The 227,500-nt window shown below is 40.4% G+C and overlaps 1 protein-coding gene across 7 annotated transcripts; it reads right to left on the bottom strand.

Moving 5' to 3' along the window:
* Positions 1-41,996: 41,996 nt before the first annotated feature.
* pcdh7b (protocadherin 7b) lies at positions 41,997-186,429 on the bottom strand. Of its 7 annotated transcripts, none has more exons than XM_072459337.1 (4): positions 183,120-186,426; positions 116,632-116,851; positions 46,782-46,800; positions 45,445-45,723 (listed from the first exon to the last, which is right to left on the bottom strand). In XM_072459337.1, exons 1-3 carry the CDS (start codon positions 186,192-186,194, stop codon positions 46,784-46,786), a joined length of 3,312 nt encoding a protein of 1,103 aa, XP_072315438.1. In that variant the 5' UTR covers positions 186,195-186,426; the 3' UTR covers positions 45,445-45,723; positions 46,782-46,783. The 7 variants fall into 7 exon arrangements, with proteins under 7 accessions (XP_072315437.1, XP_072315436.1, XP_072315435.1 ...); XM_072459338.1 differs by having other exon boundaries at positions 116,656-116,851; XM_072459336.1 differs by lacking the exon at positions 116,632-116,851 and having other exon boundaries at positions 41,997-45,723; positions 183,120-186,429.
* Between the last annotated feature and the right edge of the window lie 41,071 nt (positions 186,430-227,500).

Here is a 227,500-nt window from a genome sequence, read left to right as displayed (position 1 = left end):
TATAATAAAACAAAATTACCTTGGCGTTTTATGCACTGAATTGGCCATGACTTGTTCTATTCTAGTTCTATTGTTTCTAAGTGCAGACCAAACGTCTGTGCAGCCTGAATAGTGAAATAAAACCTCCAAAAAAACAATGTAAGGGTTAGGTTTAACTAACTAACTAACACTTAATTTCAAGATTGAATTACATTTCAAGATTCAATTAAAATTAATTTTCTCACTGGAGAATACCTGTCGCTGACCAATTTAAATCAATGATTTATTGATTATTGATTAAATCAACAATTTAATATGAGCTGATTTGATTTACTGTGAATTGTATCTTTTTTTTCTCTCTTTTGCTGCAAAGTGAATTACCCCAATGGGGAGTCAACTAAAGTAAAGTGAAAATGGGAGCATAAAGTTCTCATGTCCCCAAATCAAATTTCAGTTTTATATATATTTGAAACTTAAAACTAAACCCGACAAAATAAATATGATAAAAGCTGATATTGTCATGCTGATGTTGCTGCAAAGGCAGTTTTTACACACATTATTTTAGTTTTAGATGAAATACTGACCATTTTTATGAAGGAAAACCTATATATAATTTGAATACAACTCAAAAATGCCTTTAGTTATAAACGCGTTCTGGTTTCTAACATTTCACTTTCATTTCAAGCTGGTTTGTGTTCTTTTGATAGCATATTGCAGACATAAAACCTCTGTCTCTTCTTTTAAAACCAGTAATTGTATCATGTAAAAAAACGTCTGCGCATATTTCACAGATGTCCTTCACTTCTAAGAACGTACAAGTTTGAAACATCTTTCAAACTTTAAACTTTTTCAACCAGAAGCTGTCTTTGCTTTATCGCCTTGTTCTAGTTAGTGAGCGAAGAGAAAGTGGAGAGAGTCACAATCACATCAGCGTGAAGTTTAATCTTCTACTGGGACAAGGGGCTGTAAAAAGGCACATTTTGTAAACAGCTGAGCCCCGCGGTTTACCCTTCTGGGACCGTTAGCTAGGTGGCTAATGAAACGGGTTCGTAAAAGCCGTAGGAGGCAGTGCAGCGTGGTGGGTGGGAGAAAGGGAGGGCCCGAGGGTCTCCATGGAGGGGGAAACAAAAGGAGGGAAGATTCTTGTCAGCGGGTGGCTCTTTAAAGACTCAATGTAGTATGGATTGTAGATAATTATCCTCATGATAGCCCTTGAAATGAAAAGGGCCCAAATCAAACCCACTCGATGTGGGTTTGTGTGCGCCATGTTCCGTTTGGAGTGTGTTCTGCATCTACATAGGTTTACATCAATAAAAATGATATAAATAAAGGTGCACTCTATCTTCTATCAATCGAATGTGCTTAAATCAGCTCTTTTTGCAACCTTGATGTAATCCCTCATTAGTAGTCCTCTGCAATGTTTCAAAAGTGGTCACGTGGACAATGTTATTTGTAATATCTTTATTATAGACTGCATTGGGATATACCGTACACTTTTTCGTGCATCTCCCCCTTCTAGTCCAGTTTTATCGTAGTCATTGTCTTGTACACTGTGTAACCTTTCTAGTGAGAGAAGTCCACCATCTGCTTGTCTCCTTGGCGATGTCATTGGTTTGCCTTGAATTTCTCAAAAAATTGCATTAAACTTCTCTATCTTGCAAAAAACACTCAAAACACTACAATAAAAGCTGACTGGAGATGAGCAGGTGACAAACCACTTGAGAAGTTTCATAGTGTGCATTTAAATGAAGTCAAAATAATTACTACACCACAACTATCTTAATCAAGCTCCCAGGTGAAAAGCTATACCATATACAGAGCTCTTTTTCATTTATTTTCTACGACCTTGTTCGTGTCAGGGGTCGCGGGTGACTGGACTGGAGCCTGTCCCAGTGACTTTGTGCCTTAGGTGGGGTACACCCTGGTCAGGGTCGCAGGGTTAAATATACAGTGCCCTCTCAAACAGTAATACCTGCATTGGATTATAGCAATGGTCGCTGACTCACTGTATGTTTCTTTTCAATAGAAACATTGCATAATGGTTGTTAGATCATAAACTGGAGGATCATTGCTGCCTCCTCTGAATCAGAAAAGGTTTATTGCCATTGTCATTGAACAGAATTCACAAACATAGGAACTTGCTTTGGTGATTCGGTGCAGTGGAACCACTGTATAGAATATATTGTGTTCACTCCGGCTAATGAGTTACTTTTACTGGGCCTGGCTCTCAACAACAGCTCATGGTCATCCGTCTTGAACTTTGATTTTTCTTTGCTAAGCACAAAGTTTGCAGAGCGTTCATGTCTGGGAGGGAACCAAGCACCTCAAACGATCCTCCTTTTTTCCCTGCCTCTTTTCATCATGGCGGCTCTCTTGGGCACTACCCTTCTTTTTATTTGTGGACATTTTACCCTAAGTTCTATCTCGTCTCGCTCTCACATTATTTTCTTGCTGTCTCCTTCTCCTCTCCCCGGTCGCTGCTTCTGCCAATTTCATGCCAGGCCAGTCCTTGGAGAATCACCAATGGCATTAGAAACAATCACACAACTCTTTGTCTGTCAAAACAGACCTGCGTAGAGTTTGCGATCGACCGTTTATTCTCCTCGCTCTCACAATTAAAAAGATGGAAATTATTTTTAGATATGGCTCTCGTTTTCTATTACACATTTCACACAATTATTTATCCAAACACAGCACTGCGCAAGCGTGCATTCTGTGGCCAGGGGCTATTTTCCACATGGACAACCGTGAAGTCATATTGACACTAAACATATGGTGGGCCTGGTTTGCAGATAGGCACAGATTCCCTGCATTGCACTTGTCTTAATGAATAATACCATGGTGAATTCAACGTCTAGAATCAGAAGATTTTTTCAACCGCACCAATGCCTGTTAATTCATTCATGCATGAATTAACACTCTGAATTTCCATTTTTACATGGTGCTTGGGACCACAACGTTTTGTAATTTCATTTGCAATATTACCACGAAGGAACTCAAAAGAAAGCCATTTTGCTTGTAATACGAGCACTTTCATGCCCGTCAGCCCACTGTGGGTCATTGTTATTGGCCCTCATGTTACTGAGGACCAATGCCCTCAATACAATAATGATATTACATTTTTGCATTCCAAATATATGCACACAACGTGCATTAGTAGACACAGTGAGTGCATGAGTTGACTTTGCGTTAGTGGGTGTTTGGCCCATACAGAACTTACAGATCCGAAGGACAACAATCATCCCGGCAAGGGACTTAAAATTGTATCCGGGGGCTGGAAAGGTGTGAAAATTGAGTAGTAAACAAGGACGAATATGCCTGTGAGTGGTACTGAAAATTAGAACTCTGTGAGCTCTAAGACCCTGTGAAAAAATATTGAAAGACGGCTCAGGACCGCCACCTGAAAAATGTATTAACTTGGGGGCAATGGGAGCCCGACGCCCCAAAAAATTTGAAGTAAAAATTATGTGTAAAAATTGAATTATGACCCCGCCCTATATCTTATAGGAAGTCATGTTGGATCAAACACTGTGTTGACAAAAGTGCACCTCGTTGTCCTCCTACAGTTTTCTTTTTTGTGTGTGTGTGTGTGCTTAAAACATTGTCTCAAACATTAGAGTTAATTATTTAGATTTTTTTGGCACGCTCGTTAACACAATGAATAAAGTGTGCCTATCTCCGGCATACAATGTCCTATTTCCATGGATATGTTCTGTGCAAAATGAAAAGCTTAACGCAATGATATACAAGATACATAGCTATTTTTACAAAGGCTCTACAGTGCCACTTGACATCCTTCTTGCCAATCTGAACAAAAAAGCCAATGACAGCACCCAGATAGCAAAAGATGTTGATTCAACATCATTTTGCTATCTGGGCATACTTCTATCTGCAAGCATGTTACGTCGCAACATGCCAAATGTTGTCATTGACTTGCACGGGTTTTGGTTTACAAGTATTTTGAATGGGATGGGGGGAAAATAACATACTTGTTTAATTTTTGGCACTACTTGTTTAATTTTTGGCACTTTCTCCACACCACACTGAACATAAGAGCCAAAGAGGAAATTACTATCTTGCAGTCACAGTTTTATTTATTTCTTCTGCAGACCACCCACATTTTGACCCCCTGAAGGTTCTTTATTTATTTATCAATGTTTTGTAGACTCATTCAAATGGACATATTAAACCTTTTGGACAACTTAATGGGGTACATCATTTTTTTCTTCACACCGTAGATCAAGATCAGCTTTTCTATTGAATAACTGTAAAGGAAGAATTATTACTACTAGCAACAATGGCCATGGACATTTTCATCATAGGTGCATTTCCACTGTGAGAGACAGAATCTAAAAAATATATTAAAAAATCCGGAACTCACATTGTATGATTTTAAAATAATAAACAGGTTATTGCTGCAAATAAGTATTTGAATATCAGAGAAAATGTGTGTTAATATTTGGTACAGAAGCCTTTGTTTACAATTACAGGTCAAACATTTCCTGTAGTTCTTGACCAGGTTTACACACACTGTAACAGGGATTTTGACCCACTCCTCCACGCAGATCTTCTCTAAATCTGTCAGGTTCTGTGGCTGTCGCAGAGCAACATGGCGTTTCAGCTCCCTCGAAAGATGTTCTATTGGATTTAGGTCTAGTGACAAGCTAGACCACTTTAGAACCTAATCCTGGCTGTGTGACTTTCTCCCATGACTCAAGTGGATCGTCCAGAGGGGTCATTGGCAAACTTCAAATGGGCCTGGACATGTGCTGACAGGGGAACCTTTCATGCAATGTGTGATTTTAACATACCGGCGTAGTGTATTACCGCTAGTAACCTTTGAAACTGTGGTCCCAGCTCCCTTCAGGTCATTGACCAGTTCCTCCCGAGTAGTTTTGAGCTGATTCCTCACCTTCATCTCATCTATTTTCAAACAATTGCTCCAACAGTTTCACCAAGCTGCTCGTCAATTGCCCATAAGCCTTTCCAGCCTCGTGGAGGTCTACAGTTGTGTCTCTGGTGTCTGTTGACAGCTCTTTGGCCTTGTCCATGGTAGTAGTTGGAGTATGACTGATTGTGGGGTGGACAAGTGTCTTTATGCAGCTAACCAGCTCAAAACAGGTGCTACTAACTTAGATTAATAAGTGGAGAAGAGGTGGACTTTTTAAAGGAAGACTAACAGTTCTTGAGAGCCAGAATTCTTGGTGATTGGCATGTGTTCAAATATGTACTTAGCAATTACATAGAAATACATTATTTAAAAATCATACAATGTGTTTATGTATTTCTTTTTAAACATTCTGTCCCTCCCAGTGGAAATGCACATATGATGAAAATGTCAGACCCCTCCATACTTTCTAAGTGGGGGAACTTGCAAAATCGCTGTGTGTTTAAATATTTATTTTCCTCACTGTATCTGCAGATGTGAACTTAATAACTGAACTTACGTCTCTGTGATAACTGTGGCTATACTGAAAGTGTAAGCCTAAATTTAAAATGCAGAGACTTATTATCAATGCAAGTTCAATCAAATTCCATCTATTTTTGCAGTTGCTTTGGTGGGTTTGCCCGAGTTGTAGATTTAACTGACAGAAAGTTAGAGAATCAAACAATGAAACAGCCATTGGTAAAATATGGTGAGAGAGAAGAGAAACTGATTTAACAAGGCATTGCAACAATGCACTGATTTAACCTTGAAAACACCCCTAACATGGCCTAGTAGCGTCACCTGTTTTTTAAAATTCCATATTGTGGAAAATTCCACTTAAAACAATGACATTAGTTGAAAAGAAATGCAAAACATCAGTTTTATCTTGTTGGAAATGGCTCTTCTTTGAACACTGAAAATGTAACCATACTTCTAAACCTACATTTGCAGATCTCACACCCAAAGACACAAAATCTCACCACTCCCATGCATGACATTCTCAGTTTAATTTCAGCCGAAAAAGTCATTTTGATCTTGTGTAAATTTGTTCTTCAGACAGGTTTGAAATGAAACTTGTCTTGTCACAAGAAAAAAGATAAAGCTCAACACAACATACGTCAGGGGGCTAAAAACAAAGTTGGCAGGGTTAATGAAGGTTTAATCGAGCCATAAAAGAACACATTATTTCTAATGCACAGTAATTTGAAATGATCTATCTTACCTGACGGCAAATAAGGACACTCAAGGCTTTGGACTCCTCTTGCCCTTTACAAATAAACTATGTATATCTCAAATGGCCTTGTCAAAAGTTTGAGTCTGCCTATGGTGTTTATAGTAGAGAAGGGTTGACAGAATCATACTGTATGGACTGGAGGGATGAGGGGACAAAGGTGCAGGTTAAGTGACAGGCCAGATGGCGTGAATGCTCAACCAATGTGACTTTAGCTGGGCGCACTCTTTCACCTTCCATGTCTTATTGTAGAGGCAGCTGCTGACTTGGCAAAGTGGATGTATGTAGGGTGTTCTTGGGGGGAACTTGCGCATGGTGTAGCATTGATTTGAAGTTATAATTTCGTTTTTGTATTTGTCTTTTGTGTAGTCTGCCCGGAGACAACAGATGGGAATTAGCATTTTTGCTATACAGTAATACTGAATATTTACATTTGTAATTGTAATTTACATATATTTATCAATCTCTTTCAAATAAATACATGTGTATGTTTAGGGCTGTAGTCCTTTAGTTGTTTAGTCAATGAATTGCTCTACCGCTTGTTCCCGTTAGGGGCCGAAGGTGACTGGAGCCTATCCCAGTGACTTTAGGGCCTTAGGCCGGGTTCAAACTGGACAGGGGCCGGCTCACCATAGGGTGGCAAATTTGTATTAGTCAACTAATCATATTATTTTGTTTATAAGGATTAATATGAAACAACAGCTGACATCATCACAGACTTAACCTTTTTAAATCTAGGCTTAAAATGTATTTATTCAGACTGGCTGTAACACTGTTATAAAACATAGTCTTTATGTTTTGTATTGCCTTTTTATTGTGAAGCACTTGGTCACTTTGAGTGTTGTAAAGGGCTCTATAAATGTTGCTTTTAAGGGTCAGCTTAAAACCTTTTTATTTAGTCAAGCCTTTTAATTGCATTTGCTTTAGGGACTGATTTGACTGTATATTGTTGTTATGTATTGCTCACTGTAAGTTTTTTGTGTTTGTATTGTTTTATTCTGTGTTTTGTGAAGCACTTTGTGACTTCTGCCTGTGAAAGATGCTATACAAATAAAATTTACTTACTTCCTTACTAAATAAAGATTGATTGATTGATTGATTGATTGACTGATTGATTGATTGAAAGATTGAAAAAGAAAATACATTGAATGAGTTAGCTAAAGTTTTGGAGGAGAATCTAGAGAATCATGGCTTGAACAATTATGTTAAATATGACTTGGACACAACTTGGAGTTGTTCAACAGATACTCCTTACTGTAAACGGCTGATTTTATAATGACCGCAGAATTTCACAACCATTGATTTAAAACGGGGTCTGATTTACGTGATGCTTTGTCCTACTTACTGTCTCATTTGTTAAAGTCCATAGGCAGTGTTAGTATTGACTTACATTTATCGATTGGTAAATGTCAATGTAATCTGTGCCTTGTGCCACCTTCTATAACCCAAAGGTAAGCCTACAGAGGCACATAGAATGAGGTTCAGGTTAGAAATATTGTTTTCTAATGTTTCAAATATATCTAATGTATTGTATTTGTCTGTTATCGACATCAAGTCTAGAATAAAGGTTGGAAAAAATGTTTAAATAAACAGTTTACACTCAAACCAAGCAAAAATATTCCCATTGCATCGATGATCATAACAGCAGCTTTAAAAGGGATCCTAAAATAATTGTGGTCGGTTTATTCGATTTCCGGATGATTTCAAAACAATTATTGCAGTAAGAAAAGAAGGCAGCCCAGAGCCCACCTGCAGCTGGAGCCAGCAGTGTGGCCCCTGATTAGGACTCATTACAACACAACCACCACGCAGGGTTTCCTTTCAGCTAGATCACTGCGTGCGCCTCCTCTGATGTCTTTGACTGAAGAACTTAGAAACCTTCAGAAGAAATAAATAATCACTGTTTATGCTTAGAGCAGGGAAATGTTTAACTTTGCCGCGGAAGTTTGAACAAGTTTGGACATCTAAGAAAATGCATGACTTCATAACTGTATTCTTCTGGAAATACAAAAAAAACAAGGAAAAAAACACAAAAAGAAATAACAGTAGACACATGTGTCAATATAAGGCTATATAACAACATAAAACAAACTTGAATCCAATGTTGCACACTTGTTATATATTAGACCAGGCCCGGGTCTACAGGGGTGCAAAAGAGTGCATTGCACCCTCATTTCAGGTGTGTTAAATATTGACACTATAATGAGGGCGCAGCTTTGTCAAAGCTAGCTCAGTATTGTCGATGCCTGCGCAAAATCTTGTTTCAATATTCTTGAAGTATGCAGTATCTGGATATTGATATACTAATGTCAGCACTGATGATTTGCATGTTTTTTTTAATTTGTTTTTTTTACCTAGGTGACAGGACAGAGCTCATTCCTCTTGCTACATGAAACTCATGGAATAATCCTTGCAGGTATAGGTAAAATAAACAACGCAACTTTAAGCACTGGTCATTTTAAACAAACAAAAACAAATAAAGAAAAAAGAAAAAAAATAACCCAAAACATTAGTGTACTTTAAATCATTTTATCAATTTTAAAGCACAATTATTGTATTATTTCAACTGTTATTGTGCTTTGAACATGTTCTTGAGTACCTCTGCTTTTACATCCCATGTTTTAGAACAAGATATAGTGATTTATGAAAGCATATATATGCCAATCTTTAAGTCAGTTCCAGCATAAGGAATTGATTTAAAGATCCATCTACTGGCTGCAGAGTGAATTACAAAGATAGACAAACCTAGCTTTCCCCCGACACACTAATACAGGCACTCAGTTGTCATAAATGCAATTTGACGGCAGGAATGCTTAGATTCTGGTGGTGATTTAAGGACTTAAAAACAATGGAAAATGGGAACATTTAAGATTTAGGATTTAAAGAAATAAAAAAAAAACATGCATGAAGCTAAATACAACTTTAGGTATGTTTTTAATGGAGAAACCTAAAATGATCTAAAAGTTACTTTTGCACAATATTTGTTCTTATTTATTTTTCAATAAATAAGTCACATGGACAATTGTAAAAGCAAGCGCGCATGCAAATCCAATTTTTCCTCCACATAGTTTTGTGTACAGTGGCAGTCAAAAGAAACAAGACGGGATGAGTGCAGACAGCGCCTGAACCTATAATCACAGTACTTATCCTAGACACACAATAGAAACGTTCAAACAAGCCGGCGTATTGTCAAAGTTAGCTTAAAGATTAAACAATTTGACTCTACTCTCGAACAAACAACATTTCTTCGCTGGTCAGACTAATGCGTCCACACCCGTTCACACTGAGGCTACGCACAGATATTGATGACAGTGCAATACCGATTGGTGTAATTAATGCCTTGGTTATATTGGAAGGACACGGGCCGCGATGGAGGCCATTTATCACCTGTGGGCTTTCGCTTATTCTCGCCCCATTGAGCCATCGGAGTAGCCTGGCTGAGCAGAATCTTAATTGCAGCCTCAACCTGGCAACCCCCCTTGGCTTTGCGACATGTGAGACAAGACAGGAAAGTCAAACAGCCAGCCCTCCTCTCATTGGCCCATTTGAGTCATTATGTCTTGTTCTGTGGACCCGAGAATAAAAGCACCGCGAGTGAGCAGAAGGAGTCCACTACACTTCACGACAGGGCTTAGAGTAGATTAGACCAGCCCTAAGGCAATACTTTTTCCTCCTTTTGACAGACTGTGCGACGTGCAAGAGGATTGACCACTGCGGAGAGCCAAAGCAAACATTTACAAGATCCACCACGGCACACATATAGTGAAAGGCTCGGGAACATACTGCGACAAACAAGTGGCCAAATGGGAATATCAGCAGGAAGATCAGAGGACAGGGACTTTGTAAATGGGGTTTTTAGTGGGATACTTCTAGATCTCTAGTCAAATGGTGGAATACTGCAGGTGGATAGGAAAAATTACTAGCAATTTGAAACTTCTTGTGTAGGTAGGTTTTCCATAATTATGCTTTCATATATAAATGAGACCAAATTGCACATATTGGTACCAATTCTAAAAAAATTAAGAACCAGTTTTAAATTCCTCATTTTGATAACATTTCACTAGCAAGGTCCACGCCACAACAATTGAATACGAAATAATGTTTTATTGAAAAAAGTGAGCAAGGATCGATGATGGATCGATGATGGAGCGATGATAGTTGGCTGGGTAGAGACTCAGGATGGGGGCTCTGTCTCGGGTGATCAGCCCAGTCGACTCACAACCCCCCCTCCATAGATGGTGATGTGTTAAGGTGACGATGATAGAGACATGGGGTGGGAGGGTGGGGTCGAGAGAGCAGAGACAACAAGAGATGCCGGGATTGGCCTGTGTATATATAGGTCTTGTGGGTAATTAGAGGCGTGGTTAAAGATTGGCGGTGTGGTTGCTGGAGAAGTAAGAGGTTGAGGCGTGGTCCTGCTCCCGAACCCAAGTTAATGAATAAAATTGCCAACTACACATATTATTTAGTATTTTAGTAAACTTGATCTGACAAAAAAATTGGAGTTGAAGTGTTTGATTTAGATCAACAATGTCAAAATCTTGTTAAGTTACAAATAAAGTTTGGTGTGTGTAAGTGCTACTTTAAGGGCTACTATAAGGGCCTCTGAAGTTATATACATACATGGAAACGGATGGAATTTGATGAAATGGAACTATAGAACATTGTTTAGGTGCGGATTGGACAATGCTGTGTCCAGGTGAAGCTTAAATGTCGAGAGACCCGGGACCTTTCCCCCCCTTCATGCCTTATTATATTTTGATTGTGTGAGGTGGTGGGGGTGACTGAGCTTGTCAAGGTAGGGCCTAATTGTGCACATAAATGTCAGAACCCAAAGGTGAGGAGATTGCATTGCAGAGGGCACGTACCTTGGGTGTTGCAACAAGTGCTTATTACCATCAGACTACGGAAACCCCATTGGGACAAAAATAGATGGAAAAATACACACACACACACACACACACACACACACACATGCACAGGAAATTGGCCAAAGATGACAATGTAGGATAACGTGTGAAAGACAGACATCAGGGAGTAGCCAAATTGTAAATACCAACTAGATATAACTGTGAACTGGGATGAAGCAAAACAAACTTGACAGGCAAACTCCAAGGAATCCATACGAAAGGTGTGAACTCATTTTTAAACGGAACCTCATTTCCTCATTGTTTCAGCGCACCGTCGGCTCCTCTGGGTCTTTCATTCATTAGTTTTATCTCTACTGACTAACCGTCCGCAAAGTGAAAAAAAAAGCGAAAATCCTCTAAATTCCTCTCCATTATCAGATGCATTCATTACAAACACGGCCGTCAAGCTCGCGTAGCCCCTTAAGTTAATACGGGCCAAAAAGGGGAGACATAATGTAAAATGATAGACTGCTGACCTTTCAGTGTGATCAGCGGCGTCGATAAGATGACAAATAAAAGAAATAAGACTGCAAAGATGAAGGAGGGTATTCAGAATATGCATGGCAGAAAAAGCCATGTTTCAAAGCATGTAGACTTCATAAATAAGGTGCAATAAAGCAGGAAAGGAAATAAAAAGAAGAAAATCAATACTTACTTCACTTTAAAGTCCTTGTTTTTTAAGATGTACAAGAGGTGGTATACAAACTCTGCCAAATGGGGTCAATTTCATTCAAACTAAAATGTCAAATGCTCTCAATTGACCAACCCTCTTCTATTTTAGTGCAATAAAAATAGCATCAAAAACAACAATTATCTCTATACTACTGTTATTGATATGTGTAGATAGAAGTTGGTTAAAAGTTGTGTTTTAGACATTAGAAATCAGAATTAGAAAAAAGGTTAATTGCAATTGTCAGACAGAATTCACAAATAAGGAACTTGCTTCGGCGTTAAGGTACAACATACAGCAATTAATAATAACAATAGCATCCAAATACAGTCCAAATTAGTTTGAAATAAACTTAAGGCCTATTTGGATGGTATTAGCTTTACCTCAATATCAATGTGTTTATAGAAGATGGTATCAAACATCTTGTCGGTTGGTAACATTGTGTTATTCTGTGTTCTTAGCAAAATCTTTTTTGCAGAATGGCACCCAAAAGCATGTCAATCAAAAAGCGGAAAGGTGTGAATGAATAAAGGATTCAAATTGTTTGCTATGTGCCGTCTGTTTTCTTTTTACCATTTTGTGCTCTATTGTGGCAATAATGTAGTGTCTTTTGGCTCTGGTCCTTGGAAGGCCAAATATTTAGGTGCATAATGTAATTTGTAAAACATCCAGGAGATAAATACATTCAGAAATGTTCAGACAATTTCTGTTGGATAGGCTCAGTTTTAAGTCATTGGATGTTTCTCATTTCCCAGCATTCTTCCTCCAAAGGGCATTTTGCAGCACTCCAGAGTCAGCTCCGAGAGCCAAGTGTCCTGCTGACGCCGCCCGGGAGCACATTTGGAACAGACTCGAGAGCGACGAAATATGATATAGCATCAAGATGAGGCTGCGTAAGATACACTAATGTATCTTTGGTAAATTAACCAACTAAAGGAAGGATTAACGAAACAAAGGACACATGCCTCTGGAGGACATGCACATTTGGAACACGCCCGGATCAGACCAAGGCAAGAAGATAAGATAAGATAATCCTTTATTGTCCACACATGGGGAAATTTCATTGTTGCAACGCAGGTAGATACAGAGGAAAGGACAGATAACTTGCAGGAAGTTTAAAAAACACTCTTAATAGAATAATAAAGAAGCCTTGCATTTGAGAAACAGGCCCTGACTCCATTCAGATGTGTCCATGGGAAGCTAGACATCCTTCTCACAGTCACGAGGCCAAACACCCATTCAAATACATGATGAAGTTCATAAACTTTCAAACTGTTGGCTTAAAATTGAGTCAGTCCAACACATATTGTCTGAACATTTCTGAATTTATTTTCTCGGGCGGTACTTGGTAAGAAAAGTTTGAGAAACACTGCACTAAATTATATTGCTCACTACTTCCACATTTGAGTTCTATGTCAAACCAACAGAAAAAACCCTGTCTTCCCCTGGCGCAGATGGATAGCAGAGCCAAGTGCAGTGTCTACAATAGCTCTGTGTGACTCTCCTCTCCCTGCCGCGTCTGTCCCCACAACCCTCGGGCTAAACACCCTCGACTTTATTCCTCTTGTTGACTGGCGAGAGGAACTGTCACCAGCCGTGTCGTCTTGTGCAATCATATGCCTCCTCGCGGGGTTCTGGTGCTGCTGTGGTTTTTGCATGTGCGTTGTTTGCATTCAAGTGTCCGTGGGTGGTCGGCTGCCAGCCCCTCTGACTCCAGGCTGAAGTGATTGTCATGGCAGCGAGCAAAGCAGACGCTAATCCCATGTAACAGTTCTGATGTACTGCCACTGCTGCCTCCCCATAAACAAGTAGCAGCTTCAGGAAGTTAAATAATGTGCAACACGTTCTATTTTTTGAGGGCAGGTAGGATGAGCATTCAAGAAAAGGTTCAGATGAAGGTCAAGGCGAGGCAAGTTCTTATAGTTTTATGGTTTTGGAAAGCATCAGGTAGTTGTATTGGCATAATTCATGAAAGTATTGTTGAAGTTTTTATGGGACATCAATTCAAAAAGCTTTAAGTGTCTACATTGTTTTGATTCTGGCAATGGAATGTGTGTGTGTGTGTGTGTGTGTGTGTGTGTGTGTAATTTAAGTTTTAGGCATTTCGATGTATACTCTGATTTACCGTAATTACAGGTGTATTTACATTGCAAATAGTGATTATAAGAACATCTTCCAAACGTTTCCTCATGGTTGCTGGAAATCTGTACTTAGCTAATGCACACAAAACATAATTGATATATGGTTGGCAGTCGTGACGACAGCAATAGCCAAAAAAAGTAAAAGTAAAAATGATACTTAAAACAATAAAAAATCCTCCTGCATCTGTGCACACTGTGGTTATAGTGTGTGCACAAGGGACCATGTCTGTGTCCCCCGCTCTGCTGTATAAACCATGTGCGTGTGTCCCCGCTCAGCCCTGTATGTGTCCCCCGCTCTGCTGTATAAACCATGTGCGTGTGTCCCCACTCAGCCCTGTATGTGTCCCCCCGCTCTGCTGTATAAACCATGTGCGTGTGTCCCCGCTCAGCCCTGTATGTGTCCCCCGCTCTGCTGTATAAACCATGTGCGTGTGTCCCCACTCAGCCCTGTATGTGTCCCCCCGCTCTGCTGTATAAACCATGTGCGTGCGTCCCCGCTCAGCCCTGTATGTCCCCCCCCGCTCTGCTGTATAAACCATGTGCGTGTGTCCCCGCTCAGCCCTGTATGTCCCCCCCCGCTCTGCTGTATAAACCATGTGCGTGTGTCCCCGCTCAGCCCTGTATGTCCCCCCCGCTCTGCCGTACAGACCCTCCTCCTTCCATGTGTTCATGCACAGACACACAGCTACTCCAAGCACCTACAACATAACTAAATTAATCAATTGTATAAAATATGTTACATTAGAGCCTAACTTTATTTATTCATAGGTCTGTCAAGCTATTATGAACAGCTTTGTAATTTAAACATGTTAAAGGAAAATATGTTTCCTTTAAACATGCTTTTGAGTACCTTTTACTTTGACATCTCATGTTTTAAAACAAACAAACTTCCAAGTCTCTGGCTTATCCTACACGAGGAACTGACTGGCTCCATCTACTGGCATCAGAGAAAAAAATAAGTTCTTCCCATCGAACATGCAAAGCAGTTGTAATGATTGTGAATTGATGGCAGAAATTGAATGCTCCGATCAAATCGGACGATGGTTTATGGACTTAAAAACAGTAGATAAGATTCTTAGAGCCAGATTGAGAATATGTCAGTTGTTGAGGAGCTTCAGAAACTGTGTTTTTGACGCTCTGAAAGGAAAGGATTTTCCAACAATTTAGCATATGTGACTCGCCGCCACAAGTCGGCCCGGACCAAACGGAGAAAAACAGGGTTTTAGCTTTTTTTTCCCAAATTTGTGATTTTCGTTTTTTTGCATCATGTGAAAGTTGAAGTTATGAAGGAACTCCTCCGAGCTTCAGATAACTGTATTCGTTACCTTAAAAGTACACATTAAGCTGTTAAAAATGGGTAGTTTTCGTGCTCTGCTCGGGGGGTGTTACCTTTTTTCAGCAGCACAATTTAGTTTTTTTTTTTAGACCAATCAGCTGCGAAGCAGATGGTTACTTATTCAGCAGCAGCTACGTGTTCTCCTCGGGAGACACTTTTGTTTCATTCTTTCTCCAGACTTTCTCCAGAGCTTATGATTCTACCACTACTACATCCACCAAATGCCTGACGAAAGTGCCCCCGGTCCTCATGGCGTTTGTTCCTGCGCTAGCCGCTGAGTTCGGCTTGTTGTTGTCGACCGGACCCGGGCGGAGCTAAGCTATGCTAAGCTAAGCTAAGCGCTGTGATATCTGCAGGTCCTGGTCTGCATTGCAACGGAACTGTCCTTTAAAGTTGCCACTACCATTCTGTCAGTCTTGTATTTGAAAGTCCCACAGGATCTTGGCTTGGTCATTCTCCACCTTTGGGGATGTTTTCCACTTGGACCTCAATGGTTCCATTCCATTCTCCACAGATATTCCTGTACACGATGCCATCCACCTGGCACTCCATGTCTTCCATGTGCTAGGTTGTCTCAGGGGCCTCTTTACGCAGCCTATAACTTGGGACTTGTCTGGTGTGATAGATCTTGGCCTCTATTGCTCAGGGCCTGTTACTGAGCAGCCATGATCAGGGCCTCTGTGCTGTCCTTCAGTCTGGCCATTGGTATCAACCACTTCAGTTGTGTTCCAGTGGTAAACCCATGTAGGGGCTTGTCCTCCTATTGTGCCTCCCTTCAGCACCTCTTCCTCTGTTCCCCATAACCTGAGGCATTCACTGAGAAATATTTACATAAAGGACAAGGCCCCAACGGTCATTTGTTGGGGCCTTGTCCTTTATGTTCTTGAGGATCTTGACGCTACATCCTGGATAGTGGCTCTCACTCTCATTAGTCCACAGCTTTCTGCCTTACAGCTAGTGTGCAGTCACAGGGTGCTGGATTTGGGGTGGAACCCTCCATGCATGTTTTTTAGTTTTTTGTTCTTAACATCTGTTGTGTGTATGTCTTTCTTTGTCCACCTTATTATCCCTGGGGGGTATCTGATTCCTGGTAGATTGGAACTTGTTTTTGCCATTGCGCTGGTTTTTTAGGACTTGCCTTACCTGTTGTTGGTATTTGGCTGTAGCCGCTATCCTTGTCACCACTTTCAGGTTGCCATTTGCCTGTGATATTCCAAGGTACCATCCTCGATATCTGCTATTGTTCCTTCTGGGACTGAGACCCCTTCAGTGTGGAATACCTTCCCTTTCTTTGTCACCATCCATCTACACTTCTCAAGCCCATAGTACATACCAATGTCGATGCTGTAGATCCTGGTTGTGTGATCAGTGAGCCAATGTCTCTCAGCATGCAGCTTGATGAGGGGATTCAGATCCATGCGACCAGCAGAGGGACAGAGCTTCTCCTTGATATATGCCACATTTGATAGACACTTGGCAAGTGGCTTACCAGAGTTTTCCATAGCTGCATCAAGTTTGCTATGAAGGCTCTTAGAGTTTTGTTGACGTTGTACATCTCCAGGCATTCAGTGATCCATGTGTGTGGCATTAAGTCATATGCTTGTAATCAATCCAGGCAGTGCACAGGTTGGTGTGTCTGGTTCTACAGTCTTGGTTAACTGTTCTATCAACCATGAGTTGGAATTTGGCTTCTCTGTTGTCTTTGCAGATACCGTTCTATGCTTTACTCAAATATTGATGCATGTGCCCACCTATATTTGCTGAAATGATTCCTGACATGAGCTTCCATGTTGTAGAAGGACAGGTTACGGACAATAGTTGGGTTGGACTGCATCCTTGGACGGATCCTTCAGGATCAAGATCAGGATCATATGCAATTCGTCATCAGGATTGTACGCCCTTCGGTTTGCCATTCTAAGTGAGTCCTATCAATAGGCAACTGGTTCATTTGTGCTGCCAGGCACTCATGCTGTGAGAATTCTTGGATGTCTGCCACTATTTTCCTAAATACTTTTCATTTACATTTCTGCTTTACATTTCAGTTTCCAGCTTTGGTGGTGCTCTGATGTCATTACCCTACCACCCTGTGAGTAAACTTTTGCAAGTTGAGTTGCGACCAGCCGGCTAGCCAAGGCTTGGAGCCTTCGTTTGGCTGTTTCCAGTGCTGTTTCCAGTGCTCAGATATGGGCAACTGGTTGTACCTCTCGCTTACTTTTTTATCATTGCACCTTTCACTGCTAATATACTGTATATTTTTACCATTATTCCTATCACTAAGTTCTATGCATTGAGGGTTAGGGTTAAGGTTAGGTGGTCATGTGTTAGTGTAAAAGGGGTTAGGTGTTAGGGATAGGGGGGCTAGGTGTTGGATGTTAGGGTTAGAGGGTTAGGTGTTAGTACACATGCTGCTGTAATTAAGTGGATTTTTGGGGGGTAATTTTCATTATTTCAGGATAGATTTTTAAACATTTATTGGTAATATAATATATGTATTGTTATAGACCTGTAAATGTACTTTTTTCACCACTGTTAAATTATATATTTCATACTCAAAGTAACCATTCTATTGGAGTTTACGTTTACTTCTATAATATATATCCAGTGTTAAAAGGAAATATAAAACTGACAAACTAGCTTAACAATTGGTCTTCAGTTCTTTTGATAACCTTCACAACCTAAATACACAAGGCACATAAACAATTGTAATTTGTTTTTGTGAAGTCAGAAGGAAGTAGTGAAAGGTGCAATTGAAAGTCTGGTTAACAATCGCACATCATCAAGTCTGATGTGTCTATCTGAGAGGTAAATGATCCCAGCAGTGGGACAAAATTAGGAAGAGGAGATTAAATGTATAAATCAAGGTGGTGGGGGGGCAGAAATTACTCGGCGGCACAAAACAAAATCATCAATATCTCATTTGAGCCACATCATTTCTATTCCAGCACATTTCCATCATGGCGGCGCGGCCCTCTCCTCCTTCCACGCCAGTTCACATCAGTGCCCCCATCTCTGCATTTACAGTGGATGACACTAACATGTGTACATACATAAACAGAATCCGCTCTAAAGCATTATACTATTGATCTCACACTGAACACTTTTAGCGACCGGTGGTACAACAGTAGGCAGTTTGCATAACACATTAACATACCAAAGTAAGACCAGCCATGCCACCGGATCATGCATTATTCATATGCAGGTATTTACATAAGGTGCGGTGCCGGCGCCATTGCTGCTGTACACAGGAGTGACTGCTTTGGACACGCTGGCTTCACTGTATTCTTGCAATTTCACTGTGTATTTTTGGCAATAATTATATTTGAGGAGATGTGGAACCCAGATATTGACAAGATAATTTTATGTAATCTACAACTATTTTATTAATATATTATCAATATTGGAAAGACCATGTAGTATACAGCTTTGCCCTTATATTTATGGACTTTTCATTAATTTATTTATACTAGGTAATGACACCCAATTGTTGTTCCTTGAGAATCTATTCACCTTTATACAATCTTCCCCTTATTGATACATGATCGTATAGGTTAGCTTTTCCATTTTAAATAATAAAAAAACAATGTCAATCCAGCCATCCAGTGAGCAAGAGTTAGCCAATGTTTTACTTAAGGTAATATTGCCCAAATCTAGATTTAAAAATATAAAAGTGGTATGTATATTCCAAAGGTACTTAGAGTACCGTATGTGATGATGATTAGCATCTGCAGAGCTGCGCTGTATGTTATCCATCGATCTTTTTATACATAAAATAAAGTGTAAATAAAATAAAACCCAAATAGTTTTAAACAAATACATCCATAACAAACTAAATTAAATTACGTTAGATAATAAGCCCAGAAATATTGAGACTTCTGTGCCCCTCATTTGGGAAATTACCCTATTTGAGGCTCTGCCAAGATCAATGCAATGGCAATTGATGCGGCTAACACAATTCACCAAATGAGTCTTGCTTGGGATCCACATGCTCAGGCAAAGCCCTCTGGGAAATTGTCCCCTGATTTACCATTCTACCATCCCCACAACTGCATACAAAAGCGCTATGTGATGTATATAAATATGTGTTTATGCATTCATTATTCTGACAAGGACAGCACTTTGTCTTTGATGTTTTATGGTACACTGGTGTGAACACTTTGCATACATGTTGGAGCATAATTATCCCTCATATCTGATTGTGCTAAGGCAAAGTTGTCAAGAGCAATGCAATCAGTCAAGCAAGCCAGCGCGCCTACGTATGTGTTATCGTACACATTTGCATGGAGGAGATAGCTTGGTGGCTTCTCTGTTGAAGTATTTAGGTTATGAACAAACATGAGACACATATTGGCATTAGCATGTCCAACATCAAAGCGGCCATGTTTGTGACTGTCAGGCGGCCACTGGCTGAATGATATGTTGGGGATGATGTGAATTGGAAATATAAAGTTGTGTGATCAAATAAAACCATGCTGACATTCTGGAGCTTGGACATTTTGACATATTTTCATCCAAATGTAATTTCCATCATGACCAATTTGCCGAAGGGATCATGTCTGTCGCCATAGAAATGTGTCCAAATGTTTTCTCAATAAGACAAGTGATACATATATGTGGCCAGGCGAGTAGAGATGTTTAGCAAAATGTATAGAATTAACTAAAGAACAACCACAGTAATAACTATAATGACAATTAATTTTCTATCACTTTTTCCCATTAGGGGGCACGGGTAACTGGAGCCTATCCCAATGACTTTAGGCATGTTCGCACTGGACAGGGGCCAGCTCAAGACACACAGAAAAACCCGGAGAGACATGCACCGCCATGCACCCCCATAATTCCAGCTCATAATTAGTTAGACAGGCAAAGAATTGTGGGTTTCAATTATTACTAAATTGACTAAATATAATTCCAGTTCATTATTAGTGTATTTTGTAACAGTTAAAATCCACCGTTCTTTGCCTGTCAACACTTTAGCTCCTGAGAGTCATCACACCCAGAAACGAAAAGGAAGTTACAGTTAATTCTATAATTAAACTGGCAAACATCATGTCTGTAGCCCCAATGTACCACTTCAGCTACACATAACACGCATTGCAGGGCTTTGATTGCGAGACCACAATAGATTCTGGACCAGAGCAAGAACATATGGTGCTAGGTAACAGGCATGGCACTGAACAGAGCAACCGTGTTTAGACCATAACTACATCACTAAACTTGACTGAAGAGCACAAAAGATAAAGTACTAGGAGCAGCAAGGAGACCCAACAAGTGCATAGGTCGGAATTTTTAATTATGTGTTAAGCCGGAGACACAGGAACCGGTGTGATCATAGAAAGACTGTGGGTTCATACTTAAAATCTTACAATCACGAGGGAGCGATCACCACACGCCTCAAGACATTTTTACCCTATGCAGTACAATCCACAATCCACAAAACCGATGCTATAGACTTTGATAATTATAGAGCACAATTGGATTAAGGCTGAATGATTTTGCAGCCAGAGAGAAATATAAGCCTGGATCACAAGTAAAAACCTTTTAACACATATTTATTCATTATTTTTTTCTAGTAATGGATATTAAAAACGTTAACGGAGGTGAAGATGTTGTATGAATTTTATCAGAGTTAGGCATGTGTTAACAATGCAGTGTGTGCAACGGTTTCTTTATGTTTGATAGCGTTTCAGTTCTGATAACAGGTTACAAGTGCAAAGGTAGTGTGTATCCCCTTTCTGTGTCATTTTCTGATGTTCAGACAGGCATAACTGGCATAAATACAGCTGTGTCCATTGTTTGTGCAGTGTTCTTTCTGAAAAGTTGAAAATTGAACGCTTTTGCCTCGTTGCCATGTCCAGTGTCTCCTCTGTTTCTTTTCATGGGCTGCTGGCTGAGTGAGCGTCCGAAATTGGCTTTAAATTCAAACGTGTGTAAATGACTGCGACTGGGGTCTAATTGCAGTCCACACTGGTTTGAACAGGAGTCCACTCTTAACTGCCACGAGACTGAAGCATCTGCGACTAACTTCAACTAGTGAAGAGTGGGACTGAATTGGCACGACTAAAAATCAAAGGACAATTAAGCTAGAAGTCATGTAGTGTGCCCTCAGCTTAAGCTAATAACGAGGAGATGCCATTAACACATCATTGAAAAAGCTCATAAAAGTTAACTTTAGGGGTTCTTTCACCTTGTGCGTACAGTCAAATGAGAGGGAGTACAGTGAAGCCCTTTGCCTGCATAACATTGTTATATTAAAGGACAAATATAATGCATTATTTGTATTATTTTTAGCTTTTAAACATGCTCTTGAATACCTTAGTTTGGCATTTCATCTTTTAGAGCCATCAACTGACTGCAGAGGGAATTGCAGTTTAAGATATAATAAGTTAAAACTGCAGCATTTACGGCTCCGTTTCTTTCAGCTCTGAAAAGCAATATCATGTTAAAAGGGGTTATTTCTTAGAGAACTGCACTCAGTTTGATCCAAAGTAAAAAAAAGAGGAAAGGTTAGGTCATAAAAAATATGTAGACAAAATTACCTCTGTTAAAAAAGATTCTGATGTCTGTGTTGTTGTCTGTCTTTTGATGTTTTTGCTCTTGTTGTCGTCACTATTGTTACTATTTTGTATTATAAATCTTATAAGGAAATAGAAAGGTCAAGTAAAGTCACATTTGTGTGAATAGTTGCACGAGATTGCATCAGTATTTGAATGTCAACATCAACTTTAATTGAGTGTTGAATATATAATTATCTCTACATAATGTATTTTCCATAAGTCGCACCTTTTTTCATAGTTTGGCCGGGATAAGACTTATACTTGATTTATGTGACATTTTCAACTCATTATTTTCACACTGGAAACTGCAAGAGGGCGCTCTAGGCTCTAAGCGACGCAGAAGAAGAATCTGCACTTCCTCTACCTCTGGAGTTTGTAGAGTTGTTTAGAAGTGACACAGAGGAAGAAGAATTGAATGGATTTAGTGATTTGGGGTAAAACTGATGCTTTGGCAAACTTGTTAGCATGTTCATTATGCTATAGTTTTCTGAATAACTGTTAATATGTTACGTTAACATACCAGACACTTACCACAGTTTGTTGTCTGTGCCTCATGTAGCTGAGGGTGTTAGCGTTAGCATACGTACACCTATTCACCATGTTCTCTCATCTGTTATTATTTTAAATTGCATTTCAAGATGAAATGTCTGTTCTTGGTCTTGGATTTTATCAAATAAATTCCAGTGCGACTTATATATGTTTTATTTCTTCTCTAATATGCATGTTTTGGCTGGTGCAACTTATACTCCAGAGCGACTTATAGGCCGGAAAATACGGCACGTGAAATAGTATTAAAGATGATCCTATTTCAGCGTATCTAGATACTGTCCCACATCCTAGCAATGCCCTTCGCCCGGCCAAATTGTTTACTTCCTGTATCACTCTCTCTTGTGGTGCCAAATTGGACTAAGGCATCAGAGGGCAGGAGGCCACTACATTGCACGTCTCTTGAGATGCTCATGTGTTGTTTTTTACATGTGTGGACCTCCGGCTTAAACCTCTGCTAACCCTGAAGGACTGCCTGTTTGTTTGCTGCGTACAGTTAATTAGTCCATTGCCCATAAGCACCCACATAAGCGTCCCCGCACACAGATGCATGCTAATCCCCATCTGCCCGTGCGCGCTCATTGACACAGTTTTTGTGTATGAACGTGCACGGCTCTTGAATCCACATGGGGTTTGATGACGCCGAGCAGCATGACACCCCAGGGAGCAGACTGTCTGACAAAACAAAACAGATGTTGGTGTGTGCAATGTCACCCTAATGTCAGGAGCTATGCAGTAAGTCTCTGTATTCATTATAGTAAGTTTCAGTTCCTGTTGATGGGCTATGGTGATACGGGAGAGTGGAGTGCCCGATTGGGAGGATTTGGATTCAGAGTTGAAGCCGTCATCCTTAATCATCGCCTCCAAGTGGCTTTATTAAATAGTAGAAATGATGGCAGTGATATCTTCATTTGGAGACGCGATGCTTTTGGGCGAGCTGATAATATCCTAGTGAGGAATGTTGACAATATGAGATAGCAAACAGTACGTTTTCAATAGGAGGATGCAGGTATATAGATAGATGCTTTATTAAAATGCCACAGACCCATATACAAACTATAAAATCTACATGGACATAAAGAATAAACAGATAGTTGTCACAATATTATGGACCCTGCTGCCGAGTGCACAGTTTCAGACGAAGTGCTTGATATAAAAATGCACAGCTGTTGGTTTAAAAGTTTCGGAAGGCTTCAGAAGAACATCACCATTCTCCTGCTAAAGGAGCTTTTAAGACCATTTAAAATGCTCCAGAGAGGGAGGTCTGGAAGAGGGAGAACAGTGTGAAGTTTTGCCCTCAACCTTTTTGTCCTTAACAATGTCCCATGAGTCTAGACCCAGACCTACCACTGAACCATGCTTTTTATCCAAGGTTTATTGCTATTGTCAAACAGAATTCGCAAACAGAGGAATTTGCTTTGGTGATGCGGTGCAACATAAAGCAATGAACAATGATAAAACAACCTGTATAAAAACAACATACAATCAATAATTTACATTTGCATAGTATTAAAATAAAAGAGAAATACCGTAGGTTTACTATGTACACAACATTTACAGTTGAATTTACAGATGTATTGCAGAAAGTGAACAGTGCAGTGAGTGATTGATTAAATTCTAGTTACATTATAGTTAAAGTGACAGTGTTTAAGAAGTGTTCATGAGTCCATCGTCAGAGGGAAAGAAACTGTTCTTGTGATGAGAGGTTCTGGTTTGGACGGTCCGTAGCCTCCTGCCTCCTTAAATCATCACGTTCATTTGGTTTCTGTCCTTATCTAGTGATACTCCCGCCCAACAGTGGAGGTTGGTATTGGTACTTTGTCTAAGGTCTAGAATTAGTTCCCTGACCATATTATGCAAAAACAGATTTTTGCAAGGCTTTTGACATTTAAGCCTTTTAATCCATGTTTAGACCTCATCCTGCCCTCTGCTGTGTGCACTTGGTTCAACTATCTGTCCAGTGGAAGATCAGGATTGCTCTTCACTTTCCTTATTTCTTTAACTGCGTTAGATTGTGCCCAAATATCAGTGTTTTAATTTCAGCGAGTGAAACATAAACAGTTTAGCTTCGAGCTGTTAGCCGCCTAATACAGCATCCTTCCGCCCTTACCGAGCTCCTCCTGTGTGCAAATACAAAATACATGAGTACAATGGATTTTATTGATATGTAATACACATAGCGGGAATACACCAGGGCCAGCAGAAACAACATGCGTACGCTGTGTGTGAAGGACCTTAGTTTAGACTAAAAAATACTCGAAGCGGTCAAGCCAGTGCAGTCAAACTCTACAGTCATTGTCATGTAATCTAAATTATTTTCATGTCATCTCATTTATTTATTTATTTTTTCTAAAAAATTTGACAACACAACACTATACACTGACACAATAAAAAGCTGCATTATTACATTTTTGGTGATTTTTTTCCGTGTTGCTTGTCCCAATACTTTATATTCAATATTTATTAAAACATACATTAGTCTATAGGCAGAGTGGAGAGGATAATATAATAAGAATATACCTGACAGTGATTTTAAAATTCCACTGAATATTTTGTCTATCTGTTCATTAAGTTGTCCTGTTCCATGTGCTTTTTGCTTTTCATATTCTTGAATTGCGGTTCAGCACCATGTTTTCCTCACACGGGCCGGTCTATTGGCATCAGTTCACCGTCAATCATGTCAACAAACACAAGTTCAGTAAAAACTCCAATAACACTTGCTGACCTTTATCACGGCTCAGAGCCAGGAATATCCGGCTGTCTGATGATGCGTCTGTATCCGCACCAGGCAACCAGCAGCACATGCTCAGTCTGCAAATGGATGACCTATGAAATATGCTGTAATATATATTTTTGGCTTTATATTGAATTAATATGGACTTGGGTGACGTGTTTTGAAAAACCATACTACAGCAATAACGTTTGTCAAGACACGTTTTTAGCACATTTCTACAGAAAACGGAATACTTCATTGTACAGCATGAAAAGTGGCTACAGTCGCAGCCAGAACCACCTGAGCGCCTTTAACCGCCTCCGTCCACAGCCGCTCAGACTCCTGAATGAGCAGTTTCCACCTCATTTACGCCTGGTTACTGCGTCCGAGATCTACCTCACAAAGAATACAGTTAGATTGCAGTTACTAGCCCTTATAAGACATTGAGCTAACATTGAGCCTAACAAAATGTATGCTATTCATCTGTCAGAAAATTATAAAAAAAAATATGAATAAATAAAAAATACCAAAAAAAGAATTGGTGACTTGCGCAGCTATTGCGCAATGTCATCTTTCATAGAGATCAAATGTGAAGCATAGTAAATGGATCTTTGTCTTCTGGGGTCTGTGCATATACTCTCTGTGGCTTTATTTTGAATGAAGTTAAAAAGCCAAAGGTGTTGTAAGTATTGAGATTTACTTTCTGAAATGTATGTTTTCTTTTTTCCAACTTAATTTATGGCAATCAATCAATACTGAAAAGCGCTATATAAATAAAAGTTATTATTATTATTATTAATAGTAGTGGTAATTAGACAACTTTTATAAGGAGTAATAAGTAGTCACTAATCTGATTATTGATGGATTGATTGATTGATTGATTGATTATCTAATGCAGTGGTCACATTCACAAACCAAAGACAAGACGTGTGCAACAAAACATCACCAGCACAGAAGAAACTTATTTTCTCCATCATTAAAACAACACAGCCATTACAGTGTGTTATTCCAGTGCGGCTTTGTACATCAAGAACAGTGAATTTGCTTAAAAAATTAAGATTTTCTTTGCCCTTTTATCTGTTTACGTGTCTAACCTCGTGGCTCGTCCCTCACCTGCAACTTAATCCAGACTTTCATTTGGTGTTTAATCATCTGCGTTCGTCCTTCAAATTGCTCTGTGCCTATTCGCCTGAATTTTGTCTTCTTATTATTAGAAACCGACACATTTTCTCATATTTGATGCTGATATTTGGCTGGCCCGCAATGGTAAGTTGAAGCGCTAAATGAACGACAGTGTGTGCAACATTGGCCACCGCAGACGAAAACAGAAATTGGGACTCAAATATGTGTTTGTATGTGTGATTTGCACCATAAGCCAAATGATGATGTTAATTTATGCATCATAGAATAAGAATTGATCATGTGAGCCACCAATTATGCCTTGGAGAGCAGCATGTGGCTCATGAGTCGCACAACGAGGAACCCTGCTCTGATGTAATGTTTGACAATAATTCTTGTATCTGTAGATATATTTGGGTGTTAATTGTTCACAAGACGGCTTAATTAACATTAAATTAAATAACAGATGTGTCTGCATCTTGTCATAATAAGCTATATAATTAACTTAATTACACATTTACCTTCCAATGCTATTTCAATTATATTCAAATTTAATGTGCTGTAAATTAAACTGCTTTCCAACTTTACCTGTTTCCCATTTGTCCAAAAAAGATGATTTTGACTATGCAGCAAAAAGCATGACTTTTAAGCCATATGTCCATCCTGATTCAACTCCATAACCAGGCTTGTTGTTCAATAATACATTCACTTACCTCTAGTTTTACGATCTTGCACATTTTGAGCACTTCTCTCCTCCTGGTCGGGTATCCACCATATCTCCTTCGCAAAGTCCCAATCCTACCCTAAGCTCCTGAAACATTTTACTTCATACATAGGCATATCTCATACCAGATCTTGCTGGCTGTGCGGCTGTATAGATCTATGGAAAGAGCTTATTTCGTAGTTCGCAGGAACGCTTAAGCCTCCTCGTGCGATTTCCTTTGCTCTGGCCGTAATGAGAAGTGCAGCGGAGTGGCAGAGCTTGCAGGGGCACAGTGGGATTGAAATGGCTTGCTGTCTATCAAAGTGTCCGAAATGGAATATAGCCGTGGTGCTCTCGAGCCCAAAGCCACAGGTTGGAGTCAGGGATCTGGCACACACTCATACTACATCTGTGTGAACTGAAAGGTCACAACAATCACTGCTGAGTCACCACAGATAGCTGTCACTTGGGGGAATCTATCTTCTGAATTGAAAAGACTGGGCTGACTGGGCTTTTTTCCCTTTTTAAAAAAAAGGGAAAAAAGAAGTGTTTGTATGCATGGGTAATGTATTTTGACGCAAAATTGTTTAAAGCCTGGTGTCCACTGCACATTTTATTTCTTATAATATTTATTGGTGTAATGGTAATGGCTACGATCAAAGTTTGTCTGCATCTGACTTTAGATGCTTAACCTTAGCGTGTAAGTAAGATACTTGTTTTATAGGTATTTTACTAACCCCAGCTAAGGCTTACTGTCACTTTTATATTGACAACATTTCTTATGGCCGTCACCAGGAGTAGCTCTCTGCCCTTTTGATTTTGTAAAAGTGACATTCCAAGAGAAAAACTGTTGGAGACCCCTGCTCTAAGCTCTGTGTAAAATCATCACAGCTGTACCTGTTACGCTGGTGGCATTTTTTGAGCTTGTAAAAGGTGGTAAATGAAAGAGAAATGGGTTCCTGGTTCACAGCAGTGTAGAAATAAAACAAATATTCAGCAAATCCTCGTATTGTTTGATCTTGTATCTCAATTAAAGTTAACTTTTTTATTTCCCAAAAACAATTTAAAGTGGCTTTCAATGCTGATTTAATGAACATAAACCAGACTTTTAATCAATGCCATTGAACCAAAATATTGCCCAAAGTCGGAACCACACTTGGGATTGGCTGTGGACATCTCATTTGAAAAGGCCAAGCAAATCTTTGACAGTTTGAAATGATGGATCTTGATGCTATTACAATTTAATTTAATTTCCCAGCCCTATAATATGGTTACCAATCTAACCACTGACTATTTGGTGCTACAATTAGAAGATCGGATCAGGTTTTACCTCCCTTATCAAAGTCATGAATCATATACAATCATCTTTACATTATTTTCAAAATCAAGATGTTTAGAAAGTCATTTTCAATCTCTATAGCTGAGAGTCTCCAGCTTTGCCTTCAGGGACGAGTTTCCCCCAAATCTCTTTATTTACCCTGAAACTACCTGTCTTTGTTTACCCTGAAACTACATGCCTTTGTTTATCCTGAAACTATCTGTCTTTGTTTACCCTGAAACTACCTGTTGTTGTTTACCCTGAAACTACCTGTCTTTGTTTACCCTGAAACTTCCTGTCTTTGTTTACCCTGAAACTACCTGTTGTTGTTTACCCTGAAACTACCTGTCGTTGTTTACCCTGAAACTACCTGTCTTTGTTTACCCTGAAACTACCTGTTGTTGTTTACCCTGAAACTACCTGTTGTTGTTTACCCTGAAACTACCTGTCGTTGTTTACCCTGAAACTACCTGTTGTTGTTTACCCTGAAACTACCTGTTGTTGTTTACCCTGAAACTACCTGTCGTTGTTTACCCTGAAACTACCTGTCTTTGTTTACCCTGAAACTTCCTGTCTTTGTTTACCCTGAAACTACCTGTTGTTGTTTACCCTGAAACTACCTGTCGTTGTTTACCCTGAAACTACCTGTCGTTGTTTACCCTGAAACTTCCTGTCTTTGTTTACCCTGAAACTACCTGTTGTTGTTTACCCTGAAACTACCTGTCGTTGTTTACCCTGAAACTACCTGTTGTTGTTTACCCTGAAACTACCAGTTGTTGTTTACCCTGAAACTACCTGTCGTTGTTTACCCTGAAACTACCTGTTGTTGTTTACCCTGAAACTACCTGTTGTTGTTTACCCTGAAACTACCTGTCGTTGTTTACCCTGAAACTACCTGTCTTTGTTTACCCTGAAACGTCCTGTCTTTGTTTACCCTGAAACTACCTGTTGTTGTTTACCCTGAAACTACCTGTCGTTGTTTACCCTGAAACTACCTGTCGTTGTTTACCCTGAAACTACCTGTCGTTGTTTACCCTGAAACTACCTGTCGTTGTTTACCCTGAAACTACCTGTCGTTGTTTACCCTGAAACTACCTGTCGTTGTTTACCCTGAAACTACCTGTCTTTGTTTACCCTGAAACTTCCTGTCTTTGTTTACCCTGAAACTACCTGTTGTTGTTTACCCTGAAACTACCTGTCGTTGTTTACCCTGAAACTACCTGTCTTTGTTTACCCTGAAACTACCTGTCGTTGTTTACCCTGAAACTACCTGTCGTTGTTTACCCTGAAACTACCTGTCTTTGTTTACCCTGAAACTTCCTGTCTTTGTTTACCCTGAAACTACCTGTCGTTGTTTACCCTGAAACTACCTGTCGTTGTTTACCCTGAAACTTCCTGTCTTTGTTTACCCTGAAACTACCTGTCGTTGTTTACCCTGAAACTACCTGTTGTTGTTTACCCTGAAACTACCTGTCGTTGTTTACCCTGAAACTACCTGTCGTTGTTTACCCTGAAACTTCCTGTCTTTGTTTACCCTGAAACTACCTGTCGTTGTTTACCCTGAAACTACCTGTCGTTGTTTACCCTGAAACTACCTGTCGTTGTTTACCCTGAAACTACCTGTCGTTGTTTACCCTGAAACTACCTGTCTTTGTTTACCCTGAAACTTCCTGTCTTTGTTTACCCTGAAACTACCTGTTGTTGTTTACCCTGAAACTACCTGTCGTTGTTTACCCTGAAACTACCTGTCTTTGTTTACCCTGAAACTACCTGTCGTTGTTTACCCTGAAACTACCTGTCGTTGTTTACCCTGAAACTACCTGTCTTTGTTTACCCTGAAACTTCCTGTCTTTGTTTACCCTGAAACTACCTGTCGTTGTTTACCCTGAAACTACCTGTCGTTGTTTACCCTGAAACTTCCTGTCTTTGTTTACCCTGAAACTACCTGTCGTTGTTTACCCTGAAACTACCTGTTGTTGTTTACCCTGAAACTACCTGTCGTTGTTTACCCTGAAACTACCTGTCGTTGTTTACCCTGAAACTTCCTGTCTTTGTTTACCCTGAAACTACCTGTCGTTGTTTACCCTGAAACTACCTGTCGTTGTTTACCCTGAAACTACCTGTCGTTGTTTACCCTGAAACTTCCTGTCTTTGTTTACCCTGAAACTACCTGTCGTTGTTTACCCTGAAACTACCTGTCGTTGTTTACCCTGAAACTACCTGTCGTTGTTTACCCTGAAACTACCTGTCGTTGTTTACCCTGAAACTACCTGTCGTTGTTTACCCTGAAACTTCCTGTCTTTGTTTACCCTGAAACTACCTGTTGTTGTTTACCCTGAAACTACCTGTCGTTGTTTACCCTGAAACTACCTGTCTTTTTTTACCCTGAAACTACCTGTCTTTGTTTACCCTGAAACTACCTGTTGTTGTTTACCCTGAAACTTCCTGTCTTTGTTTACCCTGAAACTACCTGTCGTTGTTTACCCTGAAACTACCTGTCTTTTTTTACCTGTTATGGGTCATTACAGTCCATTGAAGCCGATTGAAAGTCAAAGTCATGAATGTTTTGTATGCAACACCTAGTTTACATGGAATGATCAGAATGTGTGTAGGTATAAGTCCATGATGGTTAAGTCCATGATGGTTGAATTCAGGAGCATAATACAAGTCGAGCAGCATTTTTCCACATCCCACTTCCAAGAAACCACATGGGAGCCTGTGATATCACATGATCCCTCGCAGAAGGAGGGGTCCACCACATGTTCATGTACAGATGCCTCAGTGCATGTTAACAGTGAGAAGAGCTAAAGCAGCATGCCTGACCTAAACTCAACACTATCCCTCTGGGTTTTTCTGTAAGCACCAATCACAGCGGCAAAGAGTAACGAAAACCACGTACAGTGCGGGGGGGGTACAAAATGTGTGGTGGGTTCAGATTAGAGATGTATCAAAAAATAATAATATTATACTATTAGATATTCAAAATTAGAATATCCAGTGCATTGTCTATTAACAGTACAAAAAAGAATAGATCAAAATATATATATATATATATGCTCAAATCAAAAAGAGAAAAAATATGTCAAGCGTAATCTTCCAAAAAGTGGTATTTCTGCCATTGTGCGGGTCATTTTATGGTTCATTCACGTTTGATGCGAGACTTGAGCCTCCAAACCAAAAATCTATATTCATTTTTGTCATTATCGCTGATAATAGATGACCATAAACACTACATTGACCCTATCTCCACCTTGCCTATACAGAAGTGAAGTGTGCAAGTCAGTGATTGGACAGTTAAAGGGTGTCCACGCATCCCGTTTCCTCACCCACACCCGCTCCAGAGAACCAATCACCCCTGTCCTCGAACAACTCCACAAGTCCACAAACGTTGTCTCACAGACCCCGTTTCATCACCACTGTCCCGCCCGCCGCCTCACATCCAACACCTCACATTCCCATCACCAGGACCTTGGGGGACCGAGCCTTCGCTGAGTTCCAGAGAGTGGAGAAGTTCACTCGCACGACTCATCAGGAACTTGGACTCATTACGGCTCCCTCACCTGCCTGGATGACCCTCTCCCTTTCCTAGCTGAGCCGCACTCTTATCAATCGGAGTGTTTCTGACTCTACAGTCTCTATCTACAAATGGATGGACCTTCTGTAGCCAGTCTGTTCTTGGAAATAGAATCTCGAAGCTTCTCTTTTTTCTGATGGATTTCTAGTCGTTTTTCTTTGCCAAGAAGGAGGGTCTAAGGATGGAAGATCCTTTGGGACAGTTATTCATTTGCTTAGGGATCATCTCAAAATAGGTTGAAGCTTAAAAGGCAATTTTTTTCCGTCTCTCTCTGGACCCCCTCCCCCCTTAAAAGACTAAAAATAAAATGTCTGGCATCACATACAATTTTACGCGTTGATAAAACGATAGCAGCTTGATAGACCTTGCTCACCTCAACCCATTTCCAGATTATCCCTTACTTTCTGTGAATGTTGGTTAAACAGCTTCCCTTTTATTGACCAATTCCTGTATAACCGGCCAAAAATGTTCCTGTCTTTCAATTTCTTAGCTTTACTTAAGGAACACAGTTAAGGCTGTGGATAAGCGATGGTCAAACTGAAGCAGAGATACAGTTTAAGGGGGTTTATTACAGAATTGAGAGTACAAAATGATGTATTACTCTAATTTATATAAAAAAATTGCAATTCAAAGCACATTCATGTTGACATTGTGATCAACCATTACCAATCACCAATTACCTTTACTTAATATTACTTCTCTCAATACTTGGCAGAAGTAGCCATTTTTGGTCAAAAAAGTGTAATTTTACGTTTGCAGAAAGCGCGCAGATATGGGAACAAATCAATCTAAAAGTGATGTGTCCATCCCGGAGACGCCTGTCATGCTGCAATGTCAAATAAATACGGGAAGGAGTGTCTGGAATGCCTGCCAATGTGGTCAGATACATTTGGATTTGGCTAGGTGTTTTTTATTTGTATTTTTTATTTAGTTAATTTTATTGTATTTCTGTTTCTGTAATTTCTTCATGATTTTAATGCATTTTTCCTGCTGTGTGAATCACTTTGAATTGCCTTGTGTATGAAATGTGCTCTACAAATAAACTTGCCTTGCCTTGCCTTACTCGAGTACTTTCTTATGCACCCTTCACTGTAATTTCATAACAGAACTGAGTACTTCTTCCACCACTGAATAGTCCTTGATGCTACCTCTACCAAGTATTAAGAGAAGTACTATCCATGTCCTTATGTTATTTGATATTCACAATCAAGTCTAACGACCCTGTATATCAATTCCCCACGAAAAGCTGAATGAAACAGAGAGACAAGTAATATATTTTCTCTTTTATATTACTTAATGGAATCACTATTGAGAACCCTGCCGTAGAAGGCGTTATGAAAGTGTCTGATTCAGCGTTTCAACATTTTACTTCACCAGACAGAAAGAGTACATACAATGGAGAGAGTTATGAATGTAATTTATGAATGGGTTGGTTTGGGAAAGGTCAAAGATGAAATGTTACTCTGGGTGGCAGTGTTAGCAGTGGCACACGGGATAGTTCAGCGTGATTCATTCATGATTCAGATGTCATGGGAATTCTAAGTTCTCCGCTTTAAGTGAAGAGGCCTAAGCATTGGCCTTTTTTGCCTAATGAGAGCTGTGAAGGCTCCTAAAGATAGAATGCTAGCTGTTAGCCAGCAAACCTTTAAGAATTTATAGCCAGGAATAAAACATGTTCTCAATCTTTTCATTTTGAATACTTGCAGAAGGCAAACTGACGAACTTTGACACTTGATCAGCCTTTTCTCTGTTCCTTCTACTTTCGTTTATGTGTTTGTTAAATTGTTTGATTCCAGGTAGAGCGTTTTCAAATAGTTCAACAGACAATTCAGACGAAGAGTCAGGGTTTTTAAATTATGCTAACATTATAATGGTCGACCAGTTAGTTCTTTTTATACTATTTTGCGCCTAATGATGTTCCTATTAAGCTACTAAAAAGAAAATCAAATCAATTTATTTTTGTAAGGCCCAAAATCACAACAACAGTCGCCTCTGAGGGCCGAATCTGTGGTGGCGATGGAGTCAGACAATGTCTGTGGTGGCGAGGGACGATGTCCCAGGGTCCTCTGTCCTTAGACTCTCCTTCTCGGCCAGGAAAAACTACAAAAAAAACCTCTTTGGGAAAAAAGCGTAGAAACCTGGAGGAGTTCCAGTGAAGGAGAGATCCGACTCTCACAGACGGACAGACGGACACGAGGGAGACTGGAGCTGGACCCACTCTTCAGGCAGAAGAGGGACCGTCTGAGTCGAACTGGACCCACTCTTCAGGCAGATGAGGGACCGACTGAGGCGAGCTGGACCCACTCTTCAGGCAGATGAGGGACCGACTGAGGCGAGCTGGACCCACTCTTCAGGCAGATGAGGGACCGACTGAGGCGAACTGGACCCACTCTTCAGGCAGATGAGGGACCGACTGAGGCGAGCTGGACCCACTCTTCAGGCAGATGAGGGACCGACTGAGGCGAACTGGACCCACTCTTCAGGCAGATGAGGGACCGTCGGGGGCGAGCTGGACCCACTCTTCAGGCAGATGAGGGACCGTCGGAGGCGAGCTGGAGCCACTCTTCAGGCAGATGAGGGACCGACTGAGGCGAACTGGACCCACTCTTCAGGCAGATGAGGGACCGACTGAGGCGAACTGGACCCACTCTTCAGGCAGATGAGGGACCGACTGAGGCGAGCTGGACCCACTCTTCAGGCAGATGAGGGACCGACTGAGGCGAACTGGACCCACTCTTCAGGCAGATGAGGGACCGTCGGGGGCGAGCTGGACCCACTCTTCAGGCAGATGAGGGACCGACTGAGGCGAACTGGACCCACTCTTCAGGCAGATGAGGGACCGACTGAGGCGAACTGGACCCACTCTTCAGGCAGATGAGGGACCGTCGGGGGCGAGCTGGACCCACTCTTCAGGCAGATGAGGAACCGTCCACACAGGGCAGGGACCACTTCACCAGGAGAGGGGCATCTGGGTCCACAGGTCCTCAGGAGTGAGAGAAAGAAAAAGAAGGCGGTGAACAGTTTGCAGACTAATAATGATACATAACTGTACTATTTTCGATTATTTAAAAGAATAAAACATGTTTGATGAAAATAACATATACTTTTCAAACCTTCTCAATGACTTATCTCCCCATATATTTTGTCCTTATAGCATAATTCCCCATTTGAAAACGTTTGTGTTTTCTGCTCATAATTCGGCAGTTATTTTTGCACAGTGCTTAGAATTGGCACCTTATTATCACCAATTTACTCACTGGAGAAATAACTAAACTTGTGAAATGTATTCTGTGATAATGGGGTTTCAAAAGTTGGTCTCAAGATTATCCCATTGTATCATACTTTTGTAATGGGATTCATATTTAACAATTCTAAATAATGTGAATAGTTCAAACAAGAAACACACGATAGTGCTCATATATATATATATATATATATATATATATATTTTTTTTTTTTTTTTTTTTTTTTTTTTAATAAGCCAAAGTTGGGATTTGTTTTGACACAATCATGTACATTTATTGAACCCCTTCAAGTTTGAGTCCATACATTCTATAAAATATCCCTCTCATAATGAATACAATGAATACAATAAATACAATAAATACAATAAATAAATACAATACAATAAATACATACAATAAATAAATAAATACATATAAACAAATACAATAAATTACAATAAATACAATAAATTACAATCCATTCAATAAATACAATAAAATACAATAAAAATGACAATACATAACTGAATGATTAATGAATGAATACTGTTGATCAATTCATTCTTTATTCCAAAAATAAAGATATTGACTTTACCTCCAAAACTGCATTGCCAAAAGCTTTACCGTTGCCGAGAAACCCTGCATGCTTTCTTTTAATTGTGTGACAGTCTGTGGGAAGGTTTTCAGGAAAATGATAAAACCAGAACAAAACACAACAAAACAAAAAGTTTGGCAAAGAAATGTCATGTGTCTGGGCTGACTTTTGAGAACCCAAATTGTGAGTGCGAGGCGTGGGGTGTCACACAGTCAATCACTTCTTTACCTTTTTCTCACCGCCTTTCCCCCACAGAGCTCTGCCAGCGATTCGTCATCCCAATGCCTTCTCCCGCTCACCCACTCACTTTCTCTTATGTAAGTCGCTCTCATTAATCAAGCCCCGGCCCGGCTCCTAATACTTGTATGGATTTTTGTCAAATTGCCTCTGCCACGTAAGTCTAGCACATATAAATTGGTGCACATTCAGACTCGCAACCCATGTGTGATTAATCGCTTTTAGGGCATTTGCTTTTTTTTATTTATTTTTTATTTTATGCCAGATTTCAGTTTTAATGCCGGCACATATTTTACATCTACGACATTATGATAATATGATAATTGGCAGATGTGGCCTGGGTTGAAGTTGAACTCTGTTATGATGTGAAGATGATGTTGACAGGAGAAGAGTGTGCCAGCTCTGCACACCTCAAAAGAAAATCGAACTTACATTTCTTGCAAATTTTTTAACATGCATTGAATACGGGCCAATATTACCCAACATGCTCAACACTTATACACATTCCCTCAATCCGATATCCTTGATTAGAAGAAACTTGCCTCTATGTTTGAATCAAGTTTTGTCCAAGTGTTGCGTTTCTGGCTAGAACCTGTTATATCATCATACCAGAATAACATAAACTTAAAGGGGAAAAAAAGGTGCTTAAAACAGTAAAAATGCCATTTGAATTGAGTTTTACTGTCACTTGAAGCTGTTTCTGACTCTTCCTCTCAGAAGTCAAATCTGGGCTGTCCAATGGATTCATTAAGAATCATGTTTAATCACTGAAATGTTTCAATTATATTTATATGGACGTCTTACTACTACGTTTGGTTTGGTTTTAGTACTGGTCTGTGTTGGATCCCGGTTTGAGCCAAGTTAAGGCCTGATTTAGAATTGGTTTGGTCCTATTATAGTCCAGGTTATGAATTTAGTCTCAGTTTAGTTCCAGTTTGTATGTGGTTTATGTGCATGTGAGAACTTTAGTCTAGTCAGGTTTTGGGGTTTTGGTTGGCTTTTGGTTCATCGATATCAGTACCTTAAAGGTTGAATGGACGATTTTTTTGGCCCAAATCTGAGTATTATTTCCTCGTGGCGTGGACTGCCGATTAGTCCTGCCACGTATCAATCATAAAACGCACCTACTGCTCACCTCGTTCCACATTTCCGCGTGTCCAAGCGCATTGATCTATCATAATATAGTTCCCTCAGCTCGAACAGTCTTTCTCCGTCTTCATTTTGCCCCGTACACTGACTCAGAAGTAGAAGGAAATCTACGTGAGACGAGAGATGCGATGCGCTCCGTTGCACTAATAAACAAACGCACGTGTGTGTTGTATCAGTCCGCACGGGGGAGTGCGCATGCGCACTTCCGCCTGCGTTCTCAAATCGCCGAAAAATCGTCCATTGCGCCTTTAAGTCAACAAAACATTATTCATTCTCTACCTCTCTGCTTTTTCCTGTTAGGGGTCGCGGGTGACTGGAGCCTATCCCAGTGACTTTGGGCCTTAAGCGTTAACCGCTCTGCCATCGTGCACCCCGCGTTGCATATCAAGTTTTAGTCATTGTTTTAGTTATCATGATTACTTCATATTTCATTTTTGAGTTTGAACCAGCAAAAATATGCCATTGGCAATATTTTTTATTTCATTTTTGGGGGAAATAAAGTTAATCTTGTCTTATAGCCATGGCGGTATATTGTATTTGACAGAATTAACACCTGCTTTGGTCTTTATCTGTGAGTATTTTCTACAACAAACTGATCATTTAATAATCATTTACTTGGGTTAAGGTTAGGGTTAATGATTAGTTTATGTATTTAAAATAATTGATTAGTGAATGATGACTAAACATTTCTCAATGCTTTGCTAATATGCCTTATAGTTTTCATCAGTTAATTTATGTTCAGGATTAGAATAAGATGTTAAATATTTTAAATGATTATGTCAATATCAAGTTTTTTTTATAAAGCACACTTAAATCTTTAAAACCCCAAAGTGCTGTACAGAAAAATGCAATATGTTATAGATACAATCAATTAAAAATACAGTTAGTTAAAGTTAATAAAAAGAATGACTTAGCTCAGTTCGTGTTAAAAGTCCAGAGAGAAAAGGTAGGTTTTTAATAAAGATTTAAACTGCTCTAGTGTCTCAGCAGCTCTAACATTCAGGATGAAAGCTAATGATTAACAAACATTTATAAATGCTTTTGTATTTATACCTTGCTCTAAAGTGTTACCTGGAAGTACACCCAGAAGAATCCGATTATAACTCATCATACCTGCTTCCTGTGCCCTTTTTGCAGTTGAAAACGCTTCCTCATGTGCAAAACGTAGCCTAAAAAACAATGGGAGAGGCTATTTGGAAACTGCTGAGCTTTGCTTCTCGTTCCAATCCCTCGTTGCGTCCCCTGCGAATATATTCTGTTTCTGTCCCGTGGCTTTGCACTTTTTTTGAAATGAAAAACTATCAGGTAAGTTTAAGAGAAGCAAGACCGGGTTTTCTACACGTCAGCAAAACAGCGCAAAACCACGGAAGAAGACGGATCCTATTAAAGAAACACGGAACAGTATTCGGTCCGGCTCTGCGGTGTGCGAGCGCTGAAATTAACCGTAATGACATCATACCCCCGGGTGTCATCGGCGGCAAAATAAACGCTGATACAATTTATGCCGTCGCAATTAAATCAAAGTTATTGCCGGAGTTTCCTCATGAACTTGTTTATCCGTTCCATCTACAACGCATAAAAAAGTTAGGCCTACAATCCCTCGGTGCGCCGCTAAAATAAATATGAAATCAATTTAACGGCGTCCCTAACTGCAATTCCTCCGATACCGTTCCTGTGCGGAGATAAAATGTAAAGACAATAAAAAGAAGTCGTAAATCGTAGGCATCAAAGTGGCTTTTTCAAAGGTTTACGGTTGAACTCCTTTCGGTAATGTGATTTGGGGTCGTTACTTCGCACCGCTGAGCATAAACGCCAATAGAATTACGATTAAAACGGCGCACCTTATGGTTGATATTAAAGGACTGATCTATGGTTTCATTAATTGGATTTACATGGAGTGCAGGAATCACATGTTTGCTGTCTTTCCTCACCTAAAACATATTCTTGTTGTTGTTTAGTAGTTTATCAGCCGGGTACACGCTGACTTTTTGCTACAGTGCGCATAATGCATTTTAGATTTGGTTATGGGTCAATGTCAAGACCTTTCTATACTAAATATTCACAGCAAGATGCCAGTACATGTGCATTATATTGAGGGAGTATTTTGTCCATTATTTTGCCTGCTTAAAACTGCTGTGTTAATGTTGTAGTTCTTTTAGACCTGGTGCTGCTCGGAAAGCCACATATTTTATTAGGTGTTACACAGGTTTACATGAGCTTTTAAATGTATGTTTTGTTATTTTGGACTCCTATAACCGTGGTATTTCTTGTTCTATAACTTTCAAAAAGTCGGTTTAGCGTTTTATGGGCTGTTTTAATTTGTACTCAACATTTTACCCTGTTAAATTCAATGAAAGTGGTTTTGTAATTGTAGTAATGTGATAAAAAGTGCAAACCAATCCCAGTAGCAAGTAAAACTGATTAATTTCCTATGTTTTTTATTATTTTATGTATCTGGTTTGTAGCTGTACGTGATTAGTTCCCTTGATTAAAGTATAGTTGATTAATGATACTGAGCGGGCAAAATATTCCACTATTAAATCGATTAATTCACTTTTTTGTTATTAATTAAGAAATCCCACCGTTCATTAGTATGTTTTGTCAAAACATTAATTACTTTAAATAGTTTCTAATTCGTCTCAATTTTCTTTTCTTTTTTGTTCTAGAAAAAGCTGCTGCTGCCTCGTTGTTATTCCACACCGAGCATTTCACACGCTCTGGACAAGAAAATGAGCGAGGCTTTTTGCATGTCAACATGACTTAAAGCAGCTAACCCATTTATTTCCATCAAAACAGGCTCCCCCTGCCACTGTATTAGTAATTATTCAGCTTTTTATTAGAGGCTTTTAGTGTTAGGACCATGCCTCAAAGCTCGTGGGGTTTTTGTCTATTCCAAGCCTGGATAAATAAAGGGCTTATTGTCCACCCATGACAGTGAATGCCCTTTTAGTAACACAAAAAAGCTGATACATTGTCATTTAAATTATGTCCTTATAGTTTAACATTTAAGTGTTTGTTTTCTTTCTTATACAACATGTCTGAAGTAAAAAAAAACTACAAAAAACACCAATAATAATTCTGTTTATTTGAATGTCTGTTGTAAAAATGGAAACTTAAGAAGGCGGTGGTCAATGCTATAGTTCAAAAAGTTACTGTTCTTATACATGATGTTATTTGTGCTTTAACCTCTTTTATGTGAAGCAATGTTGTTTTAAATGTGCCGTATGCATAAACTTGCTGTAACTGAATAAAAAATCTGTAAATGTGGTGTAATCTTGTCACTCACCTCTGCTGTTCCCCGCTCTGTTCCTTCATGTCCTTGGGTCACATGTTTGGCATTTTTCTTCATATGCTTGACCTTTTGACTGGTAATTTCATAGAGCAGGGCAGTTGCTGTTAGAATGGCATTAGTGGTTTGGGGCTTTAGAGGAGGATACGGCCCACTGTTAATCAGGCCATGGTCAGAGAGTGGAATAGATCTCTAATTACCTCTGCACTAATCGGCTCATACATCACTGCGACATGGGCAACACTTAAATACGGATAGTGGATATGCCCAAAGCTAACAGCTGCTCCCTTGCCCTATATGGTGTCACAGTATGCAGCCTGTAGATGTGAGAGGAGGAGCGGCGCCGTCACTTTTAGGGAACGGTTCCTGAAAGTGTGCCCAGGCCGGCTTAATTCCCACAGGTAAAATCCCACGAATGTCACTGTAAATCTCTCAGAATTCGCGCGGAAAGTTCCCCAGGGAGAACGACCACGGTATTACATTTAAAAAGGGATGAGTTATGTGTCAAACAGTATATCACTGTCATATTTTGTGTTAATATGGTCTACGCTCTTAAAGCAAATGGTGGCTGTGCCGTTATTCACAAAAACATGGACAGTATTGATAAACCTGTTCAATTGTGTTACGATGGCTATCGTAGACCTGATACTAAAGTTCTTGTCTCTAAAATACACTGCTTATCTTTATAATTGTAAACAAATATTATTTGCATCTTAAAGGTGACGAACTAAGTAAAAATGAGCTTTTATTGTTCCCTTATCATTCCCTGTTTGTCCTGCATTTCCTCATACATACAGTATATAAAGGTTTTTAAAATGTCATAAAGCAGTTTTAGTCCAGAAAGAAAAACATGGAAATGGAAATCTGCTGCGTGCTACAGTGCAGGGGCCTCTCATTCTGCAGTTTTGAAACGCTGCTACACAAAATACTCAGGAATAAGCATTTACCTTATGTAGATTATCCAGTGTGGATTCTAAAGGTCTAGAATGTGTTTACTAGATTCCTTCTGAAAGCGAGATGATGTATGAGGCCTTTCTGACTAAATGAAGAGCGTATCAATGAAAGAGAAGAACTAGAAATCAATTCCTCTCATTATGCATGAGTGGCCTTCTGTACTCTTCAGTGTGCTTTCACTTTAGCGAGGCCGTCTGACATATCTGCATGTGTCTGCTGCAAACAATGTCTAAGTGTACATGTCGGTGTAATCCCTCATTCGTCCAGGCGTGTTCCATAGTAGAAAAAGCTTCAGTTGTTTCATCTGGACTCGGTTAGAAAAAATTAGACGTTTCGACTCTCATCCAAGAGTCATTGTCAATAAGAGAATTTAGGTCGAGAACTCCGATATTTATACTATTCTGTGGTAAGTTCAGCCTAAGATTCAACCTGCCTGTAGTCTACAATGGGATCTTGAACCCCTGGAGAGGTAGAGGACCAGGGAATTTAAATGCTAATCAGGTACTCAGGGTGGGTGAGCCAGGGTCTCACAAAGACAAAGAGGATTCTAATAGCCCATTAAAGGACTGAATAGGCTTGGTAGATACAATAGGGTAAGTTTCGGTTGAAACAAACAACAAACTCGTTCCACTTCAGGAAGGCTCCGCCCAATAGGCTGGACTTACCACAGAATAGTATAAATAGCTGAGTTCTCAACCTAAATTCTCTTATTGACAATGACTCTTGGATGAGGGTCGAAAAGTCTAATTTTTTCTAACTGAGTCCAGATGACTACAACTGAAGCTTTGTGTACAGTATACACATGAAAAGATATGAGAGGCAAGCACATTTTTACCATGTTATGTTTTAATTTCTGCAGAGACAAAAATGACAAGCAATTTATTTACACAAACCTGTACAAAAGCAAATTAAATTATGTAAAATATCTCATAAATAGAAGTGGACTTGCGTTCAATACACTTTGCCATGTTCAGCTAAGCTGCGTGCATAGTGACTCATATTAAACAATGATACATTTGTTCCTCAATTTCTATAGCAACATCCAAGTCGCAGGACAAATAGTAATGGTTAATAGTACAATTCTCATTACACACTGTGAATACTAGACAGGGAGACAAGAGTGTGGACAGAACGCACACCTTCAGATGTTGGGATGGCAACGCTTTTATGCTTTTAGTCAGCATACGACGCCTGCTGAAATCCATCTGTCTTCACCTAAATGCAGTTACTCTTTGTGTTGAAGACGTACGATTCTTCTTTATGATATATTTGTTCTTTTTTGATCTGATGTAAGGATTTCAAAACGTCACCTTGCCTTGTGACTCCTCATTTCTTCCCTAATTTCCTGATACGATACGGATAAGGCGGAGTGGAGGTCACAGGTGTGCGTTCTGTCCGCCGCTCTTGCCTTGCAGCTTTTTATTTTTTTCCCCTCCAATTCCACTCGTCCTGTAAAAACTGTCACGTCGGCATGTTTATCTGCAGGCTCCCGCAACTCTGCATCCAACGTCTCCGAGCACGAGCTGCCGGTCTGTGCGTCGAAAGTCAGACCTGGAGCTGGTTTTCCTGGTGTTGCACATGAAGGGAACACAACAAAATCTTGTTGTATCATTGACTGCGGTTACATGTACTGGGAACGCCAATATTCATCTGGAAATTAGAATTTAAATAAAGGGTAGATATTCAAAAAGTTCACACAATATCTATTTTAAATTGCATATCACAACATATTGATAGTATTGACTTCTTTGAATCTAATATGCCTTTAATTATATGTTGCCATGTAAACGCAGTCATTGTTGTTACAATCTACAAACAACCCATACAGTTACATAATACAGGACATAATTAAACCCATATCTCAATATAAAAGTATAATTTAGACATTTGACTGGTCGCACTCCGGAAAGCCTTTGACATCGTGGGATTCCAAAATGCAAATGTCAGTCTGTTCTTAATACCACTCCATACTTATGTGAGCAACTTAACTGGATAAGTACCATTCCAAACCAACAAGAAACCATACCGATCGGTATAAAAAGGCACAATTGCATATTTGCATTCACTCTAGTATTTGTATGATTTTTTTTGTTTTTTTCCTTTTTTCAGAAGCACTCTAAATATACAAAGTGGCACCAGAAAAGAAAGCAAAACACAGAGTACATTGTCATGATCGTTGCTATGGTTTTCATATGTTACTGTAGAACAAACCAGAGTGTGTGGGATTATAAAGTTAAATTAAAGTTGTAAATATGAAACATTTGGACATGGGTTGTTACACTCAAACTAATAATAATCCTTTAAAAAAAAAAAAAAAAGAAATCCTTACAAAAAAGTGTTACAGTCTTAACCAACGTACTAAGTTGTACTATTTGGCTAATGTCTCTTCAGGTATAACAAAAGCAAGCAACAAGGTGGATTCCCATGTTCACAAGGTTAACATTTTTTTTTTTACATTTCGTTTTACAGGTTTTTTTTTTGTCTTTCCTTCTCAGTAAGTGAAGTAGGTTCCCATTTAAACGTGCAGTAAAAAGTAAATATTCATGTATACAGTTGATAAGTATAGGAGCACTTTTTCTTCCAAACAACGAGTAGTACTTACAGACTAGTATAGACTTGCCGGAAATGCAGGAGGAAAAAAATAGCAACTCCAGTTTCCAAACCAAAGGGGTTTTTGCTAACATACAAAAAGAGTTCCATTGCATCGGTTATTCTTTTGCTTGTTTTACAGTTAGGAAATTCGGCACCTCTCGAAATGTAAGACAGAAAAAAAACGAAACAAAAAATAATCGACGGGGGGAGGGGGGGGGGAGGCACGGCATCTCCAACGTTGTGTGTGGATGGTCTGGAAATGAAACAACCCTTGAAATTACGATAACAAATGCCAAGCTGGGGAATGCTCCATTGTGTTTTACGAAGCTTTGGTTAACCACTTGCGTTTTGTCGAACATCCAACTTCATCTACTTTGATTGTTCCCCGTTTTTGTCAATTTTTACAATCATGCAACGTCGCTTCTATATGGAACGCAACATACTAGCGCTAAAAATAATTCCTAGACGTCCTTGCTTTGACCTCGAAGGCAAACGGATTGATTTGATTTAACTTGGTTGGTCATATGTATGTTTATGGTATTTATTGCTCATTCTATAACACAAGAGAATGTCGTAAACAAATTTCACTTGGGGCTAATCATCTGTACTGCGTCCACTTTAGCCGCTCTATACAATCTAGCCTGTAAAGTTGCATGTCGCCCTATGTGCTTTCTAAGGATTCAGTCAGTGCCATAGCCTGCATGATGTGCATTGAAAAAGATCAAGGTAACCACTATCACAACTAGTACATCCCTTTGAGGAAACCACATGCTTTTCTAGCCAACGTCAGAGAAAATCATGGCTCTAAGATCTTGTATTTGTAGGATTGGATTGAAAAAGACAGTGAATGAGAGACTGCAGAAAGTAGCAAGACAAAAGGGAATGGTAGCATTATTGGTTTTGAGGCCAACGTGTGTGTACAGTTTGTCACCATTCACATTGGCAATGTAAACTCCCATAATGTATGTGGGATGTAGGAACTGTCATCGTGGTGCAGGAAAATCCATTGGGTTTCACTTCAGTTCTGGGCAGATTTGTTAAAGCTTAGTCTGTTTGATCCTAATGAGATTTGAACATGGTCAAGTTCTGGTTCAGCCCAGCAAAGCACATAGAAAAGGCAAACGGAGAGTATTTCCTATACAGTGTCCTCTTCAGTGTGGGCTGTAGTGCGCAGTGGGTAATGCATGCATTTCCATTAATGTAAAATGATTCTGTACAGATTGACTGTCAGGCAGCAGGTAAGTCAAGAGCCCGACTGACCACATTACAAGTTCCATCCATGACCCTCCTCTTCATTCCTTAAGTTCACGGCCAAAATGAGCGCTTAAAAAGTAAGAGTACATCTCTACCTAGTAGTCAGTATTTGGGCACTCTATAGTTCTACTAGCCCTAAACAAGGCTCTCTACAGCTGTTATGGTGGAGGCTGGCAGCTATGCTTCTAGTTCTTTGAAAACAGTGGCACAGCAGGTGTGTCCAGCGGCCTCACAGGTACACCTCCCGTCGTGTGAGAGTACCACACGTAGTGGGCTTGTACTCCCCTGTGGGAGCCAGAGGGATCTCCTCAGTGGGGTGCCCCAGCACTTCTTCCCCAGTTCCAGAAGAGCCGTAGGAAGGCGAGCCAAAGGCTTCATAGGATGAAGAGGAGGCCATTTTCCTGTTGAGCAGGTTGCGGTTACGGTCGCCCATCATGTGCGCGGCGGTGGGGTCTCCGTTGGCCATGGCAGCCATAGCGAGGGTCTCTTGGCTTCCGGGCTGCTCTGCACTGCTGCTGCTGCTGCTGCTGCTGCCGGTGCCACTCATGAACGTGGAAAGCTTTGGTTGTTGGGGGTTGTTGGAGGACTTGGATGGTCGGCGCTCGGGCGAAGTGTGCACAGGCATCCAGCAGGAGTCCGAGTGGCCGTACTCATCACATTCCCGGGTGCACTTGCCGGTCATGGCTACGTCAGGCAGGGGCCGAGAGTCTGCAAGAGCACATCGAGAAGAAACATTAGGAATGCCTCATTTTTCTACAAACTAAGAATATAAGAATATTCCTTTTTTGAGAAAAGCTGCACTAAGTGATGCGTGTAACACATAATAAAGATTGCTCTGTTAGATGCGTGAATCTGTAATTTTCTTTCAAATGAGGTTTCAGCGCATCTAAATGTTAATGGAAAAATTAAAGACAAGAGGCTTATCGTTTACCAAGCTCCATTCACAAAGCTGTTCATTCTATCTGTAAACTTTATCACAGTTTTGTGGATACAATTGCATTTGATTCATGCAGAACCCATACCACATAACAGAAAGAGTAACAAAACAAGAATGAAAAAGTTGACTGCACTGACTACAACAACAGCCTGGAACTGAAAAAAAAACGTAAAAACAAAAGAAATTTTAAAACAGTGGCGTGAATCCGAGTGGAAATAATGCCATGCTTTATGTGTGTGTTGTGAGGGGAGGGGAGATGATGCAGCAGGGAGGCCACAGGGTCTTTTTGAGCACATTTTAATTTTCAGATTATGGAACAGATTAGTACCTCTGTTTGACTGAATAGAAGTGTAATACATTTAATCAAAAATCATTAAGAAACAAAAGCCTATTTTTCTTATCTGGTGATTGACAGACGACAATCACACTCTGATCTAAGGAGCTTAATAGCTTTGTGTGGCTCAAGCGCTCTCATATCCTTTTAAATCCATTAATGGGGATCTGAACCAATTACCTAGCAAAGCTGTGGCTGCAGATTAGCTACTGTACTATACTTAAAGCATAAATTAGCTTCATAAACTGGCACAACGAAACGGAATGTCAGATATTTTCACATTTTTCACCAGTGAAACATCATAAAAAGCTTTTTTTTCCTGCTTTCTTGGTGTATACAACATGTTAAATGTTATGTTGCACATGATCTGATGCAAATAAATAAATAAATAATAATAATAATGGCAAAACCGTAAAAGCAAAGGTGAGTGCAATACAAGCCGAGCATGCCTTTGCCCATATTAAAAAACAGATAAGAGTTTGGACCATGGCTTACTTTTAATGTTCTTTTTCTCCTGTAAAAGAAAAAAAAAATCACTTGAATATTTGTGTACTGTACTGGAAATCCTTGAAGAGCACAGACGCTAAACTAAAAGACATGTTGACAAAAGGAGCGTGGAGAGTGACTTATGCGATGCAGACACATGAGGACACAGTGCAGCCGGGACAAGGACAGCAAAGAAAACCGAGAGCGAGTGTGCAGCCTTTGTAGTGCTGCGTATTTGAATATCTTTGTACGCCGTAGTTTCACTTTGAATGCCTGCGAGCGCTAGGCTACGTCTACTATTGGTTTCGGAGTGCCACTCCTCAGCAGCCGTGAAATGACTAGAGATGCTCAACGGATCAGAATTTCCAGTTACACATAGCATGTACTATTATACACAAGGTTAAAATCTAGCCAGTGCAACATGTCTGGTCAGAAATGGTTCAATAAATAAAGATAAATGAAGAGGTAATGTGATGATAATGGCAATGAAAAATGTACATGCTAAAATAACCAAATTCAGGGGGGAAAAAATGCATGTCCTCCAAATATTCAAATAATTTTAAAGGATGTAACTAATACTATATAACAACATATACTACTAACAACCACTAACTGCTACTAGCACTAACTACAACCAACTACAACTATGACCATTGCGAACAAACTACAACTACTAGTCAATAAAGGTTGCAGCTATGTACAGTTTATTTGATTAGCTTACCATTTTTAATAGCTCCTACATTTTTCAATTGCAATGATATATACATTTTACTCAATGTAGTAAGTAGGAAAAGACAATAACGAATTGAAAGAATAAAGCTGCTTGCAAACTGTTATTTATGTACATCGTCTCGACAGACAAACTGTTGCCAAGTGCTGCATTTTTAACATCTAACCTCACGAAAACTGGCCACCCACAAGCCACAACTCTTGAACGCTTCTCCACTTTCCCCGACCTCAACCTTCTAAACTACTCAAAACCAACAGGGCCTGTGTCTGTCTTCTTCCCCCTCCATGACCCTCCCACTTCTGCTTGTGGCACAACAAGGATAAAGGACGAAAAGGATCAGTGATTATATCCAACTATGGTCCATTGACTCTGCAGGCTCGCACAGAATGAACACATTTCCAGCCAGGCTAATAAATTGGGCCGCTATATCAAAGCATCCGCACACTGTATTTTTTTGTGTCTGTCTTGTAAAGTGTATCCTCGCCATGAGATTATATTTAAAAGCTTTCTCGCACCGACTGCTTTAGTATGATGGCTGAGTGGCGAGCACTGTCGGCTCACAGCGAGAAGGTTTTGGGTTTGACTCCTAGGTCGCCCACGCCTTTCAGTATAGAGTTGACATGTTTTCTGAGTGAATGAAAAGTAACTATACAGTACACTTTTATCTATTTAACAACTAGCACCACTATCACTACTTTGATAGTCTTTTTTCACTTTTTATGTCAAAGGTATCTGAACAATGTTTTAAAAATCAAGATGTTTCGACTTCCATCTGAAAGTCATTTTCAATCTAAATAGCTTGTCTGAAGATAAAGGTTTATGGGTGCTTTGGAATAACAATGAATGTTATAAATATAGAGCAGTGTTTCCTTCCATTTCCCCTAAGTATGTTATAGTAGCACAGTTGTTTTGTCACATATTCACCAGCCCACACAAAACACCACAATACAAGTGGGTCATACCGCTATATTAAAAGGCTACACTGTGAGCTGAACAAAAAGGCAAGTCAGGATACATCCCTCGGGCCATGGCCATAGTATTTAGGCTACAGAAGCTAGTGCTATATCTCAGCCACTGGTAGAGAAGGACATTATAAATAGTCACAATCGATACAAATCTGTTATTCTTGCTGCATCAAGTTGATAAGAAATTAATTGGCACACACATTAGGAAAATAACTGCTCAACTTTCCATGAAGTTGGACAAAAGTTATTGCATTGGTTATTACCCAAGAGACATTGAGGCATTGGTGGATAACAACTACAAGCTGTGCAAAATGGTACATTTCAAATTTACCAGCATTAGGGAATCGAAAACGTTCATTATTTGAACATTCAGTGCAAAACGCTGGCTGAAAGTGGGCCAGCGGCTGCACTGGCTAAGCTCTAGCTCCTCTTAACTGGCTTTAGTCAGCCTCCCTATCAGCTGACTAGCTTACTCTGTGGGATATTTCAAAGAGACTCGGCGGCTGGTACAGTAGCAATTCGACGTGGCGAATTTTCAGTGCCAGAATAAAAGAAAATGTCATCTGCCGCCTGGTTATTTCAAAGCTGTTACAATCTAATGTGTGCTTTTGCATCACAGGATTGGACTGGATTAAATGCACTTTCTGCTCCTGTTGGCTGTTAAGAGTAGTTGTGCATCATCTATGACCTTTTGGAACCAGTGCACCGTTTTAAAATAGTTACATTCACCTAAAATATGCTTCACCGAGGAGTTGATGAAATGTATTATCTGTTTCTATTCAATCCAAGTATCTCTCTCTAAAAAAAAAAACATATGAACACAACACAACTCAATCTATTTTGATTCACCTTTAATATTTGAGCTTCAAAGCAAATAAGACGACATTTCTCAACCTCGGCTGTTTGCTCGGCCGCGGCCCTTTGCTTCCTTTACACAATGAGCAATTTGCTTTATGGATTTCAAACACTGTGACTTCTCTTCTTCAAGTCGGGCGAATCGGTCCAGACAACCAAGAAAACACGATGGAACTGTAGATGGACAGAGCAAAGAAGTGGAAGACGAAAACTAAACAGAAGCGATATGTCCTGATGCATTAACGTGAGTCTGCACTGCTTTGACAGACATTGCATTTGGCTGGACAGCGATAGGGGTCACGGGGAGGCGGAGGAGAAGAGAGGAGTGTATAAAGACAGGGATGGTGTGGAAGGAGGGAGGGAGGGAGTGAACAAGTGTGCCGCTGAGTATAGCGGGGTCAGGGCCTCGGAGGGAGGGAAGGAGCAGATTGAGTCGGGAAGACAGCAGGGCCGCTTCTGGGCCGTCACAGGCCAAGCAGACTGCCAAAGAGGGGCGCAGAGGAGACGCGAATGAGGACAGACGCAAAGACAAGAGGGGAAAAGTACAAGGACAAGAAGTTAGCGCGGGTATAGATCAGTTTATGCTAATATGTTCTAACTCTTTGAACATGGACGAGCAGTTTAGAGGTGGCACTCAAAAGTTAAGCTAGCCTATCGATTGTCCTGACTCCCATTCCCAATTCCACTATGTAACACAAGAGATCAGAGGTCATTTTATGCTGTAACTGTAAAAAAAAACAAAAAATGCTAAGGGATACTAATTTGAATAGTCCAATAGTTGTCGGAAAATGACCCCAAGTGTCTCAACAACCAGAGACGGTGCTGAGCGAGAGCCAACATAACAACGTTTTGCTTAAACATCTCGACCTCAGTTTGGGCCACTTTCAAATTTGAATTAGCGCTCGCATAAAGCCGCCTTCTGTCTGCAGCTAAGTACGGCGCCACTCAGCTGCACATTAAATTGACTCTAATCTAATTTTGCACATTAAGAGAGCTAAAGAAAACGCTTTAACCTCCCTGATGCTATTTACACCCGCTCCCATGCTTTCAATTTTGGGGCTAAGACAGGACATCGTCTTCCTAATCAGCATTTACAAGCAACGGCGACGTGAAAAAGGCGAGTTTGGAAATGGGCTTTTGATTGCCCTGTACCCATTGTCGAAAAGGGCAAAGTGTTTGGACAGAATCTGTTTTGCACAGCGGGACGATCGGTGGCTGAGATGACAGAGAACATTGCTGAGTGTCATGCAGATTACCCCCGTGTAACTGAAGGAGAGTAAATTAAATATTTATCAAGGAATAAGCAGCTGCTGGGGACTCTTGAGTACCAGCTAGATGTCAAAGCCAGATGAGGCAAAATGCTATTCGAGGCAATTTTTGGGGCTTTTTGGTAAGAAAACTGAGAATTGTTGGTGACAAAACTGAGAATATTGCGATATTGAATACATATTTTTGGATTATATAGTAGTAGTAGAAGTATTGTGTAATCCCTCATTCGTCCAAGAGTGATCTGAACAAAATCAAGACATTTCGACTTTGATTCAAAAGTCATTTTCAATCTCAATAGCTGGTCTGAGAAACTTGACTATCAACCTTTGTATCAATTGAAAATGTATGTTTTTGTTTATTTTAACATATTCTTTACCATTGAGAGAGACTAATTTAGTTAGTTATATGTATGATATTGACAACCAATTGTGCCAAGAATTAAATTTGGATTTGGTAGAAGAACAAAACAAAAATGTTACTTCAATCAACACGGCCACATACATTTACTGCACATTTCTCGGGTTGCGTATCACGATCCAGAAAGTAACTGTGATGCCTTAGCAAACAAGTGCTCTCTCCAATTGCTTCTAGCCTCCGCCACATCTACAGTTCTAATAGGGTTCCGTTTAATTAGGTAAAACTTGGAAACTAATTACGTTACAAGAGTCTCGCCGTTTGGCCTTCGCACGTTGGTAGCGCTCCCCATGACATCGCTTCACACAGCCTGGAGGTTCTGCGGCGTCTAGTACAGGCTGACTGGCAGGCCCACATTAAACATGACAGAAAGTAGCTCTTGGAAATGGAAGTCACAAAAATAAGACCATGCACGGAGGGGAAGAGAAGAGAAGATGGGTGCTAAAATATTAACACACTGCTGGCCACTTTGGACGGAACAATATCCACGGGAAGGAGCCATATTTGTCTTGCTCTTGCTGAGGTGTTTGCCGGCTATTATTGAGGGATGGGGAAGGATACTCGTGGAGCAGGGGGTGAAATGAGAACCGAGAGAGCTGTCGTGGGGAGGAGTGACCTTTTAAACTGCAAATCACAGCGTGCTAGGATTGCATCGCTGCTAATTGATGCTATTAATGTCACAGATTTCATGCATGGTAATAATAAATCTGACTTTTTTTACAATGCACTTATAATGCATATATTTATAACCACTGTAAAGCGGAAAAAATGAAAAAAATGCAATCCTTGGATTGGGAAATTGTTCTCACACACAAACACATTTTTTTCCCCTGCTACTCGTTCGATTGGTTAGCTTCTGTCATGTTCTCAGTGAGTGACAGCTTCCTTCAGAAAAACTGCTGAAGTGCTGTCACAAAAAGGACAGATATAAGGTAACAGGAATTGCTGTGAGGGGAAAAAAAATACAAAATCATGAACCATATTGTCCACTCCTACAATAAATCATCGTCCAATAACTATTTTCCAACATTATTTAATCTTGATGTGATGAACTCAACAGTGATTGCAATAAAGACTTAAAGGGAAAAAATAAGTTTCAATGTTTGTCAGATGCTGGTTCGACATGAGGTAACTAATGAGTAGAATATGCATAAATCATTTCTGAAACTTTATAAACAACAAAGTAAGGAAGACATTTGACCATTTTTTTAAATTTTTTTTTTTTTTTGAAACGTTACCACATAGCTGATTTAGTCTTGAATCTCAAAATTTTCTAATCTCAAAACAATTCTATGGGAAATTTAGCAAATTGATGGAAAATTTACTTTTTGAACCTTGGAAAGAGGTGATGACTATTGAGCTCTAAAGTCAAAAGTTTGAGCAATCACATTTTGATGGCTAAATATATATACAACTGGTTCACAGCAACTACAACAAGCTAGTGCGGGATGTCTGCAGCAGTCAATATTAATCAATCAAAAAATGGCTCGAGGAAGGCGCTAAAGGCTGTCCAAAGATTAGCTAATATTTCACCAAGCAAGATATAATGTTTTGCCTCAGCTGTGTACTAGAAGCCATGTGAGTAACGGCATCAATGTGGCTACTGGCCTTTTCAGCCACACACAGAAGTAGCAACTGTCGCAGATAACCCAGTTGGAAGGAGAGTTGTTGAAAGCAGGCAGCAGGTGATCTATTCTTCGCCTTCTGAGCTCCTTGAAGTATTTACTGCCTGGCAAGGGCAACTAAGGGAATAATCTTGGGAGCCCCTGCCATGCCTTGAGATGGGCCTAGAGCGAAACAGCAAAAGGACAGGCAGCGTGACTGAGCAGAAAAAGGAGGAATATGCACAGCCCTATGAGTTTTGTAATGAGCTGTCACCTGCGTTGGCTCCGCTCTTCACGATGCACCACCTCTGTGTGGAACAAGAGCACAGCGGAAAAATACACAGGAGGTTCTCGATGTCCACTGGTTGGGGATGTCTTGTTCATGCTTGTTGTAATGTTCATTTTTCTTTTTTTCCTTAATTCTGGCAACTTTTTAGCATAGGTTACCAGCCCCAATGTTGTTCTGATTGATCTTTCATGCTCCCCTTTTACATCATTGACTTTTTTTCATTGCTATACCAATCTCAATCGTACATTTCCTGCTCACCTCACAGTTTTCTATTTTTTGTGTATGTCGTTCGCCTTTTTCCAATACATCGCTTTGTTGCCTTCCACTATATAGATGACATAACCACCATATTTCATATATAAGTCACTGGCACGAAGGCAACCCCGGTGTATGACAGAATTGCGTAATAACCTGCATTACAACCCCGCCTTGCCCTCCGTCCCGAGCATCTCATTAACATCTCTGGTAGGCATACTGGTTTACGATGCGGCCGCTACGCTCCTCCAGCCGGGTCGCCTCTCTTTCTGGAATAATAAATGTACTGCAGACTGCTCCTGAGCTAATTAATTGCAGACAGATTAACTAGCATAATTTCATTCCGGTGGCGATCTCTCAGCCAATTATGAAATGCGCCGCACACTCTATCCCCTCGTCCCTGCTCCCTCCATCAGCACTGACCTGTTTGAGCAGTCAGCGGCACTCAAGACCCCATAAATAAAGTGTCCCTGTGTGTCGCGCTAGCTCATTCGTCTTGCATGCTATCGCTCGAGCGTGCCACATCGCCGGGCTCTCCTACAGCAGGTGGTTGCCGTCGATGTTTACTGGAAGCGTATTGTGTCTCTCGATATGAATGCCGGCGCCGCGCATCTGTGTCCTTAAAATACTCCTGACCTACGACCCCAGCTATACGTTGTTAACAAGAGAGAGGGGGGGAGAGCAGAGGGTTGCGGAGGGGAGAGATAGTAGCATGAGTCATCCGCTCGGCTAATAAGAATAATGATACTGGATTTTGCCACTCTAAGTGTACGAGACAGTTTAACACTGCTCATGTCTGGAATATGGACTTGGCAATTCCTCAAATTAATACTTTTTACACTACTTTTACTTTTTAAACTATTTACATAGTTGCCTGAAGGCTTTATTTGACAGGACTGCTGTGGCGTGGATAGGGATGTCAAGATTATGCTGTCAATAGGTAATTGTGACGGTTCAGATCACAGTATAGTCATAAAAACAAATCAATTATAATCATAAGAATTGTTTGGCTAGCAATTATTAGTAATCAATACATCTTTATGCCAAAATTATTTTATAAAATAAGCATAAAGTACTGTTTTGGTTGGCTGTTTTTGTGAGAATATAATACATTTTAATTCAGAAAGCTCGATATCATAAAGCTTGCCAAGAATGGTGAGCAATTAGACAAAAAAAAAATATTTTACTGTTGTTTGGTCTTCGTGCCAACAATCACAAATCATCTTAAAATTGTAATATTTCTTCTCACAATTGACATAATATAAATATGTTCTAGGCGTGGCATGAGAGAGTGTTCAATTCCCAGCTGATTATTTGTTGAATGTCTCCAACAACCACTACACCACAGACGAGCACGCCGTCATATTCTAAATTAACCCAAAGACGCTTAAAGACGAATGCCAGTGCTTTGGGGTTAATCTGAAGGTCAAGGGTCAAGTGCAAGCTGCTGTTGAGCCCTTGGGCTAGACACTTCATCGACCTGGAACGTAAGCGACAGTCTCAATGGAACGTGTATTGTCTAGGGCACACATTTAAATACAAATAAGTATAAGATGCTGCTGTTGCAAGACGCACACTTCACTGCATTCTAGTCATGTCTGCATTATTAGCCTTAATGCACACAAACTATAATCACTTCTAAGCCGCAGCGTGGTGTTTGTAAGTGTAATTCTCTTATGCCTGAAGACACAGACCCAATTACAGTCAGAAAAGAATGCAGTGTGTCATTAAAGCCTACTGTTTGTGTGCTGTTTTCCCTGACATTCCACTCTGTCTGTTTCCACCCCAAAAGCCCTGCGCGGATTAGCATTAGTCGCTCTGCTATGGCGCGCACACATGCAACGCTGCCTGGAACTGATAAAACAATATGGCGGTCTCGGAGCGGCACGTACACGTACCATGCGCCGCTTGTGTGTGAGTGGCATTTCCCAGACAGATGACAAAAAAATCTAAATTCAATCAAAATTATATGATAAGACAAACACATAGCAGGGTGACTGTAGAAAATGGTAGGGCTTGCTGAGCTACTGTGGTGTTGTAAGGGTGATATTTCTTTTTATTGTTTGTGATTTCTCTAAATTCACACACCATCTCTCTTTCTCCCTCGCTCGCTCGTTCTACAGTCAGAAAAAAGGAAGTGTCACTGCCTCTCCGCCGCTATTTGGCGCTTATCGCACACGACCAGGCGCGCACACACAATAGCCTGTTTTACACCATTAAATAGTTATTTGTCAAAAATACAATTTCAATTAAATCAATCCTGGAATAAAATATGCTTTTCAGCCATCATGCTTATTATTAAATATTTGAATTGTGACATACATGACATGCTTGATTTGTATTGAGGGTGGGAGAAAAGTAGGGCTGGGCACGTTGCTCAAGGATTATGGTTTTGTAATTCAGAAGTCAACAACACCGAGCTGGCCCCTGATCAGGTTGTACCCCGCCTAAGGACCAAAGTCACTGGGATAGGCTCACCCGCCTTAACAGGAACAAGCGGTAGAAAATGAATGAACAAATCAAGTACATAACATCTGAATTTAATTGCCGAGTCCATAGTAGTAAATATTTCAATTATCTAAGCATTACAGCATTACCCATTTATTTTGTTATGATCCATGATGATTTATTTCTTTTTTTTTGTACTGTGTATATTGAAACTCCTAGAAAATGTGGAAAATAATCCAGTATATGTCCAGATAAATTGCGTTCACATACTACAATTTGATTATCTCAATTGGTGGGCCTGTGTAACTGTTTTTGAAAGAAATATATCTAAAAAATAAATACATATTTGAACCATATCATCATTTTTTGGGGATCGGCTCCACAAACTTTAAAGTCCTTTCAATTGACAACAATCACATCTTTGGAGTTGAATAATGGCACTTCTCTCTGAGGCTATGGTGAAAAAAAATGCTTCTGCGTATTTATAATGAGACATATTAATCATATACCAACAAAACTGCAACCTGACAATCAAGCAACACATTTCATCATAGATTCCGACCTGTTAACAGCCGTAATGATGTCATGTCATGTGAACGCAACCTCTTTAATAACCCGACAATGTCACGGCAAAGCTCCTCTTTGTACTTCTGTTAAAACAAAGGCACCACTTGTGATGTTGTTATTAGTTAGAAGTGGTGGCCTGGCTCGCTCCCGTCTGAGTCAGCCAAATAACACCCGCCGTCCACCACCCCACCACCACCAAGCATCCATGCAGATCATGTGTGCAACTATCCAATGTGGTAATTAGCTGGGAGCAGATAGCACGTTCAGTCCGGAGCTTGCTGGCCCCTGTGAGTCACGACCTTAATGGAAAGCTAGTGGTGGAAACGCGCGGGGGTAATTATGTTGACCTCCAGGGATGGTTTTTCAGTTTTTCACTGTGTAGGCTTATAAATAGGCGCGCAGAGCCTTAATGTAGTGCTGAGAGACGTATTATCGCTTTTGTGTTAAGGAAAAAATCTCAAAGCATGTGGAGTTTAAAAGAAGACACTGTGAAGTCATTGGGCCTTTTAAGTCGTGAATATTTTTGATGTACTTATGGTCTAAATTGCGCCAGACTGTATTCACCAACCCAATGAACACAAAAAATCTGATTACTAGTGATATAGTGTGGCTAAAATGTGTATCTCTGGCTTCATATTGCAATTACACTAAATCCTGGAGTGAAAATATATTCCTTTTCCACTGAATTATTAAATAAAGAACTGACAAAATACAACTTTTCTCTTTCTTCAGAGCCATTACTAAAAAATACACAGATGATTCGCAGCACAAACACCAAATAAGACTTTTCATCCAAACATTGTCCTACTCGACACATGCTTTGACTATGTACTGAGCAAAGACTACTTGTTCAAAATGATGTGCCAGTTAGCGAAGCGTGTGCATTAGGTAAGCGTCTGTGTGGCTACATATGGCTGCACCAGGTTGTGCAATACGAGACAGCTGGTAACATTTACATTCAACTCTCTAAGTTCTATCACGAGCCCATGATCAAGTAGCAATCGGATGTACCACATATGCAAGCACCTGGCATGTCCACTTATCCAACTGCCCAAAAATGCACGATCTTTGATTTCTGGAGTGCTTCAAAAGGCACCCAGGCTTGCTCGCTGAAGCCCACAGCAGAGATACGTCCCGATAAGGCCCAAGGTGTCCCGGATTATAAATATATTATCTCGCTCACAGGTCTAGAGTTTGTTCCCTTCAGCGGTGGTATATTGAATTTACAGCAGGAGCAGCAATGTGCCACCACCCTTGCCGACTCCTCGACTGTGTCTTTGAATGGAAGCTCAACAGTGGGTCGGGTCACACCTCCTCCACATTTTCTCAGACGCGTTAGTGCGAGTGAATGAGCGAGTGGGGGGGAGAAAGGGCTGCATGTGCGTATGGTGGTGGGAAGGTTGTCATGCGGCGCCATGCGAAGCCATCTGCGGCTAATCATTTGGAAGATGGAGAGGCTTACAAGGAGGATGGTTGATGAACGAGACCCCAGCGACACCTGTCATGCTCAAGCGTTCTCTCATCCGTATCGCAAATGTCTGTATTGTCTTTCTGCTCGCAAACACTCTGGGTAAATTAAAGGCAGATGCACTTTTGTTGGTGTAGTTTTCTTACTTTCACCCAATTGTGAAGCATGGAAAAGTAGTTGGCACTATCAGTATCGAGTACAGAATGTAGTCAATAAAATAAAGTATTTGTTCCTTCCCAATGCAGTCTTCACCGGAAATTCTAGAGTTATCTTGTCCGCCCATGGAATCAACCAACCAAAAACTGTTTTTTTTTTTTTTTTTAGCATTTTAAAGATTTGACGGTGCCCAATTCAGTTTCCAGCCACAACACCACGAGCACGGCAACACAGCCCTCCGCAGACGTCCCTCAAAAGTTACTTCCTGAAACTCCACTGTATATTTTTACGCAGGTGGATGTTACAAAACAAGTTCTCACGTCGAGTGTTATGAAGTTTAAAGGTCCCATAACATGCAAAATCAACTTTTCAGAGCTTTTAACCTTCTTACATTGCTATTTGTGCTTCATATATGTACCCAACGTGTTTTTTTGATTGATTCCCGCAGTCTTTAGCTATATTACAGACTATCTCCTTTCCTCGAATCTCCAAACTGACGGGCGGTGGGGCAAGACCGCGTCATAAGGGCAAGCACGCGTCATCATCAACGTGAAAAAAAGCATGTTATGGCACCTTTAAATTCTCTTTGATATGTATATCCTTCCACCCTGAAATACACTTCTGTTTTTTTACTGGCTAGAGTGGTGTTATTGAACAATCCCCAGTATGCTTCCAGACATACACAGTTTATTATTCAAAGCACCGAGGGCCCAATTTGTCACTCGTGTGGTCTCATCACAGTCCTCTATGCAATTCACTTTTCATGCTGCGTGTCAGAGGGATCCACGTAGCAACCGTACCAGCAGCAGCGTTTCTCCATCTTTACTTTCTCCTGTTCCAAATCCCGCCGACAAAATGAGTCAATTTAAATCAACTTGATCTCCATCCATCCATCCATCCATTTTCTACCGCTTGTTCCCTTTCGGGGTCGCGGGTGACTGGAGCCTATCCCAGTGACTTCGGGCCTTAGGCGGGGTACACCCTGGACAGTGGCCAACTTGGCGCAGGGCCGACACAGAGACATAGACATTACAGACAACTTGATCTCCCCTATCAAAATAATGAGACCGGGAGATGGAGACGGTGACTCTTATGGTGGGTGGTTGGGGCTTAGACAGGTGGTGCAGTATGGACACTTAGCCTGTCTAGTGTTGACTGCATCATCGGAGGTTGGGCGCAAATGGATGCGATGGAGCAGGGTTGGTCACTTTCGGAGAAATGCTGGATTTTGTGTTGGAACCGTGCCACTACTGAAACATTCAAGAGGGTTGCACAACAAATGGGGAGCCTGTTGTCTTTCCGGAACTTGTGGAATTTGACGGTAACAGTGTACTTGACAAGAGAAAAAGTCACAGGTGCAAACAAAGAGAGGTGGACCACTTTGGATGGCCTTCAGCTCAAATGTGGGTAAAACTTCTCTGCTACAACATGGTAGAATGATTTGTGATCATGTTGTAAATGTCGGGAATGTAGGTACTGGTCACTGGGTAGATATGATTGCATTGAGCGTTTCCTGCATTTATGTATAAGGCAAGATTTGTAGACCTTCTGAGGATGCAATTTTTTTTTTTTTTTCAATTTTAATTTCCTAGGTGAACTAAAGGAACCACCTTTGCATGAAAACTAGCTGAACTATTATCCAAGCTTTGATTGAATGCATAAAGGTATAGGGAACAGCGTGTAGCTTAGCCAGCGTTTTTCAAAGACCACTTTCTAAGCAGTCAAAGCTAACGGGATTACATTGATCATCAATACGTCGGAAGCTCGGCTGAATACTTTGTGCAAATACTGATTGCATGTTAAAGACATCTTTGAAGACGGTAAATGAACACTTGGGGAGTTCAAAAGACCTCTCGTTCTGTACCTTCTTTCCTTCCATACGGAACTCAAATTAACTTGACAGTGGATGACACCCCATGTAACGTAACTTCACCATGCCTTTCCTGCATTCCCTTTGAAGCAGAGAAAACATGCTTCATTATTCAACCATCTTTGACAGGCCTATTTTTCCCCCCTACGTTATACCCTTCTACCCCCAACCCCCGCCTTATCAGCAAAGCTCTGGACCAATTGATTTTTCCTCTTCACTCTGTCTGCCTATTTTCCCGTCCTTGATTCTAATGCTTCTGGGTTGTGGGAAATATTTATTCACATTGATCGACGATGGGGCTGATGGGTCTTTCATGAGCGTCAGAACTCAAACTGTTTTTTGTCCCACCGATGTCTCCAAATATCAATCACTGCTGCGGAGAAAAGTGCGAGCCGGCCTGCAGATTAGGGTAACAAAGCCCCAACAGGCTAGACTCATTTTCCGGCGTAAGAGAGTAGACAGAAAAAATAATGCAGTCTGACCCTTGATAGAGTGTTTGTGTATTTAATAGGGCACGTTATAAGCTGTCCGTTCAGAGAAATGAGCCACAGACGGAGAGAAATTTTCAGATTAAAAAAAAAAAACAGCACAGAACACAGTGAAAAAGAAAAGTAGTTTGACCCTTGACAACTTGATGCTACATATTAGTAAAGACTTATTTTCACAATCATTGGTGGACTACTAGAGACAAGTGGCAATTAGGAGTACGTTTTGTGGACATTGCCAAGTAAAGTTTCGAAACTATATATATATAATCGTTTTGACTTGAAACATACAATTAAAGAAACTAAGAACTATTTTTACTATGCTTTCAAGGTGAACTTTTGTACGTGATATAGTACGGTGGCATCACTCGCTTGTCTGTGAGATGGTACGTTTAATGCCATACTGTGGGACATTACATGCGCAAAGCAGTAAAATCTCCATGGAGACAAGCAGGGGGCAGACTCTCCACCACAAAAGTTACATGCACACCTTTAATTATTACATTTATTTCGCTACGCTGCCTGTAAATCCCATGGCAACGATGGATGTAAGTATAATCACTATAGCCTATTACAAGCTATACAATCTCCCAGTAGAATAGAGGCCACATAAGGACCATTGTGTTATTGACAGTAGCATTCCTATGGGCTCCTATTCCCCTGACACACACCTTATGCTCTGCCACATGCATGAATGCCCCCACAGTCCACTGTACCATAATCTACTCTTCCTCTCACTGCACATAAAGGGATGTACCTCTCTGCAGATGAAGCGGAGCAACACAACAGCCCTGCCGCATGTGTTGTATGTGAATCAAGTGACACATTATACTCCAGTACATGTAAACAGCCCACATACGCGGTACAGTCCAATGACATAACAAATGCACCTAAGCACATTATGTTCTAATCCTCATGAATAACTCGACCCACTCTAGCGTTGTAGCTCTTGACTTATTTTCATATTCATACGCCGCCGCCACGTCCGAGCTAAAAGCATATCATTTCGTCGAAAAAAATGTAACGCTAACCAATCCCCATTCCACCAATTGCCGCACGCCAGGTCATATGGAAATCAGATTTGCCTCGCAGCGGAGTAAAGATCTAACAAAATAAGAATAAATATAGCCGCAAGCGGCAATGATCGGCCCTCGCCACGCCGCCGCCACGCCGCCGCCACGCCGAAAGAGGAGGGGGCGCTAACGCGCCCCAATTGTCCTTTTATTACGCCTACTGCTGAATCTGTGACGCTGTCACATCTTCTCCCCTTTGTTTTACCATCAAAAAGCAATTTTATTTTGAATTCTTGGCAAAATGTGCGGCTTTGCCGCACAGACACCGTGACTCTTTGAATGAAAATGTGGATAACTTTTGATGGTCTTGAAGATGAGTCTCACCAAATTTCAGGTTAATAGGGCTGACGCCCTGGGAGGAGTTTGTGAAAGTCTAAAGTGTAAACATGTTCTGGCGATTTCCCCATTGGAATAACATGAAAGGTTTCGGTCATCGTTACGGCAACGCCATAACAATTATGACATGGGTCTCATTGACTTTTTTGATGGGGATGCTAAAATTGAGTTGTGTGTCAAATTTCATATAATTTCGCAAAACTAAACATTTAACCTCCATATAAAATCTGTAGGGGGCGCTGTGGCGCCAAATGAATTTATTTCACTTCAAGTAGGTTTAGGGCAAAGAGTTTAACAACTGATTCTAATTTGACGCAATTCGGACTTTATCTGCGCAAACGGCAGAAATTTTAAATATGGGAGATTTCTGAAATTCTAGCTACAGTTTGCGGCTTCGCCGCACAGAGACCGTGAGAGGTATCAATGTAATTTGGATAACTTTTGATGTCCCACTCCTCAGTAGCATTTTCACCAAATTTCAGCTTTTTAGGGCCAACGCCCTGGGAGGAGTTCGTAAAAGTACGACGTTTGGAAAAACTCCAAAGTCATGTTTAGCCATTTTTGAAGCAATATGGCCGACATTTGGTTGGGCGGACGGCGTTGCCGTAATAATATTTTTTACTTCTCTTGTCACCATCTACCTCTGCGCCAAATTTCATGATTCTACGATCAGATTTTTTTTGGGTCATTTCCCATCTCTCAATGCATTTTTGGTACATTTGGGGGCGCTGACGCGCCAATTTTTTTAATTTTAGAAAAGGGAAATAGCCAGAATGTAGAGAGGCACGATTTTTAGAGGCGTGCAAATTTTTGTGACTTTTCGTCAATGTTCACTGGGTGAAAAATAGGGGGGTTGGTCCCGAGAAGAAGAAGAAGAAGAAGAAAGAAAGAATAATATTCCGATGCGAAAACAATGTTTCCCATTTTTCAAATATCATAAACTATACATTTTCGGAAAGCGCTCGCGCTTTCCTACCTCATGGTGTGGGTCCCTGGTCACTGACGGGTACTTTCGATAATTTTGAGTGGGCTCCGCCCACTTTGTGTTTTTGGCCCTCTATACAGTAATAATGTTCAATTTTTGCCTTACATGCTTATATGCACGGAACATGCAAGAGATGGGGAACGTATTCGTGAGCTACTTAGCGCAAATGAGTGCTTTATATGGGGATGACGACCGCTTCGGTCGTCATCCCAATGTAAAGTGCTCGTTTAGTGCGAACTTTTGCACGGGCTTCGCCCGTTTACAACGGTAATGTTCCATTTTCCTACAACTAATTAGTATGCACGGGGCGTGCATGAGTGGAGGAGTGCGTTAGTGAGTGTTTGGAAGTGGGCGAGCGCTTCGCGCTCGATTTTGTGCGCACTACGTGCGCACTTTCGCAGCCGTGCTTCGCACGGCCTTACGAGATTAATAGGCCTCTCGCCAGCTTGTGGCGCTCGGGCCTAAATAGTGAGGTACGCTTGAATACCTGGCGCAGCTAAATAAGTTAAATTGGTAAGTAAGTGCGAAAAGGGTCAATTTGAAGTATGTCTTTTTCTTGAACCTTGGATGACCATTGCTCACATGCATCCCACCTCATGCCCAAAGAAGCCAGGTCCCAGCTATCTACCATGCCTTTGTATCTTCAAGGTGTATGGCGAAATAATAACGTTCTATGCTGCGGCTGCCTAAAAAAAATCACTCTCACAAAGGGACGTTTGAAGAATAACAAGGTGGTTGTAATCTTTGAAAAACGATATTAAACTTAAATTTATCATTTCCTTTCCAGCATTCTATGAGCGCAAATACTGACATAAATAAATAATGCACAGAATGTCTTTTGATAATGCCCAACTTAATCCTGGCAAAGCTGATGGAGAATTTCTGCTTTTTATATCCCCTCGGCGGGGTTCTATAGATGAGTATTGTCTTGTTGCTTTGTAGGCGAAGTCTTTCTGGAGAGCACTACAAAGCTGCTGTTCTCATAGGCTTATCGGAATATACAGTATGCCCGTACCCGCTTGTGAGTCCTACAAAGGTGTTGTGTACTAATACCCGACGAAGATCATCTGGGAGAAGAAGCAATATTACGTATTTACTTCCTGTGTAGCCCCAGAGATACAATGAAGTGTGAGTGACTAAATTAAGAGGCAGAGAGAGGGAAGAGTATATGAGTGAGAGACTGGTAACATGCTTGGGAATTTAATAAGGCTTGGTGCTCCGCAATAATATCATCTGCTACTCGTGGCCCTCTGGGAACCGTAAAAAGAAAAAAAGAAACGTGCCGATAAAGAACGATGCCTCGCTGTGACAAACGGGCTGAACTCAAAGGCGGGGGCGAAAAAAAAGAAGAAGAAAAAAACATGTATCAGCTCTGCCTTAGCTACCGTGCACATGCTAATATGCTAATGCACCTCCGGCAACGCTGCTACTTTAAAGAATTATTAACTTTCTTCTTCCGCGTTTTTAAGGTCATGCAGACGGCACGTTTAAAGAGCTGAATAATGCCATCTTTATTCACTGAAGTGTTTGAGGACTTTGGGGTATTTTAAGACTTTCTGTTTATTTTTTGTGCATAGGGACCTTGCACCTGGACAGCAGAACTAAAAATAACTCTGCTAAGCTTTGCAGGGCTGAGTATTTGATGGCCATACAGTAAAGAATACGGAGATAAAAGTATTGGCTTTAAACCGTATAGAGGCTGCTTGGAATACTCAACAAACATTTACAAAAAAAAATACAACTATGATGGTGATTATACACAGTTTAACCATTCCAAAACCAATGGATGTAGGATGAAATTGTCCATAGTATAGTGCAGTTACAATGTTGCAAGTGTGACGCGCTAATGATTTATAAATGTGTAATATATGCATGATATTTGTGCTCATTAAAAGTAAAGTTAGTTAAGTTGTTTTCCTGCCTATTTGAATGTCATGACTGAGAAAATGTGAGGCTTTTCATATCTTCAGTTCAGCCTCTATAGCGCGAGCTGTCGGAATGTATTAATTATGCATATTTGCCCGTTTCTGACGTATTACTTAGTTGGAGTTTTTCTGAAGTGAAAACCCAATGTTGACACCAACACGAGCGCGAGATGCACCTCACCGACCTGCCATGTCCTGTCAAATGAGCAGAGAATAGACAGCCTCTCTGCTCTGTTAAATCCTGTGACATTTACATACCACACTGTCGACTGGAGTAGGAATCACCCCAAGGCGCTACCGGGCTTTGAATTTAGGACAACCACTTTTTCGCTTACCCCACAAACCCCCATTTCCTCTCTTGTCACCACCTCAGCAGGACCTGTTCACGCTTGGCCAAAATTCCGCGGCCCCTTCCAAATATATACCTTGCTGTACTGCTGCTACCACCGCTGCTGTCTTTTGGATGGGGTGCTTCAAGCGTGAAAGGCAAAAAAGCATAACCCATTTCTCTAACCTTCTTTTCTTATCAACTTGCTGGCACAGTCATAGTTGATGTTGTTTTCACAGCAACCCATTTAGATCGCTCTTATATATTTTATTTGTTGTTCATTTTGATCATCATCCCTTTATGCATTTTAAAACATTCTTTTTCCCATGCACAATTACACTTGAGAATTCTACTCTTGTGCTTAACAACAGACAAAAATGAAAACAATCCTTTATCAAGCGCGGATAATAGTCTAAAGGCGTCTTGTAAGTTTGATGTAACTGAAAGAAATGAAAGATATAATGTCAACTTAAATGTCAACTTTACACCTTTTCGTGTTGCCGAAAGCCATGCTATAAGAAGCTATTGCTTCTTCCCTTGTCGAATTCCTATCATAGATTAAATCAATGTTCTTTTCATGTCGACTCCATCAAGGCTCACCCACTCTTTTGTCTTCACAAGAACTTGCAATCCTGCTTTTTTCAATACCTTTGGTTGCCCACCCCTCCTTTCTTTTACCAATAACCACTGCTCAGTCCTCATTATATGCTCCTGTCTACAGATCAGCTGATGACTCCCTATTGGCTGATTCACGAGATTGATCATCTTTTTTTTACACGGGTGGGTGGATTTGCTAAAAGGGGCCGCTCGGATTCTACAGTCCATGGCACCCACTATACAGCCCCCATTTTGCCGCTAAGGCTCCCTTGCTCTTGTCACTTAACATGCACTGAGCTCAACTCCCAGGAGAGACCAGCACAAGAAAGTAGAGAGTCTGCGGAGCATACTAATAATGCATGAGAAAAACGGCACCAAAAAGAAAAGACAGTGCCAGCGAAATTATCACTTAATGCGTTGCAATTCTGTGGCATCATCATTTCCTTTTCTTCATGTTTGTATGCCAAATAATGTGAATCCGCGTCGGACTGTTAGCAAAGAGCACCCACAGGCATGGAAAGATGGCGAGTTATAGAATTCTGCACTTAAGATATTCATTTGCCTTGAGGGACTTGGGGCAATCCGTTACTCTGTTCTTCCCTTTAATGTGCAAAGTGTGCAAGTGTACAACGTGCTGTGTCTATGCACTGGGAAACAGAGATAGAGAGCGAGTCAGGAAGGACTAGCATTTGCATGATTAAAGCGACAGTAACAAATGACTGCTGTCTCGGAGAAAGCCATCTGACTATCCAAACAGGATATAGGCCAACTATGTCAAGACGGCGTTCCCTTATGCTTCGACATGTTGGCTTTGAAAGTGCCAGAAAACGTCCATCGGGGGATGTTCAGAAGGCACACATCGCCGGGTCACGTTTTCCCAGATTTCTTAGAGATTTCTGTGCATATTGTGTTGCGTATATTACAAGCTTTAGCATGGGCTGCAACTGTGTGGGCATATGTGCATCAAATATTAATGGTTGCTAGTGAAGCCTCATTATCACAATGTCTTTTGGGGGAAGAATAGTTTCTTTCTTTGCTACAACTGCTGAGTCGGAGAGAAAAGTCAATGTCTAAAAATAGCCCCAAGGTTCCATGTGCCGTAAACTCATATCATATCACTTCTGAAAGTAGAGGCGGAAAATAATATTTTTCTTGTGAATTTTTACTCATTATTATACTGGCTATGCATGGACAAATTTCTCATCATTTCCGAATTTAATCATTCTGGCTGCTGGGAAGTTCATTGGCTTGGCTTTCAATAATCTCCACTGGATAACGTCATTAGTTTCCGACTATAAATTGGCTAAAGCTAAATTGTGGATTATGCTACTTGCACCGTGCGTTATTTTTCTCCAATTTTCTCTCCGGATAAGAAAACGAAAGCCTTGTTCGTGTTAGCATAGAGGAAAGAACATGCTTCTATCTTTGCCTGTGGCTGCATTCCGAGGTTGGATTCATTAATATTAGAAACGAAGGAAAGAGGAAGTGTGTCTGGCAAAGATTCTGTGGTACATTAGTGGTGGGATTTATTGACGTCTTTGCACGGTGGATGTGGCAGGTGCTCTTAGGGCTACTTGTGAGCGGCAAAATTGCACCTCAACAACTGCCTCCAGAGATAAGTTTGTGCAGAGTAAACACACGTACATACTGGAGACACATACATTAAGAGCAGAGGCTGTCAAGGTTGCCCAGATTGCCGGGACGATGCAGAACGTTTATGAATGTTCTGTGTCGTGTCGAGGCACAATCTGCAGTCTCAAACAGGACACGACAGGAGCGCCGGCGATGGAGGGGCCAACGACTGAAAATCACCGGGTGGACGCTTGGACGGAACAGACGTGGAACTGTTTTGGAAAGTCACAGGTTTAAATGTCTATGTAACTTTTCCGGTGAGGGTACCCCATTTGTCTCCATGGAGATGTGGTGTTTGTGCTTTAACTGATGAATGTGAGTGTGTTTAGAAAGCCACATCTGTTGTTTGAAGGGCCCCGCAGGGACAAATGAAGTTTCCTACAGCATTAAACGTATCCATCTCAGGCAGACCTCACAGTAAGAAGGAAGGATAATCAAGGTATGATTTTGGAACAATAAAAACTCATGTAATTGAACAAATGCAACATATATACAGTTGATACCGTGCTGTGGAATATTCCAGGCAAAGCGTTAACATCTCCATGGAGACAAGGAGGTGGCGGACACTCCAACAGAAACGTTACATGCAGTGTATTTTATATACTTTGTGTCTATTCCACAGTATTAGATGGCCATAGACAGAAATATATGAATTTATATATTATGAATATGAAGTTATATTGAATGTATATATCAAGTTATGTTGAAGTTATATTTTTAAGTAACTCATCTTTCTTTCTTTAACTTTATTTAACCAAGTAACAACCCATTGAGATCAAGACCTCTTTTTCAAGGGTGTCCTGGGACAAAGAGAAAACTGACAGCACACAAATCAAGAAAACATTTACACAATTAAGATACATTTAAGAACAAATAAAAATGTGAAAGCACAATCATTTTTGTAGGACTCTTTCCTTTCCTTTTTTTTTTTTTTTTTTTTTTAATCAATGGGAAAAGTGTACACACATTGTAATATATTCTAATAAGTATGATTACAGTATATTATCCAACTTTATGTTAATGGGCTACAGAAATATAGGGCACATCCAACCACCAATGAAGTTGTTTGAAATTTGAATATAGTTCCTGATTTTCATCCACTTGATGTCTCAAACAAATTAATCTAATTGTTTTTTTCTTCAACATTGACAGCAGTTCTTCAAACCCAATCAAAAAAAATCTACTCGCTGGCATCCTTTAAACACCACCACACAAGGCACGCCGCCGCTGGAGTCCTCTCATTACACCACAGCGTGCAGCTCATTTACTTTTCACTTTACGAGACAATCTTGGGTTTTATATGCCTTCTGCCTCTCGCCCCGCCACGTCAGTCATGTTTCAAATTGCGCGATCAGACACGGAAATACACGCCGATGTCACTTGCGACTGACAAACGCAGCGCCGTACGTACGTCGCTGGCGTGATTCATTCGCCGGCTTCGTCACGTGCCACAACGCTCACCTTTTCACCCTGCCTCGTAAGTCTTTCCCACGTGTCTACAGGGTGAAATTAAAGACTCCATCACTCACAGCGTAGGAACCAATGTATTGAACGACACAACGGCTCACTACCATTTAGTTGTAAACGTGGATCTATTATGAACTAGACCTTCAAATCTGTCCAAACATGGAATGCTATATACAAAATGGGATGCTGTATACAAAATGGGATGCTGGATATTGTTACTACCGTTACTGCAGGTTGATTTTCATGCCTTGCACCCTCTCTTTGGGCTGACCATTCTCTCTATGTCTGGCTATGATGCTCGTGAAATAAATTAGAACTGGGAAGGCGAAAATAAATCACTTTTTATATTGGATTTAGCATGCCGCAGAAGAGAGAAAAGAAAGAAGCTTGTCTATTCTTGGACTGGTTTGTCCTATATTTTAGGGTCTTGCTGTGTGGCTGCGTACATAAAATAAATTAATACTGCGCGCTATAGAAAAAAGTACTGTGCCATGTGGAAGGCCTTTAAGTACAAAACAGGACAGAGAATGAATGACTATAATGCAGTGCTGGTTTTGAGTATAGATAGTACTCTAGTCTAGTACTGCTACTATCAGGCACCACTAAAAAGTAGTTGCTAGTACCACTACTATTACTTGCTCCAACTGTATTCACTATTATTGCTAATTATGCATTGGGCTAAATACTTACTGTTGAAATTGTTACGATTACTATCTCCAATACAACCAGCAAAACATATTTTACTTTAGCTACTATTACAAAATACTAATATTACTATTCAGTGTTCATTTAGACAATTATGTTCTCTTTGGTTTTAGTCTTAATCATTAATTTCCCAGTATATTTTGGCAATCATATCTCTAAAACCCAAGCAGGCTGTGTTTTAAATGCCAATTTCACATAGACAATATTGTATTCAATATATCTATATATCTATCCATCCATATATCGTTCTATCCATTGCCAGAAACAAAGCTTCTTCGTGCGTGGGAGTTAAGTGATATACAAATACTATTGAACACATGCCAAGGCTATGCATATTGCTCACCCGCACATATGCAGAAGTACAAAACCTCCTGTGATTGACAGAAACGGCACATTTCATAAAGTAGTCAGGGAAGCCCACCAAATATTTAATATCTAACAAACAAGGCAGCCTCTAACAGCTGAGTAAGGATTAGGCCATCGTCCTGAAAGAGAGTGCTTATTTACCGACACAAACAAACATGAAGGCATATTACCAGATACACAGTGCGCCATGCCAGAGTATGAATGGTAAATTAGCTTTAGATGGATGCTGGGAATGGCCATGGCAGAGGCAAACAGAACGAATAAATACAGTTGCAAATGCGGCAAGTGAGATTAAGATCTACACATTGCAAGCCCCGGCAGTAATGGCCCAGAAAGGAATGACAGTATTTAGTGGATTTGGTTTCACTGTGAAATGAGAAAATCTTTAAAGAACTGTGATATATCCAGACTGGAAAGGAGATGCAATACTAAGTCCGGCCACAAGGGGTCAGAAAAGTAACAAATATTGACCATTTCCCATAATTTTTTGCCACAATACCACCGTTTTTACTATAATTTATTCCTTTTTTACTTATAAATAGCTTTGTGGCATTGAGTTTTACGCAGAAACTTTATGACACCTCTTTACGACACAAAGTTGCTTTATATTCACAAAAAAAAAACTCTGAACTGAAATTTCGATCTACACTTTTTGGATGATTCACACAATGACAAATTCTTCTAATGGTAGATAAACAGGACGCAGATTTATTCCTTCACAATAATATGCCGTTAATGCATTTTCAAGTAGCTGACAGACTATAAAGCTTTGCCATCTGTGTCGCAGTCTCTTCCTCTCGGCAGATGCTTCTTGCAATGTTGTTTTCTCTTTCTGTTCTTTATTTCTGTGAGGCTTCTTGATAGAGTAGCAGCCACCACTGGTAAAACCGGAAAAAAACAATGGGCTTCTCGGTTCATGGATGTAGATGGCTATTGTTTTTTATCGATTTCCATTGGCTGAAGGGCTGGTGACAGGGAGTCGCCACTCATCAGCTTGGCTTATTGATCAGCCTGAAAGAGGGAAGCGCTAGGGGTCAGGCAAAAAGAAAGAAAAAAGAGTTGGAATGAAGCCCATTGGAAGAACGGAAGGGAAGAAGCTGACCTGGACACTGTAATTATTGTTTAAAATGCAATCGATAACTCTTGGGATGTAAACGCACTTTTATCACGGGTAAAAGAGTTGGTGAAGTAACAGTATCTTGTGCGTGGTGCAAACGTTTACTACAGTACATGTATTGAGTCTGGAACAGGCAGGTCAATAATGCATTTTCAACCTTGTACTGGAGATTCTTGATCAAATACCACAAGTCTCGAATATATTCACAATTACAACTGTTGTATCTTGTCACGCTGAACTCAGATCTCCACCATTAAACATTAAGGTTTTACTGATAATGCTGGAAAAATGCTGTCAAACAAGATAAGATAAGATAAGATATTCCTTTATAGTCCACACATGGGGAAATTTCATTGTTGCAACGCGGGTAGATACAGAGGAAAAGAACAGATAACTAACTAACAAAACAAAGAAACAAACAAAAACTCCTATATGATATCCTATCCTAAGATGGAAGAAGTACTCCTGTTTTTTCCTTAAGTAAAAGTGCAACTGATCCAGGAGAAAAAAAATACTCAAGTAAAAGTAGAAATAGTATGTTTAAAAGAGTAAAAGTGTTAAATGTGGTCGGTCAACAGTAGCAGTACCTTCCATTTTCTTGTGAATTGCAAGTATTTTCTACATTTCAGTGTATTTAAAACATGCAGTGGGATAGAAAGTACAGATATCCACTCTCAAATGTAGTGAAGTAAAATTGAACGTAACAATATTAACTTAAGAACAGTCTTTTGTGCTCTGTTTCTTTCCACCACTGCAATCTGGTAATCCTCTTGAGGCCAGTTACATGTCAGTATAAAAAATAAAATAGCATGTTAATTAAATGTCAATCATAAAATATTAGAAAGTAGCTGATGAATAAATTATAGCACAATATTTTCTTACAGTAAGACACCAGGAAATGTGGATGCCTGGGGCAAGGGGCCTCACATTCTAATATAAATGAATAGGAAGAGGGTCCGAATCTGGGCACTTAAGAACTTAGGGCCCTTGACATCAAATCTCGTTTGCGCTCCACTGTCTCCCACTGCATTCCACTTGCCAGTTTATAACCCATTCTGCTATTTAGACATCTTTAATTTAGTCATAAAAACAAACAAACAAATTAGTGGTAAAATCAGCCTTAAATCAGCCTTAAAAGGGTACCTGGGTAATGAATATAAAAGAGTCAAATCAAGACTTACTGTGTTACGGTGATTTATGCATTTAGTGTCTTCAACTAAATGACTATACTAAGGATGATTCTCGATATTGAATGGAATCGTACGGTGGTTGGATCTGACTGTGTTGGGTTCAGTTCTCACGTATCGCTCCATTCACACTGTGTGGTTGTTGTTTTGTTGCGCTAGGAGACGGTTATATTCTAATTGAGGTGGATTTTAGCTTTCTGTCTGTTTATTTGACACATAAATCAACCCGGGAATGACTCATGACCGCTTTTGGTTTTACGTGTCAGTAATTAGAAACCCTGAGAAACAGCAAGTAAAATGCACAAAATAGATGATTAAAAATGATTGATGATGATTAGTAATTTAATTAATCAACAAACTCCTGACTCAATTAGTTATTCATTCATTATTGGTGGGTTTTAGATGACATTGTGACATTCTAGAGGTTTATAATATTGAATACAAAAATGCAGATTTTTGCTGTAATACAAGAAGAAAACCTATTCACTAATAGAAGTTATCTGATTAAAGATTTTTTTATTTACCTTGTATGTACAGTATTTCAAAAAAATAAATAATAATGTAATCAACAGGTAAATCTGGCTCTTGCTCCCCATCATATTCTAGAAACTGAAAACGTTCCAATAGACTACATTGACACATTTAGTAATTTACTGAAAAATGTGGCAAATTAACTGAAAAAAAGAGAGTTTTGCCCAACAATATTTTAATTATATCAAAATGTATCGAGACCAGATTAGTTACAAACCAGTACCGTCCCATCCCTATACAATACACATACTGCTATTGTAAAAGATAATTCTAAAGTCGTTGATGTTTTGGAACTGTAACGTAACTGTAATTAATGATTTTAAATAGTTATCCTAGAAGAACAGCGAGACAACCGGGCTTTCCAATTATAATCAAACAAACAAACAAAAAATCCTAACCCTACGATTGCATGTTAACTTTAATCACCACACGACTCACGGAGGACGGCGGACATTTTGAACCCCCCCGCCCCGAGGACTGAATGATTACTCCCGCCCCTCGTCCTGCCCTCTGGAAGTGAGGTGGGATCAGCCATATTTCACACTGACAGAAGGACCTGACTGGAGGCATGCTCACATCCACCATCACACCTCCACCACCTCCACCACCACCACCACCTCCTCTTCTTCCCCACGCTTATTTATTTATCTATCTCCCAGACTCTTTCTCTTACCCCCCGTGCAGTCTGAGGCTACGCCAGATTGGATCAAAAGCAGATTGAATTCAAAGGCACAGTGAAAAGTTCTTCTGCACTTGAAGAGGTAGCGCGCCCATAAAGCTGCGCGTATGATTAGATATTTCAAACTCCGCAGTTTTCTCTCCCCCTCTCGAACATTCCCTCTGTATGTTTCTAATCAGGAGCTGAATGTAAATTTGTCTTTGGATCCAGACGGAGTGATAGAACCACTTTTACGCAGAATGTGTCTGCGTAAAAGCCTTATTCGTTAAAAAATGCCTGCTGCGTGTCGCTCTATCTGTCTTTCTCGCTCCCAGCTTATCTGCCGCTACAGAACGATATGGTGAGTTGGCATTAGGATAGATGATTGAACAAGTTGTGCAATGCAAGTAGTCAAAAGGAAAAAGTACTTTGTATCAGTACTAACGTGAAGTACTCAAGTATGACATGAAAAAGACAAATCCCTGCTCAATCAGTTACAAACGGATGTAATCTGTTTTAGCGACCTCTTTTTCTTATGTTTTATTCCTGCTGACTTGGGCGACCCCCTATTAACCATCACTTTCCACCCCCCCACACTCCCCCACACTCCCCCACCCGCTCTCGCCCCTTTTTGCCTTCAGTAACCGCGCAAATTAAATGACTCGGAAATAACAGGCGAGTTTTGGCTGCCAATCCGAGCGTCATAATTCTCCCCAACAGTTGAGGCGGATTACCTTGCCACCGACATGGATTATTTATTTATTTTCGCCGACAGAGACCACATTAAATCACTTTGAAGAGTCCTCCCTATTGTCTTGCGGCTCGCCAAGGGGAGGACATCTCTGTGTGGGTGGCCTAGGCCGTTGCTCCTCGGGGGGATCGTGGCTTGCGTCCTTACAATTGTTCGCTCGTTGTCGCCGTCGATTAGGTGCCCGCTAAAGTTGTTAAAAGGTGAAGTACAAGCAACAACTCAACGATTTGCTTTAGGATTGCTCATCGAGCTGATCGTGGCATCGGAACGAGGAGACGACGGACCGCCACTTGGGACACGAGTTGCCTAAGAAACAAGCAACCACCATTAGAGTAGAATGTATTTCTGAAGCAAGTGGCGTTGTATTGTCTGTGTACTGCCACATGCTCTCCTAATACTGTTTCTCCAACTGTTACTTCTCCTATTTACAACACTACTACTACAATTACAAAAAATAACCAAAAACAATAAAATATAATCCAGAAAATGACTTTAACTTCACATATTCAAAAATCTTAGAAATTCCATTAATCCAACGTAAATCCAGCGTACTTGTATTTATTCTACGCCTTCTCAGAATTGTATTTATTCAGGGTATGCATTGTTTTTGTGTTTTTTTAAGTTCATAATACCTGCATGTTTCTTTTGTTTTTCATTCTAAGTTCTTGCTAAAACTTTCACGTTGCCTAAAGCCTCAGATGCACTGCTTTTACTTAAAATTCTGCCAAACTCTCCCACCATTGGAAACCTAATACCGTTTGCCGGGATCAATTAGGCTGATTGGTTGGGGCTTTGTCTTTGCCAGCCCAGGGGGTTGGCAGTTGCAGACAAGTTGTCCAATTAAGTGTGCACAAGCAAGTTGCCAATAATGGCTGAATAATGGGCCTTAAGGGGGCGCATGATTCATCTCCAATGTTAGGCACCGGGGAAGCAGCCACTGAGAGCGTAAAAACCATAGATTTCTCTTTTCAAATTAAAATCAATATGGCCCCCATGGCTTTGACAATGCCTCCGATGAAGGATTAGAGTGTAAAGACGCCAGTGTCCTGGGCCCGTGCCAATAGTTATTTTCAGCCCGACGCTCAAGGCGGCATCAGCAGTTCGAGAAATGTCAACAGCTGCTGTTTGGGAATGGTAATTAGAATTGGAGTCTGGAATCTTAAAATGCTGCTATATTGAGTGTCATGGCAAAGCACATTATAAAACATTTGCATCGACCCCAAAGTTGAGTGTAACGTATTTTGACCTCGCATTGTGAATTGACCGAATTGCATTGATTACAGCCTTAATCATCAAATTCGACTGGGGCATTATGGATTCGCCTCCCTGCTGAATCTTCTAGTGCATTTCATTTTTTTCGATACCAATCCCATTTACTAAACAAAACTATTTCTTTAGCATAATAGTCTTTCTCTGATTTTGTCATTTAAAAGGTCAGCGCACTTTTGAAATAACTCGTATTGCATTTATCCTGCGAGTAATCGAATAAACTGTGTACATTCCAACTGTAGAATATACAGTAGAAAGAAACTCGATAGAAATAAACTCACCAAGCACAGAAGCACCTTTAAATCAGGCATTTTACATCACTTATTTATAGACTTTATGCTGTGCTAAAGAAAATTATTGTGGGATAATCAAATCCTGGCACAATTACTACCATTAAAATTCAAATTACATTGTTCATTTATAGTCGTACGTCCTTTAATTCTTCTATATCCGCCTGTCACCTCTTAAATAATAGCCCATAAGTATCTGAAAGGCTGCAATTTTCCCTGCCATTACATACAGTGCCATTTTCTTCCTCACTCATTCAATCGGAGCATGTCTTTTGTTGACGCATCGCCAAGTGGCAGGTTCCTTAATGCCACATGTAAGTAGCTGTAATTTAACACGTCGGGTGGGGCGCGTGACAGAAGCGTGTTTAATCTCGTCCCTGTCTTGGCGCTTGTTAGTGCCATCACCTGATCATAGGCTCCAAAGTGGGAAATGTCACAGAGCGCACAAAAGGGCCATCCAAAACGCCACTATGACAGGAGACAGATGTGGCGGGGACAGGCAGCTAACTCTGACAGCACTCTTTTATCTGCCTGCTTCCCTTGGCGCGCGCACGATGTAGATATTCATGATGAAATTGTGCGATTATTAGTCAAAGGGAAAGTGGAAGTAGGGGGAATGAGGATATATTAAAATGCTAATTGGACACGTTCACTGAAGTAGTGTTAGTAGAAAGAATCTATTTAAGAGATTCCTTGACAATTAATTTACTTTTGGTGCCAGTTCCAAGCCTGCGTAAATGGAAAGGTATCAAATGGATGGTCAGTGGTTCTCAACTGGTATATGCAGTTCAAAGATTTTTCTGAATTCGTAAATCCATCACATTCCTTCTTTTGGTTTGTCTTTGTTTCTATCTAGCAATTGCCTTCTAACCTTTCCTTCTAATCATTCATTTTACTTCCTGGTTTGGACCTGTATCGATCTTCCGATACCGGATCGCCATATATTTTGAGAAACATTGGGCAGTGCCAAAGGGCCAAGTCTTCCATTGTTGCCAGTGGGCTTAAAAATGCATTTTGACAAGCCACAACAAGCTAGGGTGGCTTAAACTCTACACCTGAAATTGTCTTGAAGTAGGTCCAAAAGGCAAATATAAGAACCGTAATAACAGTAATGTACATTGGACCGAGTATGGATTTTGGACATCTTCCCTTCCAACCGTACAACCCGCTCTTCTTGATAAATCCCCGGTCTGTTTTGCACTCGCTCCACGTCGGCTCACTCTGAATCCCTCTGAGTGCCCTGGCTGAAAGGTGGAACACGCAACCATCCGGGATCTTACTTTTCGACCACTTTTTCTCTTCCTCTCGCTCCTTCTCCATCCCAGGTGATTGTCTGTGCCCAGCCATGCACAGAGCACATCGGGGTCAGCAACAAAACGGATGACACTAACACGCCCGTTCCCCCGGTGCACTCGTTCCCATGGCGATACTGGAGCTGTCAATCATGATGGCCTGGGAAATGTGTGCGTCAGAGCACCAACAAGCTGGAAATAATACAAATGTTCTGTTCTTTTCTGCAGACATCTCCTTCCTCTGTCCGTACCTGCTACAGACTACTTGTACATTCCCTTTCTGGGAGGCACGCCAATCCCTTCTGGCAAAAAAGTAGACATTTCTTTATCTGTAATTTGAGGCTTAGAATACTGAATGCCAGTCTCAGAATAAATGCTGAATTATTTGTAATTCTTCTTGAGTAATATTATCTGATGCTTTCAAAAGTTCATGACCCTAGGTTGGATTTTTTGGAGTACAGTTTTTATGTCCTCCTTGTGTTTCTTTACCTCCCAAAACATGCTGGTCAGGTTGGAGCACTATGGCAGCTCAAAAAGGACTATACACCCATGTAAATTAAGAACTTATAGCTATGGTACCCTTGTATTTTATGTCTCTGATTGCCTGAAAATGAACACTTGTGAATATTAACTATGTGCTATAGGATTTGTGAGAGCTAAGGGCGATTTACGCAGATGTATGAACCTATTTCTGGTTTTACTGAATGAAAATCAGGTTCCCCAGCTTTAACTTCACTGAGCATGAACAACTATCCATCACCATTAAACAATAATTAATTAAATACAGTAATTGTATCTAAATTCCACTCAATCTGTTGCACAAGAGAGAGTATACCGACTTTATAGTTTCCAGGACATCATTGTTTTGCCAATTTATTACCATTTAGCTTGTACTCAGAGACAAGGGGAAGGAAATCGACTGCAAGTGTTGAATCTCATTTTATGTATTTGAACATCAGGCTTGCATGAGATTCCGCTGACTATAATGCCATGCAGTTACCAGCAAGGCATTATGGGAGGAAAAAGCAATTTGCTGCAGCAGGGCTCAATGGCCTCATGAATCAAGCCAATACGGACAAAGCAGGAGCAGTTAAGAAACCAGCGCCCGCCGCCTGGAGATTTCACTTAATTCTGTTCTGTAAGAAAAAAAAAAGTGTCTCCACAGTATTTTCACTGCATCCCAGCAACTATATTTGAATCCTGTTTTATTTAACAGGTTCTTATGGCCAGGACCCCAAAAAATTGAGGTTACGTGAAGTAATTTTAGCCTAGGTAATTGGCAGATTTTGCCGCAATAGACAACATTAAGGTTTGTATTAAATATGAAGGGTGCATAGTGGCAGAGTGGTTAGCAGGTCTCTTTATGAAATACCAATAGTCTAATCAAAAGTTAGATGATCAAATGTGTCATGGGAAAACATAATGCTGTATGTCAAAGGCCCAAAGTAGCAAAGATATGGAATTTAATTACACTTACCTCTGAAAAAAAAGAGATGGAAGAAAAATGTACATGCCTCCATATATGGCATGGCACTTGCTGTTGCTATGGAAACTTATGGAACAGGTTTAGTAAAAGATGTCTGGCCTATAGATACAGCATCGCATCATACATGGGGGCCTAGTCTGGCTCGGTAAAAAATAATAATAATAATTTAATGATTTTCCCCTCTTCTAAGACGTTTCCTGGTGGATTCTGATACAGCTAATAATAACATCTACATAAGCATAACTCATGAGTCATAACTGAGCCTTGACAGACGTTGACATAGTATTACCCCAGAGAAGTACCTGGATTGTTCCATTGATGTTAATATACAGCAGGTGGTGTTAGAAGTATATTCTCTTCATACTTGTATTTGGTGCAACATAAATCCTAAAGTCTGCATTTGTTCTTTGTTTTGGGAAATTACTTAATTAAGCTTTGTGGTTTGTGAGAAACTGCTAAAAAGACCTTGAGATACTGTTGCTAGCATAATAAGATTCCATGTAGTGTCTGGTACAAACTGGTTTCATCTATCCCTCCTCCTTGCCCAACCCTTTCTGTGTAATGTGAAGACCTTTGTATAAAAATTGTAATCAGCACAGCCCCTTTTGGGGAAGATTGTAAATGTGCACCTGACTTACATCTTCCCTCTTTTTGCTGCAGAAACATTTTTTTTCTTTTTCATCAAATAAACACACATACATATATTCGGTTTTCCTTGGATTTTTGTCATTAAATGTTTGATTTCCATAACATCTTGCAATAAATGTTTGATTTCCATAACATCTTGAACAGTGGATCATCCAAGAAGAGCTCTTCTAAATTAAAATGAATGGCTTCTTTTCCCCTATGCAGTTGATCCAACCTTCCATTAGTGGGTGTTCCCTTATGAGCCGACTGTATCTATCATCCTATCACCAACAGTAGACTGAATTTATTATTTATTTACTATTATTGTTTGCTATTTTTTGCTATTTATCTATTTTCTATCTATTTATTGCTTATGTTTTCCTCTCTTTCCCTCCAACTGTCATCTAAGCCTATCACAACTCTTACTATATCACAGGCAGTTTTCTAGTGTTTGCCATGCCGCTCAAACTGCAAATTGTAATGACAGCAATCAAAACATAGACTCTAATGCTGCCATTAGCGCTGATCACGCTAATGAGGACACTACCTGGGAGGTTGTTTGCCGAAGCTGTTTTCCTGTACTTTGCCCTTTGAGACCAGCGGAAGAGGGCCCCACATCCTGCCACAGAGCTCCCTTGGTAGTCCCTGAATTGTCCTGACAGGCTTACACATGTGCCGGCTAACTGCTAATAAACCCGGTAATTACATGCAAGGGGAATGAGGTAACAGCTAGCGATCCTCTTGCGGTTTGACAATGCACCCTTACTCCAATGGGAAGTCCCCTTAGTCCCAGGAGGACCATGGCTTGCCAGCGTCGCCACTTTCTAAACTGTTATTTCTCATTCTTATTACCGAGCTAAAGGCACACCAGGGTGAGCGAGGAGGAAGGAAATTGTGAATTGTTATTTTTGCTTGCTCCCTGCAGTCTCTCTGGGTGACAATTAAAAACTGAATTATTCGTCTACAAATTGGACACCTTAATGATCAATGCAATGCCAAAAAATACTCAAAATAAGACAAAATGTTACACAAAGCGGTTGATAAAATCCATTTGTATTCAGAGTAGTTTGGTGCAAAAATGTACAGCTGTGTGGAAAGATGAGACAGTTGTGGGACCACCTTTGTCTGCTGGTATTGATTTGGTGTTGGGAGCATGCATTTACAAAACAATAGGATAGTAGAAAGTATTGGAATGAAGACGGTTCTCCCAAATGGCTACAACACCATGATTCCATGATTCACAGTTAAACAGAAGAATAACGCTGAGAAGGAACACAACAACATGAGTCGGTGCTGAATGGCTAAAAAAAAAACAAGAGCCCTCCTGTCACCATTTTGGCCCAGACTAGCTTGGCAGTTGCCCTTTAAGAGTGAGAGTCCAATTGGAGAAAAGGGAAAAGCCCAATCCCCAGTTTGGTCATTAAAAGTGCTTTTTCGAGAATGGCATCCATCTGCTGTTTCCCCTCATTACTGCTGTGAGCAATGGCGGTAATGCTGCTAAGTACGAGACTGGCGGGTTGTCACGGTGACCCTTTGACCCAGGAAGTGGACACAAGACTCGTAATGATGCTAGTGTGTGGACCAAAGTGTGCCCTGGGTGTTGCAGGTTGGACAAGCTAGGTAGGCATTGTTAAGGCTTAACTAATGTGTCAAGTTGAAGTAAAGGGTTTTCAAAATTCTGCCATGTGTAAAAAGTTTCCACTACTATTGGGTAATTGCTGATACGATGCCAAATCACTGCTATTATTACGAATGCAAAAAGGATAAACAACAGAGATAATAATAGTTTGTGTAGTAGCAGTGGTAATAGTAGCGTTACCATTAATGACGCCAATGCCATTTAAGAAAGCATTGTTCATCAACATTGTCTGGATTGTTTCCTTGCTCCACCCCGGATTTTTCTTTGTCACTGTTACAATAGATGGGGGAAAAAAACAGAATTGTGTGTGAGTCTGAAAATAAGTATTAAAGCATTGCCAAAGAGCGAAGCTGTGACTCTGCGAACAACACATTCACTCGGATTAAAAACATTCTCCTTGGCAGCCATTTTGATTTCAGCGCTCTAACATCAACTGGATTTATTTTTTATTTAACGGTGTCAAATTTCAATGAATAATGCTGTAAATTAGCCCATCCCTTGTTTATTAGTCTAGGGTTAGCTAGCTGCCATGCTAATTCTGATGAATTACCTGAAAACATGAATCACAGAGCCCTTAAAAAAAATTTCTTCCAATCCGAACAACTAACAATGCACTTTTCATCATAATAACTAACTACTTTGTATCGGCTCGGGCATAAATCTACATATGCAACAATACTGGGAAGTCTATTGCGACAAACTTGTTAGCACAGCGTAATCTATTAATCATATAAGGTGGTGGTACCTGTGAGAGAAAAAAGTAAACAGTCCACGGAACGAATGGACTAATGAACAAATTCCCTTTGCTATCTCATCCATCTGTTTTATTGCATATAATAACAGCAGATCATGTACAATGTGGAAAGTGGTAGCAGTACAAGTAGAAACAACAATACTAGCAAAAGCACCTGTAATAATTAGTGCACATGCTCTATTTGCACATTGTTTGTTCACACCTCAGTGACAATCGGCAGTTTTCAATTTGCTCTCACACAATCACACTAATATATATCCTTCACATAGTCTTACACCTGCATCGCAAATACGGAGACTAGAGAATATGTGCTCAAGGACATGCTGCTTTATGCAATGTAGCTGTTTTGGGAGGATTTTATTGGAACTACCGGTACACTGCTTGTCTCAAAAAAAAAGGTCACCACTTCAAAAAAAGCAAATACAGTAGTTACGAGCCTTTTACGGGACAATCGCTGCGTGGGTGATGATCTTTCAGCTGCAACACGGTATTTAAACCCGACTGGTGCAGTGAGTGGCTTCTCATTTCTGAAACAACCATGTGGAAAGACAAATCCCGTGGTCATGGACTAGATGTCAGTGTGTTTGAGAGGGGTAATGTCGTTGGTATCAAGCAGAGAAAACATCTAAGGAGAAGCAGAAGCTAATGTACTGCAGATCTGAACCCCAGTGAGAGTGTTTGGGACGAGCTGGAGAAGGCTTTGTGTGCTGTAATCAAAGCTAAAGGCGTTTAGCGTTAGAGCGTGTGCCCCTTTTTTCTTTCTCTGATGTCTATTTTTTATTTTGTATTGGACAGGCAGTGTATAAAATGGAGTGAATAAAAAAGCAGGAATTATTATGAGGATTCTATCAACCTACATGGCCTCGTGTACACACCTTTCAATACCAATCATACTGCGGCAGTGTTTACATGCAAATCACAAATAAAATGACTGTATCGTATGAACTAATGAGCACATTCCTGACCTGGCTGTCCCATCCACCTGCACCGCTGCACAACAAACCATGTCATTTTCACAATTTCCACATGCACATCTCACTTCACCTCTTACATACAGTAGTTGTTTTCCTCCCTATTTCCTTGTCTCCCTGTGTCTATCCCCGAGGCATATCCCAGGGAATCCGACTGATCTGGTGGCTTTTTATTATGAGTGAAGTTGATAGGCAACTTGAGCTTCCTCGTGGCAAACAGAAGGCATATCAGGTGAGCGGTACCGAGCAGGGGATCCGCGGTGAATACAAGAAAACAATGTAAGGGTGTGTGTTAGCGAGGCTAGCTGGTGACGTTTTGGCCATTGTTTGGGGTGCAGCCGGAGCACCGTGGCATATTTTACCCCGAAGCGATACAAATAAGGTTCCGGCCCACAGACCCCGCGTCGGAGCAGATCTTTTGTGTAGCCCTCTAGACAGAATGGAAATATGATTTATAGAGTTCTATTGTGTCGTATACTGGGCAGTAAGAAAATGGCAGGAAGTAGCACGATACTCTAACAGTATTTGCAGTTTTGTGTGTATACGACTAGAAAATATTACGCAAGGAGTGGAGTTTACGCCTTTTACAGTTACGACAATAGGCTAGTACTTGTAGTAACTGTACTTTTCAGAGTCGTTTTTATGATGTTAAACCTTTTACCTCTTTAATATTTAGTTTGAAATAACAGTACACTTACTTGAGTAAAGGTTTTTGTTTAGTGACAAAAGCAATGATCTGTGTTTTTTATTATTATTTGTATTATTATTTATTTTATTATTATCTGTGTCTATTATTAAGAAATAGAAGAATCCAGGCATAATGTATTATTTTATTGTTGTGTATGTCTGATTACATTAACTCATAAATCACAAATAGATTTTAAATACAGTTACGTTCAATCGGATACTCAATAGTAGCCTCTCCAAACCTTTTTATTTACCTTTTTTACTCTTACTTGATCATTCTGTGGACACTACTGTGCACTTAAATAAAAGTGTTTTAAAGTAACATTAATTTTACTTGAGTGCAGATTTTGGCTACACACCTCACTTATGGCTATTATATATTCAATAACTGTTTTAAAGTTACTGTGATCACTACTTATAATGTGGTGCACGTAGGGACTTTGTTGTAGATAAGTTACATTTCCATATCAACAGAAAATCACATAATCAATAATTTCATCATTAAAAGAGCAACAAATTGGAAATATCATGACGTTTTATGTGTATTATAAACAAAAGCCTTCCCGGGAGTATAAGTAACTCACTGAATCATCAAATGGTACAATTCTATTCTCAAAATGGCAGTGAAAAAAGTAACAATGATTGACAAACAATTTTCTGCTGGACGCTGTGAGTGGTCACGTTCCTAGGGAAACCCATCTACACTAGTGCCCGCTAGTTCCACTTGACAGGGGCACAATAAAAAGGGCACTTTAATCCCCTAAAAGACTTCTTTGTGGTATATGATGATACAGCGCTCTGCTCCGCTCCGGCTGGTAATTATCACTGTCTGCCAATGTAATACCTCATTACAAAGTACAGCAAGGACACAAAAGTAGTAGAAAAGACCAAGGAGGAAAGTAAGCGATGAAGAGGTATCATTATGGAGCCATTTGTCTAAAACACTGGGCCGGAGAGGTACTGCCAGAATGTGCAAAAGGCTTTAAAAGAACTATGAAATTCAGAGGGAATGTTAAGCTTTGGCGACGGCATGCAAAATTAAACCAAAAACCAGTCCGGAAGAAAAATGTAGAAGACTACTTCAATTCAATTTTATTATTCTACCTTTAATTACAGGCCCAATTTAGGATATTGCTTGGCTTGATTAAAATGGTCACTATTTAATAACTCTGGCACCCTGGCAAAAAAAAAAAGAGAAAAAGGGAACGCACCTTGAAGATGGAATAATTAAAGCAGGGGGAAGATAAGATTCATATCGCTCCCCCTCTAACCGGCTCTGCGCAAATTGGATATGGGCTAAAGAGAGAGAGAGGGAGTGGCGGTGATGGGGAAGAGCAGCAAAGGGGTAAAACTGCACATTAGAAAAGTGCTAGGGGGATTTGATTGGCAGGTGGCGATGTAAAAATAAAATGTACACTTTAATGTACATAGAAAATGTTGAATACTTCAATGGGGGATCATATTCAGACTTAATTTGAAAATGAGCAAATTGGCCAGACTTTTGACCAAATGGATGTCTTTTGCTGCTTTTCAAACTGAAGAATGGAAGAGTAATAAGTCAAATTTCTGATCATCTATTTAATATAATTGTTCCCTTATTTGTTTATATATTATTTTGTCATGATTTAAAACTGTAACACACAATCTCTTTATTATTTTGTTGTCTTTTATTGTCCTGTCTTAGTTTTAAACTCAAAAATACACTGAAATCAAACTAAACTAAATAAATATATAGAAAATATCTGTTTCCTTACTGTCAGTGGGCTTGCCTCTCCATAAACATGATTCATACTGGCCCTGAAGGAGCCTTCACCTGCTTGTTTCCATGGAAATGTTGTTACTAGCTATAATATTCCACAGTAAAGTGTAAAACTTTTCTATCTCCATGGGCAATTTTCAGAAATATGATTTTAAGTTTCTATTTCCATGTAATCATGCAGGTGACGGATGTACAGTACCATCTCTAAAAAGTTACATACTCTTACTTTAAGATGCACTGCTGCAAAAGTACCCCCCCCCCCCAAAAAAAAAGATTGCATATCCCCATTTCTGTATCTGCTTTGTATTTTATTGTATCTATTATTACACCTGTGATGTGATCTGTGAACAGTCTAACGTCATTGCACCCACTTGTTTGAATGGCATTGTACAGGAATTGGAAGTCGAGCTGCAAATGTTGCCAGAAATATGGATGATTGGAGAGAGGAGCAGGTGCTGATGTCTTATTAATACGACCTGCGGTAAGCCGTGGCAACTCCTCATGTTTAACACGGCTGAATGTTGAAAAGTGTCCCTAATGTGGTGAAGGGCGGCCGAATTTGCAGAGGGTTAGTCGGGTTGTCCAGTGCAGAGTCCCCTGGGGAGAGGCTATTTAAAGAAGGGGACTGCACTAGTCTAGCAAGAAATGAGGAGATAGAAGTGGGCCAGGGCATTCTCAGTGTCCTCCACATCTGCATGTTCTAATGTGCAAATAGCATGAGGCGCTTACATTTAGTTCTAAGGGATTTTCGCAGTTTAAACTTTTACATTGGTTTAATGGTTCCCCAGAGGTTGGTTTTGGAGTAACAGATTCAACAGTTTGCCTCACGGCTTTTATGTGTAAGTGTGTGCAAGTTACAAATGCAATCATGTAAAGCTAGCTAAAAGAGTATAAGCTGCAAGTTTGGTAATGTCTGGTAATACTTTCACTGGGGTATTTAACAATAAAAAATAAAAAAAATCTGATTTATATTGCGACAAATATAATAAGGAGAGGCTAGTTAGATCAGGTTATTTTGCATTTCGTTGTAGTGTTATTGGCCTTTAAGCAGCTCTTGAGTACCTTTGCTTAGCATCTCATGTTTAAGAAGATAACAAATGTTATCTTCTTAAACATGTTGCAAGGCTGGTTTTCCGCTTAGAGACAGCAGGGGACAACGACGGACACTTCAAATGCCTCGAAAATACATATGTAACCATCACAGAGACTTAAAAAGACGTTTAACTTAGTTCTGCTTTAAGACCCACATAACATCTAGTGTTTCTCTGGCATTTCTGTATCCAGAGCTTGAAATGGCAGGCTTACTTAGAAGTGTGTGTGTGTGCATGTTTTTGTGTGTGCGTGCGTGAGTCTGTGTGTGTGTGTGTGTCTGTATGCATTGGTGTCACAGGAACAGCCCCTAACCTGTGCCCCCTCCCCTATAGTGAGACTGCACGGCTCGTTAGGCTGGCAGAGATCATCGCTCCGGACGTGTATTTACTGCAGCCGCACAAACACACGCCGGCGTGCACAAACGCTCCGGCCGACAGCCTCTCCTGCGGCCATTTTACAGCTCGGGCCCTCTTACTCGTTCACTGCCATCACCAAGCACCACCCACCGCCACCTTGACCTCTTTTTCGCCCCTTCCTGCTCCCTTGTGAGTCACCGGTAATTAATGTCAGTGGAAAGTATACGGGGTCAAAAAAACCATGGATGATTTCAGTGGTTTTGATGTACATTTGCCAGGATGACTTAAAAATGCTGTTATTTATTAACCTGCTGGTCTCGGAGTGGATGTTGTCGCTTTGCTTGGAATGGTCCACTGTATAGTCCGTGGAACGTCTCTATATCCTTGGAATTTATATATCCAAAGACTAGAGACAAGACACTACTCTGCCAAATTTGCTATAATAACATACACATACAATAAAAATAATTCCATTACAGATACATTTAAAGCCATACTGTGGTACATTCTAGGCAAACCAGCAACATCTCCATGGGGACTAGCAATGGGCAGTCCACTGGAAAAGTTAGCGCACCTTTACGTAGAGGTGACCCACACAGAAAAGTTACTGGAGTTAAAATAAGAAATATTCAAAATTACTGCTGTGTAGAAAAGAATAGAAATGTACTTTATCATTTTCTCTGTCAGTAACACATTCTTGAGTTCAGAAAGTTAGCGTGCAACACTGTGCGTCGCATCAGTAGTCCATCTGCAGAGCTGCGAGTGCGTCAGGGCCTTTCTCTCAGACTCGGCTTTCACACCGGGACGCTGCACTGATATGGAGGCTGTGAGTTGGCCAATTCCACACTAGAACTTCACAATCTGATAAAATATATCCTGACAACATTGGCTGGGGAACTTTCTATAGCATTATGTTTTTGTTTCCAGTTTTCCCATTTGTGAAAAATCTTTAAATGTGCATATTACGTGACTTGTCTGGTTTGTCTCATTAATATGTTATTTTGCTGCTAGAAATGTTCCGCAGTATTACATTACTTTGATACATCTTTTCTTTCTTAGACGCACTTGCCTCTCCGCAGAGCTGACCTTCACCTGTTTGTTTCCACTGAGATGAGTTGGAACATCTCAGGCGAAGCAAAAGCATCTCCATGGAGACGAGCAGGCATTTTGGATACATTTAAAGTACTTTTCTAATTTTCAGAACGTGCAAGTACAAGCAACAAAGTGTAGTAGTACGGCACACTTAATTTAACATAATTTTTGCCAAGAAGTTTCTATTTTTGGGCAACAAAAGCAAGGGCTGAGGGAACGCGACGCGCAGGTGAGTGTAACAGTAGATTTAGCGTGTTTTGCATCGGTAGAACAGACGCTTCTAAGTGTGCACTCTTAGTCACGGCAAAATGCGCAGGAGAAAATGTGGTAAAAGGGTTTAAAATGTGTATTTGCGATATAAAGGAGTTAGCGCTGCGCCTAGCAGACAAGGATGCTCATGCTCTCCCGGGGCCGTGCGCAGACTCCCGCAGGATTTTGATGAAAAATTGCTTCACGCGCTCTTATCTTTTGACTTAATACCGCTTTTTATATTTCATTTAATGCTATTTTGCCTTGTTGGCGGTACTTTATTAAAAAAAAAAGTATAATCATTTATTTTATTTATATTGTAGAAATCAATAATCTAAGTGCGGCGGATCCGCAAACCAAGTAATAAAATAACTGTGGCCTAAGCTATGATTCTAAACTTTTTACTGGACATCCATCTTACTGCAATATTCATCTAGTGTGCCAGCAGTCGACGAAAAAAATATTTAAATTTCATGTGTGGTAGTTAGCAGCCTGATCTTCGAAAAGAGCCTGCTCGCAAAAGCAATCAAAACAAGTGATGCCTGCAGAGACTAATGCCGAAAGATGGAGCAGGGGAAATCACAGCATGCTGCCCCTCGTCTGGGTCAGCACATTTGAAGTGAAAGTCCGCACTTAAACGGGTCTTCAGACAGTCTCAAATGAAGCCGACACACAGCGATTGACCTTTACAACTTTACTGTCTGCGGTGAGGAGGCTGTTGAAAAAAAGCCGCCGCCACTCCCCGCGCCGGCATCTGCGGTAATTGAAACTTTTCGCAGTTAAGATGTTGAAATGAAGATGTTTTGACTTTCTCCTTCACGCAGTAAAAAAAAAATAAAAAAACTGTCAACCTGCCAACATGTTTCCAGCTTTGCAAAATGTGTTAGGTTTGGTTAAGAGTGAGAATGAGGCACGGTGTCATTGTGAGATGCCTTGAATAGTTCAATTAAATCAAGTGCTTCTAAAAAAGGTTTAAATTGTCATCGGTGATTAGTAACAACTGTGGTTAGTTTGTGGAATGGTTAATTAGTCCCTTGTGAATGATTATTAACAAAAAAAGCAAAAAAGGCAAAATTTTTGGGGATGAACAAATATGTATTCCTTGTCCGTGCTTGTTGTAGAAGATAATTGGGCTGCAGAATAAATCAAAACTGGATACAAATTCTTATAAAATTGCAAATAGTCAAGCTAATCCTGTAGTTTATACCTTTCCAAGCATGTTCTGAACCAGGGTTATTGTTGTCACGAGTTTAGCAGTTCATATTTTGGTCTTCATGTTTAAAATGTGAACTAAATCCTGATTTGAGGACAGAAATTGCAGTTAAAAACACGTTTTCGCCACGATTGTTCAGCCCTGGAACACAATACCTCCTCTCATTTGGCTTACAGATGCATATTCCTTTGTTTTAACCTTTTCGCAGAACTTTCAAAGCTCTTGCGGGACTTTGTGAGACAGATTTCCGCTCTCTTCGTCCCGGTAAATCCCCCCCAGGGTTAGCCAGCGCATGACTTATTTGTTTATGCGTGATGTGCTTTGGCTCCGATGCGACACAGGTGGAGCGGCGCTCATTGAAGACAATTAAGCACCTCAGAGGCACTCGGCCAGATCGTCCCTGTCTGCCATCGTCCCTCGTGGTGGTCACTGTAGCGTCCCCTGCCCGTCCCCTGCCCGTCCCTCCCTCCGCTCTGTCCACCGCCATGACAGATGATAATTCGGGGGGAGCTGCGGGGTTGTGGCCTGACAGATAAGGGCACCGTCGGCTGTGATAACCATCGCTGGACACGGACGGTCGACAATAAGATGGCAGCGGAAAACAACAACAAACATAAGGTGAAACTTCTCAAAGGCGCAGCATGGCTCAGATTCAGCTCCGCGCTTCTTGTGGTGGAGAATAAATATTGTCCCCGGAGAATGTGTCCACTAAATGTGAGCCTCTTGAACCATGAACCTACTTACAAGTAACTTCTTTGAAAAAAACAAAGCCTATTGTGTGTATTTTTATTTTGGTGAATGTGGGAAACCAGGGTGGCCAAAGAAATTGTACCATTTAACCAAACTCCACAGAGAATGTTGCCCACAAGACTGTCTTGTTGCAAGGGAAATGTGCTAACAACATTACCACTGTTAAATACACTTTACAAAGAGCTTTAAAAAGTAGTTTTTATGTAATTACAGCAGAAAATCTGGACCTGGATTGAACCAAAGACCCTCTTATATCAAGACACACCGTTCCACCTCAATTCTACTTTTAGAAGAAGCTTAAATGCATAGTTGTTTAGTGATCTCCTGCTTTCGGGTCCAGCTCTGTTCATTATAAAGGCAGTTTAGTGATTTTAACCTGCTCCAGGGTGAATAATAATAATAATCAGTGAAGTCCGGTCTCTCTGGAGGTCATTTTTTTTAAACATAAATGTGTTAAAAATGATTTGTTTCCATTAAAAACTGGGCCTTAAAATAAAACTACATGTTAAAAATAGTTGCACCCACTGATATAATTTAGTGCGATGCAGTTTCAGTTCCATAATATGTCTTAAACTCATCGGGAGACTCAGACCAACTGTTTCTGCTGTCTGTGTCCATGGAACTTGGTGTGTGATGTCACATTTTTAACATTTCCTTGGTCATTGATCGTGCTTAGTCGGTAGGGGGTGGACATGCTCTGTATACTCAGCCAAACTGTTGTCCCTTGGGTCATCCCTTATGTTCCCACTGCATCCCCCCCATGCCTCCCAGACTCAAACACGCAGCACGACACAAACTGTACCCCTGCTCAGCCGCCGCCGAGGTCAGAAGGCCTCTCTGGTTCCCTACCACGTCTCAAATGCTCACTAATTACAAGGAGTTGACTGCTGTTATCACTTGCTCTCTAATTGCTGGAATATTTTGGCAGGACAGAAAGAAACTAATACTTTCCCTGTCACATGAGCATCCTCAAAGGGAAGATTACGGTCCCAAACTGGCGAAAGAAAAATCGTCAAAACAGGGATCGACTGTCAGACGGGCTAATTACCCCTCATCGAAAAGGGAACGCTTCATTTCCAAAAGTCGTGTTGTGGTGTGTGTGTGGGGGGGGGGATCATTTGCGTGAACCTCGATGTCGATTTGATGAAAAGAAACATGCGATCGCCACCCTCCGAACTCTTTAGCGCGGCTCTCGTTTTGACGTCTAATTCCCGCTGTTTTCATTTCACTGGCACAAGCTTAATTCTAGTGCATATTAGAGTATTACAAGCGGCAGCCCACACATCTCCCCGACTCGCAGGATGAAATATGTTTAAGCTCGTCCTCCAACCGTGCAGATACAGCCACAGTCTCCAGCGCCAACCGTCTGCTGAGTGATAGCCTCCACATATTAGCTCTTCCCTTAATGCACTGACACTGTTAGCCCCCTTGTGTTTAACTGCACGATAAAAGCTGCGGCTTGGCCAACGCAGCAAACGCCACACCTTTCATTTAAGTTCAGTGTAAGTGCAATGGGCCCAGGTCAGAGCCGGGGCACCCGCATGGTCGATGCTAACCTGATTAGCGACGGTATAGTGCTAAACCAGTGGCTAGGCTTGGCACCCTTTGGTTCAAATTATGATCGCTTTTTCCCATCACGCGCCGCATCATGAAGCCGGTAAAAAGACGTGAGAAGGTTGGTGCTGGGCTGCCCATAGACGCTAATCCATTTAAGAGCGCCGACACGATGAAGGGGGGAGATATTTACTGTCAGCAGCTGTATCATCTAACTGTCACACACTAGCCTCTGTGAAATCCAAATGGCCAACACTAGCTTTCTGTTCGTTCGCTGACCTGAACCTTGCAATTAGATTTGATTTCTTAAATGCCATCCCTTGTGGACAACCTTGCCATCAAAGCTGTTTTTGAACATGCCTTGTAATAGAATTTAAGACATGCACTTTTTGCCGTGCAGGTTTTTTGTCACGCAGATTGCCCATGCCAACGCGATGATTGGAATGTGATTTGTTTTGAAGCTGGAGATACTGTGCAGTTGCTGCTATCGCTCCGACGTTTGCCGTTCTGATTGCAAAGTGCAGGTGGGTCAGTTGTAGCACCGCAACTTTTTACATAACTTGCACTTCTCTAAGTCGTTTTCTGACGCCATGCTTTTACTTGAATAATATATAGTTTGAAGTAAGAGTATTCTGGAGTAAAAGTGCTGGTTCCTCTTCACACTGTGAGTAAATTTACAAAAGTTTCCCTAAAAACCCTAAAATGTTGTCTCATTTTTGTGTCTATCCTTTTGTGTTGATGATTATTTCACTGTTTTCCTTCTTGCATTTCAAATCATAAATCAGAATATGTCCAAACAAATACGCTTACAGTTACTTTCACTTGGGTAATAGTTACTTACATACATTTTGAACTACAATTACTCTTACTTGAGTATATTTATTGGCCCCAAAACCATTATTCTTCCATAAAAGTCAGCTTACATGCCTTTTAAAAGTACTAATATGTTCTCTTTATTGGACCCATTAGCCAGGATCTTGTACAGCATCCTTCAGGATCAAACTTGGAAACTACATTCTACGAGGTGAAAGAAGAGCGCTAACAACTGCGCGCCACATATTAAAAGCAAATCCACGCAAATAAAAAGCTCGTGTCTGAGTGCTATAGCTTTAATATGATAATCCTCGATCTTTATCCGAGAGGACAGCGTATGGCATCTAAGGTTAGCGACCTGTTTGGCATTTAAGCGCCATGCCCCTGCGCCAAGCTCACAGCGGTATCCCAGAATCCCCCGCTGCTCATGTTCGACTACCTTTTACCCTATCTGACAGTACGATGGAAAAAGTCAGGGCTCTGTGCATAAAGTTGAGTGGAAGAGTGTGTTTGCTGCTGGTTTATTCACACCTGACACAATATGAACACCTCTTTTAACGCTCTTGATGACGCTGCTATTGTTAGACTCCGGTTGTTGGCATGGCAGTTAATGTTGTCGCTTAGTGTTGTAATGAATTGTAAATAGAACATCAATTGTATTAATGTGCCGCTTTCAGACAAAATAAACTATTGAGGATTAAATAGGAAAAGGAGAAGGCAATGAAAGTGTGTGTGAGTCAAATAAGTCGATCGAAATATATGTTTGAAAAGTGTCACTATTAGAACTGTCACAGGGATGTAACAATAACAGAAATATCACAAGTTGGGATGTTACAGTGTCAAATTTGAGTGTTACAATTATTGTGAAGAAATCATCATCATTTAACGATTATTCTCAATTATTAAGGAGACTGTGTGAAATTTTTGCGAAACAAACTTTATGAAATTTAACTGAATGACAATAATACATCTGACCAAACAGCCAGATTAAAAAGAAAAGTACTGCATTTTTAGTTGCTTTTAAAATAGTCACGGTTATATTTTAGTTTTTTTTACAAGTATATTATGACACATAAACATCCTACGAGCTGAGAAAATCTGTTTTATGAGCTGTAATAGCATAAAAAAGTACATGAAATGTGTTAATTTTGTGTAATTGATGTTTTTGTCCATAAACGTGCTAAATTCGGATCCTCAAATGACTTCACTTCAGCTTCATCCGGGTCAAATGTAGTAAAAAAATATGTTTTCGTTCTAAACAAAGAATCGATTAATCAAAAGAATAATCACTCGACTAATCGATGATCATTAGTTGCGGTCCGACTCAATAAAGCTCGAACCGTGAAACGTTGAGCTAATATGGTACAGGAGATTTGTCCCTAACTACTCCAACACATTTGTTGTCATGGGGAAATGGGGAAAAAAACACAATAATGGTCGAAAATCAAAAAGGAAGATGTGATTTTTATCTGATGTGACCTTCCGTTTGACAACAACTGGCCTCTTTCTGCACAAAAGAGGCTGCATCATCAAAGGTTGGCGACCATTATTGGCTTCTGTGTGGCGCTCTCTCTGTGAAATTGAAAACTGTGGAAAATCTATACTGTTTTTCAATTAATCAACTCTACAAATTAATTCCGTGCCGCAAAGACAGGCGGAATGGAATTTCATCTGCAGTAATGGCTTAATAAACATAAAACTAATCAGCGCTGGCTCGAAGTTAAAACAGAAGGACTCAGAATCCAACTCATTTGTTACTGGCATATTTCAGTATTCTTTTGATCGCTCTGGCATTCTTTCGAGCCGATCCAACTCCGCCGCTATCACACGAACACATGCAAATCCTCCGCGCTAATAAACCTGGAACTTTTTTTTCTTTTTTCATCGTTGGGAAACATCTGACGACAGCATCATAACATGCAGCTTGCAGACATCGGCGGTGTTATGAGCCTATTATTAGATCGCCCCCTCCCCACAGAGATGGCAGTGTCAACATAGATGACTGGCTTCTAATTGGATACGGATTGGGCGCGTCCGTGTTGCACATGCTGCGAACGGACGTCCAGCGGCGAGACGCAAATTCGCAATATAACAACCCCGCAAAATTAGCCTGGAATAACACTGCGCCGAGAGTTGATTACAATATGGAGATTTGGCTTGAATAAGATTAGTAAGAAATGATGAAAAAGTAGAGGAAGGAGGGAGAGAGAGGAGAATTACTCTTTACGATCAGGAAGTATGAAGTTTCCAACAAAATAGTCCCAGTAGAAACACAAAACAAGACATTTGCATCTTCTGATTGATATACTGTAGTTCAAGAGTTATAAACATATATATATAATATATATAAACATGGCATTGTATCTGAAGCATAGTTACTCAACTAGTGCTGCTACTATAGGTAGGTAATAGGTTGTAAAAAGTATCAAATATCAGTTACTAATCTATACTAAACCCTGCATCTAAACTAGATACTCATTTGAGTATCAATACTAAAAAAATCTAATTAACAGGACTAAATTTGACCTTTCCTTGACAGTTATAGAATGATCTTTATCAGATCTAGTATAAGACCTCAGGGTAAAAAAAGTGCATTGTTTAAATGATCATTGCAGCAACACTAGATTACACTACTAATTACTCAAACCGCTGCTAATAGGACCTTTTTTTAATAACTACATATGTAATATTTAATGATTTTTACTGTTACAAGACATATAGTATCTCTAGCAGAAGAAAAACAATACACATTTGATTCCTTTTTGCAATATAGCCTGTAAAAAAACATACAGAAAAGCAGTTTGCTTTCCACCAAAGAAAATAAGTGGACCAAAGCACATTTCCCTATCAATCTGCCGCTCAAACAGTTGGCACTACATTTTCATATCAGTCCTGGCAGCGTAAAAGAAGGGGGAGAAAAAATAGCTTGCAAACATTTCTGAGAAACTTGAATATAGAGCCTGGCAGTGGCCGTATATCCCCATGCATATTTACACTGTACATATCTATACAGTCACAGAGCGCGACAGCTGTGAAGACACGGCTCCTCCGCTGCCTCAGAACACACCGGATCACAGCAAATATGGAGGGTTTTGGGTTTTTTATGCCTTTCAGGGTTGAGCAGAGACACCAGTGGACCTTTGCTGTCTGCACACATGTAAACACAAAGTCATAAGGCAGATCCTAAACCCAAACTTTGGCATTGTTGACTGCTTGGTTTGTGGTGGTTTGCCTCATTTGAATCAACTGGAAACGTCATTTATATGGCTGTATTTATTGTTCTGCCTTTCTTTCTGTTTTTGGAAGAACCGTCTGGTATTTAGTCATTCCAAAAGAGTTTTCAGTGGTGCTAGGGATAGATTGACAGTTAATATATTATTTAAAACATTGCACTTTTTTTTAGCAAATTGGCTATCGGTGTTAATTCTTCAACACACGCCAATATTTAGTTTTGCTCAAATAGCATACATAAGCGTAGAGACAGCATTGCACAAAACAAGGCTAAACTGATATTTTATACTGTATGTTTGTTGCAAAAAAACAAAAAAAACAATGATGAAAACAATGAAAATTATCCTGACATTTCGGACCAAAAAACATTTGTAGAGCTTACAATACCAACTCTACACAATCAGTATGAGCATTGGCTATGAAAAAACTGTATTGGTTGATCTCCTATTACTACTACAAGAATTGCAACTGCATTTTGTTTTGTTAATTTGTATTTTTTTTTCTTCCCCTAATTTTTTTATTATTTTTTTTTTCAAAATGTTCCAATTTTTATTTTTTTAAATAAACAGAAAAGACCAGAGAGAAACTAGAAAAAAGGAAAATCCCAACAAGACATACAAATAAAACTAAGGCACTCCAAATTAAACATCCCAATTGTTTCAGAGTCGATCAAATTCGTCCAATTTTATATAATGAATAACATATAACTTTTTGTATGGCCTTCTTTCCTGCAGCCAGGCATATGCTCATAAGGTATCCATTTACTATGTCCATGGCAGGGGTTTTAAGGCCCATATGCATAGTTCTGAATGGCAATGTCAAAAATAGTCTTAAGCTATTTGTTGAGTTCCGTCCAATACTTCTAAGCAACTTAACTGTTAATTTCATAGCTATGTAGACGGCCAAACCTGATTCAAAACCAACACCTTGAATCTTAAACTACTTTTAAAACAGACACTTTCTTTTAATCGTAAAACATAAAAGATGTGCATGGAGAAGTGTTGACCACGACGGAAAAATATCGGAAACAAAACAACTACACAATACCCTCGTAGTCTTTAATCTCTATAAGTCTTTTTTGGGGGGGATGCAAGGCCAGAAGTGTGTCAAACGTAGATTTTCATTATTGAAAGTGCCTCCTGAATCTTCCCTCTGCTCTTTTTGTTTCTCATTATTATGCTTCGACCTCTCCGCAGATTACAGCCAACACAATCGCCTGCCTTGCCTTATGCACAGGCCACGGATGTAATCACTCTAAAGGATCGAGTGTGCCCGGCGTGAACAATGGCGTCTCCTCACTCCCACATCGGGGCCCCGTGTCTCTCTGGTATCATCACCTTTGCCAGAGGATAAACTCTAAAGCTCGTAGGCACAAAAAGCAGCTCAGCCTCCATTCTTCTGTTAAAAAAGAGATGTTTATGCACTGCTTTTAACACCATTCCTATCCTTAGTTCAGCCCACTCTCGCTTTTCAAACATCTTGTCCTTGTGAAGAGACAGCGTTGAAAAGTACATCAACAGTTTTGCAATTTGTACCATTTAAAACTGTTTGGAGACCTTTTTGCGTGGGATCAACAGAATTTTTGCGTCTGGCCTTGTTCTTCAGGCGGTTTTAAAGTCTAGGACCATGGACCGTTCCAAAACAAAGGATAGATCGATTGAGAGCATACGAGATGTGGAGGAAAGGGAAGACCATGATGAAGGGAGGATACTAGAAAAGGGAAGACCATGATGAAGGGAGGATACTAGAAAAGGGAAGACCATGATGAAGGGAGGTTACTAGAAAAGGGAAGACCATGATGAAGGGAGGATACTAGAAAAGGGACGACCATGATGAAGGGAGGATACTAGAAAAGGGAAGACCATGATGAAGGGAGGATACTAGAAAAGGGAAGACCATGATGAAGGGAGGATACTAGAAAAGGGAAGACCATGATGAAGGGAGGTTACTAGAAAAGGGAAGACCATGATGAAGGGAGGATACTAGAAAAGGGACGACCATGATGAAGGGAGGTTACTAGAAAAGGGAAGACCATGATGAAGGGAGGATACTAGAAAAGGGACGACCATGGTGAAGGGAGGATACTAGAAAAGGGAAGACCATGATGAAGGGAGGATACTAGAAAAGGGAAGACCATGATGAAGGGAGGATACTAGAAAAGGGACGACCATGATGAAGGGAGGATACTAGAAAAGGGAAGACCATGATGAAGGGAGGATACTAGAAAAGGGAAGACCATGATGAAGGGAGGATACTAGAAAAGGGAAGACCATGATGAAGGGAGGATACTAGAAAAGGGAAGACCATGATGAAGGGAGGATACTAGAAAAGGGAAGCCCATGATAACCGAACACATCCGTATCTTTGGGTCATTGAAAAGCGCTATATAAATAAAAGGTATTATTATCCGACAGTGGACAGGAACGTCGTGGATTTTGTGTAGTAGTTGTAGTAGTAGTAGTCCTAATAGTACTTCCTTTGATAGACATATTGACCAATTAATGACTAAGGCTGCTGGGTTTGTCGAGCGGTAGTAGTCGTAGTTGCTAGAGAAAGAATTTGTGGCATATTAGTACCAGGGATATCGAATTCCAGTGTTACGACTATTGTCAGAAGAAACATCACGATATAACAATTATTCACGATTACTGACCCATGAGTGATATCCCTTTTTTAAAATATATATATACATTATTGTTTCTCTAGTCTGGGATCAGCTTTGTGAAATTTCGGAAAGCAAAGTCATTATGATATAAACAGCAACATTTAAAGAACTATAGTATATGAAAATGTACTTTTTGTTGTACTGATAGTATTGAAAAGTCACAATTATTAGTTTGTCGTTCTTATGATTACATTGCAACCTAAATAATATTGATTATTGATTGAATAATCTTGAAATCCCTTTTTAGTACCAGAAAGCACAATTGTTACAACAACATTGTTAACATTAAGTGCTACTATTACTTATATATCTTCATAAAGTGGCAATAATATGTCAATCCAATAGAAATGTGCAATGAAAACTGTCTTCAAACGTATTACATGAGGTTTAATTATTGAGCAAATTCGAAATGTCTGTAAAATGAATCACAAAAGTGCAGAAATATCACCTTATATGCCTTATTTGAACCTAACAACATAACGTAGCATTTTTCCTATGAACAATATTAAATCTGGATACAAATATTACATATCACTTCACAATATTGTCACAATTTTAATAAATCACCCATCTTTAATGACACACACAGCATGAACTAAACCAGTGGACCTTTACCATGTTTTACCTACAAACTTCCACAAACATTTTCACTTTTCCTTTGGTCCATATCCGGCGTCCTTGTTCCATCAGCGCTAAGACTTCCATCATCGTGCGTCCATCGTTTTAAGAGCAGGATTAACCCATGCATGTTTTGACGTGGATTATGTGTTAATGAGAGGCCATGACACCGACGTACTTTTTGGAATTGCTCTCCCAGACTAAGTCCAAGATAATGCTCTAAAGTCGCATATGAAATCAGCCAAAAGCAGCGGTAGTAATAATAATGATAATAATAATACGCCAAGGAGCGAGCCGGAAAAGCATAAACAATCAAGAAATGCCCTCGGATATGCACTTTCCCCCTCAAAACCATCTGCTGTGCTCGCGGCTAATCCCTAGCTCCTTTTGATTAAGATTAAACCTCGCCGAGGTATTAAGGGCCTCATTTTGGGAGAATCAAAAAAAGATTTGAGCAGTGATTTAGTAGATTGGGGAACAAGGTGAGGCGGGTGTATTTATGTGCCTGTTGATGCGTATAGTGAGTGCGCCGGGGTGTCCTTGCGCTGTCGGCCAAAGCAGGCGGATTACGATGATTTACGCCGACCCACCGTGACACCAGACCCGCCGTCGTGTGGGGTGATGGAACTATCAGTCATCCATCCCGCTCCAACCACAGCCCCAAGTCCGTTGTCCAAGTTATAAGTCATAACCAGGGCTAATGTGTGTATTTTAACGTCCAACATTTGGGATTCTGTGTTGGATTTTAGAGCTAATTTTGCGCCAGATGCGACTTCTCGAAAATTCTCGACAACTAGCAGTGCAAGCAGGAAACAATACTGCAAATATTTGGAAACTAGTACTACTAATTTACTACACTACTAGTACAATGTTGCACACCAAAACTGTTACTGTAACTTCAAAGGTTTTTTTAATCACTAATATATGTACCACTACTACAACAACAACTGCTACTCTTACTACTTCTACTACTGTTTTTTATAACTATAAGAGTGCTTTTTATATTCTTACTATAACTGTCTTTTGGATGCCTCATTAATTCTTCTCTTCCTACACCATTTCACCAGCGTTGGAAAAATAGCTTTCTACTACTGCACTACATTTTTGCGCCGGACTTTTTTGTAATTATTGTTTTAAAACGTTCATTTTTTAATTCTCTTTGAGCAAACAAAAATAGGCCATAAAGAAATAAACTACTTGAAAAATTGCTTCTGATGACAAAAAATCTGCGACATTCTTTTTATAGATCCAAATTTTTTTTTTTATTTCCTGAAATCTATCTTAATTACTTTAACTTTTTACCTTAACATTTTAAGGGATAGTATTATTTTTCATTTGATTGGTTTTTTTTGCTCATGTTTCTGTACTTTTAACAAACTGGAGCACGTCTTCCACCACTGCATTTCGCTTTCGGTCAAATGTAAATCCAAAAACAAATTTGTCTTGACATGTAACTGTATTTTTCTCCACTAAATATCCCATCATGGCGGATACGCAACTGTTTCATATGGCAGATGATTTTGGACATCTGTGTGGACGCGACAACCCAAAGAGTGGTGGAGATTTCGAGCTGGATAATGACTGGGACTTGTTATGTGTGAACCCAATGTGTCACTTCCAACAGAATTTCAAATTCAAGTGTACATAGTGAGTGGGAGGCAGGCAAACAGTGCTACTCTCTATGGCATGTAACATCACAGCATAGAAACACAAATGGACTCTGAGAGGAATTCATTTGGTCCTTGATGTTTTTAGTGGCTTGATAATAGACACTATATATCACTTTGCTTGCTTTTGCTATTTCACATTTTTTGTCAGCAAAGGTAGGGTTCAGAATTGAAAAATGTCTGTTCTAGTCCATCTAAAGCAAACGTCCAATGCATCCAAATTACGCTTGCTTTTCTTTTGGAAGTAATATTTGCAGTATTCCTTGAAGTATCAGTAGTGGTGGTAGTAGTAGCAATGACCATCAAATAATTAGTTAGTAATTGTACTTTTCACTTCAATGGTGGTTGAAGTAATATCACGTTTGCAATGGTGGAAAGAGATTAGTATATTTATGCTGAAATAAAAGTACAATTAAATATACACAATTACAAGTACAGCGGCGGAATTTGTACTTCATTTTACACTCGACTCAAACTACTACTACTAGTTACTACTAGTAACTAGTTACTGTTACTAGTTACTTTTTAACATGGTTATTATTTTAGATCAGTCTTTTATATAGAACTTGATTAATTTAACAGTTTAAAGCTGAATACGTTAATCAAACGACAATCTATATATTCTCTGAGCTTTGTCCAATCAGAAAAGGCGATTAGGTGATGTTTTGGGTGTTTGTAGGTTTAGAGTTTTTACTTGTGCTGAAACTTGAGTGATTTCAAATGTAACTAATTACAATTATATGGATGAAATTATACTCAATTACAAGAGCAAGTACTATTCAAAAATGTATATATATTTAAAAATCTGTCCTACATTATATAATCCACTTAATTACTCAATTACAGTAGTGTGAGTATTTGTAATTAATCACTTTCTATCTTTATAACGTATTCAGTTACATGGTCAAATCAGAGTACTGTATTCTGATTACTTGGAATACTTTTTACATTGAATTGAGTAGTATTATAGAAAAAAAAAAAATCCCTTTTGTCACCAATTCAGTGCAGTTCTAAGCCCTAAATTACTGTACACAATCAAATACTGCAATGTTGATTTTAGAAAAGTTACTGTACTCTGAATACCATTAAATGAAAGCATAACCGTACCAGAATATAGTAATCTGAATATGTCTTTTTGGTTCATGTATTTAGTTACTTCCCAGCACTGGTACCTTTTCTGGAGGAGGTTCTACCATTTGCTTGTCTTCCTTTGCCTTGAATGTTCCACAATATTGCATTAAACATATCTATAAATCTCCATAGAAACAAGCAGTTAACACCACCAAGCTAGAGTACAGGTCACATCTGTGGAGAGGCAACCCTGCTGATGGTAACAATCCATATTTTTGAGCACTTATTGAATAGATGCAACATAAATGCCCAAGTATAATGCCATATTGCGGTACATTCCAAGCAAAGCAATAAAATCTGCACGGAGACGAACTCCCCAGCAGGAAAATGACATAATGCACCTTTAAATTCATTGTTTTAGAGTGTTGTTTTGATTAATTTGTTGCTAGAAGTAGTCGTAGTAGTAGTAGCCTTGGCGTATTTGATTAAAACTGGCACAACATCACATTTATCCACTTCATTACAAACAAGCGCACATTCCACTTAAAATTTCAAGGTGAACACACGGCTCCGCTCTTACTCAGGCATTCCTAGCTCTTTCTCCTCTCGTCTTTCGCAGCCTGCAGCTAGCACCTAGCATCTGTCTTTACTATAATACTTGAAAGAAGTACATCCGCTTTGGCTGCAGCTCCCACTTAGTCTCAACAGCTCTTTGCATTGTATATTTTTCACATGCTGCTGGGTAAGCACACCTGCAGCACTGAGCCATCCCTCTTGCTTATGCATAATACGGGCCCCGTTGTTTGCCAGGAGTCGCCTGGTAGCATCCCTTAACAAATGCACGCGCTTGCAGGGAGTTAGCGGTAATGCTGTGTTTAAGACTGCCAACAGCTCATTGCGACGCTTTCACTCGGAGAGATGAAAAGATTTGCTTAAACGTAGTCCGGTACATGCGCGGTTATTTCTGGGGCATTTAGGAGGATTCCGGCTACGTCTTTGGGATTAGGATTGTTTTGATGATGGGGCTGCACGGTCTGTTTTCACGTCAGGTACATTTCAAAAAGTTGATAGCTCAAACCAGTTGTGTTTGTTATTTATTGTGAGTGAAATAGTTATTTTAATCCATTGTGCATTTTTAGTTGTTTTGTATAGCATTTTTTGTATGAAATGTGCTATGCAAATACATTTTTATTGATTTTGTTGTTGTTTTTCAATCCAAAACATGTTGTTCATTTATCCTCAGTTGCCACCGCTTTGCCAATGGCATGCCGACAAATTCTTTGCAAACACTTCAAAAGAAAAAAGAAGGGCTGCACTGTTTTCACTCCATCTTCATGTCGGCAGTGGTGACATGTGAAGGCTGCCTAAATCCACATTTGTTAGAGAAGTTACTTGGCAAAACATTGGCCCGTGTCAGCTCCTCAATCCTGCCCTGACTGTCGCTCATTAGTTGGCCCAAATCCAATCCGTTTTGCCCCACGGAGACACCTCTGTGACTAGTTCCACAAAAGTCCACAGAAGTGATGGCCCCGGGGCCTGCTTTCTGCTGCGGACAAGATAAATGCTATTGTTTTAGCCTTGGAGCCTGCCATTAGTCTAAGGGTGGGATTGCAAAGGAAAGGCTACCAAAAGCCACATGGATTAGAGACGACTTTAAGCTCGAACAGGTGCAGCCCGATTTTAAAACGTCAAAAACGACCTGAGGCTTGTAATAGACGCCTTGCTGTATTCAAACACCAACATTATTTTAGTTGAATAAAACATATTAAGCCGTCCTACAACGTTACTCAACTTTAAAGGTGCTGTACCTGCATTTTACAGTCTTAAAAACCTGAAAAATAGAACTACCTTTTGCACGCCACATGTATTGCTCACTTGTGATTCCTGGCATCCTATTATTGACCATGATGAGTTTATAAGCACTTTTCACAACTTCCATTGGTCAGAGCAAGCTTGGCCATCACGGTAAAGCTAACAACAACTAGTATGCTAACAGCGCACTTCCTACTTTGCGGGGAATGAAATGCTCTTTGGTTTGATGCAGGCAGCACACAATGGACTTATTTTGAACCTAAGACCTGCTTTTATAACATAATTAATATTGGAACAGAAACCGATTTGGATTAACTACGTGAAATTCTATCTAAAATAAATGAGAAAGAGCGCGTAATTTGTTTTGACAGACGTAGAGTGGGAAAGTGTATGTACATCTCAATGGAAATGGCTGGAGAAAATGTGGTGTCCAGAAGGCCCACCATTACCATGTTTTTTGGGCCTGTCTTGTTGCTCAAGAACATTGGACTTAGATGAATAAAGTACAACAGACGAATGTATTTGGGCCTGAAACCCCAGCCATGGAGACTTGGGAATAAATGGATACTTTTGGAGCCTACTCTTGGCAGCATCAGGAAAGACGGCCATTACAATAGAAAATACTACTCAAACAGCACCGACAATCAAAGACTGGACCCAAATTAGAACTGAAATTTGAAAATTTAAAGAATTACATTTGGACTTAATTTGAGAAATGAACTCTTTGAAATACTCTGATTAGACTCATTTATTGTGCCGTAATTTCTGAGTTACTTAGTGGGTGTCTTGATTTCGTTCTCAGAATACATAGACTTTTGTTAATATGTACACAAACGTTTCAGTCTCGACAGTATTGAAATTTGCGACGCCAAACTTTGATAAAAAATAAATGTACCCTAATATTGAAACCATATCTAAGACTACAGTTTAATTCAGGTGTGACATACTGTAACGTGATTCCTATTGTAGCTGATGCTATGTCCGGACCCGGACTAACCATCTATTGTGTTTTCAATGGAGGCCCTTAGCTGCTACTTCTTACAGGAAGCAGGGTGTAGGGGCCCGGAGCCATCAGACATTGTGTTCCAACAGCAGCTGCCTTTTCATGCCTTCATAATGCACTAATCACCCAACAAAGGAGAGTGGAATGTGTTGTGTGGAGTGTGTCGTGGCCGCGAGTTAGTCGGCACACCTGGGAGACAAGCAAAGGTACAGGTACTATGTTTACACACAGAAACCTTCAATTTCATATGTTTTACATTGTGGGAAAAAACACAGTACATTTTGGAAAGTAAAGTAAAAGTAAAAAAAACTCCCACACAAAGTCATAATGTTTGTCCTTTAAGTATTTTAACAACACAAGTGAAATTTTATGATCGTGTGGAACAAGTGTAGCCCTGGTAGCGATTGTAGTAGCAGAAATGGTACTAGTACAAACCCACTAATGATTATCCCAAGGGAGACAAATAAATAACTTTGAACTTTATTCTGTTCCTGCCCCACTGGTTACTACACTTCTACCATGTTTGTTCATTCATCTTAGCCTTAATAACAGTAATGCGGCATTTTTTCTTCTGATGTAAACCTGTGAAATAGATGTTAGAAGTCTCAACTTGCACGTAAACTAGTAAAAAGTGCAACTCGAGCTTAAATGAATCAATTTTGCTGCTATAATGCCGCGCTTCAGTTACATGCATATTCATCCATATTACGAAGAGGACGAGGAGGAAAGAGCATCTTGTGTTGCCCTGAAATAATCCCAACTTGTCAGCGAGTTGTTTTATTTTCTTTGCCGACACGTAGCCTATATTCTGCCACATATTGTGCTGACACATTTCATTTTAGCACAGAGGGAGAACTTTGAGCTAGCTCTAGGTTGTGGGAGGAAGGTGAATGAGGTAATGCATTTTTAAAGTCTGGTGAAAAATTGTCCCTGTCGCTGTCCTTTTTTCTTTCCGCAGTTAAAAATAAACTACAGCTAAAAGAGATAGCACAATGGGGGGGAAAGCTAAAACCCCTTTAAGTGGGACAACAATGCATAAGCAAGCAGCCTCGCACTCGCAAAGAGGGAGAAACTGCAAATAGAACAATTTCACGGCTGCTGTAAGAAGGGAGCTGAGATGGTTTGGTTTTTAGTCGGCTGAGCTCCCGGCCTCATAAAAGATGTAAGGCTCTAATGCTGACCACTATATGAAATTCTTGCCTGGTTGTCGCTTGGGGATACGATGTTTGATGGACTGGATGGACAACCTTTTGTAGAAGGAAAAAGAAGTCAGCGAATGCACTCTCGGCTTTGACAAAACCTCTGCTTTGTTCTCCGACCGACTTCCAAGGAGACACAGCCAAATTTGCTTGGGCTAAGAAAATAATGAGCTTCCTTCTCGTACCCTGAAGTAACAAAATACATAACAGACTTTGGTTTAGTTGAAGGCCTTACGCATATGGCATGACTCGTAATGATTGTGTCCATGAGCGAAGCTTTTGAAATCTGACCCTTAAAGTTGAGCTAAATGAAATGCTTCCAGCCAAGCGCTCAAGAGGCTATCGTCCCCGAAGGTTGAGCGAAGCATGTATGAGATGGTTTATGAAAGCTTATAGCGGCTCAGAGGTCAAAGTTCACGCAGAGCACCATTAGGAAACGTCGACATAGCTTTACCGGTGGACAACTTCTTTCTATAAATCATTCTGCTTCCATCTCCCTTGGCGCCTCCTCCCTCTTTTTCTGGTTCACTTCTCTCCGCACGACTGTAGACGCCACATTAGCAGCATCCTCAAACACAGAAGACTTGCGTTGGATGGGAGAAGGTGCCAATACTCTCCCTTCCCCCTCCTCCTTTGTAACCAGCTTTCATCTATTTTTATAAGGCGAAACAAGGGGAAGTAAAAATAAGTTGGTTAGGGCCGTAGAAACCCCCACTGAGAACATGATTCATTCACATGTGCTGGCATGTGCAAAACATACAAGAGTGATGACGGGAAACTTCACAAGAGGCTTCACGGATTCACGTTGGGATTTGTTCGACGCAGCCACACATTTTGAATATTGTAAAGTTGTGTTATTTCAAAACTTTGGAGTTAGCAAAACAAATTTTCCAGAATCTAGATGAAGAATATTAAGGGACTATTGATGGTAATAATTACAAAAAAAACATAATTTTTTACACATTTCTAAAAATCGCAACACGTTTGGCTTTGATGAGCCCTCCACATGGAGACTTTTTCTTTTTTTTTCACCATGTACAAATAAAGGATTTTTAATTATTACCACAAAGAGAGCCTCTTTGTTCCTTGCCTGCTTTTCCATCTTGGCATCATCTTCCTGTTTTGTAATTATAGAGAATCACCTGCTACCTCCAATAAGCACCAGAACGGTTGTACAGTTTTGTGCACAAACAACCATGAAGCACATCGCACTGCTGCTTTCAATTATACATGTATATTTCTTCCCTTTCGGCTTGCATGTAGTAATTGCAACCACAAAACCAGGGAAACCATCTCAAGTTTCTCATGTGTCTCACTATTGCACTGGTAAAACCAACTGACAGTATTTACATTGAATAGACTCTTCTATTTATTGACGCACACCTTGCAGATTATGGTAATACAGGCACTCTAAATGAACAGCATCACTTGACGATTTCTTAAGAGCCTAATATTAGCTCTATTGAGTCTGTTAAATGTAAAATACACTAATAAGGCACACACTCTACCTCATCCATGCTAACATGCTCATTACCATTAACTTCCTACACAAAGCCCTCGGCAGCACACTCTTTATTTGCTTGTATTTTGACAGTTTTTGACGCATTCAGTCTGTGTGAGTCATCAAACCAGCCCGATTAAAGACCACTCTCAAGTCAGAATCCTACATAATACAACCTAATTGGTATCAATTAGTCGTGGCACTCCAAGCTGTTGACAAAATCCCCTCCACAAAGCCAGTTTTGCCGCCATGATTGTCCAAGAATTGTGTGCTGGAACCAGACAGTAACGAAATAGAAATGTTGGGGTTTTTCACTATTCAAAGGCATTCTGTGGAGGAAGTAGTGGGAGGATGGAATAGATGGAGCAAAGAAACAAGAAAGGTTAAACTGCCAAGGCATTGTGTTTTACATGCTTATAGGAGTCCAAGCCTAAATGTACATTTCAACCTCGCCTCAAAGGTCATAAGAGGGATAACATCGCAACATGGCTAATTCTACAACATTCGTACTCCGCGCTAGCTGCATCTGCTTTGGGAAATGAATGCGCACCTTTTTTGTTCTGCTTTAATCTGCTTTCCTTTTGTTCAAAACGAAAGAGTTTGCGAGAGGTGAAGGAATTTGCTGGCAACGGTGACGGACTTTTGTTATTATGCATGAGAGTATGTGTGGGGATACGGTATGTTGTGCGTACATAAAGTATAATACGTTTGGCTCGGGGTATGAATGAATGCATGAGCGGCCCCAGCTTGGTGCCGGCCTACAGGATGTGTGAACACCTGACTTGTGTTTCCTTCTCCCTTCTTGTTTGTTTGTTGCTTTTCCCAACAAACTCCCCCAAGTGCGAAAAGAAAATGAATGCCTTTCGTTTCTTTGGCTTGTTCTGATTCCGCTATGCTCCCAGTGCGAAGCTGGCAGGGCTTAACATATGCACATAAATGTACTCAGGGATGCACTTGTCCGATATTGTGTTTTGCCTTCCACTGAGGAGATAAATAAGTAAATAGTTTGTGTTATTGGCATGCTCCGCAACTAGTCTAAACCTTACAGACCACACACTGGGAATGACACGGTAGCCCACTGCGCCCCAGCACGGCACACCTGATGTTCCAAAGCGGGGTATGGCAAATATGATCGCTCACTCCGGCGCAACCTGTTCACCTGAAATGCATCGCGGTGTTTTTCCAGACAAATACGGGGTGAGGGAGGGGAAAACATGCTGAAAACAGTGCATCGGGGAGGGATAGGGACAAGATTGAGAGGAGGTCCTGGCTTGATGCCTCAGAGTGGTTTAATTGTCTTGACTAAACACCTAACATGCTTTCTCGAGCCAAGCAAAGGTACGAGTGTTCAGTGGTAACATTATAACCACCTGCCTGTTATGGGGACTTGGAATGTGCAGAGTTAAAGCCATCCAAATCATTTGTGGCCATGAATGCAACAGATTGTAGTTGGTATTCTGAAACACACTATCAGAAAACAGTGACTTTCATAGAAATGTGCTATTAAAGATGCTTTTATCCTGTTGTTGATTTGTCAACTTTTCAAATGTTTGAACACGACATAAATTATCTAATCCCAAATAGGTGCTAATTCATGGGTTTGATTCTCGGTCATGACCATTTTCTGAATGTCTCTCCCCCGCTCTCTCTCCCAATTTCACGCTCTAATTCCTGTCTAATAAAGCCTTCGGACCCCAAAAATCTAAAATAAATAATAATGTATGTGTAAAACTCCCAGAGAATTAAAATCTGAAAAATAGACAGAGTCTGGTTTAAATCTGGCATACAATTAGATATCAACAAATCCCTTGGTATGTTCTGTAAGTACAATAATGTAAAGTGTTTAGTGTGTGTAGGTGCAACTTGAAGATGTGATCTTTATGAGAAAAATGCATTTTGAGAACATTACTTTCCAAGTTACCATGTCCCATGAAATTATACAATAACGTTGAGAGAACAAACAAACCAAAAAAAAAAAGGTTTTGCCTATAGGGTCTTGCCTTAAAATGTTAATTGCTATGGCCATGGTTTATCATTCTGAACACAAGGATAATGATGAGACACTGTGGTATTCAGTGGTCATAATATTATGGCTCATTGATGTTTAGCAGATGCGGAATATTGAAATCTATCACAAATTTTTCCAACGTCAACGCATCGGAATTTGATTGAGTATTCTCTTCCTACTGGCTAACATATCTCTATACTTCTACCTATTACCTGGTGTTTTTCACGTCACCGTGTGTGGTCATAATGTTACGCTTGATTGGTATCCAGCAAAAGCATTGCATATTAACAGCTGTTGGAAGGAAGCAATTTCTATTCTGAACATAACCCATTTGGATGCTGTCCAAATTGCTATTGTCAATGCTTGGTTGACTCTAAAAAGGCGCAAAAAATGTATCGGCTGTATATGACTGTAGGGCCTTCATTGAAAATACAGTCATGTCGCCATCTAGCAGAAAACCCTATTCTACTCAGTGCCTTTTTTCCCTCTCTCCCACTCGCGCCTTTTCATCTGCAGCTCGCACAATGTAAAAATATACAACAGGCAAGCGTGTTTTAAAAGCCAAAAAAGAAATCAACACACACATGCCCCCACTGAAACAATATGGCTGACTTACAAGAGCGGGGCCCTTTCATTGCATGAGCCTGACAGCACCACTTTTAAAAGAAACAGTACAGAAATTGAAGCAATGGAAGGGTTTTTTTCTCTTTTTTTTTTGCACCAAATGGCCTCTATGGCTGTGTGATGCCTCAGTGTGTATCAGTGTTTATAACCAGCTGAATGGCTTTTTTAATCTCTGTCAGGAGTGGGTGTCAGGACGCCTCTAGCTCCACAAAAACACCACCAGTAACAATTCCATTAGACGCACTTGGACCTCCACAATGTGTTGCCTTCCCTGTGTGTCCGACCCGGAGTGCCCGCGTACAATCGGTAAGGCTTTGCGCAGTCTCCTGTGCCGAAAAAGGTGATTAGACGGCTAAAGTTCTGCACCATTTCACTGCTTACGATCCCATTAAGGTAATTTAAAATGGCTGACCCAAATACAACTGCGCGTGCAAGTTTCAGTGGCTAGTCTCGAGATGTGTAAAGGGTTGCCTTACAGGGAAACGTGCTGTTCGGCGAGTAGCTTGATATGAATTGCAGTGTGCGGTGAACCAAGGCCACAGTGTCTATGGAAAAAAAGATCTTACTTTTCATTTTACATCACAATAAACCATCAATAGCGCTTTGAGGCAGCATACGATATCAATGTAATGTACAAGCACAGAGTAAAGAAGATGAGCGACCAAGTGGACGATATTATTGTGTCCTTGAGTTGGACACTTCTCTCACCTTGAATGAATGTGGCGTGCGTGTGAGGGAGTGATTGTTAGCGATCATAGAAGCCCGTAACCTTGGTAACCTCGCATGTGTCTGTTCATCCCAGGGCAGCTATGGTAAGATAATAAAACGACTTTCTAATCCAGGTTGCAAACTAGTGCAAGCTTTTCTCACTCATGTTCACAACTTTCGGCTGCGTTTCCAAAGCTACATATTGTGTTTAGTCAAGGTTATTATTTTGGCCACTCAAATGTCTAGCACAGTAGTTCTCACACTTTTCACACCAAGTACAACCAAAGAAAATAGTTGGCCTTCGGAGTACTGCCAGAACTAAACCTGGACTAAAACAAGTCTACAAGGCAAGGGAAATGAGGACAAAAATGTGGATTAAAGTGACTCTACTACCTGAAGTAGTTGGCGTACAATAGTTTGAGAACCACTGGTCCAGCACACAATAAAAAGGATATTTGAAAGAATCAAAATTTTAGAATGTGGCCCATTATATGATTCCCCTCAAGAAACCCATAAATCCATAAACTGCCAGTTACTTCCCTTATTAAATCCACATCACACACAACATTGGAGCCATGCAAACGTTTTATGTATGTATGTATGTAAGTATGTGCACAGCTTTGTCCAAGAACCAGACCGGACACTCTTGCCTGAGACTGCAGGTGCACTCAATAGTCCATGTGTGCGAGACTGCACTCTATGCGACACCCGCTGATGATTTGAATACCTGCCTGCTCCAGCGCCACAGTGATCAGTCATCTTCCCGTCAAAAGCCACTCCCTGCTGGGGACTTTATCATGCGTGTAACCATCCCCTTCCTCTTTTCTCTCCCCTTTCTTCCCTACTCACTCTTTCCCTCTAAATTTCATCTTTTTTGGCTCCCGTGCTCTCATTTACTCTTTCCTCCCTACGGTCGCAGCGGGTCCTCTTGTTCGTTCCGCGTCCCTCGCTGTCTCGCTTGCCCCGGGATGGTGCGCGGAGAGAGTCGGGGACAGATGGAAATGAATACGAGACACGCTTGGCCGACCGACGACTCGGGGCAAACATGAAAGACAAAGCCATGCTGGGAAAATGTGTTCAAACAAAGCGTCGCCAGCTCGCAATGCACTTTCGGGGGGCGGTCTAGATTGGATAACTTAAATTAATGCCAGTACAGTGACCTTAGGGAGGAACGATGATAGATGCGGGGACTTGCTGATTGATAGCACTGCATTATAGCGCACAGATATGCAGCAACAATCCGGCTTCCTCTGACTAAGTTTGGGGAAATCAGACCTAAAACCGGTGCCTGTGCTGCGCCTCTCTTCAAATATGAATGGTTTTAATCAAACAAATTTGCTTTGCCATCTGGCCCCACAATCCCGCTCAGCCTAATGAACACACTTCCACGCATGCACCAGCACACATTATTAACCAGCCTGAGCAATGTGTTCCAATAGGCGTAAATAGGCAGAAACAACAACAACTTGGACAATGATAAGCCTGCTGTAATTTGCCTTGTTCATTTGAGTTTATTAAAGTTTTGTTTGCAGTTTTGAATGGTCACCGCGGCCACAGTATGGAGTAGTACCCAACACTTTTAGAACCCTCGGCATATTCATTTGTTGGATGGCTCAAACCGCAACTGTCAAACATGAAATTGTTCCTTTGCTGAGGTTGTCATAGTGAAAAAAATCGTGAAATTATTGGTTGACTACAAATTTGGGCTATGCATCGTTCAATCGACACAAAGGGGATGTGGTGTGGTGCTGGTAAAAGATCTAGATATAGAAAAGTAGACAGAATCTTAATAAGTGAGTGAGAGGGCAGATTTATTCGCAAAAACTCCAGCTAACTCGCTCAATGGCCAACCAAGACGCCATCGGGCAATTATTCGACTAAAAGCACCACAGCCCTAAACATCAAGCATGTACAAGGCAATATTTTGGATTTTTGACCTCAATTTGTCACGTGGTATTCTCGAGACGGTTGGATTGCTCTTCATTGCAGCAAATAGGGACATGGCTCATCTCTAACAACACCGAGCATGTCCCTTCACGGTTCCTTGTATTCAAGTGTGTCCAGCATTTTCCTTTGAAGCTAGTCCCTCTCCCCACTACATGCCAGATAACTGTTGTGATGAGCCACTTGTCCGTCTCCTCGGTGCACGTTAGCCAGCGGTAAATGATGATGTTTGTAATACAAGTGTGGTACCCCGAGATTCCTCAGCGGGAGAGACAGGCAGGAGATAGAGATTGTGTGTGTTTGGGTGTGTGTGTCTGTGGTGGTAGAGCTCGTTGTCTGGCAGCCAAAGTTGGAGGAAGAGGGAGAGAGGGACGTGGGCGGAATGTTAACGTTAGCAGCTAGCAGGATGTGCTATTACTCTCTTAGCGGCTACAATAAATTTGCACTATTCATCTGTCTTTGCAGCCAGCATAAACAAAATCAGCCTCCGCACGATGCACTCTGTGATATAGTGGTAAATAAAAGTTGTGGACTGGAATGTATTTCTTCCGGATTGTGGGCAAACAACAAAATGTGATAAGTAAGTATGAAAACACAAGACTTTTTACTACAATTTCTTTTAGTGTTTTGTGCCGACTGGATGAGAGTGTCTTGGCATTTATCATTCGTTCTTGGCCACGCATTCTGACTGGAAGGAATCATTTGGATTCAATGTAATATTATGAATCAAAATGCTTATCGACAACTCACATTTGTGGTCTGCGGCTGCATCTTAAGCAACAGGTTAATTAGTCATGCTAGTTTTGATGCGTTTCCCACATCAGGTATTGAGTTAGAGCGCCATCTACTGGCTGCAAAGGGAATTACACAGGCTAGATGATAAAACGCTAGCTTGCAGATGAAGCTTTTAACGAAAGCTGAATGTTTTAAAATAGTTAAAAGCTCAAAAGGTTGATTATGCTGTGTTTGTGTCCTTTAATTATAATGACAGTAAAGGAGTCGGTAGGACGTTCAGCAAATTGTTTGAGCCACTTAGACCACTTGACTACCAAACAGCACTAGATGAACTCATTTACAAATAACTAAGTTTGAAGGTTGGAGAATTGAAGAATAATCAGTTTGATGAGGAGTTCATGGTGTACTTTATTGTCCTTGTAAGAAAATGTCCCTTCTGCTTAACCTTCAATGGCGCTGAGTCAACTTATTTTGAGCAGGCTGATCGCTCATGATCAGGACAGGAGGGACTAGCCCGATGGTTCACAACCTCTGACCTTCTTGCTGTGATGGAGGAATGCTAACCACGGTACACCCTTTATTTTTAAACATATGCAAATCATACTGTATGCAAACTGCTCAAAGCAACGATGACTTGTTCATGAACGCCGTCAGCCAAGTTACCACCAAAAGCACAGCATCCATTTTCAGAAGAAACAAATTTGCATTTGGCATCTTTAACCTATTGATTAAACTCATTTGCACACACGATAGTGCCGATTACGTATGTATAGCACAGCCACTGGCAGCACATTATAACATCTATAATCTGGATGAAGGGCATTCTGTAAAGGTGAGAGGTCACTGTATTGCATTAGCCTGTTTCTCTTTTTTGTTGTATGGATTGAAAGGGAGATAACCCTAATTGACAGTGACCTAGAGGATGGCACGATACATTGGTGCAATACACTGATATTACATCAGGTGTTGAGTCATATAAAAAGACGCCGCATACATCTCAAAAGGGCAAGCGTTTTTGAAGTAAAAATTGAACAATCCACTACCAACAAGGCAATGTAAGAACCTACCAATCTTTGACGCTCCAATAATGCTTTAAATGTAGTTGTGGAAGACCTCTTTGACATCCATAACAGCCTAATTGAGCGCTTGACTCTAAACATTCAGTGTGGATGAATATGTGATGAAGACCAGGGTAACCTTATGAATAAGTGAGGGGCCCAGCTGTGTGTATGGAAGATCAAGAAATGGTAAGATGTAGAGTGATAGAAAATCTGTTCCAATTTGAAAACGCACACGTAAAACTTTCAAATGTAACATTTATAGAGCTGCTACTTCTACTGCAACTAAATATTTTATATGCACAATACTGTTTTGTCTTATTTACTTTTGATTTGACAAAAGTTCATCACAAATACATCACAGGAATATGATATGACTATAATACGTTCATAAAAATGTCCACGGCTACCTTTTGCCTGTATGCTAAAACTGCAGAAAACTGTATTTTCAAAACAGAATTATGATCATCTAAACTCCTGTTCAAAATGGCATAATTCTTCAAGTGACCCTCAGAATTCTGTTTAAAATGAATTTGCTGAAGATGGAAAAGTTGTGTTGTTTTTGACATTCTCCATAGACAGAGGGAGCAGCCAATAGAAAATAATAAAGTTTGAAAATCTGACCTTGATGAAGGAAATGGATGTCGGAAAAAAAAAAAAAAAAAAAACAGGGTCCCTTGGCACAAGTGTGGAGAGAAGTGATATGAGTTTTGGGCAAACAGTGATGTTGTTTTTCTGTTTGCCAAAAAGTCCAAGAGGTTCCTGACCATGGCTTATGTGCGGTCATGTGTGTGTGTGTGTGTGTGTGTGTGAGAGTGTGTGTGCGTGCGTGCGTGTGTGTATGATTCATCCCCTGCACAAAGAATTTAACGGAGTAAGAAAAAGTCTGCAATATTGATGAAACAATGTGCTAAAAAACATCTGTAAGTATTGCAAAAAAAAAAGTGTGTTTTATTTCTGAAGCTTTTTTTTATTGTCCAAACATCTCACACTTTAACAACTGATTGATCTTGTTATGAAATATTACAATGTAAAATGAAATGAAATAAATGACAGAAAATAAAAATGACACACAACACTTCTGCAAATACTGACCACTGAATAAATCCACTAAATATTCTTTCATGACTGAATACATCTCTAAATACTTTCACCATAATTCCTTTTTTAAACTATAAATTTAAATCGGAGCAAAAAGCAACACGCCATAATAAAACCCAAAGAATGAAATAAAAAAGAAAACGACAAAATCCAATCTATGTCTTGATGGCTTAACTGCCCCCTTAGCTACATTTTCTGGGTTCACAAACACTCTGACCACCTATCACGCATGTAAATGTCCAAAATTACCTGTCGCTAACGGCACCCAAGCTAGCACTAAGCCCAGGCACCATCTGCGAACTTTTGTTTTCCCCCTTTCGCTATTATTTCCTGAAGTTTTTTTGGCACAATGTCAAAAATGTCTATTGCGGGGCCTGGGTTACAGCACAAGGAGGAGTGCTAATGACCGCTCTTACCTACGCTTAACTGGCCACAAAGGTTTGCCAATTGCTGTAAGATGATTCCTTTTGTTATACACAGCTGAAGCTCGACTGTGGCGCGACCTGAGGAGTCTTGTGTTGACGTCGAGGACACTTTCCAAAGAAATGTAACGCTTTTGTGTTGACCAAGACCATATCATATTCTCTCCAAACCGCAAGGCCACTCTGTCCCAATGCTCCTCACATACTCCATCACAACACAATCTCTACAACTCCCAAGCCTTTTTGTAAAGCTATAATTGTATTTCCATGTTTGACTTTTATGGACTTCTCCCCAAGATGGCACGCAGCATGTTGTTTGTTTTGGATGATTGATTTATAAATCGACCTTGACTTGATTCCACTAAAACTTCCTTTACTTTGCGGCGTCTTTTTACAATCTTACAGTCATTTCAATTTCAAAATACACAAATTCCAATGTCTATGCTAATATATTCACTCTCATTTGCACAAGGTAATATCTCGGCTGTTTGTTAAATAAAACTGTTTTAAATGCAAAAAAAATGACTGGCAAATATTGGTTTTATTCTGGTTTTGTGCTACATTGTGACCTTTGCCGGCAGTGACATGTACAACTCCATCAGAAACCACATCTGCAAACTTAGAGGAAGGATAGAGATGGGATCTTTAGGAGATTTGAATATCTTTATGCTAAGCTGCAGTGGGAAAGCCTGCACACTTAGGCTTAGCACTCTCAAGACAGCTACTGCTTGTTAAGCATCGCCTCAGACTGCTAGACTATGAATGGGACCATTACCTCCATCTCTCACTGCACACACAGGCGCACACCCTATCCTCACATATTTGGGATCTAGTTGAACTAAACTAGTGCATGTAAAGTACGCGGCACCGCCAGGGAGACAATGCCGCGCCCCAGGACTTGCCACAGCAATCTTCTCCAGCGCTCCCGCTCAGATTGGTTCCACTACAGTTTCTTTACCACATCAGTTTCATCTGCTGATTAAATCAAAGATTCACTCAAGACAAACCCACCGTCTGTCCAACAATTCAGGTTTGGTCTTAACCCCCTGTTGCTTTCCTTTTCTACTTGATCCGTACAAATAAAAGTAATACACCAAGAGCGTATTGAAGATTTAACCTGAGATGGAATTCGGCAGGAATTGAAACAACGTCCAACAAGATAGTGCAGTATAAAAGAAGACAAGACGACATGAAGGGTGTTGATTTAAGAGAATATGTGTCTTACATATATCCCCACATGTAGCCTCTTTGATCAAATAAGCCTGCTGTTTTTGAAACAGAAACAAAGCTTTTAAATCCAGGAGTCCCTTCTACATGATGCTGAATTTTGGAAAAGCATTAGGCCTATTCAAAGAAAATCACAGCTACAGCACCACACTCCCTGTCCTCCTCATGCTGCTATCTGAAGCCAAGAACTGTCAGACCACAGCTAAGCCACAGGACTCTCAAAATAAAAGGATTCCTATGTCTGTGTGTGTACTTGAGCTATTGGTGTGTACTATGTGATGTACTATATGTTTCCTATATCTACAGGCTTTCTAAGCTTTCTTTAGTGTTTGCCCCTACCATTTTCCATGTGCTCTGCCTCACCGACACTGCCATCCGGCGTTGTCCTCTCGTAGCTGTCCTCAGGCAGGGGCAGGGCGCCCAGCCGGGGGCCCGACGAGCTCTTGCTGCTGGGTGTCTCTGACTCGTCCAGGCCACTGTCGTAGCAGCTCTGCAGCGATCCCTGCTGGTGAGGGTCCTGGGGCTGGCTCACCACCGAGAAGGTCACTCGGCGAAATGGCTACAAGAAAAACCAAACGCCGTGGGTCACTAAAGGGACTGTTTCTGTGTTCAGACTAGAGAGGATGTTGCATCCTCTGGGTTTAAGAAAAAGATTAAAATAGCATATAGGTGATCAAGAGGAGAAATAGGTCAAAATAATTGGTAAAGTTTAATTGGGAGAATCAGGGAAAGGAATTGTAGGAATAATTTAAGGGCACAAAGAGGGTTAGCCTTACCTCTAAGCTAGCTGTGACTTATGTCATCCAATCTGCTCAGTCACAATGGCTAACAATGACCTTTTTTACCACAAACAAGGTCCTCGCTTTCACTCCTGAAAACCTTCAATGGGAAGACCTTGTAAAAGGGACAAACAAGAAAAGCTCTAGCCTCACAAGACGTCGGGGCTCGGGGGAGAGACAGACATGGCAGCTGGCTCAACCTGTTAAATACAACTAAGACGAGAGCGCTGCCGCGGCCTCATTTATGTGTTTTCATTTGCACAAAGAGGCCAAGGTGAACAAGGCTCTGCTGGAGATCTGATTTACCAAGAGAAGAGGCAAACGCCTGCTTTCCATAACAGGCAATGACTAACAAAACTTCTTTCCTACAATCTCTATGTTCACGCTGTTTACATGTGTCTGGACAGCAACACTTGATGATCAGAGGCGAGCAGGCTATTCCACTATCAATGGTGTCTCTCTACGCCCAATTCTGAACTAATGACAGAGAATGGAGGGTGATCGGGACAGAGTGAACATGGGGTGAGAAATGGCAGTCCACGCTTGCTCATTACCTGGATAAATAGCATAACAAATGGCAAACACCAGTCATTAATTTTGTACAAACACAACCGCGCAACCTTCCCCGACGTGCTCCCTCCTCCGTTCTCCTCGCATCCTTGCTCCGTCATCAAAATTAAACGCGACACAGGCCCATTACTCAACCATTTTGGGTCCCTCCCTCTCCCTTCTTATATTTGTTTGGCAATTGTCACACCTGATCAAGCGGCGTTCCCTTGTAAGCCCCAATGATAACTTTAATTCGTACATCTGCCCATAATCAATCTTCAAGCTTTCGTCGTTGGATCGGGCAGGACTGACGTGAATGTGTTTTGCCAAAGCTTATCTGCTGACAGGTACTAGGTGTGGAGTCGTGTGTCTTTAGCGGAGAATGATAAATGAAGTGACAACAAGGGAGGAGAAAGAAATAAAGCCAGTGTTGACACGCAGTTCAGCTAAATGTTGTTATGTGTTCTATATTTGTGCAAAAGTCATTTCCTTAAATGGGATGTTTGCAGCGAAGACTAAGTATCACGATTGCATTCTCGTGTTAAATCATACAGGGATTATTTATGAGCATGTACTTCAGCCGTCTATTGTACATTTTCTTGTGTAATTGCTCTAAACAAAATCATAACTAGTGATGTTTGAATCAATTAAATCAAATTCATCCTGAGCCATGAAAAAAATAAGTTAAATGTGGGGAAACATTGTATGTCATTGTTGTACTATTGTCTCCCTCTAATAATAATTATGACAAACTGATAATTGAAGTGATATCGCTTGTTGTGAATTAGTATTATTAGAAAACTTATGCACATATCTTATCCAAAAATTCTGTCTGTCTCCTTTCATACTTTTACTTAGCTTTGTTCAAAAACAGCTAAGGCCAGACGTACAACCAGGCTCACTTTGGAAGAAGATTTTCTTTTTGATAAAACAATTTCCCACAAGCCACTGGGAAAAGTGGATTTCTGCCTTGCACATTGAGTGTGTGTGTTAGTGAATTAGCATTTATATTTCTACCCTGTTCCTTTTCTCTGGCTGACTGGCTAACACAGCAATCTTGGCAATAAATCATGTTTCCATGTAATTACAATCAACACTCAACAAATGAATCAGTTTAAATATTCATGCAAATTTTACTTGGATAGTCAAACATTTGTTACATAATTAAAAATGGGCATGCAATAGGAACGCCTCCGAGTATAATAACGCCTGGAGGAGATGCAAAAGTAAAATGTTGATAAGCTTTATCTATTTAGCTATATTATAGAGTTTTTGTTTACGGTCTTTCATTAAAAGACCATGAAACATAAGCAAATGCATCAGTTTTTGTGGAGGCACAATATTCCCTAGGAACCACATTTTCTAATGATATAAATTAAATGACTGTTTCCTAATGAATTGCTGGCGAGACTGCAAAGTAAAGAAAAACAATTGAACGGGCCCCAACACCAAGCGAAAATTGAGTTTGGGCGAGAGAAAAAAAATAAGTTAAATGAACAAATAGATTTTATGCACCTGAAACTTCCCCTTATTTTCACTGCAGGCAGAGTGAGATGGAGGAGAGAGGGAGTGGAGGGAGAAAAAGCTAATTTGTTTGCAGACCAGGAATGGGGTTCATGCAGAGACCGCCAGAGGCTTTGGATTAGAATCTGCAGCAAGCCCGGTCTGCACGGCAACCTTCGATCCCACCATTCTGGGTCTTTTAAATAAATGAATCAAATAAAATTGCCATTCCTGCTTAGTCAATTTTCTGTATATGTAGCTGGGTCCCACGAGGGAGGGAAGGTGTATTGTGTCATATGCAACAACAATATTTTGAATATAGCTGTGGCGGTTTAATACATTCGATGTGACGTACAGAATAATTTGTTGGTATCTAATTCTAAGCCTAATTTATTAAAATCGTAGGCAAATATTCAGTAAGATATAGTTAACAAAAAAATAGAAATTGAAAAAAATCTTGTTTTTATTATCATTTTTTTAATCTAATATGTCAACAAAATGAAGAAATCTAGTTTTCAGATTTAAATGTCCCAAATTTATGTGCAATTTTGGCCTTTAAACATAACATAAAATGCCTTGTTAAATGAAAACATGGCATGATAAAAGAAACTTGTAATACATGTCTTATATCACTTGTTGAATGCATACGATCTAAAAACAACAGTAGTATGTAACTTTAAATAGTGGCTGACGGCGTCCTGCCTTTTGACCATTTTTCACTTGAGCCCTCCCAAAGCCGGCCTGTTTACTGAGCCTGACTGAGTCCACCTCCTGCGTGACCTTGTGCCCTCCTGCTCCACTCAGCTGTCAATCAACGGGAGTAGAAACCAGGCCAGGGGTGCGAGCAGGCACACATAAACCAACACATGTAGTGTCATGACCCTCAATTGCACTTAGGTTTATGGAGTAACACCTTGTTTGAAATGACAAAAGCCGATCTAATCAATACTTCCATGTCATCTCATGCAATTAAAAGATGTTCCAATCTGTGTATTTTTGAGCCACAAATAGTTTGACATTAGACAACATAAAGGTGTCCCCAAGTAAACCGATTTACCAGAACATAATTGTCATTTAATTAAACCCTAAAGTAACTAACCCTAAAGGCTTGTAGTTCAAAATACCACCCCCAGATGCCACCAAAAACTCAATCCGCCAAACGAAAAGCAGATGTTTAGCCCTAGTGAGACTTCTGGCACAATCCCACACACTTCATCCCTGGAGTATACATACACACATACTTTGACCATTTCCTATGCCGTGCCAAAAACAGGCCACGACCCTCTTGTATGTCTTTCATTACGAGTTAGCGCTGCTTTGCTTTATCGCGACCAGATGCAGGACCTGGTTTCTTTTATTTTCTTCCAGGGTCCAGACAGCTATAGGCCTCTTTAGGGTGTGCCTGTGATGGAAAACCAACCGGTGACAGCTACGGGTGATTGAGCAAATCCATCATCCCCGAAACCTGACAATGCAAACACGCCACAGGTCTGTTGGAATTGCGGCTAAAGCTTGGCACTGGCCTATATCCTGGACACTAAAGGGGAAACACGTGGCGCTGCCCGGCTCGAGTGAACCTGGGGCCAATAAAAACAGCAGTCCACCGCTCATGTCAATAAAGTGTGACCTCTTGGATTTGATTTTCATTTCCTCCCTCCTGTTAATCTAAACATTGCAAGGCTTTTGAAAAAAAAAAGAAGACTGACATGTTACTTTTATCTTGCAATCTTGAATAAATAACATACGTACAAGGCAATATGTTACTGTCAAGGCAATACCTGGCTTTGGGGCCCAACCATTCTTCAATCAACGTGAGATTCTCCAAGGTAGGTTTCCAATGTGGACTTGAATCGCTTGCGTACATGTCTTAGTTAAAAAGGATGACTGCTACCTGCATCTAGAAAAGTTGTAAATCAAGCGAGCGTTTTCGCCTTGAACTTCCCATATCGAATTGTAAAACTGAGCATTTTGCCCTTGAACATTTCTAGACCCTGTTCTTTTACTTTTTCACTATAGCGAGATAGAGCCAGCGCCTGCGTTCTACTCCGTATTGAAATGAATGCCTCACATACAATACTCTGTCTGAAAGCTAACAGGTATGGCTGGGCTTGGAGGATTTCTTCTGCACGTGGGATTATATTGGTTACAGTACACCAGTTGCACACAATGACCGCTTGTGTTTACGCTACAACGCTAACCCTGTTTAAAGCGTTCTGTTTGAGTGCCTGCCTGGCTTTATAATTAAGCCCGTATTCAACGTAGCCTCCGGACAACGCCGAGGGCAACGGGGGCGACCGAGGTGCGCCGGTTAGTGTGTGCAATCTTCAGCTCTAAGTACCTTGGGCGGGTGGCAGTGACCCACTACCGTGAACCACAGGAAGCAATTGTGGGCTGGGGCAGGACTCAGGGCGAGGGGAGCAAAACGTAAACTACAGGGCCAGTGTCTTATTGCAGTCAAGCGAGTAGGAGAGGTAGAAGGATAGACAGGGGGAAGTGTGAGTAAGTGAGATGGGGGCAGAAGATAAAGAGGCCACAGAAGACGCCACAAAGGGAGAAGAGAATTCGGGGTGACACCTGAGAACTGAGGGTTGCCAAAAGTGCCAGTCGGTAATTAAGACGCCACGCTTCATTTTTAATGGGCTACCAGACAGTGACCCGTGAGACGCCACCTGAGACCTTCGCTGAGTGCCAAATAGCTATGTAAAAACAACATCACCACTTAACACTAGCCAACAAATAGAATGCGTCTAATGTTCCGAATATTCCATTAGCGAAAGTCAAATTATCTGTGATGGTGTGAAGGTGGTACGAAAAGTGATCCCAATTTTATTCTAACTCCAAAATAGCCTCTTTAAGGGCGCGGTCGCACTTTGGTCCTGGTTTGGTTCTGGCACTGGTTTGGGCCCAGTTTGAGGACTAATGGAGACTTGGTTTGGTAAAGTGTAGTAGTGACAGTACAGAATAGGCTTGATTCTCAAAACCAATTTCAATGCCACAATAATTAAAAAGTATTCTGTTTTAAGGTTTTAGGTTTTGTCAAGGTTTTAGACATTTTCTAAAGATTTTCCACATTGCTTTCTTTACATTCCCATGGTCCAATACTAGTTTTGATCCAGCTCAAGATCATTCTAAAAGTGTTTCGAGAGAGAGAGTCACATTTTGTCCTGTTTGTGTGATTTTTTTTGTATCAATCCCTGAGTATCTAGTTTCGAGACGAGTTTGGTCCTATTCTAGTCCCGGTTTAGTCATAACTTAGTCTGAATTTGACTGCGAGTGAGAACCCTAACTGCAAGCCTGAAACACATCCCTGGTTTCACATAAGCGGATGAAACATGCAAAGTGTAATCCAGCCTTTGACAATTCACGATAAATGAGACAAATGCCCCCGAGGTGAACGTCTGACTGGAAATCGATAGGAATGCGATCGGGTTGGGTTCGGGTTCTGTTTGGGTGCATCTCAGTTGCACCCTTTTTACCATGTTACAGGCTGAGCTAAGAGCGCGGCAATGCTTCTGCAAGTCCTCGGTAATCTAAAACAAGATAGTAGGCCAAATGTTCGAGCGTCTCTCAGGTGCACTAAGCCCGGCGAGCCACCAGAGGGAATTTCAATGAGAGTTTTTGGTCCGGGTCAAGTTGAGTTGTTGGCAGAGGTTTGTTAGTGCACCCGCCCACAGAGTCTTAGGTATCATGTCTTAGCCAGACTGATAGCTTTGGCCCTGTCAGGCTCCACTGCGCCTCTGCACGTTCCATCTTCTTTAAGCTTCAAACCCGCTCCGTGCATTCCTCCCAGGTCAGTCTTCCATGGACAAACAGAGGAGAAACAATTGCAAAAGAAAGAAGTAAAAACAAAGTGGAGATAAAAGGAGTTCTTGTGGGCTTAGAGATTCCGAGCATTATCGGCAAAAACAAAGATACACGGGGCGTTTTTCCCCCACTTTTTCTAGTCTGCCACGTTTGACTAATGTTATTTTTCATATCCTTTTACCCCAGAAGGTACAGCCTCACCTTTTGTCCAGATATATTAAATCATCACATAAATAAAAAGTTCCGTAGAATAGCACCGAATATATTTGAAAATGCAGCACGGTGCAAAAGTTTGAAAAAAAAAAACTATGAAATAACCCATGAATGCTCAAATCAATGACAGTTTAGAAACATACTGTTGCAAGCTATTGATCATAAATGCTCTCATTTAGACCAGTAAATCTGCTACAAATCTATCTTGCATGTTTTTAATGAGAATCACACAAGGTCATACAAGCCACACGGGCCCAACTGTTAGTAATAGCATTTTAAACACCTTTAAAAAATACTTTTATTACCCTAGGTGCCGTCATTATGAGCAACATGGCGCGGCCTTGTTAAGAGTTGATGATGCTATTAGCGCTCTCCGGTCAATTTGAAATTGCTGGCTTGTATTTTTCACACTCAACTTCAACATCTTTCCAGGCACATAGCAATCAATTAAAAATCCTTTGTTGCCTTCACTGCGTTCTCCTTCTCTGTAAAATGCATATATGTTTTTAACCGGGCCGCAGAGACTTAAAACACAGACGCTTCTAAGTGTGTCATAATTGCAAGCTTGTGCCCCAAAAAGTTGGAAAAGTCCTAAAACTCTAGAGGGACAAATTGTTAAGCTCAGAGCTTGGGCATTGGGAGCAGTTTTGGAAAGAGAAAAAAATCAAAAGTTAAAAAAGACTTTTGAGAGTGGAAGGAATCGGATGATAAGGAAATAAGGAAGTGGTTGATCATAGCATTGCTCACTTTATTTTGCTTGCTTCAACCACATCCTGCTTTGGTCTTTTTCTCTCTCCCCAGTGCCTTTTGGAAAAGGGCCATGGATAGCACATTCTTAATAGCATGCGCCACATGAATGCAACCGGAGAGATGGACCCTCAGGAAGAAATAAAAGTGAGAGAGAAAAAGAGGAGGAAAAGAGATCACACATGGTTACTTTTTTAAAGTCGGGCTAAACTTTTAATTGCTCTTCAAGTGGCGGATTAGGCCACTGGTGCAACAGAGATACTATTCTACTGGGACACATTCTGAACATCCTCGCAAGCTTATTCCAACCTTTGACCTGCTCTGAATGCCCAAAGAGAAGTGCTTCAATTCTTTATTTTGGTGTCTTTGATAGAGTTGGGGGGCGCTGGCGGTATTGAGTGACAGTGGATTAGTTTCAAGAAGACAAATAACACCCTTTTGTGGGATTTCTGCTAGCCTAGAAGAACACTAGCCCTCGTGTCATGTAACTGATAGCAATGAGGCTGAAGGGGACATAAAATGGCTTCATAATTCATAAAGGGGGTCTTGTCGTCTGCCAGATGTATTTTTTTTTATGTCGAGGGACATTTTTGTGGATTTCCACAGCAACATCCGCCGTTGTCAACTGCGAATTGTGTTACAGCTTCTCATTATGAATGGATAGGGCCTTCTCTGGTGTCGGCCATGTTAGAGCCACTGCTGCTGACAGAGGTGCAGACAGAGGACTGTGGTCTAAGTGTCAACCTAAACCTGGTGTTTCTTACATACACTCTAAAAGCACAGCTTCTGCTCACGTTTCCACATTTCTTCCATTTTTTTGGTTCTAATCTCCAGTGCAGTGACAGCTGAATGGCACAGAGCAACAGTCAACCTCCCCTGCTTGTTCACCCATGCGAGGCCCTCTCGTCTATGTGTGAGTCTCCAATACCATTGTCGTATCACTTCACATGTCACCCTGCCGTCAAACTTCGACTTTGACTTTCGAGGGGGCATTTAGGTGTCACATGTAGGGATCCGTCATAACTCCGGCAGCTACGTCTGACCAACAGCCTGCTACTCAGACTGAGACTGGCCTAAGGGTTACTGCTAACACTAGCTTGTTCTGATGTCAGGGACAAAAAACATGACGGCATCAACAATTCTGACAGTTTTGCAAATCTGTCAAAGGAAAGTGGAAGAGGTTATTTCTCGCAAAAAATATTCAATAACAATAAAATGTATGTATTTAGAAAGGCAAACATTTTAAATACACAATTTGTTATCAATCACAAAAAATCAGGGAGTTGAGTTATATGGCAACAAGATACTACCATATAAACAATCTCATTTGAATATGGCCAAAAAAGTAAAGTAGACGTAAGGCTCGGACAAAAGTGTTCTGCTTTAAAAAGGCTGATAAAAGATGTTTATTTACCATCCTGAGTCATTGATGACAGATACCCCACACCTAGAGGATCAAGGCTGCCATCCAAACAGGCAAAAGGGGGGCAGATAATGGATTGGGTGAGGGTGAGAGAGCATACCCAGCTTATACGCTAATGAGCCGTCCTATTCGGGAACAATGATATGGCCCAGGTACATATCAGTCATGTGGGATAAGTAGTCTGTCCCTTCTTCTATGTCTGTTTGTGTCCTTGTGCCATTTATAAGCCACTAGGGGGAGCCTCACTGGGTTTTCCTCATGGTTGAAATGAATGCCAAGTGTCACACAAGCTTCAGACACACTCTTTACAGGTCCCATACACCACATGTTACGGACAACGTTAGGCAATTACACAGGCAATTTTTATAAATGAGTAATTAAATACTATTGTAAGAATAAATAGACTGACAGTGAGAAGGGAGAGAGCGGAGGAGGATGGAAAAAAGGGCCCAAGGCTAGTGAAAGGGATGATTAAGAGGCGAGAGTGGAATAGCAAGTGGGACTGAAAGACATGTCTGCTACATGCAACAATTATTCAAAAACAAGTTTAACCTGGTGGGCCATGAGTGGAAACAGAACCGTAAACTCTACAGAAGATGTTTGAGAAATATTACTCAAAAATGACGTATATTTATATTTTCTACAAACATCATGAGGGAATGGCACCTGCTTGTCTCCATGGAGATGGTATTACTATGTCTAGAATATTCCACAGGTGGGCAGGGAGACAAGCAGGTGACGCCACACGACCGCGTTACAGATCAAACCTGCTTACTGTAAGAAGACATGTTTTTCAAAGGATTTTTTAGCAAAAAATACATAAATAAATGTAATGCCGTACTGTGGAACATTTAAGGAAAAACAAAATATACAAAATAATAAAGTATTTATAAAGTATAATAAAAGAACGAGCTGTATTAGCAAAAGTACTATTAAATATAGGTTTCCATTTATTTATTTTTTCTATAATCAATATTATTTTATCAATATTATTATGGACTTTAAATTACTTCTTGAGTACCTTTTAGGTTATTTTTTTAAGTAGTAATGTTTATACCACCTCTAGAATTTGCCAGCATGATGTAACTGTTTACCAGTGTGGAATATGTAAATTGTCCCATGGACATATAAAGCACTTAAACGTTTCCCAGACCACAAACTTGGCATCAAAGATATGCTCCATTTAGTCCTGACATGTTGCCATCGCTCTATCCTCGTCCATCATCTCCACTCAGACCCTATCTCACAAGTTCTCTCTCTTTCCTGTCTGCGTCATCCTCAATACCTCCCTCTCTCACTCGCTATCTTTGGGGAGATCATGGAAGGTCAAACCTCCCTGACGTTTGATGGATGAAAATGGAATTAAGATGAAAGCACACTTTCAGATAATGAAGATATGCAGCAGGAGATTAGGAAGCCAGCAGAGGCTGCAGAGGTGCCGACCAAATTAATATTAAAATGTATGTGTTTGGCTCCAGCCCAGACAATACCCATGTGTTCGTTTTTCACCAGGGGTCCAAAGTAGAAAACATAACAAAAATTCTAATGGGGTTTCAGGGGGAGCTGCGAAAATGTGTTTCTGCCATTTGACAGTTCTCATTTTGTCTGATGTTGGGAATACAAAATGATTTACAACGCTGCCATTCGGGAAGCGGAAAGGAATTGTGCGGGGAATAGTGAACATGTGTATATGAGTCTGCATGTGAAGTCTTGAGGCATACGTCTGGACACTTGCTGTGCAGAGAACGGAAGCCTGTTTGCATATCACCATATGCCCTGTTCTATGTATTTGCATTTTACTTTGAAAGGCACATGATCTGCTTTACAGAGAGCGACGCACATATGACAATACAATCTCTGAATCTCAGCACTTTTAAAAGAAGGCTGGTTCAGCGTGTGCCGAGGAGATAGGTACGGCGGATAAGGACCCTTGCCGTACCGAGCTTCAAAGGCACTGTCTATCACATCTTGCATCGCCACATGATAGAAGTGATATGCACGCTAATCCGTATGTAAAATAGATCTCTCCAACCAAGCCACTTCTCTAAGTACACTTCTCCAACAGCCTCCACTATTCTTGTCAGGCGGGGGAAAAGATCCACAAGGCAAAGTTCTCAAGTGCACACCCTATTAGAACCCATTACTCAGTTGTTGACAGAGCTGCCATTTCGCAAAGTTGAAATGGGAAATTTGATATGGGCTTGATCTCTACTGTCAACCCATAATTTATCAGTTTTCCTTCTAAAAAAAAAAAAACATAAGAGTTTCAGAAACCGGAATTAACAGAGTGACCTTTTTATTCTTCCCCAGAACTACCCAACAATAAGTAGGGAAAAAAATTGCTAGAAGTAATGAATAAACTTCAATTTGGCTGCGTTTTTTGTCCTGTTTAAGCAAGCTGTTCTTTCTTATTGACGGGACAAGGGAAGAAGCCACGCTCAGGTTACATGGACAATTACCGACGATGATGTTCTTTGTTAGGCATTAGATAAACAGGTAGAAAATGTTATCACTTTCTTTTTTTTAGGTTACAAAGAGGTCAAACCGAAGTGATTACCGGACACCTGGTCTTGTTTTTCAGTGCAGCGCTGTACCGGTGCCCTCCTTGTGCCAACTATTCCCCCGCATACAAGTGAATTCTGTGTGCACCTATCACCTTACCGGCAGCTGGCATCCAAGGACTAAAGCGCTGCGAGATGTGGATGGGTGGCAGTGCGTCGAACCAGCAGATGGAAGGGCTCGTGTTACATGTCCGAAAAGTACCCCCCGTTCTTGCCCACGCAGCAGGTGAAAGCAGGTGTCTGTGTGCAAGGCGCTCCTCCTTCCCATGTCTAATCAAGGGAAGAGCGAGGAAGAATGGCGCTATTGAAGTAACCTAAGCTAGCGGGGACAGGATAGATACATACCAGACAGCCCCCCGGTTCTGCTCCATGACTCCGTGGCAGTGGCCGGTGAATGAGTGAGTGTGCGCGGCGACGGGGGTCAATGATTCTGAGATGGCTATTGATTTAAAATGGCATTGGCATGACGGATAATTGTGATGAGCGCTAAGAACGCCGCACAGACTCGCGTGCTGCCTCATCATGAGCGCATGACGCCGGATCAATATGAAGGTGCATGAAGTCAGTCGTGGGTTGGGGGCCGAGGTGCGTTTGTGATTACCATGAAGAAGGCTCACGGTGTCCTTGTGGATTTTTCAGGGACGGCGAAGAAGAGAAAAGCGGTTTTGTATCCCTGGTGCATTTTTTTCCCCTTTCATTTTCTCTTTCATATTCTCCTCCTTCTGTCACCCTAGCCACAACAGAAGCTCTTGAAAAACACAACCTGACATCACAACTCGAGGCCAGAATGGAGGCTGTCACATAAAAAAGGCAAACATCTATTTAATTTGGGCTCGTATTACATTGCCATTTTCCCTTTTCTTTGATCTAAGAACAATAGTCGAGCTTCGGTGTAGACTGGGCCGCTTCCAAAACCATTCCGCTTGGCTGCACAGAGTTTCTGATGAACAGGTTTTCTTCCTATTCTCCGCCTTATAAAGAGAGAGCCAAATCCTAACGGCGGCGCTGAGCACCCCACAGCACTAATGATGGCCTTCATCAGCCCGGCTAATTTAACCCCCTGTGTAAATTGAGTGGGAGAGGTCATGGGGGGAGTTGGAAGAAGGGAGGGAGCTGCTATTCATCTGAATCTGAAACTATGCTGGCTTAAAACAATAATCAGTTCTCTGGAAGGAGGAACAATTCTGTGTGGCCCACATTTCTTTGCGAACAAGAAAATTGGGAGTCTTTTATTCATACCACACCACATTGTTATAAATTTGGGGCATTACAAAAGTAGTTATTTTGAAGATTTCTGTTATTCCTTCTGTGTTTGCTTTGCCTCCTCTCCTCCAGCCATAGCTCCACTCGCCCTCCTCCCATTCAACACCACTGGTCCTCTTTTTTGTGGGCAGAAAGAAAAGTAGGTCAGGCGTAAACGACATCTCAATAAGCTAAGGAGAATAAGTAGAATACAGTTGGAGGGGAAGAAAAACACAAAGTGGTTGGTGGCCGTGTAGTTAACATGCAACACAACACCGTAGCCGGGGAGGAAAAAAAATGCAAATTGGTAGCAGAATATGACTTCAGGTGCTCGCATTGTAGTCGGTGTGAAATGCAGTCCCAAGGGGCAGTTTGGGGGGAGTTTGGGCTGCCCATTTTACAAGCAACATCAGCTAAATCTTTTCACTTTATTGCGTTATTATGATTTGTGCTGCATAATAAAGTTGTTAGCGAAGCCATTATAACCCGTTACTATTGGCCCTTAACAATATGACACCACTTCCAAGGCCTTGAAGCTGCAATAGAATGCCAAACTTTAGTCCTTTAAACTTCTGAATAATTTCGCTGCCTGATACAGTTTACGCATTTGCAACCAGCCCCTAGTGGCCACTTACGGTACAGACACACCACTCCCACCACGTGCGCCTGCAAACCATTTAACAAAGCTGACCATGTACTTTTCCAATCTTGTCATGAATGGATTGCCTTTCCATCATCCTCGCTGCATCGTGCCAAGTTCCAACCCTCCCAGATGTGACCCTCACTATTAGTGTACTTGTTTTTACAGGCTACGGCTACTTTTCATTTCACATCCATCTGTCTGGAAATATTACCCATCATGTCATCCATCACTCCCCGCTCCCTAATCCTCGTGTCTGGCTATGCTTAACTTGCTACTTTTGGATTTGTAATGCTAACAAGGAAGGAAGAAGATCGCATTGGACTGGTGAATGTACATAGTGTGCTTAAGGCTTCTGAATCCTTGTCATCTGTGTTTCCACTAATGAGTTTAATTCCGTTTCTACATTCCTTACTGCTTTCAACCTGGCAACCTCCCTGCATTGATCAAATCAGCCACAGCCCGCCACTTCTTAGCTTCCCTTACAGTGCGGCTGATATCTTGTTAATTTTTCATCAAGTGGGGAATTTCATGTCTTTAGGTCACATTCTAGGCCTTGGCAATTAGATACTCAAACGGCGACCTGGCATGGTTTTTAATCCACTTTCTATCTCAGCTCTCCTTCCAGGTTGACCTTTTTTTCTTTCTTTTTTTTTTCAAAGTGAATTAACAAGATGAAATTAATTTGCTTGAGTTGCTATAATGTGTGAGCGAGCAGGATAATCATGATAGTGGTGGCAGGGGTTGGGTTGATGATGGAGAAAAGCCACCCAAATGCACATGAATAAAAGAGTGTTGGGGTTTTTTAAGTGTGGCACAGCTAAATGAGAAGCAACCGCGCTCATTTGCTGGGTCCGGATTCACTTTGGTTGGGGATGAATCCCTTGGTAAAGAAACGAAGGATATGATTGCTCCACAGTGGGATGGAGATTCAATGAAGTGGAAATTTTGCCAATTAAAATAGCATTAAGACTAGTTTGTAAGTTCTGAACGATTACATATTCTATTGGGCGTACATGCAGCAAATATGTGCACTGTTTGACTCTGACTGCGTAATGTATAATTCAATGTAATGTTATTTTGAAAGGGTTGAACTTGCCATTGGCGTTAAAAGTCAAAGTTCATATGGCGAACAATAGCAAGAGAAAATCAGCGCGGGGAGCCAAAATAACAACTTTAAATGAATGTAAACTCGGCGAAACATGACATTGGATCAGCCTCTAAACCCCTGATAACTGGCCCAAAAGACATTTACCATCCATTTGAATAATAACCCATGCATTACAAAGACATAGCTAATTAATGTAAAGTAGCATCTTTTACATAATGCAATACATGGATAGCCTAAAGACATACAGTAGCTGCATGTAAAAATAGAGCACAATTGGCTCAATTTCAAAAACTGTCCATGTGATCCTTTATATGGTCCGACTGGAAGGAAGGGAATGAGATTACTGTACATAGTGGGCAGCAACTAATATTACATTTGATTTAAGAGAGATTCAGATGGTTTGAATCAGTTGAGTGAAGATAGTGACTAAAAGGATTATCACGTTTTAGCTCATTTTTGCCACTAGAAGATCATAGTGGAGATGCAGCAAAAATGAACAGATTTGCTGGTGTGAAAAAAAAAAAGTGGAAGCAGATAAAAGGGACGAAAATGGATTTGTGAAGACAGGTAAAAATCAAACACACAATGATAAAGATTTAAGCTTGACAATAAAAAAAAAACAAAAAACTGTCATCTCACAAAGCTATTTTCTGAGTATGAAATATTGTCACTATTCAATTTCCCTTTCACAGTGTGAGTTGGACATCTGTGTGCTTGCAGTAACTATCTGCGGATCTTAAATGAACACTGATTCTGGCGATTTAGCCTAGATACCGCATCCGAACTGGATTAACAATGCCTCCATCTCTCTGCGCAAGATCTTTGATTAATACCGCCTCTACCTTGCAGCACTACGCTTGGAAAAAAAGCCTTAACAACGGGGGAGCTTCTGCATTGTACAATTGTTCCAACCTGTGAATAGACAGTAAATGCTCACCATTGTGCGGTGATTCGAATGTAGGACACGGCAGGGGATGTGATCGGGCATTTTTTTTTTTTCCTCCCTCTGCTACACAGTGAGCTTTGAATGTAAGAAGATCACAACGCCTTTATCTGCTTAAGATTGTGAGTGCAGTTTACATAAACACGAGGATAGGGACTGATCCTGCTTCTATACTCAAAGGTTGGGTGAGGTCAGGCAGTGGGTCACTTATTTGGAAGCAGTGATTATTAGCTGTGCCTGTCCCTACTGTGTGCAATGATGTACGCTAATACCTGACCCAGTGGCCTTCCTGCCGGCAAGCCTGCTTAGAGCTATTGATTTCTTCTGGGGAAAGCAGGGTTGGTGTTAGTAAAAGGAGAAAAGATGGACGGACATAATGTGAGAATTTGACCAAAAAAAATCACCAACTGCTAGTCCCTGCTGGGATAATTTAAGCAAGCAAATACGAGAGGCAGCCCGTGCAATCTGGCATTATAAAGAGATGCTCCCCGCTGTAGCCAGCACGCCAAGGCCGTCACACGGAGAAATGGCCAAAATCCATGTCTGTCAAAAACCCTTTTGGAATTGCAGGAGGTTTACCTAAATTAAATGTGCAAAAAAGGGTGTTAAAACGTCCAATTTTATTCAGGTCAATTTTGGAGCTTTTCGTCTAACATACATGCAATAGCCACAATGCTATAAGCAACATATACAGTATTTTCCGGACTACACTACTTTTTCATAGTTTTTGCCGGGGATCCACTTATACTTATATTTATACTTATATACTTATCCTTATTCTTATACTCTGGAGCTACTTATATGTGATTTTATTTGTTATTTTCACACTTGCAACCACATTTCATACTCCAGTGCGACTTATGTTTTTTTCTTCTCTATTATGCATTTTTGGCTGGTGCGACTTATACTCCGGTGCGACTTATACTCCAGGAAATACATTACATTTTTGACAATGTGTCCGTGAACAAAATACTAAGCAATATCAATGCCCCGGTGGAGGTGTGTTGGAATACTTACAAAAGACTTTATTTTGGTGTCATTTCCACACCAGTCTTTGTTGAATCTTTATTTTATTGACACGCCCATCCCACACATAGCCCAGATCTGTCCATCAGCCGTGCGTTTAGCCAACCTGCAAAAACTGGCCCTATCTAAGCGAGGAGTCGAGCCTTGTCAGTCACACATTAGGCAGCCAAGCCACCACGAGGCAGAGGAGGAGATGAGGCTGAATGCTTATTAGCGCCTGTGAAATCTCAGCCCCACAGCGCCTCTCGCATTCACCGACTACAGACAGAAAGCATCATTCCTTTTTTCTTTACGGATTTTGGGTGAGTGAGTTTGCCCTCTTTCTGTTTTTAAATTATAGAGTGGTGAAAGATGCCAGGGGAGGATGAAGCGGAGCTGTGATATGATGATCAGGACAGGATGGACTTAGACATTCCAAATGACTAGCTTTATACGTGAAGTACAGTTAGACACGATGATAATGATGGGGTAAATTGATTCAAAAGTACAGCGAATAACTGACAAACTGATTCTGCTTTTGTGTTGAATTGAAGATCGATTCCTCCAAAAAGACAACTTGTTTGCCATTGTGTAAGATTCTCGTCTAACCACAAGGGCCAGTCAACACTTTAAAGCAGTGGACTGTCCTAAGCCTGGATAAATGTAAGACAAATACTCACAAATAACACTAAATTGTAATTCAAAGGCCAAACACAGCCCTCTAAATGTACAGTCCGCTGACAAAACGTTGAGATAGTTTTTCACTTTCGCAAACTGTAATTTCTCTCTGTAAACTGTTTAGACGAGTCACAACACACTATTTAGAAACTTCTGAAAAAGTCCACTTGTGGCTTGCCGAATACGGCGCGCGTCCGCAGAAGCCTAAACGTTTACATTCATAAAATAAAGAGCGTCCACACAAACACGCGCCCACGTTCACAGCGCCGACATGGCATTTAAGCGCACGCGACAGTAACACGGACAGCCCTCCGCCAGCGCTACATCTTCTTACACATCTTGTTTCTCTCTCTTCCGTCTCGTGTGTGCATCGCTGTGGAAATAACAACGTCCTGGCGTATTTGTCCAATAGATGTTGCTACTTTACACTCGCCGCTGAAGAGGCAATTTGCAGCGCTTTTTGTACGAGTGACGACACATAGCAGCTGCCACTCAAAATCGAAACAGGGCAGCCCAACAGGAAAAACATGTTTGTATATTATTCTACAGCCAGATTTGAGAAACAAAGTGTATAGATTAACTAATTAAAATGAAAACAAATGGGACAATTTTATTTTGACTGATGAAGAATGGGAATATATATATATATATATATATATATATATATATATATATATATATATATATATATATATATATATATATATATATATATATATATATATACGTTCCAGTGGAAAACGGCAAAATCACATCTTTGGAAAGTATTCTGTTGGAAAAGTGTGACACGGGTCAGAGTGGACATTACTCACAAGGATAACAAATGTGGTTGCTAGGAGGCCCGTCATTTCTGTGTGTTTTGGACTGTCCTGCTGCTCAGAAATATTGCACTGAGATCAACGAATAGCTACAGACTTCAGACAGATCTTTGACATGGTTCAATTGGATTTCAGAACAATCTATTTGGGCCTTAAAACTCACAATAAATGGATATATTTGGATATATAGTTGACACAAGCTGCACCTGGATTACGTCATAAGGCGCTGGTACAGCTGGCAGCCCGGTGTAAACGCTCTCTCTTCTTTCTCACACTTATTGTGCTTTATCTCCTATATTTTGTAAATATAGTTAGTATATTTTTTCTATTTTACTGTACGATAGGGACACGCGCTGGAATAGTTTTTTAATTCAACTGTTTTTGACTTTTTTCGTTGCTGGATTTGAGCGTTTTTCGTTGCGTTCGTTGTGTTGTTGTGACGTGAGCTAGCTCTGAGCGAGCCCACCAGCCCCCCCCCGCGCCCTCCGGCCGCGCTAAAGTACGGCGTGTCGTCGGTACACGTTTATATACACGTTTATATGAAAGAGGAACTTCACGAACGATCAGGACACGCACTGGAATCGCTTTAAATTAACTTGTTTTGACTTTATTCGGCTGGATTGAGTGTTTTCGTCGTGTCGTTGCGATGTGTTTTGGCTCAGAGTCCCCCGGCTCCGGCCCCGCCCCCCGGCTCCGGCCCCGCCCCCCGGCTCCGGCCCCGCCCCCCGGCCGGCGCCGTACCGCGTTTCCACAAAGGAAGAACTGATGAAACTGCGGAGAACAGTCGTCTTACCCGGAGATCGTCACGTTATCCCGTCGCAATACTGACCTAACCTAATACTGATGTGCAATTCTGTCATATGTGCAATTGCTGTTGGAATTCATGTGCAATTCATGTGCAATTACTGTGAAATTCATGTGCAATCTATGTGCTGTCGTGACACATATTCATGTGCAATTACTGTCGTGATCACATGCAATGGTATTTATTTATTTATTTGTCTATGGGAGTTTTTATTTATTTATAGGAGATCTTCTACTGAAAGTGTTTTTCAGACTTCCTATAAGTGATCTGTTCTTCTGTATCTACCTCTGTATCTACCTGCGTTGCACCAACGAAATTTCCCCATGTGGGACAATAAAGGAATATCTTATCTTATCTTACCTACCATCAAGGACTGGATGGACATTCCAATGGACATACGAAAGATGACAGGGGGGGAAAAATCACAACTCTATTTGGACCAATTTAACAGACTATGGACAGGGTGGGTCATAATTTTGGGTCATAATTTTGTTTCTGTAAATGTTCTGTGCTAATTATGTTCTTTTTATCCTGCCAGTTGCTCTCTTTATGTTCTTTTTATCTTGCCAATTGCTCTCTGGACGTGCTTTATGTTTTGTGTTTTATATATCTTTTTTTTTTTTTAAGATTGAAAAACTGACAAAAAGAAAATAGATAGATTTAGTAGATGGATTTACATGTATTTATTTATTTAACCAATGTGTAATATCAGTAAAACCTTCTCACAATGCTGTTTGTCATTTGTTCTCAACAGATGCTGCTATGTTGCACTTAGCTGTTGAAGATGAAATTTGTAACCCACTGGCAGCAACTATAGCAGCTGCCTCTCCAAACTATTTGTTAGTTGTTTTAAATCATGCAACACTGGTAGTAATTAAGACGGCAGCCTGACATTAGAAAACAAATATACAACGTTTTTTTGCTTTTTTTTTTAGATTTGTAGAAGCATATGTTGTTTGCCAGGAGGACGACTATGAAAGATTCCCGTATCCCTGCAATGCAATGTTTCAGCACTTTATCCCGGCGACGCAGCGACTCGAGGATTGACCATCAATGGCGTCGCGTCGCCACTCAATCTGCTCGCTGTTTGATCTCGGGGAGCCGGAGCCAAAAGAATAAACAACTCGATCACAGAAGGATTTTTGCATACAAGAGCAACTGCAAAAGAGATACAAAAGCAAACAAATGCATGTGCCAGGCCGTACCAAGGATTTTTCTGGGCTGAGTAATTAGGCAACATTCATAATACATGACCAAAGGGAGCAAGGGGAGGAAGAGGGAAGTGATGAGGAGGTAAACGAGAGTGGTAGCGCTTGATGATGGTGTCACTGATGTTTGGTACTCAGACTTGTTTGGGTTGTGTGTGCAGCTCTTCACTTGGTTATCTTTCGCATATCCATGATTTTAAAACATATTCTTTAGCCTTTTTTACAACTTGCCAGCGCTGATTTCATGATCTTAAACAAAACACTTTTAATCAGTACTATTTAATATGAAAAATAGCCCAATTTCGTCTTTCAAAGCTCAAACTCAAACTGAAAAAACGCAATTTTACTGACAGAAGATTGAATGTAGACCTATTGATCAAAAAACCCAAGCGTATAATTGAAGATTAGTAATGATTATATCTAGATCTGGGTTAAAATTCTATTAATTGCCCAATACATGTGTTTTTTTTTACCATTCTAAATGCTTTTAACTTTTCCAGGGCGAAATCCAGCACTTGCTCATGTCCTTGGAGATGTTATTACCATGAAGTTTCAAAGCAAGTAACTATCTTGTTTTAAAAAAAAAAAATGCAAAAATTAAATTTGAAAAAAACGTCTTCGTCTTTGGTGTTTTATGGCGGTTGGTATCACATTACTGTCACCGACTGTAGCTGCACATCTAGAAGGTTCCCACAAGCTTTGCCTGGCTCCGTACCCATGGAGCTAGATAGTTCTAATGCCACACTGTACAACATTCCAGACCATACAATAACATCCCCATGGAGACAAACAGGTTGCACCGCTCCACGTGACTCCCGATCTGCGCCAACATCTCTGCAAACATTCATTCAAAAAAATCCTTAAAAATGGCTGCCAGACCCAATGGCAGGTCGGTATGAAAACGTTGAAAGAAAAAGAAGGCAACCACTGGTAAAATGTTGATACTATTCTACCTGCTTTCGCTTGATCCTCTGCCTCACTGATGTCTGGCGTGTTTACCCCAGCTTGTAGGCCTATTTATGTGTCTCTTCACCTGACAATGTTGTGTGTGCGTATGTACGGAGCAGAGGCAAGGGAAAGAAATTGGCCTGGGCCTTTTCATTTGACACCGGCGCGCCTTCAAACAAACTACCTAGGGCCCCCGCGCACACCCATAATCCATTCAAGGTAGCAGGCAATTTTCATTATTGACTGGTGTGAAAGAAAGAGATGGGAGGAGAGGAGGGATGGAGTGAGGAGGCAGTAGCAGCGGCGGCGCTGTTGGAGAGACGGTGGTGGGGTTAAGCGAGACGAAAACAAAAAGAGAATGGACCAAGATTGGAAGCCGTAAAAGCCGAGGTTGAGAAAATACATAGCAGATAAAGTAAGTGATTGAGAGTGATGCATGGAGGTGGGAGGTGCTACGGGGCGCCAGCACACAGGAAGTGGTTGTTTATGGATGACAGCGGTGACATTTACTGAAGTGCAGACTGTCACTTTAAGGCGTCGCCACCCGTGCATGTAAACAGCACGATTAGTATGGATTTTAAGCGCGAGGCTGTGGACGGACACGTTAGGAACCGATAAGTAGGTGATTTGATTGTTCTTAAGCTTGGCATTTCGAATCGGCCGTTCATCAAGCCGTATTTAAAGTTGCCAATACTTTTATTGCCATCAAGGCCACATAATAGCCAACGGAATGCAATGTTTTCAATTCGCACTGCTTTTATAAATTGGTTGTATCAAAAGAATGACTACTTCCCCGTCAAGGATTTTAATTAAATTTAACAACTTAAGAAACATTTTTTGGAATATATATCATTTTGCACTACATGACCAAGCCATTTTTGAAAAGTTTGAATTTGCTAATTTTCCACTGACATTTTATGTTTTGGATTGACTCTATTGGTCGGGATCATATCAAAATGTAGTGTTTTGTGCAGATTCGGTGAAGATAATGCATGCAAACTCACGGTTCAAAAGTTCTGCTGTTTATCAAATTAGTGACTCACTATTAGATAATTAATTGTGGCATTTTGAAACACCTTTTAACCTTTTGTGCTAATCCAGACTTGACTATTACAATAGCCCAGACCTGGATGTCAAGATTATTAGGTTTATCAATAATAGTGATTAGCCAGGTCAAAATATAATCATAAGAACCAAAAAATGATAACTGTGACAATTTTAGAAGCAAAATTAAGTATTTTTTGTTCACAAATACAAATAGCCTATTTTATGTATTTGGTTGTTTTTGTCACATTTAACTTTTGTCTTTCAGAAAGTTCAGTTTCAGTAACATATTAGACCCCGGGAATGCAAGAAAATGAAACAGTTGTTTGGTCACAGTCTCAATAATCGTGAATAATCGTTAAATCATAAATCATAATAATAGTAACATCCCTCTCCAGAGCTCAGAACGATGCCAGTCTGTTTTTGGAAGGACACGGCCACCACCATGAAAAAATGAACAGAAGACAAAAAATAAAAGAAAGCACCTACAACACTGTTCTATCGTTCCTCCTCTTTAAAAAGAATGAAAGAATATTGGTCTAGATTTACTGCTCTGCTGCCACGTTCCAGCCACTTGTCGTTTGCGCGTCGCCTCGATGTATCAGAATTTAAAGACGTGACAGGGGGAATTGGCAGGGCATTTTGGGACAGGCTCATTGAAATGCAGCTCAGGAACCAGATGCAGAGCAAACGATGGGCCGTTGGGGGGGTTTAGCGCTCGAAATAAATCTCACTATGTGGTATATATATATATATATAATCACACATGTTCACTGTTTAACCAGAGACAGCTCCCTCTGAAGTGTGCTACCGCGTATGATTAAATAACTTCTGTGTGATGGAGACTGGGGGCCGAATGCCAGTCAGCGGGGAGCATCCTCTGCCTCTCAAAGACCAGGAAGTTGGAGTGAAAGCCAATCGAAAATAAGGGAAAAGATTGAGATTCTGTTTTAGTTTGACTGAGCCGACATTTTTCTTTCCTGTAACCAAAGCAAGCCTCAAGGGAATTAATAGATTTTGTTTTGTGGTCTGTTTTGATTTGTTTTTTTAATGCACTCACATATAAAAAGACTTGATTTGTCATTGGTGAGGCTTATGCGATGTAGGAGAGTGTTATCTTACTGATCATAAGGGAAGAAGTTATAGGTTTATTTATCAGGGACAATGAGCATACAAATGTTGACCTTTTTAGTGGGAAGATGCTAGGAACAGGTGATTTTTTGGTGACATTTCCATCTGCAATCCCTGGAGGTCAAACATGGAGTAATTGCCAATGAAATATGATCTATGTTTATGCAATCACTCTCTCATCCAGTCATCCATTTAGTAAAACCAGTCCTACTCCAAAATACTCAGTCACAAATCATTTTTCAAGAAAAATATACCAAAAAAAAACGTACGGTAATTGTAATAGAGTTTACTTAGAGAGAGGATTTTTTTTCTTTCTGCTTAGTCGAGGATAGCGACAGTAATAGCAATACATGCAACAGGGTCTGGGGAGTAGAATGAGGAAAAATATATATTTTGTCCAGAAAAACAACTAGCCATTATACTATGAGGCGATATGTAAAGTTCATGTTGCTGCTTTTACACAAGTTAAATTTGTACCGCTAGAAGTCATTGTTTGGCCTGTGTGTTCATTTTTTGTATAAATACTATTACATCAGTTGAGATATGCACATGCACATAATAAAATGTACCCTATTGACCCAAAACTACTGAAACACTTCAGTAAATGTCCAATATTATGTCTTCAAATGTTGTTATACAGTTTTTTGTTTTTTTTTCAGGCTTGCACGGGGACCTGATCTGTAAAAATCAATCTGTTTAATCATGGAAATTATCTGGTGCTTTCCAAATGTCTCCACGTTCTACATTCATAGCATCACTTCCTGTTTTCAAATCCCTTTCGCTTACCTTTATCTCCCCCTCCCTCGTTCCTCACTCACTTTCTCCTACACTTACCGAGACCTAAGATTATAATTCCCGTCTTCTCTTTTTTTTCTGGCTTTACGACCGGGGCTAGCAGCATGAAGTTGCCTCTGTCAGCACAATAAGGCCCCATAATGGATGGTAATCAGTCAGCGAGCGTGGCGGCTATGGCTAGCTTGGAAAAAAAAAGGAAAGAAATAAAGTGAGGGATCAGGGGAGGGGGCTGGCTCCTTCGCTGCTAATCTCAGCTAATGGCTTGTGCCGAGCCAGGAGAGAGCTATATGCACTAATAATGCAGAAACGGAGGGATTGGATGCATGGGGTGAGGAGGGAGGGGTCAGAGGAGAGAGGGAGAGTGGGAGAGAGTGGGAGAGATGGAAGCAGGAACGAGGGATCAAGAGAAGGGAAAGGAAAGCAAAGTCAGCTTAAGCACTATGTTTAATAGCATCATTATTGTGGTGCACAGACTACGATGGGATTTGGAGCCAAACACACACTCACTTTATATGAGCAGGTCAATTTAAAGACTTCCCGGCTCAGTACATATAGAGGCAAGAGTGTCACGGTTATTTTAAAAGATTATTGACAGAAACGTCCACGATGACCTCAGAGGAAAACATCTGCTTTTATTGGCAACCTGAAACGTCACCGACTGGTTCTGTCAATGAAGCAGACAAATAAAAAGCTCTTTATCAAACGCAGGAATGTTTTTTGTGTCTCTGCTGTTGCAAGTCCATTAAGTCTTGCGAATGTGACGTGCTGAAAAATCATTGGCGATGTCAGTGACATTTTGTTTCCATCAAAAATATCTGATAAATTTACATCGCTCACAGAAACGACTAAAATCCCCTGACAGCAGTCTAGAGAGAGATTGTTTTTTTTCAAAATGCTAAATGGTTTTATCAAAGTAAAAAGAATAAGCCATGTTGTGATTCCGGCCTGTAAACTGTGATTGGACAAAGCAGCGTGCTGGCCAGTGTTGCAATGAGCCGTGTGCTTTGAGGGATTGGACGTTTGTCTAAAGGGATTAGCTCAGGGATAAGCAGAATGTTTCCCATATCTGTTTAGCCTAACTGAGCAGAGACACAGCATCAGTACTTGTTTGTTGCCTGGCTCTTTTTCCATTTCCAAATATATTTTTATCCTTTTATCCGTTTTTCATCATCTGCAAGGTTATGCAAGCCCTGAGCAGTGGGCCTGAAAGCCGCACAGCAAATTACCACTGTCCGCTGCTCATGCACATAAACGCGGCCCAGGCCTGGGATTGGAGGCAGGACCAGCAGGCGCTCTTTTCTCGTTACAACGCCAACAGACACAGATGGCCACGGTCAGAGCAGGGGATCAAATTCATTGGACAGCACCCAATGGGTGAGCCATGAGCCTCCCCGCAGTCAGGGACAACAGTAATTGGGAGAAGAAAGCTCGAGATAAATCTGAACAGCTAAGAAGGCACAGTTCCTTCTCTATGCTGACAAATGATGATGAGGTATGGGGTACAAAAGAATGAAATGTGTGCAGAGCAATGGCTTTCTGTCATTGCCAACTCAAATCAGGGACATGCCATGTTTTACTAAGTCATGACAGGAACATTTATCTATATCAGCTAGCATTTGAAATAATTCTCACAGAGGGATTCCAGAAAGATGATGTGCTGTGAATTTAACACAATTTGCTTGGCTAGACTCAGAATAGAAATAGGTCAGGTTTTAACAGCAAATGGAAAAAATAGATGTTTTCTGCAGCATGCGAATAAAGCAGCAACACAAAAGTATCTTTTGTGCTTTGGGGAATGGATGGGTGACTTAAAGTAAACAAAGGCACAGGAAAGTAGGTGAGGAATATTCGAAATGTGGGGAGCACAATAGAGCTGTCAGAGATTATGAAGGGATGTCCAGTAATAGTGGAGGACAGTTTGGTGAAGGACAGATGAAACGGAAAAGACTGGAGTAACTGTATATTCACGAAAGTCTTTTAGTATATTGTGTACAGGTTGTTAAAAACAGAATGTACACTGACTAAAGTAAGAAATAAATCAGCAAAAAAGAAAACCTTCATGACCAAATGTGTCTAATATACAACATTTGCATCTCTATTTCTACCTCCATCACGCCTCGCACTCTGCATGCTCTGTACCACTATTCTCCCCATTCTCCTGCGCACAAATTATTCATCTCTTTTAAAATCCAAACACTCATTCATCACCAAAGACTCCCCCCCTCTCCCCGTCACTCCCCTCCCAGAGTCCTTCTGTACCTGGAAAACAAAGCTAATGCTATCAAAAGGGCCTCGCCGTGGAGCTACGTGCACTATTGTCAACACCTGCCTCCTCCACCCGCCGAGACTGACTCCAGGCAGTGTGTCGACGCGCCTGCTCCATCCTTGTTCACAGTCAAAAGCTGTTGTATTTTATTGTGTTTTTTTTTTTTTTTTGCATTGCTGGAGATGCAAAGAATAACCCGGCCAATTGAAAAAAAAAAAAAAAAAAAAATGGTGTAAAATGTAAATCAAAACAGAATGCAATGTCTTATTTTGAAATCTTAGAAAAGTGGATTTTATTTACATTTATCAAACAAAGAAAACAAAAAAAATGTAGTTTTGAAAATAAGGTATTATGAAACACTTCAGAATAAGTCATTACTGTTAATCAGCAATGACATAATAACTATGCAATGACATACAAATATTTAGAGGTGGGAGATGTATCAAAAAATGCATGATATCGCAATTGTTGTTCTGCTGATTTGCTAAATTTGAATATTAAGTGATTTTTCATTTAAAAATTACCTTAAAAAAGGCAGAATATTGTAATTTTCCCAATTTCTGCCCTGTGAGGTAACGTTTAACGCATTCTTCTTAATGCGCTGTTAAAATATCATCATCAAGCGTACTGTATACACAAACTATTGAGATACATTTTTCTCAATATCACCCACCACTACAAATATTTCGTGTAAAGTTATGGAGTTATGGACACGCGATGCACGCTGGTATGTATAATTTACTTTGAAAAGAGTAATAGCAATCACTTCTGGGTATCTCGGAAAAGTGCTTTTTTTAAATGACACATAATACAGAAAAATAAGGGGGGAAAATCACCGAATTCGATGGCAACGACACATCTCGAAAACGTTGGGACAAGGTGAACAAAAGGCAAAGCAGGTGGCACTAATAAACACTCATTTTGCGACTAAAAATGTCCATCGGCACTATTTCGGTGCGGGTTTAGGCGTGGTTTACGGTAAAGGTCTCTGTTATAAGTATTGAATGTATGGGATGCTTGTGATGTTGGGGTCCTCGAGCGGCACTGCTTTAAAAACAGGCTGAAAGATTCTGTAGTGGAAATCACTGCTTGGATCAGGAACTCGTCCGGAAGTCAATGTCTGCGAACATACAAAAAAAGAATCCAAATATAAGCATTGCGTGTTGATTTCTTTTGCATTGTACAGTGTCTGAGCGTTGGGGTTTTATTTTGGAGAGAGTTGTTGGGTGTTGACAAAACAAGAGAGAGTCAGAAGATTGTTAGTTGATGTTCTTTTCTACGCGACGGAAACGGCCGCAAAAGTCGCCCGTGATTCATGCGCGCGCCCCTCACAAAACACCTGCCATCCATCATCGCCGCTTGTTTGTCTGCACTGTTTTTTTTTTGTTTGGGTCTTTTCACCGACGCTCCTTATTTGACCAAAGAATGAGCGAATGTTATCATTTTCCTGTGCCCTTGACCCGGCAGACAGAGCGTGGCAGATTGAGAAAAAGATTGAATGAGGGGACCGGGCGAAAACTCAATAAACAAGAGCGGAGATGGCGAGCGGCTGCTGGACTCGGAGGTGCGGAAAATGTGCGAGGAGGTTTTAAGTGGGAAAAAATGTTGTTTGTGCGTCAGATGATCAGGTTAAAATACATGTAGGTGTGTTAGTAGGATTGAAGAGGACTAAAAAGACATTCTTGATTGACTAAAAGGGGACAAGAGTGGTCACAAAATGATCCGAAAGAATGTTGATCAAAAGCTTGAAAGATTTAATAAAAAATGTAAAAATAAAGTATTAACACAGAAACGTACAAAGTAGGTATTTACATAAAAAAATGCAAAATAAACTCATAATTCACCCCCGAATCCTTAAAATCCTGGTAAAATAATTAGTCGATACATAAAATTGACCGATTAAATGAATAAAGAACAGCCTTGGATGTGTGGTGTGGTATGTTATGTTTTAATTTTTTTATAGGGTGTTAAGTGTACAATTATGTCACTATTATAGATTATAGCAAAATATGCTCATTTCCAGGACAGCATGTTGGTGTTACTTTACAAATACTATTGCCACACTTATTACTAAATGTCTAGCACACTTTACAAGCTCAAAAACACAGGTCTAGAGTGTTAAAGTAAGGGGTTGCATTGTTGAAGATGTCATTTGGGTCACTATGTCACCAGGTCATTTCTTCAATTGTTGTTTATGTCTTTCTTGTCATAAACTTTCAAAGGAAAAAGCCCATTTGCAGTTGAACTAAATATACATTACCATAAGGCGCAGACCCCAGGTAATCATCTATGGAATGGACTTCCGTTAACACCAAGAGAATGTCCTACGTGCAACTCTTTTACAGCTCAAATGAAGGATTGTCTATGGTCAAACCAAACTTACACTCATTTATCGTGGCAATTCGGATTTGAATTAGTCTTTTTTGGCGACAAAACATCACTTATAGGCTGAATATGAATGGGGGTGAATATACATTATTTGAATGTGGCCAATGTGGCTTGTGGAATAATTTGGTCTGTAAAACGATGTGGCTTGTGCAATAATTTGGTCTGTACAACAGAATGGCCTGTGCAATAATGTGGCCTGTGCAATAATGTGGTCTGTACAACAATGTGGCCTGTGCAATAATGTGGTCTGTACAATAATGTGGTCTGTACAACAATGTGGCCTGTGCAATAATGTGGTCTGTACAACAATGTGGTCTGTACAACAATGTGGCCTGTGCAATAATGTGGTCTGTACAACAATGTGGCCTGTGCAATAATGTGGTCTGTACAACAATGTGGCCTGTGCAATAATGTGGCCTGTACAACAATGTGGTCTGTACAACAATGTGGCCTGTGCAATAATGTGGTCTGTACAACAATGTGGCCTGTGCAATAATGTGGTCTGTACAATAATGTGGTCTGTACAACAATGTGGCCTGTGCAATAATGTGGCCTGTACAACAATGTGGTCTGTACAACAATGTGGCCTGTGCAATAATGTGGTCTGTACAATAATGTGGTCTGTACAATAATGTGGTCTGTGTAATAATGTGGCCTGTGTAATAATGTGGCCTGTGCAATAATGTGGCCTGTGCAATAATGTGGTCTGTACAATAATGTGGTCTGTGTAATAATGTGGCCTGTGTAATAATGTGGCCTGTGCAATAATGTGGCCTGTGCAATAATGTGGTCTGTACAATAATGTGGTCTGTGTAATAATGTGGCCTGTGCAATAATGTGGCCTGTGCAATAATGTGGTCTGTACAATAATGTGGTCTGTGTAATAATGTGGCCTGTGTAATAATGTGGCCTGTGCAATAATGTGGTCTGTACAACAATGTGGCCTGTGCAATAATGTGGTCTGTACAATAATGTGGTCTGTACAACAATGTGGCCTGTGCAATAATGTGGCCTGTGCAATAATGTGGTCTGTACAATAATGTGGTCTGTGTAATAATGTGGCCTGTGTAATAATGTGGCCTGTGTAATAATGTGGCCTGTGCAATAATGTGGCCTGTGCAATAATGTGGTCTGTGTAATAATGTGGCCTGTGCAATAATGTGGCCTGTGTAATAATGTGGCCTGTGTAATAATGTGGCCTGTGCAATGTGAGGACTGTGTAATGTGAGGACCGTGCAATGAATGGGTAGTGCAATAATGTGGATGTGAGATTGGTGCAATATTGTAGATGATGCAGTGACATAGATTGCGTAATGTATTGTATTGTTTTGACTCCGCCTCTTGAGACAACAGATGGAAATCAGCCTTCGACTACATCCGGTGTGTTTACATTTATGTAGTGTAATTATCTGTCCCCATCCAAAATAATTATAATAATACAAGTTTTGTGTGTCATTCAAATGGTAAACATTTTCCTCTATTACTTGAATAGTATTTTATTTGTGTTAATTCGATTAATCCTGTATTGAGACAGGTTTTGTAGCATTTGCCTCTGGTCCTAGTCGTTCACAATCCAAGTATGAGCTCATCACACGTGACTCTAGCTTCTTGTTTGATCCTATGACCTCCAGCTTGTAGATGGTTATCGGGAGACAAGCAGAACGACATGGAATTTGAAACGTGTCTGCAAAGTTTGAGAGCCCAAAAAAGTTGGCTAACATTGCCGCATTTTATCTTCGCTTTCTGTCACTTTTTGACATTATCAGGTGATCTAATAGGATTTGGCTTGGCACACACGGGCGCACACAAGGCCCGAGCACACACTGCGTTTGATTTGACTCTTACTGAGGTGACACCCCTCCGCCTGTACCGCGACTGCAAGGTCAAAAAGGCGACTGCAATTCCACGGGCTTTTCAACCGCGCTCACCTGTCTTTTGGGGCAGATTAGAGACCCTTGAAAACAGCCAGTGACAAAGAGGATGTCAAAACCCAATGTCATTCGACCACAGAAAGGGATTGGTAATTGGGGAGTGAGAGAGAAGAGTGTAGAAGAAGGAATACGTCGAGAAAAGTCTCATGTAGTTTTGGACGACGGTAAAATCGACGAGTAAAATATAGGGTCAACGGGAGCAGGACTATACACGATGCAAAAGGACTTTACTTGAGTAGCACCGACAGTAACCATGGACAAAGCAAGGAATGGAAATGTACAGTACTTTGATTGCCGCCACTTTGGGAAACCCTTGAAATAAGGTCAAACCAGGTCAAAACTAGGACTACAAAGTCAAATCTTCAGCTCGACACCAGACCAATGCTAAACCAAATTGACTATCAGGCCAATCAAGATTAAACAAGGACTAGAGGCGTGACAATAGCTAATTTTAGTGTTTTGACTGTGGTGAGAAGAAACATCACAATTGTGGGATTATTCATAATTACTGACACCATCTCTAAGCAACAATTACATCTATATTTAGCTTGTGACCAGCTTTACGGAAACAAACTTTCAAAATTATAAAGTTAATATGACTAAAGCATCTAGATAACAAGCGGATTGTATTTTGGTTTACTTTTTAGAAGCTGAGATTGACTAGAAATTAGGGCTGTGCAACTGATCAAATGTTAATTGATTCAATAATTTCTAAGTGCCAATGATATGCTCCATGCTTTTTAATGGAGAAGGTCACTTTAGTGGACCAAACAAAAGAGAAGGACAACGGGTATGAAAACAAGGACAATTTAATTTATTGTGTATCAAAAATACATTTTAAAAGGCTCAAAATGTTTTAAATAATGCAAAAAATTTGCCCAAATACGTCATAACTTTAACAGAAACAAAACGGACTCAGGGGTTTAAATACAATAACATTTATTATCAAAGTGACTTTAAACCTAAACTAAGCTAACCGAATTAGCATTAATAAACTTAATAGTGTGTGTGTATTAAATGGTACTGAATACAACATTTGCACTGCTTTTGTTGCTATTGACAGCTATATTTAACTTCTTTGATTATGTTTGCTTCACAATTATCATTCTTTCAGTTTTTTACACTTATATTATGACCTGCTATTAACAATTAGCCAATTAGTTGATGTTCCTAAACAAGGACTAAACAAGAATACAATCATAAATCCATTAAAAACCCCTGGAAGCACCGAAACATGACGCTTTAGCTTCAGCTGAGGTATGCTACAAGTGTCTTTCGCACTTCTATAGCCACAGGCGCCGAGAGAGAAGTACAAAACTCTCACCATTGTAGTCGGGTGCATAAAAGACAAGCTCGTCATGCCCCCCTCCATTTGTTGAAGAAGAATAAAAAAAAGCCACAGAGAATCACCGCTAACTGCTCTACGGTTAACCAAATCACAAGCCTGGGTGGACAGAACGTAATATGAATAGCGGGAAATATTTTAGAGTCATTTTGCGGTCGGGAAAGCGAAAGGAGGCAAGAGCACTTCGGGACACAATGGTGCTTCTGTCCTGGAGATGGACACCTGTTCGTTGAAATTCATCCAAACCAGCGTGAATCATCTCCTGAAACGTCTACAATCTTCTCCAGACAAACACAGCGCCAGTTTTGGAATGATAAGGTGATGGCCTCCACTTATCCTTCACTCTATCCGATCCGTACAGTGTTCTTTAATTTCATTGCTTTGTAAAAAAAATAGGCTTCGTCGAATTGCAAAGAGTGGGGAGTTCAAGAGGGGCCAAGGCACAAGATGAAAGGGTTAGACTGAGGGCGAAGCGTCACTTCAAAGCCAATTGGACAATGACTTCACAGAGTGCACTTCTTGCTCAAACTGAAATTAAATTGCTCTTTGAAACGCGCCATTTAAAAGAAAATAGGAAAACGTTAATTAACTTTTTTCGTCTCTAATCTTCACTGGATAGAATGAGGTATTTAATAGTAATGCACAAAAATTCAACCTAATGAATTCATGTGCAACGTTACAGTAACTTCACCTGAATTAAATTGAGTCAAGAAACAAAAGCTAACAGTTTTAGCCCAGAGATTATTTAAAAATGTAAATGTGTGCTGTATAACTTTTACGGTGTAGGGTTGAGGTATTTAAATATATCCAATGTCGGGTTACAGGTCAACTCTGCGAAGAGGAGACGCCACACATGTAAGAAAGTGTTTTTATTTTACTCTATTGGAATAAAAAGATAAGCTAAAGGCTATACTGTGGAACATTCCAGGCAGAACTATATCAGAAGACGAGCAGCAACAGAAAAGTTACACAGTACATCTTTAAATAACTCAATAAATAAACCACAAAGTCCTTCAATGGTTCAGAATGTTCTTGATCAAAGTAAAACACCCGAGTTCAGGCTCAAAATGACTGTAAACGGAACAGGATGGACATGTTTTTCTTTGAGGATAATCATGAATTCTGAATGTACTGTACATAAACAATTCAACCAACCATGTACAACAATATTTCCAGTACAAAGGATGTGCAGACTCATTCCTTGCTATCAGAATAGATTTGGCACGTGACAATTTTCCAGCTGCTATATTTATATACCTTTGGGACTACCGATATCAACACAATCAAAACATTAGCATCACTTAGAAGGACTCGTGTTTAGCTGAACTGTCAATCAACTGGAACAAAGGTCTCTATTATCAATTTAAGACAATACGCCGAACGCCATTGTTGACATAGCGGCAATTTCGTTGGCGTCTGGCATTTTGAACGAGCGATTTTCCAGCGAATGCTCCAAGATTAAGCCACAATTTCATTCCATTCCAAGAGTCTGTTTGGGTTAACCGTACACCCTCTGACCTCTCACCCAATGCTTCATCGGTAGATTGACTTTTCCTTGGCTATTTGGATACATGACTAAATCCTACCAGGTTCATCCAGATGGTCACTATCTCGCACATGACGCTGCAGCTGCCTTTGCTGCTCTGCGCCTTTTAATATTTCAAGGTTGTAAGCCTAATACATGCATGCGCTGGGACGCTAAAATCCACTTCAAAAGGCAAAGGGAGTGTTTAACCTAGAAAAACTGGCAATTCTGTCAAATGAGTTAAGAAATATCGGGTTTGCGCGTGTCACTGAGGTGTTTGAGAAAAGAGGCGAGGTAGGCGAACGGCGAGGAAAAGTTTATCTTCGTAGGGAATGCTAAATGATAAGCTCGGAGGCTGCTTTTCTCAGCCAAGATGTTACAATGCTTGCTCCGTGTGTGTTCCCTTTCTGTGCAGCCCTTACATCCTCTTTCTCATCTTTTGTGCCGTTGACACGCTTGTACGTTCTGGGCGCCTTTTTTGTGGCGGTGCTATGTCATGATCAATTTACCGCTCGGCACATGATGGCCTCTAGCGCCTCAGAGGATTTGAAGGACTTTGTGTGCAATCCTAGGCTGCCTGGCTCTTCTCTCTCTCCGTCTTCGCTCTCTCCAAGATACAAAACGGTCATTTGTATTCTCATCCCACTGTGGAGTGAGAGTGTGGCCTATAGCTTCTGTCTTTCTGATTCTAGGTTAGGGGAGAGAAGTGACATCCAACCGTGATAACAGCTGCACCCGAGAAGACTATATATAATACAACCAAAAAGGTGCACAATTTAGAATGTTAGGAGTCTGAGAAGTCTGTGCAAAAATCGTCTCATTTCGTCATCTTCACATCAAGACTAAAATCAAATTATTGTCTGGGATCTGGACCCTTGAGATGATTGAAATGACATGCAAACCCCATATCCGATGTGAGTAATCTTTTAACTCCATCTGCATGTAACCTCAGCCATTGTCAGATATGTACCCAAATGGAAAGAGCAAGTTCTCCGAGAATAAAATGACTTGCTAACTCTATATTATTTGGTTTAATCCCTCATTGGTCCGGGAGTGTTCCGTCGTAGAGAGTAGGGACGTGGTTTGAAGTAACTGAAAAGTTGAGCCCTTTGGAGAGCACACATTTTTCTGCCTGAAACAGGACACGGTCTGATAGATTCTTGATCAAATTGGTTCTGCTGGTCTCACTTTGCTAACTCTATATTATAACTTATCCTTTACTCCATACAAATACATAGAAGTTCACGGTTCCATTTAAGCCGTATTTATCCATTACAGTTTGAGTCATTTCCTTCATGGAGTGCTCTCATAGAACCTCATCGTATCGTAAAACGCCTTAAATTCAAGCTTTGGGTCAGAGTTTTGAATATAAATCAGCAAGAATACATCAAAAGCATCAATTTAGAAAAAAAAAACAGGTCATTCCCATCGTTCCCATCCTGAAGTTCAAGGTGATTTTCAGATCAACGTTCCTCCACCTGCTGTTTTAGCTAGCCTGTGTGCTTTTTTGTTCAGCGACAGGCGTAAAAAAAAGACGGAAAACCCAGTGAAGCATTGTGCAAAAACATCAGGCTCAATCAGTGCTCATTTGTTCGGGGACCCTGAGATAGTGCGCTCATTGCATGCGCATAGAAACACAAGCGAGTGGGAAAGGAAGTGTTGTGTCTACGCCACAGCAGTATGTTTGCACACCTGCTACCAAAAAACTGCTAGTACTTCAAGTCCTCGCTGTTCTTTAGAAACTCTGTTATTATTGGAGCTTAAAAAGGCACCACAATGGTCCGGCGGTTCTCTGTAATGAGCTGTACTTTGGTTTCTTTCTGCACTCCACACAAAATATAATAAAATGCTAAATAGCTGGGGTTAATAATTCACAGAAGCCGGGAACACGCTGCAGAGGACATTTGCAATTCTACAATCTAATGTAGGCGATTCCAGTTCAGCCAAAATATTATATTCTGCTTCTGGAGCTATCGGCAAGGCTGTGCCTGTTTCATATTCGTGGAACTCTCGTCTTAATGAACTCTGAGCCAAACAAAACAAACATTTGGACAAAAACTGTGCTAAAAAACAGTTTGTGAGAATAATTTAATGAAACAAATGAAGCCTAATTATTGTTTCTTTGAATGTTGTTGGTATCAGGTAAGGCAGCGTTATCCATCTCCATCATCTTCGTTCAGTCGGCGCTCGCAGCCTCTCGTTAAGGATCCCATTATGTCGAGGGAAACAGAAGCTGCCTCTTCAGTCCTTCTTCCCTAATTAAATAGTGCAGTTCGGTATAAAAATATCTCCCATTAAAAGAACCGTCTTTGAATCAAATGGCTGAGGCAAACATATTTCCTGAGTAATAGTTGACCACTGCATTCCAATTTGCTATTTACAGACATGAATAAAGACTACTTTTCTGAGCTTTTAGCCATGTTCTAACATTGTTTCCTCGTCAAAAAATATACCTGGAGTAGCATTTAGCTTCATTCACGCTAGTTTGATGAACCTTGGTTAAAAAATCCTCTCCCCTCCGAGCGTCAAAAACACTCTGTTCTGAATCGCCTCGATGACTGACGTTTTCTCGATCTTCTTTGCTGTTTTTTTAAGTTCATAAAATCATTGCCAGACTCTTTCTGTGTAGCTCAGTTCGTGCCATTGGAAACCGCGGCGACGCCAAAACTAAAGGTACTCAAGAGCATGTTTACAGTGTAATGACAATTCAAATAATGCCTAATGTTTTCCTTTAAATAGCACAATTACAATAGTTCGCCGCATGATTATTGGATCGTGCCACAGGCAAAATCCATACCCATGTTTAACGAATTGCAATTAATGCGTCATGTTATGTTTGTCAATGCTGGCGGTTTTTCTAAAGCAGGACGTCCTCAGGTGATGCACAGTAGCCTTATCGACAATACGACAAATATTAGCCATGATATTATTTAGAGGTAATTTGAGTTAACAGAAGCTAGTGGCAGCGGATCAGGTCAGACTACCTTCAATAGATTAAAGCACAGCTACGCCGGTGTATGCTTAGCTTAAATTACTGTTTTTGTCAATGGAGTCTGGCAGCTTTGAAGAGCGCTTAAGGGTTTTCGTCTGTGTCAGGAATGACTGTCTGGCAGCCAGCTAAAGCACAGGAAATAGCCCAAAGTAAAGCATAAATTCTATGTGGTTTGCAGTTGTATTACCCCCTAAAAGTCTCCAAATCCCTCATTTCCTGAATTTATTTGCTTGGTTAAAATGCGCAACTCATATTTTATTCCAATAAACCACCACAGATTGGGCGCTCTCGCAGTCATCCATCGCACGCATTCGACTTTTGTGTAAATTAGAATTCTTGTCACTGCTAGCTGTTAGTCGGGGTAATTAGGAAAGGGAAACAAACATCATTAATAACCAGCACAAAGTTGTTTGCAGTCTGAAAGCAACAAAATAGAAGAAAACCTGACCTCCAACAGAGCAGTGCTTACTTTTGTTAGAGAATTCACCAACATATAGTAAATATTCATTAGTTGTAAAACCATATAGCCATGCGCATAGACAATTAAGTCTATTTTAGCTAATATGAAACCACATTCCAGACTTAACAAGATGAACCAAATGGATTTACTGTATTCCCAGAAAAGGCAAATATGCAAAGATATCAATGTTGAGATCAGAATACAAAAATGAATCGTGTGGCAAGTTTCTTTATGTAAAAAATGACTAAAAGTAGGCATTGTTTGCTTGAAATGCACATAAAATAAACGCATGGGAATAATGGATGGTGCTACAAATTTAAAATGTATTAAATTTTAATCAAAGCGTTTCAGTTAATTAAAAATATGCTGCCAAATGTCATATAAATGTAAGCGACATCAAATACAGAGAGATTGCAATTCATTATTTTCATGTATTGTTTTATCATTAAAGATAAGAGTCTATATCAAGTCGAAAAAGCAATGTATGAGCATCCTAATGTAGATTAAAGGAAAACGTACTCTACAAATATGCAAGTTAAAAGCATTCATATCTTTAAGTCTTTCCCTCGTAAGTCTTAACCACTAACTTCTCACATTAGTTCTCGGCTTTAAAGCACCTTGCTAGGCTTTGTATCTACATGTTTTGATTTTGAAGAATTAGGGCCAGAGCACAAGTCGGGGGAGGGAAAAAGTGGGTTATTGCGCAGAAAAAAACACCTTATTTGGACTTTTGCGGGGTGCGGCGGTGGAAGCATGCGCTGCCAAAATGAGATGTTAGAGCAAAGTGTTCGACATGAAACAGCTTACGCCAGGACTGCGTCTCCAGAAGCATTTTAATGATCCAGGGGTCTAAGAGAACGTGAACCCCAGACAGTGTTTAGTCTTCTCGGCTTTGACATGTGCTGACACAAGCGAGCGTCGCATGTGTCAGTGCCGAGAGTCATGATAGTTTCAGCGACGGGGCCATGCGAGCTCGGAAAAGACAATATCCATGAACAAAATCTGTCTCGCAGGAGTTCCTTTTATGGGCAATGTAAACTCCGAACTATGTAACAGTGCGGCGTACACTGATTGTATATTATACCGTGATTATAACACAATATCACATTTTACTATTATGATTTTTGTGAGAGGAGACATCACGATTTATTGACTTTTTGTGACCAAATTACTGTAAAATACTTCCTTTCTTTACTAATTATGACAATTCCTCTCGTATGTGACCAGCTTTATGAAATCAAACTTTCTGAACGATAAAGTGAAGTTACTATGTTAATGATACACTTGTGGAGGGGACAAGATGATGTTGGGTCATCTGTTAATTCATCTGTTAATCACTGTCGCCATCGAGGCAACAAATACATTTCATTTAATTAAAACGGGGCTGCAAATTATTTTGTTAATCAAAAGAACGATCGCTAGGTTAATCAGTTTGTTTTTTAGAATTAAAAATGCCCAGATATTGACTCAATTTGACCCAGATGAAGCTATGGTGTCACCGCTTGTCGATATCCTGATGAATTATACTGACAAAACCACTAATTATACATTTTTTCTGTGTCTTTTTGAAGTTCTTGATTTGCTTGGGTCCTAAAACCTGTTCTCTCAGCACATGGCATGTTTGGGAGTCTGTGTATCGCCCAGATAATAATAAAAAGAAGTAGACGAGTAATAAAAGAAGTTGACTATAACCTCAATAATCAATTTGCTGCATGCGATTCATTGATTAACCACATAAATTAATCGTGAACTACCTCCAGATTATATTGGTTCCTAATCAAATACTCTCAAATCCTACTTTAACCTTCTTTTAACATTAAACAGTTTGAAACAAATGTTGGAACAAAACAGTAAAAACCACCTCGCACAAACCCGCGTGCTTAACCTAAACACTGCATCATAAACAGCTCATTTGGAAGTCTAACTCACCTCAACAACTTTGCATTTTAATTGCTTTTAGACTTCATAGATTGCCGGTGACAACTTTGCAACTTTTTTTGTTCATCTCCTGCAATTTTAATTTGCCGTATGCCTGAGTCACACTTTAGAATACCGCTATATGTAACCGTCTCACAGTTTCGACCTCCTACCGCTTTCATGTTGCTGCTTTAATTGCCTGTCGACTCCAGCTCCGCACATAATCACGCTTTATATGCATATATTATTTTAGTTTCAGTGATATTAAGACTTGCTTCTCCGCTTCGTCGCCGCTACGTGGAAAACTAGTGAGCCTCGGCACGCCGCCTCTCACCAGCAACAGGTTTTCTGCGCCTATTATGAGCCTGGAGAGTGTAATGATTGTGTACTTTATTGTTTTGGGGAATTCATCAGCTAAAAATGTTATCTTTACTTCAAAATGGTTAAAAGTTAAAAGTGCTGGTTCAAGAATTAAATGAGTGAAACAATTTTTGGGGAAGTGACTCAACATAAAGAACAAGAAGAAGATTTATGCAGCAAGTTAATGGAACTGGATGAACAAAATATTTAATTACGCACAAAATTACATATTAATATATATTTTGAAAATGATTATTTCTTGGAAAATCCTGGTAACAATAGTCAGACGATATTGTGTCAATCCAACAGAAATGTGTTAAAAAATGTCTTTAAATGCATTAGTTGAGCTTTAATTATCAGACAAATGTGAAACGTTTGTAAAATGAGTCCCAAAAGTGCAGAAATATTAATATATATCCTTATTTTAAAGTTATCAACATACCTTTTTAAACGATATACTCAATAGTCAAATTGTGTATACCTTCAAAATAATATTCACGATATCATACACATTTTGATATACTTGTCATATTTAATCATATCCAAAGGAGCAGCACAAGAAAACTAATTCACAGTGATTTAATATTGTCAACATAAAGCGTTTATAACAACTTTTACTCAAGTAAGAGTAAAAGTGTAGTGCGTAATTTCAAATGTTAATAGTACATGTACTTAAATAAATATAATGTATTTAAATAAAAAACTACCCATGTTTGGAATTGATCAAAAGTTAAGATCAAATTGTCTTTCTTCTTCTTTTTCTTCATCTTTCTTGTTTATTTTTTTTATCTATTACCAAATAATCTACATCTCTTGTACATGTATCTACAAACTTGCTGCTCAGTCTTGTAGAGTTTTGAGTATCTTTCATTCCAACACGTATAAGTACTTCTTCTATAAATACACATCATCAAAGTCTTAGTTGCCTCATATTTCTGCCTTTTGATTGAACTCATTTTTGAAGCTGCCTCAGAAGGTTTTAAGGAAACATCTTAAGACTTCTAGAAGAAAAAAATATATATATATATCTAAAAAATGTGGCTGTGATATGAGCAGCCCACCTGTTCTGTCTCCTTGGCTTTTTCAAATTGCTCGCACGTCTAGTTACTCGAAGTGGAATAAGTTTGCCAAGTGCGGCGACCTTGTTGTACCTATGACGGCGGAAACGCTCTCAAAACGCACCCAAAAAATACAAAAATCACACAGGTGAACTGGATATTCATAACACTTCTTTACCACGAAACACAAACGCATTTTACAGTTAACGTTAACCGAGAAAAGCCTCGAGAAAAACCCTCCAAAACGAGAAACGGTACGAGGAATTTCTGTGTGTTTAAAACGTGACAGCTAATTATTTCTGCATTTTGTGCCATTTTTTTCGGTAGAATTCCAAGGCTCATTGTGCGACTAATCCAAATCCACCCACAACTGTTGGAATAATAATCTGCCTTGAGCCTCTGGGGAGAGACAGGCCCAGATACTGATGACTGGATGGTTTTCTTTAGCAGTTAATCCACCGGAAAATACCTACGTTTGATATTTCTAGTATTTATCCGTCCTTCTAACACATACTTTTTACTGCGGTACTTTTCTAAGCAAGGTTTTGCCTCTGTCATGCTGCTGTAATAGTATATAGGCCTGCAAGAATATTGGAAAGTATTGCAATATGCGATAAATGCTGAATGAGATATTGTGATTTTATGAATATACTTTGACACAATCATTTATATTGAAGCAAATATGTTAATGCTGTAATATATCGGTCAAAGTACAAACTTAGCAGCGACAAAACTGAGGCTAAATCAAGGAAAATTATGATTGAAAAAGAGAAATCATGAAAATTATGCCTGAAACCGAACTGAAATCACAATTTGACAGGACACAATTTGCAAAGTAGCAGAATTTCTTCTAAACTAAATATCCTGTCTTTTCCTGCATTTAGTCATTTAGATGTGCTGAACTGTTATGCTATTAGTTTGCCAGTTATAGTACTTTATTTCTGTCTATTTTCATGGACACGTTCCAATCGCAATTTTTCTTCTCAAATGTATTATTAGCAACCTTAATACACTAATAATACATCATTTTTCAACAGTTTCTACATTTTAAAAACATGTGTACCGTGGTAGTAGTAGTTTTGCATGTTGATTTTTCCATGGTCGTGTTACTTTTACTTCTACTTTTGTCATTTTGAAGTCGCAGTGGAGCGATCCTCGGCACAGTTGAAGGTCGCACGAGGTCCAACAACATTTCCAAACGTGCGAGAAGCGTGCCCTTGTTACTAACCCATTGTTGACTTGAAAGCAACTCCCAGCATGCCTTGCACCTTTATAGTATTCATTACATCAAAGAACCGCAGCGCTGCACCATCACTCACGCACCAATGTTTGCATTATCAGAGAAAGGCAATCTATTTCCAACCACCAACCACTACTGTACGTTCATCCAAGCTCATCACAACAATTACTCCATTTAAAACGTCCTTTTCATATGTTTTTTTGTCCCATTTGTGGTTTTTAAAAGGCATGTCGTTGTGTAATTAGTCATCGCTGAGAGGAACAGGAAAGACTTGTTTTCGTCGCGCTACTGTTTTTCCCCCGAGGGACAAATGCCTCACGCAATTTGATTCAAGAGTAGCTTCCAAACGCACTAGACTTTACCTACCATATATTTACAGCTATATGACACGGCCCCGTAAATAAAAGCCCGGATTTCTGCGGAAAAGGTCGAGATACTAAATCGTTGAGCGGCGGTAGTGGTCAGTGTTGGCAAATTTGACGTAAAGGATTGCTTATTTTGCCCGTAAATTGAACTTGGAAACTGAAGCGAGGGTAAATATTTCCACAGTAAAGAACTAGAATGACGGCTTTCTCATTGTACGCCTTTAAGCTAGCGTGACGGCTTCAGGAAACAATCCCGACACAAAAACAAAGTCAACGGACGAACTTTGTTGTATGGACCGGTCGTGACGTCGTACGCGACATGGCAACAAAAGCGTTTTCTTTCTTAGTCATTAAGGCGAGACACTGCGCTGACCTTGACCTTAAGAGATATTCATTTGAAACTTTTAACATGTTTTTTTCAAAATTATTGCTTCATTTTGTTGACATATTAGATTCAAAAATAATTTACAAAACTGGTTATGGATATTTTACCACTTAAAATGGACATAAAAGTTCAGATTTTGCTTCATTTTTGGAAATTACAATGTCAATTTAAAAAAAATATGTTCCAAATCGTTCCATATATCTTGCTAATATTGTGAAGTTTGGAGTGTATCGCTACTTTAAGGGCTGATTTTTATGTTCCTATGGGTGAAAACTATATTTTGAGAAAACAGCCTTTGCAGTTACAATGTTCCATATAAATCAATGAATGCAAGTTGATTAAATTAAGTAATAAAGTTGCAGAAAGCTTATGTTGAGACAGCTTTTTGTTTAGTTTAACTGTATTGGCTGAAAATCCTGGACAATCAAAATAACACAATCACTAATCACACCGATCCCTGAAGGAATAATTTTAAGTGCCCAAGCTCTAGCTCCTCCGTTATTGAGGTTTTAGAATGAGTATTCATAATAAGGGGGTATTATGTATGGATTTCCAGTAATGGCAGTTCTCGACAAGCGGCGATGCTCCCCGTCGCTGCGTAATGGACAGCGAGGGGATCAATGCAGGATAAACAGCAGGCGTCCATGTTTCTTTTCTGTTTTTTTAAAGAATATTTTGGCCTGAAGTCTTTATTAGTCGCGAAAGGACAGTGTGAAATGGGGGATGAGAGAGAGGGGAGGACATGCAGTAAATCGTCGGAGTCTGGATTCAAAGTAAGCCTGGCATATGTGCTGTGACTTAACCGCTCGACCACCGGGCAGCACAGGCGTCTAAAGGTTATTCAAACGAACGTCACTTTAGATACACGACTTCGAACTAATGGACAGTAAAGGCTGTTTTGGGCTCTACGTTGGAGACACATACAGATCCTCTTTGAAGCCTCTGTCTGTCCTCTGTCCTTTACGACTTGTTTGCTCAGAGTTTACGGATGTGTAGCAACAGAGCTGTACATGTGCTTACCACTGGGGGCAGTAGTCAACACAAAAGAAGCTCCGAGTTTAAAAAAGTAAATGACAAGAAAAGCTGCAAAAGAAATACATTCATTTTTCATCTGGTTTTCTTGGGTCTTTTCCAACAAATGTGGAGCCTCCAAGTTTGTTTTACTTGTTGCACTTTTTCTTCTGTTTTGGTAAATTCTCTACTAAACTAAATTTACTCAAAAAATACAAAATTTGAGCATCTTCTGGTGGTAATTTAACATAACACAGCCTTGACTAGATTCGATTGACTAGATTTTGATTAGAAACGCTTTGAATACATACGAAAATGGAGCATAAATTACTCTTAAATCTTAATAAATTTAAATAAATACAAAAAATTAAACACTATTTTTGTCATTTACTATTATTTTTACCAATAATCTTTTAGTTCCAGGGTAAATGGTCTGGTCACAAATGCATGGCCTGCTTTAGAACGATACACAACCCTTAATCTTGCTGGACTACATCTACACCAACTAATAGCTGTTTAGATAGAGCACCTGGCTCTCCGGCAGCTCCTCGTCCCCCCTCCTCTCTCCCTGTCTAGACGGCCATCCCTGTCAAGCTAATCTATGTCGATTAGATAAAAAACGCATTGAGATACACAGTTTATACCAAAGCTAAACACGTTTCTAAGAATCGAAAGATGGATGTAACCCAGAGTTTGACATGTACAGGTCACGCTCATTATTTCATTTTTCCTCTTTTGAACTACTACGTAAACGTTTAAAATGTGTCGACAGCCCTTAAACGTGCACTGACAAAGCATCACGGTGCGTGCCTTTGTTCTCACTATACACTCTACTATATCCTTCAGAAGTTCATTTTTTTCCCATTGTTTTGTTTATCGTAACACATTCCTGACCTTTTCATGCACTAGCGACATCCAAAAAAGGCCATTTTGCACAGTTTTGTTCCAGAGCCGGGTTGAATAAACACACGAGGAGCATCACCGGGAGGACCAGCTGTGTCTCAGAATATACAGTAGTGTAGATGGAACTGTCCAAAGGAGTGAGGATGATCAGCTTAAGACTTCAAAGTTATGAAGGGCACTGGGGCATTAGGGAGTCCGGAGTCCATGGGGTCTAAACAAAGAGATTTGTAAAGATGAAGTGTTTGAAGTATTGAATCCCGTGCGGAATAGAAATGATCTTTTTGTCAAGAAGTTATGAGCAGCCATTTGTAAATTTGGGCTTTATTAGGAGCACATGATTTCTTTTCACACAGAGATTCCGAGCCCCTCTCTGTCACTATCAAAATGGCCTGCGTGTTTATTTTACGAATGACCTTGCATTTTCTAAAGTGCCAGGATTCCAACATGAGCTTAAAATCTGACATTTTCACTTTTGATGCCTGAAATGTGCTTAGCTTTAAGCGCGTGGAACACTTTAATTACTTTTTCCACTCGCCAATTTTGGAGCACTGTCAAAGTTATTTAACAGTTAGTTTCCTTTTCACCATTTGAAGCAATCTTTTAAACCGTTTTCTATTATTATTTTCATCCATCGTACTACTGCTACTACTATACTGGGATACGCTGCATTACATCCATTATATTTAACTCAAAAAAGACATGAGACTGTTCAAGGCTGTGAGGTTCCAGGCAGAGCACATGAGCAGTGGCCTCTATATTAACATGTCCATTCCACATGTGTATAGATAGTCACAGTTAGCCCCAAAGCCATTCTGGGCTGTGATGAAACAATGACCCAGGATCTGCCAAATTTAGCGTCATGCTAGGTCTCCACGGATACCATCTCCATTTGGGCTGCAGTGGCAAGTGTGACCCCCATCGCTGCGCTCCTCACCTCCCACTAATTGAATCAAGCTGCTGTAAAAGGAATCCAACTGAAATACCCGAGCTCTCAAATGTTCTATTGTCGAGCTAAAAGCAAAAATGGAAATGAAACCACCTTTTGGCCAAAATCGAAGAATCTCTTTTAAAGGCTGTGAGCATTCCCAGGGCATATATGCATGATAAATCCTTTTTTTTTTCACTCCAACTGCCGACCTTTCTTTCTCACGAGCTTTTGATTAAGTCTGATGCATGGGCTTAATTAGAAAAACAGCTGAATAAACATTAAAAATGCATGAGCGAAATTGCCGCGAGTTCGACATTCTTATTCACTCTTACCGCCTTGCATACGATCTACCAAAACAATGTTTAGGCAGTGCGGGAAGCCTTCCTAGTGTTTATTAAAGGATTTGACTGCGAGAGAGAGACCACACTGGCATCAAAAAGGCCTGCCACGGACCAACACAGGGGGCGCTCAAGGGAAAATGCAGATCTCTAATGCTGTCCTCATCAGTGAGCGAGATTTAAATAGGGCTTTGAGGAGTCTGGGCCTAATAATGAGTCGGTAGTGTGCATTATGGAGGTTGAGGTAAACAGGCTTTAATTAGGAAGGGGAAAGCAATCTGGGACAGATGTTGTGCAGGAGAGATCACACTGTGACTGTTTTCTGTGGAGCAGCAGCAGGCGAAGTCTTCCAGAGAGACAAAAATAAACTATATGGACAAGTGCAATTCAGCAGCATATATACTACAATACACAAAAGGAATTTTATCTGGAGCGAGGCGGCGCTGAAAATAAGAAGGAAAAAAAATCATAGATGATATACAGGGTGTTAAACCAGCCAGTCCCTACAATGCAACGTATGATTTTAAATGTCTAACACGTTCGTCAAAAGCATCAAATAACAGATCAAATTTGATACTAAAACCAGTATTCGATCTAGATACTTATTTGAGAAAGCATAAAAATCACATAAACATGAAACAAATTACAACAGTTCTTAATCTCATCTAGTACAAGACTGCATGGTAATATAGTTAAAGTATTTATTTTTTTCGTATAGTAACAACACTTCTAACCAAAGAAAAAGAGCAACCATGTGTTAAACTTATAAGCCAATAAACAATAGTTGTTTACCTATTTAAATGTATTCACCTCAAATGACCCCTAGCATGACCGGCAGACACTGAAATGTTTGCACAATTGAGAGTCTAGAAGGCTGCAACACTTTCCCGTCCTTCCTTTACTCTTAACAAAAGATAAAATCCATGGCATTTTTGCTCTTTTGTGCTGTTGGCCCCGGTGTGCAGCACTTGCGCTTCTATTAGCTGTAAAGAGTTCACAGGCCAGCAGGGCGAGGCGCTAACAGTTTTTCCTCTGCTGGAGGAAATAAGCAGGGACAGGTATCTCGAGAATGTCTTCCAGACTTCCCCACCAAGAGGCCGCTTAAACCCAACCGACGGGGCTCCACCTGGGCCTAAGACGCCACTGAAAGTGTCAAAACCCCCATCGTACGGCCAGTGGCTAACACGGATCAGGCGCGAGCAAATGCTGTTTGGGGAAGAGCAACAAAGGCAAACAGACCTTAGGCGGGTTTTATGGAATCTAAGCCTTAAATAACTAGAGGAGAGAGGGAGGAGGGGAGGGCGGGAGAACGTGAGAGTGTGAGAAACGTTGCACAGAGTCAAATACAGCGTGTTAAGGCGAGACGCTACAGGTATCGAGGAGAAAAAATAATTAAAGGATATCTCCGGGAAACATCTTGTGAAACATTACACTTCATTTGACAGGTCTTCAATTCAAATGTATGTTAGGATTAATTGTTAAGATTTACTGCAGTCTTTTGATGATGGTTGAGTATTTACGTCAATAGAGCTGCGAGCGACCGTAGACATTCTTAGATGACTAAAGATGTGTCCTGGGCATCAATTAGTCATTATTTATTACTCATTAATCATTAAGAAAGCAGTGACCATTATAACCCTCTGACTGAATTTTTTATTAAGGCTTATAAATCTTCAAAAGGAATAATATGTAAATGATATCAATGCAGGTGGAGACTAATCAAGGACAAAATCACATGTTTGAAGGGTATTTATGGAAATGCTTGAGAAACTGTGTGTTTTGGGACTTTCCTGTTGCTCAAAAAATATTAGACAGAAATGAACAATACCCTGCAGACTCTTTCAGAACTATGTATTTGGGCCTCACAACTCCTGCCATGGACACAATAAATGGATACCTTTGTAACATGCTTTTGGCAGCAGGAAATGGAGGACGCAAACCACACCAACGATCAACTGACATAGACAAATGGGATAAAAATTTATTTCTTGACTTAATTTTGAAATGGACAGACTCTTATTTTCATTTGAATGTGTTTGTTTGAGTTTGTTCTTTGAATGTTTGTGTTCTTTTTATTTTGTTTCTTGCTCTCTGGAAATAAAATACAATCAAAACACTGGATTAATCTACTGAAATGGGAACATTAAATCAGCAAAAGTTCTCAAAAGTATCTGTATTATATATATGTTATGCTAAAAAAGACAGAGTAGAAAAAGCTTCAGTTGTAGTCATCTGGACTCAGTTTGAAAAAATAGTATTAGTAATAGTATTTTTTCAAACTGAGTCCAGATGACTACAACTGAAGCTTTTTCTACTATGGAACACGCCTGGACGAATGAGGGATTACACCGACATAAAAAAGACAGAAACAAAAAATAAAATAAATTCCCCTTTTATTCCCAAATGTCCATCTAACTCACTCCATGCCCTAAAAATCTTATAATCCCAATAAAATAATTCATAAATATTGGTAGACTAAGACACCACATTTTTTTTTTAGATTAATTTGGAAAACAAAATTAAGATTTTTATTTATTTGATGTTATTTTTATGTGAGGAAAAAAAGCCCAAACTACACATTGTTTTCTGCAGTTTAGTTCCGTGCATTGTGTTGCTTCAAAACAGCCAACTATCCAGTCTACAAAGGGCAAATGATGAAGAGGATGACAGTTAGCAGTAGGAGACAAGCGAACGGAGTGGTGTTCCCGACAAAAGCAACATGGCAGGATCACACAGCTATTTTTCATTCACACTCCTCTGCATTCACAGACACAATGATTCCAAAAGGTACCCGGGGGCCCCAAGGAAGCCTTCCAGCCAACAACATACACGCCAATTTCTCCAAACTGTCACTCCTCTCCTGCTCACAAAAGGCCTACCTCCGCCTCGCTATTGTTGTTGTCATTGTAATATTGTAAACACGTGAGGCAGGGTCGTCAAATTTTTTTTTTGCTACCCACAATGCATCACTTCCCCCGGGGGCCGGCACCGCACCGCGAGTCGACACGTATGAATAACTGTCGACGTCTGCGGCGGCTTCACGCTGGAAGACATGCTTGCGCGCGCTGATTCATCGCTTACCGAGGAGAGAGGAGTTTTGTTTCGTGTTTTTTTTTTCGTCGCACCCTTTTCAGCAGCTAGAGGCTATTATTAAACGCAGATAAAATTTACTACCGAAACAATGTTGACCGCGATCCCTCAGTGTTTTTTTTTTGGGGGGGGGAGGTGTCCAGACGCAGACAAAGTGAACTGCAATTTTCTCTGTGGCTTCGTGGAGACGGTTCACAATAATAGCAGGGAGGGGTTATCTTAGAGGAAGACTACTTTGGGACAGATATTTTGAGCTAAATTACAGCTCAACCTTTTTTACACAAATACCCTTTTTTTACTATATGTAGTAACACAGCACAGAGGAGTTTAATGGATGCAGGAAGGAAGGATACTATGGCAATGTGAAAAAGGCATGTAACTGTTAGAAATGGTCCAAAAATCGGCGTATAAAGTTCGACTTACACTATATTATTGAAGACCAGACTTGCCATGGACATTTATCATCACAAGATAGGATCGTTAACTTGATCCAATCACAGTGATAAGTGATCAAACTCTAACAAGAGGTCAGTAAAGGTGATTTGTACACTTTTTTGTAAGACCCTAACCCTAAATGCATATTTTCATTCAGGAGTAAATTCTCAAAAGCTACCGTATTTTCCGGACTATAAGTCGCACCTTTTTTCATAGTTTTGGCCGAGGTGCGACTTATACTTATATTTATACTCCGGAGCGACTTATATGTGATTTTATTTGTTATGTTCACACTTGCAGCCGCATTTCATACTCCAGTGTAACTTATATATGTTTTTTTCTTCTCTATTATGCATTTTTTGGCTGGTGCGACTTATACTCCGGCGCGACTTATAGTCCAGAAAATACGGTAGCTTTTGAGAATTTACTCCTGAATGAAAATATGCATTTAGTTAAGCAGTCCTACCAATTGTGACCAACAAAACTCTCAATGTACAAAGCATTTCCACCTGATATAGAAGATTAACGTTCATTTGTTGCTTTCAATGGCTTTCCAGTCTGAAATCTCCTTTTGCCCACACTGTAAATGACGGGTCTTATTGTCTACTTATAAACTGACTTCTATGTTCACATGTGCCAACTTAGCTGTTACAAAAAAAACACCTTATCATTTAAACTGCCAGCTCATAAATCGACTTAATGCTAGCACGACAAACCATTAATTAGCACTTCCCTTTTATTCATTGTTCCTCAGCCAACCAGCCATAACTCTGGCTGCGGTTGATTTAGCGTTAACAGTTGCCCTTCATTATCTCCATCTCCGTGTTTTCACATTTTAAATATAGGAGTGAAGTTTCAGCGGGGGCAAAAATGGCAGTGCAAAGAGGTCGTTCCCGATCACGACATAGTTTGTGTTAATTAAGTCGGCAACATGTGCAAAAAACACCGCGGGCGGCAAGCATGGCGGCGCTCCCTCCTCATCCAGCGCCGCTCGCACGTACACACCGGGGTTATCACATATGTGGAGTCGCACTTCATTAGGCCGCGCTCGTGCCAACAGTCATTACAGTGAAGGGGAGACGCTCTCGACTACTGTGGCACTGGTGACACACACTCGGAAGTACGCACACTCCTCACAGTTCCCATCAGTCCGCATTCTAGTCAATCAGCAAGGTTATAATTAGAGCCATACCTGTAAAAACAACACCGCAGCCAGTCGTGGAGACGAGTACTATCCAAACTGAATGGACGATTTTTTTTTTTGGCTATGGATTCTACTGTAGGTTTGACCTTTGTTTGGGAGAGTACTTGTTACATGCAGTTGTAGCAGAATATGCAGAGTCAGTAGTGGCTGTAGTAGTTTTTTGTGCTAGCTAGCAGATGCTGTGTTGGGTTTTGAACATGTAAATCTAAGGAAAATACATTTAATATTCTAATAAATGAAGGGAAAATGAGTATTATGAATGCCCCGTGTGATCTTGCCTTGCAGACTTTGGGAACGACTGGGCTAGAATATTACTTTTATTACTTTTATTGCAATCGATTTCTTTTCTCTGTCATGGCGGATTCAATAGTAGCAGGAGTTCCAAAAGTTCTAAAAGCCTAAACGTTGCAGTAACGCGCTGCATTTACAAATATTGTTTTAAAATGCTGAGTAATTGCGCTGAATATTTACATTTTAATGCAACTTCCGAGCACTTCCAACGTTATCTTGCAAAATTGACGGCGCTATCACTCCATCCGCCGATTCCCATCAAACTACACTCATTCTCGCCGCTTTGATGTCTATGTCTATCAATTTAGCTGAACGAGACCATTGATATGTGGATGTTCTTCACTTTCTCTACTCCAGCTCTTCAGATATGGGATGAAATATACAGGAGTTGTTTCATGTGTTGTTAAGAATCATGGCTATTTGATACTGAGGGATAGTGTTTGAAATAGTACATTCCTACTCAGCACATCGCATCAATAATAGACCTGACCTTGTAAGGCTTGTCTTTCTTGTGCGCGGCGCCGACGTGTGACTCGAATCTTTTTAAATGCTTTGTTCGGACACATTCTCGCCGTAACAGGCAGTAAGAAAGCATTCTGACACCAGCACGACACCAGAGTGTGCATCTGAGGTGTAAGAAGCATTACTTGAGTGGCTACAATGATTACAATACTTCAGCTAGTTTTGGGGCTTTATTAGTATTTTGGCATTAAACTTATCTATTATGCTTTCATTCCCAAAAATAATCTTTGAAACCTGAAGCTGTCTGACTTGTAAGTTGGCCTGGTTGCTTATCTTCAGTGGCCATTGGCGTTGTTTAATGCTATAAGTTGGCACATTCCCAGGCAATTGATGACATCACCATGGAAACAAGCAGGTGGTTGACCCTCCAGCAGAATCATAATCAGAAAAGGTTTATTGTCATTGTCAGAATTCACAAACATTGGTGATTTGGTGCAACATAAAACAATGAACGACAATAAAACAACCAATATAAAGTCAAAAAGAAAAACAATTCAAATCTGCTATAGGATAAAACATGAAAATAGGCTTACTATGTACACAAACCAATAGTGCACCTTTAAATTATGTTACCACTGACACTCACTACCCACTTTGGAAGGCCATGACACAAAATCACAAAAAAAAAAGAAAAGTGTATCAATTCTTGTTAATGAACAGAATGGCAATGAATTAAACCATTAAAAACGAATACATTATAAAAGGTTTGCAATGATTGAATAAACCAAACAATTGTAAAACCAATGCATCTTAACTGATGACCATCCCAGTAAATGCACAATTTGTAAAACATTTTAATAGCTCACAAAATCCTCATAGCAAACTTCTTTTTCACATCAGTTAAGTTTCCACTCACTAAAACCAAACCTCAGACTGAGCCAACAGCCTGGCCTTGAGTTAAAGAGCAAGAGCTATTGTGCTTCCCTCAGTGTTCTTTACCCGACTCATTTGATCTAATGAATCACGAACTCAAAGTGTGGAGCAACGTAAATTAAGGTTCCCCGCGGAGCCTTGCCACACCGACGGGATGAAGCTGAAAGAAAAGAAAAAACGCTGCCAACGGAGCGTAGAGAGAAAGAGGGAGAGGTGTTTGAAATGCACCCCGCTAGGCCAGGTGGCGTTCTCAAAAGTGTTTTGGGCGAACAAGCATTCCTACGCCTAATCCGCAAACGAAAGGCCAGTGACGTTTCAAATGCCGTGACTTTTTCCGAGGATACAAACCCGGGAGATTTATTTCCGGCAGTAAATGTCCGAATCACAAGCGCGGTTGGGAAAGGGAGACGGCGACGGAAGGCCTTTTAAAAACTCTATGCGTGCGTCCGTGGGAGAACCGGCGTCGGGACAGGGAGGGAGGTACATTGCCATAGTAACTACCGCCAGCCCACCAAGGATTCCAAAGCAAACACGGGGCGTTGGGTTTTGAACGCCGACCCGAGCGCGTCTGGCTGTTCAAACACATTCACGCGGCGACAGATAACGCTAGCATCTTTAAACATAAATTACAAGCTCCCCAATTGTCATGTCATGTCCCCAATTCACAGAGATGGAGAGGGTTGCCAGGGCTGAAAAGAAAAGCTTATTCAAAGAGTTTCAAAGAGAAGGAAGACACGCAACATAAATCTTTCAAATGTGGAAGGATGTGGAGGGATGGGGGGAGAGGGCGCTTTGTATGTTAAGCACATTTGAGTTGACATCAAACGGCGGGCCTCCAATTGGCTTCACAGGGGGGAAAGTAATCCGCGCTACTCAAACATTTGCAGCAGAATTTTTATAGCAATTATGCAGGAACTAGCGCTGGTGTGTCGATGTTGGCGCTTCCTACGGAGCTTCCACGATGTGACCACTTCAAAGAGCGCTTGTCGTGTTCCCACTGAGACCACTACAGTCTGTTACAAATGACTCATTACACGCGTTTAGCTGTGATTCGCCGAGTAGAGTTATTACTGATTGGATTGCATTATTATTTCATCTTCTATTCTATTACTCTATCTGGTATTATGTGGAGAGAGGTTGGCTAGAGGTTAGGCTTTGACGGAAAAGTTCTCCCAGAATGGAATTATTGATCTTACACTTATTTTTATATGGATTTCCCTGTCAAAAATACCTTGACAATCATTCAGATTAGGTACTGGGGCATTGGGTCACTTTCCTTAAAACCATTTCAACATTCAAAACTTCCTGAAAGATCAACTGTTGTTAATATCATGATCGTGTGCTATTGATATTATTTGTACAGCTATTACAAAATAAAGTATGAATTTAGCAGTGCTTTGAAATGAGGAGTCACATATGCATATTTATACAGAATTGAAGGTAAAAAAATTCTTTGTGCTGTCAAAATTTGAAGTATCGGAAATCAATACTCGATCCGTTCATTTTTCCAGTACCAGCGTCGATATCGATACAGGAATCAATAGCAAAGCATTAATATTAAAGAGCCTGCACCTGATTTTGAAAGCATGAGTCAGGAAAATGTTTTTGTTTGTGTTGCCCCGCCCTCTTAGTCCTTTCTGCCACTTTTGATATTGCACCATGACACATAAACAACCGTCCGGGACAGACTTATGCAGTTGATTCCATATAGTTCCTCAATCTCTGCCTACTTGTATTTCTTTTCTCACTTTCTATAACGCACCATGACAGAGAATCTAGAGAACAATGTGCTTGATTGAATAGAAAAGAGGTGACCTTGCCTGTAGCTTCTATATTAGTTATTACCCAACACGTTGCTTTGTTGCACAGATAATATATCACAGTCTACATGATCTTATTTAGCGGTGTTTCCCATAGAATGCACAATATAAAGAGCCGTTATCTAGACTAGATTCAATTCAACTCGCACCTTTTGATACTATATGTGTTGCGATCTATAGAAAAAGGTATCACCGAACCTCCTCTGAACTCCAAACTGTCTTTAGCTTTCACCCAATCAAGGCCAACTATCTTTGTCTCTCTGCCAATCACTTTTCCAGTTTCTCCATTATCCTGCACAGGAAGAACAACCATCGGCCCCAGGGGTTGTCATTCCCCCTAACATATCCATCAAACGCTGCCTTTGATGCATCGCTGACATCCTCCCCAGCTCGGGTCTGAAATGTGATCAAACTGCAAGTCCTGCAAATTCCACAAGTTGTCTTTTGGCCTAATGAGTCATTAAAAAAAGAGTTTGCAAGATTTAAACAAGTGCTTACGACAATAAATCAACGCACTTCCCCATATGAAAATGTTCTCACGCTCCTGATCAGGCACAACGTCTCGCTTTGAACCAAGTCGTGTATATAAATGTATGAAACCCTGGTGTGTTTAAAGAGTTTTGTTTACCATTATTCTAATCATTTTCCTGCCCCCAGACATGTCAGTGTGATTGATATCCTGGCCGCTCCACACTCCCAGACCTCATCAAGCCAACAACCAAACAGCAACAAATGTAACAACACAGTCCCTATTCCTGGCCGGGCTCTCTGTGGGCTCGCTCCCCCCAAGGCACTTCTCGCCACTGACTTCGCTCTGTAATTTACAATTGGCTATTGTGTCCCAAGTGTTGTATCGGAACAACTCAGAGTAAATGAACCATGTCAAATATACCGGCCTTTTCCACCCTCCCTTCTTGATTATATCCTTGCATGTCTTGTGGAAATTGCAAACTCAGCTCCCAAAATGCAATTATTCACTGGTGATTCTAGCAAGCAAAATGTCTGCTGTGCTTTTTTTTTTACCATTCGGCAGTTTGATTGACATTTGGTAGCAGTTATTTAGAAAAGATGGAGGGATAGGATGGACTGCTCCTCCAGAGATGCAGTGAGAAAAAGAGTAAAAGGTGAAACCAAAGCTAGATAATAAACAGGCTATAGGGCAAGGTGCCGCAAATCAATAGCTGCAACTATATTAAATGTCTGGAGCTACTCAATCCGCAGCAGAATTTGTCTGACTAAAGCCGCCTTTACAGTCGCCACTACTTTACGTCGCCGTTGCCTAAAGGCCAGGTCTTAAGGTATGATTAGTAGAGTCAAGCAGCATAGGGCGGCCCAGTGCGATGCATAACCTACTTTTAAGCCTTGAAATATATGCCATATTTTGTAGCTGGAATACATTTAAAACACAGTATTTGGAAAATGGTTTGTTTGGCCAAAGGTTTCTGAACAATTTTGTGGGTTCGTTCTCTCCTCCAACACAAAACCTACTGTGTTTCCCAACTTGAGGTGCGGGGACCCTGGTGGTACGCAAGCACTTACAATAGGGTCCTTTGAAATGAAATTGTATTTAAATAAAATGTCCATTGTTTTAAAACACTTGACTAAATTAAACTTTTTTTTGCTTAGTACCTGTGTTCTTCTTGGTAATGTTCACTCTTTATGTTGATTGATGTTGTTTAAACGTAAGTGGCATCATTGAAACTGTCAAAGCCTGTTCAGCATTTTGGTCAGCTCTGGATGTTTTTAAATGTGCTTTAGAAATCAACCTTTTGGCCTGTCCTGACTTGACTTACTGTATATGTTAGAGCAGGGGTGTCCAAACATTTTTCACCGAGGGCCGCATTTTGAAACTTCTATGGAGTCAATCGGACAATGTTGAATTTGTAAATGAATCCTTCAAAATTTTGCATTTGACATAATTTCGATGCCTCCACACCTTTAATAAGACTTGGAACATTAATAATAGGTTGTTATAACATCAAAATGCTACAATCTTTTCCAATTTTACAGTAAAAAGAACTACTTTTTGTTGTTTGGATAGACTGAACAGGCAGCCGGAGGGCCAACAAAAATTGGTCTGAGGGCCGCATTTGGCCCCCGGCCGTAGTTTGGACATGCCTGTGTTAGAGCGTTAGACTAAGTGTGAAAGATGAAGTTCAGGGGTACTCAAGACAAAAAAGGTTGGGAATCACTGACTAATCGAAACAAAAGCTGGTGCCCGTCCCACGCCCAGATTAACACACTGACAGAAAGCATCTATCATCAAATCTTTGCCATATTAATATGCAAATTTTTCCATGCAAAAGGGCAGATTATTTGACCTCTATTAGTAAAAAGCCAAAAGGACAAACACTGTAATATTGGAATAGATTTTTAAGGCAGCAGCATCAATAGACTATTGACATAGCTCCTGAATACAAATGCACCAACATACGGACAATACAATAAATCAAAGTTGCATAAGACATTCAGTATTGCGTAACATGTTGAGTCGACTAAAAGGTAGCCCTGGATAAATGACACTTTTGTGAAATTATATCTGTGGAAACTAAGACCTCGGCTGCAGTATAATCACGAGAACATGTCCCTCACCAAGAACTATTCAAAATGATAAATTTGCATGAGAAAAAAAGTCTTGGCCGGACTCCATAATCCCGCTGATGTGATAGCAGGTAGCTTTGCGTGGCGGCTCGTAACTCCGGCTGCCCCGTGACCTTCATTCTTCAGCAGGCAGCAGACTCTTCTAGTCCCTGACAAGATTTATCGGGCTGCAGCTAATAGCCTGCTCGCTGCCAGGTAAGGCCTCATCGATATGTGGGCTCGTCCTGCCCCGTCTCTAATGAATATTTCTACCTTTCTGCACACAAGACCATACGAGCATGTCCGAGATTGAACCCTACTGGAATATGTGCATGAATCAAGGAACAGCTTGACTATTGCAAAGTGTAATGCTCTGTTTTTGCTTGCTAATAGTGATAATAATGTGCTTTAGCAGAGATGTAATACAGTCAACATTTCAGCATGTATAGGATATTCATTCACAAATGCCTTGTTTTTGACCTAGTAAACTGAAAATCCGTGGAGGGGGAAAAAACGTAATTTAATTTAGCACATCTTCTTCTCATGTTCTTGGTCAAATGAACATTCCTCGTTACAGCCGACTTCGATAAACGCTTGAAATCCTCTGAAGTTCGCTCGGAGGCAGAGTGAGGTGTCAGGGCTGCAACATTTATTACATTTTAACCTGCGACAATAATGCATTTCTTTAGCCGCCGGGCCTTTTGCCGCCGCATGGAGACGTTTTAGTAACAATACAAATATAATGAACTGGCATCCATAGTGGAGCCGGCCGCAAATGGAGAATATTGGAAACTCTCTCGAGCGTGTCAGCAGCCACCACGCGTGTGCCTGTCGTGTTGCGTGATGGAGAGCCTGAACGGCGAGCCCCCCTCCCGCTCAAACTCTACGCCCCCGCACTTCATCACACCCGCACACACACACACACACACACACGTACACATACATGCCGCTGTACTGCGAAAACTTTTCAAACCGGTCCCCCCAGGCTTTGATGGATGGCGGCTGAGTGCTCTACCTCCTGTTTCATACACACATAATCTCATTTGGGGTGAAATGGAGGGGGCACCTGGTGAGAGCCGGCACCAAAATAGGGCTAATAGAAGCAAGTCAAGCTGTCCTTTTCTTCCCCCATGTCAACGTATATCCATTAGGACTTACTTAACAAATACTTCTGGCTGTTAATAGCAGCTATAACCTTACACCATTTGTAACGTGAGGCCAAAGTAAATGAGGAAAATAACATGACATGACAAAAAAAGGGCACAAAGGGCAGAAAGGAAAATTTGAGGTTGTTAAAATCCAGAGGTAATGGATTCAAGGTCCTTACTCTTACTGAAGAATGCTTAGCAACACTGTTTCAGTAATACTTAAGAGGGATGTGCCAGCATAATGCCATGTTTTATACCATAAATATGCTACCTCTACAACTTAAAACGGAAACAATTTGCGTTCATTCTTGCAGCAACAAAGGATAAAAGGAAAAGATGGAAATAAAAGCTTTTATTATATTATTTTGTAAATTGCACTGTACACTAAATACAAGTCTTTCTTCTCATGCAGGGTTTCTTCCGGGGCCTAATAGAACATCTTCCGACATAGCTATGTAAAAATCTCGCCAAAAACATCGTTAAATTTTAATCATCGCCAACTTCGCCCAATCAATTTGCACCATTTGTCGGAACCATTACCTCCTTGTTCAAGCGGCTCGCGTCGACAATAGGAGCAAAAAGCAGCGTATGCATTATTTATCCCGGACAATACTAATGTGTCTTAAGCAGTCGAGAGAGCCCTGCGCATCTTAATATTTAAGTGCTTTCTTCGTATATAAAAGCAGAAGGTCGAGAAAAGTGAAAAGGAGGGTGGTGGATACGGCTGGGGAGATGGAACATGTGCCTATAGCTGTCAGGCCTTTAAGGAATCAATGTGAACGTGAACCCCGGGGTGAAGGTTGCTCCTATTAAACATGCTCCAATTACAGCTAAATTCTCTCTTGTCAACGCCATTGTGCAGACGCCCACTGACCCCGTCATCTTAGCCTCTCCCTCAATCCTCCTGTAATACAACATGTCAGCCCAAGTGTCTTTTTTCGCCACCTGTCATCTCCACTTAATAAACAAGCTGACTTTGAGCTAAGGGGCTTTCCAGTTGACTGCCGGAGCAAGAAAGTGTGGCATGTGAGGCTACATTATGAACCCGCCTCATTTATTCTTTTTTTCCCATTTTTTTTCAACCGTTAAAGCCAGGTTTGACAGTGCGACGGACACGGGGCAAGGGTGTTAACGGTCACCCCTTGACGACAGGCCACGGACCCCGGGGACAGTTTCCTTGACACCACAGAGCGGGCCCGTGCGCTGACAGCCGACTATTCATCTGATTCATTGTATGTTTTCTCAACGGTAACAACCAGGCACTTACAGTATATACACCATGGCAGAGGGTACTTGAGGCTGGTGCTCAAGTTGAAGGGCTCTGATTCGAAAGCAAGGTTAATCAAGCCCTTGTAGGAACAGCAACGTTTTCTTACGGTTCACGTGTAAATGCACACACAAAATTACCACAGAGACATCAATTTCTGCCATTACAACTATTAAATCAGAGAAGAACAGAATACTAGGGATGTAGTCGACCAAAGAAATTCTTGGTTGACATCCTTCTGAGCGATTAGATGACTAAAAAGGGTCTCAAAACTAATAAATATCTCTATGATTATGTATCTGACACAAACTGCTCTCAATAGACTACAACTACATGACTACAACAGAGCTCATGCAAAAACTGACTGTGAAAGTGTGTATTTATACGTAAAAAGGTTGATAGACTATGATTTGCCCCTAAATCTTTAGCCAACTCACCCCCGACCTTCTACGTTTCGCTGCTGTCCAATATATATCAACATAAAATGATAGTTGACCAACATTTGTATTAGTTGACAAAGACTTCGACCAATTAATCGACTAAATGACTGAAGGCCTACAGCCCTACAAAATACAAACTTTTAAAAACTTTTACTGCAAGTACAATTACAGCTAATACAAATTAGGGGTGGGCCATATTGACAACAATTTACATCTCAATATTTTTTGCATTATATCAATAACAATATTAACACATTTTAAGTAGAACATTTAAATTAAAAATTAAGAATGTGATGAAATGTGCCTGTAAATGGTACAAATGTTATAAAATGAACCACAAAAGGGCAGAGATGTTATTTGATACCCTTGTTTGTTTCTGTCTGAGGTAATGGTGAGGCGTTTTAATTATAGACTATATATTACAGCTCCAAATTCAAAATAAATATATTACCAATCTACATCTAATCCAACCACTAGCTTTCCATAACAGATTTAGTCAAATAAGGTTGTTTTATAGGTTATAAAAGCCTCTATAAAACCGTACACTCAAATGTTAAAATGTAGCTTTCCATGCACAGCACAAAGAGCCACCTGTTTGAATCGCAACGACCCATGACCTTTGCGACAAAACAACAGTAAAAGTGGAAAGTCTTAAGGTTCCCCCGTCTGCCTCACTTGCCACACATTTTGATGGGCTACAGCGCTGTAAACACAACACTATTGTCTAGCCCATTAGTCTCACAAACAGCCTGTCGTCTCGTCTGATCCTTGTTGTGATCCAACATGTCGGCTGTGGACGATTCCCCTGGGCGGCACCGAGCCAAAGCCAAGCAATGTACTAATTTAGTTGTTCCTAGCATCCCCAGTCAACAGCGTCACGGTAAACTACAAAACTGGCATTAGCATACCGTAAACCTCTCGTAAAAAGTCAATATAACGCTCCTCTTAACAATGAGGCATGCAAAACTGGGTTGGCGCCGTGATTGATAGTGTCACGAGAAAGGCAAAATCGCAAATATGAAGGGGCTTTATTACGTGGAAGCTGAATCTAATGCGATCGCTGCGAGGGTATGAAATGCAATTCCACTTTCAATGACGTTAAATTGAAAGAAGCGGCGAGAATAAGGTGGCATCCTTGACACTGCCACTTACAATCAATGGCGTGGAGAGGAATCAAGGTGGCGTGTGGCTTAAATTCACCAGCCCGTTCGGTCACCCCTCCCCTCCCACGTTTTTCACTCCCTTTTGGCATCTTATCATGGCAAATGTAGCACGAGGCTTCAGTTCTTTCAATCAATGCTGTTTACGTCCGCGCAGGAGAAGGCATCGTGCTAAGATTATGTGATGTAAGATGGGGACGTGGGGCTGATGTTTATGTGTCTTTATGTATATGTCTCTTCTATTTTTCCATTATTATTATTATTATTATTATTAATTCTTTTTATTTTTTATTTTTATTTATGTTTCCTCTCCATCCTTTGTTGGGAAATGGGAGGTTTTGTCTATAGGAGTTTTTGTTTATAAGAGTTTTTGTTTATAAGAGTTTTTCAAACTTCCTATAAGTTATCTGTCCTTTTCCTCTGTAGCTACCTGCGTTGCAACAATGAAATTTCCCCATGTGTGGACAATAAAGGATTATCTTATACATCTTACACAAATGATATGCAAGTTTCATTTTCTGGTCTGCGACTTTCATTATTTGTTATATATGCGACAATGAAGATCAGCGGTTGGTCTTTATTTTCGCTCCAAACTTATTTAGGATTACATTTGTTTGACATTGTGGTGCAGAACATTATGGCTTTATTTATTTCTCCCTGACTTCGCTCACTCTTTTCTGCGACCGCGCACGCTGTGAATCAGGTAAATCTAATCCTTGGATTAGCCATTGCCTCCCAGCGCAACACATTCAAATCGCCAAACCAAATTACAGCTCAAAACGCCGGCCGCTGCAATTTCATGAGTATTACCGAGCGCGCTTACTCCTTCCATTTTGCTTTTGGAACATAATACAAGACAAAAAAAAAGCTGGAGCAGTCACAGATTGAATTCCGCTCTAATAGATCCAAAACAATTGTGATAAAATTAGCCACAGTCAGGGGTATAACAGCACCACGCAAAGGACAATCGCTAATAATAACAATGTTGGCAATAAACAAGCAAGCTTTTTATGCTTTATCTAATTTGTCCCTAAAAGATTTCCACACTGATTTTCCCCTTTCAACTTCAATTCTTATTTTGTGGTTTCAGAGCCGAGTGTTATCAGGAGAAAGACGAGAAAAAAAAGCATGTTCTGTTTCAAATCTATGAAGCTGCAGGCACACCTCCTTTTTGGAAGGCAGGGGGATGACCAAACACATTAGAGCTCCTGTGGAACCTCTTATCAAGTAATTACCTTGGCGAGTTCAGTGAGTGACTGGCTGCCGCAACTGTTTAACAGATAAAATCACGCGCCGGCTCACAGGGGAGTGTGTTGCCTTCAAAACACAAGTGGTAATGAGTGGCACAATTAAAGGAAATACACAGAGGTGCAGATAATGGCGCTAAATTGCTTCATTCTACACGAGGCCTTATAAAACAGAAAGGGGGCTCCGGTTACTGGGAGCTTTCAACTTTCAATTAAGGCCTGTTGTGGCTTTTCAAAAAGGTGTTCAGCTACACATTGTCGGATAAACAAATGAGCCCCGAGGCAAACAACCGCATTTCCATATTGGTTCCCTGATCTGCCTCAAGCTGCCTTCGCATCCTATGTTTTGGTTACAAACGCCAGCCAGGTGACCTCCATTTGCATGCTGGGATTGTTCGCCCCTGCGCCGGGTCTGTGGTCTATGTAAATCAGGTGGGTGCTCCCCGGTGTGTGGGAGGAGGGGTGGAACACTGTGGGCCAGGTTAAGGGCAATGTCCAGTTGCATCCTCCCCGCGGCAGAGTGTGACCCGCTGTAAGTGTGTAAGTGTGTGTGTGTGTGTGTGTGTGTGTGTGTGTGTCGCTATGGCTGCGCTTGCCCGGGGCGCCACTCTGCAACAAGCTGCCGTGGCTCACCGCTGATTAAAAATGATCTACCTGGTGCACGTGTGGGGCTTTGAAGTGCAGGGATGAAACAAATGCACACGGTGATGGTAAAGGGATTGTAATGCTTGTTGTATCGCGGTGTCGTATGGCGTGTTTTTTGTGTCGATACCAAGAAAATAACACAAGTACACAAGTTAAGGAAAATATTTTAGGTGTTTTTACATTGCTTAAGTATATTTTTTTATGTTGGATGCTTTTTATTTTGCTGTAGCTGCGCGTTCTACTTCACTACGTTTTTTGACTGGGCGGGAAAGTTTTTTTTCTGTAGGGTTTGAAATGGCCATGTGACATTCTGCCTAAAGATTTTGAGTTAGACTTAAAATGAATATTAAAGATCTTAATATTTTATGCTTCAATAGTTCTCAAATGTATGTGAAATACTTTAATAGTACATTTTTAAACTAGTTCTTTGATACTTGTACATAAGCAGATTTGTTATGTGATAGACTTTTTGCTTCTGTATTTGTACTTTTACTTAAGTAACGGATGTGAGTACTTTAAATATGCTACAATTGGTTGAGAAATATATCATCTTGACTGAAGAAGAAAAAAGTACTGGAAGGTGCACTTAAACAAACTACAATCCATCCAAGATTACTTTTACAGTCATATTTCTGACTATTTATGCAGTACAGTATATCTAGATATGTTTCTTTAAAACGTTGAATCAATAAAAAAGTTGCATTGGCTTAACCTCCACCTGAAATCCACCAACAAAGGGTTAGAAATCATTTTAATCTTGCAAACTTGGATTTAAGAGTCCAGAATCCAGTGTGAAATGCTGCATTAACGCTCAAATCAGTAAATACAGAGCTACTTTAAAGCAAAAACCTCAAACTAAAAGTCAACCACTTGGCTATGGCGGTGCTAAAACAAATGCTAATGGTGATGTCGAAGTGATTTCATTGCTCACTACATTATAAGGTAGGGGCCGGTGTTATTTTTCTGGCATTGTAAAAGGTACCGGAACTGCAGCCAAATGCAATAAAGTTAAGTGTTCTGTTAAGTGCACGCATCAGTCTTTGAGATGTAAGAACAGGTACGAGCTGACCAGGTCCGAGCGCTCCTTCCCTTGCATGGCGTTGTGGGACGGGGGAAGAGAAAATATGAATAGCTGCAAGCCACAATCAATAGAGTTACAGGAAGAAGATGAAATGTCAAGTCTCTCTGCGGCTGGGACTCGAAGCTCACTTGAAGCCGACTATTTAAATGTCTCCCAAAAAAAAAAGAAGAAAAATCTAACTTCGCTTAGCCGATACGCTACCTTCTGTTGCTTGGTTACCTGCACGCATAGTTAGATTATATAGGAGAGAAACCTGATATGTTTTAAAATTACAGCCCATGGTTAGTGTGTGTGTGTGTGTGTGTGGGGGGGGGCTTGCGATTCTATCTCTCCTCGCGTTCTCCTTTGAAATCTCTTGTGAAACAGTAGGGGCCATTCTCCATTGCGCTAACAGGGCGGCCTTTCTTCTAGCTGTGTCCCTATCTTTCTCCAGCAAGACCCAGGGAGCAGTAAAAAGAGAACTGCTTGTGGTTTAGGGTGTGTGTGTGTGTGTGTGTGTGTCTCTCCCTCAGCATAAATCAAAAGGCCTGAGGCTAAATCAGGACTAAGCAAAGACTTAACCAGCGGTAATGGTGAATTAGGACTAGTTTAATGACATCAGTTAGGCTCAGGGGTGTGGCCAGGCCTGAAAAAGAACCAAACCAAGGCTAAATTAAGTCGTCACCAAGGCAAAGTGAAGTTAAAGTTGAAAAAAGGTCTAAACTAGGACTCAACAGGTCAATGAGAAATAAGAAAACAGCACAACCAAACACAAGATTGACCAGAATTAGACTAGAATGCAAATCTTAAGAGTAAAACAAGAGCTAATATTTAAAAATTAAGCATGTCTAAAGTACGAGAGGTAGTAAGTGTGTTGTTCCAAAGCAAACTAAACATGTTTCAAGCATTTTAAATCTGGACTTCCGTTTTAAGCCTCTTGAATTATCCAAAGTAAGACCATGTCACATTTTGAAAGCCTCCACAATCCGTATTATAATGCCTTTCAATTGCCAGGATTAGCAAACCAAACAAGCACACACGCTTGCCTCTCTTCGTCCCTGTGCGCGACTCATGACTTGACTATTTTTAGCTCTCCAAAAAACACAGATCACAATCGTTATATTTAATCTGGCCGTTTTAATACCGTAATAAGGTCACAAAACATACTCTCTCCCAGATAGCTCTCTAGTGCGGCTATTAAATGTTGGCCTATTGACCCTGACTGGAACAAACGCTTCAACACTTGGGTATTTACAGAGCCTGCGGGATATAAAAAGGGAAATACAGTTACGACTACGCCTAATATAGTAAATGGGCTAAGACACATAACAGAATATTGCAGACTTTATGGGCCGCAAAACCAGACTTGTTATTTGATTAAGTTTGAATATTCAAATGCGTAAGAGCAAAGAGGAAGTAGGCGGCGGCATCTGCTCAAGGACGCTACTGATTTCACTTGAAATTTGAGCAATGAAGTTCATTGAAAAGTGCAGAAAAGCACATTTTTAATTAATGGATGTGAAGTGGAACAGATTGCCTCCTTATGAAACTATGTGAACTAATGCTAAATATATACTGATAATATTAACATCATTATTATAAACAACACAGATTTTACATTGCACACTACCACAAGAAAATAATTGATGCTTAAATTTCTATTTCTTAGTAATCAAGCCACTAGGAGTTATTAGCTCGAGCACTTATGCTAAATTGGGGAAGGGCATCCAATGTAAAGCCAAATTCATTTAAAAATCACTGCATATCATAAATCACAATTAAATAACTATGACACCTCCAGCCCAGACACGCTTAAAGAAAAGAAGCAGGAGCCTGTAGCGCATATTTGCTGCACAACTGAGAGAGAAAAAATCCCAAACAAAATAATAACTAAGCCATTAATCACAATCAGGATTGAAAAATTGAGTTAGCTGATGTATTGAATTGAGGTCACATCAAGCCAAGGGCCCAGGCAGGCAGCGTGTTGCCTATGCAGTCCATTTACTGGTGCATAACTGTAGGCCCCGGGTAAATAAATAATTATATAAGTGGAGCGTAGTGACACACAATACATGCAGCGAATGGAGTGCCCTTTTAATTATGCACGAGACATCGGAAAGCAACAGCACTCCTCACACTCGGGCGAAGCAGCTCACTGAGCACGGCGCTGTTAGAGGGCTCGGGAAACACAGGAAGCCAGGAGAGGAGAGGAGAAGAGAGGTATGGAAGGATGGAGAGTGAGATGACGGGAGGAGGGTGCAGAGAGAAGGATGAGATTAAATAAAGAAATGGCGACTTGAACGCTGGGAGGGGTTTTGTGGAAGGACAAGTGCAAGAATGGCTGGTAATGTACATGTGGTACTGTATGTGAGCAGTGCTGAAGAGTAGTTTAGACCTGGTTTAAGGCTGATTTGGCTCCTTTTTAGACCCGGTTAGTGAAGTCTTATTAGTCCTGAGCCACGTTTAGTTCTGCTTTAGATTCAGTTCTTGTTAAAACGAGCTTTGACTTATATTCTAACCTCTTTAAACGAGGTATAAACTATAGATCTAGTCGTTTGTGCACAATTAGATGTAGGAGAATTAAGTCCTGGTTTTGTCTCAGTTTAACCCTGGTTTAGTCTTGGTTTTATTTGATTTGAGTTCTATCCGATGTGGTCTTCTGTGTGAAAAAAGCACTGCTGTATGAAGCTGCTCTAAAAGGAGAAGAAAACAATAAAGCGAAAGGAACAGCAAAAACAACAATCCAGCTAAGAGCTTTCCACAAATGTACAGTAGGGGCGCTGACACTGGAAAGATCAATAATTCATTAGACTAACAGAGAAAACAACGACAATAATACTTGTGTTTTAAACAAAGTCTGTTAAATGAATAACCCGACTTACGGCTCACACTGCTCTTTCATTGATCCTGATGTGTAACGCACAGCTTAATGACAAATGGGAATAATGATGTCGAGGGAGATCGCAATAGAGAGCGGCTGACATTTTGATGAGCTAAAAGAAGACGTGGCTGTAACGTGAAACACAACACGGGATGTGATGAGATCAAAAACGTCCAGGCAGAATGATTTGACCCTGACTCAGACGTGACGACGAATCCTACCTCCTGGACACATGTTTCTAGTTAAAGGCTGAAGAATGCAACGCTGAGTCAAGAACCTTTACAAAGCCCAGCCTATTATGCCTCCGACTACCTTTTTGTGCCACGCTTTGACTATTTCAAGAGAAGAAAGGCTAGCTTGTAATGGCACGGGGCGCGACTTGACATGGCCAAAAGGGAGAGGGGAGAATAGTCGGCCCGTGCTGCGACCCTCTGGGAAAGAATAACTGCAAAACATTTCCTTATGTGAGCTGTCTAAACGCACATCTGTTGAGGTTAGTGCTTGTGAAAGCCCGGGCAGAGAAGGCACCCTCCCGCTGAGATGAAAAGTTGAGCGTAACAAAATCCCTCCCTAATCTAAACCTTTAGATTTCCTGACTCCCTTCAATGAAGCAAGTGAATGGCACTCCAAACCAAAACAAATCAATAGCGCTAACTTGACACAGATTAGCACCATATAGACAACAATACTACTGAGACTCGCCCTGTCAGAAAGCATTATGGCTGAGAGGAGGAGAGGAACAAACATACGACGTTTAAGTGGAAGGGAGGGGAGAGGGACAGAGATGTGATTGCTTTGTTCTTACCTGTTTGTTGTATTTGTTGATGGTTTGACTGCTGTACTCGGAGCAGTGGTCGGATCCTAGGGATATGTTATCTCCGGTGCCCACAAAGGTGTTGGCAGGAGGCAAGTCTTGAACGGCTTGATGCTTTTTCCCCGCCGTGGGAGACTGCGGGTGCAGCTGAACTGTGGGCAGGGGCGAGCTCGACTTGTAGTGCCGGGCCAAATCCGGGCTGCCGGGCCCTCCGTTGACCGAGCGGTACCTGCCCATGCCGGGACTGTCGGAGAGCTTCTCGCTCACGCCGTCATAGCGCTGTCCGTTAGGCTTAGACGCTTCGACTGTGACGATACTGCTGTAGAGCGGCTGCTTTGATTTCTGCTTTTTCTTGTCCTTTTTGGGTTTCTTGGATTTGTCGTGCTGCTGCGGGGTGAAAAAGTCCTCGTGGTCCTTTTTGCCCGCCTCGTAGCCGTTCTTGTTCTTGGGGCGGCAGTAGCGGGCCATCACGACCACCAGGATAATAAGAATGACAGTCATTATCCCTGATACGACTCCAATTACAATGCTGAGCCGCTGCTTGCTGAGGTCATAGTTGGGGTCGCCCGCTATGTTCGTGTTAAGCGACGTGCTCAGGCTCCTTGCCACCTGTGCGTCCACCACTGTGGAATTGGATAGAGTCTCGTTCACATACACGTGCACGAGAGTGGTGGTACTTTGCACGGGCTGCCCACTGTCATTCACTCGCACCACTAGCCTATGAAGCCCGTAATGTTTTTGCTCTAGTTTCCCTATAAGTGTTATGACCCCAGAGCCTGCTTCAATCTCGAAGAGCTTGAAAGGATTCCCGCCTACGATGCTGTAGCTGAGGTCAGCGTTGATACCAGTGTCACTGTCACTAGCTTGAACCGTTCTAACCACAGTTCTGATGATGCTGGACGGCGACAGGAGCGAGTAGGAACTGTTTATAGGGAATTTAACCGTGGGGGCGTTATCGTTCTCATCCATGACGAAGAGCGAAACAGTTGCGGTGGCTGACCTAGGAGGATCTCCGCCATCTACAGCTTTGACCCTGAAAGTGTATGTGGTTTTCTGTTCTCTGTCAAACGACAAAGTGGAAAAAATAGTCCCGGTGTCGTTCTCAATAGAAAATATCTCCTCCTCTTCCTCGATGAAAAGACTCATCTCTGCGTTCTGGCCTTTGTCGGCATCAATCACCGTTACCATGCCAACCGGACTGTTTGGCTCAAGGTTCTCTTTGACATAAAAAGTGAACACGTCCTGCATGAACTTTGGCTCGTTGTCGTTTTTATCCGCAACCAGGATAACCACGGTGGCAGAACCCTGTAATATAGGAAGGCCCTTATCTTTGGCGATCACTTTAAATTCATATCTCTCCTTTTGCTCCCTGTCCAAAATGGTGTTTACTCTGATGTCCCCACTGTCTGCATTGATAGAGAAAATCCCATTTACAGCTGCATCCAGGGAATAGGCAATTTCTGCATTCTTGCCACTGTCTGCATCTATGGCCAGCACCGTCGTGACCCTTTCCCCGGGGGCATTGTTTTCAGGAAAAGACACTTCCACTACATTCTGACTAAAGATGGGAGGGTTGTCATTAGTGTCACCTACTTTCACTATGAGGGAATTATTACTCGCTAGACTGGGGCTGCCAGAGTCCACCGCCACTATTACCACATTGTATTCCTGCGTGGCCTCATAGTCCAGTGGTGCAGAAGTGTGGAGGAAATATTTCTTTTTGTTCTGCTCTCCCTCCATCTCACTCGCCGGCTTGAGCTGAAACGGCACATCCCCGACCACCGTGCACGTGACGATGCCATTCTCCCCCTGGTCCCGGTCCGACACTTGAACCAAAGCGATGGGCGTGTCCACCACGACGTCCTCTGCCACATTAGCTATTCCATCTTTTAGGAATATGCGTCCAATCTTGCGTATCTCTATGGCAGGGACATTGTCGTTCTCATCCTTTATATTGAGCACCACGGTGGCCTTGTCCATTTTGGGGGGTTGTCCGCGGTCACGGGCCATTACTGTAAACCTCAGCTGGCTCACCTCTTCACGGTCAATGCGGTGCAGGACACTAAGCCAGCCTGTGCTCTCATCCAGCCTCAGCAACCTCCTCACCGACTCTGTGGCTGCCCCGAAAACATACTCTATCTGACCGTTCACCCCCACGTCCGCGTCAGCTGCCTTGAGCTGCAAGATGGGGGCCCCTGGGGAACTATTCTCGGGCAGGTCGGACTCATAAACGCTCTTCTCGAAGCGGGGACTGTTGTCGTTCACGTCCGTTATCATGACCATGAGGATGGCCTGGGAGGAGCGTGGCGGGTCCCCTCCGTCTCGAACCCTCAGCGTGAGTTCGTAGGAGTCTCTCTGCTCTCTATCCAGGGCCCCCTTTATAATGAGCTGGGGTTGCTTCTCCCCGTCTGTGGTGTCAGCAACTTGCAGTTCAAAGACGCTGCTCCTGCTCGCGCCTTCGTCGAACCGCCTCTTGCCGGAGAACGAGTCCCCAGAGGAGCCCGAGCGTCTCGGGGTCTCGCCGTTGTCCTGGATGAGCTCGTAACGCTCTATTCCATTTCGGCCAAAGTCTCTGTCGGTGGCAGTGGGCAGCAGGTACAGGGTCCCAATCGGTCTGTTCTCCTCCACAGACAGCGTGAGGACAGGGGAAGGAAAGGACGGCGTGTTGTCATTTATATCTAGAATGATCACTTTCCCCTCAAACAGGTCGACCCAGCTCTGCGCAGGTCCTATCACTGACACCTCAAAATCTATAAAGCACTCGTTCTCATCAAAAATCATCTGGCACTGTTGTAATTTCTCACGGTCTATCCGCCTCTCGTTGGTGGTCAGCTCACCTGTGATGTTGTCTATCTTGAAAAAATCAGAGCCGGACTCGAGCGTGAATGTCACCTCCCCGGACCCGGCCACGATGCCCAGGTCCGCGGCCACGTTCCCCACCCTGATGTCGGCGGGTCCCTCCTCGGCCAAGCGGTAACGCAGCACTTTCTTGGCGGCGGGTTGATGCACAAACTGCAGGATGAGCATGCAGTAGTACATATACTCCACTGCACCAGTAGTCCTCATTGTCCTCTTTGTAAATGCAAATGTCAGTTTTTTTTTTAAAAGAAAGATGTGGGGGGGGGGGAGAAAGTAGTCACTGCGTTGAAGTCCGAACGTAGACGTGCGTCGGTGTCATTAAAAGAAGCCTCCCTCTCGGAATGCGTGGCACTTCATCCTATACATCGCTCCTGCTGCAGTCATCAGCAGCAAGTGCACACGCTCCCGGCTCCTCTCCTCTCTCCTCTCCGCCTCTCAAGCACTGCCCGGGGTCTTATGTGATGAATGAAAAAGAAAAGAGGAACAAAAAACAGAAGCAAACGCGCAAATATCAGAAAATGCGCAGGGGGGGGGGGGGGGGATGCCCGGAGCGCTCCAAACAGTCGGATTCTCACGCGCGTCAAACAAACAGCCTCACGAGTAAATGAAGTCCAACCTCGCGCTGTATTAGTCCCAATTTGTGGCTGGTGGAATCCTCCGCGCCGGTACTCCTCAGTCAAAGCCGCGTACAGCCGCGTGCACTTTTCAAACTCATTTCATTGATAAGAAGAAAAAGAAGAAGAAGCGACGACAACCACACAAAAAACAAAAAAATCGAAAAAGATACCTGTTCCAAGTCACTTCCACACTGTGCGGAGTTTGCCCTGCGCTGTCTGCTCCTGCTCTCTCCACAACTCCCAGAGCGCACACACAAAATCCCCGGGAATGAAACGAGGGAAATAGCAGGGCAAAAGCCTCGCGCGCGTAATCCGGTCCAGTGCGCGTTTTTACAACAACCAAAAAAAAAAAGGGTTCAATTCCTGTGCGTTTGGGAGCGTCTGTGTCGTCCTCGCACCTGCAGAAGCGCCGCATGTGTTGGCAGCCCCTATCTGCAGCACTGTGAGAGGGATTCTCAAATGATATTGCAGTCTCCACCGCTCTCTCTCTCCCTCTCTCTCTCTCTCTCCAGTCCCTCTATCTTTCTCTCTCTCTCTTTCTCTCCACCCCCACCCCCCATCCGCTTCACCCTCTCCCCCCACAGCAATGACACACGTAAATAAAGCTCCACTCAACTCTGTTTGTGTCTATTTTAAGAGAAATGTACTGCTTATGTGTGTTTTTCTTTTTCTTTTTTGTGGAGCGATCACGTGACTGGTCAGTTTTTGTTTTTTGGGTCAAGTGCCACACAGCCACACAACCCCGCGCACAATTTCCCAACCATAAAACGCACTAAAAACACATGACAAGATCGTACTACAACTTTTTTTTTTTTTTTTTTGTAACGCGCTGTCCATAAGAACACGCCTTCAAATGGATGTGATCCAGCAGTGGTGGAGAGAGAGAGAGAGAGAGGCGCACGTACACGGGACGGGACGGGGCTGGCTGTGCGCGGGACGTGGACGCGTGTGGTCGGCTCTGTTGTGTGTGAATCATGACGGGGTCTATACGTTTTTTTTTTTGAGGGGGGGGGGGGGGGTTGTCTCATTGCGTCTCTCCAACGCACCACAGCTCTGTCTTTACGCACGCACACTTTTACAGTAAAACGGTGTGTGTGTGTGTGTGTGTGTGTGTGTCTTAACCGTATCAATGTTCATTTCAGTGACGGGACATTGAAGTAAAAGGGGTTTTTGGATTGAGCTGCGGCGGGGTTGGAGAGGTACAGTGCCCTCCGCGTGATGGGTGAGCGGGATGGAGGGGTGAGCGAAGGAGAAGGAGAGACGGAAAAGAGTCCGTCTCAGCAGCTTTTAGCCCACTCAGACAGGCAGACTTACATTCCATTCCAGCAGAGGCTCGGCTCTATCCTTGCTGACGAGTGCCCTCTATCGGCGGGCCCCGGTAGCGCAGGCTCCTCCCGGCGCGGCACATGCATGAGTCATGTACAGTGATTTTCCCCAAGTCGTTTGCCTTCTGTTTTCAACGCCTTTTGCATAAATATCACTCTGTGTTTATTGCTCAAGATATTAGCAATACACGATGCTCATGAATGTTGTGTGATGGGGTTGGTTTTAGTCATTTCAACTGAAAAAAGTCGAAGTTAGTCGAACAAAATAATCCTCCTACACTGTTTTTATTATGTTCAAACGTTATTGATCACTAAACTTCTTTTACATAGTTGTAGACTTAACACCCCTTTGATTATGGCATTGGTTGTTAGGCTTTGGACATACTTTTTGTCATATATTTTTTCCCTATAAACATCTGAAAATGCAAGATTTTGACGATTTTGATGTCTTCTTATCACAAATAAGGCATACAGTCATTTCTGAGGCTTTAATTTGTGTCTTTTGAGGATGATTGCTGTGACTAATACAGTACTCTAATTTTAACTATTTTATTTAAGTATGGGTGGGTAGGGTTCGGTAATGTGGTAAACTAACTCTCAGATAAATCTCTGAAAGGAGTCACCCACCTCACCCAAAGACATTCAGGTCAAAATGGTAGATTTTAATCAATGGTGGATCGATGCAAAGTGAATGGTTGTCTGCTGCTCGGTGACTGCCTTGCAATTGTGCCCTACCTATAGTGGAAACGATGGACCCCTTTGTATTTCTCAATTAAAAAAATGTTGGATGAAGACGCTAAATCACCCAAGATTCACTGTGAGCTTCTCCATAGGGCCTAATTACAAATGCTGTCTTAAATCACCAGTTAATGTATAGTTGGCTGTGCCCTTTCTTTATCCTTAACGCACGATCTTTAAACAACGTCTCAACCTACACAAAAAGACATGGAGTGTACGTGTGCGTCTTAAACATAGCAGCCTTAATCTTGTCCGCTCGGGCGCACCAGCAGGTATTCAGATAACAGCCCAAACTATGAAGACTCATCACTGTGCGGAGAATCGATCTGACTCTTGAGAAGATGAGTGGTCGAAATGATGCCAACTCTGTCATTCTTACAAAGACTGTTGTGGAAAAAGAGCGCTTCGGCAAAAAAAGGCAATTTTATGATACGTCGGTGTAATCCCTCATTCGTCCAGGCGTGTTCCATAGTAGAAAAAGCTTCAGTTGTAGTCATCTGGACTCAGTTTGAAAAAATAAAAAAATATTTTTTCAAACTGAGTCCAGATGACTACAACTGAAGCTTTTTCTACTAATTTTATGATACATTTAGGACTTTTTAAAGAGTATTTTCTGAACGTCTCCATTGGCAGAAACATAAAAGCAGAAGGATCCATAGAATGAATAGCCACAATGTAATAATGGGCCGACAACAACTTTATTACTTTATCACTTATGAAAACCCTGTTATGGAATAGATGTACCGTATTTTCTGGACTATAAGTCACACCTTTTTTCATTGTTTTGGCCGGGGTGTGACTTATACTTATATTTATACTTATATACTTATACTCCGGAGCGACTTATATGTGATATAATTTGTTATTTTCACACTTGCAACCACATTTCATACTCCAGTGCGACTTATATATGATTTTTTTTTCATCTCTATTATGCATTTTTTGGCTGGTTCGACTTATACTCCGGAAAATAGGGTACTTATAATGTAGAATAATCCACTTATTTTAAACTGTGCCATCACAACATAGCCTTGCTTTAACTCCTTTCTACAAACTCTAAAACTCTGTCATATTGATATTGTTGCATTGACTTACCAATTACAAGCGTTTAAATATAACAAGACAACTAACACTTAACTGTCCCATTGCTCCGCACTGACAAAAGGATTTTAGTTTTATCCTAATAAAGGCCTGTCTTTGGCTTAATCGTTGCCTTCTAATCACGGTTCATTCAAAGTCACCCAACGGCAAAAACTTTAAATTGTCTTGCAACTTAAATTGACTTGCGGATCTGGATTTAGAGAGCACAATTGATTTAACTTAGCCACTGCTGAGTGCGTTCTGGCAAATTTGACCAAATGTAGGTACTTTTTTGACCATTGTAAAAATGGTATATCACCATTTGAAGGAAGTTATTTGCAAGAGACTATTAATTACCAGTTTGTTACATGTTTAGCTTGTGTCACACTGTATAACAAAAACTGCTACCCCTGAACACGTGCAATACTGATTTAACCATGTGCAATACCGTCATATTCATGTGCAATACTGACTTAACCATGTGCAATACCGTCATATTCATGTGCAATACTGACTTAACCATGTGCAATACCGTCATATTCATGTGCAATACTGACTTAACCATGTGCAATACCGTCATATGCATGTGCAATACCGTCATATTCATGTGCAATACTGACTTAACCATGTGCAATACCATCATATGCATGTGCAATACCGTCATATTCATGTGCAATACTGACTTAACCATGTGCAATACCCTCATATTCATGTGCAATACTGACTTAACCATGTGCAATACCGTCATATTCATGTGCAATACTGACTTAACCATGTGCAATACCGTCATATTCATGTGCAATACTGACTTAACCATGTGCAATACCATCATATGCATGTGCAATACCGTCATATTCATGTGCAATACTGACTTAACCATGTGCAATACCGTCATATTCATGTGCAATACTGACTTAACCATGTGCAATACCGTCATATTCATGTGCAATTCTGACTTAACCATGTGCAATACCATCATATGCATGTGCAATACCGTCATATTCATGTGCAATACTGACTTAACCATGTGCAATACCGTCATATTCATGTGCAATACTGACTTAACCATGTGCAATACTGTCATATTCATGTGCAATACTGACTTAACCATGTGCAATACCGTTATAATCATGTGCAATTACTGTCGTACTCACAAGCAATTAAGGCCATATTCATGTGCATATAACTGATGTAAATAAGAGTGTTTTGTTTTGTTTACTTACTTGCCATTAGTATTAGTATTATTTAGTCTTATGCTAGCTATTTTTACTTTACTTTATTTTATTATTATTATTTTATTATTATATTATTTTTTATTGTTATCTTTATCTTTTTATTTTATTCATTTTAATTATTTTTTTCCTCCATTCCCTATTAAGATATGAGAGGAGTTTTGTTAATAAGAGTTTTTTTGTTTTGTTTATAAGAGTTCTTCTATTAAGAGTGGTTTTGTCTGTCCTTTCCCCCTGTATCTACTGCATTGTAACAACAAAAATTGTCCCATGTGTGGACATTAAAGGATTAGCTTATCTTATCTTATTAGTGGACATTTTATTTGTCTTTTCAGGTATTTATCTAGTTTCCATATCCCTTAATATGTGTTTCAAATCGTCGAATGTGGCAAAGAAAAAATCAATTCTATCCAGTATAGTTTCAATAATTTGACTGGCGTGCACCTGTGGGATCAAATGCCGGCGCCGCTCTGCCAAACTTGTGTTCTTTGGGAGGCTTTCCCTGGTGTGTGAAGCTTAAAACATCAAACGTGCGCAGTAAAAGGGCTGTGGGCGCCTCTGTGCAGCGCTGGGAATGTAACCTTCTGGGCCCATCACCAGTGTCTTAGATCACATCGCGCTCGGGATCGGCTGCTTCCTTTTTGGCTCCGGCGGGCAGAGGTGGAGGTTGTGAGGAAAAGCGGGAGATGTTTGTACCGGCGCTATTTGCAAAGCACGGTTTGGGTGAATATGTTTTTGCATGTGGAAGTCTATGATATCAGCGAGTAAAAGTGTACTCTTTTTTTTGGGAATCTAGGTTCTAGTATTATTATCTTTTTATTGGAATCTAGGTTCAAATTCGTATTGGTACTGTTGTTTGTGGCTGTAGTAGTAGAGTACTGAAGTAAAAGTAAAAATACATGGCAATTTTTTTTTAAAAGCCAACATTTTACACACAGTTTTAGGTGTTGTAGTGTAGTAAAAACCACTTACTTAATGTCTGTCGGCTTGCATCTCCACAAACCTGACTCGTACTTGGCCCGAAGGAGCCTCCATCCGCTAGTCTCCATGGAAATTACTTCTGCAGTAACATTTTACAGTACGGTACAAAAACTATAATATCTATTTGCATTGAGAGCGTTCCGAAGTGTTGCTCTGACTTTCTTTTTCCATGGAAGTTACTTTACACCTCCAAAAAGTGACATTCTAATGCTTTAACAAAAGTAATTGTATACATGAAATATGCTACTCAAAATATACTACAATTTAATGCAAGTTTAGAAGTTTTTTATATGAATTTTTACGTAAAACCTTTAACGCTTAACTCTGAATTCAGTTGTTTTAAACCATATTCCGCATACTCTACACTATGGACAATCAGAGCAGGCGATGTAGTGCAGTTGTGTGTGTTTTAGGGACAAAAAGGAGCACATACTGCAGTATAAACCACTGTGGATTGGAATAATTTAGGACTTGACCTGTACTGAGAAACTCCTTTGATTTGAAATGTAATGAGTTACTCCTAGCACTCCTGAGTACCATAGAGCTCGGGATGGAAAGTCAAAAAAACGCCTATTACCATGAAATCCGCCATGTTCCTGGTGTTCTAAAGGTGCACTGCATTCGGCTGAGCAACTACTGGTAAATCCTGGTGTTAGAATACTTTTGAATGAATGCAGTTTAGTATTTAGCATCTTAAAATCTCTATAGGCTGACTAAAAATTGCATGATGTCACAATCTTGACCTCTATTAATAAGAGATAAGATAACCGTTATTTGTCCCACAATGGGGAAATTCCAGTATTGCAACACTGATTAGGCACAGAAGTATGATAATAAAAAAATATAAAAACACTTTTGTAGAAAAACTGTTACACTCTTAATAAAAATAATAATAATACTCTTATTTACAGCTGTTATATAGTATCGCTACCGGAGAAGCAGTACCGGTACTGATTAGGCACAGAAGTATAATAATAAAAATAATAAAAACTTATAAAAACACTTTTGTAGAAAAAACTCTTATAAAAAACCTCTTACACTCTTAATAAAAATAATAATAACACTCTTATTTACAGCTGTTATATAGTACCGCTACCGGAGAAGCAGTACCAGTAGTTGTAAAAGTGGTTATAGTAGTAGCAGTGGTTAGTGACATTAGTAAGAGTTGTAGTAGTTGTAGTAGCTGTAGTAGTTGTAGTAGCTGTAGTAGTTGTAGTAGATGTAGTAGTTGTAGTAGATGTAGTAGTTGTAGTAGCTGTAGTAGTTGTAGTAGATGTAGTAGTTGTAGTAGATGTAGTAGTTGTAGTAGCTGTAGTAGTTGTAGTAGATGTAGTAGTTGTAGTAGCTGTAGTAGTTGTAGTAGATGTAGTAGTTGTAGTAGATGTAGTAGTTGTAGTAGCTGTAGTAGTTGTAGTAGATGTAGTAGTTGTAGTAGATGTAGTAGTTGTAGTAGCTGTAGTAGTTGTAGTAGATGTAGTAGTTGTAGTAGCTGTAGTAGTTGTAGTAGCTGTAGTAGTTGTAGTAGATGTAGCAGTTGTAGTAGCTGTAGTAGTTGTAGTAGATGTAGTAGTTGTAGTAGCAGCAGTGTCATAGTATATCAGTAAAATAGCAGTAAACCCATGTAAACACAGAAAAGGAGTACCCAGTGGCCACTTCTGAATGAACACCCCAACAACACCGTTACTCTGGTACAACCCACAAACGTTACAACTTCTAGCCTTCCAGGTATCACATTTTGCCTTCACTTGACACAACTAACATTTTGTAGTAACAACACCTTTCCTCGAGCACCGTTTCGCCCGCCCTCTCCTCCGTTCGATGAGTGCTGGCTAAACACAAACGCACAAAGGCGTTGCAGCTGTAGCGTAGCGTCAAAGCGCCCCTCGTCTCCACCGTGTGTTAGGATAATTGCTTCATTTAACATTGCCAGCTTGCATTGATGCATTGATCGGGTGTTGGCATGGGCTTCGGGAGCTGCAGTAAAAGCGCGGGCCCGATACCGCGAATGGTAATTAGCTTATGTGATGAGAGGACGCACTCGTTTTTTTTACGACGACCTCAATGCGCGTTGTAAAGCAAGGAGTTGAGTCGTAACTTATTTAAAAGGTTGGAACACTCTTAAAGATTAGTTGGCTCAAAGCAGCTATTAAAGACTCTTCAAATGGAAAAAAATACAGGGAGAATGTATTATTTTTTACGGCTCGGCATGTATTCACTTACCTGCCGACCGACCTACCGCAGTGGTTGGACTGGATGTAGCGGTTTAGGTTTGGAATTCTTAGTTCAAAAACATATTTACAGCTAAAATGTGGTTGTTGTTGTTTTTATGGCTCGGTTTGTTTATGTAAAAGAAAAGAGGATTTCTTTTTATCTCCGATTTTGACAAAAACACGAGGAAAGATTGGAAACTCATGGTCAAAAGAACACTACAAAGATGTCCTTCTTATATATATATATGTGTTTTTTTTTATTGATTAATTGTTTTTACGATGCTTTCTAAACCTTAAATCTTTCTTTTATCAGAAAGAGAGTTTTCTAAATACACCATATTCTGGTTGCTAATCCAAAGAATCTGCATCTCATGAAACAAACAAATAATCCATATAAATTGAGAACTGTTATTACAGACGGACTGGTATTCTAGGCAAAATGTCCAGTCTTTCTCATTGTGACATGACTTAACTAGAACTTACATTGCATTATACTTTAGAGCTTGTGATGACTTGTCTTAGAACGGTTACTCGATGTGGGAAATGTGACAAATACACTTTTCTACCTCCAATGACACTCCTCAGATGCCAACCTTCTGTCCCTCCTCTGTAGGACCAAGAAAAACCTCAAAACTCACTTGTTCAGAACTGCTTTTAATGCTTAAATTCACTCTTGCTGCTCTATTGATTTACTGTGTTTATCGTTTTACATTCATTGTTGCTTGGTGTTATTTTAATTGTCAGTTTTTATTACAGTTATGTTACAAAGAGTATACTTGAGTGTCTTGAAAAGCGCTATATAAATAAAAATGTAGTAGTAGTATTAGCAGTAGCAGTAGTATTAGTATTAGTAGTAGTAGTAGTAGTAGTAGTAGTAGTAGTAGTAGTAGTAGTAGTAGTAGTAGTAGTAGCATAATATTAGCTTAAAGTGCTATCAACTGATCACAATCTCTCGTCTTTGGAGTTGAAAAATGGCGCCACTTTCTGAGGCTATTGTAATAAAATATTCATGCGTGAAGTGAAGATGTTGAACTTTGTGCCAGTTTTTATTTCATGTGGATATGTCTAATAATTACAGAGATATTAATTAAATATGGTCACAAATTCTACACTCTGAAACAGCAAATTCGGACCAGCTCAACGCTAATCTGTCGATTCTAGAATGTTGCACGTGAACGCAACATAACGTGCTGTTGTACCATTTGTTCTAGGTTTTAATTTTAAATCGTATGATAATGGAGACAATTTGCACATGGAGCAGAAGAACAATGGATATTCTGTTGTCTGCTATGTTTGATTTTGGAATACAAGTCATATAGTTGGATTCAAATGCCATTCATGACAACTGGACTGTGGCTCTACTCAACACTTCTTCTTAATTGGCCTTCACAGCGTTACGGATGCTTTATTTCTTACAGTCGGACCACTGTATTCTGTATTCTGCCATCCATAAACAGCAGAAAGAGAAAATGTTATTTGCTCTTCATTTGTGGGCCACTTGACTAATTGCATTGGTCTTTTATGACTATTTGCGGCAGCGCCAGGTGTTCAGGGCAAACCGTTTGAATTAATTACAACTTCTGAAGCTACAATGTTAAAAAGGTTTAAAATGACAGGATTGTGTTTATTATTCCCACAAGCTGGTACTGAAGTGTCACAGAAAAGCAGTTTAAAGTTCTTTGTAATTCCAGATATTCTTTTGTTTCTATTGTGAGCAGGATTTCTGTATAATTTCACTTTCTTGACATAGAATGATCTGTGAATTGGAACAACACCATGTTATTGCTAGAGCTGTAGAACTTTGTTACATTTACTTGGCTCGAGCCTCGGATGGTTTTTCAAAAGCTCCGAATCTTTTTGAGTCTTAAAAAGAGGAATTTCGTAATTTATAGCAATCAATTTTTTTTTTTTTACCTTAATTTAATCGTAAAATGCCGTGAATATAGAGAATATAGACCGTTCCCTGCTCTGAGCACTGATTGGCTGCTCTGGCTGTCCGTCACGTTCACTTCTTTATCCCTGATTGGATGCTGGCTCTATTCGTTGGCTTTCTCGTTGTTTCATTGGTTAGTTTTGTTGAACTGGTGTATGATTGGCTGGATATAAAAACTGGGCGGGAGTGTAGCAAGTGTTTACAGCTGATGGAGCACGTGACGCGAATCGGACCACGGAACTGACTAAAAAGGCCTTTTCTACATAGTTTAACTGATGTTTTGTAAAAAGTGTTGGGCATAAATATGGAGCAGATGGACTGGGAAAAAGAGGCATTTGGAACAAGTGCTGACAAACAAAGTAAGTAAAGTTTGTCTTACCTAGAAGAGAAAATGACATGAAAACAACACGATCATTCAAACGATGAATTCATTGTGATTTTTAGTGTCGGGTTAATTCATCTACAAAACTAAAGCAGAGAAACCACAGGACAATCAGGAGTTCGTTGAGGCAAGTTTCTGCTAAAGGTAAGACTAACTTTACTTTCTACAGAATATATACAAACTAAATCATATCAGAAGGAGCAGTGCAAGAAACACAAATCATCATTTATCGATCATAAAGTAAGACACGGCAACTTCAAACTACATTTTAGAAAGTTTTGTGTCAGAGAGTTCTCCGAGATGTACAATTTCATGAAAAAGTTACTCAAGTAAATGTAACTAAATACTACTACTTCTGCTGTTCTGTTTTCACAAGGTATAAAGGGAGCCTCTGCTTGTTACATTTATTTACCACAGTCACTTTTTGAAGCTATTGTACATTTAAGAGTTGATTTGTGGGGCTGATTTTGTTACTTCTACTAGGGTAGCATTTTGTTGAAGTAATAGTAATCTTAGGTTTTGCTTATTCTTCCCAATTGTACAAGTTTTGACAATATCAAACTACACATTTCACAAGATCGCCTATTTTTGTGTATAATGTTCACACCACAACTCTTACCTAGCTACCACAGTGTAAACAAGGGCTAAAATCAATTTCACTTTTACACTACAGATAAAATCAACTTTATTATGCTCAATGATGTTTCAAAGTGTCAGAAAAATGTGTCAGTTGTGTGTAAACTGCACTTTTTAATGAGTGTCGCTTACTGATAACATCACAGAGGGATTCCGTTTCAGTACTCGGCTCAACTTTTTGTCATTTTCTACTTCTTCAATATGTTTCTCCTCTCAAACGGCAACTTGACTGATACAAAACTATGAAAAACACAAGTACAATCCCACCAAACAAAGAAATACTTGACCATGTGCAATACCGTCATATTCATGTGCAATTTCTGTCGTACACGCATGCAATAATGTTACATTCATGTGCATATAACTGATGAAAATAAAGTGTTTATTTGACCATTATTATTAGTATTATCTTGTCTTGCGCTAGCTGTTTTTTTTTTTATTTTATCTTTATTTCTCCCCTCCATTCCTTATTAAGAAATGAGAGGTTTTGTCTATAGGAGTTTTTGTTTATAAGAGTTCTTCTATTAAGAGTGTTTTTTTAAACTTCCTATAAGTTATCTGTCCTTTTCCAATGAAATTTCCCCATGTGTGGACAATAAAGGAATCTCTTGATCTTAAAATGATTTGTTTACGCAGTACTCAGAAAGTTCCATACTTTACTCTTACCTGAAGAATTATTTACGGCAGCATTCGGTCGTATTAAGGTCAGTCTTACTTGAGTACACATTTTTGGCTACTCTACCCACGTCCGCTTGACTTTCTAACTACCAGTAATATGCAGTTGGATCACTGTCACCCTAGAGTCCCGTCTCAGGCCGTTCCAGTGTTGTTCTTTACTCTGTGTCAGTCAGTGTCCCTTCCTCAGCCCTGGTGGACTCATCACTGCTCGGGCTGTGGAAAGAAAAAATAACACCATCTGTCAGAGCATGTATGAAAAGTTGGACGGATCACTCTCGGGCGACTGTTTTGTTGTGCAGCCCGAGAGGTAATATGTCACGGCCTTCCGCTTTGAACGGAATAAAGCAACATCAACGAGGAGTGAGTCAAGCGTGCCCAGTCAGCCCCCTTCCTCTCTCCCTCTGGCCAGATGCTATTTTCAGTGGCTCCCAACGCCTTGTTCCTGCCCTCTTCGGTTCACCTGCAGGGCTTTTGCATGAACTGTCGGAGACACTACAATGCACAATAGGCACTTCACAAGGGGCAGACTTCTTACAGAGTCCATTCAGGTAATAAGCTGGTCAGAATGGAGGCTAGAGGGTTGTGTTTGAGTGAAAAGCAGTGTGTTGGGGGAACAGAGAAGACGTTGTTGAGACGGTGAGTGATGCTTGCCTCGGACATAGCATTGATGAGTGTCAAAATGCACGATGTGGTTGACCACAATTGATTTTGTTGTTTTCTTTTACAGTGTGTGGCGTCAGTAGATGTCACTTTTTGTTACTTGGTAGTGCACAGTGTACTTTTTCTACACTAAAAATACAAACAAAAGGAAAAAAAGACTTCCTGCATAAATAGCAAGTGATGGTAAACGTAATTGTTTGTTCAGTTGTTGTTTAGTTGAAATGTCATCGACTAATTGTGACTAGTTGACTATAAAGAAATATGAATTGTTTGTTTTTCAATACTCATAATTGTTTAATGGACTAAACACAGTCAAATATATCTATATATTTTAACAAAAACAGCAACATTATTAAATCAAAGTAGAATAAACTATTTCTTCTCTATCTAGAAGCCTTCTGTTGCCACATTTCAACCTTTTATTTGGTTAAAAGTGTATTGAAAAACTATCTACAATAGAAATAATACTTTGATTCTACTCCTTCTAAAATGATTGTTAGTGACAGCTTATATTATCACAAGACAAGCACAAAATAACACATAATACAAAATACCTGTAAAAAAATATATCCATTTTTCCCATTATAAAAAAAATGTTGAATTTAAATACAATACTTATTTTCCCAACTCCTTTTACTTACATTTTCTACAGATAAAAGTACAATTTCCCCAATAATCCCCAAACAGAATATGACATAATTTCAAATAAGACTAACAATAACACTCCATTCTTCATGTTGATTGATTAGATTATCAAGAGAAACCTCTGAGCTGTGGAAAACTACAAATTTTAGTAAATAAACAGTATTTATGGATATTAAACATTTTGGGTTAACGTTTTCCTTTTTTTTTTTAAACCCCACACCACACACTAGTCTATCATCTTAAACTTATCATCTCAAGGTGGCTTGGAGTATTTTTGTTTTTGAACGTACAATGAAGGGGGGACACTATTTTACTTTTCCCCCCCAAGAACCCTCACACGTGTTTGATGTCAGGCGCAATAGAACGGATCTCAAGGCTCTCTGAAACAATGGGATTTGTAATGGCTGGCCTCATCTCCAACAGGCTCCGCAACTGCACAGTTTGGTAAAAGCAATATTTTTGACACAGATAAGACATGTGTGCTCAGTCTATTTTGTTACTTTCCCCCCTGTATTTTGTAGAAAACAAGATTCAACAAAGTTTGGAGCACAAACGCTGAAAATACATATTTCAAATTTCTCTCTCTAATTTTTCCCCATTTTTCCATAATAGTATTGTCATGACAAACAGTAAAATATTTAAATCAATCACCTAAGCAAACAATGGGCGGATTTTGACTGTGTAAAATGTGCAAGTTAAAATATTCTGTTGCATTAAAAAAAAATCTAAATTCAGATTGCATAGTTCAAACTTGTGACAAGATGTACTACATTTATTGGAAAGCTACTGTATCTTCAAAGTATTTTTTGAATGATTGAATAATTCCTGATCCTTTATTCAGTCTATAAAGTCTATATTCACAGTTCACAGATTTTTTTTCCAGCAAAGCAAAGCATCTTATTTAAAACTTTCCTTTCTTTGGCTTTCAACGGTGAAGCGTGAAAAGCTCAACAAGATCTGAGAATCTTTTGTGAATTCTCTAAGTTTCCGCAGAAAACAAAAGATGCTGACGAGCCTCCTTTTACAATGTTTTTCATGTTTTTGTTCCAGTCTCAAGAGTCAGGCCAAGAAATGTACACTCTTCCACAATCTGCACTTCAGACTCAGCAATTACAACACAAAGATGACGGTTACTAAGACTAAAATTGATGTTCACATGTTTTACCCATGTTCAAAAGGAGGTTGTTTTCTTTGCTTCACTCAACAACGTTCTAAACCTCTGCCCTGTAAAGCGATTCAGAATTTTTAACCAACAAAACCAACGATCGTAGCATCGTCGATATATTTATGTATTATGTTGACGAGGAACTGTTTCTTTCAGTTGAGGAAAATCTCTAAGCTCAGGAAAATGGTGTCTCAAAATGACCTGGAACTTATAATTCATGCATTTGTGTCTTCACGTTTAGACTATTGTAATAGTAAATGTTTTCCTGTCTTAACAAGAAGGAACTCTCTCGTCTGCAGCTGGTCCAGAACTCTGCAGCGAGGATCTTAACCCGCACAAATAGAAGGGCCCACATTTCACCCATTCTCAAAGCCCTTCACTGGCTGCCGGTCTCCTACCGGATACAATTTAAAATTCTTGTTTTAACTTTTAGAGCTTTAAATGGTCAGGTCCCATCGTACATCAGCGATCTGATTAAACCATACACTCCCTCTCGCTCACTAAGGTCCTTGGACCAGAAACTGTTGCTGGTTCCTCGCACCCGTTTTCGGACCAGAGGAGACCGATCCTTCCAGGCTGTTGCCCCCAGACTCTGGAACGATCTTCCGTTCTCCCTACGGTCACTGGACTCAGTTACTGCTTTTAAGGGTCAGCTTAAAACCTTTTTATTTAGTCAAGCCTTTTAAATGCACTTGTTTTACGGACTGATTTTACTGTAAATTGTTGTATATGTATTGCTCACTGTAAGTTTTTTGTGTTTTTATTGTTTTATTCTGTGTTTTGTGAAGCACTTTGTGACCTCTGTCTGTGAAAGGTGCCATATAAATAAAATTTACTTACTTACTTACTTACTATTTAACTATTGGATTATAACAACACTGTAATAAAGAGTGAAAAAAACATTGGAGTTATTCTACTTTATTACTATGTTGTATGTTATTACTATGTCTCTAGTTTTGATATACAAGACCATTCTAAAAGTATTCAGCAAAGGTCAATATTTGTCCCAGTTACCGTATTTTCTGGACTATAAAGTTGCACTTTTTTTCATAGTTTTGGCAGGGGTGCGACTTATACTTATATTTATACTTATACTCCAGCGCAACTTACAGTATATGTGATATTATTTGTTATTTTTACACTTGCAACCGCATTTCATACTCTAGTGCGACTTCTATATGTTTTTTTCTTTATTATGCATTTTTTGGCTGCAACTTATACTCCGGTGCGACTTATAGTCCAGAAAATACAGTATGTATTTTGTTTTTATCAAGTAAATATATGTTTGTCTAATGTTTTGTAGTCTTAGTATTGTGTTTAGGGTTATTAAAAGTATTATCCATGCTTTTGAGAACCCTTGTCCAAAATCTTCAATGAATCCATGGTAACAGGTAATATAAACCCATCATATATAGTCCAACTAAAACTGAAATAGTATCAAAATGCATGTGAGATGAGAGAAACGTCATTGTCCAACCAAACCGAGATAGAAATTCAACAAGCATTAAAGTGGTCTTCTGTATTCGTCATTTTTATTGCAGATGGAATGAATGACTCTTTGTGAATGCTTTTGTTTTTTATCGTATACTATTATTGTCAGTGGTGATAAGACGCCACAGCTCCCCAGGGTCTGATTAACAGAGATTTGGCTGCCAATCTGCATCAATGGCCTTTTAGCACGGTACGACCTTAAACATAAATGCTGAAAAACAGTATAAAACGCATTGGAAGATCTGCAGCTAGTCAAACGAGATCGAAATCCTACTGTATCATCCACATCGGCACAAAGGCCACATACATTGTTGTCATGTCTTATCCCCCCCAAGCGTTCTCCACTTAATTACTGACACCAGTGACACACGGGACGACCCCGCTTTTCAACAGCCCCTCGGAACTTCAAAGAGCGCCTCTCAAAGCCTCCATTCAGCTGCGGTTGCTCAATGGGACAAGGGCCACTGGGGCTTCTGTGAATGGTCTGGTCAGGGGCATCTTGTATTGTGATAATTCCTCTATTCCAAGCCGTGTACTCCTCAGTGATCTCCAATGGGCTCGACACTTGTCACAGAGAGAATATCCGACACTTGAAAGCGGTCGGTTTGACAATGGCAGGCAAATTCTTCCAAAATATAAATAGGGATAAAGTGCTGGGCGTGCAACACTGGCTGCTTTATTGAGTGGATAATGAAGAGGAAAACCACACCCATTTCTCAGGCCCCCAAAAAATGCGAGGAGTGCTAAAAAGTGCTAAAGCTTGTCGAAGGATTTCTGAACTTCGCCCGTGTACAGTTTACGATTTCTTGTCATGCGTACCAAGAGGAACACGGAATCAATTCAGCAATCTGTCGAAGCCTATTGTGTATTTAGTTATGCTTTTTGTGAACTTTTCTTAGACTTTCTTTAGAATATGTGCAGTTTGGCATCGCATTTACATCCCGACTGACCTTTGGAGAAATGGTTCTTTGAAGCGGAAAACTTCAAACAAGAAATTTGCTTGTTTTGTTGGTTTGATATTCATATTAAATCCATTTAGGTCTGATATAAAACATACATACACAGCTGCTACAGAATATCACTTCAACAAAATAATTAGTTAACTCCCGAGGGTAACTCAACTAGAAATGGACTTTCCTAATGTCTGAAATGTCTACTGAAGAGTGGGTCCAGCTCGCCTCCGACGGTCCCTCATCTGCCTGAAGAGTGGGTCCAGCTCGCCTCAGTCGGTCCCTCATCTGCCTGAAGAGTGGGTCCAGCTCGCCTCAGACGGTCCCTCATCTGCCTGAAGAGTGGGTCCAGTTCGCCTCAGACGGTCCCTCATCTGCCTGAAGAGTGGGTCCAGCTCGCCTCAGTCGGTCCCTCATCTGAAGAGTGGGTCCAGCTCGCCTCAGTCGGTCCCTCATCTGCCTGAAGAGTGGGTCCAGTTCGCCTCAGTCGGTCCCTCTTCTGCCTGAAGAGTGGGTCCAGCTCCAGTCTCCCTCGTGTCCGTCTGTCCGTCTGTGAGAGTCGGATCTCTCCTTCACTGGAACTCCTCCAGGTTTCTACGCTTTTTTCCCAAAGAGGTTTTTTTTGTAGTTTTTCCTGGCCGAGAAGGAGAGTCTAAGGACAGAGGACCCTGGGACATCGTCCCTCGCCACCACAGACATTGTCTGACTCCATCGCCACCACAGACATTGTTGATTCATTTCTCCCTGTGGCCCTCAGAGGCAACTGTTGTTGTGATTTTGGGCCTTACAAAAATAAATTGATTTGATTTGATTTGAAAAACTAATAACTACAAACATTAACAAATAGATTATTAAGAATAAATCAAGCCTTATAAGTCGACAAAATAAAGTAGTTGTTTGCACAGGACATGTATTTAGTCATTAACCAATCATTGGTCAACTAAATGGGCAAAAGCTCTACAAATTATAATGAATCATCATACATCATCACATCATCACATAAAAAAAAAGCAAGAATAAACTCTCCTGAAACTAACTCTCTCCTTATAATACCAAATCTGGGTCGACTAAGACACAATTGACCGATGAATCGACTTAGCAACTAAAAGCATGCGTCCCTACTAATGCCCTAACCATAACTCCTAATCCTTTAGCAAAGTCGTTATTAAGCCTGAATCATCCATCCTTCTTCCTCCGCTTATCCGGTGCCGGGTCGCAGTCTGAGCAGGGACTTCCAGATTTCCCTCATCCCAGACACTTCCTCTAGCTCCTACGGTGGGATCCTGAGACGATCCCAGGCCAGCTGCGAGACATAGACCCGCAGTCTCCATTATAAATTAAGTATTTGTTCATGCTTTATTAAGTCTATTTTAGTTTATTAGTTATTACAAAATGGTGCGTCTTTCCAAATTTGTGCTCAATTCATTTGAACAACACTCTCCCCACTTTTTAGAACCAAAATGTGTCGGGCATACCAAACACCTTGCCCCTGTGTCAATGGCATTCTATTATTAACGTGTTTTGTATTGAAAGTATCTGCGGTGTTTTGGTGGCTCTCTGGGTAGTTGGCGATCAGCCTGCCTATTGTGCATTACCCTCAACCGGAGCCGCGCTGTGGAGGCCCATTATGCGTGAAGGCTAGTCATTCTCAATGCATACTTACTTGTTGAGTTCTATGTTTATATGTATGGCCGGGTGTGTATGTATTTGCTTATGAACGCGCCGCTGCTGTGTTTGTGTGCACCGTCCCACTGTGTCGGCAGGAAAATAAGAAGACACCTGCTCGGCGCTTCGGAGCTAGCTGTCAAAAACAGGAAAAGAAAGTGTGGAAGGAGAGAGGGGAGGAAAAATCGTACCCAGGCAGCCCCGAGATATATCTATTCTGGCTCCCTGCTTCCCTCAAGCTGCTGGTAGGAGACTTCAAAATGGCTGCACTCCCTGCCATAGAGTGGGCCTGAGCCTGTCAAAATGTCTTTGAATGGAAAATACAGACTGAAAAGTTTCCCCCACTTTCTCTCTCTTTCTCGTTTTTTTTTTTGTGTTCGCGCTCTCTCTCTCTCCGCTACCCTTCTCCCTCCTCCCGTCCGTCCATCCTTCATTGCACAGAGAAAAGGGCATCTCATCGGCAGTGAAGCTCCGTCGACGATAACACGCAGGTCCTTTCTCTCTTTTGGCTCTGGGCACCGGAGCGCTCTGTCTCGCTCAAGTGTCACTCACTCAGCAAGTCCATTGTTCACTCAAACATGATGTCAATCTCTCGGGTCTTGTCCGGGGAACAGTGCAGCGCTTGGTACCTTTGTCAAAAACTATTATGGACAGTGGAGTAAACAGGGCGGTTAACAAAGCAGGAGAGAGTGGTCATCATCCGTTTGTGGTTGAAGCGTAGCCCTGTGTTTTTAATGTTTTTTGACTCAAATTTTAGTTTCGGCTCAATCAATTCCATTTCACTTTCTTGGAATGCTATATTCTCAGTGAAGTCACATTCTTTTTGCACATAGACTGGATGAGTGGCAAAAAGCAATCAAGTAAACATCTGTTTCTCTCATCTTACAAACAAGGACACATTTGTATCCCGATTTTTCCTCTGATTTTCAGTCGTTTCTTGTCAGTCCCAGTATTCTCTTGGTGAAAACCGTCGCAGCTGCTTTTCAGTCTCATCCTTGATTCCCACACAAGTTTGTACCGTGGTTTGAGCATAAATCTATGGGTTTGAGGCATGCGCGGGCCTATAAAAGAAGCTGCTGAACACGGCCTCAGATTGCACCCACATGGAAAAAGACACTGAGTTCAGCAGCAGAAATGAGGGGAAAACGGGCGTGTTTGAATATATTTGAGAACAATTCATATATAGATGTGACACATAGTCATTTTTTTTATTTTATTGGGCCGATCACTGATCGCCTTGATAGCCCTGACCACCCCCTACTGCTCTTTACTGACACTTCAGCAAACACGAAGCCCAGCGGACAATGAAAAGAAGTGAACACAGTGGAAATCGCGTCGAGACTCAAACCTTGATGCACAAACAATGAGGCATTTACTGATATTTCTGCCTGAACACCAAAAATTGCAGACACAAACTACTTTTACTCTTACAGCCCAAGCTAAAGGGCATCAGACATAAATGATGGCCCTCCTCCTTTCCTCCTGTGTCTGACATCTTCATCTGTTCATCCGTCACCAAATGACAGAAGTTTTCCTCTGATAAATCCATGGGAGGTGTGTCCAACTTCTTCACCTCTGTCGCCACTTTTAATGTCAATTTTAGAGACTCCTGAGTGAATTGGCATCACAGCTGAGTAAGTTAGCATCACGGCTAGCCTAACACCACATTGCTCTCTGTTTTGGTCGGCAAATTATTACATGACGCTGTTTAACCAATGAAAAGTCAAGAAACACAGACCCAGCCTCATGTGTTTGCTCTCATTGACCTTCAGTGACCTGTAGAAGCCGAACGGTCACTGTTAAACTGTGCAATCTTTTTGCATCATCACTTAAGTGCAAGTCATGGAACAAGTGACGACGGTTAGGAATGTTCTATAGAGGACTTTACTCCTACAAATATTTTGGTCTCAAGGCTGACTGGTAAAAAAGTTTGCTAATCTTCTCAAAAAGTTAGTCTTATGTCTATCTCAATTTCTTATTTTTTATATTCAGTACATTGTGCCAACTTGCTATAGTTAAACTCCGTTACCATGGAGACATATGCTATCCTGGGCTGACAAAGTCACTCAAAACACACAGAGACAAACTGAGAAAAAGTGCTAGCTCGGAGTGCTCTCTTAACTTTATGTATTGAGTGATTTGGTATTTGGGGTTTTAGAGACTTTTAAAGACATAAATCAAGTTTGGTTACTGTGGTTACATTGTATATTGTCGTAAGAAGTCTAATGGGCTGATGAGATTTAGCTCAAGCTTAATCGTCAATCGTTATTACTCGAATCAATTTGTGGTCATTGAACATTTGGCTCAGTCTTAATAAAGCAACTTACAACACATTTGGAGACTTCACTTGGACCTGAAATATATCATGCAAGCTTTTTTCATTAAAAATTGTTAAAGGTGCCCTTTGTCTTTATGTAACTTAACTCACATAATGTTATTGCTTTGCCTCGAATGTCCCACAGTGTTGTATATAAACTTGCATCTTTCATTTACTCAATTCTAGACGTTTTTAATGCCAAAAAAGGCTTGGCTTGGTGGAGTCACCTGCGTGTCTCAATAGATAACATTTTTGAACATTCCAGGCTAAAAAACCTTCACAGAGAAGGAGGTTTTGGACCCTCCCCTTTAACATACATTTTAATCGTCTTAAATGAATTGATCTGCTTTTGATCAACGTCAAATAATAATAATATCTGAAAAGGAAATTTATGTAGTGTCAACAGTTAATTTTGATAGTTTTTTTGCGATTATTTACATTTTCTAGACAATATTCCGGGGATTGGGTCTTATCATTAAAGAAAAGAAAAAAATCTTGTCGTTTGCAAAGTCAAACCTGAATCTCAGTTTCTCTTGAATGCTTAAAAAAGATATAGAGGGCAAGGACCCAAAATAATTAAACTTAATATATGGAAGTGCACATTATGACTTGGCAGAATTCGTTTGGACTTGGATTGGGAGGATTTGAGAAATAACTTGAAATTGTGACATTGTGGCTATAAATGTACATATAGTAAGGATTTGCATGGACCAAAATGGCTGCTTAATTGAAGCGATTTCCCCAGCCCACATGGCGGACCAGTGTCACTTTGGGGGCACCACTGCAGTCACTCCACCGTCATTACCAACCTGTCATTTTATGTGCAGTGCATCCATCACTTAACCAAAGCTATTCAAATGAGCCATTATTCTTTTCAGATATGGATACTACCGAAATCTATCAAGTTCAATTTCACCCTCAAGCCACCTTACATTTACGGTTAATCTAATTCGTCCCTTCTGACCATGTCTTTGAACCCATTCCGCTGTGCCGTCCCCATTATTTCGTTTGGCTTCATCACCTGTGGCCAGAAGGAACAACGTAACGGCCATTTTCATTTGATAATTGGTTATCTTGACATTTCAAAGTGGCTCCATAATTTGTTCATGGTGATGGTGAGGGGCGCTTAATTAGAGCAGCTCTGTGCTTAGCTCCTGGTTTCCTGAAAAGGGTCTAGGGTCATTCAGAAATCACGCGCTCTGCATTCTTGGACACTTTCATTAAGATGATACTTTTACCTAAGTGGCCTAACATGAGTGCTTATCTGATAAGTCCAAGCTCAAGGACCAACAGGGGGACAAGTAACAAATGTTTAAAAAGTTAGGGAATAAAGTAGTGATGGGTGATACCATTGATTTTGTATTCGTTATTTTGTCAAGTAATGTATACGTTACTAGAGCAAGTACTGCAATATCAATCTGATGCTCTGACATATCATGCTACATTGACTTATCATGTTTGTTTCATCATGTCTTCTTTTAAACACATTTGTATTAGTTTCAATAGGCTGTTGACCTTGATTGGGAATGTTGTTGGAGGAATACTTTGAAGATCTCCTCAAGCCCACCGTCATGTCTTTTGATAAAGAAGCAGAGACTGAGCACCCAGGGGTGCACTTTAGCTTGGGTCAATTACCCAAGCTAAAGTTACTGAGGCGCTTGGGGAGCTCCTTGGTGGCAAGGCTCCGAGGGTCTATGCAACATTGAGGACAGTGCCTCTTGATTGGCGGACCGGGATGGTACAGTCCCTCTGTTTAAGAAGGGACCAGAAGGTGTGTTCCAATTACACAGGGTTCACACTCCTCAGCCTCCGCCGTAAGCTCTATTCCCGGGTACTGGAGGGGAGAATCTGACCAATTGTTGAACCTCAGAATTAGGAAGAGAAGTGTGGTTTTTGTCCCTGTTTTGAAACACTGGACCAGCTGTATAATGTCCGATGGGTGCTCGAGACTGCACATGAGTTAGCCCAACCAGTCCACATGTGCTTGTGGATCTGGAAAATGCATTTGACCTTATCCTTTGGGGGTGCTCTGCGAGTATGGGGTGCGGGGCCCTTTGCTCAATGCTCTACGGCCCCTGTATGACCGGAGCAGGAGCTGTGTTTGCATGTCAGCAGTAAGTCAGACCTGTTCCTAGAGAGATTGACATGCGGATTGTGCAGCTTCTAGAAGAGATGGAGGAAGTGTGTGGAGAGGGAAGTCTGGGGCTCACTGTTCAGACTTCACAAGCGGGCCATGGATAAGTGGAAGAAAACTGAGCTTTTAATTATATCATAAAAGTTTTCCCTTTCTCGTTTAACAACTCCAAGTTGTATACGTATGCTGTGAATATGCTGTTTAAGTAATCTTTATTTTCCTAAATTCAAGACCATTGCTCTGGGAATTCCTGTATTCTCCTTCCCCTTCATATGCCCCACTGCCCTGTTCTTACTTTGATATTTGATTTGATCAGTTTCTTTCTTAAATTATGGTACGATTCAACATTGCAGTCATTTTCGTACAATATAAACCAAACCACTGCATGCTGCACCTGTCTAATATATCTTCTATAAATTCCTCTGCTGTAGATAATCTAGTGCTGCTCACTGGCTTTAACTGAGATCAAATATTCAAGAAAAAGTTGATTCTATAATAAAAACATTTTTTACAATGTAATTTTGGATACATTTACGGTAGCGTTACCTTTGTCTAAGATCTCTAGTTTAATACCTTGTCAGTATTGAAATTTTTTATTTTTTTTATTTTTAATTTTTCCATTATCAACTGTGTGACTTTACTCAACTACATACCATAAAATACCCTACAAAAAATCTTTATTTATCCAAAGTCAATGCAGCGAGTAAACCCTGACCACACAAAATGACTTGAATAGTATTAAGCAGCTCAAAGTATTCATGGGTTTTTGCATTTAAGGAATTAAAAAAACTACATATTTTGAAAGACTCCAAATTCCCTAAATAACATTTAAGAAACAGACATTTCACAGATTGTGCTGCCTCACATAGGTGCACTCAGGAACACTGTCAGGATCCTCGAGAACTGGAGTGCAGCCAAAGTGAAAGCCACAACATCCCGACACATAATCCCTTACCAAGAAATGTAATGTTTGGAAACCACAGACTCCTGCAGCGACTGACCTTAATCCTATAGAGAAAAACTGTCAGGATCACTTCAGGACTCATATTTACTGACTTCTCTAAGCTTCTGAAGAACAGACATAATGGTATCCAAGACACAACAAAGCTATGACCATTGACACTTCTACACATAGACAAAACATTTAATCACAAGAAATGAAATACAAATTAACCAAGGTTCAAACCAAACATAAAATGAAAGAATTTGAACATTGAAAGAAATATTGTCAAATAGTCCCACAAATCCCAGTGAACTACGAGAGAATAAGATCATTCAATATAAAGTATGCAAATGTAATAACTGTACATTTGTGTTCAACTGTAAATTGTGTTCAACTGTAAATCTGTGTTCAACTGTAAATCTGTGTACATAGAAAGCCTATCTTTATTTTTATCTTATAGCCATTTTTTATTTTTGATCCTATTGAGGATTTTAATTGTTTTTCTTTGTATCATTGTTCATTGTTTTATGTTGCACCAAATCACCAAAACAAGTTCATTGTTCATTGACAATGGCAATAAACCTTTTCTGATTCTGATTTTTACTATAATATGCACCTTTCAAACATCTTTTAGTGTTTGTTAGCGTAATCTATGAAAAAATGTTCAAACTGCCGCTGAACATTTGATTCTATGGAAAAAACCGAAATGTGCAATCGTGTTATTATCTTCCGACATGATTTCTTAGAACAAAGCGTACACAGGATTTCCGTCTCCATCTTCTCCGTTATTGCCTAAGGAGACAAACACACACTAAAGACAAACATTCCGCAGACACCTCCAGCTCCAGCGGACAAATATGACCCTTATTGCGTTCTCTGTCTTGACGACAAATGTTGACAGCAAAAAGACTGCACATGTCCAGCCGGTTAACTCCAGGAAGACTCGAGTAAATGTCCTAGTGAAAGTCTGTACATGACTGATGCCCCCGACGAACGCTTCAATCTCTCCTCACTGTTCATCTCAGTAATAATTCATTCTGCATCCTCAGAAATGGAAAATATCGATTTTCAATGAATAACACCACCCAAACCTGCATGCTTCAGATTGCCACTAAAATAAAAGATAGTAGGCTCATGCCCCTGGAGTCTTGTGTGACAGAAATTGAAGTTTGTCACTCAAAAGATAGTGTTCATAAATGTGATGGTAAGATATGAAGTGATTTTAGTTCATAAAGCTGACAGATATTAAGTCTAGCGCCACAGTGTCTCTATTTGTTGTTATTATGGGGTTGGCTGCACGCTTCATTTAACAAAATGGCAAATGCACGACAAAATCAAATTCTGGAAATATTTACTTGGCACTTTGGGGAGACATCATCAACAAATTGTCTTTTTGTTGTTGCTTCATTAAATCAGATCAACTAAAACATTTCCAGCTTTGTATCTTTATTGCCGTTTTAGTAAATAGAACGTTTCCCCCATTCAAGCCAAATGTATTCAACGTGTATTTTCATTTTCAGTTGTTTCGTTCACATTATGGGTTTTCTAAACTGTGACCCTGGAATCTTAACTTGAATTTCACAAATAAATAATGGAGGCTAAAGCTGATTTGCCTTAATTGTTCTTTTTTCCCCCTCAGTGTTCAAAATGTATCTTGGTGCTTGTTTTTGTACCTTTTATAAATACCTTCAACCCTTCAGAAACGTATAGCTTCCTGATACAAAGAGGCACTATGTATGCAGCTTGTCTCCATGGAGATGTTACTTCATTTGTCTGGAATATTCAACCGCATGGCATCAAAGGAGACCTATTATAGTTTTCTTCAGGCACTTAGTATTGAACCAAAACATGAAGTAGATCATAATTTTACATTTTGTTCATTGTAAACCGCAATATGTATCTAAAACAGCTTAGTAATAGAAACGAGTTCATTAACTTCCTGTTCAAAACTGCAGAACTGATAAACCCTGCCTTTTCATAATGACATTTTGACGTAAATAGATATTTTAAGCGTCTACGTGATATTTTAAAACCCAACGTGAGTCTCAATTTCTCAACAAATCACATTGAAGTACAGAAATGTGGGTGGGGATATAAGATAGGAGAAAACAAAGATTTTCTGAGCACACGAGCCTCAGTTACATGACCATACAGGATTACTCAAACATGCTTAAATCATTTAACTTTAACTAAACTAATAATGAGGAAAAACTGTTGTCATTAAAGATGTTGATGTTTGGTTCATGGGAAAAAAGTGGCGGCTTAGAGTCCGAAAAGTCCGATTTTTTTGTCTATTAGTGCACAATTAACCTTATCTAATTAAAAGCGTATTCTGCTGGAGTCTATAATTGTATATATTCCCCGCTCCATTCTTTATTCTAAATGTCAAGTGTCACGATACTTTAGATTAAAACTGGAGTGCACTACAGTTCTTTGGGATCCATGTGTTCACAGTGCTGTGCTCTGTCCCATAATGATGCTCTATCAGCGACACTGGTTTAGCAGGATTAATGCCACCATCAGGATCGATCCATAGATTATTCCAGATGAATGTCCCGGAGCCCAGCCGCAGTAGAATGCTTTATTTACACACATGACACGCTCCGGGTATAGATTACAGAGATTATACACATTTCAGACATTAGCAGCAAGCACAAAGTGGGATCAGATTGCTTTGAATGTGCTGATTTCAGAAAATAAATGCATTAAAACGTTGGCATTTTCAAATTTGTTCACCCAAAAATGCTAATCTGTTCCAGAACAGACGACAGCGCTATTTTTGAGTTTGAGTTATTTGAATTTCATGGCTGCAACTTACTGAATAAATGTAGTTACAGATTTGTTTCTGTCCCAAAGGCTTTATTAGACGGAACAGCATTGGCAAGCATGTTTTCTTAACGCAAAATCCAAATAAATGTCATGCATATGATAACTTTTATTTGTCCTACATTGGGTAAATTCCAGTGTTGTAACGCACAGTTCAAGAACAGCAGGTTGAATAGAAACATGCAAAAAAATAAACATAAATAACTCAATATAACTAAATTGGTAATGCCTGGTAAGAAAAAAGGCCTTACTAAATGTGTTGTTTACGAGCACTGTTTGTAAGAGTATTTATATTAAACTGTTTTCAATAACCAGGTGATAAATGCTAGTAAATAAGTGCTTCTAAACAAATATTTAGTGCTTACTAATGCTTTATAAACAGCATGCTAAGTGCTACTCTTGGATCCAACATAGCAAAAATATAAGTACAGTTATTATGTACAATAAGTTGGAGGGATTGCCCAATATTGCGGTTAGAAGATTTCACAATAATTATCTTATCTTTACACATTTAATCACAAACCAATTTTGATCTAGAAACAACATTTAGAATATACTCCATACTGTTTGCCCAATTAGCATTCAGTTTTTCCAACATAACACCAGAAGAACCCAGTGCATGATGGGAGGTTACCTTTAAAAACAGCAGCAGGAATGTTTTAAATGCTCCGGCTTTACTGATGTGATTAGAATATAAAGTATAATTCTCTAAATCCCCACAATCTCTTTTGTTTGATGGCACACAAAGATGACAAAAGGATTAAAATCGGTTAATTTATTGCAGATCTCGCATCAATTACAGCAAGCACTACTTTTATGATTCACACGAGCTCTGCTGCAGATTATGGAAATGACGCATCTCCAGCGTTGGCAGGCGGAAAGACAGAGAAAATCAGAATTGGCGGCTACACTTGGACTCGGTATAGGTTTGATTTCAGTCAATCACCCCGCCGTGTCATATATTTAAAATAAGTATAAATGGAACATGAATATAGCGTGGTATAATGATGCAGGGATGCTGAGTTTCTTGCTGTATGTGTCAATTAGGTAAGCTGTAAAATGCAAATGTAATTCATAACTGTGACCATCCGAGGTGCTGAAAATGCAGTGTGTGAGGTACCTGTGTATTCCCCACCTCCCAGTGCAGACGGAATTGTAATAGAAATAAGAAGTAAGAAAAAGAAATAAGATAAGTTGTCTAGGTTGGTGAATTGTATCAATATAACAAGCACTGCATATTGATTTTATGCTAATACAGGATAGAAAAGACAGGAAAGACCTCAAAGTACTGACAAAGTACCAGCAATTACATATTATGGTACAACAAAAACTGATTACTTTTACTGTACCTTTGATAGAATTGACTCTCCTTACATATACATTAATTTAAAGTGATTGTAAAATATAGGGTGACCCAAAAAACGTGATAATCTGGTTTACTGTTAACTTTTGTCCCGATCACTATGTTTGATGTCAGACCCATACACATTTGTGCCTTTTTATGATGTTTCCATTTCCATACTGCATTTTATAACCATAATACAATTCTAAATGACAACAACTGGAATACAGCAGGGTTTTATCACTATTTTCACTGGTTACAGGAAGCGTTGTACATTTTATCTCATTGGTTGTTAGAGCGATGGACCCCATGATGCCGGTGTTATAATATTCAGCTTTAGCGATGTGTAATTGTTTGCCTTTTACTTTCTTGAAGTCCTTTCTTTTTCCATCGCTATGCTTTTTTGTTACCGACAGGTAAAGTTGACATTTTTGTAAAGCTGCTGTCATACAGAACCTTGACAAAAAAACCTTTATCTTTTGCTAATATTTTCAAAAATTGGTGTTCTCTAGTTTTACAAAGCAATCGGGTCAGATAAACTGACTTTACACGAGTTTCGCAAGGACAAACTCCTCTATTCGAGCATTCCTATGATTCCAATTCTACTTCTAATAACACATTCTTAAATAGCAACACATCTAGAATTAAATAATTATCTCGAATTAAACAGATACATTGCCGCTTCATAGTTAGCAGTATCTTTCAATAATTAGCAAGCGAGTCGGTCTGTTACTCAAACCCACCCCAGCAGTTCATCAATAGACCCACAGCTGGAGATTGAAACTTCTCACTTGACTGGCTGCATTTAACTCGCCTTCACATGACAACGGCGGTCCAAAACACACTCAGTCAACCAAGGAAACCATCTCCCCTTTTAGATCCTTCACCGTGGAGCGTACATGGGTGGTCCAGCCTGCGCTGTGCATCCAATCGCGGGCCTCCGATGAAGTGAAGTGGTCCCCCGGGCAACCGAGGAGCGAGGAGGCCAGAACCGCTGGAGCACAATCATTCCGTTACAGCCAAGTGTGCTAATCAAAAGCTAGAATCAATAACAGTGGACACCAGATTGCACTCCTGGGTAAGACTGGTGGAGACTCTACCAAAAGGGCAAGAGAAAGGGTGCTGCGGGGCCTTTGCAGTAACTGGCGACAATTTGAGTGATGCCAATTGGGATGGAGTGAGACAATGCACGGTCCAAGAAAGGATAAAAGATCATTCATGAACACAGCCAGACAGACACATGAGGAAATCAGTTACAAAGGCCATGCCAGCTATTGCTCCCTTGGTAAATTTGGAACTCGCTAAAAGCTTCACTTGTCGTCCCTAACGCAGACAAATCGTGCACTGATTTTCTGGCTTTTCTCACAAGCTCGCATTTCTTATCTTAACACTGTACAATTGAGCATTGGGGAATTTGGGTATCGTACAAAGAAGTGTGGGCTATACCTACTAACAATACAGAGATTCAAAGGGCAATATGTCTTGTCCGGTGCAGAGGTGGGGATGGTGATGTCCAGCCAAGGAAAAAAGAAGGAAAACAAAAGGAAGATAGTGGTAAGAAGAGTTGTTTATCAAGGCAACGCAATCCAATACTGTAACCATCACTTACAGTACTGCATTAGAGTTGCCACAGCTGAAAGTACTTTTACTACTGACACGACTACAACTCCAATTCTCAACCACAACACAACTCGGCTGCTGTTTGCACTAATATTGCCGTTTTAACTGTTCCTTGTGTCACAATTATTACATCTACGACTGCGTTTACTTTATTATAATGTCCTGGAATTATTCACTGTAAATTTTACCACAAACTGTTGACTTGGCAGGAGAGAACATTAAATGCTAATCCTGAATTGCAACATCAGAAAAAAGATAAAAAGTCCCCATAAAATATTGCATTATAAATATAAAAACTCCAATGCTAAGATATAAGGAGACTAAAGCCAGTCTAGCTGTGAGTTAATAATATAACTATTTTCAGTATGTTCATAAAGGACTAACATATATTGCTAAATACCTTTTCAAATACAAGTGGACATGAATATTTAATTTAAGTATATTTTTTAACTGTATTATGACTAAGGTGCAGAAGAGGAGTACTAGATTTCAACACCCAACTTGCCCTGGTAGTTTTACTATATTTCATAAAATACTATTTCCAGTCCATTCCTATTTCACCTTGGGCCTCTGACACAAGTGTGGGCAGCTAGAGTCAATGCAGACATTCAAATCAAGGACTTCCTCATTTGCAGGAGAAAGGGAAGAAGGACAAGGACACAGAGCCGACCGGTGACTCTCTGTGACATTTCAGCTTAAACTCAGCCACCCATCAGCCCTATTCACCCAGCAGCCAATTAGGTTGGGCCTGTTAAGGTTTAATACCTACAGTTAAGGCTCCTATTGTGTGCCAAGTAATACTATTTCAGGCTTTCAGTCACTCTGGGAGCTTTCATTAAATCCAGAAGAATGCCGCCGCTATTCGCACACTCGTCTGGAGTTAAAAGCCTTGCATTTTTCATATTGCCTTTACTGATCCGACAACGTCACCCTCCACCCCACTTACCCCACCACATCTCCATATACTCATAGACAATCCCTCCAATAGAGTCACTTGTACTGCAATTTGAATAACTTTTTTAACATTTCTGAAATTCAGTCATGCTTGTCAGGTGTTGGCGGGGTCAGGATGCCTCCGCAAACTTTTCACCAAGCCCTTGCTAATCTTCTTTGGTGAACTTGTATTATTTTTTTTTTCCCTTGTGCAAAACTTTCTTTCACCAAAGACATGAGATTTGCTGCATTCGAAAGATTTCCATGATGATTCCACGGTTGTTTGACTAGCTCCCTTCTGGATGGCGTCCTTGTAAACAGTGCCCCCGTTGTGTTCAGAACCGATCAAACATAAAGTGGAAAGAGAACTGCAATATTTTCTTTTCTGTGCCGTTCATTAGATGCACACTTGCCGCGACGCACCGCTGAGAGGATGTTGGCTGGTGGGTATACGGCCAAGCACTCCAGACGACTGCACGCGCCAGCAGATGTAGCGTAGCCTTTCCAAAAAAAAAGAAGAAAAAAGACGATCTAACGCTCTCCGCAAGCCTTGGCCAGGAGTCTAGGGAGTTGTCAACAAGAAAGAACGCCGCAGAGGAGGAAAGGAAGGAGGAGGCGGCGTATACAAGGAGATGAGGAGGTAGGAGGTAGGGAAGATTAGGAGGGGAGGAGGCAGGGAGGAAGGGGAGTAAACTTGTTCCCTCGGGGTATCACTCTCGGTGTCTCACTCCACTGGGCCCTTTAATGTGTGACGCTCAGGAGATTGACAGAGTGTGTAAAACTCAGCCCACAGGAGGAACGCAACAACAACACGAGTCAGACACAAGGAGGGACAGAACCAGCTGGGTTTTTGGAGACGCAGCGAGAAGGGGAAGGTGGAAGATGGGAGGAGGAGGATGGAATCATGTGTACTACAGGAAAGGTAGTCTGTGCTATGGCCTTGCATCGCATCTGGACTGAAACCTTGCTTCATTGGTTGATAGAAAAATCTAGATGTAGTCTATTCATGTGTTTCAAGGGAGGGTCATTGCTATTATCAAATCCAAATATATATTTTGAATGGGAGATTGTCCTTTTTTTGTGGTGAATGTTCAAGTATGAACAGGGAAGAAAAGGATTTTCTTCTTACATACAAGGCACAGTAAACTTCCATAATAACAAATTAAATTCCTGATCATCTATAAAACCAGGATGAGTTTTTTTACGAAGTCTCATACAATGTCACTGACAAACAAACGCAAAAACAACACAAAAACGCCCACATTATTTTCTCTGTGTCAGTGTGTGCTTTATTGTGCCAGAGAAACTTGGTGTAAAACACCATGCATGATTTTTCTTTTTTCAGTCTCAAACTTTCAGGATTTGAGCTGTGTTTTGGGAGGAATACATTTGTTAATTCAAGAATGCATTTATAAAAGCAGGTTGATTTTAATTGATACTTTTACACAAATGCATATGACAGGTAAAACTACGCTTTTCACTACATCATAATCAACAGTATTATATTTAAGATCCAATGGAATGCATTACTTTTTTTGATTTACCCAACTTTTCCTCACAAACTGCCATTTGACTGGTGTAAAATGTGATAAATATTTAACACAAGCACTATTCCTGTTTCATGTGTCATTTAAACTTGAATATCATTTCACCAAAGAAACAAAAAAACACAAACATGACACATCCCTGTTGGACCAAAGGAAGGAGACATTCACACAATGCAGAAAGGTTGTCTTCAATGGGGGTCTTGCTTCTGGCTCGATGGTCCCATGATTTAGACTGGGGACCTGACCCGCAGCACCTCCTTGAAGCGGGTGTTCTGCAGCGGCACCATTTTCCATCAGGTCAAACACATCCCAGAGAGGTTTCACTCCTGAAATAGTGTCATATGCTATTTGAAATATTAACCCGAAAATTACTGCCTGCTCTTACCTGTCCGTCCAATTTATGTTCACGTCATCAAACATCCGCTGCTAAAAGGAACACGGAAATAAATCTACCATGAATATTATTGATTGTGAATAATTCATGTTTATAAGTAGCCGATTGTGATTCCTGCGGTCTTATAAAATTGCGTGGATGTTCTTAAATTAAATATTTCGGAGAGGAGCACAAGCTGTCTCGTCCCAAGAATACCATTTGGCAAATTTGCACAATTATGAAATGGATAAATCAGTACAAATGATAATGTTCAATTACACAATGGTAGGAATTCACCAAAAACTTTATTTTTCATTTAATTAAAAAACAAACACAAAATAATAGTTGTTCATATTTGACAATTATCAATTTATTAAGGAAATGGTCATAATTTATCCCATGTATTGTTATTGCCTCCTAGCATAATTACCCATCATTTTATAAAGTTTTCAGGAAATTGAAAAAGAAGGAAACTGTGTTATAACTGATGAAGAATGGGAATGTTTAACTACATCCCAGTGAAGAAACGATTTGGTTGTAAAATTGTCTCAAGGTATTTTATAATGCCATGTTAAAGTGCACATTATTCACTGGAAAGTACTAGTTGCTGGATAAACTGTGGTTGTCGAGTTGCTCATCATGTATTTTGAGACTGTCCTATTATTCATAAATACGGGACTGAAATCAATGAGGCACCGTGAACTTCAGTAGCAGGATTAAAACAATGTGTCCAACAATGGAAACAATAGATGGATACCTGTGGAATGAATTTTTAACTGCAACAAAAAGCAATAACAAAAGATGGCTGACAGGGCCTTTTATTTCTACTTTTATTTTGAACTTAAACATGGAAAAAATCACGAATCATTGGCACAGATACAAAATGAAACATTGGCCAGAGAGATTTTCTTTGGACTTCTTTTTTGCTTTTTCACTCCCCATGTCTCTGTGCCGTTAGTCTTAATGTTCGTGCTGCATTAGTCAAGAAGATAGTTTATGTTTTTTTCTTTCTGATTGATTGACCTAGGACTGAGCAATTTGCAAAGGCGATATATATATATATATGTTTTTTTCTTTCTTCTGAATTCATGTCAAACCAGTGTCAAACGAGTATCTATGTTCGCTATTATTTTTAGAATGTACTATTATCTATCTTTTTGTTGTTTTTTTATATTGTTTTTACTGGACTTTCTTGTGCAATGGATGAAGAGTCGACCCCTTCACCATGTCATCCACTTTTAACCCACTGACCACTTCTGCAAAACAATACAAAAAGAAAAGAAACCTTCGCTTGTCCACCAAAGATTGTACATTCTATTTATGTGTCTCGCTATCTCAGAACGAGCCCGTTTCACATGATTCAACCTCGTATCAGCACAGCGCTCCCAGCCTTAAAATTGAAAAATGCCACGGGTCTGTACAGCCCGACGTTGCCTGGCCCTCCCCTCCATCACGCCTCTGACACGTGGACATATAATTGACTGCGAAATGGACGGGATCGTTTCATTCACATGTATCTCTGCGTTTGACCTTCAAACAATGATAGAGTGAAAAGTGCCCGATGAAGATGAATTGTTGGCTTTGTAATGCAACTGGCTGCCTCTTTCCACGCGACTATAAGAGATTTGATGGGAGCGTAATGTGCTTACCCAGATTTCGGAAAACCTCATCATGGGCGCTATCATGAGCCACCTTTGTGCAGCTATTCATCAATGCCTGCGCGTGGAAACGATTTGTATTGGTGCGGCGGCGATGCATCTGGGAGGCGGCGTGTCGGCGGCATAAGGAAAGTACATGCAAATTAATGTACCTGGGTTAGCTGTGTACACAAACAGATGACTAACAGCTTATGTGATTTTAATTTAGCTGCTCCATTTGCACTGGTTTCTGATCATGGATAATTGACATTGTGTGATACAGTACAGGTCTAGTGGTTTATGTGGGGCGGGTAATACTTGAATAAACAAAGAAATAAAGAAATGTTGCCAATGGACGAGTAAATAAATAAGATCTCGAAAGAAAGACAATTTATCTTGTAATCTTGTGTAAAACAGGCAAAAGTCAGGCATTCCCTCATCAGGATTTGGTGTTGGAACTCCATCTTCTGGCTGCAGAGAGAAATGAACACAAGCCAACATGTTAATACAAGCATGTAAGTATAAATTATTTGATGTCAGAAATGCTCAAAATGAGTTTGGCAAGGATTTATTTAAAAAAAGAAAGAAAAAAAAGCACAGCATACAAATCTTGAACATTTTAAACCAAGTGTTTTTTGTGAGGCTCTGAGAAGGAAGATGACCTTGTAATCAAGATTAAACACTTTTGTGTCAATGAAGCTAAATGCTACAACTACCTTGGAATCGGTTCTCCCCCCGGCAACAATACAAAATACAAGTTCAGCCAGTAACACTTTCTGCTCTGCTTACTTATAAAACAGTTTTAGAACAATGTTTAACAATTAATGTCATATTTTATGGCACAATAACTTCTCTGACTGTTTTATTTCTGTCAAATGCATTGCACCAAATATACGCTTCCAAAATCTATTATTCTTCTCCGCTAACTAGTGTAAACATTTAATACACAAATTCATAACCGTTTTATTCTGTCATATATTCAAAGTGTGCTCGATGGCTGGCTCACTTTTATTTGTCTTGAGGCAACCATTTTATTCCCCCATAACATAAAACAGAACAATTTAGTATGTGTAAACAGTAGCTTTGTAGTTTGACAGTTTCTCTTTGTTACGACCTAATCTTTCCAATTGAATCAAACAGCCTATTTGTATTTGAACACTTTTATGATTGTGTACATTTATCCAGCGTGTTTCGGAGCGTTGCAGTGGGAGCATCTGTCAGCCTGTGAGGATGAGTATGTTGTGATGCTATCGCCACGCAGTGATGAAGGCCATATGGGAGCCGTAACTGCATTAGCATAACAGTCTGCCAGGCTTATACTGGGATGGGACACAAACATCCTCAGTAAAGCTCTAGTCTTGGATTAGCAAAGTCAACGTGGGACTAGTTCTGGGTAGATTTTGGTTGTAAAAGTGAATGGCTTAAAGGTCATTTATTCTTTATCAGGTACCGTAAAGTTGGGAATTTTGGCCTCTTTATTTGACCCATTCTTCAAAATTGTTGGGGCAACTGCGGGTGACATCAGGAGAGTTGGGTGCAAGGGGATCCATCTACATGTGTTGAACTAGGCTTTGTCAGTCGATACTTTCAATACTTAAGCTGGAGGATCAAGTCTTTGTTTAGATTGATAGTGGAAACCAAATGAAGCAAACCAAGACATGGGAAAATCATGAGTTCATTAGCAAAAACTGAAATAGTAGAAAAGAGACCCAACTTTTGAGAACACAGCTTTTTACATGTTTTTATCGGTTTCTGTCCTTATTGGCACTCAAGTAGAAAAAACTATCCTGAGCCTGGCCCCACCTGGCAAGCCAACTTTGGACCTTCTTGCTGTGAGTGTTGACCATGAGTCACGGTGCCTATGTGAAGATTTTAAGTAGGTTTTCTTTCTAGTAATAAATTATAACATTTCACATTTTGTTCATTATAAACTGCCAAATTGATCTAAACAGCTTAGTAATAGAATGGACCATTGACTTCCTGTTTTTTTTAAAAAAAAAGACCATGGTTGCATTTCACTGAAACAAGAAGTGAGTTTTAATGCGTTGCGAGCCCGAATCTGGCTCAAACGATTTTCCCAGTCTCATCCCCATTTTCCTGTCGAATAGAGCCTATGGGCCAAAAAATCCTTATAAACAATCAATAAAAATACAGTTTGGATTAATCTAAAGATGAGGGAACCCTGGTTAAAAAATATGGTTAGAAGCTAATTAAGTAAAATTTTTCATAGCATGTTGCCTTTCCTGGCAATCCATATATTATTATTGTTTTTGAGCAGAAGATAGAACACCATATTGAATGTCTGTAGAATCAATGTAACTTTTTTCCCTTTCTTTTTATTTAATCTTTCTTGAGTTATACATTAGATTGTCGTATTTCAAATGAACGCAGCATATGTGCACCAATGTCCACCCTATGTCTTCACTGCCCAGGGCATTGCTAGCATATTGAATAACTGATTTGTCGGTAGGAAACCAAATATAACTTGACAATGAAGAAGCTGCATGGATACTGCGTTTCTGAGCGCTTCAAGTATGCTTCAACAGATTGATCTCTGTCAGGTCAGTCGATCGCAGTTAACATGAGTCCAAATCCATACGTGCTGGTTCTGTTATACGATCTCCTGCAGTCTTTGAACGCCTCGTCACTGCCTCGGCCGTGTACAGCGTGACACATGCATCACCCATTAGAGTCTTGGTCCAGAGTGACAGCTCTGAAGTGACCGCTCGTGACACCCATATGCGGAGGATGACACCCACACATTCACAATGACACATGGGCAGAACTCATCCAAGCGTCATGGAGGATCTGGGTCCAGCAGCAGCAGCAGCGTGTGGCGTCAAGGAGTAAACAAAGATGGACTTGTTTCATTATCTGAGAGACATTTAAAAAGAGTGGACATCCTTCCTTGAAATAAATGACTCTCCAGGGTCATCAGCCTCATTATTACTCTGGGAAACATGGAAAGCAGTATTATGAGGGGAAATGATCTCACACTCAGTCCATAAAAAAGAAGGCAAAAAATAAAAGAACTAGAAATCTTACATTCAAATAATCCATCAGAAATCATCCAAAAAGAACTAAGAAAAAATTAATTCCTGTTGAATGAAATAATAAACAAAAGAAACCAATTATTTATTCAAAAATTTCGTCACGAGACTTTTCACCAAAGCAATAAATACAGAAAATATTTGTCAAATCAAATAAAAATAAAAATACTCTTCTGATCTGGACCCAAAAAAGACATAAACCAATTCCTCGATAACACACTCTTACTGAAACTCAACCCAGAGCAGGTCAACACTCTCGAAATACCAATCACTGAAGAAGAACTACACTCCGCTCGAGTCAAATGCCAAATAATAAAGCACCAGGACCGGATGTCTTCCCTTCTGAGATCTATAAACATTTGGTCAACCTTATTCCCACTATTCACCAGAACAATAACAGGAATAAAACAAAACGCTGAATTCCCATCCCACATGAACTCAGCCCTAATATACAATATTATACAATATTATGCAATTAATTGGAATAAATCATCCATCCTCCCGCTACATAAAACCAAATGGGATGTGGCATCTCACTAATCACCCATTCTTATATGCCATGATTACATCACTTACCTAGGCATCAAGACTTCCTCCAGGCTGTCAGAGCTGATGACACTCAACTTCACACCACTGCTAAAGACAATAGAAGACTTACTTTGGTTCAAACTTCATCTCTACATAATTGGCAGAATAGCAGCAATAAAGATGAAAGATGATTTTTTTCTCAATGATCCGAACCCACTCCACATTCACCTGGTTTAAATCGCTAGATTCCATTATCACTCACTTCTATTGGAAAAATAAAACACCAAACTTAGTACACTATAAAAAACATGGCTCAATTTTTCTATATTACTCATTGGCTACAACTGCAGTACATTTACAAATGGACTCACCCACCAAATCCGATATTATATGGCTAGAAATAGAACAGTCATTATGCAAATAACTAAATATAGCTGACATCCCATTTCTCACCAAATCAATAAATCGACACACATGCTTTAATGCTATAACCACAGCCTCTACTCCGACCGCCTGGTGGAAATGTCACCAGATCACACAAGCCACACTTTCCATTCCACAAGCACACACACACACACACACACGCACACGCACGCACGCGCACACACACTCACACACGTACATGCTAACATACACACATCCAAGCACACACGTACATGCTAACATACACACATCCAAGCACACACACACACACACACACACACACACGTACATGCAAACACACACACACACACACACACTCTCACACACACACACACGTACATGCAAACACACACACACACACACACACACACAAAATGTATACTTTTGGCTAATTGGAGGAACTGAGTTTAAATGGAGTTGTATAAAAGTTTATTCTTAGAAAGAGCAAGACAAGTGATTGTTTTAGCTCATTTTCATCAAAGTGAACTGTTTTACATCTTAAATCAATATGTATGGTTCAAATATGAAAAGGCAGATAAAGCGAGTGCTGCACAGGACTCAAAAACATTATAAAACCATGCACCATAATGTACCTGTTCAAAACTGAGGCTTAAAATGAGTTTACTTTCTTTGTTGTCCTTCACTTATTTGTCATTAGTGTAAGTTTGTGAGTTTGTGAGTTAGTTTGATTCCCACGAGGACACAGTCTTCAGATAAAACACTGGTACATGAAAGGGTTGAGTAGGTCTTAATGCATTACCGGTTTAATGCAGCAAAGACGACAATATTGACCAGCCTTTTTTTTACATCTTAAGTGTCCAGGCAACATCCAGAAATAAAAGTACTTTGGTGCACATTTGTCTGTATATTAGCTGTTTGTTGAGACATGACCGCCTTTGCATCTTTGTGCTAAACGCCACTTGTCTGCGAAGTTAAGCCTGCCTGAACGCTGGAGAGCAGGCCAATTACATAGCCTGGATTAAACTGCAAATCCCAGCTATAATGAGAACCAATCACAATAGCGACGGGGTAGCCTAGCAACCAGTTCAGTTCCCTAATGTTTGTTTGGGCTGCACGTTGTTGTTGTTTTCCATTGTGATCGGAAGGGAGAAAATAGCCAAATGGGGGAGGGCGAGTATAAATACGCTCTGAGACAAAAGCAGAGTGACAATATTGAAAAGTGGGTGAGCGCCCATGAAAAGGATTGGAGAAACATAGCTGGAAAAAAGGAGGAAAAAATGGTGAGGGCTCTAGAAGGAATTAGCGAGCTTAGAGGGCATTATGTCAGTGTACACAGGATTTGACGTAAAAATCAGGATTATGGTCTTGCTTTGATAGAAAATGCCACCTTAAAGGCTGTGCAGGGGCCGCGCTTTGTTCTCTGGCGACCAGCTGATCTTTTTTCTTTTTTTTTTTTTAAGAATGCACGGTCGGAAAGTGGCGTTCTAGCTTTTTTAACATGGGATTTGTGCGCAGCTGAGACGATGAATGGAGAGTAACTGGACAAGTGCATGGACATCGGGCAGTGCCGCACTTCAGTTGCATTCAATCAAGATTTGTATTTTTTGTCTGATTCTTATAATGTATTTAGGAGAGGGGAAAATGGAATATAAATAAATAAATGTGAATATATTGAACTATAGGCAAGCCAAGTCATTCGTACAATACACTATGCAATATAATCAGAATGTTGTCAATGTCAAAGTCCGTGTTTATTTTAGTTTTTTGTGATTTTGAAATGCGTTCAATACAGACTACAAAGACTACAAAGCCATTTCCAAGCCGCCCACAGAAAGAATGCATTGTTTACTTGTTGGCACACATGACACTTTTACACAAATCAACCGACTTTCTATGATATTTTAGCTGCACAACTTTTTTTATAGTCCTTCACTGAATTAAATGAAATGCCCATGCTACCCGGTGGTTGAGTGGTTAAGGCGGCAGCACAGATGCCAGCCTCCTTGTGCAGCCGGCCGCAGTGTAGTGAGTGACTTTACTGCACGTCCTCCCTTCTTTCCCATGCTCATTTCACGCTAAGCTGTCCTGTTTAATAAAGCCTCCGGGCCAAAAAAATCCTTAATAATAGAAAAATAAATATGAATCACAACTGAAGCCAGAGGCGTAGCTACCCAAAAGGCAAGACGGGTAATTGTTTGGGGCCCATTGATCACGAGGGGCCCCCCAGAAGGAAGTCCTTAGGCTACAACAGGATCATTACAGCAATTACATTTCATTGACAGGTCTCTGTATTGACCGTAGTTTTATAATTTGACCACATGGTGAGGACACTCCTTTGACACACTGTCCTCAGGCATGGATTCAGCAACTGCAATAACTAACTGAGGCATTAATGTTACAAAGCAGATGAACCAGACTAAAGTTTATAGGCAGCTTATGATTTTTTAAAGTTAAAAGGTAAAGAGACGTCATCAGAATCAGTTTTATTGCCATTGTCAGTGAACTATTCACATATGGAAACTTTCTTCAACACAAACAAAGTGCACCAAAACGCCAGGGCATCCGTTTGCCATCTTGATTAGTTTATTCTCAGCACCTCACAAGCTCAAATATTGATAACATAAATCCCACAATGCAACTTGGTTTTCCGCTGACATCACCTCTACTCCCTGAACAAATAACACACCTCCCAGATATGTTTTTGGGCTTATTTGTGGGCGTTAAGGGTCTACAGCCACATTAGCACTTTTTTTCAGATTTTCAGACCTTTTTCGTGTATTCTGGTGCATTTTAATGTGGTCCAGCCGGCTAAAGTAAGAGTAAAATGTTGTTGTAATGCTTTGAAATGACGATGTGATGAAACCGTGCCAGAGGAAAGTGACTAAAGTCAGCAATTATTACATTAGTGTACTTAATTACTCAATACAATATTGGCTATGAAACATAATTCTGATCAAACTGTTTTCATAACAAAATAAATGTACCTAAAACATAATTTTGTTGAACATCTATTTGTTGAATACCAAGTTAAATACCATAACGAACTATGAACCACTTAAGGGTGTATTTGTTAATATTGATAACTAATGTTCTTATTAGACAATTAAAGCAATCACCACTTAACATGGAGGAATGGACTGCAATAGTGTTCAGTCATCACAACATAACACAAGGAAGGTCCAGTACAAACTGACCAAACATCAGCAGAACCACAAATATGACAGTGATATAAGTTAAAATGTACATTCTCTATTTAACTGAAATTGTAAAAGTAATAGTTATCCTTTTAATTTATCTTTTACTGCTCCCAACTGTTCCTTCTTGCCAAAGTGACAAAACAAGTTATATTAAATTAAACAAATGGCATAAGCATTGCTTGATTAACAATTAACACTGATAAAACTGTGCAACAGTGCAAAAATGTTAATTCCCAGAGAATGAACAGAACGAGAAGTGAAGATCTAAACTTAGCTATAGTGAAGAAACTGTGT

Source organism: Eucyclogobius newberryi, unplaced genomic scaffold (assembly GCF_026437365.1).
Source record: "Eucyclogobius newberryi isolate DKJ021-1_F unplaced genomic scaffold, fEucNew1.0.hap1 SCAF_22, whole genome shotgun sequence".
Classification (NCBI taxonomy): Eukaryota; Metazoa; Chordata; class Actinopteri; order Gobiiformes; family Gobiidae; genus Eucyclogobius; species Eucyclogobius newberryi.
This window is presented reverse-complemented; position numbering and strand designations above follow the sequence as displayed.

Excerpts from the sequence above, each read along its gene's own strand:
- pcdh7b (XM_072459334.1), bottom strand. The coding sequence starts at position 186,194 with ATGAGGACTACTGGTGCAGTGGAGTATATGTACTACTGCATGCTCATC. Across the intron at positions 116,852-183,119 it reads TCAACAAATACAACAAACAG|CCATTTCGCCGAGTGACCTT; the intron begins GTAAGAACAAAG and ends TTTTTCTTGTAG. Across the intron at positions 45,724-116,631 it reads GGCAGAGCACATGGAAAATG|ACTCTCGGCCCCTGCCTGAC; the intron begins GTAGGGGCAAAC and ends GTGCTCTTGCAG.